The sequence below is a fragment of the Nesoenas mayeri genome (genome assembly GCF_963082525.1).
Source record: "Nesoenas mayeri genome assembly, chromosome: 23".
NCBI lineage: Eukaryota > Metazoa > Chordata > Aves > Columbiformes > Columbidae > Nesoenas > Nesoenas mayeri.
The window spans coordinates 5804988-6056477 of record NC_137574.1 but is presented as its reverse complement, the minus strand read 5'-3'; the positions used below and the strand labels follow the sequence as shown (position 1 = coordinate 6056477).

At 54.2% G+C, this 251490-nt stretch overlaps 6 protein-coding genes across 6 annotated transcripts; 4 read left to right on the top strand and 2 right to left on the bottom strand.

The window, feature by feature from the left end:
- Positions 1 to 9625: 9625 nt before the first annotated feature.
- Positions 9626 to 12853, top strand: ELF3 (E74 like ETS transcription factor 3; the record flags this gene model as incomplete). The annotated part of the gene is made up of 8 exons (XM_080358117.1): positions 9626 to 9788; positions 10392 to 10613; positions 10871 to 10954; positions 11044 to 11163; positions 11369 to 11458; positions 12095 to 12211; positions 12393 to 12588; positions 12733 to 12853. The coding sequence occupies 8 exons, from the start codon at positions 9626 to 9628 to the stop codon at positions 12851 to 12853; spliced, it is 1113 nt and encodes a 370-aa protein (XP_080214243.1).
- A 38206-nt stretch (positions 12854 to 51059) lies between these two features.
- Positions 51060 to 55075, top strand: GPR37L1 (G protein-coupled receptor 37 like 1; the record flags this gene model as incomplete). The annotated part of the gene is made up of 2 exons (XM_080358532.1): positions 51060 to 51743; positions 54263 to 55075. The coding sequence occupies 2 exons, from the start codon at positions 51060 to 51062 to the stop codon at positions 55073 to 55075; spliced, it is 1497 nt and encodes a 498-aa protein (XP_080214658.1).
- A 2082-nt stretch (positions 55076 to 57157) lies between these two features.
- On the bottom strand, positions 57158 to 71318 carry ARL8A (ARF like GTPase 8A). Its single transcript, XM_080358185.1, has 7 exons — positions 70990 to 71318; positions 64324 to 64404; positions 63472 to 63545; positions 61535 to 61628; positions 60265 to 60332; positions 58985 to 59055; positions 57158 to 58873 (listed from the first exon to the last, which is right to left on the bottom strand). Exons 1-7 carry the CDS (start codon positions 71110 to 71112, stop codon positions 58824 to 58826), a joined length of 561 nt encoding a protein of 186 aa, XP_080214311.1. The 5' UTR covers positions 71113 to 71318; the 3' UTR covers positions 57158 to 58823.
- Positions 71319 to 74271: 2953 nt separating this feature from the next.
- PTPN7 (protein tyrosine phosphatase non-receptor type 7) lies at positions 74272 to 81876 on the bottom strand. The gene is made up of 10 exons (XM_080358312.1): positions 81795 to 81876; positions 80157 to 80380; positions 79559 to 79742; positions 79042 to 79126; positions 78226 to 78302; positions 77405 to 77542; positions 76955 to 77065; positions 76229 to 76386; positions 75280 to 75393; positions 74272 to 74752 (listed from the first exon to the last, which is right to left on the bottom strand). Exons 2-10 carry the CDS (start codon positions 80285 to 80287, stop codon positions 74659 to 74661), a joined length of 1092 nt encoding a protein of 363 aa, XP_080214438.1. The 5' UTR covers positions 80288 to 80380; positions 81795 to 81876; the 3' UTR covers positions 74272 to 74658.
- Positions 81877 to 96018: 14142 nt separating this feature from the next.
- On the top strand, positions 96019 to 128574 carry LOC308048944 (receptor-type tyrosine-protein phosphatase V-like; the record flags this gene model as incomplete). Its single annotated transcript, XM_080358270.1, has 39 exons — positions 96019 to 96093; positions 97166 to 97229; positions 99142 to 99408; positions 100405 to 100674; positions 101230 to 101496; positions 103068 to 103340; positions 103943 to 104203; positions 104759 to 105031; positions 105497 to 105766; positions 106336 to 106605; positions 107063 to 107335; positions 107611 to 107883; positions 108329 to 108598; positions 109001 to 109273; positions 110065 to 110337; positions 110846 to 111118; positions 111992 to 112261; positions 112725 to 113003; positions 113228 to 113362; positions 113469 to 113679; positions 114489 to 114556; positions 114735 to 114861; positions 115164 to 115211; positions 115622 to 115715; positions 116601 to 116691; positions 117489 to 117565; positions 118393 to 118527; positions 119094 to 119216; positions 119708 to 119868; positions 120224 to 120359; positions 120942 to 121021; positions 121760 to 121847; positions 122269 to 122359; positions 123022 to 123098; positions 123382 to 123516; positions 124026 to 124148; positions 124666 to 124823; positions 126048 to 126183; positions 128515 to 128574. Exons 1-39 carry the CDS (start codon positions 96028 to 96030, stop codon positions 128572 to 128574), a joined length of 6819 nt encoding a protein of 2272 aa, XP_080214396.1. The 5' UTR covers positions 96019 to 96027.
- Positions 128575 to 136560: 7986 nt separating this feature from the next.
- On the top strand, positions 136561 to 249807 carry LGR6 (leucine rich repeat containing G protein-coupled receptor 6; the record flags this gene model as incomplete). Its single annotated transcript, XM_080358260.1, has 18 exons — positions 136561 to 137275; positions 177636 to 177707; positions 187974 to 188045; positions 193864 to 193935; positions 211671 to 211886; positions 217852 to 217923; positions 229668 to 229736; positions 230791 to 230862; positions 232004 to 232075; positions 233194 to 233262; positions 234206 to 234277; positions 235747 to 235812; positions 236615 to 236686; positions 238156 to 238227; positions 238949 to 239074; positions 241126 to 241286; positions 246630 to 246710; positions 248570 to 249807. Exons 1-18 carry the CDS (start codon positions 136929 to 136931, stop codon positions 249805 to 249807), a joined length of 3021 nt encoding a protein of 1006 aa, XP_080214386.1. The 5' UTR covers positions 136561 to 136928.
- Between the last annotated feature and the right edge of the window lie 1683 nt (positions 249808 to 251490).

Sequence of the window (251490 nt, the reverse complement as noted above, 5' to 3'; positions counted from 1 at the left end):
CTTCTTCAGAAACATTCCTCATGGGACAACTTCTCTGCTGTGGGGGTCCTGCAGAAGGATTGTCATGTAGTCTGATCATTCTCCATCCTCTCTCTACCTGTCCCCAGTGACTGGAGATGTGCACCTCTGAGTTCCTTTGCCGTGTCCCAGCAGTGGAGGCATGGCAAGCCAGGGAAGATCACCATCAGACAGCTTCCCCACAAACCTGCTGCACGTCCCTCTGACGTTCTCCAAGCCCCAGTTGTAAACTCAGCTGACCCACAGCTCTCAGGCTCTTCCCCATTTGCCTATGCTGCTCTGCAGGGGGAAGGGAAAGGCTACTTAGCCTTTTGACACCTTGGCCCTCAGCAGGGGTTTGTTGTAGGTTCCTGCAGTGTGTTAACCCCCTTGAGATGGAGAAATGAAGCAAGAATGGAGGTTACAGGGCAAAGAAACCAAGACTGGATTTGTCACCTTCACCCCTGTGGCCCATCTTGTTTTTCCATCACTGGGAACTGGAAGCTGTAAATCCTTCCCCCAGGCTCTATTCTCAGCCTCCTACCGAGGAGGGGAGCAGCTCAGATTTGGCCTGTTGGCCGCCCCGGATCCGGGAGCTGGAGGGGGCCCAGCTGGAGTGCAGCCCAGAATGGAGTCGGCTGTGCCAGGAGCGGGGTGAGGAAGGGGTTGCACACTCTAGTCTCGCACAAGTCCCCTGATTCACCCCATGCTTGAAGGACAATCCTGCACTGGATGATCTTGAACAATCCGACCTCCATGAAAAGCCGGGGGCTCCATCCAGGAGTGTCCCTGCAAGGACACAGCTGCTCCATGCACCCTCTCTCCTGTGCAAGGGGCTGGCAAGGCCTTGGTCTCACACTGGAGCTTTCCCCCGTCTCTCTTGTGGCTCGTTGGACCATCTCCTGCTTGCCCTGCCCCGGGCCAGTCAGGGCTCGCTGTGGGATGGCCAAGGAGACTCTGGGAGTGGTGCTCTTGCCTCACGTGCCCTCACTTCCCCTCTGTCACAGAAGAAGCAACGTTTGAACTCAAATTTAAGGATTTTCGCACATGATCCCACCAGCCCTGAACTGGGTTCTCAGAGGCCAGGGCCTCCAGGACCTTCCCCATAAAACACGGACTGTTTTCCCTCTGCTTTGTCCAACCATGGTGACTCATGGACCAGTCCCAGGTCATTTGCCACCAGCCCTCCTCGTTAAAACCGTTCTGGGTGGAGCATGGGAATTCCTACTCATCCTGAAAGGCAGGAGTATCTCTAGTGATTTGACGGGGATATTTTTGCCTTTTGGGGGATAAAAAACCCATCCTGCTGCCTTGTCTTGGTGGAGGAAGTGATGGTGTGTGGGTGTGACCCTGCCTGGGACAGTGATGGGTCCCTCATGTTGGTGGCCCAGTCTGGAACCGGCAGCCACACTGAGACAGGAGCCCTCCTGCTGCAGCTGCTGGAGACGCGGTGCCAGTGCCAGCAGCTCTGGGCTGCAAAAATAGCTGGTGCATTGTGGCCGCCGGGGTAACGCACAGATGTGGAGGCTGGAGAGGGTGTTACCCTCCAACCCTTGGTCGGGGTTTCCCTCCTCATTCCTCAGCCGCTTTAACCTTTGCTTGGGCAAAGGGTGGCGGGGGTGGCGAGTGTGTGTTTGTGTGTTTGTAGCCAGTTGTACCATGTGCATCGGTGTCTGCACCGAGATCTGCCAGTGCCTGACCCAAAACCTCTCGCTGTTCCCTGCTCAAGTGGGTGAAGGGACCTGCTCTTGGGAAGCTTGGGGTCAGACCTGCCTTGCCTTTTGCCACTAGTTCATTCCTGTGTGTAGGCTGCAAGTGCTGCTTAATTCCCCAGGGCTGGGTGTCCAACCCTGGATGATGCTGTGCATCCACCTTGCTGCACATGGAGGGGCCTCAAGGCTTTCCCAGCGTGCGAGTGGAGGCAGCTGGTACTGTGGCACAGCAGCAAGTGTCCAGAGAGGGCGGTCTTTGAAGCGAGAGGTGACTGTGATCCCATAGCTCTGTGTGTGTGTGTTTTAGTATCTGCATCAGTTGGTGTTTCTCATGCAGGAAAGTGTTTCTTGGGTGTTGATCTGGTTTAGCTACCTCACGGTGCAAGCTGGGTGCTGTCATTTGGTTTTGTTTTGGGGATGGGGTGGGGAGTTTGTGTTTCTTCTTCTCTTAATTATCGTTATGGTTTTGACACTTGAATTCGTCCTGGGGACACGTGGCCTCACCCTCACCTTGCTGCATGTCTGAGCCGCCCCTCGTGTCCCCCCCTGCCTCCCCCTGGGCAGTGCAGCAGGACCAGCATCCTGCTCTCCCCTTTGCAGTGGGATCCCGCAGCTGAGTCACAACACTGAGATTTTGCTCCAGTTGCTGGTAGAATACTTGAACTGAGGCTCGGCTTTCTTGCCGTTAGTTATTGGGTTGATTTGCAGCCTGGAAGTCGTCCCTCTTGTCTCTTTGAAGGACGGAAAGAGACCTCTGAATGGCTCAGCTCAGCCTGTATTTCTGCCTCTGCTCTCACAGATATTCTCTGTGGATGCAATAAAGCCCTTCTTGTCTGGGAAATGCCCATGCAAAGCACATCACTGGAATGGGCTGGTCCTGGTCCCCATTGTCAGCCTGGAGCAGCAGGAAACTGGTGATGGAAAACCCTCTGTCCAGGGTGGGGTGGGTCTGAGAAGCTGATTCTCATGTGTGATGTTTGATTTTTGACCCCCAAAACTTAGTTGAATCTAGATCCTGTCCTAGGCACTGAACATAAACCAGGGTAACTGTGGAGCCCCAGGGAGCCCCCTGCTCAGGGCTGGGGAGCTGACATGGGGCCGTATCTGCTTCCCTGTCACAAAGGGGTTTGGGAAGGGGCTGAGCCACACTGTCTGCTGACGGGGGACAACACAGGTTCCCGAACCACTAAAGCACAAGATCCCAACATGCAGGTGGTCTAGCAAGGGTGACCAGTTGGACTCTGGTCCTTCACAGCTCCAACTGGGTCCCTGGGCTTGGACAGCCAAGGTTGAGGCTCAGCATGGCGGTGAGGGCTGTTTGCCTGCCGGAGGAGGCAGGGGAGCTGTTTCATCCTTTTGCACTGTCCTTGGGCCATCCCCTGGGGCTCAGGACTTGCACTGCTGTGTAGCTTAAGACCCTTCTTGTGGTCTCTGAACCCCTCTGCCAGCCCTTCCATTGCAGGGACAGTTTGGAGCTGCCTTCGCACTGTGCACCTCCTTTTGCTCCATCCTTGGGTGCCTTGGTTTGTGCCAAGGGTGTGATGATACCTGAAGTCCAGGGAGGTCCTTCCTTTTTTCAGATTGCTGGGTGAGGTGATGCTTTTGTCCTCGGGCCCTGACTCTTGCTCCGTGGGTCTCCTCTCTCCAGCACACAGGGGCCAGCTCCAGCTTCTGCCAAATGCTGTCCCAGAGCTGAGCTTTGCACATAAGGGGTGGAGATGACTAAGGAGCACAAAAGCCCTGGGGCCCCAACCCACTGTGAGCCCACCCAGCTTGCCCAGGCACTGCCCGTTCCCTGGCACCCCAGCTCTCATGGCACAAATGGACAGGCTGGCCATGCGTCTCAGCCTGGCCAGCCGTGAGGAGCACCAGGGTCTGTCCCCCCGTGGACATCGTTCCTCCCCAGCACCTCTGAGCACAGATGCTTTGGGGAACGCTGCCTCCTGCCTTGGTGCTGCAGAACCAGTGCCTGTTCCCAGTGCCCCATCCCAGTCCTTCCCATGCTGGGCAGGGTCCAGGTACAGTCCCCACAGGGCTACCGCTTGCTTTCAGCAGGCTCACTGGAGCTTTGCTCTGTCCTGCAGGCTGCACAGCCTCCCTGAGCCCTCCTGGGAGGGAACCGGCCCCTCAGCCCCTCCGTGTGCTGCGGAGTGCTCCAGCTGTAACTGGGAGGGAGCCCAGCACAGTTCTGACCCCCAACCCTTGTCTCGGCCTCCTGGGCCTCACCCCCAGAAAAGCACAGCCCTGCGCCTTCCCCCTGCCCCTGGGGGCTTGTCCTCTCATCTGTAACAGCTCTGCCTGCAGCACCTGCCAGCTGTTCCACGTCCCCCGTGTCCCGGGACCACCCAGTACCCTCCAGTCCAGACCTGTGCTGGGGCTCGAGCAGCTGCAGCGTCGCATTGTCTGCTCTGTCATCCCTTCCCACCACACAAGTATTGCAAATAGCAGGTGCCTTTTCTTGCTCAGAGCTGTTTTGTAGAGGCCAACTCTCGTGAAGGCTTTTTTTCTCTGCTGGGTCATGCAGCCCAGCCCAGTGGACTGGGTTTGTTAGAGGACAAGGCGTGTACGTATATTTTATACCTCGATGTGTTCTTGTAAATAGTGTAAGTTATTTCAGTCTCATGATGTACATGTTTTTTCAATGGCTGTGTTTGTTCCTTGCCTTTTTGTCTTCACAAATAAAACATACTGAAATGAAGTGACGGTGCAAGATGACTCTGAGGAGGGGAAGAGCACAGTCGGGAACCGCCCGCCCCTTCCGGATGCAGCTGGGGAAAGGCTGGGTGAACTGATGCTGCTGCCGCCCTTCTGGCATCCTTACAGGCAGCAAGTACTCAGGCACACAGGGCAGATACGATTGCACGGGGGAGACATAAGTGGCTGAGGTGGCAGAAGCACAGACCCAGCCAGGCTGGCTCTTCCCCTCTCTCTTGATGAGGAGGAAGAGGGGAGGAAGGAGCCCAGACGGGTGGTCCTAAGTCAGAGTGGCAGCCAACCCCTGCAGAAGTCAGAGCATCCCTGACCCTTCTCAGGTCACCTCAGCATCCCTGAGCTGAGAGCGATGAAGCTGGTGAGGGGCTGGAGCACAAGTGTGATGGAGCAGCTGAGGGAGCTGGGGGTTCAGCTGGAGAACAGGAGCTGAGGGGAGACCTTCTGATCTCTGAACTGCCTGAAAGGAGCTTGGAGCCAGGGGAGTCGGGCTCTGCTCCCCAGGAACAAGCGCCAGGAGTAGAGGAAACGGCCTCAAGTTGCGCCAGGGGAGGTTGAGGTTGGATCTGGGAACAATTTCTTCCCCAAAGGGCTGTGGGGCATTGGAACAGGCTGCCCAGGGCAGTGCTGGAGTCACCATCCCTGGAGGGCTGGACAGACGGACATGAGGTTCTCAGGACATGGGGCAGTGCCAGGGGTGGGGGAACGGTTGGACTTGATGATCTTGAGGGTCTCTTCTAGCCAAAATGATTCTGTGGTTCTATGACCCTGCAGCATCACGTCAGCCTCCTGAGGGGTCCCCAGGCTGGACGGGCGCTGGTGCTGCGGGGTGGGGACTCAGGTGCCTCCTGCTCCCCCGCCGCACGGCCCTCAGGGGCCCTGGGGGACACGGACTCTCTGGGGACGCCGGGTGCCCGCCCGCCCCTTGCTGCGGAGCAGCCCGGCTGGCTGAGGGGAGCGGTGGCCTTGGGGACAGCCGGCAGGTGGCAGCCCTGGCTGCGGGACCGGGGTGCCCGGCAGAGCTGCTGGGGCCCGGGTCAGCAGGGACCCCCCGGCGGGGATGCTGGGGTGGGGGATGCAGGGGTTGGGGCGAGGTGACCCTGGTGTCAGCGTGTGGTGCCTGCTGAGCACCCAGAGGTGACCCATGCTGGTGTCCCTCAAGACACTGCGCAGCCAACACACCCCAGCGCTGGGTGCTGCAGGGCAGGGGCAGGGGGGGCAGCGAGCTGTACCCCCAACACCTCAGGGCAGGGCCTCAGCCCCAGCAACCTCCACTTTCTCTTTCCCAGCCAGGCAGCACTGGTTAAACTGGTCAGACGGAGCAGCTGAGCGGCGAGCCGGCAAGGCACGGCTGTGCCTGCACCGACCACCCCGGATGCGGTTCCTCCCGGCACACACCCCGCTCCCAGCGCGGGGCAGCCCACACCCCGCTGCTAGGGGAGGGCTGGGGGACCCCAGCCCTGGGCTCAAAACACATCTTGCTTGTCCCGAGAGCGGTGCCCGTCCGGCTGTAACAGTGTCTCTGCGGAGCTGGGGGTGCCCAGAGCCACATTTGTCCCCAGCATTGCAACCAGCATCACCCTCAGCCTGGGTCATGGCTTATCTTGGTGTGAGCATCTGTACCCACAGCCACACCATGGTGCTGCCAAGGCACACAGGATCTGTGGGACAACAAATGTGAGGGTATCACGGGCCAAATTACTCCTGGAAGGTCAGGTGACACCAGCAGCATCCCCGTCCCACCAACTGTCCCAGCCACTCGTTGCACCACAGACACCTTTTCTTGCTGGTCTTCATGTCACCAACTCACTCCAAATTCATGACCTGTTCTTTCTCACTGATGCCAAGCCATGGCTGGCAGTGCCCTGTGCCGCGCTCCCCACATGCCTGAAGGTGCCCTGGGAGCTTGGATCAGCAGCAAAGGGACAGCAGGGACACATCCCTGGGAGCCACTGGCTCTGGCGATGAAATTGTGGCAGCCCTCTGCCACACATCCACATGCTCAAGGAGGAGCTGCCCTGAGCACATCAGTGCTGCAGCTGCTCCTTGGCAGTGGATGGTCCTGTGAGCACCACCCAGCATCTTGCTGCTGCCCTATGGCCCTGGGGAGGGCATGGGGACACCCCAGGGGAGGCTTATGCTCTCCCATATTCCTGGCACAGTATCTCAGCAGCTCCAGGGAGTGCTCCCCACTGTGATCTTCTCCCCACAGCCCACTATAGGGCCTGGGTTGTGTCACATCAGCCAAGCAGATGGGCAGGAAGGCCATTTCTCCAGGTCAGTACAGCTGGAGAGTGCCTACAGGGTGATGGGGAGGATTGCTGAGGTCTGCTGGCCTCCTATCTCCAAAGCACAAGGGGAAGGAAGGGGCAGACTGGGCCTGGGGGGAGCCAGGAGGCTCCCAGTGTGTCAGGCACACGTAAGGGGCTGAGAGTGTCACAAACCCAGGGTTCCTGTCCCATCGGTGGCATAGCCCCAGAGCATGGACTGGCTGCGGCACTTCCCTGGGATCTGCAGAGAAGGGAGACCTGGAACAGGGGATGCTCGATGTGGTCCATGCCAGAGAGCCCCATCAGCCATCCCATCAGATCCCCTGGGGTAGGGGAGAGCCATGGGTGGGCTGAGCAGGGCTCAGGCAGGAGAATCCTAAATGCTACATGCCCTCCCCATCATCCCTGGGGCTGTGGCCTGGGCATGGCACAAAGCTGTCATGTCCCACTCTGCTCCAGAGACACCTGCACTTCAGCAGTGGGTGGAAAAAGCTTCCCCAGGGCAGGTTTGTGACCACAAGAGCTGGAAGCCCGGCCGAGCAGCCACAGCCCCTGGCACAGCAGAGCCCCGGGCTCGGCTCCCAGCTGAACACAGGTGCAAGGCTCTGTGTCTGCCCAGCACCCCTTTTTTCCCCGGTGGTCTTGGTTTGTCCCCTGGCAGCAATGGCAGGGGCTGCTCTCAGGTACGGGGACATCCCTGTGCGCTGTGGGATGCTGTGCCCAGGAAACAAAAGGGCCTGACAGCACCCAGCACTCGTGACTGTGCAGCAGAGGAATGAAGCTGGGGCAGGTGATCAGCTAGCGTGACCTGGTACCTCCTGGCTCGCACGCTGGCCCTGCCTGCCCCAGGGCCACAGCACAACATGGCAGGACAGGGTGACGTGACAAGGGGGATGTGGCACACAGCCACCCTGTCCTTGCTGGCCTGTGGGCTGAGGTAGAGCATCCATGTTTGCAACAGTCTGTCACCACCTTGTCACACGAGATGGTTTGCTGCCAGGCACTGGTTTGAAGTGACAAGGACCTGGAGGTGACTGAGTGATGCAGGGTCTGCCCTGCTCACACAGCGCCTTGGGTTTGCACCAGCCCATGTCTGGCTCAGGTAAGTACCGGCATCAGGCAAACGGGTGTCAAGTTATTGGCTCAGGCTGGCCTGGGGCTCCTCTGACAGCACAGGGTAAATAAAAACAGCATGAATATACCCAAACAGGGTCCCCAGTATCCCTGCCAAAGAGACAGAGGGGCAAGAGAAGATAATTCCCAAGGCAACCTTGCCTTGCCCCTTGGCATGTGTCCCTGGTGAATGTGCATGTGTGAAACGGCAGGGAATGGGCCATCACAGCCCTGCAGCCTGTCCCAGACTTCACCCAGGCAAAAACTGACCCATCCTAACAGAGAGAGCAGCAACACTCCGTCATCTGCCTTGTCTCTGCCCCATCCCCATGCAGACCACCCACCCCCACCTGAGTCCCTCTGCGACCACCTGCCCACCTCCATCCCTGTGTCCTTCTTGTACTTTGGGAAGAGCTGCGTGTGCCAGACCAGGGGGAGACCGAGCCTGTGCTCCAAATGTAGCCAGGGCACCCACAGCAACACCCGCTGGATACAAGGGCTGCGCTGCCTTCCGAGCAGGGGACACCGCACCGACAGCGTCCCCTTTGCTGCAGGCAGAGCCCCGAGGGGGACACGCAGCCCCCCACGCCGCTTGGCCCTGCGGGGTGTGTTTGCTTGGCAGCCGCGTGAACCTGCTGCTGCGAGCAAACAAACATGAGCTGGGCAAACGGCAGCGAAGAAAACAGCCCGCGAAGCCGGTGTGGGTGAAACTCTGGGCACTGGCAGGGCAAGGGCTCGACAATGATTAAACTGGCCAACCCAGATTTCCCGGCAAGGCAGCACTGGGCTGGGACCTGGTGGTTCATATTATGCAAATCACCTGGATCTCGGAGCATGAACGTTTCGGGCTGGAATTCCCCTCGGGCCGCCAGATCGCATTACGCCGCCCGTGCTATAAAAGAGGAGACGCAGGCAGGGCTTGCCCATCGGCACCAGGCTCCCCGGGCCCATGAGCAGTGGCTAGCGGCCGGGCAGGGCGCGCTCCGTCTCCCCTCACTGCTCTCTGGATTAGCTGCTGCTCCCAGGATTGCCATCGCAGAAGGTACCAAAGCTTTTTCGTCTGGGGCCTGTTGACATCCCGCAGCCCAGGATGGCTGCTCTGCTCCCCTCTCTGGGCATCTTCGCTCTCGTCGGGGGATGCGCTTGGTCTTTTCTCGCTGCACGCCTGTTCTCCCACCACAGCTGTCAGCCCTTTTGGGGGGCCAGCAAGACAGTGGTCTGGAGGGGCCACGCTCCGGTCCCCAGGTTTTGTCAAGTGAACAGCAAGATTTGGCTCTTCCACAAAGGCCAGGCAGGGGTTTGGTCCCCTCCCGGCTGCAGAGCTGGTGGGATGCACAACTGGCTGAGAGGACTGGAACTGCTGGCACTGAAGCCCCTGCTGCGGGTCGGGCGCAGCGGCTGCGCTGTGGGGCTGGGGGAGTGCCGGGCGGCTGAGCGCCCGTCCCCATGGAGGGGCTGTGCAACACCCTTCTCTGCGACCCACCTGCTTGCTGTCCCTGTGCCCTGGCTGACAGTGGGGCTGGTGAGGCCAGGCTGCTGGGGACCGGGCTCTTCTGCAAGCCCGCTGACGCTGTGTCCCCAGTTTGCTCCGGCTCAGCCTCCCTCGCTCCCGGCCCCCGGGGTGGTGGTGAGTCAGGCCCCAGCCTCGCCGGCGGGTGCTGGGCGGGTGTTTGTGCTGAAGTGACCTGAGAGGTGGCGATGGGTGGAGGGAGGGAGAGCCCGACCTCACCCAGCCAGGTCCTTGGGTTGCTGCGGGTGCTGCGGTCTCGGGTCCCCCGACTCCACAGAGCTGGGGCTCACTGTCGTCTCTCGGCACAGAGCTTGATGGCGGGATCTTGTGAGATCAGCAACATCTTCTCTAACTACATCAGTGCCATGTACCAGCCAGACGAGGTGCAGCCAACCTTGGACATGCTGGGACACCTTGAGGACAACAGCACCCTGGGGCTCAGCGTGCCCACCAGCCAGCCCCTGGCACAGAGCACAGGTAGGACCGGGGGAGCGGTGGTGGCTGCGCAGGGCAGGCAGCATATAAGGCAGCAGTGAGGTGGTGCAGCTGGCTTGGAAGAGCACTGCAAGGTCCTCATCCCACTGGGGCAGGTCAACAGTTTCCACTATGCCTCAGTTTCCCCAAGGGCGTGTTGGCTGAAAGAAGACCCTGAGTGGCACAAGGTGTGGCTGCTTGGAGCACATCAGGTGCATAAGGGGGATGAGGGAATCATCCCAGGCGATGGGCTGCCACAGATCATCAGGAGAGCAGTTTGGAAGTACAGTCCTGGTGACGGGCGTCCCGCTCCGCTGTTATGACCATCATGGGATGGCCCTGGGGGACGCAAGAGGAACATACCAGCAGAGCAGGGCGGATCCCGGCATGAATGGGACAAATGACACTGAAACCAGTGGTGGGTGGGGAGCGTCAGGTTGTTGCTGTCCCCCAGGACAGGAGTAGGGCAAAGCCGGGCAACCCGAGAGCAGGCACTAAGTGCCTGTCCCACAGCCCTCCAAGCACAGGGCCCGCTGTGCCCCATGTGATTGCCACAGGACTGGACCCAGTGCCCTGTCGCTGAGCCCCACTCTCCATCCCTTGCAGACAAGCCAGAGTGGTTCAGTGAGCTCCCGTACTTCTGGACCAAGGTGCAGGTGCTGGAGTGGATCAGCTACCATGTGGAGAAGAACAAGTATGACGCCAGCTCCATCGACTTCTCCTGCTGCAACATGGACGGGCATGCACTCTGCCACTGCAGCAGGGACCAGATGCGCCTCATCTTCGGGCCTCTGGGGGACGAGCTCTATGACCGCCTGCACGAGATCAGTGAGTGTCCAATGTCCCCTTCATCCCCAGGCCTGGCAGCTCAAAGTGTGAGGCTGAGAATTCCCCACCAGCCCAGGATCTCTTGCTTCCCAGGCACCGTGCAGGGTTGCCTGGGGGAGGTTGCGCTGGGGAGGCTGCACGGGGGGATGTGGGGTCACAGACCAGGGTCTGGGCAGGGCTGGACGCAGGTCCCAGTATGTACCATTCCTCTCCATACTGAATAGGCATCGCTAATCCCAGTCACCCCACCCCTGCAGCCTCTGATGAGCTGAACTGGATCATTGACTTGCTGGAAAAAGAGGATGCGACTTCCCAAATGTTCCTGGACTCCAGCCACCTTGGTAAGAGGGGGCCCTCAGCCAGGCCTTTGCCCCAGGGACCACATGCTGATGCATTGCTGACCCTTTCTTCCCTTCTCTGCCCCTCTCAGAGCTGGGAAATTCCTGTGCCAAGGACTCCCTGGAGGACGTGAAGCCCACAAATCCTTTCCTATCCACAGACTTCACCTGCTTGCCTGGTGCCATGTCCCCAGGCAGCTCCGATATCTCAGGTCAGTGTTTTGCCCAGCAGAAAGCTCCCTTTGCTTCTGCTGATCTGGGAAATTGGTGGGGAACTGCCCCCCTGCCAAGGGTGGGTTTGGATCTTGCACTGGGTGCCCGCAGGGGTCTGGATGGGGACCGGGCAGGGAAAACCAAGGGAAAGTATCTCCAGAGGCCAGCAGCCAGTGGTCTGAGCCGTGTCCCTTTGCCTCTCAGGGCCTGTGATGTCCCACAGCCCCAACTCCCAGGACTCCGGTGGAAGTGACCTTGACCTTGACCCCACGGAAGCAAAGCTCTTCCCTGACGGTGAGTTATTTTCTTCCCACCAGGAGCTGGGGGAGGAGGGTTTGCACCCGGACGCTTCCAGCAGCTGCAGAACATGTCCTGTCTGACAATGATTTAAGGACAAACAGCAGAACTTCCATCTTCCCACGGGGAAGGAAGGAGGGGATGGGTTTTCTGTGTGCCCTGGGCCTGTTTCTCTCCATTGAGCACAGTGATGGTGCGGGCTCTGGGTCAGAGCTGGGACAGCCAGGGCAGCAGTGCGCTTGGAGGGAAGGGGTGGGTGGTGGCAGCTGGGTGAAGGCTGCAGACAGAGACCCTGGGCACTGAAAGCTGTGCTAGTGTTGATTCCAGCTGGTGATGATGCTGGGAGTACCGAGGATACAAGGAAGCAGCAAGGTTTGGGGAATGAACAGTGTACTGCCCTAAGTATAGTGGCACGGAGGAGGGTGGGATGAGGCTGGGGGGAATGGAGAGACCTCGCGCTCAGGGTAATGGCTCCCTGGTACCTGGGCCTCAAAAGAGTGTGCAGCCCCTGATATTTCCCTCGCCCCCAACTGCTCTCCCTTGTGCCTCTGTTCCTGAGGAGGCCCAGGGTGGGGGGAGCTGCAACCCCCCAGGTTCTGCACAGCGTAACTTGTCCCCTTGTCTGTGTCACAGACGGCTTTACAGGGAGCAGAAAAGGGGACGGCAAACATGGCAAGCGGAAACGGGGACGACCCCGAAAACTCAGCAAGGAGAGCAGAGACTGCCTGGAGAGCCGGAAGAGCAAGCACTGTACGTGGACCTTCCATCCTGGGAGCATGGACTGCCTCCCCCAGCTTGGGTCTATGGGGGGCAGACGGGAGGAAGGGCCATGTCTGCTGGACATGCCCCTTGACAACGAGGGTTTAGGGAGATTCAAAGTGCAGGGACCTGCAGGATCTCCCCTCCTCTACAGCTTGCTCTCCTCTTCCAGCCCCAAGAGGTACCCACCTGTGGGAGTTCATCCGGGACATCTTGATCCACCCCGAGCTGAACGAGGGGCTGATGAAGTGGGAGGACCGGCAGGAAGGTGTCTTCAAGTTCCTGCGCTCGGAAGCGGTGGCTCAGCTCTGGGGCCAGAAGAAGAAAAACAGCAGCATGACCTACGAGAAGCTGAGCAGAGCCATGCGGTAAGTGGCTTCCCCTGTCCCCTGGGGGGACCTGCCCCACAGGACTGGGTCAGACCCACCAGGGCTCAGCCTGGATTCCCCACAGCACCTCCCCAGCACATAGGGCTGCATCCAGAGCCCTGATTCTACCTCCATCTCCTACAGATATTACTACAAACGAGAGATCCTGGAGAGAGTCGATGGGCGACGGCTTGTGTACAAGTTTGGGAAGAACTCCAGCGGCTGGAAGGAGGAGGAGGTGCTCAACAGGAACAAGGAGCTGTAGGAGTCCTGGACGTGCTGGGGTCTGACAAGCGCCTCTGGGCCAGACCCAAGCTGGGCTCCTTGGCAGGAAACTTTGCCTGCAGCTCTATCTGCAGCTGCTGCCCCGTGCAGCGTGTGAAGCTCCGACCCTTGCATGGGCACGCTCGTGCATGCTGGTGACTGCTGGCACTGAGGTGTTTAAAGCTAATATTTTAGCTCCAGTAGGTTGTTGCAAACCGCTGATTCCCTCACTGGATTTGTACCTCTGACTGGAGTCACAGTGACGTTGGCTGTTTCAAAGCCTTGACAAATGAGAAGGGGAAGAGAAGTTCAAGTGGCAGCTGGCACCGCAGTGAGAGCCCAGCAGGTCTCCTGCTGTCACCCGCCTCCTGCCCGGGCAGAGGGGCAGCACCATCTCACCTGTGATCGGACAGACCTTGTCCCAGCTACAGGGTCCTCCCTCATCCCTGCTCGTGCTGAAGGTGCCCACTGTCCTGTTTGCTCTGCGTGGGACAGGTGAGGCAACTGTGCAGCAGCTTCTCCATGTGGCACCTGCTGAGAGAAGATGGGAACACTGTGGAGCTTCACCTGGCCCTGGAGAGCCCTCAGGAGGGAGAGGACTTGGGACAGCAGGGTCAGTCTGCATTTCCAGCCTGGCTACCTGTATCTGGAAACAGGCTTTTTCCCCAAAAGTAGCTCTAATTTATGTAAGACCAACAAAAAAAGCACAAAATTAATGTACAGATATATTTTTTCATGAGTAAGATTTCCCACGTGAGAGTGTGCGTTGTGGGGAACACACGTGTCTTGTGGCAGGCGGTGATGCTCAGCCGGACTGAAGCGATGTCACGGGGCACAGACTGGCTCTGTGTCAGCCACAGGAGGGGATGCCAGCCCAGGCAGGCACCCAGCAAGTGCATGTGGTTTCCTCCTTTTCAAATGAGAACATAAGAGGAATAAATTGTTGTTTGGTTTGTTTTCTTTTTGTACCTTCCTGTCATTGTGCTTGTTTTTCTTTAAAAAAGGGGAACAGACCCCTGTTGCCTGGGATGTCCCATTTCAGGAACTCGTCTGCCACCTTCCCCCCTGCTTGCTGTGGCCTGGACTTGCCTGGTCATCCTGGCACAGGGACACAGGGTGTTCCTTAGGGTGAGGGGGCGGCTTGTCCCTAGGCTGGTGGGAGGGAGATCTGGAGGCCTTGTCTCAAAGCCAGCCCTGCAGCGGCATTCATACCTGCTCCTAAACCTTGTCCCTGCAGGAGTTCAGCCCTGGCACACACCTTTGCAGGAGCACTGTGCTGCTTAGGAAGCCCAGGCCACTGCTTCACCATGACATGGGTAACAAAAAGTGGGTCCAGGGGCTGGGGCAATCACAGACCATGCTGCAAGTCTCCTGTTTCACTTCCGAACTCCTGGTGGCCGTGGCTCTTGGTGCCCTACTCCTTCAGGCTGTGGGCTTAGTGGCAACCAAAGGAGTTCCTGAGGATGCTGCAGTGGCAACAAGGACATGACCCACCGGCTTTGCCAGTGGCAAGATGTACCCACGGGGCAGATCCAACCTCTTTTGGGTGGGTTCAACTGCTGTTTACAGGAGGAGTTTCCTTGCTGGTCCAGCTGGGATGCCTGGTCCCCTGTGGGCATGCCATCAACACCCTTGCAACTGAGCAAGGCGTAAGAGGGGTTCTGCAGTCGTGTGCAGTCCTGGAGATGACAAAATCATATAGAAGACCTCCATCCAAGTCCTTCTACTGTGCTGGGCTGAAGTTGAGCTGCTCCCAGATCTACTTGCTGAGATGCGGCAATCAGGGTTACCCTGTGGTGCAAGAGGTTCCAGTCCCTGGGTGTGAACCAGGAGCCAGTGCATGGTCTGGGCTGCAGCCAGACCTCCATCACCTTCCTTGCGTAACCTTCAGCGGGGAACAGGTTTTCCCAGCTGGCGTCTGCTGGCTCCAGCGAGCAGAGGGTGCTCCAGGCCCATCCCTGGCCTCCTGGATCTGCTACAAGGAGCAGGCTGGTGGCAGGAGGGACAATGCTTAGATGTTCAGGCTGCCCACACAAGCAGTGTGTGTGGGAGGGGGCCAGGATGGTGCTTGGTGGCAATCAGCATGTCCAGGGAGGGGACATGACATACAGGACAGGCCCAGCCCCAGGCCACGTCTTGCTGCCTGTGCTCCTGGTTACTGTCCCTCCAAGTGTGGGGTTGTGGGTGAGGTGTTTGTTCTCCGTCAATAGATAACCCCGGCAGGTTGGCAGGGAGAGGGGAGAGCACTTTGTCACGCAGCCTGTTGCCCTGCCAAGCACACCTTGTTTGCTCAAGCAATTTCATTTCTTTCCCTCTGCGGTTTGTGTTACCTAACTGGCCTGGGACAATGTTTAACCAGCTCCAGCAGCAGCAGGGAACCTGTCTGCCTCGCCTCCAGTGCCCTTCGTGTCCTCACCGCCCGCCACTGCCACCCCACTGCATCAACAAGCAGGGGCCATGTCAGCCAGAGGGGCTGAGGCAGAGGTGGGGGGTCCAAAGACTCCTCAGCTCTATGAGCACACTGTGCCGGATGGGGAGAAAGAGGCAGGGGCTGGGGCCATGGGCTGAGGGACCAGATCCTGCATCCTCCCATGAAGCCCACGTGGGTCTGTGGGATGAAGAGCCAGGAAGGACCAGAAGGAAATGAGCAAGGCCAGACAGACACATGCACACAGCAACACACGCTCAGGGTAACCCCTCTGGTGACCTGCAAACCTGTACTGAGCCAGATCAACAGATCCTCCTGGAACACTGGCATGAAAAAGAGATGATTTGTTTTCTTGATCTCCTTGGAGGTGCCTGAATTTTATGGCTGTGGCAAGCCATGATAGAAAATGTTAAAAAAAAAGAGGTTTTTCTTCCAAAACAACCTCCCCTCACACATTTACACTGGGTCTATTCTCCCACCAGGTGGTCCCAGGTTGAACATGTTTCTGGCACACAATTCCCATGGAATATCTTGGTTGCCCTTCAAGTTTGAGCATTAAAGTGGGTTCTATCTGCCCCAAAACCCCCTAGAAGGGACACAGGGGCCATTGCTGATCCGCAGCTCCAGTTAGGGAAGAGGGGTGTAGTTTGCCCTGGCCAGCGCTTGCCTGGGACCTGCGGGCTGCTGTGGCTGAAATGTGGCAAATGGGAGCAGAGAAATGGGGTGAGGGGAGAGGATTCGGCCCGGCCAGCAGGAAGGTGTCCGATATCCCACCTGCCAGACCATAAACTGCCCCTGAGCACAACGACATGACCTGATTTTCCAGCCCAGCCAGCCTGTGGCCACTCCTGCAGAGGACCAGGGTAGATGGAACAGGGACAGCCTGCGGGAGGCAGAGACCATCTCCCTGGGACCCCCTCTCTGTTCCACTCCCACCGCCTTTTCTTCAAGCTCCCTGCAGTCCCTACTGGCTTTCACCATTTCTTATGCTCTTGCCTCTGGTTTAGCACCATCGGGGAGCAGGATTGAACCCCATACTGGGAGTGAATGGATGTGAGTCCCAACTGCCTTCCCATTGTTGTGTGCAAGGGAGCTCTCAGTGGCACAATGATGGAGACTGGCCACAACTCCACACGGAGGGGCAGGAGGAGAGAGCCCAGGTCTAGAGCCAGGCCAGCACCTCACCCAAAAGGAAGGTTGGCTCAAAATATCCAGAGTCTGCTTTCCTTAGGAGAAACATTTCTTTGGTGGGGCATTTCTCTGGTATGTACCTGCTCCAGGTGGGAATCAGCCCTTCAGACCCTGGGAACAAGTTTGTAAAAAGAAAGGTGTGCAAGTTGTTGAGTCCGGTCCTCCTAAAAACATCCAGGGGGAAAACAGCCTTGGAAAGCTGTGGGAGACATTTATTGTAGCCAGACTTCCGCAGCTGTGGCAAGAAACCCTCTCCCTGATGGATTTTGCCTGGCACTGCCCTTGCCAGTCCCTGAGCAGCCCCAGGTTTGCTTCTTGCCATGCAGGCTAATGTTTCCCAGGTTTCAGAGCACAGGGGGAGTGAAGGGTGTGGGGCAGGTTGCACAGCGGCAGGTTGCTGTCCTGCAAGAGGTCCCGTGGATGGAGCTTTAGTGGCTGTGCTGGGGCTAGGGAGGTGAATGCTGCTGGGGACAAGCTGTAAGGGATGGGGGTGTGATACACCTGCACATCGGGAAGCTGGGTTTGATAAGGGGAGAGTTGTTGCTCAGGTGTGATACGGAGTGCAGAGTTATTGCCCAGGGGATATATTTGACACAGGAACTGGGAAGGACCGTGCAGCCAGGGTTCGTGGCAGGGTGCTGCCATGGCAGGATGAACCCAGCCCCGCTCCAGGCCTGGGCTGGGCAGCCCCCGGGCTGCATCCCTCCTCCCCGGTAACAGCGTTACCTGGGCTCCTAGACAACGCTCCCCCTGCCTGGCAGCCCAACAGCTCCTTTGGTAATTGCTTCCAGCAGTAGCTGCCCTGGGGGTGTCTGGCTCACCCAGGAGAGCTGCCCGCTGACAGTAACTGGTCTGTTAAAACTCTGCGCTGTTTGGTTGTTAAACAAGAGAGCGGCTGTTCCCGCTGTAGGAACGGGGAAGCCGTTGCCGTGGCTGCCTGGAACCAGAGACAGGCAGTGGGCTGGGCACGCCGGGGAGCACCCCAGGGCACGGGCTGCCACCCTGGGGCACAACACATGCCTCTGCCTGCCCGTGCCCATCTTCCCCTTGACCTGTGGTCAGCACTGCGTTCAAGCTTCTGCATCCCACCCATCCCCTGGCTGCAGCCACAGCTCCTAGGGGTCTGTGCTAGGAGCTGCTCTGCTTGCTCCCTAGCATGGCAGCACACCCAGGACGGGGCTGGAGGGCTCAGGCTCCCCAAACGGTTGGTTCCTGTTTGCCCCCATGGTGATTCGGCACCAGGTGTTTTCACTACAGAATGCGAGCAAAGCAGCAGCTGCCCTGTCACCCATGGGGATGTATTAGACCGGCCAAATGTGTCCCATGCTGTGCTTGCTGCTTCTCTGGGACCAGGGCTCTGCGTGCAGCTTGGCTGTGCTGCACATGTGGCTCCTGCTGGCCATATTGGCTGGTCCCTGCTCCTCAGGAACAGATTTGGAGCTCTGCTCCTATCCCAAAACTTTATTCCCGCTAAGGTCTGACAAAGCTGCATCTCTGCATCCTCCCCAGTTTGTGTTCCCTCTGCAGATGCTTCCCCTCCTGCAGAAAATCCCAGATCTTGGACTGCCCAGGTCAAGATAGATGTTCAGCCCTTGGTCTCCAGCATCCTCAGGTGGCACTGGTGGGTCTTCTTGAGTGGATGTCTCCCAGCTTCATCCCTTCCCTTCCACCACTGTTACCTAAAATCCCAGTCCTGTTGCATTGTGAAACAAAAAGAAATGTCATCGCATTCTTGTTTCCTGGCCAGCTCTACTCTTTGTTACCCACCAAACATGGCACGGAGCCTGGCACGGCACCAGCTTGCAAACAGAATCACGGGGCAGAAAGCACAAGCTGGAAAGTCCAGGAATGAGACAGCATGAACTGAAGGTCCCAACCGACCTCACAGCATTCGCGGCAAGTTGGCAGATGCCAAAAAGGCTGCCCAGGGTTCCTGTGGCCCAACTCTTATCACACATACATTTCATTTCCACAGACCGATGCATCCTGACGTTCTCACACACCTCTAGCTCTCCCCCCTGCTTCTTGCTGAGCAGATAATGTAAAAACAAACCCAGAATCGCTCTGTCAAACCATCAGTTGTGTGGTCCTGGAAGTCCTGTGTCCTGGAAAGGCTTTCTCCAGGTTTGGTGATGAGAGGACATGGGGATGGGGACAATTCGACACAGCAGCTGAGGGATGTGAGGGACAGAGCTGTGTTAACTCATGGGTTGCAGTTCTCAGATTATATTCTCTTTCCTCCAGCTTATGCAGATTCATTTCACAGTGAGGTCTCCAGTAGCCCTGATCCCCTCCGTTCATTGCTCACCTTCCCACCCCGTCATGGCCACACATTCACCCCTAAGTTTTTACCTGAAAATCCAGCTTGTAAGTAAAGGTGTTTGAGCCCACCAAGCCATTTGGGTACATTCTGGCTCCAGTTCAGTAAGGCACTGGCAACTGAGCTACTCTTTGAAGGACATTCCTCCTGGCTGGACCTGCCTTGCTGCAGCATGGAGGTGTGTGAACAAGCTGCCCCAGCTCCCTGCCTTCCCCCGCTGAAGCACCTCAGCACCCCATGACACAACACACGCAGTCACAGAGCAAGGAAGAAGGGAACAAGGTGATCAGAGGGAAGGAAGATGGGGAGCACTGATGTCTGAAACACCTGAGAGAAGGTGCAAGGGATTTGTGGGAGCTGGAAGACAGCAGCTGATCACCCCACTGCAATGTCACATTCCCGGGTGCCCAAAGAAGCCAGACACACAGGGAACCATTTGCTGAGCATTTTATTGTGTCTATGCAACCTCTCTCTCAGTGCTCCAAGAAGAGTTGTGGGGCCTTCCTGGCCTCCAGCAGCAGGTATGGCACAAGGGCTGCCGATGGCCGGCAATGCTACAAGAGCGCCTGGAGGGGACAAGGAACTATCATGGTCAGCGTGTCACTCTGCAGTGGGTCAGGAAGGTCAGGACTGACATGGCAAATTGACGGGAGCATCACAGCCCTCCTGTGTCTATTTCTGGAAGGGGTCAGCTAGCAGAGATGGAAGACGTGTAATGAAATGTCCTGCTTGCGGTATGGTATGGTATGGTAAGGTAGATATGGTACGGTATGGTATGATATTTGCCAGATTTCCCTGCCAGCTGGCCCCTGAAGACAATATCTGGGCCAGTGGGGACATCCCCCAGCTCAATCTCTTCCAAAGCTCCTAGAAAAGTTCAGCACCAGAGAGCAGAGCTGTGTTGCGGGGCAGAGTGACCCCCACCAGCCCAGCTGATGTCTCCTGTCCATGAGCACTAACCTCAGGCGTGTCCATACCGCATAGACAGGGCTGGCAGTGCCCTGCTGAACCGCAGGCACACCCGCTGAGCACGGGACATGGTCTTGCGTCAGTGGTGCTCTCCTCCAGAGCCCCAGGGCAAAGGTCTGCTTGGGGTGGAGGTGGCAGAGCTCCCTCCATCTCCAAAGGAGGGAGTGAGCGAGGGAGATGAAGTTCTTGGCTAAGATGAGCTGAGGATCTAGTCCTGGTCATCCCAACACAAAGCTTTTGAGGATGTCCCTTCACATTGATCTGGCCGGAGGACAAATCCCCTTGACTAGGCTTTGTTCATCCAGGGGACTGACCCCTAAGGCGGCAGGGTCTTTGTTGTCACAACACATCCCAGGGCAAGGTGACTCTCATCTGCTGTAAAGCTCCAGTGGCTGGTGTTCAGGCCACAGACGCCAGTCTTGGCTGGGGCACATCCAGCTATCACCATGGAGTAGCGTGGTGGGAGCTCCTGTGAGACCCTCAGGCTCTCCAGGGAGCTGGTGCTCCTCTAGTTTTTGACTTCAGGCAAGCAAGTCCAGGCCTGAGCTTTCTTTCAGGCAAAGAGTGGGTCCTACAAAAGGATCTCATTGCTCCAGGCCTTTCTAAAATGAGCTGAGTTTCAGAGCATGCTTTGTGGGAGCCACCTCCACCACTGCCATTACCTAAGACATGATTTAGGTGGCCAGCAGGCTGAACTGATGAGAAGCCCGGTACCTGAGCGATAGGGAGGTGCTGCTGAGCTTGACAAGGAACATTAACTTTGGGGTCAAGTCCTGCAGGGTGAGACCACAGAGCATGTTCACCCATTGCACTGTCCCACTGAGATCCACATGCTCAGCACTGTACCTGACCAGGACAGTCTGCGCCTGCACTAAGGACAGCCTCTGCTTTACTGGTACCAAGCACTTTCTGATGCATGAGCAGCATATGATAAGGTGGCCACAGCATGGCTAGTGCCCACCAGGTGAACTACACAGGCTTCCACATGTGAAGATGCCAGAGCTACTGGTTGTCCCAGTTTTCTTCCCTGTAAATTCCCAGTGTACACAGCTGGGCACAGCAGGGCATTCTTTGGCACCAGGCTCCAGCTGGTGCCTTTCTAGGGTGCTGACTCCTTGTCAGGAGCCAGGGTCAATGTGAGCCGCAGGTCCATCAGAATGGATAGAAAGTATCTGGCCCCAGGTCAATTTCTGTCAGTGATCTGAGTGGTCTGGGTGGGATCTATAGAGGCAGATGGGCACTGATCTTGCCAGGACATGTAGGGGAAGCCCTTCACCTTCCCCACCCCCAGAGGGTGGTGGGACCCAAGTGCAGGACACCCTGCTCCAGTCACCGGACTGGGAGGGAGGGGGTCCCGGGATGTGCCTCAGGGGTTCCTTGAGCACAGCAGGAGAGGCGATGGGCACACGGCGGGGCTGGGTGTCTGGGCTGCAGTCCCTTCTCCTTGGCCACGCTCCAACCCTGAGGCTTTACAGGATCCCCGGTGCTGGGAGCCTCTCCCAGGCGATACCGGGGAGCAGGTCCCCAGGGCCGCTGTAGCTGCAGGCAGGTCCCCAGCCTTTGTGCTGAGACCCATCCCTCACGCATCCTCCCTTCCCAGAAGTGACGGTGCAGGTGGTGGCAGGCGGCCAGCCCCACCTGTCTGACAGGTAGAGTGAGGGTGGGGGCTGGTGGCACCCGCTGCCTGCACACCTGCCCCAACCTGCCGGGGCCCTGCCGGGGAGCACCGCTGCAGCGGCCAGGGGGAGCGGCGTCCCCAGCCCGCAGGGCCACCCTGCAGGGACAGCACTGCCACCCTGCAGGGACAGCACTGCTCTGCCCCTGGCACAGTGGGAAATCAGGCGATGGGTTGCACAGCAACAGACAGACTTGCGGACACACAGTTACAAGTGCCTACAGATGTGCGTGGAGTGCGTGACACTGGTAAACAGTCAGGAACGCAGGTACACAACAGACGTATGCACGGTGTGACAGTTATGGACACACTGAGTTACACAGTGTGTCGCACGCACACAGGTACACGCACAGTGTGTGAGTTGCAGGGGTGCACACAGACACGCAGGTACACATGGACACATGCAGAGTTACACACGAACACACGCATATTTACACACAGAATTACACACAGGCATGCACAGAGTTACAGATGGACACAGGCAGTTACACACTGCATTACTCAGGCACATAAGCAGTTACACACATGGTTACTTGCATGCAGTTACTCACACGAGACCCCACACAACTCATCCCCCGTGGGCACACACACTCCCTCAAACAGGTTGCCCCCAGCAAGATGGAACCCCACGTCCCATTCCCTCCACCCGCAGATGTCCGAGTGTCCTTGTCCCTGCTGTGGCCAGTTGCTCACTTCCCAGCCTGTCTCTTGCTCCCAGTTCCCTGGGTTGGGACAGGCTTTGGAATGGTCAGAAACCCCTGCAGAGAGCTAATGGGCCCCAGGAACCACGGTGGCGTGCCATGTCCTGTTCCAGCCCTGGCCCAGCTGGAAGAAACCGGCAAGGGCACCTGAGGACACAGGGTGAGTGTTCCCTATTTTGGGGCAGCAGGATCCCCCAGCAGTCAGGAGCTGAGCCCCATCCCTGTCTGGTGAGGATGCAAGTGGACCATGGGTGGACTCTCACACATCCCTGTTATTTTGGCAATGCCAGACCTGTACCTGTGGAGTGTTGGCCAGCACCCTGCCTGCTCTGGCACCTGTCCACCCAGACTGTGCCCAGCAGGGACCGCAAGGGCCCGTTGGGGCAAGGTTGGGCAGTGTCCCAGGACTGTGTGATCACACATTGTTTATTTTCCTAGTTTCAGTCCCCAGATACCTACTGGTGACTTGAACTCAGAGCTGCAGGGACAGACCTATCCAGGGTCAGAGACCTCCAGCATTTACAGCATCTGAGCAGCTACCTGAGGGACACAAACCCTCCAGGATCCAGTTGTATCACTCCAGCCTCAGGTGACAAGCCTCAGCATCTTGCCCAGCCACTTGCAAACAAGCCAAACAGCTCAAGGTCTCCCAGACTGGCTGCAGACATCTCGACCCCCTTGCAAACAAAGCAGAGGTGCGGGCTGTGCCTCTCTCCTCCAGGCAGAAGGAGGGTCCTGTGTCTTCTTGCTGCTCTTGCCTGTGAGGTGCAACCTAAAGATCCCACGGGGCCCCTGCTTGACATACCAACACTGCTCGTCTCCTGCCCGTGCAGTGCTGACAAAGCTGTTCCAGCTCCCTGGGTGCCCCATAGGCCAGGGTGACAGTGCCATGTAGATGCCAGGCAGAGAGGTACGTGGGCACCCCTCTGCCCCAGCAAGCCAACCATGGTGGGTTGCTCACACACCAGACCAACTGGCTCGTATTTATCTCAGTTTGCCCAGGCAAAGACCACCAAGCACCCTTAGGGCTGTGGGGTGAGCAGGACACATGGGTCCCAGAAAGCAGGGGTGGAGTGATGGGGCTCACTCGGATGAAAGCAGCAACCAAGTCTACTGTGAGGCAGACACCTGGCCAGGGTTCAAAGCAAATGACTGCAGCTGGGAGGTGAGGAAGGCTGAGGGTGCAGCTTAGCAAGAAGTGACTTGGCACCACGCAGACACCCAGGCTAAACTGCTGGTGCACAGAGCGGTGGGGAGATCAGATGCTCACCCTGGATCTACAGCAGCACTTTGGGAATCCAGATGCAGAGCCTACAACAGGATCTAGCTTGATGCCACCCCATCCCCAAACACTGAGAGCAAATCCCCTTTATCCTGAGGAAACCGGTACCTAACACAGGGTGTGCCACAGAGAAAGCTGGATGGGGAAGTGGCCCTTGGCTGCAGCTCCCATGACCCCGCGATTGTCCCACAGTGTCCCTGGGGTGGCAATGAGCTCATTTTGCTGCGGTTACCCTCCTTGCTGCATGCCAGGTGCTTTGTCATGAGGCAAGACGAGGAGTGGGAACAGGTTATTCAAGGTCTGCAGGGCCCCGGGGCAAGCGCGGGTGAGTGTGGGAGCTGGGGGTGTCTGGGGGTGCGGAGCAGGGCAGTCAGGCAGGGTGCAGCCCCCTCCTCTTGCCATGGGAGCTCTGGGGAGGTGGGTGCTCGGGAGGCCAGCACCAGGCACTGCGGTATTAGCTGTGGGGCACGGATGGGGGGAGCGGGAGACTTTGCCCCCGCCTACAAGGTGCGGCAGCGAGACTGAACAGGCTGCAGGGCATAATTATCATTCAGGCCGGAAAAGGCGGGTTGGGGTCAGGACGGGTCACATTTGGGTCAGATCAGGAGACCTGACCTGGATGGCATCAACAGAAACCCCCTGTGATGGGTTTTGCAGCGTGGAAACTTCCCTGTGTAGTCAGTGTGTCCCTCACTGTCATCTTCCCAGCCTGAGAACCAGTGTATTGAATGTCCCCAGACGGACCAGAACATTTTCCACAGCCCCAGGAGCCCCCTCCTGCCCTCCCCAGGCTGATCACCGAACTGAGCAAACTCCTTTTGGCAGGACAACGACTGCAAGACACTGGGACCAGGCACATCAGCCCCTCTGGTCTGCTGCCCCCTGAGTGCCTGTTTCTCCTCTTCCTCTCCAAAGGTTGCTCTTCCCGCTGGGTTGTGCCACGGCCACACCACCTGTGCACCCCGTTCACACCCCCCGTGCCACTGGGGAGCCTGCGGTGCTGCCCCCTCTTCCCCTGCACCATACATCCCCCTGCCCACGCAAACCCCTCGCTCTGCTCATGCACACCCAGCCCTGCACACTCACACTCCCCACCCTTGCACTCATCTTTTGTGTGCACACACAATGCGCCAGCCCCAGGACTGTCTGATTCTTCTCCCCTTTTTGCTTTTGGTATCCCATAAACGCAGGGAACCTGCAAACACCTGTCTTATCCCCACGGAGTGTGAACTACCCTAGGCAGGGTAGCTCGAAGCATACGTCTGGAGGTTTCAGTAAGCCTGAGGCTCTTCTCTGGAAACAAAACATAAGGGAAAGAGAGGGAAGAAACACACTGCCCCCCACCATCCATGTCCCTCCCTGCCCTAGCCCTTGGGCTGGTTGGTTTGGGTATTGGAACGGGTCTTGGCTGCTGACCTAGAGGGCTAGAAATCTGGTACCACATGTGGTGTGTACAGAGATCTGGCCTTGTCCAAGGCCTCCAGAAAACAGATGATGGGCTGGGGAAGCACTGTGAGAGCTGAGGATGCTCCCAGGGTCCGGCGACCCTGAGCCAGCCCTGCTGCCAGCACACAGTTGGACCCACCACCCCGGGCAGTGACATCTGTCCCCGGGGGCCAAGGGACCCCACGGGTTCCCCTTCCCATGGACAGGTCAAGCATTGCCTTAGCACCATATCTGGTCCTTTCTCCTGCTGCTTGCCTGGGAAATGATTGCAGCCCCTTCCTGTCCTGATGATGCTTCGTTGGAATTTTTTTCTAGCTGAAATATGGGCACAGACACTGTTGCATATTCACTTCTTGTGTGACCTTTGCCCATAGCCAAAGAGCTGTCCCCCACTCCTGTAAGCCTGCATGAGTCCCTCAGGCAGGGCTGTACCCAGACCCCAGGATCCGGGGACGGGGGGAGAGCAGAGCCTGAGGCACCTGTCCTGCTTGGGGGCAAGGGGATGGCCTGGGGAGTGGTGACCCCACACAGAGACCCTGCAGGGCACCAGCAGTGTGAAGAAGAGAGAGATCTGCATAACCAACCCTCTCCCTGTACAGCCAGGCACAGCTGAGCTGCGGGATGGCCTGTGCAGCCAGGGCAAGTCCCTGGGTCCCTCCCTGCCCAGCCTGGTGAGCGGAGGGACCCACCCGCAGCCTCACAGCACCGCGGCTGATCCGGGGCCCATGTAACCCAAGCGCTGTTTGTGTTGAGGGAGGTGTGTGTGTGCGTGTGCACGTGTACGTATGGGCAGGGCCCCCGAGCACGGAGCTGAGCGAGGACGTCATGTCAGCCAGGGGTGCGGCACCGCCCAGACATTCATTTTGCAAACAGACATGAGGTCATGAACTACACAGAGGGCAGATGTGGGTTCTGCCAGCGCCCGGGTTGATCGACACCTCCCTCATCCAGGTCACCTCGGGAGAACAGAGCAGCAGTGGGGCACAGGGGGTGGGTGGGAGGACACAGTAAAACCCTTTGCCCTGGGACAAATAAAGAACACCACCAGCTCCTGTGAAACCAAAACGTTTTGGGACAGAGGATTCCCCCAGTCATGTGCCTGGCGGGTTTGCAACAGCTGGGACTTCATTCCTGTTTGCCTCCCCTGGTAATGGCCACAAGGACCTGGGGTTCATCGCCTTCTGGCACCCACCCAGATCTCCGGAGCAGCTGGAGATCTTGATATCTTCCTAGGTGTCCCAGGGCTTCTGAGGGTGGCCAGGCTTTCAGCTCAGCTTAGCCACAGTGGTTCCAAGCCTTTGTTCCTTGATGCGACAGCAAAAGCCAGGGGCTGGGTATCCTGGCTGAGGTGGCCCTGCCTGCCCCGGCTCCAGGAGCGTAGCTCTCTCCCTGCCCTCGCCACAGCCCACGGCTGCAGTTCCTGGGGAGCCCACTCTGCTGTTCTGCCTTCCCACTCCAGCTGTCTTGCAGCGGGGTACATCGGGGCACAGCACAGAAAGACCCCAGGCCAGGCCGCTTTGTCAGCCTGAGCTGGTGGGTCCCCAGGACAGGAGCGACGGACAAGAGCGATGGACAGCAGCGATGCACACAGGAGGCCAGACATGACCCAGCCTCTCACCCTGTGGGGATGTGCCAGCCCAGCCAAAACCCCAGTCCTCCAGCAGCTCTGGGAGGTGTCTTAGCTGCAGAGGACGTTTAGGGGGCAGAGATGGCTCTGTGCCGGCTGTGGCTCAGGTCTGATGCAGGGTTAGGACCTGCAGGGCTGCAGCAGCCACCTGCCAGCAGCACAGCTGGGAGGCTGGGGCTGCAGGATCTGGGGAGCTTTGTTTGTTTTCAGACATGTACTGTTCCTGAAGCTAATTTGCCTGCAAATCTTTTGCTCATAGAAATGAAAAGCAACACTGAGAGTAGCAGTGGACACCCCAAACCAAACCCAATTTTGAAAGCCCTGTGGGGAAGGGAAGGGCTGGAGGACCCTCTGAACTTCACTGCTGCATTCTCGGGAGCAGTGTGGTTCATATGGTACCCTTGGGCAGGAGCCCTACAGCCTTGCAGGCTTTGCCTGATGTTGCTACACATGCCACGGGGTTGGTAGGTTTGGCCCCAGTCCCACGCTGTGCTACCTGCGCTGCTGACTCATGGCCCAACCTTGGGTTGGCCACCGTGTCTCCCTGTGCCATTGGGCTTCCCAAGAAGCTGGCTTGGCTGCCGGCCACCTGGCTGTGGAAATTCCCCACGTCCTTCCCATCCCCAGGACCTCTTCCACTTCGGCAGCCCGGCATCTCAAGGCTCTGTCCCCAGCCACCCTGCACGCCTAGCGGGTCCTGCACCCATGTCCTGACTTTGCAGAACCCCGGTGGCCCCAGGGATGAGCAAGTCCTGACAGCACCAGAGGAGGAGCCTGGCTGCAAACAGTGGTTTCTTTGTCATAGCTGGGAGCAGGCGAGTGCCAGGCTCCCGGTATTTATTTATTTATGGAGGTGAATGCTAACAGCTTGTTTGAAAGGAAAATGTGCACCTCAGGGCCCTGCTGTTCCTCCCCTGTGCCCGCACCCCTGACACGGCCAAACCCAGGTACTCCACACCATGCCCCAACCCTGGGAGCGTGGGAAGGGCTCAGAGCACCCAGGTGTCACCCCCTCCCCAGCACAGAGCTGGTGGCCCCCAGCCCCCCCACAGGCTGTTTGGGAAGGGTGGGACTGCAGCAAGGAGAAGTGAAGGGTGGTAAAAGCCCTGAGCCCATGGTCCATGCAGTGCTGTCCTGTGGCCAGGACCCAACATAGACGCCACATCCAGCCCTTCAGGGCTCGTCTGGATCTGCCCCAGCCCTGACGTGAGTTCATCCCACATCTGGACCAGCCCGTGGAGTGCTGCGCCCACGGTGGGCAGCTCCTCCCTGCCTTTGGCTCATGAACATAATAAAGATAACCCTGGGCTGCAGCAAAACAGTTCACATGGCACCTGGTGCCATGTCTCCCAGCATCCCTCTGCTCCTGGGACTGGGGGCAGTGGGCAGGATGTGATGATGCAGGTTCAGGACCGATGGCTAGACTGACACAGACCCAAGGTGCACACCCCCTCCTGCCACCCACCCTGTCGTGGCAAGTTGCCTTTCCCATGTAGAAATTCTTGTGTCATCACCACCACCATCACACAGGGGTGACAGCATGTGCAGCGTAAAGCAGATCCGCTTGCCCCTGAAAGTAAGGCTGGTGAACCTCTCCCCAGGTGTCCCTGTCCTGTGCCCTCCCAGCTCAAACTGGATCCGCGTTTTTATTGCAAAGCCTGCACATGGAGAGCACGGGGAGGCGGCACTGGGGACACGGCCAGTGCTGGCCCTCCCTGCCAGCTGCTCGTCTGTCCCCACGCACTGTTTGCTCAGCACCGGGTGCCATGTGAAGGCAAACACGGCTATGCCAGAAGGAGCAGAAATGAGGGCAAATGGAGGCTGGCACAGACCTGCCACCTCCTGCTGTTGTGAGTGGTGTTGGGGGGGTTCCAGGGTGCAGACAGGGCCAATGGCACCCCAGAGCCCTGAGAGCCACTCACCTCTTCCCTGAGGCAGCTCAGAGCACAGGAATCGACATTTAAGGGTCTCTTGTCCCAAGAGGAGAGCTGCACGTCCCATGGCATGGGAGACCTCAGCCCCAGCAGTGTTCTGCTCAGCCCCAAGCTATGGTCACAGAGTGCAGACTTAAAACTGCCACGTGAGCCAGGCAGACCCAGCTCCCGGTGCCAGAGAGACCGGTGACTCCCGAGGACAGAGGGACAGTCCCCAGTGGGAGGCTGCTTGATGCCATCATGCTAAATTTGCCATCTTCGTGAGCTGTCCTGAAGAGCAGAACCTGGATCAGTCGGTCTTGCTGTGGGGAGCAACCATGTGCCCCACCAGCAGTGTCCCCACATCCTGCATGCAGTGTCCTGCCCTTGTCTCTGAGCCTCAGACATGTCCTGTGCTGGTGTCACATCTCCACCCCTGGCCCGCTCCACTCTCAGCTCCCTTTGGCTGTCCCGATGGAGGGGAGGGAAAGGCTGAAGTGCATCTCCCATCCTTCCTGGGGAAGGATGAGCTGGTTCAAACCAGGAGTGACAGTGGTGGGGTCTCATGTCCACATCTGAGATTGACATGTGCCTGGCAGGGCTGCCTCCACCAAGGCAGCAGCACCTGGGGGAGACAAGGTACCCATTTGACCCAAAAAAGGACCATGCTTGGACTATGTACACTTGGCTCCTCAGGAGCCTGCAGCCCATGGTCGGAGCTGACCCTGCACCCATCCTTGGCTGTAGGAGCCTCTGAGCCAAGATAAATCACCTCCTCCTCCTATAATTAGCACAACAATTTGCTGGGAAGCTGTGCTAATTTCTCATATGATGTCCCAGGTCAGAGACAGTCCTAGTTCTTCTCCTAACACCTGCTGAGCCTGACCTGCTGAGAACACATCCCACTCATCACCTGTGTGTCGCAGCGGGCCTTCCTCTCCGCCGGACCCAGGGGCAAGCAGGTGCCTGGCCTTGCACTTTGGAAGCCATTTACACCTCTTAAAAGGGAGCCCAGAATATATTCCCACCTCTCCCTGATCTAACCTGTAGGTACCAGCCAAGGGGACTCAGCGTCCCAGCCATGCCAGGAGCTGAGTTGACCCAGGGATGTGGCCCTGGGGAGTGTACCCTGGTTGCATAAGAGCAGTGGCATTTCCAGGGTCACCTCTGCCAATTTAAAGCAGACAGAGAAATACGGTGTTCGCAGGCTGATAGCTGCATGCATGGGTGTGTCTGCAGATAATGACGGTGGGGTCTGAAGTCCAAGAGATAAGAGGCTGGGGAAAGCAGCCTGGGGATCTGCGCCAGGAAAGATGTCAGGGTCCTGCAGAGGGAGCAGAGCAGGTTCCCAGCGCACAGTGCTGGGGCTGCCAGGAGAGGTCAGGTCCCCACCGGCCACCGGTCCAGCACGGCTTCTGCTGCCTCCACCCTGCTCAGCTGTGCAGTCCCAGAGCACAGCCGTGGCACACGGGACAGGGGACATCACCAGGAGATATGCTGGGACCAGTGGTGCCTGGCTGGGGATGGTGGGAGAGGGCAAGGGGCACGGCCAGGACCCACAACAGGCAGGATGAGGCAAATGCTTATCTGCCAAAGCTCCTCTTGCCCACCCTTCCCTGCACAATGCCCTTTCCCAGTGCCTGTCACAGCAGGGATGATCTCCCTGCCGCCACTCCCCGAGCAAACACTGAGCCACACAGCCCCCGTGGCTGTCACAGGTGAAATGAGAATAATTAGAAGGAGGTGCCTTTTATTACAGGTGTCTCTGAAGGCCTGGCAGAGTCCGACCCCAGGGAGCCCTTTGATCTCAGCCTTTGAAACCCTATAGCTTTGCTGACAGAGCTGCTCTGTGTTTCCAGGTCACCAGGATGATCATTTCCATCTGGGAACAATGAGATCTTTATTCTACCGTGAGTGCTGGACCCTCCCTGTGCCGAGCGGACCAGCCTGCGGGGAGGATGCACCACAGTACAGGCCCTCATAGAGGTCGGTTCCTTCTCTGGGTGGGGGAGACAGCGAGGGACAGCGGTGTGAGGAACACAGCCAGCTCAGTGTCCTTGTTCCCCGTGGGAAATGGAAAGCTTTTAGTGCCAGGAGGTCAAACTCCCCCAATGCATAGCCCCAGGATGTACCACAAAACCTTTCTTCTCCATTGGGGAAACCCCTGCACATCCCCAGCCCCAGTGGTTAACCTGAAGTGCAGCCTCTGGGATGGGCCAAACAGGCACACAGAGAGGTTCTGCACATGAGGGGTTCTGCACATGAGGGGTTCTGCACATGGGGGGTATCTGTGCATTCCAGTGCATCACACTCAGCAAGCCCCGTGGGGAGCAGGGCAAGCCAGAGCTCCTGGAGCAGGTTCCTGAGCTAGGGCATGGCAGGGTGTGCTCCTCTGCTCTGTGCTGCTCTCAGAGGGGAAGCTTTCTGGCATTGTCCCTGAAACAGCAGCTCCCCAGGCCCTGTCCTGGGGCCCTTGCTTCTCCAGACAGCACACACTCAGACCCCTGCACTCTGCCAGTGCCCGGACAGCAAGAGAAAGCCCTAAGCCTGTATTTCTCAGGGCAACGTGGACTTTGTTGGTTAGACAGCCCAGCTACGGAGCCTGGGAGCTGGTCACCTGGGGACAAGCCCAAGAACAGAGTAGGGCTTGAGAAGGAGAAGCCCCTCAACACCTGTTGGTCCTTGTTCCCCTTTGGGACTTCATCTGACCTGGAAAAAGAGCATCTGAAGAAAACAACATCTTTATAATCTACATGATCTGTCTCTATGCCTCGTCCAGCTCCGCAGCTGTCCCCAGCCTGGGAAGCTACAGGGGCATCTTCATCTCCCCTTCTCCCTGCTGCAGCCCACCCAGCTGCCTTGCCTGCCCTGGGGTCTGCACCTCATCCCTTCTGTGGGTCCCAGCTTGGCATGGTGCTGCTGAAGGCTGTGGTTAGTGTTTGCCTTTGTCAAAAGAACACATTCTCCAACCACAGACATGTTCCCTTCGTTGAGACAGTCAGTTTTTCCCGGGATATGAGTCTGGTCCCTGGGGAATGGGGTGTCCCCACAAGTGCTCTGGAGACACGCACTGGGGACATGTCTGGGTCCAGACTGAGGCCTTCGGGCTGTGCTTGGGTGATACATACACCACAATGCAGCCAAGTATCCCGTGGCTGTTCTCAGCCTGAGGAACAACACAAGTTGTCCCTGGGGAAGTCAGAAGCATTAGCCGCTGTCTTCCATGTTCCAGCAGCAACTGGCTCCACTGTCGTACACCAGCTCACCTGTACTCACCTGCCCATCCCCTGTGGGATGGGGCGTGCTGAAGCCGGAGAGCAGTTCCTACAGCAGCAGCTGCTGTGGAGACTGTGGTCATAGTGCCTGACTGGTTGATCGATTAAAGGATAATACGAACAGAGCCGGCAGTGTTCTTGTGTGCAGTTTCTGGGTGCGTCTGTTGCCCTCTCATTGTGCTGGATGTCACCTTCTGGTTTTGCAAAGCAAATCCCAGCTGTGTGGGGATGGTGGAGTGGGAACACTTGCTCATTTGCCAGGTAAATTCCCCACGGAGCAGAGCATGAGCTAGGGCCAGCAGCCAACCCCTCAGCCCGACCCCACCAAGCTGTTGTCGTCAGCAGCGTGTGGGATGTGGGTGCCCATTTCCACACCCACTCCCCCCTCTCCCCACCACGCTCCAGCAGAGCTGTCTCCAGGCAACGCAGCCAGCGAGAAGGAGCGTCCCTCCCCTGCTGAGCCTGGTGTGCTGGTGCCGGTACATACCTTGCATACCAGGATGCAGGCATCGCCAGGAATGCTAACCCTTTCCTACTCTCCAGAAAGCAACGCCCAGCCCGGCACTGGCCTCCTGACCCAGTCCCAGCACCCCAAGCATCCACCACTGTGTAGGCACCATTGGCAGCCAACGGGGCAAGAAGCCAAGAGGCTCTGTGGTGCCCAAACTCTTGCTCTGCTGCCTCCACATGAGTCCTTGCTGCCTTAGAGCTGCTTTATGCCACAAACAAGCTGGAGGGCAACTCACTCTATTTCAACCCTGCTGCCCAGCTCCTCTTGCACTCTGATTGCACCTCCCTCCAGAAGCCCCTGTGGCAAGGATGCTCCCAGTTGCTGCAGTGAAACAGAAGTCACAATGTATAGAATCCACTTCAGGTGGGAGTCTTCTCAGCAGCTCTTTGCCACTCCTAAGCAGTGCTGAGGTGAATCAGACTGGATCCCTGCATTATCTTCAGGATGGTAAAAGGTCCACCATGCTCCCTGCAGCATCTTCCACTCACAGCTGCAGTCTGGCCAGATGTGCACAGGCTCCCAGCAGCTGCTCCCAGCCCGTACGCACCCTGTGCTCAGACTGTAGTGGTCCAAAGAAGAAAAGAGGCAGGCAATCTTGAAGCATGACAGGAGATCATGCAGGTGTCTCTGGAGGACACTAAGGGTGAGCTATAACAGTATCTGGTGCATGCTGTACCCCGGGCCCTTTGCTAGGCAGAAGGGCGGGATGGAGTCTAAGCTGCCCAGGGGTGACAGAAGATTTTTGGCTGTTTCCTGGAGAGGTGGATCCCAGGAGACTTGAGGAACTGCTGGCCCAGGTTATTCTTGGCCGTGGGTCCTGCCCACTGGCCCTGTAGCCCAAGAGGCCCTGCTGGGTGGTGGCTGGTCCAGGTTGTGCCAGCTTGAGCACAGCTCTCAGCTCCTGGCACCCTCCAGCTGGTGGCTATTTTGCAGGTGACTAATGGTAAATGCCCAGGTGACAGGGCTGGTGTTGGTCCCTGAGGGCAAGCTGAGTTGGCTTGAGCTGGGGCTGCAGCTCTGAGGGACAGAGCTCTGCTGTGGTGCTGAGTCCTGGGGTCATGGCAGGGAAAGACAGGCAGGGAGCTCTGAGCACCTGTAGCAGAGCTGGGTCTGTCATCTTTGCTGTGTTCCCATCTCTCCATTTGTTATTGCTGTTCCAGTATTGCCAGGTCCTGAGTGAGAGGAGTTTAAGGAAACCCCAGCTTGGTGTTGAGACCAGATTTAGATCTTGTGGGTGATGAAGGAAGCCTGCTCCAGGGCATCTTCTAGCACTGAGCAGCCAGTCTGGAGCAAGTTTGCAAGCTGGCGGGCATATTGTTCGGTTCCAGGCAGCATGGCTCGTGCTCAGCATGGCTCGTGCTCAGCATGGCTCGTGCTCAGCAAGGCTGCTCGCAGCCACAGGGCAACCCCACACTGGGAAAAGCCGTGGGTGAGAGTGCACGGGGTGATACACATGTGGCTGTGCACCACAGCTAGCCTGCAGTGTGCTGGCCAAGGGATGGGGAGATCCCCATGGCAAGCAAACCAGTAAAGCAGAGGAGGACACAGCTGTGGGGTTTACCTGGCTGAGACAGAACTGTCGGCAGTGCCGGGAGCTGAGCCTGCCCATTACCTCTGCCTCTCTGAGCTGGTGCCTGGACCAGCTCTGGGCTCATAGGAGTCAGCCAGTAGCTCTGGGTAGCCCCACTCCCCTGACAGAGCACCAGCCTCCCCAGGCCCCATGGGGTGCTGGGGTGAGCCAAGAGCTGATCCCCACTGCTGCCCTCAAAGGCTGCTTATGCCTTCCCTCTAACCCCGGTGCTGGCAGCCTGTACCGCGCTGCACCTGGGCTGCTGGCCGGGGCATTGCACAACAGGCAGGGCTGAGCCCTGGCACTGACTCTGCATCCACCAGCCTGGGGAGGGGAATGGCACGCCCCCAGCCCTGCCCATGCTCTGCCCGGGGGAGCTGAGGACCAGACCCGCAGCTGGGGTCATGGAGCAGCCCAGGCGGGGACAGTTTTGGGGACCTCTCCAAGTGTTTGCAGCCAGCCCGGTGCCCTGTGCCACAGGTCCTGGTGTCCTGCTGCACCAGACAGGTAGCAGCACCGTCCTGGCACGCTGCTGTGGTGGCTTGTTTCCATGCCAGGGAACTGCATCCCTTCGGAGCGTGTGGAGAACAGCTGAAGTCCTCCCTCGCATCACCTTGGACAGGTGGCTTTTCTCAGAGGTAGTGAAAGGTGTAGAGAAGGCCTTGGGGGTCTCCCAGCACCAGTCCTGGTCTGGGCTCCAGTCATGACTTGCAGGGCAGCTACCAGGGAGATAGTGTCTGCTGGCTCAGAGAGGCAGAGCCACACTCTCCAGGCAGAGCCAGCAGCATGCCTGCCTATTTTGCTCCGTGCATTGCTTTGCAAAATGCATTTGCACTGTGCAATGGTAAGAGGCATTTCAATCCCCCAGAAGCTTTGGTTGGTCCTGAATGCATATTCTGGGAGTATCTGGGGGGAATGTCCTGCCAACCTTCTGCAGTGTGGAGAAATGGTGCCCAGCTCCAAGACCCCTCTGGGAAACTGTCCTCCAACACAGGTGTAGTGTGTGATGTGCTGGGCCCTGCAGAGGATGTGTCTGACATATCTGCCTTCTCACAGGCTGCTGGTAAATGAATAAGTTGACGCCTACCTAGGAGACCTTTTACCATGGATGGGGAAACTGAGGCAGGTAGAAGTTGGGACTCAGTCCCACCTTCAGGCAGCCAGGGCCCTGCACTGGGCTGCATTGCCCGCGCTGGTGCCACCGTGCAGAGGCGAGGGCAGTCTGGCCAAGCAGGGATGGCGAAAGCAGCAGCCTGGAGCACGGGATGACTCAGCTGCGATGTGGGGGGGTGAGGCTCCGACTCTGCCAAACCCAGCCTTTCACAATGTGTTTACCAGGACCCGGGCACCTGGTGCCTTCCAGGACAGGCAGCCCATCCTCATCAGCCCTGAACCTGCTCGCCAGGCTCAGCCGGGCAGAGGAGTGGCCGTGTCCCCACCCCAGCCTCGCTGGCTCATGGTGGGAGCTGGGCTCCCGCACCGTGCTGCTGCTGGCGGCTGCCCCTGCCCCAGGGGAACGTGAGGCACCGCGCCAGGGTCGGGAGCGTGTTCCCAGGGCAGCTGAAAACTGGCCAGGTGCACCAAAACACAGCCCCAGCCCACGGGGAGATGGAGGCACGTCAAAGCATTTGTAACCTCATGATGTAATCCCAGGGACAGAGACAGAAATTCCCCTGCTTGCCTTACACCATTTGCGAACTGCTGTCCCAACCATGTTCTGCCAGCTACCAGGTTACGTGTCGCAGGTTGGCAGGACACAGAGATTGTGGGGCAAGTCCCTTTTTTATGGAGGGTTTTAGAGCAAAATGAGCTGTTCTGAAAATTTTCCACAGAGGAAAGCCAAGGACAACAGATCCAAATGATGTTTTATTTCATTTCAGCTTCTTGTGGAGTATGAGACGGGAAATGTTTTTTAGAAACAGAAACATCAACATTTCTTTCTGCAATTAGCTGGAAAGGAGGGTGTCGTGTGGTGGCCCATCTCCCTGCTTTCTTCTGTAGGTGAACTTGGCTTTGCTGCTGCATCACTGCTGGGGATGGAGACAGCAAGGGTCACCTTGCAGCCCGCTGCAACTGGGAACGCCTGCTGTGCACGGACAGGAGCGGTTGGCACATGAGGATGCCCAGACAGGAGAGCCTGGAGCCATCGGGGGAGGTCCATGTTGGTCGTCCCCACACTGGTCACGGGGCACCGCAGAGTGATGCCATCATCTGTTGAACACCGCTCACGCCTGCCCAGCCAGGACCCTCCGCCATGCCCCACAAATGAACTGTTTTCATCAACTAACCTCAAAGCGCAATTCCCAGTTATTCCAGTTTGGCTCTGGGCAAGGCTGAACCCTTCACAGAAAACCATGTGTGGGCCCATCTCCTGCTGGTATCTTTGTTGGTTGTTTTGCATTGTGTGATTCATGTCAGTTCCAAGCAACAACGGCTGGGAAGGGACCTGTGTCATTGCATTGTCCCCATGATATTTATTGCTTGGTTACCGCGCTAGGTCCGGGCTGGCAGCAGCTCGTGTTACAGGCAGGAACGGGTGTCCCCAGCCTGGCAGGAGCAGTGGTGGGACAAGGCAGGCAGCTGGGCAGCGCTCGCTGCTGCTGGACACCTGGCTCTTCTGGCACCGCGGGGCTATGGGATGGGTGGTGAGAAGCAGCTGTGCAATGCCACAGCCAGGCACTGCTCTTGGTACCTGCTCGGGCTGCCTGGGGAGGGCTCAGCCCCCCCGGCTCCTCCCCGCTGGTGCCCGAGCACTCACCCCGGCTGCTTCATCACCCCCGTTCCGCAGCAGGAACATCAGAGAGGGCAGGGCCCGCACATGAAAGAGAAATGTCTTCACCCACCCTATGCCAGGAATATCTGCCCACAGGGTGTGTGCACCCATGGGCATGGCGGGTTTTACATCGGCTGCTTCTCAGAGACGGGTCCTCAAATGTGCAGCCAACCCAGCCCGTTGCCCCTTCCTCTCCCAGTGTCAGCCCGTGGCAGTTCTGCCTCGGCTTGGTCTGACCTGCACCCCCTTCTCTGCAGCGGGACCTGGCAGGTTTCTGGCTCCTGCAAGATATAAAACTGTTGCCTCCATCGCCGGGATCAGAGGGTGTGTGGGAAGGTGGAGGAGGTACCGCAGGGCACATCCAGGGCTCAGCAACACCTGTAAATCAGTAATGAAGCCGCAGGTCCTTTGCTGCTCCCATTTTTCCACTCGTGACACTCCCTGCCTACGGCCTCTCCCCTTGGATGGTGGGCAGGAACAGGTGACAATGTGACTATCGACTGCCACGTGCCCGAGGCTGCCAGCACCCTGGGGTGGCATTGGGACGTGCACCAGCAGGGGAGCAGGGCATGGGACAGGTGGGCTCCTTCCCTGTGTGGACCGTGCTTACCCCGTGGTCCGGGTGCTGAGAGGCAGACGGCTGTGGTAGGGCGTGCTGGGCTGGGAGCTGAGTCCTGGGACACCCACTTGAGCGCCTTCTCCTTCTTGCAGTCGTCGTTTAGCGATGCCCCTCATTCGGTACCTGTTCTCCCCTGACCAATTCTGGTCACTCTGTGAGCATGTGGCAGGAACCCACCTGGCCAGCAGCACCTCAGCGGTCTCTGGCAGGTGGTACCCCCGGGTATACCCATCCCTCCAGCAAGCTCCAAGCTCCAGGAACTGAAATAAACTTTTATTTAAGTTATTGTATCCATAACAGTGAGGGACAGAGGGGTGCAAAAAGAAAATAACCAGTTTCTATGGAAACCAGGAATAATCTCCTTGGAAACAGTGCCGTCTCAGCCAGTCTCCAGTGCAAGCACAAAACCCTCCATGACCACACCTGGAGGAGACCCTGGAAGGGGTGACCCAGAGAGGCTGTGGAGACATATCTGGGCATGGTCCTGGGCGACCTTCTCCAGCTGACCCTGCCCTGAGCAGGGGTTTTGGACTAGGCGATCTCCAGAGGGGCCTCCAACATCAGTCCTTCTCCAGCCTCCACTCTGGGGGCCCTACGGCTGTCGGGAGGCACCTGCCCAGAGGTGTCCCCATCCCCGCGTGTGTCCAGGGCCACGCAGTTCCACCAGAGCCACGTTCGGGCAGGGGGAGGAGGAGATGCCTGGGCACCCTCCAGGTATGTCACAGGCCAGCCATCTCAGTTTCAGCTATTCTGATGTCATTTTTTTCTAGCAACAGGAAATTCTGATCCCCAAGTGACCCTTTATCAGAAGTCACTTCTGATTGGCTCCAGTGAGAATAAAGTGGCTCTCGGGCCAATCAGAACACTGCTGCCATTCCCACAGGTGTGGCAGTGGGACACAGTCTCTGATTGGCTCTCCAGGTCTCTCCTGAGGGTTTATTGGTGAGAGCTCAGCTCTGATTGGCTGCTTGGGTCCCTCCTGGGGGTTCATTGTGTTTCATGGCTGGTTACTTGTACCCACCTGGGACAACACCAGGTGTCACAGCCATGCCCCGTGCCTGGCTCATGGGGACCCATCCGTGGGTGATGGGAGTGGAGATGGCACCGCTGGGGCTACCTGGTCCCTGTGCTCGACTGGTGGGCAGGGGGTGTCCTGTGGGACAGCTGTGGAGAGAGGGCAGAACCTCCCCCAGACTCACCCATGGTGCACACACCCCGAGCTGATGTCACACCTGGGGGACGCGAAGGATGTCCATGCTTCCATCCCGGGATCTCCGTCTGCTGGGAACAGAGGTCAAGGGCCAGGTTTTAAGCATTGCCTCCCTGTCTGTCCTGTTCCACTCTGTGATCTCGAACCAAGACCCAAAGCCTGAGAAAACAAAGCAGTACGGGTGGAAAATTCTTCCTGCCTGCAGTCCTGAGAGCTTTAAACAATATCCCAAATTCCTTAGGAGAACAGTGGAAGGGAGCGGCTCCATCTGTGCAGCAGACCGTGGAGCAGATCATAAAGCACATGGGTAGGCAGGGGCACTGGACAAAGTCAGGGGAAACGGGTATGAGGCACCACTTTTGTTCCTTGCCTCCATTTTGAGTGTCCCATGTGGAACTAGATCAATTAACACAGGACATGAAAAGAGAAAGGTCCTTGCCTACTCCATCATACCCACACAGGAGTGTTTCTGAGAACATCTTTGGCATTATCATGTATATTGACTTCACTGGCAATTATTTGTCACCCTAAGGTCTTTCTGTAGCTTTTACCACCATCAACAGCACTGGTTCCAGAAAGCAGCCCCTTGAGACTCATCTGGTGACCTCGGTCTTCAGACAGGATTTCATTGCCGTAAGTGCTCTGACTCTGCTCTAAGCCTCTGTGTGAAGGCACTTCTCTGGGTGTAGGTCCTGGCATTTTTACTCTCCATTGGTGTAAAATAATGTGTTTGGAAATTTTCTTTTACCGCCATCCCCATCTGAGGGACCTCATCTGACTTCTTCACTGTGCAGAAAGAGTCCAGCCCGGGAAGCCCCTGGGTGCCTCTGCAGGGAACAGCAATGCGAGGGATTAATCTCACTTCTCCTTACAGCTTATCTTCTGTGAATGCTCCTGCTGTACTCTGTCATTTGTTGACTCCAGCCACTTTGGCAGGCAAAAAAAACCCCAAAAACAAAAAAACAAACACATCTGAAAGTTGGTTATGCCTTTAACAAGTTGTTCCTCAAAAAAAAAAATTTGGCTGTTTTTACTGTGGTTTTACATTTCAGTTGCCCAGGTTTACAGTCTTTGCTGTTTGCCTTGTTTGGACACGGCTATGGCTTATTCAAAGATATCACTTCCAACAGGCTCCCATACTTGCTTTTTAAAAAACATTTGCTACAATACTGCTAGAATCACATTTACATAATGGCCAACATTGTGCTCTTTTGGTTGCTAATTTTTGTTTCTTAATTTCCTCATTTTCTTAGTTTCTTAATTTTAATGATGCCCCTCTTTTTGTACGTAACTATTGCTGCTGGTTTTCCTGTCCAAGACATCATAGTGGTCATCAGAATAACATTTTGGGCTAGGTTTGCTGGTATAACAGATATACTAAGACTAAGGTGCAGGTGTGGGCATGAAGACCTGTGACCATGTCACCCTGCAGAGAAAGAGACCACCCACAGACTCAGGGATCCACACCAGGCCAGGCTGTTGTCCTTCCCCTGCCAGCCTGTCCCGACTGCATTCCTGTGAGCTGACTCATGGGCTTGCAGATACCACCTACACCTGCCCAGCAATCAGGAGGAGCTCAGCTCCTCCTCCTGGCACAGTGGGTTGGCAAGACTGCCAGCCAAGGTCAGAAATGTGTTCGGGATTGGGGAAATGGAGAAGGAGAAGAGGGATCATGGGCTCAGCAGCATCATGGGCTCAGGCTTGGATATAGAGTAGATGTACCTTGTAGGGCTCCTTGCTCCTCAGGGAGGAGGAGGAGGTTCCCCCCTCTGTGTCTGGGCACTGCTCTTCCCACTCACAGCCCCTCCAAGGGTTTATCTGCCACCAGGATGCTGCCCTGTGGACCCTCTGGATGTTGTGCCACTGTGTGACCTCGGGCTGGCTGGGCACATGGCTATTGACACCTGGTCCCCCCGCAGTGACTGATCAGCATGATCCAATCCAAACATCCCAGGCTCAGCATCTCTCCAAAGCAGACTCCAAGGAAAGCACAGGAACACTGACTGCCTGGCATCCTGCAGTTAATGCTCTTTGTCACTTTTCAGTCATGGAGTGGGAAAAGACCGGTGGATGTAGAAGGGTCCATCCATCCTCCAGGCTGAGGTCAGGAAACCTGAGCATCCTTGAGTAAAGGACAGGAAGAAAAGTGAGAAACTTGTGATGGGGAAAAGAGAAAAGGCATCTCAGCAAATAGAGGGCCATTCAAATGAAGTTCATAAAAAGAGATTCCCAGATGTATCTTTGGGTTAGGGACCAGAGATATCTCTGCCAGTGGCAGAAGAGACAAGATGAGCAAAGGAAGGTATAATAGACTAAAAACCATGTTGGAGAGTGGAAATAGCAGACCTGAACCAAGTACCAGGAACCAGCTGGGACTGAAACTCTGCCTTGAAGCAGGAATTATCTCCAATGAACTACTGACCTCCTAACCAGGACCACAGCAGTGATCAATCTGGGCTGGTGGAGATCGGAGCAGATATGTGGTAATGCAGGAGAAGCAGTGACTTACCTCTGAGCATGTAACAAAACCCAGCGCCAGGCCTCGGTGACAGGGGATTTCTATTTTAATCAAAACTGGCTCAGTCCCTGACACTTGTGGCTGGGCTCTCTCACCCTCACAGCTGCCCCCACCCTGATGTGTTTGCACAAGGGGTATGGCCAGGTCTTCAGGACACAGATGACAAGAGGTGCCACGTCAAGTCCTCTCTGCCTGGGATCCTCTCAACCAGCAGTGATGAACTAGTATTTAGGCAGGTTTTGGACAGGTATCAACAGTTACTGGAGCGGGATCTTTCACCTGCAAACCTTGCTCACTTCACCCTCCATGAGACTCAGGCAGAGGTGCTGCTTTTTGGCTGTTCATCCTCATTTTGGGTGACTTTTTTGGCTGCTGCACTTCGATAGTGTTGGGATAGGAGGAAGACACACGGCATCTGTTGGTGTCATCCTTCTGTTACAAGAGCTCAGCCCTCCTGGGTTCATTATGAAAACTACATTTATCTGTGTTTATCAATGTGCCTGTGATCCCTTCCACTGCTGGTTATTGATACAGACCATTCGCACAATCCCTTGTGTTTTTTCAGGTGCTTTCACATTGGGATGGTTCCATCCTGCTTCAGCCAATTTTATCATTTCAGTTACAGTCTACACTGCAATCATGCCAAGATCCTTGCTTTGTGTTTAGCAGTTCTGGGTTCAGCCTGTGATCTCAGGGCTGCAAACTGATCCATTGAAACCCATCTGAGTAGCCTTCCTATTTGATGAAGGAGCATTTTCTTTCCTGCAAGACTGAAGAAGGCCACTCTGCACAAAAAGCAGCACATTTTAAAAGGCTAGATCTGGTCTAAGGGTTTGGTGAGTGCCCAGCAAACTAGAAAAAAAAACATCTTCAGGTGAGATTTGGTAGTCTGAGTTGAAGAAGATAGGAGCTGGTTTGACCAGGTGGGGTTTTAAGACCTTTTTCAGGGCAATTCTAGGTTAAAAGGTATTTTGAACAATGCCCTTCCTTGCTTTTTTTGCAAAGTCTGCCATTAAAATCTTCTGAACACTTTCATCAATGAGTTATTTCTAACTCCAGCACACTCGGTGCGATCGGCTGCTGCCCCGTCCTAGTGAAGACAGAGCTCCGTGTGCCCCATGTAAAGGTTCATCCTCATACGCAGCTTTTCCCACAGGTGCCTGAGCAGTTCACACCACTCTCTGCTGGCGGAGTGTCCCTGCAGCGCCTGGCAGCGTCACCACCTGCCTGGCAGGCTGCCCCTCCGCCGGCCCGGAGCCTGGCACGGCGAGAGCTCAGATACCTGCCCACGGCAGCTTATCTGACAGTCTGAGCGAGTGCTGGGGGTGGGGAGATGGCCCCAGATATTCCCACGTTTCTTGGGTTTTCTACGCCCACAACCATGAGTTTGCAGGAGCCCGGGCAGGCAGGGCAGGAACACCTGGGCTGTGATTTGTGATCCCCCAGCTCTAATCAGCACTGACTCGCTGCATCCCCCTCTTCTTTAGGGGCTCACTCAACACCCTGCAGAAAAAAGGAGTGTCAGGTCCTGACGTGCTGGAAATCCTCCAGTGCTTTGCTCATGGGGCATGATGCTCATGGGGCATCGCCATTTGCATCCCACCTTCTCTCTCTCCCCCTCTGTCTTTGGTCTCTGCTGGCAGCCCCAGGATTGCTCCCACATCAGAGAAATGTTTGATTTTCCATGTGTCCCAACAAGGAGGGAGAGACCTGCCAGGCTGCTGAGCTCACCGGCATGGCCACGATTAGGACAACAGACCTGAGACACCCCTGTAGTTCCAAGGGACCATCTGCCCCAAGTATGAATTGTCCCCAGGAGTGTGCTGGGGTTGTGGCCAGTCCTGGACCTCTGCTCTCCATCATGTAGTCCAGCCTTTCACCCCTCCTGTGCTGGGGTAACTGCAGCCCAGGCGGCTGGTGATACAAGACACCAACGTCCTCCTCCCACAGGCCATGGTGTGTAACTCTTCTCCTGTAGTTTCGAGATGGAGATGACAAGTGCTTTAGGGAAAACAAAAAGCATCTCTACATTTAGGCCAATGGGCCTAAAGTTGCCCAGAACCAGGGGCTGGGATCCCTATGGGACACATGCTTGTGGCACACTGCCCTTCAGCCCTAAAGTTCCCTCTGCCCCACAGCACCCAGCAGGAACCACCCAGTCTGTGAGCACTCCCCAGCAGACAGTAGAAGTCAAAGCACATCCCTGGGACCCTTTCTCCCCCTGTCCTGGATGTGCTTACAGCATCTCACTGCTGCTTTTGGTACATCCCCAATCTGGAGGTGCCAGGGTGCCATGACCAGGTGTTGCCCCCAGATCTCTGAGGCTCAGAAGGGCGCAGGGTCCAGGCCTGGCTCTGTTCCCAGGTGGTCCATCTGACTCAGTGGAGCAGGTGGGGAAGTTTCCAGCGTGATAATCAGGACAAGGCAGGCAGCAGATCATGCTCATGGCCGTGCTGATAGGGACAGAGGAATGAGGAGTCTGCCACAGGTGAGAGCCCCAGACAGCTCCAAAAGGGTTCCATGGAGCTTGATAGCTTCTCCCAGGAGACAATGACCCAAATCCTGGCAGACTTGTGACATCCGCCAACCAAACCGTTTGTCTTACCAGCTCCTCAGCAATTGCCCAAAGCTGTGAGTAGCAGAAAGGTATCCCCCACCCACAGTCACGAGTGCTGCTGGCACCAGGCTGCAATTACTGCTGCATCACCACCTCCTCAGTGCTCATGAGCTAGCCAGCCTCACGTCACCCATTGAGCTGCCACACCTGCGAGATATCAGTGCAATATGGCTGTGTCACCTGGTGACTCAGGGCCACTGGCTTCGGTATGAAGTTGGAGCTACTGACCTGAATCTAGGGGATAACGTCTTGCAAGATGCTGGCTCCTCACTTACTGCAGCATTGAGAAGCTCCAGCCTTTCGTGGGCTGCTGGCTGGTGGCCGTGTGGGTCAGTGTCTCAGTGCTGAGCAACTCACCACGTGCGACTGAGTCACAATGAGAGCAATGAAAACTGCACAGGGAGCTTGGGGTTTTCTGCATCACCAGGGAGAGGACAACCTCTCCCTCTTGCTGGCCAGCTGCCATGGCTGACACCTCTGACCTGCAGGCACAGGGCTTGGAGCATGGGATGGAAGGTGCCAGTGGCCTCAGGACTCCTGCTTGCACCTCTGTGCTTGTGGCTGGCCTTGCTGATGCTGCGGGTGCTGGGGGAGAGCAGCTCCGACATCAGTGGAGTCCACCTCACCCACTCATGGCTGTGTCCTTGTGGCTGTAACATGGATGTCCCAAGGTGCAGAGAGTTCAGTCCCTCCTCTGCAGGATAACAAACTTGACTGGGAGGTTTTTCCTTCCCTGCATCATCCATCATCCTCCAAGCATCCCAAGTAGTACCACAGCCCTGGAAAACAGGACTTCTAAGGCAAAGGCTTAGAAGATTCCCATCCTGTACTGTCCTCTCCTGAGCCTGGTCTATAGACATCTTCAGGGCATGCAGTACGTGTGCTTCCCTGGGACCTCAGAGGGGTCCTGCCCACCCAATCGTCATGCCAGGCCTTGCCACACAGCATCAGCAATATCCCAGCACCACGGTGCCCAGCACCAGTGGGCACAGGTACCCATCCTGCATGGAACAGCTCAGACGGGTGCCTGTCTCCTCCCACAGCTCCTGCCCCCAAGGACCATGGCACAATCTTGTCCCCACTTCCTTGGCCGCAGCAGGAGGATGTGATCAGCTCCACATGACACCCCTGGTCCTTGGGATCTTGTGTATGTGGCTGCAGCACAGGCTCCCCTGGCTCCAGAGCATGGGTCCGTCAGGAAGGGGTGTCTGTCCAGTGGGGCATGGGCACAGCCCCCTGAGGACGGGCTGTGGGCAGTGAGAGCTGCCCTGGGGACACAGCTGTGCCCTGTGACCAGGACATCTCTGGGGTGGAGGACAGGTTTCCTGGGGGCAATCTGCCATGGTGTTGGCCTGGGTGGGAGCAGCCGGGAAAACCCCCAGCCCTGCTGGAGGGTAGTTGAGGGGGGCTTGTGCAGAGGGTCCCCAGCCCCAGCCCTCATTTGCATGTGCGCTGAGCGGGGAATTTCCCCTTTTTTTCCATCAGCAAGAAGCTGAACTTTCTGCACAGTGACCTTCGTCCCCACCCAGGGTGGGGCACTCACAGCAGCCACCAAATGTCACTGCAGAGCCCCAGCCCCCAGCGGTCGGCTGGGGACCGGTCCCTCTGTGCGGGGTGACAGCAGCGCTGCCCGGGCTCTGTGCAGCCAGAGGGGGCAAAGGCCAGGGGTCTGTACCTGCCCCAGCACCCACGCACTGCTGGTTCAGTGCACAGCAAGCAGGGGAGCCATCCCTTCCAGCCTCCAGCATGTCCCCAGGGAGTGCAGGGCTGTCCCTGGATACAGGTGCGGTGGGTGCTTGGCCAGCCCCCGCCACCTGCCCATGCCAGCCCCAGGCACTGACACCTCGTCCCGCAGGAAGGGTCGAGCAGTGGCACTGGCTCTGCTGTGCCTGGTGGCAGATGTTGGCACGAATGGACATTTCTGGGGGTGTGCAGCACCTCGTAGCATCAGATCCTGGTCATTGTGTCCAGGTGCTGCCCATGGTTGCAGAAAGGGCAGTATCTGGTCAGGATGGTGAGGACCAGCTGTCTGTTTTGAAGACAAGCTAGTGGGTGGACCCGGGAGATGCCACTCAGGAGACCAAGTCTGGATATAGGGTGGGTTAGAGGTCTCTGAACGGCACCCCTGCCGTCCCCCCAAGGCGTTCACAGCCCTGCCAGGCTGCTTGGAGAAGCCCCCCTGCAGGCAAGGCTGCCTGCACACGAGGTCCCCCTGGGTGCGCCGCAGCCTCTCACAAAGCTCGGGGTCCATCTGTGGCCAGTGCTGGGCACAAACCGGCTCCCACAGGGGCTGTGACACTGGACCGCGCTGCTGCCAGCCTTGCAGCCCAGCAGCCTTTGGGAGGGTCCATCACCCTTGCATGGGAGGCCCATCGCGCCCAGCAGCACATCCGAGTATAGACTGCCCACGTGCCAGCGCCCTTCTCACAGCTTTCCCAGCAGAGATAAGCCATGATACTCCTGGTAAGCACAAATCACCTTGACTTTCACTCCGAGACCTTGAATGGTTGGGGCAGAGCATGGACGGAGGCCAGAGCTTGTGCCTCGCTCAGGACTGCTTGGCATCTGTCTTTCTGCAGGCAGGTTATTTTCCACAGGTGTTTCCCCAGCACCCATGTTTTTTGGCAGGCAGGTCGGTTGCAGTCACGGGTCAGTCAATCTGCCTCTCCCTCTACCGACACGAGTGGGGATGGCAGCCCTGACACAGTCATCCAGCACAGGCTTTCTGTCCCCTAAGCTCCCCAAGACCTTTCTGCCCATCTGGAGCTCCAGCTGTGCTCTACAGCAAACTGGGCTGTAACCTCCATGACTGCAGGAGTTGGGATTCCCTAAGAGGAGTGCGGGATGTGAAGCACCCTGAAGGTGACACTAGGAAACAAGAAGTGTCAAGCCCATAATCTGGGTGGTTTTCACCAGTGCTCCTGCTGATGACCCCAGGACTTGGAGGGGATGCTGCAATAGTCCCTGTGCAGCCGTGAACCCAGACCCAAGCTCTGTATGGCTTTGAAGCCCCCAGCCACAGTGTGTGACGGCCAGAGCGGGGGGACGCGGCAGCAAGGGAGCATGAGGTTTACCCCAAAGCAGCTAAAAACAGGGAAGGTATTATGAGAGCCAGAGGCACTGAATTGAGGCAAATGGAGAAACCAAACACATCGTGCCCCCCAAAAAAGGTGGCACACTTGAAGATGTTTTATTTTCTACATAAAATTTTTGAATGTTTTTGCTCTGAGTTGCGTTTTTGCATTTGTGAGTTCCTGTGTGTTTATAGGGAACTGGGGGGTGAATTACCACGTAGACTCCAACAGAGGGGCTGAGCTCAGGGCCTCTCCAAATGACCATCACTTGTTTTATTCCATGGGAAAATACTGCCTTTGTCCTAAGATGAACTTGCCTTGGGCTCTCAGTTCCTCCCCTCACCGCAATGTGACAGCCCCGTTGCAAACAGAAATGCAGCCCCTGCTCACATGAGCAGATAACACTTCCCTGCACAGACGAGGCTGCACTCGGTGCCACAGCACCAGCCCACAAGAGCCCGGACGTCCCCGCGGCGTCCCCGGCCAGGAGCCCCTGGAACTCGCCTCCTGCTGTGGCTCAAGGAAAATCCCACCGTCATTTTGGTTTCCCTGCTGCAAAATGGGGTTGAGTGTTCATGTCGTGCTTTGAACCAGTGACTACTGGGAAACCTGCCCACGAGAGCAGAGCCAGCGTCCTGCTGGAGGCCGGGAAGGCCATGGGCTGTGTGTTTGCTCCATCGGTGCCGGCGGCAGCGAGCTCAGTGCAGCGTGGCCATGGTCCGGAGAGGCTGTTCAACAGGTTAGAGAGGAAGCAGGAGCAGGGAAGGGGGAACCACAGTCTTCCATAGCTCCTGTGTGCAGCTGGCTGGCACCCTGGTGAGCTGGGACCAGCTGGTCAAACGCCACAGGCTGCTTCACCCCCAAAACCCCCCGATTTCTGGCATGAACCATTGCATAGCACCCCTGCAGGAAACAGCAGCTCACAGGATCAGTGCCATCAGAATACTGACGGGAACTCCAAGCATCACTCCAAGCACCAAGTGAGGCGGGCTCAGCCCAGCACAACGGGAATTAATTCTGAGATGCAGGAGGGCACCAATGCTGGGCTGGTCCCAGATACCATGGGGAAGATGGGGAGAAAGAAGGTGGCCAGTGGGGAGTTTCATCATCCTGTCCCAGGGCATGAAAATCACACAGGAGCATCTTCATTCGGGATGAGGGGTCACAGCAGCAGGGGGGAGCTCCTCACCGTGCCCACTGCCCACAGCTTTGTTTCAGAGTAGCCCTGCCTGAGCTCCGGCTGTGCCTGCACCAGCTCCGTGTTTACCATGTCCCCTCCCTGCCCTCTCCCCCCTTTCCAAGAAGCCACACGGATCACTCTCAGCACAGCGCAAACAGGCGTGTACCAGCCCTGTTATTGCTCTGCTCCAGTGCAGCCCGGACTGTTTGGTGGAAACAAAAGGGACCCGTTTTCGTCCTCTCATTGGATGTTTGGGCCTCGTCTGCCCTGGGTCTCTCTGGTAACAGGGAGCGTGTGAGGTGCTGTGAGGGGCACCCGCGGCGGCAGGAGGTGGCGGGGGTCTGGAGCAGGTCACCCCTCCACGTCTGCAAGGCAGACACTTCTGCTCTGTGCTGTCACGGGCAGCCTGGGGTAGCCCTGAGCAGCCCATTGAAGCTCACCATAAGGCAGGATGAAACCTCAGCAGGTTTCTGACACTTATACAGACTTAAAAGAAAGAGTGTTTCCGTCTACAGATTAAAATCAAGGGTGAAATTGAGTCTAAGCTTGCCCGCCTTTCAGTCCTTTCAGGCCGTTTGTGGTTACAGGGGGCTCTCAACCGCTTGCAGGGCTCTGTAAATGCTGAGCTACACTGGGTCTAAATTCACTGTAGGGGTCTGATGAGGGACTCACACCTGCTGAGAGCAGGGGATGGGTTGGATGGCTTTGGCACAGCCCCTGGTGAGGATGCTCGGTAACACAGACCTGCCAAAGCGGAGGTGCAGAGCAGGAGTGGGGCTATGTGGAGAGGAGGGGGCTGCCGGGCCCATGGACGAGCGCTCAGTGCGGGGGTGCTGGGGCAGCGCACGCCATGGGCGACCGGGCACTGTGTCTCTCCCACCCTGCCTGGAGCTCAGCTCAACGTCGCTGGTGCTGTCGCCTCCAAGCAAAACTGCTCCTCATCCCGCACAGAGTCCCATGTCCCCTCAGATGACTACGCATCACACCGTTCACCCCAGCACAAGGCATTACGCTCACAGGCACAGCTATCTGAAGGCTGCCCAGACTTTCAAACTTCCTCCATCTCAGCCATGACCCCTGTGCTTGGATTAGAGCAAATGTTACGGGGCAATTATCCTCCTCCCCAGAAATCACAAGGCTAGTGAACAATCTTACGTAGACTGGGACTGGACACAGCTCACCCCAGCGGGCTCCTTCGTGAGGGTGATGCTGGAGGACACCGGGGCTTCCTGCAGAGGCAAGAAGGGAGTTGGAGAAACTGACACGGGGGGTCACAGATACTGCCCACTCATATACCTTGGTGTCTTGGTGCTGGGGCCACCACTAGCCCCTCCGGCCAGCAAGAGACATTCCAGCAATGAGACCAGACACAGCATCTCCCTTATATCCCCATGTCCCTCCTGAACCGTCCCCAGCATCCAGAGAGCTGTGGTGCGTACATGGACAGTGGATGGGAGGTGAAGCGGTTGCTGGGTGGCTTCATAACTGCCCTTGGCTGCAGCAAAGCTGTCTTGGTCCAAAAGAACAGCTTAAAATAGCCCCTAAAGGGGGAAGACGTTTTGTGTGGTGCAATGCAGGCTCAGAAACACTTCTGACTTTTGCCTCTTTTCTATCAAATGATTTTGAACTTGCTACCTCGGAGGCTGTTTCTGTGGGCCCTGGGGCAGGAAGATGCAGGTCTTACGTGGCATTGGGTTTTTATGCAGATTTGTCCAAAGCAGAGGGTTGAATGGAAGAGAGGATTTAGGGAAAAACCCCCCCGGGTCATAGTGGAAAGCTCTGACTCTGATGAAGTACCTCCAAGGAGACATCTGCACAACCCAGACACACATTCATCTCCTGAGAAACAGTCTCAACACGTCTGTGAATCCGGGCTGGAGGAGGTAAATGTGCGGTTCCCAAACAGTCTCTGGGGCTGTTGTCTGGCCCTCAGTGTGGGGGCAGCCAAAGATCACACTGGCTGAGAGCTCCTGGACAGAGAGAGGGGAGGAAGAGGAGCAGCTCAGAGATGCCGCTTGGGCAGCTATTCCCTGGACGACGGAGCTTGCCCAAGGTCACTCCCATGCCACCAAAGAGTCACCTTGCCCCAGTGAACTCTGCTGTTGTCTTCAGACAACCTCCATGACACACCCAGCCATTGTGCAATGGCCATGAAATGAAACTAAAAATATCTCCCTCTCCTTATAGGAAAACACCTGGCCGGGCCGGGAGGGTGCCTGTGCCAGCACCGCGTCCCCGCGGGCAGCCAGGAGCGTGCTGCGGGCTCCCTCCTCCGAGCTGATGTGGGCATTGGGAATCAAAGAATCATAGGATCATACGACAGGCCTTGTCCTCCTCCAGGCTCCTGCCCCAAGCCCTGCCTTGCCTCTCTTCGTCCTTGCTCAGCTCCATCGCCAGGCAGCGTGGCTTTCCTCTGAGTCTCACCCAGGAGCAATGGCATCAGTCCCTGAGCCTCCTGTGGGGACTGATGCCACCAGCTCTCCTACCTGGCCTTGGCAGTCGGAGCTGGGATCAGCACTGGAAGTTCATTGGGGAGCAAATTCGTATTATCTGTCCTTCAGTTAACCAGACAATTAAAATGCTGGCGGTACTTGGCTGTTCAGTCTGTCCATGCCCTGGCTCTGCTAGTATCCATCTGAACACAGCTCTGGGGCAGAGGATCTGACACCTCGCTGTGTCAAGGAGTGTCACCTGAGGCCAGCCAGCCCTTCCTCTCGCCCTCCCAAAGTGGGCAGCCCCGTCACCCCTCCAGCACCAGGGACATGGTCTGGCTGTTCAAGGGCACCCTGAGCCCAGACCGAATGTGACAGGAGATGTGCCACACAGTGCCCATTGCTGGACCTCATCGGGGCTGGGAGGGGAGGTCTGGGGTGGGAATAGCTGAGCTCAGCAGCACATCCCTAGTGCCAAGCAATGAGCATCCTGTCTGGCTTGTTCGGGAGGGATGCTGGGGAGATGTTGAAGGAATGCTGGGATGATGCTGGAGTGATGCTGGAGGGATGCTGGAGTGATGCTGGAGGCTGTTGGGGGGTGCTGAGCTGCCTGACCAGGGAGCTGGAGCATCTCCGCAGAGCTTGGCAGCCTCCCCGGGAGCAGGGGGGTGACCAGCAGAGGGCCCGGCTCTGCCGCTCCCCGTCGCAGCTTTTATTGTGCCCAGAGCTCTCGGTGAGCCCAGAGCAGCGGCTGCAGCCGGACAGACCAGCCGCTCCTCCAGACCGTTCCCTTGCTGCCTGCAGCCCCGGGGTCTCTGCACTCGGGGCTGCTCTGTCTCCCACCACACGCTTTCTCCAGAGGGTGCGGAGGGGACCATGACTTCTCCGCTGCCACTTGTCCTCCTGCTGCTGATGCTGCTGGCGCCGGGGGCTGCGGAGATGCAGGGCAGAGCTCTGGAAAGCAGCACCCACCACAGCCATGGTGCAGATGGAGGTGGGACTCTGCCGGCGATTTCCCAGGACAGTGCAGAGATGCAGGTGATGAAGGAGAGACTGCGCCGGGGCACCGAGGAGGACTCCAAGTCGGTGCAGCAGTACGTGCCGGGGGTGCGGGTGGAGTTCCCGCGGCCCCTCAACTCTGCCAGCCTGCACCCAACCAAGGCCCTGCTGCCATCCAGCACGGACCCGTCTGAGCAGCAACAAGGGGTCCCTACGGACGGGGACGGGGCAGAGCCCCGAGCCAACCTCACCACTGTGTCTGACAAGCGGTTGCAAATCCATAACCCCTTGTACCCGGTGACGGAGAACTCCTACAGCGCCTACGCCGTGATGTTCCTGTCCCTCATTGTCTTCGCAGTGGGCATCATTGGAAACCTCGCCGTGATGTGCATTGTGTGGCACAACTACTACATGAAGAGTGCCTGGAACTCCATCCTGGCCAGCCTGGCTTTCTGGGACTTCCTCATCCTCTTCTTCTGCCTGCCTGTGGTCATCTTCAATGAGATCACCAAGAAGAGGCTGCTGGGGGATGTGTCCTGTCGCATTGTGCCCTTCATGGAGGTAAGGGGCTGCACCGGGGGCTGAAGGGCTCAGGGACTCAGCTCCTCTCTGCCCTCTTACTTTTGGGGCAGCGTGGGCCTGCTGGGCTGGCACGGCATTGTGGGGGTTGTGAGGTGAGCAGGTCTGAGGCTGTCACCAGTGGTCCCGCTCTGTCGTGTGCTCAGTCCCCCACTACCACTGTGACTGTCAGCTCCCAGGTGTCAGTGCCTTTGTGCAGGGTCTGCAGAGACACAGGGGTCCCTGGACATTGATGGATGGCTTGGCTGTGCGCACTCGCAGCACAAGACCCCAGTGATGCCACTGGGTCCTTTGGACATAGGCCTGGGGTGACAGACCCTCACCCTGGGTGTCCTGCCAGGCACAGCCCTAAGCCAGCACTTTGCAGCCCATCACGCATGGTGATGTTTGCCAGAGAAGATGGGCAGCTCCCGACTCTCCGCATGGCATCCCTGCTCAGAAGGCAAGAGCTGCTCATTTCTGGAGGTCTCCCACCCCAGCCTTTTACTAAATGAACTGTTTGCTCCATCCCTATGCTCCACCTCAGATCCCCGCTATCACCGCCAGATGGAAGGACCAAGAGAGGGGCAGGAATGTGAACCCACATTTACCCAGGCAGGGAGGCTGGGTGCTCCAGCTGAGGATGAGAAGGAAAGGGTGATGTTCCCAAACCAGACCCTTTCCCAAGGAAGGTCTGACATGGCGTGTTCCTGAGCTGCCCATGGGCTTCCTGGCCATGTCCCTGCAGCGGATCCCTGCAAGTAGCACTGGGGTGCCCTGGGACAGCTTGGTCCCTGAAGGAGGCAGGAAGGACGATGGGATGTTGTGGCTGCTGAAGGACAGGCATAGTCCTGGGGTTGTCCACCCAGGAGGCCACTCCTGCTCTGCCACCCCAGCTGCCAATCCTGCCCTGTCCTCCTGCCTCTGCACCCCAGAGAAAGGGCAGAAAGGGCCTTCAGGGCTTCTCTGTCCACCTGGGACCCTTCAGCTTGGGCGGGAAGGAACGGCCAGGCCAGAGCTAAACCCCCAGCAAAGAGAAAGCCACGAGAGGGGAATCAGTCTGCAACCCAGCAGCTAATGTCCAACCTTTCCATATGGGACCATGCAAGCATTCCAGGGTGCTGTGTGAACTCTGTAAGGAGAAAATCTTCTGTCCTCCCTGGCACCAGGCTGGGTTTTTGGAGCAGAGCTGGCTACATGGGCTCCTGCTGTGCAGGGCTGTGCCTGGGGTGACCAGCTGCATCCCTGCCGGGCGCTGGGAAAGGATGCTCTGCCCTGTCTGAATTACACTCCCGGACCAAGGGGACCAGGAGGGACAGAAGAGCTTGTGGGAAGGGGCAGGGCAGAGGAGAGGCAACAGCACAGCCGTGCTGAGGGGGCTGCAGCTGCCAGCCATGGAGCTGGGCAAGTGCACTGGGTGCTGGCTGCGGAGCAGAGCAATGGTGCTGGGTGCTGGGGGTGGCTCTGGGCACTGGGCAGAGGAGCTGGGACAGGAGCAGCGTTGTTGGGCAGTGGGGCTGGGTGCAGGATGGTGATACCAGGCTAGTGCCCCGGTGCTGTGCCTGGGAGGATGCTGCTGTACATAACTGAGCGGTGATGCTGGGTGCTCCTGTACCCCACAGTGCTGAAGAGGACAAGTCAGGGCCACTGGAAAGGGCAGGGGAGATAGGGAGGCTGTTCCAGCCCTGTTTAGAGCTGCTGCCCAGGCATCGTGCAGAACTCTGGGAGGTTTCCTGAGTGCTGGGAAGTTCCTTCAGTAAAGGGTGACATTTGATGGCTTCATGAGGCCAGGAACAGCCGCAGGGCTAGGGGCCACCAGCACATGACTCTGCCATATTCCTGGCCGAGGACTGTGGGACTTGGCTCCAAGTAAAGCTGCAGCTTTGGGTCTGGGACCGCGAATGCTGATTGAGACCCTCAGTGCCTTGCCAGCCCTCCCAGAGCCACCGTGCTTCCTCTACCTCCTTTGGCCTCTTCCCTTTGGCAAACGGGATGTTTTTCCTGCTGTTCTCAATGCAGCGGAAATTGCCCCAAGCTGATGTGTGACAAGGGCCCCTTCAACTCATTTAGTCTGTTGGGGAAGCCAGGGCAGCTCTGCAGAGCAGGGCAGGGACAAGTTAGCCTGGGGCAGCTGGGGGGACCTTGAGGACCCTGGGAAGGTGCTGGCAGGTGCGATGGTCCCTGCTTTCCCTCTCCAGGAGCCATCCAGAATAGAGGAAGAGCCCAAGGGACAATGCTGCTGTTCCCGCTCTGGCTGGACAGACAGACAAACATCCAGCAAAGCCTCTGCCTTCTGCAGAAAAGGGAACTGGGTAGGGACAAGTGGGTCAAGGGACAGTTTTATCCACCACCCTTTCGGGAGTCACAGAAAAGTGTCTCCAACCCTGGCAATGAAGCCACAGCTTGTGACCCCTCTCAAACCTTGGAGAAAGGGTCTTGAGCTGTGGTCTTGGTAGCCAGGGCCTTTGCCACCATGATGTCCCTGCAGCAAGACCCACTGGTTCTGCCTCCCCTCTCCCCAGGTGTCATCGCTGGGAGTCACCACCTTCAGCCTCTGCGCCCTGGGCATCGACAGGTTCCACGCGGCCACCAGCCCCCAGGCCAGTGCCCGGCCCATTGAGCAGTGCCAGTCCATCATCGCCAAGCTGGCCGTCATCTGGGTGGGCTCCATGACGCTGTCGGTGCCAGAGATCCTACTCTGGCAGCTGGCGCAGGACACGTCACCCGTGTCCGGCATGGTGACGGAGTATTGCACCATGAAACCCTCGTCCAACCTGCCCGAGTCTGTCTACTCGCTGGTGCTCACCTACCAAAATGCCCGGATGTGGTGGTACTTCGGTTGCTACTTCTGCTTGCCCATCCTCTTCACCGTGAGCTGCCAGCTGGTGACCCGGAGGATCAGTGGCACTGAGAAGAAGGCCGAGTGCCGAGGGACCAAGCACAGCCAGTGCGAGAGTCACTTGAACTGCACCATCATCGGGCTGACCATCATCTACGGGCTCTGCACCACCCCCGAGAACGTCTGCAACATCGTGGTGGCCTACATGTCTCCTGAGATGTCCAAGCAGACCTTGGACCTGCTCAACCTCATCAACCAGTTCTTCCTGTTCTTCAAGTGCTCAGTGACACCCGTCCTGCTCCTATGCCTCTGCAGACCCCTGGGCCAGGCCTTCATGGACTGCTGCTGCTGCTGCTGCGAGGGCTGCAGCCCCGACACGGCCTCCAGCGAGGGCAGCGCCGACAGCAAGCTCAAAACAGAGATGTCCTCCTCCATCTTCTTCGACAAGCCCCGGGAGTCCCCTCCACCCCTCCTGGCCCTCGGCACGCCTTGCTAAGTGCCACCGGGGACCTGTAGAGATTGATCCACCACCTCCTCCCAAGACCAAACGTTGTTTTGCCATTAGTGCCTGGATCTGGACGTGGAGCAAACAGAAGAGACGGCGCAGGGGGCTGCGCCGTGGGCTTCAAACCCCGCGTAGGGCAAATGGGGCTTGAAACCCCAGTCCCTGTGGCTACATTGGTGGCCTCTTGCCTCTGCCCAAAGGCCAGCAAGGACATCAACACCCCCGTCCTGGCCGCCCGGCCAGGTTCAGAGGGGTTGCTGCTCTGCAGATGGAGTCATGCCAGAAAGGTCCCATCAGAAACCACAGAGGGTTCCCGTGGTGGCTTGCAGAGGACAGAGCAAACACAAACTGCCCTCGTCCTGTCCCTGTTCCCTCCTGCCAGTCCCCTCCGCCGTGGGAGAAGGTCCCAGTGACTCTATCCCATCGCATCCAAGCAGTGCCCTGTAAGAGCTCAATAAACCAGTAACCTAGAGCATGTTGCACGTGCAGCTGTCCGGCACCGCCGAGCAGCCCCAGGAGCCGGTGCTTGGGGCTTGAGTAGCTTTTTCCTACAACCCGGGGGCTCTGGGGTGGGCGGGGGGGGGGGGCATGAGGTCAGGAAAGCAGCCGTGCCAGGTCAGACAGCACCTGACGGTGATGTGGAAAGGCCCTGAGCCCCTCTGGCTCCCCCCGGGGTGATGCTGAGTGAGCCCACGCCAAGCGAGCCCCTGGGACTGTCACTGGGCTCGGGGTGGTCTGTGGGACTCAAACTGGTCCCAGCACTGGGCTGAGGTGCAGCTGGTTCCCACCTGCACCGTGCAGGACCAACCTGCTACTGCTGTGCAGCGCTGGGGGGCAGGTGGGACCAGCATCCCTTGGGGAGCCAAAGGGATGAGTGCGTCTCATCCAAACCGCGCCGTGCAGGGCTCCCGGCCTTCATCCACCTGCTCATTGAGGGACAAAATTGTCTCAGGATGATGGTTTCAGGGCATGGGGTTTTCCAAGCCTCATATCCACCCCATGCACAGGGCTCCTGCACCCATGGGGAGCTTCGGGGAGCAGCCCGTGGGGCTGGGGGCAGGCTGGCCACACTGGCCCTGTCCTCCAGAGCTGTTAAAGCTCCTTGTCCAGCCGCTGGCGCTTCCCCAGCCCCGAAATGCCGGGGCGAGGGAGACGGTTGCCATGGCCGGGTGAATGCGAGGGGTTCACTGCGGGCTTTGTGCGGCATCGACACCCACCGGGCTTTGCTTTCGCAGCCGCGTTTCCAGGGAAACAAAAGCCCCAGTTTTCTTCTGAGAGCACAAAACTCATTTTTTCTTCTCCTCCCCACCCCCCCGCCAGCGCTGGGTCCCGCAGACCGGAGCAGCTGGGGAGAAGGGGGGGTCTCATCCTGGTGCAGGGATGGAAGCGGGGAGCAGAGCCCGGGCTGCCCACTGTGCTGTCACCCCCTTGCATCCCCACGGCGTGAGCGGGGTCCCTGGGGGGGTCGGTGGCAGTGGGAGGAAGGGAGCGGGGGCAGCTCTCATGCGCTTGGTCTGTGCTGCTCCATCCTGAGCCTGGGCCAAGGACGAACAAAGCCGGGCTTGTTCCTGCAGCCCCGCGGGGCGGGATGCGTGGGGAGAAGAGCAGAGGGGGGCAGGGAGGGCGCAGGCAGCACCGTCACCCTGCACCGCGACACGGGCCCCAGCACCCGGGGCTGGGTTGGGGTCGGGCACCATACAGCACAAAGCACAAGCCCGGGGGGGTGAAGGGGACCGGCCCCCAGAGGACACAGGGTGGGTGCCCCCACTAGCAATGGCCACGGCACCCAGAACTGGGGAGGGAGAGAGGGCAGGAGCTCCACACCCAGGTCCTGCAGCAGCCCCGGGACACGGCGCGGGGGCAGAGGACGGTCCAGCAGCAGCGATGGCCGCAGGCACAGGGCTCCGAGCACATCTTCGCCAAGAGAAGTTGGTATTGAGAGCCATCAGAGCTGGGTCCCAGGTGAGCACAATCACATGGGTGCTGCCTGGGGGGCCCAAGGGGCGGGCACAGCCCCCAGCAGGGACGGGTGACAGCGACGGGAAGGAAGCAACGTGACCAGAACCAAACCCGCAACGCAAAATTGTTAATTTATTATTATTAGGAGGCAAAAAAATTGTACAGTTACAAGAGTCATTTCCCAACAGAGGTCAAATCTGAGCCAAAATATCTCTTAAAAAAAAAAAAAAAAAAAAGGTGGGGGTGGGGTTGACGACACTTTACAATTCATTAAATTAAAAAAAAAAGAAAGAAAAAGGAAACCTCTCTTTGTGCAATTCTGCAAAAACAAGAACAGAAGAGAAACTCGCCGCCTCACCGCCCCGGAGCCGAGCAGGGGAAGGGGCAGCGCCAGGGGTCCCGCGGCCCCTGCGCGGGGGACGGGCAGCCGCCTCCCCACTGCGCCACCAACCTGACCCCAGCGCATCCCCCCAGCCCCGCTGAGTCCCCCCCACACGCCCCAGACAACCCGGCCAGGCCCGCAGGCTGTGCCCGCAGAGACCAAACAACTCATCGCATGGCACAGACGGGCAAAGCCTTCCTGACATCCCCCAAAGTTTCCTCTCGCCCTCTCCCTGCTGACAGGGACCCAGTTGTGCCGCCCCGAGCCCCACTGCCCCCATTTCCCCCCCAGCCAGGGCAGCAGAGCCGGGTGCTGGCGCGGGGAGCACGACAGAATTTGGAGCTCCCCCCGGCTCTGTGGGGCAGCTCTGCTGCTGCACAGGGGCTCTCATGGCTCCACACGTGTTTCCAGCTGTCCCCTCCTCCCTGGTGTGCCTGCGCGATGTCCTCGGCCCAGGCAGAGCCCGCAGCCCCAGCCGGGTGCAGCGGAGCCTTTCGGCACCCAGGAGCCTGCACGGCTGCCCCGAGGGGCTGCAGGGGCCCAGGCACCTCCAGGGGCAGGAGCTGACCCTCCGCTCCCCACAGGAGCTGCTGGACCCCTGCACTGGCACCAGCCTCTTGGGTCGCTGCCCCAGCCCAGCAGAGCAGGACGGGGCAGTGGGGCAGGATTGGGCCCACACGCAGGGGTCAGGGGGATGTGGGGCAGGGGGACGTGCAGCCCAGGGCAGTGAGGAGGGGCTGGGGCAGTGAACAGAGTGGGGAGGCTGATTGCAGCGGGTCACAAGTAACCCCTGTCCCCATGGAGGGGTGAGGAGCCTGGGGGGTGGCATCGCCTCCCCCACACACTCTGCCCATGGAAGGGCAAGGGAGGGGGATAAGTGGCGCTCCCGACACCCCCGGGATGCTCCCTGCCCAGGGGTACAGGCAGGACACCCAGGGGAGGGATGAGGGAGCCTCAGGGGACCAGCCCGCAGCCTGGCACGGCCCCATCCTCAAGGGGCTGCCTTCTGCCCTCATCTTCCTCCCAGCGCTGACCCTCAGCCAGCCTCAGGGAGCCCACGGCCTTCCTACCGCTTCACGGGGCCCAGTTTAGTAACAGCGCTGTCGCTTAAATTAAAAAATTAAAATATATATACATATATATATATACTGTATACACAGACAACAACAGAACAGTGCCAAAATGGAAGGAAGAGACAGAGAGAGGACAGGAGAGAGAGGCAAGAGTCGGACATTTTCTTTACAATAAAAACAAGGGCTCCACCTCAATGCCAGTGGAGTCTGGGGTCCCCTAAAAATACCCATCTAGAGAGAGAGCTGGAGGGACAGAGCAGGAGAGAGAAGGGGCACAGGCTTGTACAATGGCATCTTCCCCATCCGAGCCGCTGTCCACGGGATCTCAGCTTCTCCTGGACTTCGAGTGCTGGATAAGCCACTGTAGGGTGATGTCTGTGAAGGAAAGGGGACACTCACAGCTCCTCCATCCCGCTGTTACCCCCTCCTGTACTTGGGGAGCAGTCTGGGAATGCTGAGCCCCGCGCCGGAGCCACCCATACTCACCGATGTTGTCCTTTTCTTTGCAGGAGATTGAGTAGCAACAGATCTCTCGGTCCTGGATGGCGGAGAGGTTCCTGCAGGAGAGGAGCGAGCTTTGGCGGCAGAAGCCGGGGGCTGCAAATCAGCAGCAATGGGAGACACCCCCGAGCAGCCTTCTGAAGGGTCCCTTTGGGCCCCAGCTCCATGACGGGGGACAGTTTGTAGGGCAAACGTTCCCCCAGAGGGGAGCAGCAGTGGGGGCAGCACGGGAGCTGTGTAGGTGCCTGTGGGACTGGGGAGGTCTCCAGAGGATGGCCGGCGGGGGGAGTAGAGATGCTGTGAGTCAGCGCAGTGTCCCCGTCCCCTGGCTGCAGCAGGGGGGCAGGAGGCAGCAATGGCTGCGAGGAGGCCAAAGACGGCTAGATAAGGGAGAGGGACATGTATGGTGTCACACACCAGAGCACAGAACCATAGAATGTCAGGGGTTGGAAGGGCCCTGGAAAGCTCATCCAGTGCAATCCCCCCATGGAGCAGGAACACCCAGATGAGGTTACACAGGAAGGTGTCCAGGCGGGTTGGAATGTCTGCACAGAAGGAGACTCCACAACCCCCCTGGGCAGCCTGGGCCAGGCTCCGACACCCTCACCTCAAACAAGTTTCTTCTCAAATTTAAGTGGAACCTCTTGTGTTCCAATTTGAACCCATTGCCCCTTGTCCTGTCACTGGCTGTCACCAGCAGAGCCTGGCTCCATCCTCCTGACACTGCCCCTTTCCATATTGATCCCCATGAATGAGTCCCCCCTCAGTGTCCTCTTGTCCAGCTCCAGAGCCCCAGCTCCCTCAGCCTTTCCTCACACGGGAGATGCTCCACTCCCTGCAGCATCTCGGTGGCTGCGCTGGACTCTCTGCAGCAGTTCCCTGTCCTGCTGGAACTGAGGGGCCCAGCAGATCCAAGCTCCACACACCCAGGGCTGCCCACGGGCACAGTGCCCAGCTCCAGGGCCGAGCGCCGTGCTGGGCCCCGACGCCACCGTGTGGCACATGGGACCAGCCCTGGCACTGGTGGCCACAGCTCCCAGCCCCTCCCCATCCCCACGTGTGCAGAGATGTCACCTCTGCCGGCCACTGCCTTGGGATGTCCCCAGCCCTAGTCTCTGCCAGCCCACCCCAGGCACCGCGATGTCACCCCGGCTCAGGAAGGAGTAACTGTCAGAGCACAGCGCGGTGACTGTGCCGGTGGGGACACAGCAGGAACAGGGGGTCACACTGTGCCACAGCTGCACCACGGCCACCAGCACACTTACATCTTCTCAATGAGCTCCTTCTCATCCAAGGCACCGGTCAGGTCTCGTTTGTTCCCCAGGACTAGGACCTGCAGGGCAGAGAGGGGACACCTGAAGCTCCTGGGCACCAGAGCAAGCAGGAACCCGCTTCTGCCACCCAGAAGGGGACCCTGCTTGAGATGCAGAACAGCCCTGGCCACTCCACCAGGTTGGGCCCAAAGGGAGAAAACCCCTTCGGCAGGCATTTAGAAGGCAGAGCGCATCAATTAACAGCCTTAATTAGCCCATACACAGCATCTCCTGTGTATTCTCTAGTCCCACTGAGAAGCTGGCCCCACAGCACATCCTCCCTGAGGGGCACCAGCATCTCACATGCAATCTACGACATTCTTCCAGGAGCCTCTTGCTGTCTTTGAACAAAAAATCTAGTGAAATAGCTAAACCCGATGTTATCAGGATGGAACAAGGTGTAGATACCCTGCAGAACCTGTTCTCTGCAGGCAGCCAGCCCGAAAAAGCAACAGCTGTTTGCACCATCCACCGATCTCTCCTTACTTCAAAGCTTTTCCCATCCACAAAGGCATCCTCAGTCTACACAGGGAAAATAAGCCGGCAGGACTCGTTCACAGCTCTGGAGCTCACCACGCGACTGTCACCTGACAAGGACAGCGCTGAGGCTGCGGCCGCCTTCCCGGGGTGAGCCGGCGCCTCTGCAGCAGCACAGAAATGCAGCATCCCCTGATTTACATTTGGAGACTCGCTCTCAAAAAAGAGCCCTCAGAAGGGCTGCAAATGCAGCATGTTATGTCAGGGGCTTAATTTAGTTGGCAGCAAAAGTCTGGGATCTGTAGCAAGATCCTCGATTAGCTGCTTTCAAAGGAGGTTGGTTTGGGATGCCCTGCAAGCATCCCGCCCGGCACGTGCAGTGTGCCCTGCTGCTCCCAGCCCGCCCTGCAAATGTCACAGCCCAGCAGCCGCGCTCCTAGGAGACAAGACCTTAATGTCCCACCATAAATCAGGTGCAAATTCATGCAAGAGGACAGATCTTGCATATCAAGGGGTTTTTTTTTTTGGTCTCTTCTAAAGCTCCCTTCCCAGCCCTGGGTTGGAAAGCATTGCTTCTCCAGCTCCCGCAGGAATGCAGCGGGGAAGGGGACCCCCCTAGGAAGGGGATTCACCCCTTCAATCTGCTCTGTAAGACACAAGCCCCTCGCTGCAAACCCAGGCAGCCACCAGTTTGGAGAGCACAAGTGTGTGCGGGAAACCTGTCCAGGATGGATCCCCAGCTCACCGGGATGCCCTGGAGCTGCGGCTTGTCGAGCAGGTTGTGCAGTTCATTCTTGGACGCCTCTATCTTCTCCTGGTCGGCAGCGTCCACCATGTACCTGCAAGGGAAGGGACACCCCTGAGCACAGTCCCTGGGGTCCCTGCACCCCGGTGCTGTGTTGAGATTTGCTCCACCACCAAACCTTGCTCGCACGGCAGCCGCGTTGCCCCAACCGGCTCCCCAGTACCTGAAGGTGATAGGCAACAGGATCCTTCCCACAGGACTCCTGTTCACGAGGGGCGCTGTGAGCCTCTCATGTCTCCCAGGGAATAGGGGACCTCTCTGTCCCCATCCCTGCAGGGGCTCACCCCGCTGACAGCAGAGACACGGCAAGTGAGGGGGCCCGGGCACTGCCTGGGCAGAAGAAGCTGCAAAAGACACGTTGTTCCCAAGTGAAGCTTGCGAGACACCCAGAATAAGAGCACAAGTGGAGGAGACAAGAGAAGCTGATGATGGTGAGGAGAAGAAGACATTGACTCAAGATCCTGGCAGGGGAAAGGACTTGTTCTTGTTCTCTGCAGGAGCAATCTTGGCATGGGGCACAGAGCAAAGGGTACATGAAGCCAGCAGTCAGCAATGTTTGCTCTGAGCAGACGGGGGAGATTTAGGGAAAAATTTAGCTCTTATGGGCAGATACCCATCCCGCAAAGGACATAAGTGAAGCCAAAACTGGGGAGCGGAACTGAAGAAACCAGCCTTTATTTTAAAGATGGAGAAGCTGGGAGAGAAAAAGTGAAAAAACACCATCAAGCTTCATCAGGCCTTGTGGGGGTTATTAATAGGAAAAGGGCCTTTAGCTATGGAAGCGCTGAGCACAGGGAAATGTGTATGGTTGTACCAAAGGACAAACAGCAACAGGTGCTGCCACGAGCCTCCAGCACAGAGAAAAGAGACACGACGCAGCTCAAAGTGAGGAAGGCAGACTGGATGGCCACAGGTCCTTTCACTTCTTTTCAACCAGATGGATCACTTTGGAAAATTCTGAAATTATGGAAGGAGGCAGTAAAAGGACTGAAAAGAATGGGATTTTGTCACTTCCAGCAAAGCTCACTGTGATGTGTCCTGACATGGGGACAAACAACAAGGGCAGGACCAGACACTGCTGTCCCAAGGAGCAGGACAAGCAGTCCCTCACTCCTCACCTGCCAGACCTGCAGCTGGGAAGGGCAGTACAGAAACCCAGCCCTCCAGAACCTCAGGGTGCTGTCAACTGGTGAAGAACACATACATCTGATTTTCTAACTGAGTTTAAGCAACACTGATGTGGTCTCCTAGGGTGGATTCCTGCCTTTAGGAGCAGGTAGCCTGCTTCCCAGCAGCATCTTGCCAGGGTCATCCCCAGCCTGGACTCCCTGGGACCACACTTACTGCAGCATTTGCAAGCAGGGGACATGCAGGGACACTCGGAGACCTGCTGACTGTCAGCAGCAGGCATTGCAGCCACTTCCTTTGCTCCGCACAAGATGCATCCAGCAGCACATAAACACCATGACCTGGGAAGACGCTGCCGGCAGCCGCCCATAAAACCAGCCTCTTGGAAAGGGCTGAGCCACATCGATGGCCTTTGCTCAGCCCCTGCGATGAACAGGCAGCACACAGAAAGTACAGGGGCAAGGAAGGGAAAGACTGGAGGAAAAGAGCCAGGCTGAGAGATGCTGGAAGGGAAGGGTCTGCCACGGCTGTGGGGACCTGGTGCCCTGTGCCAAAGCCCATGGGGGCACCAGTCCCAGGGGAAAACGCCTCAACTCCCAACACAGGTGTCCGGCTTTGGCAGCGGAGGCACCGCAGCTCCCCCGGCTCAGCCCTGCCCAGCGCCCATGTGGGGGCAATGGGACCGTGCCCCACCCGCTGGCGGGGCTCAGCATCGGCACGTGGGTGACAGGGCGCTGGGGGATACTCACACTATGGCACTGACTCCGCGGCAGTACCGCTCCCACATGCTGCGAAACCGCGGCTGGCCACCGATGTCCCAGAGCTGTGAAGGGACAAGGCAGCATTACCCCCTGGTACTGACCGTGACCCCCCTGTCCTGACTGTTACCCTTCCCCCCGCAGCCAGCCAGCCGGAGCACCCAACATGCAAAACCCCATCAAACCCCATCCCCTCCTCTTCATCTCAAACCTAACGAGGAGGCTCCCAACTCGATAAAGGAAGGCGACATGTCAGCAAGGGCAGCTGGAGGGTGTTGAACCTCTGCTGGCATAGACACCCTGGCCCAAGCCGGTGGGCTCCTTCCCATGCCCACCACCCCTCCTGGACTTTGACTGGTGCATTTGCCATTTCAAAACACTCAGCACATTATCTGCAGCAGGCAAAAATCCTCCATTAGCTTTCAAGCCCATTCCACCATTATTTCCCAGCCCAAGCCAGGGCTTTTGAAAGATCCAGGAGTAGAAACCTCCTCTCCCTATGCTCTCGAGGCAGAGGCCACCACTGCAAGCCATGACCTGTTTTTTGTGGTGCTCTCAGCCTCAGCAAGGTGACCACATCCACGAGTCCCCACCAGCAAGCCAGAGGTATTAGAAAACCTGCAGCTTTGTGGCCTCCTAGTTGTTACCGCAGAGGTCTGGATCTCCCATATCCCTTCCCACCATCTCCTCTGGTGGGTACCTGCAGAAACCTCACAGGCTGGATCTCTCCAACTGCAGCTGGGGCTGCCGGCATCCTTCAGTATGCAGTGGAAGGCCCACCAGCCTCCCTTCACCCCACCCTCCATCTCAAGAGCCCACGCCACCCTAACATCTGCACCTTACCTTTATGGTAACGTTCCCCTTGGTGATCTTCCTCATGTTAAAGCCCACTGTTGGGATCATGTCTTCATTGAACTGTCCTGACTGCAAGGAACAAGGTGAAATAGCGTTAGGGGGCACAGAAACACCGCCAGCCAACCCCGAGCAGGGCAGTGACCTGACACCCACATAGAAACAACCCCGAACGCTCTGCCAGCCCCGCGGTGGGTGCAGCACGACCCTCCTCCTGGTCCACACCAGGAGCAACATTAGAGACAAGGTCATAAAATGCCTGCGGGAGGGAAATGCTGCTGCTGCATGGGGTGCTGGGTGCCCTGGGTGCCCCGGCACAGCCCCAGCCCCAGCAGCCACCTCCTGCATCGGCTGCTGCTCAGCTGCAAGTCCTGGAGGCTCCAGCACGTTTCCTGCTTTGGATCATTTTCAGTTCAACCCAAACCAGGCTGACTCCTGTTTTTCTGCAGGTTCGCAGCCTGCCCCACGGGCCCTCCAGCCCCTGCACCTGCCCGTGCGTGAGAGCCGGGTGCTTGTGTTGGGTGACACGAGGGGTGCAAAGGGTCCCAGCTCCCCTCCCCAGGAGCTGCCACTGCGTGTCCTCCAGCAGCACAGCTCCGAGCCACACCAGGCAGGAGAAGTGTGAAATCGCCACAGATTTGCAGCACCCCAAGGCTGCTGTGAAACTAGGTTAGTCTTGTCAGAGCAGTGAAGAGGAGCAGCCCCTCTGATGCCGTGGGGAGATGCCGGATCACCAGTTCACGTGCCCAGCACAGCATTGGAGGGACAAGATGGCACTGGTCTGTTAAATCCCACCCCACCTTCCACTTGCTGCTCAAATCCCAACGCTGCGAGATGGTCCTGGGCTGAGCAGCACAGAGGGATGCTCCATGGAGCCGAGCACAGGAGCTGCCACAGCCCTTCACCCTCTGCTCTTGCAGCGTCCCACCCGGCAGGCATCCTCACTGGGACTCAAAACACGTTGATCTTCTTTGCTTTTTAAATGCATCCTTGTGGAAGGTCCTGCTGCGGGATGTCAAGGAACCTGACGGGGAAGAGGGTTTGATAACCAGGGTAACATGCTGCTGGGGCTTTCGAACAACAGTGCCAGAAACCTGCAGGAACCACCAAGCATGACCAAACTCATCCCGGCAGCTCTTCACTGGCTTGAAATCTTGGTTTCTCTAGGACTTTTCTCTTTTTTTCTTTCAGTCAACAGAAACCTCAAAAAGAGAAGGCAATTTATGCCATGTTGCAATAAGCAGAATTTTGTGCCTGGTTGAGCCCATGGCTCCGCCAGACCCACCATGTGAGCCAGTCCCTAGGGTTTTCCTGACTTCTTCCAACAGTTCTGCAATACCTGCTGCTTCCCCTTTTCATTTCCCCTTTGCATTCATCAGCAGAGCCAACGGGTCTCCAAGTCACTGTGCACCCAGAAACCACACCGCAGACTGGCAGGGAAGGGCACGGGGGCGGCGGGACGAGGGCAGGAATCCCTTTGCCACCAGCCGACACGGGGGATGTCTCCTGCGGACTTAGGTTCAACATGCAATTTTGCTTTATGGACCAGGCGTTAAGGAATTTGGTCGGAAGAAGTGGAGAGCAATTGCTGAAGAGCTCTCGGAAGACGCAGGTACCTCCATGGGGGATCCCGGACCACATGGGAACTGCTGGCTGTGCCAACGCCACCTGAGACATGATGGCTGATGGTCGCTCTTCTTCCAGGAAGGGCTGGGCTGCAGGAGCCAGGAGTCACCTCTGCTGTCACCCAGGAGAAATGGGACTGAACATGTCTCCATGAGCAAAGCACGGCCTCGCTCCCTGCCCCAAATCCTTCCCCCAGCACAGCGCTTGCTTCCAGGCTGCCCACGGCCAAGGGGCCGCCACAAAACCACTAGTGCTGCCTAGAAAAGGCTGGGCTGAGAACATGACACATGATGGTCCAGGGTGACTTGCACATGGTCCCTGTTGTCTTGGCACCCACACTGCAAAACGCTGAGCTCCTTCTGCATCGGCTTCTCTCCAAAAGCCTTACCAGCTTCGAATGGTGGCAATGTGACATCCCTTCCGCCCTCCCCAACCATCCTGGACACGGACACCTTTGGTACATCCTTCACCACCTCCAGGGAGTGAGAGGACGCCCCCAGCCCAGCTGCAGGTACACAAACCTTCATTGGACATGTCTTGCCCAAAGTTTTCCTTACACGACGGATGCCGCATCCAAGCGATGTTTGGAGTGATTCCTCCGGGAGGCACAAAAATCCCAGCAGGATTTTGTGGCTATGGTGGGTGGACCAGGTTTTTACACTCTGGCCAAACTGCCCTAGTGCAGAGCAGAGCCAGCCCCACAGATGAACGTTTGACTCCAGTATCCCATTCAGATGGGAAAAAGCCAAACTTTGGTCAAGCCTTGGCAAGGCGTCCCTTCAACAGGTTATTGAACACACACAGGAGACCCGGACCCAGGGAAACAGTCAGAAATGCAGTTTGGTAAGACAGGACAGGCTGTGCTGGTTGGGCACAGGGGACGTTTGGACAAACGTACTGACCAGCAACCTGTCGACCCTTTTGAATCCCTTATCCCTCTATTTTCCCATGTTTGTTCCTGTAGACATCCTAAAAGAAGTCTCGTGCAAAGCCAAGGTGTTTCTCCTCTGTGATACTTCAGGTTCCGCACCTCGCCTCTGAGCAGTGTCCGCACTGGGACCAGTACTGTTTAATATCTTCATCTGTGACACAGACAGTGGGTTCAAGTGCACCCCCAGCAAGTTTGTGATGACATCAAGCTGAATGGTACGGTTGACAGGCCTGAGGGACAGGATCCATCCAGAAGGACCAGGACAAGAAGTGGGTTCATCTGAACCTCATGCGGTTCAACAAGGTCAAGTGCAAAGTCCTGCACCTGGGCCAGGGCAGCCCCCAGTATCCATGCAGGCTGAGGATGGAGGGATGTGGAGCAGCCCTGTGGAGAAGGACTTGGGGTGCTGGGGATGAGAGATGGGACATGAACCAGCAATGTGTGCTTGCAGCCCAGAAGGCCAATATATTCAATATATTTTTTACAGTGAGGGTGGTGAGAGTTTGGCCCAGGTACCCAGAGAGGTGGTGGATGAACCATCCCTGGAGACATCCCAGGCCAGGCTGGACGGGGCTCTGAGCAACCTGAGCTGGTGCAGATGTCCCTGCTCATGGCAGGGAGGGCACTGGGGGAGCTGGTAGGTCCTTCCCCATGCAAACCATTCTGTGATTCTATGATCCTGGAAAAAACCCACTGATCATTTTTTCTTGGCTCATGCTGAGAAGACCTTGCAGCAGCAAGGCAAGACCATGCCCCAGCCAGCTACGTCTCCTCTACCAGAAACATGGAGAAACGCCCCCAAAACCCTGCTGCCTTCTGCGTTATGAAGCTCAGGTGCAATGGAATCAGCTGTTGAGGGCCCAGACTCTGCATCTGGAGGCAGAATGACCACACAGTGCAAGGACCCGAGTCCCCTCCCACGCCATCCTGGCCCTGCCAGACCCCACGCACGGTGGGCCCGGCGGTACTGGGAGAGGCAGGTGCCACACAGACCAGCCAAAATGCTTCAGAACAAGATCTCCTTGCCTCCCCCTCAGCATCTCCAGCAGCATTTCTCTTCTCTACCTCCCCAGCAATCTCTGGAGATCTTGCAGGACTTGGAGATGCCAACTTCCCTCCCAGGCTCAGGTACCCGAGCGCATTGAATCATAGAAACATTTTGGTTGGAAGAGACACTCAACATCATTAAGTCCAACCATAATCCAATTCTGGCACTAACCCACGTCCCTTAGAACCTCATCTAAACACCTCTTAAACCCCTCCAGGGCTGGTGACTCCAGCACTGCCCTGGGCAGCCTGTTCCAATGCCCCACAGCCCTTTGGGGAAGAAATTGTTCCCACATCCAACCTCAACCTCCCCTGGCGCAACTTGAGGCCGTTTCCTCTGCTCCTGGCGCTTGTTCCTGGGGAGCAGAGCCCGACCCCCCTGGCTCCAAGCTCCTTTCAGGCAGTTCAGAGATCAGAAGGTCTCCCCTCAGCTCCTGTTCTCCAGCTGAACCCCCCAGCTCCCTCAGCCGCTCCATCACACTTGTGCTCCAGCCCCTCACCAGCTCCGTTCCCTTCTCTCCACTTGCTCCAGCACCTCAAGGCCTTTCTTGGTGTGAGGGGCCCAAAACCACCCCCAGGATTCACGGTCTGACCTCCCCAGGTCCCAGCACAGGGACGGTCACTGCCCTGGGCCTGCTGGTCACACCAGTGCTGGAAACAGCCAGGATGCTGGTGGCCTCTTGGCCACCGGGCACACGGTGGCTCATGTTCAGCCGCTGTCACCAACACCTCCAGGCCCTTTTCCAGCCGCTCTTCCCCAGCTGCAGCATCCATGGGGTTGTTGTGACCCAAGTGCAGGACCCGGCACTTGGCCTTGTTGAACCTCAGACAACTGGCCTCAGCCCAATGATCTGGCTGGTCTGGACCCCTCTGTACAGCCTTCCCACCCTCCAGCAGATCAACACTCCCACCCAACTCCAAACTTATTGAGGGTGCACTCGATCCCCTTGCAGGCAGGGTCTTGCACACAGCAAAATTGCCAGGTATGAAGCATTTACTTGCAGAAGTGGGAACCCCACTGAAGTCCATGCTGAGCCCCATGTGCTGCAGACACTGCTGGGAGAGGAGCAGACACGCTGGGAAAGGGGAGCTGGGCTGGTAAAAGAGCAGTTGTAAGAGGATGAGGACATACCCAGCGATTTCCAGTGCCATGAAGGCAAAACAGTCCAACAGGTTTGTGATAAACCTCCATTACTTTTCAAAGCTTATCCAGTTATTTTTAAAGGCACCAAATTACATTTCCACTTTTAATGCAGCCTGTGTTGCTATTAACAGGCTACAGCATATGGCAGGTCCAGAGCAGGACTACACACGTGGCACCACTGTCCCACATTGACATGGGACTGAAATAAAAGAACCATGGCAACAGCAGGGACAAAGTCACCCCAAAAAAGGATCGGTGCTCATGGTCACTCTCTCCAACCCACAAAGCTCCCTGTCCCCCCATGCTGGCATAAATCTGCTGGGGCAACCAGCACAAGACCTGAACGTCAAGTGGTGACAGCCAGCAAAACAACTTGAGAGCAGGAGCACTGTCATCTCTGGGGTGAAAATGATTTTAGGGCACTTCAGGCACTTCAGAAAGGACATTTTCATACCTGCAGCACCTGGCACCAAGGGAAACCCTCCCAGGGAGCACGACTGCAGCGCAATGGACTCCAATTTAGCTGCAAAATCACCTTTGACGGCTCAGCAGCTTCCAGTGCTGTGAGCGGGCAGAAATAACTCACTTTGCTTTGGAGCCGAGGCACCGAGTGAAGCAACGTGCATGGACGAGAGGGCACACGGGGGAACTGGGACAGCTGGAGGATCTGCACCTGCCTCCCTCCATGAAATCCCAAGGAGCAACAACCCAAACCTGCCCCTTTCGCATCGCATCTGGAAGGGGGAAGAATAACTCAAAAAGCAAGAGTGGAGATGCTGCTGCGCATCCCCATCAGTGCAACCACACCCTGGGCTTCAGGATCCAGGGACCCCAGCCCCGGCTGCCCCGCTGGATCCAGAGACCACATAGACAAGGAAGCACTGCCGGGGAGAGGTCAGGGTTGAAGGGTCCCCAAGGAGGGTCTCACTGCCCCGTTGGGGTGCAAAGCAGCCACTGCAGCAGCCCCCAGCACCCCCAAACACTGCAGCTGGTGGGTGCTGGCTGGGGAAGGAACCAAGGTCACAAGGCAAATATCTTCTACACCCGGCACTGAGCAAAACCCCTGGTGACACCGAGCCCAGCAGGGTCATCCCCAGGCCCCACCTGCACGTCCCTGGGGCGGCGGCGCCCAGCGATGACAAAGCGCCTGCTGCGACAGGGACAGAGCGGGAGCCTCCCCGGCTCCCAGGGCCGAGGCACCGGCAATCCTGAGGGCATCGGCAGCTCCCCAGCCGGCCAGGAAGGGCAGGGGGGCTGGATCCTGCCCGGGGCCTGCTCTGGCTGCGGCCCCCGAGCCACCGCGCTCAGCACCGGGGATGCAGGAGGAAACGCGGGTGTCGGATCAGGCCCTCCCGGTGCTGTGGGGCCTGTGGGCTGCACCGCACCCCCAGCCTGCACCGCACCCCCAGCCTGCACTGCACCCCGAACTTGCACCGCACCCCAAGCCTGCACCGCACCCCAAGCCTGCACCGCACCCCCAGCCGGCACCGCACCCCCAGCCGGCACCGCACCCCCAGCCGGCACCGCACCCCGAACCTGCACCCCCCAGCTGCACCACACCCCAAAGCTGCACCGCATCCCAAAGCTGCACCGCATCCCAAACGTGCCTTGCACCCCCAGCCCGCACCCCTCAGCCCGCACCCCCCATCCCGCACTCTGCCCCGCACCCCGCAGCCCCATCCCGCACCTCCCGCTCCCCAGATGCATTTCCGGGCTGGGTGCGTAGGGCGGAACAGCTCCGGGGAGCAGCCCGGAGGGTGCGAGACTGCGGAGCACCGGGGGCAGCGCGGCGGGGCCGCAGGGCGCGGGGCAGCTCGGGCCCGGGGCCGCACAGCCCAGCCCAGCCCAGCCCAGCTCAGCCCAGCCCCGCAGCGGCCCCGGGGGCGCGGGGAGGGGCAGCCGCGCTCACCGCGATCACGTTGACGAAGGTGGTCTTGCCCGAGTACTGCAGCCCCACCAGCGTCAGCTCCATCTCCTCCTTCCAGAACAGCGCCCGGAACCAGTCCAGCAGCTTGTTGAACAGCGCCAGCATGGTGCCAGGCCGGGCCGCGCCGAGCCGAGCCGAGCGGGGTCAGCCGGGGCGGGGCCGGGCCGAGCCGAGCCGAGCGGGGCCGAGCCGAGCGGGGCCGAGCGGGGCCGGGCCGAAACGAGCGGGGCCGGGCCGGGCGGAGCCGATCGAGGCCGAGTCGGGCCGAGCAGCCGCCGCCGCCCCGGTATTGTCCGCGCGCCGCGCGCCCCCCCTTGCCGCACCGCCCCGCGCGCGCCGGGTGGGGCACGCGCGCCGACCGCCGCCACTGCCGCCCCCTGTCGGATGGGAGGACCCGCCGACGCAGGCGCGCGACCTCCGGCCCGGCCCGGGCTGGCACCCCGGGGATCCCGCACCCCGGACACCCTGCACCCCGCACCCCCTGCACACCCTGCACCCCCTGCACCCCCTGCACCCGGACACCCTGCACCCCGCGCACCCTGCACCCCCTGCACCCCGGACACCCTGCACACCGGACACCCTGGACACCCTGCACACCGCGCACCCTGCACCCTGCACCCCCTGCACCCGAACACCCTGCACCCCGCATACCCTGCACCCCGGACACCCTGCACACCACGCACCCTGCACCCCCTGCACCCCGGACACCCTGCACCCCGCGCACCCTGCAACCCCTGCACCCCGGACACCCTGCACACCGGACACCCTGCACCCCGAACACCCTGCACACCACGCACCCTGCACCCCCTGCATCCCGGACACCCTGCACACAGGACACCCTGGACACCCTGCACACCGCCCACCCTGCACCCTGCAACCCCTGCACCTCGGACACCCTGCACCCAGACACCCTGCACACCGCGCACCCTGCACCCCCTGCACCCTGGACAGCCTGCACCCCCTGCACCCTGGACACCCTGCACACCGCGCACCCTGCACCCTCTGCACCCCGGACACCCTGCACTCCCTGCACCCCGGACACCCTGCACCCCGAACACCCTGCACACCGCGCACCCTGCACCCCCTGCACCCCGGACACCCTGCACCCCGGACACCCTGCACCCCCTGCACCCCGGACACCCTGCACACTGCGCACACTGCTGCACCCTGCACCCCCTGCACCCCGGACACCCTGCACCCCCTGCACCCCGGACACTGTGCACACCGCGCACCCCGGACACCCTGCACCCCCTGCACCCCGGACACCCTGCACCTCGAACACCCTGCACTCCCTGCACACCCTGCACCCCCTGCACCCCGAACACCCTGCACACTGCGCACCCTGCACCCCCTGCACACCGCGCACCCTGCACCTCTGCACCCCGGACACCCTGCACCCCCTGCACACCCTGCACCCCCTGCACACCGTGCACCCTGCACCCCTGCACCCCGGACACCCTGCACCCCCTGCACAACCTGCACCCAGGACACCGTGCACACCCCACACCCTGTACCCCCTGCACCCCGGACACTGTGCACACCGTGCACCCTGCACCACCTGCACCCTGGGCACCCTGCACCCCCTGCACCCCTGACACCCTGCGCACCCTGCACCCCCTGCACAGCCCGCAAACACATGAGAATTACTAATAAGGACTACCAGGGCCCAGCAATACATTATAATTCCTGTAATATTTGGTCTTTTTGCACAGTGGGACATACCTGGGGTGCTACTGGGTTTGCTACTTATACCAGTGATATCAGAGAGAAGAAACTGATTTGGGCTCATTACCCATCTTTGGACACGGCTGATTCACTTGCTCACTTTCTGCTTTTTTAGGGAATAAATGGAGAGGAGCAAGGAGAGGAGCAGTGAGGATGGGATACTGACAGTGGGGACAGAGGCCTGAGGACCCCCCTCCTGGACTGATGGGCTGATAACAAGACAGGAGAAGGATGACAACATTAAGGATGAATTGTTTTATTTAGCTATTTCTCCTCCCAGGAGAGCCACAGGGCCCGAACAACCAGCACCAGGGCAAAACCACTGGGCAGCCATTCAACTGCATTTTGGGGACTCTCAGAGCAGTGGAGAAGGGTCACACAGCCCTGACCTGGGCATGCTCTGCGACCCGGGGCAAGCTCAGACTCTCTCAGCAAGAGGACTGGCCCTTTTTTCCTGGATCTCTGCCCTGGGGAGACCACACCTGGAATCTTGTGTCCAGCTGTGGCCCCTCAGTTCCAGCAGGACAGGGAACTGCTGCAGAGAGTCCAGCGCAGCCACCAAGATGCTGCAGGGAGTGGAGCATCTCCCGTGTGAGGAAAGGCTGAGGGAGCTGGGGCTCTGGAGCTGGACAAGAGGACACTGAGGGGGGACTCATTCATGGGATCAATATGGAAAGGGGCAGTGTCAGGAGGATGGAGCCAGGCTCTGCTGGTGACAATCAGGGACAGGACAAGGGGCAATGGGTGCAAACTGGAACACAGGAGGTTCCACTTAAATCTAAGAAGAAACTTCTTCCTGGTGAGGGTGTCAGAGCCTGGCCCAGGCTGCCCAGGGGGTTGTGGAGTCTCCTTCTGTGCAGACATTCCAACCCACCTGGACACCTTCCTGTGTAACCTCATCTGGGTGTTCCTGCTCCATGGGGGGATTGCACTGGATGAGCTTTCCAGGGCCCTTCAACCCCTGACACTCTGGGGTTCTGTGGTTCTGTGATCTCACCCACCGAGCCAGCAGCAAGCACAGACAGGGCAGCCCCAGCCCTCATCAGTCCTCACTGCCCGTCAGTGTGCGGTGCCCAGCAGCTCAAGGCCAGTTTTGAATAGCTTTGAAATATTTCACAGAATATTTCCATCCCCATGTTTGTGCTAAAATGTTTCTCCTTCTTCTTCCTTTTTTTTTTTTTCCCAATGAAAAACACCCAAATATTATTTTGTTCTGATTTCAGCAAAATCACAAGAATGCACAACCCCCACCCTGGTGTAACAAAAGGCAATTGGGAACATGTTGTTTGCAAAACTGTGGACACATTTAGGAATATCCCCTGCTTTAAGGCTGTTAGGGTGACAGTGGAGAGGAAAACAAGCCACATAACGAAGGCAAACATCTGTGCACCTTTTGGACCAAATCATCAAGGTGTATCTTTAGCAAGAAGAGCATCACTGTGCACGTTCGGAGCAAGCCCAGCCCTGCCCGCCGCGCAGCCTCTGCCCGCAGACCATACACAGCCAGGAGAGAGAGGCTCTGTTTATTTGCAAGGTAATTGTACCAGCTCCACGTCTCACGGGTTAATCATTTCTGCACAGCTAAAAGGCAAACTGTGCCCCTGGCGCTCACCCAGCTTCAGTTTCCCGCACGGCTTGCTCTTCTAGTTGAGGATAAAATGTTGCGTGTTTCAGAAGCCAAAGCTTCTTTCCAGGGGTGAATCTGCCTTGAGCCAGCAGCAACGGCCGCCTCAAGCACCGCTGGATCCCTCCCGTGAACCCACCAAACCCTGCTTGTCCCCAGGGGCGCAAGGCCACCACATTCCACAAGGGTTTGCTGGGCTGTGCTGGTCGAGGGATGCTAATCCCGCTGCTTGGAGGCGGCAGGAGGGGTTTTGGCGGAGCTGTCCCTGAGGCTGGTGCAGGAGAGCTGGAAGCGCCCCTGCGCTAGTGGGTCCCGGCCCCCGGCAGCTGGGCAGCGTAGAGAGCCAGCGTGTGGTGGAGGAACTGGTACTGCTCGCTCGTCTGGATCATCCCGCCCCTGCAAGGGAAAGGCAGGCACTGCTGACACCTCGGCGAAGCCCACAGCCCTGGCTCCCGGTACCCGTGCACAGATATTCCTGCTTCACCCACCACTTCTAGTACGTTTGAGACAGGCACCAGAGCTGTCCAAAGAATATTTGGGCTCAGAAGTGTTGCTGGACTGTTCAAAATGCAGATTAGTGACTGATTTGGTGATAATTTTTACTGGTACTTCTCCTTGAAAAGTAGTAAAATCAAGTATTCTTGAATGTAGTGGCTGAGCTGGAAGGAGCAGACTCGCTGCCAGGTTCAGCTCTCCCTGACCTCCTCATGTCCTCAGAGCTACAATAGCCCTGACAGCAAAGACAGCCTGGCACTAGGCAATCGTTTTCTATCCCCACATCTGCATCTTTTGACAGCCCTGTTTCCATCAAAAATTGTCCCCAGGCCCTCGTGATGCCCATCTCCGCATCCCTCCCGCATCCTTCCTCCCAGGCTTGGCAGCCAGCCGGACCCTCCAAGGATCAGCCGGGTCTGAGCACACACCTGTCTATGCGGAGATGGCACACGATTCCCAGGACATCCACCTCCCCCTTGTCCTTCAGCTGCTGGCACCCGATCCTGGTAGCGATGAAGCAGCCCGTCCGGCCGATGCCTGCGCTGTGGGACAGACACAGCTGTGCTGAGCGCCGACTGCCTGGACCTTGCTCTGTCCAAGCTGGACATACTCCCAGATTGGTTTGCTGCCGTGATTTCTTCCTAGAGGGATGTTGAGGTCCCAATCCCAGCAGCCAGACCAGCTTTGCTAGCCAGGCACCAAAAGACATGGGCTGGTGTCTCTCTGCCATGGCAAGGGGTTCTTGTGTGGTGCACGGACCAGCTGAGGCTGTTCTGGGAGCACAAAACCGTGTGTGACCCCATCCCTGCACAGCATGGGGGTAACTGCAGCTCCCAGCTTGTGCTCTCCTTGGGTACCCAGCGGTTCACCCTGGGGTGGACCAGCCCGCAGTATCATGCACCGGCTGTGTTGAGCGGGGACAGCTGGGCACTCTGTTCCACTGTCACCAAATTAGCAATTACCAGAGAGAGAAGATACACAGAGGCCGCCTGCTCCAGGAGGGCTGCCCCGAAAAGCAGCTTCACCGCTGAGCCGCGGGCCGTGCCTGGTGGCAGAGGAAGCAGGAGCCTGAGCCCTGGATCTGCCGTGGGTCTGGTGGCTGCATCCTGACCCTGCAGAGCTCACCTGCTCCCACTGTGCTATCTGCAGGCACAGGTGCAAACCACGTTTCTTTACAGGGCAGCACACATCATGTTAATGCCACCATTCTGATGCCAGGACAGGAGTTCCTGGGTGAATAAGTGCTATGGGGTTATCGTGCCCTGGGATTTCTGCACCAGGTCCTGAGCATTCACATGTGTGATTTTCCTCTCTGACAGCTGCAGGCTGACACCAAGGTGAGGGACACTCGGGCTCGAGTGAGGGGAAAGCTCTTACCTGCAGTGCACAACAACGGGCCCTGGGCTGGCTGCAGCCTTCAGAATCTCCTCCACCTTGCACACCAAGTGCAGCAGAGGCTTGGCTGACTCAGGCGTCTGCTGGTCCGGCCAGGAAGGAAAGAGGATGTGCTTGACGTGGCGGCATTCACCTGCACGCTTTTCCAGCACAGAAAAAAGAGAAATCAGGATGTGGGAGCACAAACTCGCTGGGCTGAGCCAAATGAAAGCGTGGAGCCCAGCTCAGGCAGAGGCTGGGCATCCTGTGACCACCTCATCTGCTGTCCTCCCAATCCCTACTTGAGCCTCTGCCAGACACCCTGGGTCCCATCCCAGGAGATGGGAACAGATACGGGGTGTCCCAATGCTGTCCCGGAGTCCAGGCAAAGCCAGAAGGATCCTTTTGGCTAGTGTCAGCCCAGAGTGACTACAGATTGCTCATGGGGCAGAGCCAAATATCACAGTGCAAAAAGCAAAGGGCCAGTAGAGAAGGTCTCCCCAGCTGACCCCTCTCCTCTCCCTCAGAGTGGATCCTGCTCCCTCTCGGCCCCCTTGGGCAGGCAGGAGCTCTGCAGACCCTCCTTGGGCAGGGAGCTCATAAAACCCAGCCCTGAGCCGGGGACACCCTGCTCTCATGTCACACAGTGTCGCCATCCCGATAGGGAGCCTGGGGCACCAGGCGCACTGCTGGGCTCCCCCTGTGACCCCAGGATGGAGCTCGACCCACCTGGATGGAGAGATCCCGCACCACGTACTCCACGCACTCGCTCACCCCCTGCACGCAGATGGCGAAGGGGCCGTAGGTGCCCTCCTTCTCGGGCCAGTAGTGGACACATTTCTGAAAAAACAAGGCAGGGTCAGTGGCTGTGGAGATGCACAAGGCACTCACTGGATGTTTGCTCAGTGCTCTTGGGAAGGGGCATCCCTTGGGGGGTTGTGCATGGTGGGAAAGGTGGATGTGGAGCGATATAGAGGGGAACTAAGAGCAGGATAAATCCTTCTCCCCACAGCTGCTCCCGCTGCACCCTCTCTCATGGCCTTCTACATGGGTTTCAGATGGGCAGCACAGCTCTCCGCAGCCCCCAGAGCTGTGCCTGGGCCAGTCTCTGTCCTGCCAGAGTCACCCTTTGCTCCTGGCTGGGGTGGTGTGCCCAGGACAAAGAAAGGACAACGGTACCTCTTTGCGCTCCTGGAGCTCGGTTATCATGACGATGAGGGGCACCTCCTCCTGCCACACCATCTCCCAGAAGTCGATCACCGTGTTCAGCATGGGTCCCTGGGTGGCAATGTACTCCCGGGGATGCCCTGCGTAGCCCTATCGAGCACATGGTCCATCAGTGATGCTGGGGAGGACCCTGATGTGTGAGGGGAGGCTGTCTCCAGGCCACCCCAGCTCTCGTGGTCCTTGTCTTCCTCTACAGGTGAGAGGCTGAGCCACACAGACTATTTCCTACTAAACCTGTCCTTGAAATGCTCATCAGGAACTACCAGGCATCCTCACCACCCTGCTGGTCCCACAAGCCAGGAGCAAGCCCAGGGAGCAAGCTATGTGTACCCAAACTCCTTGCAAGCATCCCCAGGTTGTTGATGTGACAGCAGCCAGCGTGACGGATGCCTTGGTGAGCCAGGGGTCATGCAGGGCAGGCACCTCTCACCAGAGGGGTTTCCCCAAGGACAAGTAGAAGTCATCAAGCTCTGCCCTGCTGGGAGCTGGGGCAGTCCCAGCTGGGTCCCACCAGTCCTGCTGCCACCTCGTGAGGTTTTCCCAGCAGAAGGGACAGAGGGTCTGCCCTGCGCACGTGGAACCGCGTCTCTCCAGATTGGAACCGGGTGTCAAGTTCAGGCTGCTGGCCCAGGGCAGCCACAGGACAGCGGGTGACGGCCAGCGCCCCGGCATGTGGGTCCCAGCTTGGCACCAAGGGGTTTGCAGCCTGATGCACTGTGAAACCTGTGGGATGCAGGACCTGGGGCACCACTCGAGACAGGAAGGACACTCACCGTGATGTAGTTTGCATTAATGTAGCTGTCTTCTTCCTGGTTTCCAGCCCTCCTGAGACAGACCCGGCTCTCAGGATCTGGAAGACGTGGCAGGCATTACCCCAGGGACCGTCTTCCAGAGCCTGACCATGCCAATCCTCCCCGCTTCGGTTCCAGAGCCTGCAGACTGAGTCCTCCCAGCCCCGTGCCACGCTCAGAGCTGTCTGCACCCTCCCTCGGGCCCCTTCTTGCCCCACTTCACCCTCCTACCATGGCAAGGTACAGCCAGCCATGCCCAAACCTGCCTGTATCACAGTGAGCATTTGGAGTAACTCATCCGGCAGGCATTGACCCCCCCAGGGCCTTCCCACAGCATGACTAGAGCCGAAACAAGCCCTCCTATAATGTTCCCAACCTTATAACCCCAGTGACATGCCCTTGGGACATGTAAGGCCCCACGGCGGCAGAGAGCAGCCCAATCTGGGCTGTCATGTGCTGCACACCCTGGGAAAACACCCCAAGGAGTCGCTCTCCACATACCGCCCCATAACACAGTGTGCACCCCCTGCAGCGCAGCACCTGGCTCCTGCAGCGTGGGGAGCAGGAACAAACACAGTGGGAACACCAAGAGCACCCAGGAGTGCCCACCCCGGTGCCAGGGCTGCTCTGAGTCACCCCCCTGCCATGCACACACACCCGTGCGCACACACGCACCCCCACCCCATGGACACACACACACACTCACACGAACCCCATGCACGCACACACACACACACCCCCCTTTCCCTGCATGTGGCACTTGGGCAAATGAGAGGCAAAGGATGCAGTGGCACGTACTGGGGAGGATGGTTTTGTATCTGTCCTTGGGAGCGTGTCCAGGGATGTCCAGCTCCTCCGGACTGACAAAGTTCGGTGGGATTTTCTGCAGTGGGAGAGAAGAACTATGAGTAAAGCTCCATTGCTGCTGCTTGTGTCCTCTCGTCATTGCAGAGCTGGCCCACCAGGAAATGAGAGGCTGACCCTGGGATGTAACAGCATTACCAGAGATGTCAGCCCTGTCCTTACCCCAGATGTGGTGGGACACCTTCCAGAGAGGCCACCTTGGGAGAAAAGCTTGGCATGGCAGGGCAGGACAGGCCTTCCAGGGACACAAGGGAGACTTGTGTGCAGCAGAAAGCAGGCAGCAGGAATACCCAGGGCACCTCTCATCCCTATTTGCCCACATCGCCTTCCCTGCCACTGGTGCTGTGAGACACAGCTGGGCTCGGAGCCTCCTTCACAGATGTCTGATCCCTCCCACCCCTAACTCCTGCCATCCCCCATGTGAGGAGGGCGAAGAGAGGGAGCACTGCACCGAAAACTCCTCCTGGAGCTGCGTCAGGCTCTGGGCGCGCTGCTGGAGCTCCTCTCTCCTCAGCACGTGGCTGGACGTCCTCAGGAACTTCAGCGTGATGTCCCGTGGTGTGCAGACAGGTTGGATGGGCTCCACGCTCCCCAGTGAGCTCATGTCCAGCATCAACGATACGTTGGAGCCCCTCCTGCAAGGCAAAGGGGTCCCTGGGTGACCCTCTGCCAACATGGGACGGGAGGGCACCCTGTCCCACCACGTCAGTTAAAACCACCCCACACTGAGCAAAAGTCAGGCAGGAAATTACATAGTATGGAGAAAGGGGCCAGATAGAGACCCTATAAGATGGGGGCAGAGGGTGAGGAAGAAGGAGCCAGCTGGTCATTTGACCTTTTGGCTGGAAAGTCCCTGAAGGAAGGTGTCGGAGTTGGCCCACGCCAGGCTGGGGGGGGTCAGGCTGCCGCCACGCTCAGACCTGGTGTCTGCAGAAGTCAGTGGCAGCTGGCAGGGCTGGGCTGGGGGGAGGACACTTTGAGGAGCCCAAGGCCGGGGGATGAGCAGCATCCGCTGTTTGGGCTGAGATGGGCAGCCCAGCCACTCTCACCTCTCCTGAAGATGCACGTGCTTCTTGGCAGAGGGACTGGGCTTGTCCGTCTTGTCCATGTCTGCCGTGGCCACCCGGGCGGTCAGGCTGCTGTTATGAACTCTGGAGCACACCAAGCAGGCTTGTACCATGCTGCGGCAGACACAAAGCCCTTGTCCTGAAGCACGGGGAGTGGACACGGGGCCCTCAGCTCCTGGGCAATCAAGGAGCCATTGGAGAAGCAGCTGAAAAAGATGAGGTGAGTCTGAGAGATACCATGATTCTGAGTGAACCCCCTGACAGATGGTCCCTAAGCCAGGGACAGGTTTTAGGTCCTCAGCTGCCTTGGAACCAGGGCCCCCAGTGCCTGCATCCCAGTGGGTGGCACAGGGAGATGTCCCAGCATCTTCACCCTCCAGAACGCCCACAGCACTGCAGCCCACACAGGCACACACTGGTGACCCTGGGCACAGCACCAACAGCCCTCTGCTTGCACCGAGCAGAGAACACCCCCACCATGTATTGCTAGAGCATGGTCTGGTCTTGGGGAGCCCAAAGTGGTCTCCACCTCCATGGGAAGCACACGTTGCCCTGTATTTCCAGCCCTTCTTTGGCAAGTCTGCTTTGGCCTGGGGACGTGGTGGGGAGAAGGGAGATCTGTGACTTGCATGAGCACAGCAGCACTTGCAGATGACACAAGGTGGGCTGCAGTGCACCACAAGGAGCCTGGCCAGCTCCTGCTGTTGGGAGACAAGGCGCAAGGCACCCTCAGCATCCTCCTGGCTCTGGCAAGGGAAGGGTGACCCTGGGACAGCCTCCTCCGTCCCGCAGGTCTCAGCAACTGTCAAGAGGAAACTGCTTTATCTGGCTGGTTGAGCAAGAAGAGGTGGTGGGGAAGCCGTCCCTGGAGGAGGGTGCCATGGCCAGGGACAGCCTCTGGCAGGGTCGGGGGGATGCGGGTGATGCCGGTTCAGCTCTGGGCAGAGCTCCTCAGAGCGCAGGCAGCACCCTGGGATCATGAGGCTCCTTCTCATCCCCAGCTGCATGAAGAAGAGACGGACCCAAAAGGCACAGGGGATGCTGTGAAGTCAGAGCTCTCAACAGGCAAAGAGTTGGATCCAGGTACCGCATCAGCTCAGGCAGGTCCTGCAGAGAACCGGGTCCGCACTGTGTGCGCACCATTTGGGAACGCGGCTGAGGCAGGAGCCGTTCCCTGTGACTCCCTGCTGCCCAATGGCATTTCTGGGGGTGGCAATGCCACTGCTGCCACACACACCATCTCCCTGCCCTATGCAGAGTGCCCTAGGGGCTGTGCTGCCGTGCTGTCCCCATGCCAGGCAGGGCACGAGCGGCGGCTCCCCAGGATCTGCAGCACGAGCGGAGACCCTGTCCAGAGACAGCAACAGGCTCCAGCCCCACAGCCGTCCCTCGCACACCAGCCGGGACACACCTGGGAGATGCTCCAGCCAAGTCCCTGGCAGGCAGGAGGGCCCTGGGAAGAGCCGCGGATACCAGCACCATCACCCTGCCCATCATCCCAGCCCTGCCTGGAGCTGCCCACAGTGAGCACGTGCCCATCGCCCGTGGTGCCAGGCCTGGCATTGCCCGGCAGGGTCCCCTCTCCGGCGGGCAGCACAGGCAGGCTGGGGGGCTGCGTACCTGCTGCCCCACGACGTGGGCTCCGTCGGTCCCGGCACAGGCCCGCAGACACCGCGTGTCGGTCTAACGCCACGGTTTGAAAGTGTTCAGGAAGCTGCTTATCAAAGGAGCTGCTGCCTCTGCCGCTTCCTCTCCCTCCTTCTCCCCCACCCTTGCCTGCCGCCCACACACATACCGGCCACATCGCCGCAGCTCAGCTCCGCCGGGCCGCCTGCAGCCCCAGCCCCGCTCCCCACCAGAGAACCCCTGCCCTGCACCTGTGGGTGCAGCCCGGCCTCCCCCAAAATCCTGGGGTTCTTCCACGGGCATCTCTGGCATGGCTCGTGGGGTCTGCTCGGTGTCCTCAGCGACTGGCCGTGGCCGTGGCCGGTGGTGCCAGCCCATGGGACACAGAGAGACGGGCAAGACCTGGCCCTGGGGCTGGGGCTGCTGGCAGTCGTGTTGGGGTGGGGTGGTTCATGTGGTGCAGAAGTGCTGCACCAAGTGCACCAGAGGTCACCTGCCCCAGAAGGAGCCTGGATGTGTCCTCTGTCCCTGCTGCTCTGGCCGTATCCCCTTGCCCAGGCTGTGCACCAGCTGGTCCTCATCCCACCATGGGGCGAGCCAGTGCTTGGTGCTCCCACCCTCCATGCCCAGCCATGCACAGTGTGGTCCTCATGCCACCCCTAACGAATCACCTTGTGGGTGCCATCTGCCACCCCTCTGCACCCAGGACCATCCCTGGGCACATCAGGGGGAGATACACGGGCTTCCCTTCCCCAGCCAGGCAGGGCAGGGGCTGCCATTGGGGAAGAAGGATCCTGGAGGGTCTGGCTCAGGTAGGACAGGTCTGCTCGTGGGGCAATGCACATCCTTCCTGCCGCCGCCCGCTGCCACGGCCCTGCTGCTCTTCCTGTTTGTTGTTGCCCGGGCTCTGCGCAGGGACACTCCGCGCTTCCTTCCTCTTCTGCCTCCACCTCACTGCACTGCAGCAGCGCCCACTGCATCCCCATCAGCCACCATGGACCCCGCATCCCAAACACCTTCTCCCCCCGGCCACCCCGCTGTCTCCTCCTTGCTGCCCTGAGGAGCCCCTGCCCCAGGCCACCTCAGCCCAGCTCATCGTGGTCACCAGGCTGTCCCCAGCGTGTGTGTTTTGGGAGGTGATGATGATGCCCAGAGTGGTGCTGGGGCAGCAGAGGATGTGTTGGAGATGTGAAGAGTTCACGTCAGCCATCTACCATGGCCCAATGTGAGGTGCCCAGAGATGTGCCAACCGTGGGATGTTCTCCTTTGCAGTCCTTACTCCCGTTTCTGCCCTCCAGCCTCCTCTCCCAGCCACCCTGCCCTGATCCACACACCCCAGCACCTCCTCACCCTCTCCAAACAGCCCCAAAGTCACCTGAGCCCAAGCAGGCACTGAACTAACACCCAAAATGCAGATGGTGCCCCGCAGTCTCTCTCCCCTGGGATTTCCTACCGCACCATAGCCTCGTCTCGCAGGCCCTCCATCACCTCTGGGTCCAGTGCTCAGACAGAGCTGGTGTTGCTCCTGCTGACATGACTGAGAGCTCAGTACATCCTGAAGGGTTTTGGAAATCAGTCCATCCCCTTCGCTGCCTGAACATCACTTGTGGGCTTGAAGGTGAAGCGGCTGCCCGGGGATTCAGCAGACTCTGTTAAAAGCGGCTGATCAGCTCCCAGCAGGAGTGAGAAGGACTGTGCAATTAGCCTGAGCGTCCCGCAGAGCCGCTGCGGGGGGTGCGCACACCCCACTTACGGCACAGCGTCGGGGGCATCGAGGGGCTCCATGTCACACGCCTGCTGGCCAGGGGACGGCCAGGACCCCGGAGCTGAGCTGAGTGCCTCTGCAGAGAGCGTTTCCCAGAGAACGCGTCTCAGTACTCCAGCTGCCTCCGCAGGAGCGCATCCCAAGGACAGCCCTGGGTCTCTGTGCCGCGGCGCGCGAACGTGGTGCCGGCAGGGCTGCGGGAGCACGGAGCCGCAGAGGGGTCCCACACACGAGCCTGGAGCCCTGGGCATCCCCCCTGGACCCCCAGCACCCCGCTGGGATGGAGCTGATCCCGAGGAGGGAGAGCTGGAGATAGCAGATGTGTGACCTTCCTCCCCGCTGCCACTGGCAGTCTGCGCAGTTCGCTCCTGCCGCTGCACGGCTCGGGCTGGAAGCAATTAAGTAATTGCTGTTTCAATTTTTCAAGGCATCCACCGCTACTCTTGCCAGCCCCTGCACTCCTGTCCCTCTCCTCAAGGAGAACCAAGAGGATGATTTACCACCCGGATTTTTCGCTTAACTGGGGTTTTTTTTGTTTGTTTTATTTTGTTTTGGGTTTTGTTTGTTTTCTACTTTGAAAGACGGCTGAGCAGCACCACTTTTGGTTTCTGGAATTAGATATTCTCTCACATCTTCTGCCAACAAGCTGAGCTCTCCTCTGACTTTGCAAACAAAAAGGCAGAGGCAAAGCAGGTGAACCACCAGCCTCAACTGTGTGGGACTAGCAATGATGCAGAGTTGGTGCCCACAACAGGCACCAGGAACAGCCCCCCGGGAAAGGTGTTCTCCTAGCCTGAAGATGCTTTATTACAGCATGGTTTATTCTTCCCTCCATGGAGGGACAAGCTCTCCCTACGCATTTTGGTTTCATGCATGGAGGATCACTCCTAAGCTGAGTGGAGAGGGTAGAGGAGATCTAAGCCAAAATGTGGGGCCAGATCTCCAGGGTCCTGAGACTTTGATTCTTTATCCAATAAATGCCAGGGGAGAAACCATAGAGGCACATCAAGAGCCATGGGGCTACTTGGTGACCCAGGACACACAACCCCAGCACCAGCAGCGGCATCTTCCTCATCCATGTGTCACTTGGGCTTGTCCTGTGCTTTCCCAGCTGCCTCTGAGAGCACTGTGCCTTTGGAGAGGCCGCCTGCAGACCTTTGCGTGCCTCGGTTTCCCTGGGGAGCTGGCTGGCTGGCGCGGGAAGCCTGGCGGGGTGGCGGCAAACAGCCCTTGCCCCAGGCCAGGAGTCACACACGTGTCTTCTCAGGAGGCTCTAGACCACAGTTCCTGCTGGCAAAACACCGCAAGGTGCATGGGCAGGAAGAAGGTGCCCAGGATCAAGAACACCCCCAGAGCACACAGGACAAAGCTCCCTATGTAAAATGCACAAAAAGGCCTGAAAATCCTGAATACCCATCATGTTGTCCATACGCTGGGTGCCTTGGCGTGCAGCACCCTGTAGCAGCAGGGACCTCAGCACCCAGCAGCACAGACTGAGCCTTGCTACCTGTCCAAGCAAAGCTCGATTGGGTTTATTTTGCACATCTCTGCTGTCTCCAGCCCCCGGACTGTTTTCTTGTGGGGGTGCTGAGCGTGGTGACCTCTCACCGGGTGCAGGGGCCGTTATCAATAACAGGAAACAAACTTGTCAGGAGGGGCAGGAGGGAGAGAGAGAGACCCAGCGAGAAAGGAAGCGGTTAGAAAGCAGTCACTTCCATTTTAGCTGTGACAGAGCCCGCGCCCACGCGCCACTGGGCGCAGGGGAAGCGGTGCTGGCTTTCAGCAGGCTTATCTGGTCTGGGATCGCAGTGAGTTTTATCACCCAGAGTGCACAGATCCTCTCCTAGCCCCTGATAACAGCCAGAAAGAAAATAGTAAACCAGGGATGGTTAAAAATAGCCCACTCTCGGTCAACGTCCGGTGCAGAAATAGGTGCAGCAAGTCAAACAGATGCTGAGTTTGTCACTCCACAGGGGCTAAGTTTCTTAACCTCACTAAAAACAGCCCATGCGTGTGATGCTGACGGTGCCCTCTGGCCCCAGCACAGGATGGAGCTGTGGATGCGGCTGCCTGGGGCCAAAAGGCTGTTCTGCTGCGGGGCAGCGAGGATGCGCCGGCAGGACCGACCCTGGGACGGGGCTGAGCTGGGGTTGTTGGAAAGGCCAGTGGCGCAGGGTGAAGCCGATTCGAGAGCTCTGCTCCCCCAGTTCCCAGCTGCTGGCGTGTCAGCTGCCGCTGGGCAGGAGCACCTCCTCTCCATGCAGACACTGCATAACTCAGCCCCATGGCCTCTTCCTCTTTTCTTGGGCAAACTAATAGAGCTTGGGCCTATTGGATCTTTTCCTGAAAGCCATGTTTTCCACAGCTTTCCATGCTGTTTTCCTGCACTCTCTTGAAGACTTTTTTTTAAGGTGGGAAAGCCCACAGAAAAGCTTTGTCGTCCCCCGCAAATATGAATCCACTGCCCTATCGCTATTACACAGCACCCTGCAAGATCCCCCTGGAGCACAGAGAGATTCAGCATCCTCACCCTGAACCCCACCAAGACAATCCTCTCTTAGCACAGCAGGACCTGGAACCAGGCAGCCAGGATCACGTGAGATACATCGAATGTGCCAATGATACAAATTCTCTGAATTCAAGTCCTTGATCCTGCGGTTTGGCACTGGGCTGCTAGCACTCGTGCTTGGCTGATTGTGCACTAAAACAATTTGCTTCCAAAGGAGGTTCTTGAGTTGTGGTGCATCTTGCAAGAGGCAGAGCCCCGTGGCAGCGACGGCAGGACCCATCTGTCCAACCGGGCTGACTGGCCGTGGATGTGCTGAGGCAGCCAGAGGGCAGCAATGCAGAGACGCAGCTCGTCCAGCGCACAGCAAGGCAGGGCCAGGCACGCGTGCGGTACGTGGGCCTGTGTGCTCTCGAAAGCCGTTCCGGATGATGTCTTCTGGCCTCAGAAAATCAGGAAGCTGCCACACTGGGCTGTGCGTTGCTCCTGATGACTGATGCCTCCCAAGTCCCCTTGGTCTTGCTACAGCCACGCAGCAGAAGAGCTCGCAGCACACGGGGTCTGTTTTATCCTGGCTCCAGGTAACAGAAATCACACTATCAGTTCCCTGTGGGCAAGACATGGTGCTGGAAGCCACAAATGGCCCAGATCTGGAGGAAAAGCTAGGAAACTGCAAGTTTTTTAGTGTGTTTTTCTTCTGTCGTCAGAGCAAAAAAGGGTACCCCAGCTACTCTGGAGCAGGGGACACTTTTCCTGCCAGCAAGTGCAATTAGCGGAGAAAGGAGCCACAGGGCTTTCAGCACTGGAGGATAAATCAAAGCAGCAGATGGTGGCACGAGAGCCCCTGGTGCAGCGCAGATATCGAGCTTTCTGCCCATGAAAACCTTGCCTTGCCAGCACTGGATGAGCTGCAGCAGACGTCTCCACCACCCAGGGCTGCCGGGCGCCCTTTGCCTCCTCCGCACAGGTGAGGGCGCAGGGCTGGCGTCGAGGCCGTGTGTGCAGCAGCCCCGAATACGGCTCTGGGTCTGCCACCGCATGCAGGTCACTGCGCAGTGCTACAGCTTCTGGTCCACCGGCCCATCCTCGCCCCCATACCTCATCTCTGGTTTATGGGGACACCTAAGGGTGCTGGGCTGTGTGTGCATTTTGAGAAAGGCTGGGCCGCCCTATAATGCAGAGCATGCATGTGGTGCTAGGGCCCAGGTCTGTGATAGCAGGATAAGGCAGGGGATGTCAAGCAGCAGGAACTTGCCTCGCCATTGAGGGTCTGCTGAGGGACCAGGCTCTGCACAGACAAGTCCTCTGCCCCAGTGGTGCTGGAAGAGCTGCTTAGAAAACAGGAAACCACTTGACCAGGAAAAAGCAGTGAAAAGTTCCCTGCTTCTGCAGTGTTTGTTGTTTTAGGCTCTCCCAGCGAAGCGTCTCAAGCCGAACGGCAGCCTGGCTCATCCCCTTGAGCCTTGGGGCAGTCCCTTCCCAACCCTGCAGCCAGTCCAGCCCAGCTGCACCACCCACAGGAGAAGCAGGACAGCGTGGCTTCGCAGCCCCCATGGCAAACTCACTGCAAATGACAGCCCAGGGAGGGATGAGGACACTCAGAGACGCTCCATGTGTCCCCATTACCAGCCTGCCACCTGCTCTCCCTCCCTCCCCTCCAGCAGCAGAGCACCTCTGCTTCCCCGTGCATGGATGGTAAACTGAGGCAGGGCAGGTGCGTGCCAGCTCAGGGTTGAGAAAAGCTTTTTCCAGTGCTTTGGATGGGGACCAGCTCTGAGATCTGGGAAGGTGTCCAAGATCCAGAGACCCTCCATGCCCCGCAAAGCCCTGCACAGGCAGGGCTGAGCTCTGGGCCACTCTGCAAGACCCAAGGGATAGTGCCACGGTCCCAAGCCCAGCAGCAGAGGCTGTGGCTGAAGGGACAGACCCTTCACAGGGATCTGGAGCAAAACTCAGCAGGCAGCACTGCGGGGGGCTGATTCTGCATCCCTCTGCAGTGCCTCACCCCTGCTCCAGAACTGCAGGACCCGCCTGGTGAAGTCAAACTTGAGCCAGCAAAGTCTTCAGCAATTGCCAGCCATGAGACCTGCACTCGTGGCCAAGGCGTCCCAAGGAGCAGCTCCCGCTGAGATGGGTGAATGCCACCTACAGCAGTGCCCCAGGGAGCAGCAGGGCTGGAGCTCTGCCAGCCCCAAACGTGCATCAGCCTGGGGAAAGCAGTCTTGGGATTCCTACACCTGAGCTGGGGGAGCAGAGCTGGGGTGGGGGGCCCCCAGCTGCTCCTGTGAAGAAGCAGAGCTGCCTTCTTTTGGGGGCTGGACGGGGAGAGCAGCAGGAGCTGCTGACAGCCAAAGAGACCAGATCCTGTTGTGTTTGGCTCTGGGTGTGGTGGCAGATGCCAGGGAGAAGCCGAGGAGCTGCAGACACAGGAGCTGCAGACGCAGGAGCTGCAGACGCAGGTGCTGCCAAGGGTGCAGCTCTGCTGTGGGGAGGGAGCACCCCAGGGTGCTGCGCTGCAAGGAGAGCCAACAGCAGACATTGATCCCTCCGCTGAAGGACCAGCTCTGCCCTTGCACAGCCCCATCCTGCACCTGTCCCTGCACCTGGGGCCCCTCTGAGGTGTCACAGCTATGGGGACATGTGAAAAGGCTCTGATGGTGCATCCTGCCAGGGTCCAGCGCTTGCAGGAGAAGACGGTCAGCAGCTCGATCTGCAGGCAGCTCACAGGGGACTGTCAGAGGGACAGCAGCCAGGCAGCAGCATGGGACAATGCCCCGAGCTGCTGGCAGGCCTCCCACGGGTGAGCATGGAGGATGGGCAGGACTTGTGTTTACTCCTCCAAAAAAGAAACCTTCCTCCAGAAAACAAAACCTTTTGTGTGCAAATGCAGCCGTCTGGCCGGTTTGTTTTTAAAGAAGGAACTTTGAACCAGAGGGCTGGGGCTGGTTTCATTTTCGAGGTGAGCTTTTCAGTTCATGGAGGTATTTGGAAACTGAGCTGCTTTGCAGATTTGGAGGCTGTGTTTTCATGTAGCCGCTGAGCATGGCAGCAGTGCCCAGAGCTTTCTCCTCTCCCTGCTGCGCAGCCGGCTGGTTTGGACTGAGCCAACACTGCTGCTCCTCTTCCTTTCCTCTGCAGAGCTTTGCGCGTCCTAGGGAGGGTTTGGGGTGAGGGGGAGCCACCAGCAGGGATGGGTGCCCATGGTGGGAAGGCTGAACATCCCAAGCAGCAGCAGAATCGCATGTGACCCTCGTGGGACTAGGAACAGTCAGATGCAAAAGGTCCCCCCATGCAACACACAGCGGATGCGGGAACCTGCTGGTCCCAGGTGGGGCTTGCATGGAGACAAGAAATGTGAGCTCTAGGCCCTGCTTATAGCTGGGACTGCAGGAGACGGGAGTCCTCATGCTGTGGCTGTTGCATCTACTGAGCTGGGTAAGGGGGCGCCTTGGGACCTGCTCCCATAGTCCTGGCTTTCCTTCCGACCCACTGGGAAGACCCCTCTCCTTGCCCCCAGGGACCAGCTTGCCACCCACGCACCAGGATGAGGACAAGCGCCATCCTGGACAAGATCTTGAGATGCTCTGCTCCTCCTGAACCAACTCAGCAGCTTCTCTCGATTTTCCCCTTGATGTAGGACTTGGACCGGGACGCTCTCACTCTGGAACGATGGCTGGTCTGATGGGGCTGGGGCAGCAAATCCTTTAGCAATCACAGCCCGCAGACATGTTCAGGGCCGGAGCGTGTGCCTGGGTGTCTGCGCTGGCTCAGGGCCCTCCCTACCTCTCTTCTCAAGGGCAGCACGAGGGATGCTCCCTGTCTCCAAGGGTTCCATCACGGAGTGCCCCCAGCATCTGGGCTGGCTGCAGCGCATGGTGCAGACCCTGGCGAGGCGCAGGGAGGTGCGAGCCGTGCCCAGCCTGCAGCACAGCATGGTCTCCTGCCCTTCTTGGGGTGCAGACCTCTGCCATCATGGGGCCACAGGAAACATCTCCGTCCAGCTGATCCCTCCTCTCTGGCATCCTGCAGCTGAGACGCTGGGCAAGCCCAGGCGGGCCTTCCCCCAGGACCAGCCCAGACTTGAGCGTCGGGGCTGAGCACAAGCAGGAGTAAACGGCAAGAGAGCGTGAGCACACCAAGTTGACATCGTGCACAACAGGCTCGCGGGGACAGGCTCTGGACCATGCCTGGGATGCCCACCAGGAGAGGTACCAGTCCCCCTCCTTGCCTGCCCCTGCCCCACTTCCCAGCCGTGCAGTTGAAGCCAGGATGTGTGTGGTGGGGAAAGAAGCGTGGACCATCCTGTGCTGCGGCACAGCCAAACCCCGTCCCGCGGCTGCAGGGTGGGCAATGGGTGATGGGCGGTGGGTGATGGGCGATGGGTGATGGGTGATGGGCAATGGGTGATGGGCGATGATGGGTGATGGGCAGCCTCTGTGCATGGCAGTGCCAGACGCAGAGCCTGGCATTACACAGCTGTGCCTGCGCAGAGGGATCTCGTGCCATGGCGAGGAGCGAGTGGGCACCGGGAGCTGCTTCATGGCTACTTCTTGGCTCCATGAGCATGGTGTCCTGGCGGCACTGAACACCTTTTTCTGTCAGCCTGTGCTGGCACTGCATCCCAGGGGGAAGCAGAGGCTGTAATGGGGGGGGGGGGGGGGGGGAGGCGGGTCTTGCAGTGGCCATGCAGGTGCTGCCCTAGTACTGCTTTCAGTAGGTGTGGGGCAGGCTCTCTCCAGGCTGCTATCAGCCCTCCCAGCTGGGGACAGGGGACTCTGGCGCCTGCGCAGCCCCAGGGATGGCACCCGCACCCAGCGGGGCAGAGCAGGTCTGCCCGGCTCCGCCGGCTCTGGACGTGCTCTGAGTCACCGCAGCCCTGCTCTTCCCAGATCCACAGGCGCCCTGTTCGCACCTGCAGGCACCCCGAGCTCTGCTGCCACAGGCAGCAAGCTGAGGGTGCACAGAGCAGCACCCAAGCACGGGGGGTCACTCCTGCACCTCCTGGCCATCTCGCAGCCTGACCCTTGCGGTTCTGATTGCCCCGGGCATAGCTCTGCCCTGCATAAGGGATGATGTCCCCCACCACCTGCCTGCCCTCGCCTCTCTGCAAAATGGGAAGAGCTCCAAGGTTTGAAGCATGGGGTGGGAGGCAGGCAGCAGCGCTGGCACGGCTCCACATGGAAATGATTAAACACTTGCAAGGGGTTGAAGGAAGAGCACCCAGTGCTCTGGGGTGTAGGGTTGGAGAACGTTGGCGTGTGAACCTTGCAGAGAGAGAGATCCCAGCGGCACCTGCATCCTGCACAGGTTCTGCCCCAGGACCAGCCCGCTCCCCTTGATTCTCCCTCGCAGTCTCAGGCAGTGCTCAGCACCTCACAAGTGGCAGAGAGGAGAAATCGTGGCCTGGGGCAGTTCACAGTGCTGATGGGCACAAGGAGGGCCAGCGACCAGAGGGATGTTGCTGCTGGGCCAAGGCAGGACAGAAGCCTCAGAGCCGCTCCCAGCCCGATCCCAGTAGCGCCAGCGCTCCTTATCACAGGGCCGCTGGGCAACGCATTGTTGCAGAGTGCCAGGTTGGATGCAAGGGGTCCTTGTCCAGGGTGGGATGGCAGAGCACCCATGGGGACAGCGGGGCTGCACGTCCAGACGTGTGTCCGGGCTCCTGTCTGCAGTGACAACATCGCTCACGCATACTGCCAAGCCACAGATGTGCCTTTTCTTGGTGTCAGGCTGAGTCCCTGGGGCAGTGGCAGCATCTCTGCCCACATGCTGTCCCCTGGCAGCAGTCTGCAGGGACCCTGTCAGGCTCAGCCCGTGCCCTCCAGCTGTCACCAGACACAGACACTGGGGTGCTTGTGTGCTGCCGGCACGCACTCTGCTGCCCACCCCGCTCATCCTCACCCAGCTGATGCTTCCCAGGGACGTCCCCTACTTCCCCCAGATCTGGGAGATGCCTCAGTGGGGACAAGCCCTGTGCCACCAGCCTGGTGCCCAGGGTACATGGAGTAAAGGCCAGTGCCTGGAGCACAAAGGCAAACTCTGCTCTGGTCTGAGGCTGGCGCTGTCTGGGGGGACCACCCGGAGCCTTTGCCAGACAGGGCCTTTGCCGCTGCACTGTGGCTGCTGGCAGCATAAGCAAGACCTGATGCCACAATGACAGGCATGCTGTCAGAGTTCCCCTTTCCCATCTCTGCTGCAGACTGGATGATCTGCCAGGGCCCAGGGCAAGGACAATCTCTCAGCCTGAGGGTCGCCCCTTCAGGAGGTGGTGGCTTGGCTGCACAGACCCCACGGTGCCACCCCAGCTGGGGCCAGCAGAGCTCTCAAGCGTTCATGGCCCCCATCCCCCTGCTCCTTGCGGTCGCCTTTGCTGCTTCACGGAAAATGTGATGACTCGGCAGCCCTGAATTTCCAGGCCTGGTTCCAGCTACTGGGTGGAGAAACCTTCTGCAGTTGTTTTTGGGTCTGGCACAGCTGAAGGCTTCACTGTCAGGGGGACCGGAGGGGAGATCTGGTGTCCCCAGCTGAAGGCGGACTCTCTCTCTCTGTCCTTGCCTGTGGTGGCACAGTGTCACCAGGGTGGCCGAGGGGAGGGCAGCACTGCCATGTAATGAGCAGGTTCATCTGTCCAGTTTGGAAGGCTGCAGAGCCCCATGGCGCCAGGGACAGGGCCTGGGTTTGGCTCCCACCAGCGCTTTGAGCTGTTTCCACCGCAGGCACAGCCCGAAGTCCCCGAGCTCAGGGAGCACAACCCTCCATCCCCATGGCCAGCCGAGTGCCAGGCCTGTGTGCCCTGTGATGGGCTACCAGCAGCATGCGCAGGCTGGGAAAGCCTCTGGGACACCTCCGAGTCCAGGGTGGCTGGAGATGGAGGTGACCAGCTTTGCAGAGAGGCTGGTGGCCACAGCGCTGGGGGCTGCAGGTGTAGTGGGTGTGCATGGGCTCAGCTCGCTTCCCAGCTGCGCAGAGTAGGCTCAACCCAAGTGGAATGTCCCAGGGCTCCAGCGAGTGGATTTGTCCTTTTGCTGGCCTGGAACTGCTCTTTGGGGTGCTTTGAAGCTAGAGTAGCGTGACTTTGACTCTGTATTCTGGGACAATCTCCTGCCTGTGTGACTGCAGGGGACAGTGCCTCCTGTCCACTGCCTCAGACACTTGGCGATGCAAAATCTCTTCCCAGAGTTTTCCTTGATAATCGAGGGTCTCTCCGGTCCCATCCCCCTGGGTCACAATTCTCAGCACACCAAGGCCCTCCATCCTAACCTCCAGCCCCTGCTTCATCACCCAGGGGCTCCTCCAGTTCAGCTCTGCCCTCACCTGTCACCCTCCAGGGACACCACATGGTCCCATCCGGCCCTGGCATCCCCTGCCTGCTCTGCCATCCCCAGCCATCCTCACCCTCCACGCTGCTCACAGCAGCGAACAGCACCCTGCTCCCACCCATCGCGGGGCCACCTCTTGCTCCACTATCGCAGGACACGTTGCCAGGCAGCCTGCACCCCACCACAGACCCACATGGGGACATCCTCTGAAAGCCTCTTTGCAAGCACATTTGGGGACCGGCCAGCTGTAACCTCCCAGATCCCGCCCCGGGCCCCCGGTTAAACCTGGCACGTCCAACTGCAGCGGGAGCTCCAGCCTCCTCCCAGCTGGCTGCAGCCGCCCAGCGCTGGAAAGGGGCCTTTTCAAACAATCCCCAGCCCACTGGAGACGGTAGCAGCCAGTCCCAAACCCCCCTCTGCCTCGGCGTGCGGAGGGGACTCCCTCCCCACCCGTCTGAGTGGCTCCAGCGTCCATGAGCGCCCGCCCCGCGCTCACTCCTGGGGCGGATGGCCAGCCCTGGGTCACAGGATATCCAGCAGCAGGGATGGGTGTCCCCAGCTGTCTGTGACACCGCTAATGGGTCAGCCCCATCATCTCAGGTGCTGCTGGACCTCACTCCAGCCTATCAGGGGATCTCTGAGCCAGAGCTTTTACCTGGGCCTGCATCACTTGAGCAGATGCACCACGGACATTTTTGACATCCAGGCCTCCCCAGAGCTGCCAGTATTAAGGATTAAATAATCTTGCCTACACTGGAGCCAAGACATTGCCCTCTGCTCCCACGCCGATCTCCATGTCCAGGGTGCAGGGAGAGGGCAGGTCTGGGGACAGAGTGACTTGAAGGGCCTGTGGTTGTTGAGCTGTCCCTCTCTGCTGGGGACATGGCTGAGGTGTTAACATAGGAGCAAAGGTGACAAACAAGCCCCCACTGCTGGGCTGATCCGCAGGGCCAGGGCTGCTTTACCCTCAGTCCGCTCCAGGCAGGGGACGGGGCCTCTGCAGGGACGTGACTGTGATCACGGACCAGGATTCCTGGCACCAGTCCCATTTGGCCAGGACCTGGGGAATTAACTGTGCCCCATGCAAAGGGAAGGGGACTCGTGCTCTGTCCCCATTCCCAGCTGGCCACATCAGCCTGGGGCTGTCAGGAAGTTTGGGGAATGGACCTGGGGTTGGAGATGGATCCTAGACTGGGGCCCTTGTGTCCCCCTCATTTATGTGCAGGGACAGGGCTTTCCCATGTTTTTCCCCAGGACTTGGGGCTGATCTGTCTGTCACAGGTCCCACCTGACAAACCTCTGAGTTTTTGTGGCAGGAATCTGCTGTTCTTGAGCCAGCTGGGGGATGCATCCCACCCTGACAGCTCGGTGTCTCACGTCAATAACCAGAGCTTGAACAGCCCCTCGGTGGTGGTTGTGTTGGCTACTGGGACCAACTCCCACGGCCACACAGGCTGTGCTGGCTGCCACGGTAGATGCATCACTGAATCTCTTCCAGCACTGTCCCAGATCCCCAGCGCTGATGTGAAGCCAATGGCATCTCCGCTCTGAATCAGAGCTGGCACCTCGCCATGCACTGCACAGACACAGCACAGCACCGCACAGACACGGCACAGCACCGCACAGACACGGCACAGCACCGCACAGCACACAGCCCTGCGCAGGGCTGGGGGACACCGAGTGCTCCCCACGGCAGCACCGCAAAGTACAGCCCCCACAGCCCACAGGCAGGCAGGGCACAGCTCAGACCCATCCAACCCCTCAAATGGACAAAGCGTGGTCCAGGCACCTTTGTACCCATGGATACAGTGCACAGGAACCTCTCACAATATGTGCACCCTGCTCCCCCCGGCTTCAATCTGCCCATCCCTGTGCCATGGGCATCACACAGAGGCACATGTCTCCCTCCTCACCCAGCACAACCAAACCTCCCATTTCCCATCAGCACCTCATGCAGGAATCCATGCATACAGAGCTAAAGGGTGCACGAGTATGCCGGCACAGAGGCAGCCACAAGGTGCAGAGCACCCCTCTCCACCGTCTGCCAATGCTCCCTCCAGCATCCCAGCCCTGCCTCCCCTTGCTGGGGGCTGGTTTGGGCACTCCCTCCCGGCTCAGAGCCGCCATCTGTCCTGTCCTGTCTCCTCCCCTCTCCTCCCCTCTCAGCACCAACTCCCACAACTCTGCAGAACTCCTGATGGCCAGGCTGGGCTCCAGCCGTGCAGAGACCCAGCCACAGCGAGAGCCCCCCCTCCAAGCCCCCCGGCACACAGCTCCCTGGCCGCAGCGCGCCCAGGCTCACACAAGGACAGCTGCAGAGTCACCACAGAGGGACGCAGATCCGCGGGAACAATAGCTGATGCACACAGCGAGAGGCACACACACACTCTGGACTTCTCCCAGCCCGGAGGCTGCTCTGCTCCTACCCGAGGACAGCTGGTGGGGCTGATGTGCAACGCGCTGGCATGCAACACCCGTCCCCACTGATGTCATCCTGTCACCCGCGCTCAGAAAGCATGTGGGGACACAGCCCCTCGCTGCCATGGGAGAAGGGGCTGGCTGGGGACAGCCGCTGCTAAGAAGCTACCCCAACCCCCCAACTTGTCATCCCTCTCATCTGCAGCCACCCCGGTCCCAATGAGGCCACCGCTGCTGCCGCTGCTCATCCTGTGGGTGTCACAGCTCCTGGGAGCCCTGGCAGAGGTAAGCCCTTGTCTCTTCAGCCCCCGGCTGTCCATGCAGGCTCTTGGATCCAGCTTGCTGGCAGCAAGGGGCTTTGCATAGTCCTACCCCGCTGAGAAATGACGGCATATTTCTGGGCTGCCTCTCCAGCCATGCAGCTGCACCAAATTAGCGACGTTTGCAATTACGAGCTGGCTCTTTCCTCTGCTTCCCGCCCCCCTCGCCATGCCCTCTCGCCTCAGTGCCTGGGATCCGAGCGTGTCGCTGCTGCCATGGCTGCAGGGCTCCTCGCCCCAGGAATTGGCTGGCTGCTCTTCCCAGGGATCTGGAACCCCTTCGCTCCCAAAAGCACTGCAGTTGGTGGGGGAGCCAGAAATGAGTCAGCCAGCAGAGCCAAGGGGGAAATAACTAAAGAACGATGATTGCTTCTCTGTGGCTTGTTGCGGGACAGGGAGTGGGCAGAGATATTTCCTTTAATGTGGAGGGAACTAGCCTCAACCTAAGCAGGGCACACCCTGCTCGCAGCAGACTGTGGGGAGACGGGTGTCCCACGAACGTGCTCAGCACCCACTGCGGCATGGGGGGTGCTGGATGCTCTGGAGCTTTCAGACTTTGCAGCCTGTGGGGAATGGCAGCTGGACAGAGGTCTGGGGTCCCTTCATCCTTCCCCCTACCATGACTGGGGGAAGCGGGGGAGCCTGCAGAGGGAATGAGACTGCCAGGGCCTGTCCTGAGCTCCTTTCTTCCCCACACCTTCCCCTTGTGCCCTGGCTGTTCTGGTGGGATGTCTTCCCCTGTGGGCATGGCCACATGTTGCTCTGCAGTCCCTGGACTCTTGTAGAAAGCCAGGGCAGCCCACAGGCTGCACCTGCTGAGCCTGTCTCCCTGCCTTAGCTCGGGGACTCACCTGAGATCTCCTGGGAAAAGGGGTCACAGTTCCCAGAGGGTCACAGCCCCTGGATGCCATGGCTGAGTGGGACATACCTGGCCAGCCTGACCCCTGGCCTGGCACAGGGCACCTCTTCCAGGTGATGGTCCCAGCTCAGGCCAGTTCACCTGCCCACTGTCTCACCTGACACCTTCAACCCCACAGGGCGAGGGATGCAACCAGACAGCACGGGCAGGGCTGGAGGGACAGGATGTGTCCGGTGATAGCGGTAAGTCAGAGCAGAGGTACCCAGGCTGCAGGTTCCTCAGCAGGAGCAGGAGGGGCAGGGTGAGCTCTGCTCTATGACAGTGACAGAGCCCAGGGAACGGCAGCAGATGTGCCAGGGGGGGTCAGTGGGACATGAGGAAAAGGTTCTTCACCCAGAGGTGCTGGACACTGAACAGGCTCCCAGGGAGGTGTCACGGCCCAACCTGACAGTGTTCAAGAAGAGACTGGACAACGTCCTCAGACACACGGGGTGACCTGTGGGGTGTCCTGTGCAGGGACGGGAGTTGGACTCCATGAACCTTGTGGGTCCCTTCCAACTCAGGACATTCTATGATTCTACAATACTGCAGGCTGCAGGTCATGAAGGGGAGGGAGTCAGCCCCGTTCTCTTTCAGCATGCAGTCTCATGGGGGTCACCATGAGAGACGGACATGGCTCCAAGCTCTCTCCTTCCCACAGAGCATCAAGTGGGCTCAGCAGCAGGACAGCTATAGGAACTCTATATGGAGCCCCTGCAATTGGGTGGGCAGGACCTTGCTCCACAAGGCAGCTCCACAGCTGTGCCGAGCTGGCCGGGGAGCGGCACAGCCGCACTCACCCTGCAGATGTGCTGGGGCCAGCGTGGTGCCCAGGCACTGCCCGTGCCCGTGAACACGCTCCCAGGTGATCTGTAGGCAGCAGCCAGGGCATGGGATGTGCCTGGATGTGGCTGTGATGTGCATAGTGGAGCTTATCTATGGGGACCTGAGCAGCATTGCGATCATGTGCCTCAGGGCTGGAGGATGCCTCTGGCCCCTTTTAGGTATTAGTAGATTTGTACTGTGGAGATGAAGAAGGTGATTGCTAAATGACAGATGGAGGCAGACGATGCAGTCTGTCGGAAACCTGAGAGGAGCAGACAAACAAGGGTGGAGAACTCATACCTTCATGAGATAAGAAAGAGTCTGCAGTGGCAGCAGACTCCAAAAATAGCATTGCGTGAACAGAAGTTGCATGTAGTTCTGAAACTCTCCAGCATTATGGGAAGTCCCAAAGCTGCCCCTGCCCCTGGGGCTTGCCCCACACTGCTCTTCATTTGCTGTGTGAAGGCAACCCCAGGCAGAGCCCTGGGGCAATAGCAGTGCTTGCTTAAAGCTTTCTTGCCCTGCTAGATCACGTCAGTCTGTTACAACATGTTGCACATCATAAATTTTAGGTGCTAATTATTACACAAATGTCTTATTAGCACTAGAGCTTCCTAAAGGCTGAAAGCAATAGAGAGCTCATTGCTCCCAGCAAGACTGGGGATGGAGAGCGTGTGGCGATCTGCTAGTGGAGGCACAGGGAGGCAGAGATGAAGCCTGCAAGGGTCATGTTGACAGCTTGGCCCCAACACACAGGCTCTGTCTGGCTCCTGTTTGTGTAGGTCATTCCTGAGCAGCTGTAAGGGAAGGGATTCAATACAACACCAAATAAGCAAAGCCCCGTGTGCCACTTCCTTGTCCCCAGATCCTCTCCATCTGGATGCCACAGCACTGGCCCCATGTTTCCTCCACATAGGCAGTGTCCTGCTCTTCCCATGTCACCTCTGCACCAATGAGGGCAAAGAACAGCAGAGGCACCAGGCACAGGGTAGCACAGCTGGTGCTTGAATGCCCTTGCACTGGGCTCTGCTCTGTGCAGGACAAGTCCTGGGCCAGTCAGTCCCTAGCAGTGGGTCTGGTTTACTTGGGTGCTGCGGGGACTCAAGCTGATTTCTTAAGTCTCCCAGTCCAGATTCAGTTCAGATCCATCTCAGCAGAGGGTGGGTTGAGGTCCCAGGGCAGGGACATCACCTGCAGCAAGGGTGGGTGGGCTGGGGAGCCTGGCCCTCCATGCTGGCCACCCAGCAGCACCACAGCTCCCTGCTGAGGGTTTTGGCTTTGCCTCTGCAGGGACCCTGCTGAACCTCAGCGTGAGTGACCATGGCCGGTCAGACTCCCTCCTTCTGTCTTGGGATGAGCCAGAGGGAGGTGCCGAGGGATATTCGCTCGCCCTCTCCTCCCTGGGGTCAGGCACGCCGCTGCAGAATGGATCTGCTGGACCCAACATCACCAGCTTCTGGTTCCATGGGCTGACCCCTGGCACGCGCTACAAGATTGAAGTGACAGCCCTGCTTGCCTGTATGGAGACCGCCAGCCAGACAGTCACAGCACAGACAAGTAAGGGGTTCCCCAGGCACTGCAGAGTCAAAGGGTCTCAGTGGTACTACCAATGACTGTCACACTGCTCTGGAGGGTGCAATGGTCCATGAGTTCATGGCGAGGTCAGATCTTTTGTCACTTTCACAAGAATTAGGGTCCTTACCTGGTCCCCAGGGCCCTAGGGGTCATTCCCTCATCCATATGGAGGGAGATCCTGCCCCTGCACTTTGCATGGGCAGAGTTCAGGCTATACCTTCTGCTGGGATAACGATGGACCAAACAATGACGTGGACTGCAAAGAGCTGAGGGCTAGAAAAAGTCACACTGGGAGGTCTAGAAAGAGCTACAAGGAAGTAGCATCTGCTTCATGATTTTGGCACATTTCTGTCCACCACTGGCTCACTCACCAAGTCTTGCTCTATACGCTCCCTGGCTGATACCAAGGACTGGGAGAAGCAGGCAGGGCTGGTGAGCCCACAGCTCAGGTCTTGCCTACATCACTCCAGAAGATCCTTAGATAAATCATTTCAGGTGAAGGCGGAAAACCTGGAAAAGGAAAGCAGAGCTGGAGGGAGGGGGTTGGTTAGCAGAAGGGATGGTGTCGGACAGCAGTGGTGGCTGCAGGGAGCAGGGGCTGGTCCTCATGGGAAGGCAGGTGGCAGGACCCACAGGGCCATCAGGAACAGAGGACCTGGCAGCAGATGAGCTCACAGGTAAGCGCTGATGGCTTCACCTTCTCAGCGCACACCTCGTGTGCTGTCCCTGACTGAGTGTCCCTGCTCATTTCACGGTGACTATGCAGAGACTGACCCAAAGGGGATGGTGCAGCCCGCACAATCTGGGAGACTGGGGGAGCTGGTAGGGACATGATGGGGCTGAGCTTGGGGTTTGGGTCCTGTGGAGCTGACTGGTATGACCTCACCAGGTGAAGGCACCGTCCCACCAGCCCTTGATCAACCTGTCAAGTCAGGCATTGCAACGCAACCAGCAAACACTGTGCCATGTCCAATGCAGGTCCCTCACCCGTCCGCAACCTGAGCCTGAGCAGCGGCGGGAGTTCTGCGGAGCTGCACACCTCCTGGGCACACGCCCACGGGCAGCGCGATGGCTACCAGCTTGCCCTCTACCACAGCGACTCGCAGACGCTTGTGAGAAATGTGTCTGTCCTGCCAAACGCCTCCACGTTCCTGTTTGACGGGTTGCTGGCTGGCAGTGAGTACGCCTTGAAGGTCAGCACGCTGGCTGGATCCAGCCAGGCGAGCACCACTATCCACCAGTGGACAGGTATGGAGTGATGGGTGTGCCTGCCGAGAGGGAAGGAATGGGAGAAAGGGTTGGCAGGAGGGATGCAGCGCCTGAGCTGTCTGGGCTGGCCGAGAGGGGAAGGAGGTGTCCAGGCTCAGGATGGGGAGTTGACACAGGATGGGGAACAGCTGGGAGTTTTTCACGTCCCCGCTGGCAGCCCAGTGTGCTTGGCCAAAGGGACAACTACACAGCTCAGTCCTGCCTTGTGGGACCTGCAGCTGGGGTTTCTGTCTCCACGTCCCCACGGGAGGAGGGCAGTCTGGGGATGCTGGCAGAATGCTGGTGGGAGCTGCAGAAATGTTGCCTTACCCAGGCTGCCACCCCTCTGCCCTGCAACCTGAAAGAGTGTGACAGTACAGAGGGACCTGTGTCCCCTGCCCGCCTGGGAAAGGATATCACTCAGCAGACCCCTGACAGATGTTAAGCCCCCATGCCAGCATAGAGAGCAGCTGTGGGCACAGGAGACCCTGGGGAGAGAGGAGGGTCCAGAGAGCCCCAGCGCTGAACCTCGCTGCCTCCTTCTTCTCCCCTCAGCTCCCTCCATGCCCACCCAGCTGCGGCTCAGCCCGGGCTCCAGCACCAGCCTCTTCGCCTCCTGGGAAGGTGCTGGAGGGGCTGCCTGGTTGCACTTCACGCTCCACAACCTCCTCACCCAGACAGTGGCCACGACGCTGTCGGCCAGGAGGGGCCTCACCAGCTTCACCTTCCAGCATCTCCGCCCTGGCACCCGCTACTGGCTCGGGCTGAGTGTCACAGCTGGGCCCTACACAGTGCAGGGGCCCAATGCCACTGCTTGGACATGTGAGTATGATGTCCAGGGATGGGGGGGGACCTCGGTGGCCCTGGTTTTCTCCTTGTCTCTCATCCTTGTCTCTGAAACCGAAGGTCTCCTGCCAGAGCCCTGGGTGCAGAGGGATATTATCCTGCTTGGATGTGGCCAAAAGCCACTCTAGGACCTGGGCCTGGGGCACTGCAATAGTGGGGCCACTGAGTCCCTTGAGCAGGTGAATTCCCAGTGCCAGGTTGCTTCTCCCTGGGGTGCACTGGGGTAAGCCTGTGGCCTGTCCATGAGGAGGAGGATGGGAGGGCAGCAGATCTCCCTGGTGTTCGGTGCAGCTGGGGCTGGGCTCTTGCATGCCTTGGGGCTGTCCAAGGGCAGCAGAGAAAACAGGAGGAAGGGGACAGCAGTTTATCTAGTTTGGACTGAAGGTTCCTGGAAATGGAACTTTGGTCGCCTTTGATGGCTGTCAAGGGTATATTTTGGTAGAACCTGATTTTGGCAGCATCCTGGTGGGTGACTCTAATGTCAGGCAAGGAAGCCTGCCCCTGGCTGGTCAAGAAATTGAGGTTAGCCCTTCCAGACCCCAGCTAGTTGCACCATTCAACCCAACTTCCTCCGTCTTCTGGCCTCAGGCTGACAAAGACCCCAACAGCAGGTGATTTTCACCACCACAGCCCTGGTTTGCTGCCAACACCACGTCCATAGCACTGTGAACAGCTCCAACCCTGACTTGCTCTCCCAGGTGTTCCCAGGAAAACCAGGGGGGGTAATGGAGAGGGCAAGCTTAGCGTCTAGGACAGAACAAGGCTCATGCTAAATACCAAGAAAGTGTTGGTCCTCTCTAGTGAGGAGCAGCAAATCATGCAGGTGCCAAGCTGCAAAGTCAGGGCTGTTGTGACCAGTGATTCATACTGTCCCTGGGCAGACACTGGTCAGGCTGGAAGGACCTGGGTGCCACCAGGTGACAAGTCTCCAGCTCTTGTTCTGCCTGCCAGTCTGGGAAGCTGCTCACTGCTGCCTCTGCAGCTGGGGTTTTGGAAGACCTCACACCCCCAGCTGGTTTGTTTCCACTGCAAAGTGAGTCTGAATCCACCCTGCCATTGCTGTCTACAGCTCTGACCTACCCGACCGAACAAACGTCCCCTGCGCCAGATGCATGAGCCAGGGGTGTCTGGCCAGGAGTTTTGTCTAGGCCAGTTCTTGGGAACATCAGCAAGGTCAAGATGGGACAAGAATGGAGAGGAGGGGGACTTTTAGGAATTTCCCAGCAGGGCTTCCAGCTTCATCTGGGCTCTGCTGGACAAGGCATGGCTGTGCTGGGGAATGGAGACAGAATGCTCCAAAAGGCTGTCTGAGGCTGGATGTAACCCTGCAGATAAGGAAGCAGGGAACAGGACTCAGGGGTGTATGGGGAAATCATAGTGTCTTGCTTGGCAGCCTGTCCCCTTTGACTGAGCGGGGCAGGACAGGACTGCTGCTGTAGACAACACCTTTGAGCTGACAGTCCTGACTACAGCAAAGACAGTGAGTGCTGGGGTGGGGCTCCAGAGCTCCCCATAACCCTGAAGCATGCGATCCTGATCTCTTCCAGACCCGCTGAGCCCTGGCAACGTGACCCTGAGCAGCGCGGAGGAGCAGAGCTCCTTGCAGGCTCGATGGCACACCCCGGCGGGAGAGAGGGACTTCTACCTGGTGACGCTGCAGGAGGGAGAGAACAGTGCTCCGACGAGGAACATCTCTGTCAGCGGAGACAACGGTCACGTCACCTTCCACGGGCTGAGCCCTGGGAAGCAATACTCTGTCCAGGTGACGGCGGTGGCTGGGCCTTACCGGGCATCAGCCCGCAGCACAGCAGCCTGGACACGTAAGCAGAAAGCGTGTCCTCTCATGGCCATTTCTACCATCTGATGGAGGGGCTGGTGCCCGGAGGGAAACTGGTGGGATGAGGAGGGGGATGGCAGCAGGAGCAGTGCAGTGGCACCTGGTCTCAAGGACGGGCTGTGGGTCAGAGCAGCAAAACCCACTGGGTGAACACAGAGGTCCTTGGCAGACTTGCGCCAGGCATGAACTGAGACCAGATCCCACCCAGTAACCTTTAGACTCGCTGTTTGGGCAGGTTCTAAGACAGCTTCTCCAGCTCTGCTCACAGCAGCTGGTCGGGTGGGTAGTGAAGTGCCACCAGTTCCCCAGAGCAGCATCTCCCTGTGCCCAGTCCCTCCTGGACAGCTCGCGGAGCAGCTGGTGCTCAGGTGGCCACCCCAGAGCTGCCACCCTGTGAAGGAAGGACTGGAACAGTGTGGGGAGGCACCACCCAGCCCCAGCACCCAGACCAGTAACGGGCTTTCCCTGCAGCCCTGGCTGCCTGTGTCTGAGGGGGGAAGAGCTGCAGTGTCATGAGAGCAGTCAGGCTGCCTGACACACTGCCACACACAGTGATGTGCAAGATCCTATCCTTGTCCCTTGCAGAGCCATTAGCTCCATCTGGTGTGAGTCTGTCCAGCCAGGGGAGCCCCTACAGCCTGCTAGCCAGCTGGGAGGAGGCAATGGGAGAGGGCTACCTGCTGGCCCTCAGCCCTTTGGAGCACCCTGTGAAGAACAGCTCGCTGCTCAGAGGTGTCACCAACTTCACCTATGAAGGCCTCCGCCCTGGGACTCTCTACACCTTCGACGTCAGCACCGTGGCTGGCCCCTACACCTCCGCACCCCGGCGCGTCACCAACTGGACATGTGAGTGCCACAGCCCTCACCACAGCCGGGCCCACGGTTCCCACTGGATCCTGCCCTTCCCTGTCGTGCCTGGGGGAGTGTGGTAGTGTAGGTCTTCTGCAGCTTCATGAGATAAAAGAGTAAAAGGCCCAGGAGGAAAGCAGAGGTACTGCTGGATATGTTTGACCCTGGTCTCTATCCCGGTCGCCCTGCACAGGGGTCAGCAAGGCCCAGTGCCCTCCTCCTCCCTTGGGCTGCCCTCCTGGCACTGCTCAGGGTGTATCTGCCCCCAGCCACCACCCTGCTCCAGACCATCCCACCCAGCACCTCCTCCAGCACCAGAGCCATCACTTCTTACCATGTCAGTTTAAACTGTATGTTGGCCCCATCCCTGCCAAACTGGTGTGTGGGTGTCAGCAGGGGCGATGGTGGCCTCTATAGACCCCACGGGTGGCCAGAGCCCCTGGATGTGGGTTTTCCCAGGGAAGGGGCTCCAGCTCCAGCACGTTTGGGGTTGCACTTCAACCTTGACCCCAGTCCAGGTGAATCTGTGACCACAGATTTTGCCTTTCCTAGATCCTTTGCCCCCGCAGCAGCTGGCCCTCAGCAACCAGGGCCACAGCACCTCTCTGCAGGCCTCCTGGAGAGCAGCTCCCGCTGACAGCACTGGCTACACAGGCACCCTCTGCGAAACCAAGTCCCAGAAGCAGGTCAGGAACATGACTGTGGGCAACAACTGGACTAACGTCACCTTTGAGGACCTGGTCCCCGGGCGACAGTATACACTGGAGATGGCTTCTGTAGCTGGACCTTACAGATCCCCTGTGCAATCAGCCACAGACTGGACATGTGAGTGTGTTACCCCTACTTCAAGCCTACTGCAGATTGCAACCATGGCCTGGCCAACGAGAGCAGAAAGGTCACGGCATGGAAGCAAAGCAGAGTGTAGACCATGCATGTGGAGTGAGGGGAGCCAGGGACAGGGATGCATAGACAGACGAAGAGTGAAAAGCCAACCAGAGCCACATTCAGCCAGGCCAGAAGTAAAAGAGTCTTCAGTGCAGGAGAAACCCATGGCTGAACGGAAAACATTTCTGAATGTCACCCAACAGGAAAGATGGGGACCTGATCCCGTGTTTGTTGTGGAGCTCAGGCAGTTGTGGCGTTTGATATGTCAGGGCTGATTTATGACCAGAGCCCACCAGGGGCAGGTGGTGGAGGGTGCCCAGGACAAACGTGTGCTGACCCCCAATCTGTGCTGTGGCAGCTCCACCATGACTGTCTCTCACCACCTGGGTGTCTCTCTTCCCTCAGACCCCCTGGCTCCAGCCGGTGTGACCCTGACCAACACGCGACGCCCGCTGGGACTCTCTGCCTTCTGGGACAAGGCTGCTGGTGATGTGGACCAGTTCCACCTCCAGCTCTACAGCAAGAGCCATTCAGCGCAGAGAAACATCTCAGTGGGGCCAAACACCCACAACTACACATTCCTGGGGCTGTCCCCTGGCATTCAGTACTTCCTGAAGGTGACCGTCCTCGCTGGCCCATACAGATCCTCATCACACTTTGCCACCGAGTGGACATGTGAGTGAGAAGTGTCCCCAGCCTCCTGCAGGGATGGGGCATCCTGGCACTGCCTGCAAGATTGGCAGTGACATGGATGTGTTCGGGTGGAGGGACGGCTCCAGTGAGACCTGATGCCCCCTGCCCCTGGGAACTGGAGCACATGCCAAGAGTTCAGTGCTGTGTGCTGGCTTCTGGGCCCCAAAAGACCCTTTTTCCCAGCTCAGGTTTTCCCCAGTCAAGTTGAACATTCTGCCTGGAGAACTCCTGATCTCAGCCAGCCTGGGATGGGTGGGAGAGGAATGCAAGAGAGGAAGCACAGAGATCTGTCTGGGCTTGCTGCTCCCTCTCCATGGAGCAGGGCAGTCCGCTGGAGAGCCGAGTGCTCTCTTCACAGTAAAGCACCTGCCGGCTAGCCGTGCCTTAGGGACATTGACAGACAGCTTACATGTCTCCCAGAACAACAGGAGAGCTGGCAGGCAGCTGCCACCACTTCCCCTCCAGCCCTGGGTAGGGATGCAGGCTGTCCTGGCTTCTCTAGTTGCTTTCCTCTACCATCTCATGGATCTCCATGCTGTGTTTCCCCCTAGATCCACTGTCTCTGGCTAATGTGAGTGTACAGCCTGGCCAGAGACCCCAGGAGCTACGTGTGAGCTGGGTGGAGTCAGGCGGTGGCAGAGACCACTTGGTACAGCTCTCGGTGGCTGAGTCCCTGTCCATCATCAGGAATGTGTCTGTTCCCCGTGGAGTCACCCAGCTTGACCTGGAGGGGCTGGTGCCGGGGTCCCGATACCGTGTGGAGATCATTTCTCAGGCTGGGCCTCATCGCACCTCGTCTCAGACTGTCATCAGCTACACTGGTAGGAATGCAGCTCTTCTGCACTGTCCTCATCCCTCATACCCAGCCTGGCTCTGACCTGGTGAGGGGCTGGGGACAAAAAGAGGTGTCTCAGGGCTGTTCTGCAGGCATGCCCTGAGACCATACCCCTGCGGCCCCACAAGTACCTGTCTCCTACTCAAGACGCTGGGTCTCTTATTGAGACACTCACCCATTCTGGGCCCAGCAGCTCCATGGGGCATGCTGTGAGACTGCCCCAGCACTTTGGGACAAGAGGGTCCCATGCCATGGTGGCAAAGCATGTTTATCCCCTGGGACACAGGGAGCAGCTTTGATATGGGAGCCACCTGCTGCTCTCAGCACTCTTTAAACAGCATGATAGATGCTCACAGTCCTGCAGGTCCCGGCTTCATTCCCAAAACAGAGTCAGTCCTGAGCATCCCATGTTTGTCCTCTGTAACGCTATTTCTCTCCCACAGTCCCACTACCTCCTCTTTCCCTGTCTGCAAGCCCTGTCAGCACTGCCTGGGCTCTGGCTGTGCAGTGGGAGACCCCTCCTGGGCAAAGGGATGGATACCTGCTCAGCGTGCACGAGGAGGGCTCTTCTTCACTGGCAAGGAACTTGGAAGCAGCGAAAGACAGCACTAACGTCACCCTTACACAGTTGGCGCCAGGAACTTGCTACCTTGTTGGGATCTGGGCAGTAGCTGGACCCTACCGCTCCCTCCCCAAGAACATCACTGGCTGCACAGGTGAGCACCCCTACCACCCACAGGGGACCTGGGTGGGAGCACTGCCAGGAGGTCCAGGGATCAATGTTGGCACCCAGGGAGAGGAGGGCCCCCTGCCCTGGCTCCTGCTGATGCTAGTCTGCTGTCATGTCCTTCCTCTTGCAGCCTCCATGTACCATGAGAGCACAGAGCTCTTGCTGGTTGCCTGGGGAAAGCAAGACTTCTCTCTGGAGATGGCTGTGTGTTCAGAACTGGACCTTTTTCTCTCTGACTCATGTGTCTGTCTTTCCTCACAGTTCCTGCTGCACCAACAAACCTGAGCCTTACCAACCCAGGCAGCTCCTCAGAACTTTATGCGTGCTGGAACAAGCCCCCCGGCAGGAGGGACCACTACCGCGTCGTTCTGTACAGCTTTAGCACCCAGGGCAGGGAGCGGGTCCAGACCTTGCGTCCAGATGCGCAGAACATCACCTGGACTCACCTGGAAGCAGGCAGCAGGTTTGCTGTGCAGGTCACTGCTGTGAAAGGCTCGTTCGAAGCCTCCACCACCAACATCACCCAATGGACATGTGAGTCTAATGGCTTGGGCTGGACACTCCACCGTGCCCCAGAGCCTCTATCTGAACCTTGCAGAGCACCCACTGCCACCTTCCCCATCCCAAACCAGCCCTGCTGTGTCTAGAGCTTCTACACAGTCATCCCACCTTTCTGCTCAGTGCCCACACTCCTCCCGTGACACAGAGCACATCCCGGCTGCCCATCTGAAAGGCTGTTCTACATCCCCTGCCACGTCCAGCTGCAAGCCCTGGGGACATTGTGCTCAGAGCCGTGTGCCCTGTCTGCCCATTTGTCCTCAAGCTGCTTGCTGAGACAGGCCCTGGTGACCAGCCTGCCCACCACTCAGTGCCATCTGGGTGCTGGAGTCCAGCCTGTGGCACTGCCAGGGCATGAGGAACCATGGGGCAGAGCAGTGGGTGGACACACAGGGCTGACTGTCTCCCCGTTGCTTTCCAGACCCCTTGGCCCCTGCCAGCCTCACCCTGGGCAGCCCCGCTGCCTCCATGCTGCAGGTCTCCTGGGCAGCAAACGGGCGAGAAGCAGAAGGCTACATGGTGGACGTCTATGACCCAACCTCCAGCAGTCGTGTTGGGCACATGGTGCTGGGTGCGGATGCCAGGAGTCACACTTTCAGAAAACTGAGCCCCGGCACCCACTACAGGGTGACAGTGAGAGCCACAGCTGGGCCCTTCCACAACAGCACCCCCAGCTCCACCCACTGCACGCGTGAGTATGATGCCCTCCTTGCAGCCACGTGTCCTTTACCAGATCTCCCCGTTCCCAGTTTAAATCAGGAGCCATACTGGTGCAGCCAGATCCTGCTTCCCTCTCCCACCCATCCGAGCACCCAGTGCTCATGCCCTGCCCAAGCATGACCCCCCACGGCCTGGCCACCCATGTCCCAGGCAGCTGTCCACAGGCAGCTGTCCACAGCCATCTGCAGGCTCAGGCAGCACCAGGGAGGAGGCAATCCCTGGGGGCAGCTGCCACAGAGTCAAGGGCAAAACCAGCCCTTGGGACCTGGCAGGGCTGACCCACTTCCTGCAGCACAGCAGGGCACAGACACGGAGCATCTCCTTTCTCTCGGCCTGCACGTGGCTCCTGGCAGTGACTCATGTTTCCCCCCAGGCCCACTGCCCCCGGCTGCAGTGCACTGGCTGGGCACGGGGCACCTGGACAGGCTCAGCGCGTCCTGGGGCGCCACAGCCGGGGGACGAGACGGCTACACGCTAACCCTGTACAACGTGTGGCTGGGCACTGTGGCAGCTATGACCTCACTTGGGAGAGACACGCACAACTTCACTTTCATGGGCCTGAGCCCAGGATACGAATACTCCCTGGAGGCCAGTGCCACGGCTGGACCATACCAGGCAGCGGCACCCAACATCAGCGGCTGGACACGTGAGTGCCTGGACGAGTGTCCTTTGCAGAGACGTGGGCAATGTTGCACAACTGGGCAGCACTGGGGAGGGATGAGAGGTCCTGATGCCTTTGGAGATGTGCATGTGTGCAACACGCAGCTGTTAGTGCACAGGCACACCATTACCCTTATGGACACACGGAGGTTCAGCTGTAGACTTGCACAAGTACATGATGACGTGCAGGGTTGCCCACACGGGGACATCCCCCCTGCCCATGCTGCCCCATCTCCCTGTATACAGGAGGGCTTGTGCCTTCTCTGACTCTCCATCAGCAGATAGAAATCACATTACCATAAGGGTTGACAAAATCAATCAGTGTAGTATAGCCAGTGGCTAATCCACAGTCCCCCCAGGAGAATGGATCTTTGCTCTGTAGATGCACTAATCCAACACTCCTCTCCACTCAGAAAGATTTTATGGCTGGACAGAGTATAGATGCTGTGCCAGTTTACCCGGGCAGCTGCACACCAGCTGGGTGCTGCACAATCCATATGCACGCAGCAGTGGCAAAGGTGTTCTGGCTGGGCTATGGCAATGAGGGTGACCTGGATGACGAAGGCTTGGCATGTGAGTGATCACAGAGGGTGAGCAGCATCAAAGGTGAGGAGGGATGGGGACAGAATAGAGAAAATTGAGGAGGAGGAGTGTGCTGGATGGAGCCTTTGTGTCCCAGCCCTCAGGGAGCATCTGTTCTGCTGCACAATGTCCCGTCAAGTGTGTTTCCTTCTGCACAGTCTCCAGTCACTAACATCAGGTCTGGTGACTCCCCAGGCCCACTGCCTCCAGCCACCGTGCGCTTGCTGAGCACGGGACACCCCGACAGGCTGAGCGCATCCTGGGGAGCTGCGCCCGGGGGGAGAGATGGCTACACACTGACCCTGTACCATGCACGGCTGGGCACGGTGGCAGCTACGACCTTGCTCGGGAGAGACACGCACAACTTCACCTTCATGGGACTGGCCCCGGGAAGCAAGTATGTGCTGGAGGTGGTGTCTATGGCAGGGTCCCACCGGACATCTGCAGGGAACGTCAGCAACTGGACATGTGAGTACCCTGTTTTGAGGGTGACAAAGGCTCATGGCAAAGGACATGGTCCCGCTGACCTTCATGGTAGACCCCAAGCCCTGCCTGAACCCAAGGGCACATCAGTGCCATAGCACTGAGCACGGCTGTGCCCACCCTCACCATCAGCTCCACCAGCCTGGATTAGACCAGCTACAGCTCCAGGGGCTGTGATTCAGAGGGGAAGCACGGAGGAGGGAGCAGCCAACAGGAACATTTGCCTTCCCCTCCCCTCCAGTGGACTGGGTGCTCCCTCCTCTCCCATCCCTGCGTGTCTCACTTCAGCTGGCACAGGGCTGTCTCTGCTCAGACACGCACTACTTAAAGTCTGCAGAAGCTGCTTTTAGCTGCCTCCAGGCTGGTGAATGCCGACATCCAGCCAGGACAAAGTTCCCTGTCCTGTGTGGTGCAACCCTTCTGATAACACTGCCAAGACACCCAGGCAATGTCCTCAGACCTTCACTGACATCTCCCATCCTTGTCTCTTTAGATCCCCTGGCGCCCCGTAATGTGTACATGACGAACCAGGGGTATCCCAACAGGCTGAGTGCGTCCTGGCGAGCTGAACCCCAAGGACAAGACAGTTACAGACTCCTCCTATACCACTCAGGATCAGGTATTGTGGCAGCCAACGTGTCTTTGGGGAAAGGCACCAGCAAATTCGTCTTTTCTGGCCTGGCTCCAGGACACAAATACCTGCTGGAAGTGGTGTCCATGGCGGGGCCCTATGCAGCCTCCTCTGGGAACATCAGTGACTGGACAAGTAAGTGGCAAGAGCTGGAGGTCCTTGGGTCATGCATGAGGCTCAGCCTTCCCCAGGCTCAGCACCAGGGGTGGGAAGGGGCTGGGCAGGGCTGGGATAATAGGTACGAGCTATAGGTACCACTGTAGTGATGGGACCATGGGCTGTGCCGCTCCTGGTGGAGGGGTGAGCAGGGCAGTGCTGCTGTCTATAGGACAGTCTTACAGCTGCGGTCGCTGTCTCAGGGCAGACCTCCAGCTGGTGGCCCTGATGTTGACACAAGCTGGGTCCTCCGGGCATGGGTGGCTGAACAAAGAGCAAGGGATCCCATGGCAGGAGTGCAGCTCTGGGAGAGGACACCCACACCCTGAGAGACCACGAGGCCTTTCAGCCAGGGGGACACCCTACCGTCCCTGCTGCCTTTCTCCCAGGCACTCAGAGAATTCCTGGCATGGGAAGTAAGGGGAGGCTGGGCTTATTTTTTTTTTTTTTAAGGAATGTAGAAATTGCAGATAAGCACAATAAGCCTTTTCATGTGCTTGTCCCCACAGTCCCTGCACTTTGCTTGGGGAATCCAGAGGTCTCTGCTCCCACGCTCAGCCAGCCTCTGGCAGGGTGCTGGGAGTCATGTGCAGAGCCCTTCAGGCAGGTCTGTAATGAAACTTGCTAATTAGCAGGAGGAAGAACCCATCTTCTCACGTTCCTCATTCTGCATGTTCTCCAACTGTCATTTAAAGGTCATTTCTGGTAGTGGCAGCCAGCAGCTGCAGAAATGTTATCACTGAACACATCAAGTTTCCTTGCATATTACTCATCTTCTACTTGTATCTCTACAGGATGGAAGAGACGGTCTGGCATGCCAGTAACTCTCCCCTGGTGTGGTTCTTATTGTAGCACCTTCAGTTCCCAAAAATCTCTCTGTGGTGGCTGAAGGGAACAACACGATGCTCATCTCCTGGGGCAGTGTCTCTGGACAGCAGGACGAGTGCCAGCTGTGGCTGCGGGATCCCCACAACAGCACGCTGCCCCGGCGGCACACTCTGGACAGAGGGCAAGTCCAGCACCTCTTTCAGGGGCTGATCCCAGGGAGAAACTACTCTGTGTCCTTGAGCTGTGTGGCCGGGCCCTACTGGAGCAGCACGAAGCCCTTGGCTGTGCCGATGGGTGGGTACGCGCTGCTGGCGCAGGGGGGAGTGCAGGCTGGAAGGGGGAGAGATGCCTGGGTGGCCTCAAGACTGGATCAGCCCTTGAGGGGCAACAGAAGCATGGGAAGTCTTCATGGTGGGAGATAAGGAAAAACAACAAGGTGACTGTCTGGTAGCCATCGGCTCCCTAAGCTAGCCCCATCACAGAGATTTCACATCACCCTGTGGCCTGGCTACCTGTGAAGCAAAGAGGACACTGCAGAGCTCTCTGTTTGTCTGCTTCTCCCATAAGACTTCTGCCCAGGCCCTGACCCATTCACCTTGTCCTGTGGCCCTTGGCACAGAAGGCTCACAGATGTCCAGCTCTGCTCCTCTCCATTGTCCCTGACAGGCAGTAGAGGACCACAGGGGCTCTGGACTGATGCATGGGCTGAGGCTGGGATTTCTCTGATCCACTAAGTCCTGCCATATCTCCTTCACAGCGCCAAATCCCGTGGAGGATGTGCAATGCCTACCTGAGTCAAGGAGCCTTTACTTGAACTGGACCAGCTCTCCTGGAGATGTGGAGGCTTATGAGGTGGTGACAGAGAGACTCTCTGATGGAATTCCCACCTCCAAGTATGTTATGAGAATCCCTACGAACGAGGCCAGTGTGGAGGGGCTGGAACCAAACTCATCCTATCAAATCATTGTGAGCACAGTGGGCAGGAACACAATGAGGAGCCAGGCTGTGACTCTGCTCTGCAACACAACAGTGGAGGGTGAGTCCCCTTCTTTCCCACAGCCTTGCCAGAGAGCCCAGGAGAAGACACTCAGCTTTGATAGTTAAACTTGGCTTCTCTTTCAGATGTCCATGAGGCCCGTGGGGTCCTGCACTGAGCTGCAGTGGGCCAGGGCTCTGGGCTGTGGTGCTGGGAACAGTGTATGGTGAGTCTGTGGGAGCAGGGACACACTAACAGGCTGTGCTTGCTGGTTCCTTTTCCAGCCCTGCCTCCACCCCTGCGAGCAGACGTCTTCCAGGTGGAGGCCAGCTCCACAGTTATCATTTCATCTGACCTGTTCAGCGAGGAGAATGGCCAGATCGAGTATTATGGTGTCATTGCTACCACTAATGATTCACGTAAGTGCCCCTGCACGTCCCCATCTGCAGTGGTTCCCTGGAGGGCAGCAGCTCCCCTGGACGTCGCTTTGGGACTACCACTGTCACCTTGTACTTTCCCCTTCAGTGCTGAGGCCCACCCAGGAAATCATGTCCAGCACATGGTATGACCACTATTATGGGACAGAGGACTCCTACCTGGCTGTGCTAATCCCCAATCCCTTCCATCCGAGCTCCAGGAGCTCCACCGAAACCTGGCGAGTGCCAGTGGGAACAGAGGAGTGCGGCCAGTCCAGGGCAACATGCAATGGGAAGCTGAAAGCCAACGAGCAGTACAGGTGAGAGGCATCAACATCCTCCTGAGGGGAAGGGGCTAGAGGAGAAAAGGAACTGCATGTGTCCCTGCAAGGTGCCACCAGCCCCTGGATGTCCCCTCATCCTTGTTCTCCTCAGAACCCCAGCAGTGGACCCCAGGGGCTGCTCCACCAAGTGGTATTTGAGGGATACAGGGGCTGGCACTCTGGAGAACATCAGTGTAACTGGGCAGGGAGGGGAGAGGAGAGACGAAAGCTGAGTCTGACAAACGTGGCTGACTAGTAATAGAAGCTGCTGAGAGTCTATCTGGACTTCTGTAAAGCCTTTGACACAGTCTCCCACAACATCCTCCTCTCTAAATTGGAGAGATATGGATTGATGGGTGGACTGTTCAATGGATGAGGAACTGGCTGGACGGTCATGTCTAGAGGGTAGAGGTCAATGGCACAATGTCTGGATGGACACCAGTGACAAGTGGTGTCCTTCAGTGGTCCATACTGGTACTGGTACTATTTTTTTATTTATAAGAGAGTAGAAACTTACTACTGGTCTCTTCAAACAACCCTTTGGAGGAGAGCTGATTCCCATTTGTGCTTTCTGAACATTTCCTCATGTTCTCCTAAGCAAAACAAACTTGTCCAAGAGTCAGAAAAGGGAGGAAAGACCATTTCTAGGCATTCCATAAGTCCTTACCAGAAAACCAGCTTCTTCCAATACAGCATTTTAAAACAGAGTCAGCTGTCCTGTTCCCTTGGGAGTTCCTGCTGCTGGGTGCATGGGTGCTGTGCCCAGTTCAGATTGTCCCTGATGGCAGGACTCTGCTTTGCCCCAGGTTCAGCATCGCTGCCTTCACCAAATACGACCCAGTAGCCCCCGCAGTGACGTTCACCATGTTCTCAGGTAAGATGGAGAATGTCATCTTCCCTTCCCGGCTGTGTAGGTTACAGATAATTAACAACCTGGTAATGGCAAGAGAGAGAGAGATCACAGGCTGTAGCTGATATAATAGAGAAAGTGCAGCCACTTACTGACTCTTACCTCTGCCCATTCTATCCATTCTATCTCTTTTTTATTCCAGCTGCTGGATCCAGTGCAGATGCAACTCCATTCTCAATTCCAATAATTGCTGGAATCATTGTGGGATTTCTCTTGACACTTGCAGCTATTTTTGCTTTGGTCTACTGGAAACAGCTCAGAGCAAAGAGGTGAGGATGAGGTGACTCTTACTTGGTGGGTCCAGGCTGATAAACCCAGCCTTCCATGCCAGTCCAGGAGGAAGAGCAGTGAGAGGGTATAAAATATTTAGGCAAACCATGACACCCGCTGGTGCAGTCATGCTTGGCAAGCACAGAAGAAAAAGGCAGAGGAGAGAGGGGAGCTGCCTATGTGCCATTAATTCACAGAACCCTGCAGGTGTGCAGGGTAGTGTCCTGATGTGAGCTGTCTGGTCCATGAGCCAGCATCATACCATACACTCACAGCAACATCTCCCATGCTTTGATTCTAGAACCAAGAAGAGCAGCTTGCCCCAGGAAATGGTGACCTACAGCTTGAGGTGAGTGCTGGGGTCTTTCCTCTGTGCATGTCCTGGCTGCAAGTCCCAGGGCACTTCACCTTCTTCCTTTCTCATGCTTTGGCTCGGGAAAAAAACAACTCTCTCTCCTCTCCTTCAGTTCTCCCTTGTTCAGTATTTATTGCTCAGCTCCATTCCAAGTCAATGCGTTGTCCACACCTCCTCTGTAAGGCTTCTGCAATAGGAGAGTATCCTCATCATCCTGAAACCCCCTCAACATTGAGCCAATGCTCTGTTGGACCCGCTCTCCTGGGCAATGATGAGGGCTACAAACCGTCCCTCTGTGTGTGCATCCCAGTACTGCGGGTCTCCAGGCTGGGCTGTCTCATTGGCCACCTGTCAGACCCCCTTGTAGCTAAGGCAAGTTTTCCTCTGGACTTCATTTCATGCAGAAACATCCATCGGCCAATTCCTATACAGAACTTCAAGCAGTACTATGAGATGAAGACAGCAAGTGGTAACCAAGCCTTTTTCCAGGAGTTTGAGGTGAGATAACACTCCTGCTAGACATGAGACTTAACTTCCCCTCTAGGTAGCTCATGCCCCAGCTATTGGGTGGCCTTGGTGGACTCCTTGTGTTCAGGGACAGTAACCCATCTCTCTAGCAATCCAGGCACCCTACTAGGCAGTCTTGGAAGCCAAAGCTTGGATGGACCATGCGATCAGGCAGTTCCTATACTCAAAACCTGTTTTGTTCAAGTTCTGGCAGAAACACGTGTTGTCTGTGGCGTGAGCTTGAACCAATACTGTCCCTCGCTGCTGGTGGAAAAAGCTAACGGCCCCTAACCTGGACTGGAGATGAAGATGCCGAGTGGTGTTGCAATGAGATCCACCTTGACAGTGTTAGAAAAGAACCTGCAGCCTAAAGGGGGCTGTGAAATTCCCCTCAGGCTGCATTCGCTGGCTCACACTGCCAACATCTGCAGGCTCAGAACTGATCCGCTGCCAGCACCTTTGAAAGTCCCATCATCAACTTCAAACCCCCCTCAAATCACCCTTTTCTGGCCTCCTGAGTGAGGACAGAGGCAGAAGCAGCGCAAGATATTTCTGTTTTCACAGCATGAGGTGTTTCTGTTTTCTCAGAACAAAATGCTCTGAAATTTTTGATTTCTTAAAACGTTTTTGGTTTGTTTTGGTTTGGTTTTATCAAAACTTGTTCTCAGGCCTACTTTCTTTTAAATACAAACAATGCTGTTGGAAAAGCCACCTATGGTTCAGAGTTCACAGGCCATACAGCGGGAGGAGTAGAGCAGTTCCCTGTGTGTAGGTGACCCCCCTGAACCACCGGAGATGTTGGCCGTGAGCAGGGAGCTGGGCTGACCAGGAGCAATCCAGAGAGACTTTTGTTCTTATCTTCTCCCTGTCCCACAGGAGCTGAAGGAAGTTGGAAAGGAGCAGCCAAAAGTGGAGGCTGAGCTACCAGAAAATGTCTCCAAGAACAGATATCCCCACGTGCTGCCCTGTAAGTGCTGTCTCCTCCCTCCTCCCCACAGCATCTAGGGTGGGAGTTTGCACTGCAGTGTGCAGTAATTCCTTGTCCTTCTTAAAGTGGGGAGCCCAGAACTGGACATAGTACTGCAGATGGGGTAGAGTAGAGGGGAAGGAACAACCTTCCTCGACCTGCTGGTCACACTTTTCCTAATGCACCCCGGGATACCATTGGCCTTCCTGGCCACAAGGGTACATTGCTGACTCATGGTCCACCTGTTGTCAACCAGAACACCCTAGTCCTTCTCTGCAGAGCTGCTTTCCAGCAGGTCAACCCCAACCTGTACTGGTGCCTGGGGTTATTCCTCCCCAGGTGCAGGACCCCACACTTGCCCTTGTTGAACTTCATCATGTTCTTCTCTGCCCAGCCCTCCAGCCCGTTCAGGTCCCCCTGAATGGCAGCACAGCCTTCTGGTGTGTTGGCCCTTCCTCTCAGTTTGGTAGCATCAGCAAACTTGCTGAGGTGCACTCAGTCTCTTCATCCAGGTCATTGATGAACAGACTGAACAGGACTGGACCCAGTACTGACCCCTGGGGAGCCCCACTAACTACAGGCCTCCAACCAGACTCTGCACCATTGATCACAACCCTCTGAGTTCTGCCATCCAGCCAGCTCATGACCCATCTCACCGTGCATTCATCCAGCCTCCACTTCTTGAGTTTGCCTATGAGGAGGTTGTGAGAGACGGTGTCAAAAGCCTTGCTGAAGTGAGATGGCCATGTCATGGTGAGGAGCTGTCTTGGAGATCACGTGTGTATGGTCTCTTCCAGATGACCATTCTCGCGTCAAGCTGAGCCAGCTTGGGGAGGACCCACACTCAGACTACATCAATGCCAACTTCATGCCTGTGAGTGCCCTCTTGCCTTCTTCACAGACACATGGCCACGGGACACCATCAGAGAAACTCTGTCTGGATTGAAGTTGTGAGGGCTGACGGGCAAGAGCTGCTGCTGAAGCCACAGCTGGTACAGATTGGCCAGGAGTTGTGGTCAGGTGGCGATGTGTAGCTGCCCTTCAGCAGGGGTTGATGGAGACCATGAGATCGCAAGTGCTGTGAATGCAGAGGTGTGAGTGTGGGAGACTGGCAAGGCTTTCTGCTTTCTTCTTGAGGACTATCCTCTTCCCATCCTCTCCCAGCTTATTGCCCTGTCTGTCTGTCTGCTCTTTCTCCTTCTGGTCTGTGCAGCTGCATTTGAACAACCCTGGAGCTGTGCCCACACCCCCCACCCAGGAGATTTTCACAGGTAACAGGCAGGGCACGCAGCATGCAGGTGCGGGTGTGTGGATCCGCGGGGCATGTGTGTGTCCAAGGGGAAAAGGAGCAGCCTGACACCGTGCATGCTCATCCCACCTCCAGCAGTGACTGAGGAGCACAAAAAGGACCCAGATCTGTCTTCCCTTGGTTAGGCTGAATGAGGAACTGCTTGGAGGGAAATGGTGAGGGAGGTCACGTCTTTATGCCAAGTACGTAGAAAGCATGTGTTGGGCAGCAGGTGCTTCGTGTGAAATCAGATGCTTCTGAGATCAGCTGCCTGGGAAGTGTGTCCACATGGGCTAAGGGCAACGAGCACTTCTCCCTCTACCACAAAAGCAGAGCAGGCACCGACTCTGTCACAGGGCAGGATCCACCTGCGTCGGCAACCTGCCAACTCCTCCTGTCTGCCTCTTGCTCAGGGCTATACATCCCCACAAGAGTTCATCGCTACCCAAGGGCCCTTGAAGAAAACGATAGAGGACTTCTGGAGGCTGGTGTGGGAGCAGAACGTGTGCAACATCATCATGCTGACAGTGTGCATGGAGAATGGCCGGGTAGGTCACCACTGCTGGGCTTCCACGTGTAAGATCCAGCAAAGCCCAGACCTGATCATGTGAGTTGAGCCCAGGACTGGGTTTGCTCCCTCCACCAACCCTGGCTCAGATGTCGCTCCAGGGTAAGCGCGGGCCACACAGCTTCCCTGACATGTGGGCTGAGGGAACAGAGGCTGAAGCGTGCAGCTCGGTGTTAGCTTGGGGTAGGAAGGGGCAGACGTGGAGCTCAGCTGCAACCATGCCCATCACCCTCAGATATTTCTGCACATATAATCTGAAATTACCTTTTGCCTCTGGATGAGCCAACTCACATGGACTGTTCCAACAGTCTCCAGGGATGATGGGACCCACACAGGTCCTTCTCTCTGGAAGAGGCTGAGACCCAAACAAAGGGGCAGTGGGGAAGCGCTGTGGGCAGGGGTAGCACCCCTTCCTGCTCCCTAAGACCTGCCCTGGCTCCCTGCACAATTGCTGCTCTCCACATGCTCCCAGCAAGCCAGGAGATCATACACTGGGACCTGAGCCCTCAGTGGTCTTACTGGGACCGTGTCTTGCCTGTACTCTAGGTCCTCTGTGATCATTACTGGCCATCCGAATCTGCCCCAGTCTCCTACGGACAGGTCCGGGTCCACCTCCTGATGCAGAGCAGCTCTGAGGAGTGGACCATGCGCGAGTTCAAACTGTGGCACGTGAGTAAGGATCCAAGAGGAAGGGGCTTCAAGGACCTGTCAAGGGCTGGGGCTTTGCATGGGATGCAGTGGTTTTTGTCCTTGGTGGTGGTGGTGGTATAATCTCCTTTCCCTGCCATTAGTGGGGTTCAAAGACCCAAGCCCCTTCGGAGCAGTCTGTCCCTCTCAAAATGTATGACCCCTGCTGTCCACCCTCGCTCTCTCCTTCCCACGTCCCTGCACTGGGGCACAGGCTGCAGCTCCAAGGGCATGTTCCCCATCCGCCAAAGGCAGGTCTCCTCCTTGCCACCTCCACATGCCTCACCATGGCAAGAGATGGTGGAGGAGGACAGGGGAGCAGGAGTCACCAGTCAGTGCAGCAGACCTGGTGTTGGCTGGTCACCGCAGCTGAGCTGGGGGTCCCCAAGTCCCCGGGTGCTCCTGCACTGTGGGGTGCATGCATGTCCCTGTCCCATCGGGCTGCATGTCAGTCACCAACATCCCCCTGGCAGGAGGGTCTCCGGGCAGAGCGGCACGTGTCCCACCTGCACTACACTGCGTGGCCTGACCACGGGATCCCGGAGTCCACAACTTCCATTATGACCTTCAGAGAGCTGGTCCGGGAGCACATCCAGAGCACCAAGGACGCAGGACCGACCCTCGTGCACTGCAGGTGCGGCTCTGCGCTGGGGAATGGCCGGAGGGGATGATGGGAGGTGGCATGGGGATAAGTGTCCTGCTCGTGCACAAACCAGGAGGGAAAGCAATGCCCGGGAGACTGGTCTGTAGAGAGCCTCCTGCTTGGGCGATTGCAGGTTTGCTTGCACCCTGCCCCACAGTCCCAGGGGATGCGGCAGCTGGAGATGCTCAGCACCAACCCAAGGAAGCCTGAATGGCTCCTCAGCCCCACACTGTGCTGGGACCAGTGCCCCAGGGTGCAGCATCTGGGAGCCGTTTCTAGCAGCGGGAGGGGAGCCCATCGGCTGTGGCATCAGGCAATGTCTGACCCTGTCTGCCTGTGCTCTCAGCGCTGGGGTGGGCCGCAGTGGCACCTTCATTGCCCTGGACCAGCTGCTGCAGCAGATGAAGCAGGAGAAGGTCGTGGACGTGTTTGGTGTTGTTTACACCTTGCGGATGAACCGTTACCTGATGATTCAGACGCTGGTAAGGCTTCTGCTCCCCCACCTCCAGGGCCGTTGCTCCATGATATAAATGCTGCCTGGGCTGGCAGACAGGTGAGCTGGCCGGGCAGCCCCAGCACCCCCAGACTGGTCCCCAGTCTGACACTGTGTCTCGGTGCCACCCAAAGCAGCAGCTCAGCTGCAGTGGAAATTGCTCAGCTGTGGGCATCTCCAGGAGCTTTATTCCCTGCCTGACCCACAACAGCAACATGTAGAGTCTCAGTCCTCCCAGCAGGCTCAGAAACACCCCAGAGCATCAAGGAGTAGCATCCGACCTTTGCAGGCAGTTCTTGACCCACACCATTTCTTTGGCCTGTGATGGCCACAGCCCAGTTACTCAGGGCTGGGACAAGTGCCAGTACTACCCTTCAGGACAGACAGACAGATCCAGTGGAGCGATCCAGGGGCTCTGAGACTGAAGAAGCCAGGGCCTTTTGGGCACAGATATAGGGCTTTTGGGGCATGATTGTAGGGCACCCTCTGCCCCCTCGCAGTGCCATACCCACCCCTTCATACTGTCTGCGTGGTGTGATGCTCTGCGCTCCTGTCTGTCTTTGCCTTCCAGTCCCAGTACATTTTCCTGCACAGCTGTATCCTGGAAAAGATCTTGGAGGAGCCACTCCTGGGTTTATCAGGGACAGAGAGGTAAGGGCCTGCTGCATTTTGCCTCCCACTCACCCTGACCCACAGCCCCTTCAGGTGACAAGCTGGGATCCTGACCCCAGCTGCCTTGGCTTCAGGTCAAAAGGATGGGGAAGCCCAGGCTGATGGTGTTTTGAGGGCTGATTGTTCCCGGCAGCATGGGGAGCCCAGTCCAGAGCTAGGTTTGCGTCACTGGGCACACTGGGAGGGCTTGGGGACCACATTCTCCTTTCCTCCAGTGTCAGTCTCCCAGGCTACACCACCAGTTCTGAAGAGCTGCAGAGCTGTCCTGGGGAAGGAACTTCGATCAGCCCCTGGCTTCCCAGCCAGCAGGGAGATGGGTTCAAACTGGAGGGGCTGATGGCAGCTGGGTGGCCTTGGGATGTCCCTTCTAACAACAGGAGGGAGCAGGGTCAGGCTGGGCATGACTTTGCCCATCTACCTCCTTGTCTCTGAGGCTACATCTGGAGGTCACACATCTCTCTTTATAGCCCAGTTGTCCCCTCCCTCATGCAGAACGGGATGTCCTTGTCCTTGCTGCATCTTCGGAATGAGCCCTGGGCAGTGCCATACCTAAGACCTGCCTTTGTCTAGGGGCGAGCAGGTGGCAGAGAGCAGAGGTGGGCTGTGGACCTGCGAGGGCCCCAGCATTTGAGTGGTGAAGGTGCCTGTCCACCTACTGCAGGCACAACCTGGATGCTGCTGAGGCTGCTCACCCTCACCCCCAGTTTCTCTCCCCAGGTCCTGCCCCATCCCACTGAAAAGCTTTGCTCAGCACTACGCCCAGAAAGCAGCCAAGTCCCATATGGGCTTCCTGAGGGAGTACGAGGTGAGAGCGGTCCTGGGCAGGGTGCAAGGAGCGTTGCCGTGGCCATATGCACTGGGGGCACCTGGGGAGTGATTGCACCTGCTCAGGCTGGGGAACACCCAAGAAGTGCCTCCTGAGTGAGTCCCATGCCCCAGTCTCCATGATTTGTCCTGGCAGCATTCCCTCTCCATGGCATGGCGCCCCCAGGCTCATAGCTCCCTCACTCATCAGGGTCTGTCCATGATGCCCTCCTTCCCAGACCTCATTAAGGGTTGGAGCCTACCTGAACACCGTTATATTACAGAGAGGTGCAGCCGTGCATGCATGCACAGCCATGACCACCCCTCTGCCAGGCCAGGTGTTCTCAGGAGTCCCCAGTTACTCCTGCTCCTCTGGATTCTCCCCTGCTCACCGCTTCCTCCACTCTCTCTCACTCTGGCAGACCCTCCTGGAGGTTGTCAAGGAAGAAGCAAGCTCTGCAACACCATCTTCAGGCAATCAGCACACACGGCCCTCTTCCAGCATCCTCCCATGTAAGTGCTGTGACACCTTTCATTCCCTTCCTTCCCATACCTGTGTATAGACAGGCTGGGCCAGAACTGGTGCTCCACAGTACAGGAAAATATCCTGACACACTGGAGTGAGTCCACCAGAAGGTTACCAAGGTGTTTTGGGGGTGAAGCACATGATGTATGGGACTGAGATAGGTAGGTTTGTTAAGCCTGGAGGAGAGAGGAAAAAGGGGAGATCTTGCTGTCTTCAACTGACTGCTGTGAGGGTACACAGAAAATGTAGTCTTCTCAGAGATGCACCCTGGAAAGACAAGAGGCAATGGGCATGATTTGGAAGAGTAATTCCACTTAGTATAAGGAAAAAGGAGTCTCCATGAAGGTGGCCAGACACTGGAACAGGGGCCCAGAGCATCTGCAGTCTCTCTGTCTATGGCGATATGCAGATCTCCATTGGCCAAGACACTGAGAAACCTTCACCACACATATTCTTTGATCAGGAGATTGGGATAGGGTCCTGTCTTTTGGGGACCGATGTCCATGAGCTGGACTAGAGTACTGCAGAGGGAAAGCGACTTTAAAGAGAAACGGTGAATGGGGTGTTGGGTTTCTGCAGCTGATGGTCTGCAGGAGCTGTGTGAGCACAAGGCTGCCCTGGGTCCCTCCACCTCCCACATATTTTGCAGATGATCGCTCCAGAGTGAAGTTTTCCCTGCTGGAACAGGGCCCTTTCTCAGGACTCCTGCAGGTGTGGCAGGTCCCGGTAAGTCATAACCCCACAGCCATGCCCACCCCTGTGCTGGGGTCCCCCTTCCTCACTGTGCCCCTGTTCCCTGCTGCCTGTGAAGGGACACTGAGCATGTGTCTTCCCTCACCAGCCCAGTCTGGGCTGTCCTCACTTCCCCCATTCAGTCCTTTCTCCTCTCTCTTTGCCCCTGACCTGCTGATTTCCCTTCTTTTCCTGGTCTTTCCTGCAACCACCTGGGCTGACAAGGTAACTGTGCCACCCTCTCAGCAGGAGAGTGATGGTCTCATTCCCCACTCAGGGCTACAGCTCCAGTCGGGAGTATCTGGCTGTCCAGGGACCTGACAAGTTGACCATGGAGGACTTCTGGACCCTGGTGTGGGAACAGGACGTTCACACCATCCTAACACTTCTCCCATGTCAGGAGAAGGGGGAGGTAAGGTGCCGTGCCTGCCTGTGCCGTGGCAGAGCAGGGATCTGTTCAATGGAGCTGGAAGCTGGCATAGCTCCAAAGCTTGAACTGTCATTGCTGCCTCCTAAAGCCTGGGTGCAGATCCAGCTTGGCTAAAGCTGAACCTTTCCTGTGTCAAAGTGCTCCCACTGCTTGTCATAGGAGACAGGTTCTGTCTGCCCACAATGCAGTCCATAGCCATGGACTCTTCAAGCTGCATCTCTACGGCACCCAAGGACAGCAGCTCCCGCTTCTGTCCATCTGAGGTGGAGAGTGTTTGCTGGGTAGATTCCCACTGCCAGGCAGCTCTGTGTTAACAGGGAAACTGGCTGAAATCTGCTCTTGTTTCCAAAAATTCCCCCAGGGTTTAGGCAAGGGAAGAACTGTCATGGTGGTGGTGCTCTTGGTCCAACCCCATCACAGACCCTTGCGATGGTGACTGATCTGAAATATGGCAACCATCAACCTGAAGCCAAACTTGCTGTTGTGTACAGGTCCCAGGTGAGGTGTGCTGGCCCCTGGAAGGAGACTCCCTCTGCACAAAAATGCTGACCATCCAGTGTGGCACAGAGAAGCTCGTCTCCGGATGGAGGTGCATCCAGCTCAAAATGAAACACGTATGTGTTGATAGGGCTGGCCTGGCTCCCACTGCCTGGGATGTTCTTCACTGCTAGGAAACAGGTCTGTAGGGGCAAGGGCTGAAAGGTCTGTGGAGAACTGGCTGAGCTGCAAGAGCAGAATGCCAGCAGTTCACAAATGCAGGAGGGAACCTAGATTGCCACATCCAGAAGAACATCTGAGTGGACACAGCAGATGCACAGGAGAGGCTCGCAGGCTTCCCCTGCCCTTTGCTGAAAGGTCTTTCTGACCCTCTTAGCAAAGGCCCACACAGTTCTCAGTCTCCCTCTGAAGGGGCAGGTCAGGGTGCCGTGGGGAAGGAGAGCACATTGCCAGAGGCACCATACCACCTGCAGGGAGATGGGCAATGCCCCAGCAGAGATTGCCTCAACAGCTTTACAGAAGCCAGCAGTTAGCTCAGGAAAGCCTAAGGATTGGAGAGGTGGAACCCTTCTGCATCAAAACCCACTCGTCTCTTCCCAACAGACGTGTCAGTTATTCTTTGTGTCTCACCAGGAAAAGAAAGCAAAGGAGAGGCAGGTACAACAGTTCCTATACATGCTCTGGAGCAGCAAGAAACAGCCAGATGTCCAGAGCCTGGTGGAGCTCCTCACTGCTGTCAGACAGTGCATGCCCCACCGAAAGAGAGCCGGTCCTCTCCTGCTGCACTGCAGGTACATCACGTTGCTGCTCTGTCCATGGGCAGCCTCCCAGAGCTGGTACCCACCAGGCTGCACAGCACCCTGGCATGGCCACCAGCAAGCCTGCGCCCCTCACCAAGGACCCCAGTGTTTTGGGGCATGTTGAGAGTGAGTCCATGAGAGCCAGGGAAGCTTGGGAGGCCAGATGAAGCAGTGCTCTGCCAAGCACTTGGGAGAGGGAAAACAGGGCTGGGCTGGGGCAGGCATGGATGGAGCTGGCATTCCTGGGCTGAGGTGCCCAGGCCATGCCCATGCTGACGGCTGAGATGCTGGGAGCAGCCCTGACACCCTCATCCGCTTGCAGCTGGGGAGAGCGCACAGGAGCCGGCACAGCCGGCACATGGCAGAGCTGCCTTGGGTGAGGGACACAGGGCAGGCTGGGTCTCCAGGCTCCTTCAATGGGCACTTTGGGGTGCCATGCCCCTGGTCAGCATGGGGATTTTAACTGCTAGACCTGGGGTGTATTAGAAGGGGGTGGTCAGTAGGTCAGAGAGGTTCTTCTTCCTCTCTACTCTGCCCTAGTGAGACCACACCTGGAATATTGTGTCCAGTTCTGGGCTCCTCAGTTCCAGCAGGACAGGGAACTGCTGGAGAGAGTCCAGTGCAGGGCAACAAAGATGCTGAAGGGAGTGGAGCATCTCCCTTATGAGGAAAGACTGAGGGAGCTGGGGCTCTTTAGTTTGGAGAAGACGAGACTGAGGGGTGACCTTATTAATGTTTATAAATATACCAAGGGTGAGTGTCAGGAGGATGGAGCCAGGCTCTTCTTGGTGGCAAACAATGGTAGGACAAGGGGTAATGGGTTTAAACTGGAACATAAGAGGTTCCACTTAAACTTGAGAAGAAACTTGTTCCCGGTGAGGGTGTCAGAGCCTGGCCCAGGCTGCCCAGGGGGTTGTGGAGTCTCCTTCTGTGCAGACATTCCAACCCGCCTGGACACCTTCCTGTGTAACCTCATCTGGGTGTTCCTGCTCCATGGGGGGATTGCACTGGATGAGCTTTCCAGGGCCCTTCCAATCCCTAGCATTCTATGATTCTATGATTCTATGATTCTGGGCTCACAGTCCCCTAACCCCACCATACTCAGTTGCTGCATATTTTCTCATGGGGCCTCTGACTTCTTGGGCTGGTAACCACTTCCAGAGAGGTTCAGTTCAGCCTCTCCTGGCATCAGTGACCATGCCTTGTCCCTTGCAGTGGTGACGTGAGCCAAATGGGGACGCTCATCTCCCTGGATTGCCTACTGCACCAGATGAAAGCCGAGAGAACTGTGGATGTCTATGGGGTGACCCTCCAGCTGGCAAGAAGCTGCTGTCTCATGACCCCAACGCTGGTAGGTGGGAAGGAGGAAGGGTGGTGGGCTGGGCAGAACAGGACATCCATGCTGCCCACTCCCCAGGTGCTGTCTGCCACCTGGGAGCCCATCCCACCTACACAGGTATTTATTCCATACTTCCTCTGCCAGCCACCGAGGGCTGAGGGCACTCTCTGTTCCCAGGGAAGAGCTTTCCTTCTCCTCATTTCTGGAGTTAAAGTAGGTTAAATTGCATATGAGCTCAAGATAAATATAAGTTATTCTTCCCATCCTACCCTAGAAAGCATGAAGCACAGGTTTCATCCTACACAGCAAACCTGCCTGCCCACTCCTGGCCTCTGAACACGGCTGTCAGCCTGGGCATCCAGAACCTGCCACGTTTACCCTTGTCTGGTGCCTTTCCCTGCCGCACCCCCGTCTGGAGCCTGCTCCTCACCCCTGCTTGCTGCCAGCGCTGGTGCTGCTTGCGAGGGGACGCGCTGCCACGTTTGTGCTGCCCTGCAGCCGTGTGGACCGCGGTGCCGCAGCCGTGTCCTGCCCTGCCCTGCCCTGCCATGCCAGCACAGCCTCCCAGGCTGCCGCTCCGGATGGGCGCTGGAGGCGCAGATGCTCCCCAGGCGGTGCTTTCATTTGCTGAACGAGCTGATGCAGCATCCCTGGAAACCCTTCCCACAGGGGACAGCAGAATTAGGGCAGATCTCTCCGGGGCTCCCCAGCTGCAGAGCTGCCTGCAAGCAGCTAATCACATTCTTAATTAATGTGAACCATGTGCATGTTGGGAGCCGGAGGAGGGCAAGGCGTCCGCTGCCCCTGCTTCAGAGCTCTTTTGTATTTCAGCAGCGGTCTTGCTGAGCAGAGACACAATGTGCCCATAAAGGCACAGCAAGTGCCGATCAAAAGCCGCTGCCCCACTGAGCGGGGGCAGCAGAGGCAGCTGCGTCCCCACCTTGCCGCGAGCAGCGGTGGCTCTGATGGCAGCGGAGGACGGGCAGGGCTGCCCTCCAGCCCACACCGCTGCCGCGTGGCTGCCAGGCCCTCCCACCACCGTGGGGGCTCCCCAGGACCCCTTTGTCTCTGCCGGCTACGCTCTTGTCATGCTGGGGGCATCAGATGATTTTTTGGAGGGGTTCGTAGCCAAGCAAATGGGGAGATGAACCTTTGAGGGACTGCGTGTGGGTAACCACCAGGTATTTAAGCATCCCCCCGCTCCAGCGCAGCCTGTGTCTCTGGAGGTGTGCTCCTGCATTTGTTCAGGCATTGAGTGTGCCTGGTCTGAAATCAATCCTGGGCTGTCACTCCCGATTTCACAATCAGGCTGGGATCATTGAAAACATGCTCTGGTGACCTGGAACCACAGCCATTGTGTGATCTGTGGCTTTCCCGGCCCTTCGGTGGGGCTAAACCCACTGCCCACAGGGGAGGAGGCTCCTCGTGACTTGCAGCTTAGCCAGCGCATTAGCGAGCTGTTCGGGGCCCCTCTGTTGGGTCCCTAATCCGCCCTTCCTGGCTACCATGTGATTTCAACCCCACAGCATTTGCAGGCTGGCCCTGCCCTCCAGCTTTGTGCATTGCGTACAACCCCATTTCCCTTTCCCACACCTTGCCTTTCCTGGAGCCTTGGCGTGGCAGTGGTCAGTCCCAGGGGTTTGGTAGCCCAGCATCATTTTGGAGCAGCCTGACATTTGAGCAGAACCTCACGTCAAATCCACAGAGAGTTCTGGATCCATACTTGGTGCTGATGGATCACTTTGGTGATCTTAGGAGAAACAATGCAACTGGACTAAGACCACACAGAGCTTTTTGTCTGTCTCTGAGGGCTTGCAAAGATCTACCCTGGTGTGCTGTCAGCCCTTGACTCAGGTTTGTCCAGACTATCACCAAGGGAGACTGCTGCTCCAGAGGTCTTCCCTCATGGCCTCGGGTCATTGCAGACCCTGTGCACACCAGCAGCGCTGAGCTCTCCCCACTCGCTGCCCTGTAGCATTGCAGGAGTTGCTCTTCAGTCTTGTTTTGGATGCAAACACCATGGCACATCTAAAAGCCACCAGGGCACTTCGAAGAAGTCAGATGACATTGTTCCTCCCCATCTCCGATGGAGATGTTCCTTTCATCCCCATCACAGGGGTGATGAAGCAGGAGGAAACAAATATGGTGCAAACACAGCACCAGCCCTGATTCTTCCTTTCTGGGCAATTCTGGTGGCAAGGAACACCTGAGACAGCAAATTCTGCTCTACCATCAGACACTGTTAGTTAATTAGGACCTTCTAAGGCAAACTGCAGGGTTAGTCCCACAACCTGGAGGTCTTTGTCATAAAGCTGACTCCAGACCCCCCTTTCTCTTTTGTAGGACCAGTACATGTTCCTGTACACCTGCATCCAGGACATCATGGCTCAGAAACAACCCTAACACTGCTCAGCACTCCCTGGCACTTACCTGCCTTCCACCTCCGCGGGGGCCTGTCTGGAGCCAGGAGCTGGGTGGAGGACACCATGGGGCTTCTGGCACAGCGTGAGCCCTGCGGCCAGAGGGGACCCACCGCAGCACTGCCACCAGCACGTCCTGCATGGTGTCAGCAGTGACATGGGTGCTCCTGAGCAGATGGGCAGTGCTGCCCTGGCACGCACTGCCGCAGCCCTCGATGCGGACGTGATGAGGAGCTGGGTGGGACGCTCCCCTGCTTTGGCCATCTCCTGGGATTCCTGGTGCCTGGAAGGTTTGTCACCCTCACTGCAGTAGCAGCACTGGTTGCGGGGGCCCTGCTGTGCCCTCGCCGCTCGGCACAGAAGGGGCAGCCCTGGGCTTGCATCTGGAGAGCCCTGGCACCTGCAGGCTGCAGTCTGACGCTAGTGCTGAGCACCGTGGTCTCCATGCAACCACGGGCGCAAGGTGTGCTGAGGCCTCAGACATGGGCAGAGTGTGGTGGGAGCTGGTTTGTCTCAGCTGGTGGATCAGTCTTAGGTACAAACAATAAACAGCCCTAGGAAAGAGTGTGCTCGTAAGGGTGGTTTGGCTTTTGTAGGGTCTCAGCAACGTCGAGCCTTCCCCTGCTGCAGCACAGCAGCCGTTCCTGAAAGATCAGCTGTGTCCCCAGTTTGGACAGGGTGCCCTCGTGATGCCTAAGTGTCACAGCAAGGAAATGTTTGTTCCGGTGACCCCCAGCCCAGCAGACAGGATTGATGGGGTCAAGCGGTTTGCTGTTCACGAGGTGCACACAATTTGTAGCAGCAGCCACCTGCTGTCTTCTTCTGGGGCACCACGGGAAAACACACCAGTGCATGCTGGAGGCCTGGCATAGGGCAAGCAAGGTGTAAAATCACTTCTGGTCCAAAGAGTGATGTGCCCATTGTCCATCCAGGGTTTTAGGTTAATATGCTGCTGAAGTTTAGACCTGCCCAGCAGCAGCACAGGATCTCACCAGTGTTGGAAGTGAGATCTTCCCAAGATCCTGCAAGAAGGTGCAGTCTCAAAGACCATGTTCTCTGCTACCACATGCGTGTAGGACCATCCTCCTCAGATCTCCATCAGAAACAGCCCTGGTGTCCAGCTTGCATCTTCCAGCTCCAATCAGCCTTAAAAACAGTTCCTGAGCTACAAAACTATAGCCTTTCTGCCAGGACCTGCGTATCCACAATCCTCTGGTAAATGCCTACAAGGACAATGAAAGCGCTGATACTTCCACACCAGAGATCAAATCCCATTAACTTGCCAGAGTCCTCTCACTGTCCCAGCTGCAGCACAACTGACCTCCAAGGCACATGAAGGCAGAGGTCCCTGTGCAGAAACCTACATCAGCAGCTGTTGATGTAAGAAAAGAAGTAGTGTTCATTCTGTCAAACAGGGGAGAGATAAAGCAGACCTGCATCCAACCCCAGCGTCTCCCTGCTAGTGCCCTTGGGTTCTGCCTGTGGGTCTCACGTGCTGCTCATGGCCCAAAACCCCCAGATGCCGAGCTCGGTTGCATCTCAAAGGTGTGTGTAGATGCACGTGTTAGGCTGGTGCCCAGCAGGTCTTGTTCAGAGTGTGCAGCCTCCTCTGAACACGGAGAAGCATTTGTATCTGTATTTCCCAACAAGCTTTGTGATATGTAAACACCTAATTATCTTAGTCCTAGAGATTTCAAGATTATCCGTGGATCTCCGTGACATGGGACCAGTCACACTGACAGTGAGGATGTGAAGGAGGAGGCATTGTCGTGAGGTAGCAGGAGCCTTGTGAGGGGCACAGAAACAGGATTGCTGGGTGTTCATTGCTTCTTTGGGTGTTCATCACCCCACAGCAGCCTGAGGTTCTGCAGAGACAAGCCCTCCTTCACTCTGCTAAGAGCAGCTACCAGGGTCTCCCAATAGCCTGGCCGGGGCTGCATCCCCAGAAAGGGGCAGCTGCCAAGGATAAGGGGGGGCAGGAACTCCCCATCCTCTCTTTTCTGTTTTTCTGCAATCAGAGCTACCCTGTGGCTTTCAGAGTCATTATGCCTGGGGCTTTGCTCAAAGCCATATTCCCTATGGAGAGGGTCTGGGTCTGGCTCTGCAGCTTGTGGCACAGGAGAGAGGCCTCGGAAGGGGACAGTATTCACAGGAACTGCTTGTAGGCTCTTGCCTTGTGTGATGAAGAGCAGGACAACATCCACACAGGACAACTTGGCCACCTCCAGCCCACCCTTAGCTGATGGCGGTGACTGAGCAAGATGGGTGGTGAGTTCTGTGGCACCTGCCCCACACCACCTCTCATCCCAGCCGGGCTCCACTGAGCGCAGCACCACCCATTTGCCTTTACAGATGGGCTCCTGCATCAGGGTCTTTCTACAGCCCCTTGGGAAAGTGCCCACGGGTCTTCTGTGTGTCCATGCACAGAGGTGGAGGTCCCAGCCGCACAGCCAGGTAGGGATGATGTGCAGACCCAGGGCTAATGGCACAGAGTTGCAAGGGGTGCTGGCTCCAAGTCATAAGGCAGCAAGTGAAAGCCACGGTGGAGGAGACATGTTGCTGTCTGCAGAGCTTCCAGAGGTTTAGGAACAAGTGATCCCACAGGTCTCACATCTGGCTAGCACAACACAACAGCGCTTCCAGCAGAGCCAGCCGCCAAGGTCAACCTGCAGACATCTGCAGCTGAAGCACAGCTGCTCTGGCAGGTATGAAGGGACCTTCTCATCAATGGGACAGGGATTTGTCATGCGAACTGGCCGACAGGTTTCACCCAGTGCGCTGGGTATGGCTGCGTCTGTGGCACAGCCTGCTGCTCCTCTTTTCATGCCCTGTCTAACAGGAGGCCGACTTGGTGACGATGATGAATTTACGACCTCCCACCCACTGCTGCAGCGGAGTCTGGAGCCACAGATGCTTACAGAGGGTGTTGTGGGAGCTGTGGTTTGGATGAATAATTTTCCAGCCCTGCAGCTCAGACCCACGAAACCCAGAGGGGAAGAGAGACAACAAAACAGTAAAACAAAACAAGCCTCCAGCTGGGGCCGCCCAGCGAGTTCTGGACCGTGCTGTGTTGTTCTTCATATTTAGCCTGCTCCAGTCTGGCAGCATCCAGCCACCACCCTCCTCCATCAGCCCCCGTGCAGAGGTCAAGACCCTGGATGAGAAAGGCCATGTACATTTGGACCCTGCTTCCCATCCTTACCCCCCTTTCCATGGCTGTCCAAGAAGTGACAGACTGGTTTGGCATTGCCAAGTGACAGGAGAGGAGGGGTACTCAACCCTTGGATCTCTTGGGAACCCACAGCCATGAGAGCTTGCTGGTGACTGCTGGGTCACCATGGCTCCTTGATCCCACAGTATCCTCATGCACCGGTGCTGACTTTCTGCCCATGGATCTCCCTCTACTCCCTCCAGGGCACGGAGAGTCTAGCAGGTGCCATATCTTCATCCAGCACAGTAACAGGACATTGGTCCCACCACAAGGAGCCCATGGCACCCTGCCACATCCTAAGCTGGGCACCTCTGTGATATCTGGTGCCTGGCACCAGGCAGCGGCTGCCCCAGCTCTAGCCACAGTGTGGCGATGCCCACTGATCACTATCTCTTCCACCTGAGCTGTATCAGCACTGGGCAGCAGCAGGGATGCAGCCTGTTCCTCTCCAGGTCCTCCAGCATCACCTCTCATCAGCTACTGCTGTCAAACGCCTCCTGGAGAGCAGAAGCACAGGGGCCAGATAGATTCAAGGCAGGTCTGAACTGGAAGGGGAATTTCTCCTGGGACAGCCAAGTAGGATCAGAGCGGAGGTTCCCTCTTCAACACCCTGCTGCTGCATGTGCTGGGTTGCCATGGCTTTGGGTCCCTGACCCACCTGGTGCAGAGACTCCAAAACGGAATGTCTTTAAGCATGTAGGACTCTGTAGCCAGTGTCTGGTCCATCTAACAGGTCTTGTACTTAGATCTTCATCTCTGTAGGGCACGAAGTAACCAGGCTGTCCCAAGGCTTTTTGCAAATGATGCCTCCCAGAGCAAAGAGTTAAAGCGCAGATGAGGCTTGTGCTATCCTGTGCCCTGGGCATCAGGAAGGAACCATCCCTGTCCCTCTCTGAGTGACTCCACTGCCACCTGCCCTTCCCACCACCAGGGAGCATGGATGCCTTCAAACCCATCCTTTCCCTGCCCCAGGCAGGTGGCTGGAGCAGCACGCTTGGCACTGGGGCTTTCTGCTTGTTTGCAAGTGTTTGCGTTTATATTTTGGAAGGCCCCTGGGAATCTTGCTGGATCTGGACTTGCCCGCAGCCTGACTATGGTATTTCAGCCTTTGGATGGCCCCAATGGGAGCAGGAGCACAGAACATTCCTCTGGCCTTTGCCCCTGCGCCTGACCTCAAATGGCTCCCCAGGGTATGCCCCAGGCTTACAGACACATCTGAAGCACCATACTATTGGCCTCCACTTCATCAAGCCAATCCTTGCTGGTTTGGGCCACATCCTGCTCTCCCCACAACCTGGAGGGCCAGCTCCATGAGAAGCCAGGGATGGCAAGAAAGTCTGGAGAGCTTTTCTTATAGGAGATCGCATCCCAGGAATGACACCTCCACAGAGGTGTCATAGATGAGGTGGGAGAGTGCATGACCTTGTGCATACGGGCCAGTCCTGGTGATGTCTGTTTTTCTCTGGTGTCCCTGTGCTTTGTGAGACTGCCAGGGGCGCTGTGCACCTCCTCCTCCTGCTGCAAGCCCCTCTGGATGGACTGTCTGTCTGTCTGTTGTCCATTCCAGTGTGTGGCACAGTGGGGTCTCGGTTCCTGCCATGACCTTGGCAGTGGCAAACAGCCAGTGTCCTCCTGGTCTGCAGTAGGGACTGGTTGACCTTGGAGATCAACAGCCAATCTGGGATTCTACTGGCGTGGTCCTGAACTCTCTAAAATCGAGATGCGAATAAAGAGGGCACAAACAAGTTGTCCCAGGGGAACAGGGCAGAAGACACAGACTGTGGGCCCTGGCACACACTGAGGACAGAAATAAACAGCCTCCAACCCTTTGTCTCAGCCAGCAAAACCTGTCTTCCAGCTTGGGAAGGTCCCCGACTGGATGTCCAGGGCATGGCAGCACCTTGGGAGGAGTGACAGCACAGTCCTGCCCATCACCTTCCTCCGCTCTGCAGCGAGAGCATTGCTGAGTGACAAGGTGTCCTGTCCAGGCCCACAGAGTCATTTTGGCTCTGCAGGAGGGGACATCAGTGCCTGTTGTGAGGGTTTAGCTGCAGCCCTGCTCTGGTTGTATCTCCACAACAACTTTGTTAGCCTTTAAATTCCAACATCTCTAAAAAGCCTCATCAGCCACAGTCCGCAGCCCAAAGCTTGTTTGGCATTTCATTTCTGTTCCACAGAGAAGATTTGGCCAACGCTGGTACCCGGAGTCCCAGCTCTCCTCAGGTCCAAGGCTGAGATCCAGAGCCAGACCACCCCGAGCATGTTGTGCCAGCGGGAATAACGCAGCCCTGCCTCTCCTGTGCCCCTGAAAAGCAGAGGCAATAACTGTCCTTGCAGTAGCTCACAGAATCATAGAATACCAGAATGTCAGGGGTTGAAGGGCCCTGGAAAGCTCATCCAGTGCAATCCCCCCATGGAGCAGGAACACCCAGATGAGGTTACACAGGAAGGTGTCCAGGCGGGTTGGAATGTCTGCACAGAAGGAGACTCCACAACCCCCTGGGCAGCCTGGGCCAGGCTCTGACACCCTCACCACGAACAAGTGTCTTCTCATATATAAGTGGAACCTCCTGTGTTCCAGTTTGCACCCATTGCCCCTTGTCCTGTCACTGGTTGTCACCAGCAGAGCCTGGCTCCATCCTCCTGACACTCCCCCTTTCCATATTGATCCCCAGGAATGAGTCCCCCCTCAGTGTCCTCTTGTCCAGCTCCAGAGCCTCAGCTCCCTCAGCCTTTCCTCACATGGGAGATGCTCCACTCTCTTAATCATCTTGGTTGACCTCACACAAGCCAAATCTCTTTCCCCACTTAGGCTGCACTCTAAATTTTCCCAAGTTTTTTTTCTTGCCTTTAAGCAAGCTGTAGGAGGACTCGTTAGCCATGCACTGTGCAGGCAGCGGGAGAAATATGACCTGGGATGTCACCTGCCACCCACAGATACCACGTGTAAGGTGTCGTGCCCAGCCACAGACCCCAGATGTTTGATCCCAGAGTCTCAGTCTCTAAAAGCGGGCGTCTGTGAGCAGGGATTAGAGCCGAGCGTGCCGGGGGCCCGGCTGGTGCAGGTGAGCAGACGGGCTGCCCTGCGTGCTGCGGAGCAGCGTTCTCCTCGTCTCCACAAACCACAGCTTGCCGCTAGAGGACAACACACAAACACGTGTGAGCCTCGCAGAAAAACATTCACTCACGTTAATAGGAATGAGCTGGATTTGGAGCTCCCAGTGCCTTTAATAAGGACACGGTGCAGCCCATGCTGCTCGCAGCAAACTGTGATTTCAGTGAGGGCTGGAGGAAACGTGGCACTTCCACCCCAAAAGGGAAATTCCAGGTTTACCATGGAAACGTCAAAGCTCTCTGATCTAAACGCCTTGATGTCCAGACACTTGGTTTAGCCAGGAGCCAGGTGACACTCTGGAATAAGTGAACACTTCAAAAATTAATGTCTAATTATTGAATCTCAAAGAAATGATACATGGAAATGAAACACCACAGCCAAGCTGGAATAAAAAGCAAACAGAAAAGTCGAAGCAAAGTGAGACACAACTTCATTATGTGTTGCTTCAAAAACAATGTGAAAAATGTCATTGCAGTCAATGCCTTCATGGGGAAATGGCTCTATTTCAGCAGAATGGCAGTTTTCAATAGGAATCTCTTCAGTGTGCTATTTTTTTTAAGAGCTCTATTAATAGTGTGCTCAGGCGGAGCCCTGGATCCCCGAGGAGAATTCACTGAGCGAGAAGCTGTCAGGAGCTCGCAGTGCAGTTGGTGTCTGGCTGCTCAGGCTGGAGAGAGAGAGATGGGGAAATGGTAGATAAAAGCTGCTGTTGCAGCCAGGAGTAGAGAGATAGGCCTGACACTTTGTCCAGACTGACACCAAATCCCCGGCTGTTGTCGGAGCAAATCCAGCCATTTCAGGCAATGCTAAAGCCCCACATCAGAGCTGGAGGGGAAGGCAGTAAAGGAACCTAAGGAGAAACCCTCTCTCCAAGGAGGGCTTCCCATCTCCCCACCAAGCCCTCCTCCATCCCAGCAGTATAGTACATTTGGAGCTGTCAAAACACATTGCATACATTTAATTAGCAACATCTCCAGAATTGCTTATGTTTGAAGGCGCTTAATTCCAATTAAATCCATAACAAGCAGCCAGAAATCGTGTTTTGATGCACATTCAGTATGTTTCAGGACACTCCAAGGCCCTGGGCTGGGCTGGTACAGGCAATATCCTGCTGCTAAGCCAGACCTGCTCCTTTCTGCATGACAGAGCTCCAGATGATGTGGCTTCAAGACCCCACTCAACAGATTATTCATTGACTTTGACCTCTGGACACTTCACTCGGGTTTGGAAAGAGCTCTTGGAGCAAACCAGCCACCTGCTCCCAGCACCAGTGGAGTGCAGCTCCTCAAATGCAGTTCACACACGCACCTGACCTTGGTCCAGGAAAAACTATAGCAAGCAGAGTGGCTGCAAGGGCACCGAGAGCACCACATCCCACCATCCTGGATAGCTCTCTGGAGAGGTCCCCCACTGACCGTGACACTGCTGCTCCATCCCCTGCATCCCTCACCCAGGCCCTGCCCCATGCACGGGGACAGCAACAGGGTCGGACCGCAGGACAGACAGATGGACAGCCCTGGGCATGGTCACTCCCAGCAAGCAGCTCCTCATGAGCTCCTCGCTCCTCCCCAGCTGCACCCTGGCTTTGCAGTTGCAGCTGAGTTCAGCAGCCAGCACAGACACACAGAGTCCTTTATCCAGGGTTGTATTTCAGCGTCCAACAGTCTGGAGCCCTTGAAGTGCTGCTTGGGTGCTCCTGCCTCCCTATTTATACTCCTTTGCCCTGCTGGAGCCAGCTTCGCCTTCCTCTGCCCTGCTATCTCACAAAAACTTTGTTACAAAACAAGCACAGGTCCCAGAGCTATGAACAGGTCTTTATTTGTTGAGGTTACTTTTTTTTTCTTTCTTTCCTTTTTTTTTTTTCCTCCCCTCTTTCTTCCCTTTGAATGAAATTCCTGCCAGCTCTAAGGGAGAGAGAGAGAGGGAAAGAGTAGAAAGTTTAACTCCTCCCATTGGAGTGTCTCACGCCCCTGCCCAGCCCTTGAAACCCAATAACCAAGATCATTCAACAATGCCTTCCCTTCCCTGGCTGCATCCTCACCACGCTCCGACCTGCAGCAGCCGCCCTGCCCGCTGCGCGCGAGGCTGCGGGGCCGCTGCCCGGCACCCAGCACAGCCGGCGACGCCGCGCACGGTCCCCGCGGCCGCGGCCAGGGCGAGGATGGACAAGATCTTCTTCTGGGGCGTCCTCCTGGCCTCCTGCGCCCACTGCCAGGCGCTGCCCGCCGAGCCAGGTGCTGCACCCGCCTGCCCGCCCCAGTGCCACTGCGAAGAGGATGGCATCATGCTCTCGGTGGATTGCTCCGAGCTGGGGCTTTCGGAGGTGCCTGCCAACCTGAGCCCGCTCACAGCTTACCTGTAAGTACAGCCCTCGCTGTTTCTTTTGCAACGCTTTCTCCGGACCCCCTTCATCGGCTGCGGCTTTCCTCCAGCTTGGAGGTTTGCGCCACATTTTCCTGAAATTAAATTTCCCCTGGAAATTAGAGGCAAAACAAAACAACAACAAAAAAGTCAGCTATTACTCTGGGACCTGCCAAGCTAAGCTAGCTTCCCCTCCTCCCCACACCCCTCTGCAAATGCTGTTTATATTGCGATGTTATGCATGCTTTGCTTCTTGATTACATTGGATCAGAGGAGCTGATTTGCTGGGTAGATTCTGATTGTCTGAGAACATAATGGAGTATTTATACTGAGCAATTAGTGCAAACTGCTCTGGGATCCTTCTGTCAAACATTTCAATAGCTGTGATAACTCGTGTCTTTCAGGGGTTTGGGTTGAGCTGGCCACCAGCAGTGCCCAAGTTGCCTCTTTAGAATGAGTATTGAAGTCTTATAAGAGGTGTGGGGGCTTTGCTTTTTGGTTTGGTTGGTATTTTTAACTTACACATTCTTAATTATCTGAATGTTTCCTATTCTTTCTGTTATTAATACCCCAAAAGGTTGAGCTACCACAGGGACTCATGGGTTCACTTCTATCCCCAGAGATGGTCTCGGTGATGCCATCAGATTAGCAATGACTGAGGATGTCCCCAGGATGTGCAAGAGACTCCATGGAAGGATCTCAGGGTTTGAGCAGGAGAGAAAATTCCTCTCTCAGGCAGACAGGTTGGCGCTGGCATGAGCAGGGAAAGACACTTGGTCAGTTTACTCACAGAACGTGCTGCAGCCACCAAGCTCAGCTTTGTGACAGGTGGGCTGGTGCGGACTTTGGCTTTCCCTGTGAGGGAGGGATGCAGCTAAAGCTCTGCTAAGGGAGACCATGTGTACCAGCATCATACAGGACAACCGGTAGCCCCCAGGCAGTGCTGGGGATGTTCGTTTTGTGCTCATCATGATGAGAGGGGGCTTGTGTCCAGGTGTGGTGTACAGACCATGTTACTGGCTTTCTGGTGTTCCTGGATAGTCCTGAGATGCAGTTTCTCAACCGTTAAAGCTAAGCACCTTAACTCATTCAGGAAGGGCTTTGCAAAGCCAGGTTGAAGCTACCACAGCTGGGTAAGAGCTTTTCTGCTCCTCCTGCTTGCCTGAGGAGCACATTGCTCTGTCTTGTGCCAGCCATTGGATGGCCAGAGCCGTATTGGGCCAGCTGAGAAATATTACAGGAAAGGACAATTTTCAGTGGAGAGTGTGAAAGATGAAAGAATTGTGTAATGCAAGCTGTATTCCCTGGGAGTGGGAACCACAGAGCACTTGTCACGTGCGGTGTATCCTGTGAAGAGCTGCCCCCCCTGCACATGCCCAAGAGCTAAGTTTGGAGCCAGCTACCAATGAGTTGAAAGTCACTGCAGCTCTTAAGCGTGTCCTGATGGAGGTGGTTAAAAACACAGGGGCTGTAAGAGTGAAAGGCTGCAGAGCTTTGCACTGATGCTGCTGCAGCAGCCCTGTTAGGCACCTGCTCCACCTTTGCAGCCACCACAAGACGGGGCACCTGTGGCTCCGATTCTGCAGAGAACACGCTGCCCATCGTCTCTGCAGAGCAGTCCCTCGGGTTGAGAGCTTCAGAGAGCTCCACCGCGGGAACCGAGGGACATAACGTTAAATGCTTCTCAGTGCCACTTTTACCCTGGTATGGTGGCCGGAGAAGGGACACAGAGCCCTGGGCTATGGACCCAGCGGGTGAGTGCTTAAAGATGCTCCCGGCCTGCTGCGGCAGGTGCCGCCGCTGGCAGAGGTCGGCTCGCCGCTGGCTCTCGCTTCCCGGGACGGTCCCGCAGCTCCGGTGGCCGCGGCTGCACCCGCCGCTGCGCTCGCACGGTGGCGCCGGTGCCGGCCCTTTGCGGGGCTGCGCCGGCGGTGCCACCTTCCCGGCGCCACCTCGCAGGGAAAGCCAGGCTGCGGGGACCCTCCGGGTGCACAAGCCACGGGGTCGAGCCGTGGAGATGTTGAAGGGTCCAGGATTTTCCTCCTCCCCTTAGAGCTGAACCTATTCGGGGAAAAATAGCACATTTGCTGCCTATCCGTTAAACACTGCTGCTGAATTAAATAAGATGTGACAGAGGTAGGAAGGCAGGATGAACTGGAAACCATTGGGGGACTGGAGAGCTGGGTTTTCTCCCTGCTTCTGTCTCTATTTTCTTGGGCTGCCTTCAGAATGTCACATAAGGTTAGTTTCTCAGTTATAAGGTGTACGTAAGTCAGGGCTGGTTTTTCAAAGTGAATCAGCATAAATTTTGTAGAAAGTATGGGTATTCGAGAGAGATCTAAGATCTTCATGTAAATTCGGGCTTTAAATCCACATTCAGAGATGTAAAGAAATGCCTAGATTTCTTTTGAGAGCTGCAAGTGCTGAAAAGCAAACCCTGTAATGGCAACAAGGAGCATGGAGCTGAAGGGCAGCTGTTCCAAAATCGTCCCAGCTCCTTTGCTCCGTGCCTTGTCTTCTAAGCAAATTGCTGGAACTCCTTTCCATGAAGAGCAGGACTCCCTCAGGTGCAAAATAAAGGATCCTCGTAATAACGTCTGATTAGACTCTGCCTCACCACTAATGAGCTCACATTCATGCCCCATCCTGACAACGCTGTGTCTCCACTGTGTCTGTCTCTCTCCAAGAACCCTGTCCTTGCTCACTGTTGAGCCTCCCTGAAATTGAACCTAATCCCACTCATCCAAAACCAAGTGTTTCCAATGCAGGCATCATCAGTGAGCTTGCAGCTGTGTTCAGGGAGATGGGAGAGAAGCAAGTCACCTCTTCCCAGGGAAGCCTCTCCAGTAGGCATGTACATGGGCTCTCAGGAGGCTGCCAGACAGAAAGCTTCTTGTTCCACACGCTGTTTCCCTTGAGGTGAATGGGATAAGGAGCTCTCAGGGCTGTTCTCATCTTGCAGAGGCATTTTGAGCCACTGCCTGGAATTTAGCATCCCAATGGGAGTCTGGGGCCAGGATCCCACATCACTCCTGCTCTTCCCTGAGCTACCCTATGGGATCAGGTACCACACAGACCCGTGACAGGGATCCACAGGAGGCAGGGATGCTTGGTAACGAAACCAGGCAGACACATCCCTGGTCACACAACACTGCATCTAGTGCAGGGAAAGACTGGGTGGAAGATGCTTCTTTTGTAATATTTGCATTTTCTAAGCATCCACAAAGCTCTGTGTTTGGGGGCTGACTACAGAGCCCTATCTGATACTTGGAGCAGGACGAGCAGCAGTGCTGCAGGCAGCCCCCCTTTGCCCAAAACCTTCCCTGCTTCTCTGCCCCACTCTGCCTCTCTGCAGCCCCCATCTGGCGAAAAGGAGGACAGAACTCACCACAGCCCCCCTAAAATGGGCAGCACCCCGAGAGCTGCCAGAGGAGTCCAGGCACCAGTTGAAATACAGGGCTGGTGACTGACCCGCCGGAGCCTGGGCAGGCACGGCAGCTGCGAGGAGGGCTGCTGGGGCTGAAGGGATGTTGGGTTTGCAGGGGGCTGGAAAGGACATGGGGTCTCCTGCAGGATGACAGGGACCTTTGTGTGCCTTTGGGTATCAGGTGACAGTCACACACCCTGGGGAGACAGAAGGAATAGCCAAAAATGCAGAGAGCACCAAATCCCAAGGCAAGGTGTAAATCAGGTCCTTCCTGGGGGCATGCTTGCTCTCCTGTCCCAGGTAATTTTACAAACAAAAGTGGGTCACCATTCTGTGGCTGATGCTTGTCCAGTACCAGGGCTCATTCACAGCCTTGTCCTCATGCCACGGTCACCACATTAGCCCCAGCACTCCACCAGGACCCATCCAAACACACCACAAGTGTGCAGACTCACCCCAGATTGCTCCCAGATCCTTCCACTTCTCAAGCCATGAGAGAGCATAGGATTTCCAAAGCCACCTTTGTGTCCCAGGGACCACACTGATGCACTAAGGGCTATCTCTGTGCTTGATCTTCCCTGCTATAATACTAATGGGAAACGTCACTCCTGCCTCGCATGGCCAGAAGTCCACAGTCCCACCCTCCAAAACGCGTGTTGTGCCTGGCAGCATGAACCGCAGCCACAGCGGGGGCACAGACAAACATACATGAGCTTGGAGTCCCAGATGTGGGGAATAAGGTTTATGAGAGCCGTTAAAAGAGCTGGGAGATAATCTCTCAGGTTAATGGCAGCTCTTCCTGCCTCATCATCTCCCAACCCCCTTCTCTGCCATAAGCTCTGCTCCATTTTACCTCTTGAAGTCATGAGCTGGAAACACCTTGGGTCCAGCAGCCGTTTTCTCTACTTGGCTGCTGCTGTCCCAGTGTGGGTCCTGCTGAGATTCACTCTCCAGAGAGTGGCTGGTCCATGAACAAGGGTTGCAGCCCCCAAATGCTTCCAGCTACAACAGGTAGTGCTGCAAGTGAAGGTGAAGGGCTGTGGCTTTAGTGCCACAGGTCACGGCTGAGACTTTGTCGAGGTTTCAGTTCACAAGGAAAGACGCATCCTTTGCAGGGCTGTTCGGGAGCGGCTGCAGGGGGTCCTGGGTGCTGGATGTGAGCAGGTGTCCACTTCTCAGCACAGCACTGTCTAAGTTGCGCTGTAGGAGCTGAGACGCAGGATCTGCCCCATCCCAAAAGCAGCAACTTGCACCCAGGTCTCTGTGTGGGGGAGAGAGCAGCCAGACCTTTACTGCACTTGCTGCACAGCAGGTAGTGAGTGCTGCGTTCCCGGGCAAGAAGGGAACAGGTGTGTGGACGAGAAGCACGGTGGGGAAGGCAGCACAGTGGAACAAACCTGCACAGGGATGAGGCTGTGCTCTAGTGTGGACAACAGTGAGTGCCAGCAAGACTCCCCCACTTCTTCACTCTGCAAATGGCAACGAGGGCAGCTTAGCTGGGACAGGAGGAGACAAGTCCCTCCCGCTCACGCAGTGAGGGATGCCCCGCTCCTGGTCTCATCTGCTGGAGTGAGTAGTGTGGGCTGGCAGCAGGCACACCGTGTCCGCACAGTCCCTCCGGCTGCAATGGTTGCGCAGGGAGCTGGGTGGGAGGGAGCTGCTGCTCACCCTGCACACGCTCTGGATTCCAGCCACAGCGCGCTGGTCCTTCCTCACGTCGCCTCCCTCTTTGACCCCCTGCCATGCCTGAGAGCATGGCCATGGTGAGCAGGGCTTCTGCACCGCCAAGCACTTCCACTGCAAATGCCTTCCTCCATCCTCCCCCCTCTCCTCCCTGCCTGCCCCCCAGGCTAAGTAATATGCCACAGCCTCCCCTCTCTCCCTCCCTTGAAGAATAAGCTCATAAATCTGCCCAGGGCAATGAAAACACTGAGCTCATGGCCCTTAGATCTGTGCGGGAGGAGCTCTAGCTGGCGATTAAAGGAGTTTAGGCTTTTCTTTGAAAAGCTCTTTGATTCTGGCAGAGGCTCTGGTGCCAAAAGGCAGCAATGGAGCTGCAAATGCCTCTCCCGCTCTGCACCTGCCTGGGTCAGGGAGCAGCAGGAGGGTGGAGGAGGGAAAGGGAAGCATGGCACTTACCAGCTCTCCGCACCAGGGGCTGAGGGACCTCCATCACCCCCTCTGCCAACAGCAGGGCTGGGGTGCTGCTGCCTTTGAGCCCAGACACTTCAGCTAGGGTGCCAAAATTCCTCCATTGCTCTGGAATAAGCAGCTCCCCCAGGTCCATCTTTGGAGAAGTGGGCTGGGTCTCAGCAAGCTGGCCTCCCATGGGACAGACAGACAGTGCTGCTCTGAGACAGCTCAGAAGGCATCTAACGTGGGCCAGGCTCCTTGTGGACCTTGAAATGGGAACATGAGCCACCCTCGTGCACCACAGCAAAATAGCTCTGCGTGGGGAAAGGGGCTCCAAGGGCCACTGAGGGTTCTGCCTGGGTGCCAGGGAGCCAGGAGGGGCTGTGGGGAGTCAGAGAGGAGCTGGGGCCAGGTAGCCAAGGATGGGACAGAGATCAGCTCAGCAGTGCTCTGAAAGGTGGTGGGGAAGCATCAGGAAGAACTGCCAGGGCTGGGAGGAGCCTGCGGTCTTGGACAAGGACTTGAGTTTGGCAGGAGCTGAAGAGAGATAAGAAACAGCCTTCATGAAGAAAAGCAAGACCAAGAAAGGGCATCTGGTGTTGTAGCCAAGTCAAAAGAGCCAGGCTGCAGCCCAAGTGGTGGCAGGAGTTGTACCAGTGGTGGGGAGCAAGGGGAGGACACAGTGGTGCTCCCAGTCTTGCAGGGATGCATCAAGGATCCAGGAAGGTGTAACGCAAAACCTTTCCCAGATCCACCAGCTCAGGCTTTGCTGACAGTGATGCGGGAGGGCAGCTCTCCAGCCTCCTTCTCTCCATGCGATGACAGAGGAACCTCTCAGGGTATCAGCAGCTTGAGGTATCAGCAGGTCTCTGTCTCCATTGGCCTTGTTTGCAGCTTCCCATAGATGTTGAAAATGCTTTGAAGGATTTGGAAATGAAAAGCGTCTCCCATGGGAGCGGAGTGAGTCAGACACACCTGTAAGTGTGGGACCTGCTCAGGGGACCTGCTGTCTCTTCTTGTGAGCAGCCACAGGTCCCACTACAAAGAGACCCCAGGGAGGACAGGATAGTTTCCAGCATCGAACATCCCTGTGGGGCACCAATTAGTAACATTCCCCTTTGTTCAAAGGGAAGGTGAAGCCCAAGCACTGCATCATCCCATCAGGGCTGTGCATGCTGTGAGAGGAACCACAGGGGTGGAAGAGGAGCAGAAACATGGTCTTGTCAAGTAAGGGGTGGGGGAGCAGGGGGTTGCATGCATGAGGGCAGGGAGGGCGGTTGGAGGATGTCCCACACACATGTTCAAAGGTTTTGTAACACAACAGTGAGCCCTGCAAGCCACCAGCCCCCGGGACGTTCCCCTGCCCGACGCCACCTCCCAGTGCAGGTGACGCCTTGTGCACAGACCAGTGAGTTGAGCCAAGGCCACGGTGCCTGCTGGGGTGTGACGGTGTGACCAAGAACCAGAGATCTCGGGGATCTGCAGGATCTGAAAGCACAGTCACGTTCCTGAGGAGGTTATCTGGTGTGGGGATGACTCTGGGTGTGATTGCGTATTGCAGCTTTAAGATAATTCCCAATACTGAGCAGTTCTTAACCTTAGTAAAACAAATTTTCGTCTTTGCATGCATGAAACCAGCAGGAAAGGCATTTGAACTTTCAGGCAGAAATTTCCCAGAGAACACAAGAAGAAAATCTGATCATAGGGAACAATTTCCACAGTTTTGCTTTACACCTGTTCCTGCAGCTGCTCGCAGCAAACACCTGTCAGTGTCCCCATAGCTGCCCAGTGCCCGAGAGCTGAGAGAGGCAGTAGCCGTGTGAGCACTGCCCTGGCTTTCCAGGCAGTGCCCAGAGTCAGTCTGACTATGGACATGGGAACTGCTTCTGCTGCTCAGTTAGCGCTTCCCAAGGGAGGAATGAGGTGCAGAGTCACGTAGCTGCACTGTAAGTCTTTATTCCCCCTGTACACGGGGTCGTGGGGGTTGTCAGGTATCGTCCCAAGTTGTTGTCCCAGATATTGTCCCAAGGCTCTGTCCCAAGACTAGGAGCTTTTCCACCTGAACAGCATGTGCCCCAGGTACCAAAGGACAGAGATGTACCCTTAGGGTCAGGTGAGTTGTATTTGCAGAACCAAAGGTACCACAACCAAGACAGGACCTTGATTATAGGTGCAGGTAAGACTGTTGTTGTTGCATTAATTTCCTGTGGCAATGAGTTCCACAGATTAACGAGGTGCCTGTTGCACAGAGCGATTTTACATGTGCTCTGGCAACAGCGTGCGGGGCTCTACTCAGCTCAGGGGCAGCCTTGCTGTATGTGCTGTCTTCAGCTCCTCTCCAGCTCCGGGCCAAAACAGCAGGTTCTTGTGCTGCAGGTTGTGTTTGCAGCTGCAGTCCTGCACAGGGAAGTGCCTGTCGGTTAAGGTATTGTTGTGCTTTCATGTGGTGTAAGACAGTGCAAGATTTATTAGTGACAAAAACATGAACGCTGGAAGCCTTGATTTATTGAAGAAGGGGGAGAGGAAACGTGTTGCAGCCCATGCTGGTTAGTGTGGTGTGTCTGAGATGAGCCAGCACACGCTATGAGAACTGCCCTGCTCCTCCTCGAGCTGCTCTGGCTCATCTGGCGATACCAGGAGGTGAACCTGCTCATTTTCCAAGGGATGACTTTCCACTGACCACCTTGCAGATGCTTTGTGGAAAGGGCTTCTGGATAGAGGGGCACAAAGACTCAGACTCTATAACTACCTGAAGGGCAGTTCTAGCCAGGTGGGATTGGTCTCTTCTCCCAGGCATCAGCAATAGGACAAAGGGCCATGGGCTGCAACTCTGCCAGGAGAAGTTTAGGCTGGCGATTAGAAAGCAATTCTGTGCAGAGAGTGGTCAGGCATTGGAATGGCTGCCCAGGGAGGTGCTGGACTCACCGTCCTGGAGGTTTTTAAACTGAGATTGGACATGGCACTTAGTGCCATGATCTAGTAAACAGACTGGAATTGGACCAAGTGTTGGACTGGATGATCTCTGAGGGCTTTTCCAATCCAGTCGATTCTGTGATTCTGTGACTTTTGGGAACGGACAGGTGCCCATGAGCTTTGGCTCATGTACAGTGAAGGTGGGACATACAGAGGACTGGAGAGCAGCACGAGAAACACGGACTGCTTCCTAGCTCTGCCCCACTCCTATGGTTTACCCCAAACAAATTCCCTCCTCTTCCTGTGCCTCAGTCTCCCTGTCATTAAAGCACTAATAACAAAACCCTCCCTAATGTGCATTGAGATCAACTGATTAAAACAGTGCTATAGAAGAACTGGAGACTCTCAGCACTTTTCAGCCACATGTCTGGACCTCTCAAGCTCAAATACCTTTTAAAGGTTTATTAAAAAATTCTTGAGCTTTACATTAGTTCAGCCATAACATGAAGAAAAGCAGCACTAAACTCTCGGATTTGCAGCCTGCCTTTCATGTCCACTGACCTCATCACTCCTTGCTTACGAACGCAGCCACAAGTCAGAGCAGAGACCGAAACGCTCCTCGGGAGCCGCATCCAGCAGCTGTTTTACAGCTCATGGGCAGCGCTGGTGAACCCCAGAGAGGACGCGAATCCAGCTGGTAAACTGTTGCTTGGCCGGAGCTTCTGCAAACCCCCGTCCTTTAATCTAATCTGTTTTCTATAGGAAGCTTCCTTGCTTTTAGCATACTCCTTCCTGAACGTTTGGGGGTAAATAACAGCTATTTTAGGTCTTTGGCTAAACTAAAAAAGGAGGGGAAAGTTTGGCTTGGGTTAAACAAATAGACTTTTTTTTTTTTCAGGTTTCCCATGCAATTAAACCAAACCAAAACAAAACATATTTGGCTCTGGGTATCCCTGCAACATTTTGCTTTGACCCCAAAAGGAATACTCTGTTTCATTTTCAAGATAGTTGGAAAATCTTTAAACCCTTGTGAAAAAGAGCTTACAGTGAAACTTTCCACCATGTGCCCCCAGCTCTTTTGTCAGTGGAGATAGTTTTTGTGAGTTTATTTTTGACTTAAGCTCGATGGGCTCTGCCCGACCTGGAAAGTCACCTGAGCTTGTGCCATCACTTGTTTTTCCTTTCACCACCATTTCGATCGTTTCACCTCCCACCGTACAGACACAAGGGTTTCTTGGGAGCATCGTCCTCACCCCAGAGCCACACGGACTTTCCAGAGAGACCAGAGAGTGGCCAAGAAAGGGGAGGAAAGAATCCATGAAGGCTCATTTCAGCTTCAGAGAGCTCCTCGGGCTCTTCTGACTATCTCTGGCTACTGCCAAGGCACCCTCGAAACACCTTTGAAACGTCTCCAGCATGTTGGGCACCGTGACTGGGCTGGAGGGGAAATCCACATTCCCTTTGAAGTCTGGATACTTGAGCAGTCTTAGAATTATAGGGCTGTAATATAAAGGAATGTGTGGGGCTGTAATTGTGACTTAGATCCTTGGATGAAAGGTGCTATGTACATACAAAAGGTATTATTATTATTATTATTGCTATTATTATTACTATTCTTCTTATTATAGGGCTGCAATATGTGGGTTGGAGATGAAAGTAGCACCAAAAGATCCTGAAATACAACATGTGTCTTCAGGAAATTTCAGCTTGGAATTAGGTTTTGTCTACATGGGGAAAGCAGAACCAGCTGTCTTCCTTGCACTGACAGCTCTGGGGCTTTTATGGAAGAAGTCCTGCATACAGGCATGACTCCCAAATCCAGGTTGCTCTGACTCCCAGATTGGTGTCTCCAGGAGGAGCTATCCCAGAGCATTTTTTGCAGAAAAAAAAATGACATCAGACATTTTCATCGTTCTTTCTGAGACGCTCTAATTACTGCCAGGCAAACCATGGCCATCAAAAAAATAAGTCCCTGGTGCCTGAGCTGTGAGAAGCACAGGGACTGGTGGCTCCCAGCAGGGCTCAGAATCCGGAGTGGAAACTGGAGCGAACTCCCAGTGTCGCTGAGCAGCAGAGAGAACAGAGACGGGGCCAGATCCAGCATCCTGAGCTCATCACCCTCTTTCCACACTTCAGTCACATCTTTCCCCGAGCAGCCTGGGAGCAGAGCATGAAGGACAACACAGACCAGCTTTGATGCTTCACAGGGTCTGTGGCTCTGCGCGGGCTTTGCCATCAGCCTCAAGTTGTTTCTCCTGCCCTGTTCTGCACTCACATCTCATTAACAACGGGTGACTTAAGTGAAGCCAGGTGCTGAAGTGGGACTCCCCATGACAGTCCTGTGGTGGTTTTCTCCTGTGTCACAGGCTCTGCAAAGCATCAGGTTTCACCCTGGCCTGCAGCTCCAGCTGCCTCTCCTGGTAAAGGTGGGGGGAGGATTTAATCTGCTCTGATTTCCATCAGCTTTAAAAGCCCCAAAAAAATCAGCTTGAGGTGTTCCACAGACTTCAAAGATTTTTGGTAAAAGCCTTTGGCTCTCCTGCTTCAGGGGTGTCACCTGGGAGAGTGCAGAGTCAGTTCTCACTCAGCTGGACGTGCTTAAGAGCCAGACGAGAGGCACAGGAGGTGGGTGGAAGTGGGAAGGACTGGTCTGCTGGAACCAGACTCCTCCCTGAAGGAGACTTTCTCCTTTCCTGGGTAGCAATGCTGGCTCTGGCTGGCACAGGCTAGATCTGATGCATCACTGAGATCCAGCTGATGAGCTCCAGTGGGAACCAAACTTACTCTGTTGGACCTGGTCCCTGGAGCAACCAGATTGAACTGACTGCACCAATGCAGCAGAGAGTCCCTTCAAGCATCCTGCCCTCCATTCTCCTGCAGCGTTGCATGAAGCTTCATGCTTTAGCCTGGAAGAACTTTCATTTCTACTGCCACTGTGAGATGGGATGGTGAGGGAATAGAGTGACTGTCAGCAAGTTTGCTGATGACACCAAGCTGGGAGGAGTGGTGACACTGGAAGCTGTGCTGCCATCAGAGACCTGGACAGGCTGGAGAGCTGGGCAGGGAAAATGTAATGAAATAGAACAAGGGCAAGTGTAGAGTCTTGAATCTGGGCAGGAACAACCCCAGGTTCAGTGTAAGTTGGGGAATGACCTGTTAGAGAGCAGCGTAGGGGAAAGGGAACTGGGGGTCCTGGGGACAGCAGGGTGACCATGAGCCAGCACTGGGCCCTTGTGGCCAGGAAGCCAATGGGACCTGGGGTGGGTTAGAAGGGGGTGGTCAGTAGGTCAGAGAGGTTCTCCTGCCCCTCTGCTCTGCCCTGGGGAGACCACACCTGGAATCTTGTGTCCAGTTGTGGCCCCTCAGTTCCAGCAGGACAGGGAACTGCTGCAGAGAGTCCAGCGCAGCCACCAAGATGCTGAAGGGAGTGAAGCATCTCCCGTGTGAGGAAAGGCTGAGGGAGCTGGGGCTCTGGAGCTGGACAAGAGGACACTCATTCACTTTTACAGATATCTAAAGGGTGAGTGTCAGGAGGATGGAGCCAGGCTCTTCTTGGTGACAACCAGTGACAGGACAAGGGGCAGTGGGTTTGAACTGGAACACAAGAGGTTCCACTTAAATTTGAGAAGAAACTTGTTCCTGGTGAGGGTGTCAGAGCCTGGCCCAGGCTGCCCAGGGGGGTTGTGAAGTCTCCTTCTGTGCAGACATTCCAACCCGCCTGGACACCTTCCTGTGTAACCTCATCTGGGTGTTCCTGCTCCATGGGGGGATTGCACTGGATGAGCTTTCCAGGGCCCTTCCAACCCCTCACATTCTGGGGTTCTGTGATTCTGTGAATAATTCTGTCTGCAAGGGTGGTGTACACACAGTCTCCTTAAGCTTCTGTCTTGCTGTCGCTGTGGCAGCACTTCATTGCCCAGTATGATGTGCAGCAGGGCAGCTTCTCCTGGACAGATGCTTCCCAGAAGGGTGTAGAACAACTGCTGGAGGTGAATGTGCAGGAAATAGCCACCTGCTGGTAGCCCTCAGGGGTGCCACCAGGAACAGCACCTCTGCAGAGGAGCTTTCTTCTCACCTGATGCTGTTTCTGGCAGGTACAAAAAGGGAGAATTCAAAAGCCCTGCAGTTAAGTGTTCATAAAGCCTTAGTGTTAAAACTGTTCCTGGTGGTCTTGGAAGGAGCAGAGGAGGATCTGGAGTGCCAGGCAGAGCCACTTTGTCTCCAGAATCAGGTCGAAAACCTTAGAAAAAACATCATTCTCAGATACACCCAGAAGCTTATCCTAGATGCTACATTCACATCAAATTATACCTCACCTGCAGAGCAGACACTGCTTAGACAGAAGAACCTTGACACTGGGACATGGTCACAGCCGTGTAGCTGAGCATTGACAAGAAAAACTCTTCACTAAGTAAAGATGGGCAGATTTTCAATATCCCTGAACTACTCGAGGTACCACCGGAGCAAGGGATCATCCCAGGCATCTGAATATCCGGGCATAAAAACATTTCCTCTGATAAGTTGTGTGCCAAATGCTTTGAAAGGTCTGTGTATCACAGACGTGTCTCTAGTGAGTGGCCTGAGCCTGTTGCTGTGCCCCAGCCCAGCAAACAGGAGGCCTGGGGACCGCTCTGCGCATCCCTGGACAGGTCTCTGCTCAGCTCTGTGAATGCCAGGCCCTGGGACTGAGGTTTTCCTGTGTCATAGGCTGCTGTTCTCCTTCTTCATCCATTCCTCTTCCTCTCGGTTTGCCCCATGGCCAAAGCTTTCTGACCAAGGCATCCCACGTGTGCTGGCACCCTGGGAATTTTTTCGTTCTTCTGGTCAAATATTGCCCCTGCCTTGTTACTCCACGTGCCTTGTGAAATCGGGCATGCAGGAGCAGGGCACTTACCTGAACCACAGGGGCCGTGGAGCAAAGGCTGGCTCACGCTGCGGGTGATGAGTCAGGTCCATCCACGGCAGTTTGTCCACTGCTGAACTCCCACGAGCAAGGTCTGGCTGCTCGGCAGGAGGGTTCAGCTCCCCAGCCCTGCCCCACTCTTTCCCAATTGCACTGATAAATGGAGGTTTTTCCCCAACAGCATCAGGAATGATGGTGACTCACCACCACTTCAGTGGGAACTGAAGTGCAATGTGTGCTGGAGACAGGAAGACTCTCGTTACCCACTTCACAGCAGAAGAAAGGCTTTTCTTGGTACGCAGAGACCACCCACTGGAGAATGAGACAAGGCAAGAGCTGTCACGCTCTAATGTCTTGTGGCTTCCTGGTGACACCATAGAGTCTGCTGCAGCTAATGGAAACCCTTTGGTTACTCAGAGTAGCAGAGATCACTCTGAGACGAGCCAACTCTTGGCATCTCTGAAATGAAGCCTGCCCCACCAGAGGAGCTCCCAGCCCCTGGCAGACTATTGCTGGGCTTGGCTGGAGAGCACCTCAGCCCAGATCCCTGCAGGCATCTCATGGCCCTTAGAAGGCGCGAGCGTAGAGAGGAATGCAGCTGGTATTCATCTCTTACCTTGGGCTGGGAGTTCCAGCCAAGTGGCCAAGCTGCTACACACAGCATGCAGAAGCTCTCCTTCACTGCTGTCGTAAATGCTTGGAGACTCTTCCTCTATAAATCATGCACTGTCTTGGGACATGGAGCTTGGATGCTTACTAGCCCTGGAGACCCAGGCTTTTCTGGTTTACAGCAGGGAGGATGCTGGCAGGATCAGTGGTTCCACGGGAAAGGGTTCAGAAATGAGCAGATTGTATCACTCGCTCCAGCCCTGGTACCACAAGAGAAGTCTGCCCGCATGGGCTGCCTCAGTAGAGGAAAGACCAACAGGAACCTGTCTGCCATGTGTCCCCACAACCAAGTTGGACCCCTTGGGTTGGATCCTCAGTTTCTGCTGGCTGGGATTTCATGGCTGCTGTCTTTGACACTTCTGCCTGAAAAGGCCAGAAGGCCAAAAGGCATTTTACAAAAGCTTTCAGCCATAATATTTCATTTTGGTCTGAATACAGATAGTTTTCAGCCAAAAATGGCTGAAAACCACCAGAAATTTTCAATTCCATAGCCTGAAGCAGAGCTCCAAGTTGCTTTGTTGTGAGGTTAAGAACTTCAGGAGAGAGAGCACTAATAGATATGTTGCTATACACCCAAGGTATACATCATCAAGCAGACCTCAGAGGAGACTTGTCTTTGCCCTGGAGCAGCACTGATATTCCTGTGTTAGGCACTGGAGGCTCCCCAAAGCTCAACAGATACAGACTGCAAATTTTCAGAGCCTTGTCATAGCTTGGCTGGATGGAAGACCAGACTCTGACATCCGTACTTGACAGGTCACCTTGAGACCCAAAAGCCGTTTGTCAGAAGCCCTTCCCCAGAGGAGAATCAGAGCTTGGGAAAGGCCCTGTACTGTAGAGCTGTTAGACAACCCAGGCACGTTCACCACCTGCTCAGGGAATGGAGACTAGGGAAACCAGCTGCTCAGCATCCATCTCAAATGCAGATCACGAGCTGTTGGGAAATGAGCCTCCGTGGAGGTCAGGGATGAGAGATGGATACATGAATCCTCACCTATTGAGGCAATTGTGGCCAACATGGCAGGAGCTCACAGGGCTAGAAGGTCCAGGGAACAGCAGAGTGCCCTCCCTCCTCATCTCAGCCAGCTGGGTGGAACCAGCAGTGATGAGGTACTGTGTGCCCGGTGTTTAACCTTCCCTTTACCAGCTGCTACCTGGGACTTCCCCACTTCACATACAGCAGGTGTGAACAGAGCGCTCTCTGCCCTGTGGACTTTGGAGTGGTATGGCTGGAGAATATGCAGCATTCATCAACCTGGAGCCTGTCATGGTCCCTGCTCTTCCCCTTTGCTGGCCTTCTCCACACCAGGGAAGGTGTTTCACTGTGCACATTGAATTCCTTACACAGTGCCCAGCACACATTCCCTCAGAAAAGGCCGTTTGATGCAGATGGATCTTGGCAGCACCAGGATCTCAGATATTGTCATCTTGGGATATTGCTGGCTTTTAGTTGTTGCTTATGCTGGTACAACTTGTCTGGACAGGACAGGTGATGCTTTGGTGCATGAGCAGAGGGAGTGCCACTGAGTCACCCACAGGGCATCTGATTTCCAGACATGGCCCACGCACTTCACTGTCTTTCTCCCAGGAGACCAGGCCACAGGTGCCAGGGTCATCCCTTTGTTTTTTGTATCTAAAATGGGAGGGAGCAGTGCTGGCACTCAGGGCTTTGCACTGGAGCAGCATCCACTGCCAGCAGGCAAAGGAACCCACATCCTGCAGCTTCCAGGGAGCAGGGAGAAAAAGTGGCTGGTGGCAGGTTCTCTCTCCTTCATGTGGAGCAACATCTGGGTCAGTTCCTACTTGGAGCCATGGAGAGGAGAAAGTGAAGAGTATGGAGGATCCTTGGCAGCTCTCCCCAGCTCCGAGCCCCTGCAGGTCCGCTCTTGCTGGCTGTACTTGGTGGCAGTCTCTCTCAAGCACTGGGCAGATGATGGGCACGATTCTGGAGATCCAGACGAGATGCATGTGGCATTATGCGTATGAGGACACATTACCACAGCCTTAGCAATGAGGTCCCTGTCCCTCAGTTTAGATTGGATATTAGGAAAAAATTCTGCACGGAAAGTGTCGTCAGGCATTGGAACAGGCTGCCCAGGGCAGTGGTGGAGTCACCATCCCTGGAGGGTTGAACAGACAGAGATGAGGTTCTTAAGGACATGGTTTAGTTCTAGAGTTAGGTTATGGTTGGACTCGATGATCCTGAGGGTCTCTTCCAACTGAAATGATTCTATGATTCTCCTGGTCAGGGTATGGATTAGGCACGGACTGCCTCACACTGGCGTCCTGCCCCCACCTCTGGTCCACCCTCCTTGCTGTCCAACGCAGCTATCAGGACCAAGGAAGGGCAGGGTGGGAGACCCGTGTGCTGCTCAAGCCACCAGCACCGTGAGGAGCTGAGTAAAGCCAGCACCGAGCACTCAGGCGCTGGACCAGCACATGGCAGCCAGGGGTGGGAGGTTTGCACAACCTCTGCTTAAGATTTCCCAGTCTGGGAGAGCATCAGGGAATGCTGGGCCTGCCCATAGACCTTGGCCCTTGCCAGGTTAAACCCCCACCGTTAAAAAACTCCTTGTAAGTAATGAACCTTCCCATTGAGTGTCACAATGGAACAATTTGTTGTTACTGATGTGTGCAGGCTCTGCATTCCTCTGGCTCTGCTGCCTGCTATAAGAATGTGGAGACTGATATGAATAGATGAGCCCAACTCATCCACATTGTCTTTGGTGATGTACTAATTCCAGGTACTGTTCTCCAACACTTTGGCATTTACCTGCTGCTTAATCCTCCGCATCACCAGCTTCCAGGTACTGCAGCCAAGTGGAATTGCCCTGGATCACATCTGTCAAAAAAAGGGAATTAGAAACACTCTGCTTGAGGGTCACTCCACTGTGCACACCACAGCAACGAGCAGGGATGTCAAAACATGAGCTTCCAAACTTCCACCAAGTGTGAGCAGTCAAATTGATTCCTGCAGTCAAAAGCTTCTGGTTTGCCCCCAGAATTCTCAGTAAAAATCAATTGTCTCTCTTGCACTCATCTGGCAGGAAGTTCCCAAAGTGGCACCATTATGAATCTGGTGGGATGGAGGTAAGTGCTGTCCTAGCATCAGCACTTGCAGAGATGGACGGACCTGGGTGACCTGATGGATGTCACAGTCCTGCGGGTCTGGAGCGAGGTTTACCGGAGGGAAGGCAGAACAACAACCTGGGACTGTAGCAGAGAGCTGTGATGCAGGAATAGCTTTCTTTCCTCTACCTGGAGAGCACCGTGCCTGGGACAGAACAAGGTCACCTATTAAGAGTGTGAATCATAAATTCATAGAATGTCTTGAGTTGGAAGGGACCCACAAGGGTCATGGAGTCCAACTCCTGTCCCTGCACAGGACACCCCACAGTTCACATTGTGTGGCTCAGGATGTTGCCCAGTCTCTTCTTGAACACTGTCAGATTGGGGCCTTGACACCTCCCTGGGGAGCCTGTTCAGTGTCCAGCACCCTGAAACCAGAAAATAATAGGAAACACGGTATTTTTTCCAGAAAGAAATACGGTCTATCAGATGGGAAAAGGAAAATGTTGGATTAGTGCTCAAAGCAGGCACCATTAAGGGTTGCATAGGCAGAGTTTTGAGGAGTTGAGTATAGGATTCTTTCGGAATGGCTATACAAGCATCTCATTGTTTATCATGTACGTATAACGTTATTGGAGAGGGTTCTCCAGGACAAGAAGCCTCCATAGAGATTCCACACCTATCTACCATGGTATGGCCTAGATTTCTCAGTGTCTGTTAGATGAAGGATTTCCATGAGATTTGCAGTGGTTCTCCCAGAATTCTCTAATGTCGATAACTCCCAAACCAAAGAAATGTTGTCTATGAGTTTCCTCAGAATCCAGTATTTCTTGGATTTGACACTCTGAAAAGTCACCAACCTAAATTAGAGGGAGAAGAGTGCTTTTTCAAATGTCTCTTCATGGGGATTAATGAAACAGTGGAAGAACTCAAGGAATCAAAGATGTAATTTATTGGGTTGATCTAAGCAGAAACTGTCAAAGGCTCACCACAAAAACAACAGTTAAATTTTTAGATGGGAGTGAAGTTTGTAGGTGTTTTGTCTAGACTGCCTCTCCTTTTGATGGAGTTGGAGACTCCCAACAATGAAAATCTGGCTGGGCTTTAAAGACTTCCTTTGATTTTTCCAGAAAGGACTGTAATCCCTGTGCACAGTCTGGGCTACACAAGAAATCTGGTCCTTTGTAATTTAGTACAACTGAGAGTGAAATCATTGATAGACCTCAACTTGTCGGTCCAGACAGCTGTGCAGATAAATGAATGGAGGAATGCTATGGAAATTGTGCAAGCAGGATAAAATACACCCAGCCATCCAGACAGTACAAGCCTAACTGTCATCTCAGAGTTTAGTTTATTTTCTTTATTTACCCATTACCTCAAAGTGAATATGCAACAGCGAGTAAGTCTTTTATTCACAATAGGATAGGAAGTTCTTTCCAAAACTTGGATGAAATCTGCGGCTTTCAGTCAGAAATCACAGTAGGCAGCAAGTCTACAAGTTAAGAAAAGCTGAGCTGCTAAATAGTAGGAGGATAGGTGCAGTGTAGAAGGGGTATTGTTTTGATTAATTTCATTAATGAAGCAAACAAAACTGTTCTGATTTCCTGGAGGAAGGAAATGCAGCCTTACGTCAAAAATGTAATCTGAAGAAAGAGCTTATGCAATTAAAGATGCAGGGGCATCACCAGTTCTGCAGTCTTGATATATTTTCAGGGTTCAGTATATATAATACACTCCCAGGTGTCCCCAGGCATGGTAGGCCAGACAAAAAGAATATGACAAGAAGCTCATAATCCTTGAATGACCTGCTGCATCAGAAATGTGGCTTGCTCAGACCTTGAACCAAACAGCCACATGGGCTTACAGCTGGCCAGAGTAAGCAACCTGACATTTGCATGTAGCTTGGGTACTTTGCTTTGGTTGGAGATGATGAGACATGAGTAGGCAAAATCATCTTTATGGTGGCTGAGAGACCTGAACAGGTTACATTGACCAACTCCAGGTGGTTTTAAAACTGATCTCCAGGGCTGCAGGCCAGCGCTGGTGAGCCGTGCTTTTAATACAAAGCCTGCTTTCCTCGTCTTTCCAACAGGCCAAAATGCAAGACAGAGAAATGAAAGGTGATCATCAGGAAACCAAGTGGGAGAGCAGCAGCTGAGTCTTGCAGTTGTGGTGCTTTGTCCTCCTCAGCATCCCCGTCCCAACAGGGCAAGAGCGGCTCTGCTGCAGGTAGCTCACCAACAGCAGCTCATTCTCTTGAATGCAACTAATGTCAATCACTAAAACTAGCTTGTGTAGGGAGGACGCTGTGGTTGAAAGGTCTGAGCTACCACTGCTCCTCCAGCGCAATGAGAAACATCTGCTTTAACAACAAACTGATAGGAAGAGACTGTGTGTATGATGAATGGGACAATTATAAAAACCTCTTTAAACCTATCACATATTTCCTCAGCAACCAGGGTGTGATTTATCTCCACCTAAAATGCATACCTAAAATAGACTGTATGAATCACACAGTAAAAGGACTTCTTTCTCTTCATGGGACTATAAAGGGAATCCAAAGTCTAGCTCAGATGTAGACGTGCATTGTAGACAGCTCAACTGAGGTGATGAGATTCAAACGTCCTCCTCTTTAATAAGCCCAGGAATGGGAAGATCATTTGGTGAAGTCTTTAATTAATTGGTGATAAAAGCTAATGAAGCTAAGAAATCACTAGTAACTGTCTTTAGTGTGGCCAAGTTTATAATTTTTCGGAGTTCATTTCCATTGCCTCTGGGGAGGTGAAGCAGCCCGGGAATTCAATGGAAGACCTTTCAGAATTTCACCTCTCTAATTTGACATATCGTTTGTGGCAATTCAAACACTCTGGGACTGAATTTACAAGCTGCTCAGGTTGGTCCATGCCCTGAGAAAAAATACTGTTGTTGTCCAGGAGTATTATTATAAAGGAAACTTGTACATTTCTAAAAAACATAATATAAAATTTTGCAAGGTAACTGCACTTTTAGATGGGCCAAAGGGCAAGACCAAACACTCAAAGTGTCTGTCTCCGGTCCAAAAGATTATTTTTGTTTTATCTTCTGAGGATTCTCTTTCCAAACTTCAGATGTCTCTGATTTGCAGTTTTGTGAAGACATTCTCTGCAATCTGATTTTCAAGATCAAGAGTAATGGATGCCTTTTTTCACAACAGTCTTACCTGATTTCCAAAGCCTTGATGTACAATGGAAATAAGCCATTCTGCTTGCACACTAAAAGAATGTGAGGAAACCTGTGGCAGGGCTAAGGGATGTACAAACCCTCTGGCTGGCTTTCAGAGCTGCTTTCCAAGTGCTTTCATGCCAGCTCTGACGACAGATAAAGGAACCCAAATCTGGCTTCCAGGGCCAGTGTGGTCACCTGCCCAGCGGGAGAATGGAGGGGAGCAGCATTGTGTCTCCACAGCCAAGTATAACAAGTACTCATTTCTAACTCACACAAGGCTGGCGTAATGCAAATGATCTTTTCTCCTGAGATCATGGCTGGGATGACAGTACTTTGATGACATATTGATGGAGACAAAAATCAGAAATGAATAATGTTATCCTCTCGTTCCAAAAGAGCTAAAGATTGTGCAAGAAGAGCCAGTCCCTCATCCCCCCTCACATAACTGAGAAATGGAGTGAGTGAGCCAGACAGAATTTAATAGCTAATTACTTTTGTAATGCAACAGCAGCTGCTAATAATCTCCAACACATGAGAAGCAGGCAATCTAACAGGCCAAAAAATGGCAGAGATATGGAAGAGCTGCTCAAACACAAGGCCATCACCATAAAATTAAATCATTTTTTTTTTGTTCTTCTCCGAGAACAGGCTGTGGATTCTTCACATAAAACCATTTTTAAAGTGGACAAATCCGAGAACTAATCAATAAGATGACTAACAAAATTTGTCAGAACCAGGTGATACTCACACAGCTTCTAAAGGCATCCAAGTTTAAGATTAGTGACCTACTAACTGTCCCGCTTAGCTCACTCTTTAAACTGGTTCTGCTGTCTGAAAAATGCAAGGGGACAAATGCAACACCAACTTCTGAAAAACCTTCTGGCGCAATTCAGGGAATCACAGACCCTTAAGCCTATTGGATAGAGTGAAGCTAGAAGTAAGGATCAGAATTAGTAGATAAAATGATAAAGGATAGATAAGGTAGCAGATAAAAGTAGAGGAGTAGAGGAAGCCATACGATGAAGTTGCCAACAGGCAACTGGTCCAACTGACATTAGTTCCTGGGTTTCCAGAAAGTCTCCAAGATGAGATCCCATCAAACTCAAAGAAATCCAGTGGCTATGGACTGATGACTGGTTAGGAGAGAGGAAATGAAAGACAACTCAGTGGGCATTTTCAGAGCAGAAGGCGGGGGCAACTGAGGACCAAGAGAGTATTACAGGAACCTGTCCCTCTGCCAGATGACAGAGCTTGGCCAGCAGAACAAAACAGGTGAAATCTGGTTTTGTTTTCCTGTTTGAGAAACACAGGGACAAACTGCTACTTGTGTGCACACATCAGTATGCTGTGTGGATGTTATGATTATGTGAGAAAGAGTTCATGGAGGCAGTGCAGGCACGTGTGTGCAACAAGACTGGGGAAGGAACTTGAACACAAGCCCTATGGGCAGAGGCTGAGGGAGCTGGGCTTGTTTAGTCTGGAGAAGAGGAGGCTCAGAGGTGAGCTCAGCACTCTCTAGAACTACCTGAAGGGCAGTTCTAGCCAAGTGGGATTGGGCTCTTCTCCCAGGCACCAGCAATAGGACAAGGGGCCATGGGCTTCAACTCTGCCAGGGGAAGTTTAGGCTAGAAAGCAATTCTGTGCAGAGAGTGGTCAGGCATTGGAATGGCTGCCCAGGGAGGTGCTGGACTCACTGTCCTGGAGGTTTTGAAACTGAGACTGGACATGGCACTTAGTGCCATGATCTAGTAAACGGACTGGAGTTGGACCAAGGGTTGGACTGGATGACCTCTGAGGTCTTTCCCAACCCAGTCAATTCTGTGATTCTGTGTCAGCTTTGTCCTCATGGTGATAAAAAAGTCAGTAGTTTGTTAGACAGTGTTCAGGCATGACAGGGAAGCTGCATCAGATCTAGTCTCTAGAACCATGTGGTAGATCCACTGAAGTCAAAAGGGATGACTAGATGTCAGGACAACCTTCTTTCCAAATGGTACTGAAATACATATTCTCATAGGTTAAGGATCCAGAGCTTAGAAAAGACACAGCAAAAGAAAGAGAAAGCAGATCTGTAGTAGCCACAGATCAGTTCTTTTCACCAGCCTTGAATCCCAACTTCCCTTGGTTACTCCAGCAGGTCCTGCTTTACTGCCCCAGCCAGTTGCACATGCCTTTGGCTCGGGAGCTTAGGAAAATGTTCATCTTACCAGGCCTTTCCTCCTGCCTCTGCTCAGAGCAGTTCCCACGCTGCAAAGTACTTTTGTGGAAAAAATCAACTTCAGAAGGGGTTTTCAAGCCTTTTGTGTGTGCAATGTGCTCTCACTATGTGGGAACTGCCAGTGAAATGATTATAAGACCATGGTAAGTGGCCCCGTCATGAAAAATGACACAGAGTAGACATATCACGTTCTACTGCTACTCCCCTGACTCTTCTTGTCTTGGCAAAATCACAATAACTTCACAGAAACTGTCTCTCCTGCTTCCTTATTCCTGATCCACCCTCGGTCACCGAGACCCAGGTCTGAAGGATATCTGTCAAGGTTGGATTTTAAGTTCTCGGTATATTTGATGCTGAGGTGCTCAAAAACTGAGCCATTTTGTTGACAGGTACTGCTGGTGCTGGTTTCTTATGAAATCCAGACTGTACTGAGGTGCCTACAGGGAAGCAAAGCTCTTCTGAAGATCTGGCTCCCAAACAAGCAGCTCCTTGGCATGATTTTCCCAGGCAAGTGCCACACACTGAATTCTGCTCAATGGGAGAGAGCAGTTTCTGGTTTAGGGGTATTTTTTAAATGGAAAAATGCATTTTGTCCTCAAATTGAATATTTCCTTCAGAACATAGTGGTGTTTGCCAGAACGTCTCAAGTTTCCACTGGGAACATTGAATCGTGATGAATAGGCTGGCGTCTTCAATGCTCAGTCAAAGCACTTGGCTGGGTCAAACAAAACCATATTTGGCTTCATGGTGACACTGAACTGTATAATGGGAGGCACCTGCTTGGACCTGTAGCTGAGATAACAAACTGCTAACAGTTTTCAAATTGGACCCCCAGGGTGACTCTGATGTGATAAAGACCTTAATGCTGGAAATTTGTTTTCCATGAGGAAAACAGATATTTAAGGAAAGCAAATATTCTGTCTCAACCTTTGCTTTTGTTCTGAAAAATGTACTGGGAATATTTCAGGCAGCGTAATCAGATTAGCTGGCCTTTCATTAGGCCTTTTCTGGTCCCTGGCTGGTGGTCTTTGTAGGTGGAGATGGACAAACCATAGGGAACAAGAAAAAATCCTAGAAGAAAATACTCCAACTGTTCTCACAAGTTGAAAAACAGAAGTGTTTGTTCTCAGTGGAAGACAATGTTTTGTCTGAACTGATTTCAAGCAATTCAATCTATTTAACTGGGTCAGTTTATATGAAGAAAAATGTATTTCAAGGGACTTTGTGAAAACAGAGAATTTTAATATTTTCAGAGTTTTGCAGCCTCTGTCTCCACAAATAATTGGAAAACCTGACGTCAATTTGCCAAGTCTTGCACTGTCATTCCACAAGCTTCTTTGGCACAGCAAGTGTTAGTCAAAGGCCTTTTACCCATCTCTGCAATAAGCAAGTTCATTGCTTTGTTCCATTTTCTGTTGGCTGAGTCCCCAGCACAGCAAAAAGTGAACAGAGCAGAAAGCAAAGAATGACACGGTGAATTGGGTTGAATTCATGTCATGTGAACATATGGTAGGACACAAATTTGCCATGTCTTAAGATATCTCTTCAGATCTTAACAGAGAATAATTCCTCAGCAGCAAATCAAGGATGGCATCTTCATCTTGCCCCTCCTTGGACTTTTTTATCTATATCAAAATCTTACTGAGCAACTCAACATCAATAACAGTTGCCTCTGGTGACAATTGGCAGATACCAAGAGTTGTTCTCATTGGGGCAATGGTGCTTGGGTAGGTATGGGTAGGCATGAGCAGAACTGGAAGCTCAACAGCAAACCTGGGAACAGCTGCAGCATTTTCGTCTAGTGAGTGTAAGCAGGAAAACAAAATCCTGGGTTTACACTCTGGAATGCAATGTGTAAGCCGCCCAGCAGATGCTCCTCTCCAACCATGGAGAGACGGGCAGCCAGCTGTGCATATGGGGGGGACCGTGGACATGGGGATAAGTTTGGAGCAGAACATAAGGAGATCTGACACCCACCAGCTGGTCTTAGAGTAGAAATTGGGAACAGGACCGTGGGCTGAGAGCAAAAGCAGCGATGGGCTAAGCTGCGGTGCCAGCTGCAGACATGCGAGGTCGCGCTGCAAGTGCCAGTGGGATGAGGAGCTGTTTGTGCCTCTGCCTCTCTCTTCAGGGCGGCTGCAGGGAGCATCGCTCCGGGTACAGCAGATCTGGGCTTGTTGCTTTCTTTTCCCCTCTTGTCAGGAGGATTTACAGCTTGTGGTAGGGAAGGCGTCAATATTAATAGAGCAGAACAGGAACGGAGTCCTTTGAAGACACAAACTGAACGGAAGGATGGTCTGGCATGGCTGGGACCTGCACTCCGCAGCCAAGCCCTAACAGCCGTTCTGCAGCCTCAACTGGGGCACCAGCCTGAAGCCCTGCAGCGCCGGGGGCTGCTGCTTTCAGGGGAAAGACAGTTTCTGCTGAAAACACTGCCCTGACTGCCCTGGACAAGGGCCACAAGACTTGTGGGCATAGTCTTCCCAGCAGATGTACACATGCTGGAGGTGATTGGGCAGCATACAGTGACCTGCTCTCACCACAGCATTTTGCTGTTTGGTTGGTTTTGTGATTCAGCTCCCAAGTCTTTGCAAGTGGTGAAGCTCATCTTTCCTTGTATTCCAGGAATCTCAAGGGTCCAGTGAAGGGAAAGGACCATTTGAGTGTCCCATGGAGAGACAGTGGCACAGCTGAAATCAGGGCGGTCAAACACTTCCAAACCTCCTCCTCTCAGTGCCATCTGTCCCCAACCCACCTGCTTGTGTAGTGTGTGTAGACACACATATCATCATAGATGTAGGCACACCCTTCGCGTGGTAGGACATGGTGATTTGGCTCCACATGCAGCATCTCTAAGAGCTGCCTATTTTCTATGATGGCGCTTTTCTTAGGGCTCTTCATTTAACAAGTAAAAAGTAGAACGAGTGCCAAATTTGAGCACCAAGCACAAGGACTACTTGTGTTTATGTTGGTCCCAAGGAGCTCCCTAGATCTGAGGAATATCACTGAAGCATGGCTGAAGGACAGCAGGCTGGTGAGGAGGGAAGGGGCAGATGTGTCAGATATCAAAACTGGCCAAGTGGTCTCTGTTTGGTCTGGGGGTACCACAGCAGCAGCCCTAGAGTTGACTTCCTACCTGGCATAAGAAAGTGCCTCCATTGTCTCCATAAAGCCAAATATCAGTGTTCTAGGTCACTTTTTGGAAGATCACTTGGCAAGGAACTGGGCAGGGGTTGATTACAGGAGCACAGAAGGCAGCACACATGTGACCAGTGGCGATGCCAAAGCTTTACATTTGTTAGTTTCCTGTAGCAAACACCAGTTCCTAGAATCACATGAAGTGAGGGTCTTTCCTTTGAAAAACGCATTTCCCAAGCCTCTAAAGGTTCAAAATTCAGAAGGCAAATAAAAGAAACCCAATATTCTTCATTGTTAACCCTTGTGCCCAAGCAAGTAGACAATATCCAGAGTCATGAAGGGCTGGTTTTGTTAGGGTGAAAAGTAAATTATAGGAGCTGGGTGTACTCTTGATATAATCTCATTTATTTACCAAGAACACATGCTGGAGCCTGCTCCCCTGTGCACTGCAGAACAAACACCACCAGCCTTGCTCAGAAATCCCACACCTGCCCCTCCATGCCCAGGAAGCTCTGCCCTCTGTCACCAAGCAGCTCCTCCCAGACCGAGCTCCATCACTTGCAGCCTGAGCCCAGGGCCTGATACTGCAAACCCTGCACCCACACAGCCCAGGTTCCTCTGTGGGAGTGGGTAGCAACTATCAGGATGATACTTTTTAAGTCTGGTTGTTAAGATAGTGTTGACTTCTGGAGAGTGGATGTATGTGTTTGGAATCTAAAGTGCAGCCATCGCTGGAAGGGAATTGGAGTGCACTGAGGTGGTTGCCTTGAAAATCTGATGTCTCCTAAAGATAAATTAATATTTGCATCATTCTGCAAGCATATGGGGCATTTGAACGCCGGAGATGGACATCTCTGGTGTTGAAAGCAAGACTGGAGTTGCTTGCAGTATTATGACAGGAATGCACAGATGCAGGTGGATATAACAGGCATGATTCTGTGCCTGGAGACTGCACCTCCCACCAGCCCTTTCCCTGACATACCACCACTTTGGCTCTAGGACAGCTGTGAGCCATGTCCCATCATGACAGAACTCGGTTTGCAATTGCATCTGCGAACAGGGACCATAGGAAGCATAAGGCTGCACATCGCCAACAAAGTTTCAGAAATTCCCACTGACAGGTGAGAGCCCGTGTCTCCGCTGTCCCCCAGGCACAGCATTGCTTTCTGTGCAAGAAGCTCAGTCACTGCTCTGGGCTCACAATGTTTAGATTGCCTAATTCTGAGGACAAATCACCATCTCCAGCCCAGGCTGCATTTCACATTTCAAGCCTTGAGAAGCATAGAGATATTCCTGCTGTGATGAGCGGTGCCAGCTGGGGACACCCGCCTTTGCACCTCTCTTCTGCTGGGGCACAGACAAATGGAGAGGTTGTGGGCACAGTCCCAACCCCACTTCACAAAAAACAACCCTGCAGTTGCCAGAAGCAGTGTGGGGACCACTCAGAGAATCCTGCAGGACCATGACCTTTGGTTTGTGGCAGTGAGGAGCAGCTCAAGGTAACAAATGGGCTGGCTCGGAAGAGGACATCTGTACAGCACCTGTACAGTCTGCTAACGAGTGAGGTCTCCCCTCCGCTGTCAGGAATCATCCATCATTCCCCGCAATAGTCTGGGTTAGCACTTCGCTTTGTGGCTGTGATGATGGTGTCAGATTCCCCCACAATGTTCAACAGATCAGTGGGTTACGGGAGCTGTCTCAACCCTAAGGCATAGTGCAGAAGACTTTGTCTGTCTCTGTGCACCGGTCTGTTGGGGCTATGAAAGGCTACTGATCCCAAAGCTGAGTCCAAAATGTAGGGAACAAACGACTCAATGACTGATTTCCTCCAGAAACATTTTGCACAATTGAACTGCACAAGACAAAAGCAAGATCGAACTGGAGCTGGACAGGAGTGCTGGGCCAGCGTGGGCTGTGGTCTTCAGAGATGCCTCCTTCCATGCTACAGAAACAGCAAGAACCACAGCGACCTAGAGCAAGGCAGGCCATGGCTGTGGAGGTGGTTTATGCAGGATCAAGCTGCCAGCAACCATTCCAACCATGGGAAGGTGTTTGCCCATACTCCAAGGAGAGTGGCCACATCCTGGGTGGGAAGGGAGTCAAAACCCGCAGTATTCCCTAGGTTACCCACACAAAAGCCTCAGTCTCTGTGTCCAAGGTCAGCTCCACTCAAGCAGGGCAGAGAAGTCATCTGAGGCTGAGCATGCAGCTGAGCATTGTCTCCACACAGCAGCACCCAGCTCCTCTCTGCTGCTCCCCTTTCTCTGCTCCTGTGCTGGGCTACAGGGGAAAACCCCTCTAGCCCAGGCTGTACAAATAGTGCCTGCTAACATCACTTGGCAAGATACAGATCTGTCCCAGAGGAAACAGATAAAAACGTATCATGATATTGGAGCGGGATTGCAAAGGACAAGAGGTGCACATTCAGCCAAAAGGCTGGCAAAAGCATGAAGCAGAGAGGAGATTGCAGCAAAGCTGAGAAGACAAATGCTGTCCTGACGCTGGCGAGTTGCTTTGCAGCTGCCTCGAGGCCTATTGTCCAGCCTCCGTTTCTTGCACACAGAGCAGGTCTTCAGGGCATGCTGTTGGGATGTGTCCTACCCCACTACCCACCAGCACCGGAACTGCCAAGTACTCTGATGTCTGCTTCTCACTTGGTTATCCTCAGTCTTCTCATTATTTGCATGACTCTGGGCTCTCTTGTTTCATCAGAGCTTGCATTTTACTGAAAGGAAGTCTTTTATCATTAAGTCTTCTTTCTCATACTTGTAGTAATTTTGTCTAGCAAGACTGGGATTAGGAGTCTGGCCATAATTTGTCTTGAGAGAGGACTGCAGATGGAGGGACCGAAACTGCAGAGGAGTTCAGCTTCCTCAGTTCACAGGTGCAGCTCCTGGTTCTTCCAGACTGCTGACAGATCCTCAGAAAGCAGACATTACTGCAGCTGCTTCTCATTTCTTGCACAGATGTTGTGCAGGATATAGCAGACAAACAGTGTCCCGTTGATTACGCATGGACTGGATTCATATTTGGTCCCCCAGGATCTTGGTCTTTCCCAGGCAGAGCAGCGCCTTGGGCTGCCAAGAAAGGGTGAGGCTGCTCCTATCTGGCTCCAGCAAGCCAGGTGAGGGCACCAAGCAGCAAGGCTAGAGAGGACACCTCTTTTGACATATGTAGACCTCTAATTAACCAAGGAACATGCAGGCTTCATGCCCTTCTCAGGACCGTCAGGGCTGATGGCAATAGAGACTTTGTTCTCCAACAGCCTGGATCTTGGTAGCACAGGATATTTTCCTCCTGATGAAGAGCAGTGTCTGGCAGAGCGGAGGGGCAGCAGAACGCATCAGGAGGTGCTCACCGATGCCCACCATGCTGATCTACCAGCACTCAGGGGCTGTTTCCCACCTTGCTCCCAGAAGACAACGCAGCTTGACCTCACTGGAGAGAAAATTTTAGGGTGCGTGGACAGGATTTGGACAATGCTGTGAGCAGCAATCCCCTTCCAGGCCAGCAACAATCCCTCTCTGAAAACCTCCACACAGACCCCAGTCCTCCCCAGCACTACTCTGACCAGCATCCAGCCTGAAAGACACCTGCAGCAGACAGACAAGGCTGGATGCCTCTGTAAACCAGACACCCACACGTTGGAGCAGCCTCCTGGGGATCTCCTCCCCACCCACCTCTCCTTGGCCCTTTTCCTGCTTTATTCTTCCATCTTTTAATACATCGGATGTTACTCAAGCCCACGGATTGTTCTCCCTTTTGTGCTGGGGCAGACAGACAGGCTCCCCAGACAATAGACAGGCTTCACCAATGACTCGGAAAGAGAGGTGGAAGATTTACTGCCATGAGGTAATTGGCTGGAGGAATTTAAATTTTTTTTGCTTCAGGAGCTGCCTCCATTGTCCTGCCTGGTCGGCCAAGTGGAGACAGGGAGGGTGCAGAGCACGGTGTGGTGCGACAAGCAAGATTTGCCTTCTGAGCACCAGCTCCACTCACAGAGCAGAGCACCCGAATCCTTGGGCTGTGAGTGTTTTCTGCCTCTGGGTGCAGCTTGCCCCACCTGCTTTGACACTTCCCTTGCCAGATTTCTCAACCATGTCTGGGTGGTGAGCCCCCTCCCCCTTATTCAGAGCATAAAAATGTCCCAACCCTTTTTCATTTAGCCCAACGGGAGGAATAAAAATGTCTCCCTGATGTCTTTGATGATGCGTTAGAACATGGGCAGGCAGCATCACACACCAGATCATACAAGTGTGTGGGTGCATGGCAAGGCCAGCGGACAGTTGGTGCAAAAGGTGAGGTCTCATGGGCTGTGTGAGGGTGAGAAGGTGTTCACTTTCAGCTGGAAGAAATACGTTTGCAACTTGCAACTGTCCATGTGGTGTTTTTGAAATCCCTTCTTGATGTGAGTATAGTGGGCACTATCTATGCTGATACTTCATCATCACAGTATCACAGTATCACAGTATGTTTGGGATGGGAAGGGACCTCAAAAGATCATCCAGTCCAATCCCCCCATGGAGCAGGAACGCCCAGGTGAGGTCGCACAGGAACATGTCCAGGCAGGTTTTGAATGTCTGCAGAGAAGGAGACTCCACAACCCCCCTGGGCAGTCTGTTTCAGTGCTCTGTCACCCTTACTAAGAAGAAGTTTTTTCTCAAATTTAAGTGGAACCTCTTGTGTTCCAACTTGATCCCATTACCCCTTGTCCTATCATTGTTTGCCACCAAGAAGAGCCTGGCTCCATCCTCGTGGCACTCACCCTTTATATATTTATAAATATTAATAAGGTCACCCCTCAGTCTCCTCTTCTCCAAACTAAAGAGCCCCAGCTCCCTCAGCCTTTCCTCATAAGGGAGGTGCTCCACTCCCTTAATCATCTTTGTTGCCCTACGCTGGACCCTCTCCGGCAGTTCCCTGTCCTGCTGGAACTGAGGGCCCCAGAACTGGACACAATATTCCAGATGAGGTCTCACCAGGGCAGAGCAGAGGGGAAGGAGAACCTCTCTCGATCTACTGACCACCCGCCTTGTAATACACCCCAGGATGCCATTGGCCTTCCTGGCCACAAGGGCCCAGAGCTGGCTCATGGTCATCCTGTTGTCCACCAGGACCCCCAGGTCCCTTTCCCCTTTCCCCTTTTCCCTGTGAAAGGCCATTTTGTTGGGGTCCACAACTTCAGGCTACCACATTGCTTAGATTCTGAACTGCTCCAGACCAGTACTATGACTTCTGTAAGTGGTTGGTTTAAGCAAATATGGACCCACTTTTTGCAGCTGCACAACTTCGTCATGTCATCTCTGGGCTCCTGAGTTTTTTAGCTATCTGAAGTCATGTCTTCGGACACACTTAGGTCATTGCATAAGGGAGCTGGTTAGAAAACTAACAAGAGGCTTCAAGATTACCTTTATAGGGGGTGGAACAGCCTTTAGCACACCCCTTACTCAGCCCAGAACCATGGTGGAGCATCAGGGTGGGGAACATGCTGGAGACATGATCCATATGCCCCACACAGTGTCAGCTCTAGTCAGCTTCTCCACATTTGTGAATGTATCAGAAGCACATTCAGGGCAGTCTGAGGGCTCCAGACAGGACATTGTTATCCCTCCAGCTTGGACAGGATTGTGTCTCACCTCTAGCCTGGTTTCTACACACCTGGACCTACATAGCTGGCTGTCATAGATAACATCTGAGACTGACCATTCCTGAACTTTCCTGGGAGCATCTCCAGAAATAGCTCCAGCCCAGCTACCTGCTGGGGAGTGTACAGGAGCTCAGTGCTAGAGGGACCTATAAGGACAGTGATGGGACTGTCCCATGCTGCTCTTTGAATGGTGGTCATCAGCATCTGCCTTTTGCCAGAGGCCCATGAGAATGAGGAGAACAGCCCAGTGTTTCTTCTTAAGCTGCATTTTGTCTCCTGATTTTCTGCCTGCGTGAGCTTTACATCTACCCCTGGTGAATGCCTCAAAAGATATTCCTGATGGACATCCCTGGTGTGCATAACCTCAGCCTTCGTCTGTGCACCACAACAGCTCTAGTGCCTGGTTCGTAGAGGAAGGTCTACAGACAGAGTCTCTGTCCTACGATCATGCCATGGCCTCCAATACCCCTTGCAGATAACAGTGGGAGTTTTCTAGTAATATCCTCTCTCTGCACATAACATCAGTCTTGTGGTTTTCTGCCCTGGTACCAGCAGGAAGACCAGTGCTTCTCAGTTTTTGTAATGCCCTAGATACAAGACCTACATAATATAAAAATAGCTATTTTAAGTTGTATATATGCTTCTGAATTTTCTTAAATCCTAGGGTTTTCTCACTTTTCTTGACTTTATCCCCATATGCGAGGTCAATCATTGGTACTCAGGGTAATAGCCAGGGTCACCTGTGAATCCTACCCCAGAGCCTGTTCTGCTTCCTTGAGTAAGGTGATGCTTCCCTTCTCACTCTGACGAAATCCATCCTCCTACATAGACACACACAAACAAAAAAGGAAGGCAGGAACACATACAAGAGCAATTATTTTATATATTTCCTTTGCTCAGAGTCTCATGAGGAGGGCAAAACATTTAACACTGGCCTGGGCACCAGCAGAGGCTCATCCATCCCTACAGCTCTGGCATCATGCCCTTGTCCAATGGGACTGAAGGTTGGGATCCTGTTTCCAAAGACAAGTGGTCAATCCAGCTGCTGGGAGTGAGTCCCTCCATGTCCTTCTCTGCCTCAGGTTGGGTGGCCAGCAGCAGCTCCACGAGCGTTGGCGTTGGCCGTCACCTTGCATGAGCCGATACAGACAGGACATTTGTTGCAGTTGAGATGGACAAACGACATAGACCAAGTTCTTCCAGGATGAAAGTAGTAGATGCCGTTTATTGCCACAAGTGCATTTTTATACAGTTTTATCAATTCATGTGTCTCTTCACTATTGGTTACAAGTTACAGCAGTAACATCTCATTGTCTAATTTTGCTATCATCAATGTTACTCTTACTCCCTTCTCTCTCATGGGTACATCCTTAACATCTCCAGATACTCCTTTACTCCCATCTTTCTCACGGGTAGGCCTTCATATCTTCAAGGCTAATTTCTGTTCCCATGCCCTCCGTCAGGGAATCCACGAACCCACCGTAGTCCCCCACAGACATTGCAGCCCAGCACAGACAGTTCTGCAAAACACGTCACAGACACCGATGGCCGGGCAGCTCCAGCACAAGGACATGTTGTCTGTCCTCCTGGGAGTACGTGGTCTTAGCTGGTCTTTTAATTCTCAGTCCACACACCAGTATTGTGGTACAGGAGGCTGGAGAGAAGGAGAGAGGGCTGGGGCAGGAGTGTTTCTGTCAATCCACCAGATAGTTGGGTGTAGGATTCCGAAAAGGCTGACCATCTCCAATCAGCACCAGCATCATGTCACCAGCAGCACCTCACACTACCCACCTCCCAGGAAATAAAACAGGGAAATTCTGTGTGCTTCTTTCCCAGATGAGATAATTAAAAGTTGGCCATGCCACAAAGCAGAATGGTTTAAACTATTTCTGGGACAGCTTGAATACAATAGAAAACCAAACTTCAGTTCCATAAAAGCACCTGCCAAGCCCAACTCTAAATATAAATCATCTGCAATGCCAGACTATCCCAAACTTGAACTGCTTCAGAGTGAATTATTGCCTTCCATTCCTGCTTGAGTGCATTAAATGTATTCAGCCTTGTCATGACGTGATTGTTCCTTCGCTTACTTGTTTTGGCATAAAGCACACCATCTCCAAGATGAGTGAGCTGAAAAGCAAGGCCTGAACACTGCCTCATTGCTACGCAGGTGTTAGGTTATAACACGATCTCCTCCTCTGGAGGCAGCCACTCTGCAGATGTTGTATTATTGCTGTTTGCAATTTTCAGGGCCTTACTCAAGTTTCTTTGAGAACCCCTGCACGGGCAGCCCTCTTTCGTGATGACAGCTCCTCACAGTCACAACCAAAGCAGTGCCACAAACCAGATTAAAAAAGCAAAGCGCAAACCTGAAGGGAGGTTTTGCGCTTTCTGAAAAACTGCCTTCTGATCCAAGTTCCACCTCTGCCCCGTGGTACAGTGACTCCTTGCTTCTTCCCAGCAGTGTCTCCTCCGTGTGGCTGCAGCCCCTCCTGCCAAGGGTCTCTCCCTTCTGTTTTCCACTGGCTGTGCACCCCACACCTTCTCCCTTCCTCCTCTGCTGTTGAGGGAAAGCCCTTCCCCTGGCAGACCCTGAGGGCCCTGGAACGAGATGGTCCTCACTGACCACTCAGACCTGGCAGATGGTTCCTAAAAGTTATTTCTTTTTGTTCTCACATCAGCCATTCCCAGGGGCAGAAATGCATCGCTCCTCTGCTCAGCACCTTTCTACTCTCATGCGTGGAGGGCACATAACACGGTGTAGAGCCAGGGCAGCTACAGCAGGAGCTGGAAGTGGAGCAGCCAGAGCGACATGAGAGTTGTGCTTGCCATAGGTCACCGCTATTCACTGCACAGACCAGACTTCTGAAGACCTGACAGTGCAGGGATGGGCTTAATTTCAACCTGGCAAACTGGCTTTGGCTGAGTCTTTATTACTGAAACTTTGTGGAGATCTTGGATAGGGCCTACTCATGGGGGATGATCTAAGATGACTGATCTATTTTCAAACATGGAGAGGTGGGAGTAGAAACACGTTCCACTCTTGCCTACTGCAGTGATATGGGATTGAAGGAGGGCTGGTGCCTCCAGATATGGTGTAATGCAAATTAGCTTTCTCTGCTTTGATCTCTTTATCTTCCCTTTCTCCATTTCTTTATGGAGACTAACTTTATCGTAGTTTTCAACCTGCAGGCTTTAGGAAAGATTTCAACTGGTTCTATGGCTCCAAGTGCCCTTCTATCATCGGCCCCAGCTTTACCCCAAGCAATTCAGGCATTTTGTGGTGACCTTGGAGATTTCAAGATAAAGAGGAAAGGAGATAACCAGAACATTTGTGAATCACTCTAGTATAATCTGAAGAATTCCTAAAGCCATCATTTGTTGCCTTTGGGCTTCTTTTCTAAAGGTGCTGTAATTGTGCGTTTTCCACTGGATGCTAATGAGAGTGGCCAGAAGATAGGGAGAGACATTGCTCATCTCCTAGTGATTTCAGAGACAAGAGTGTTTTTTGCCTTGAAAGAACAGGTCTAGGGTCAGACCTTTCCAAGATAAGGATGGGCATTTTGATCTGGTTTGTACAGCTCCCCCAGGAATCAAACTGCTAGGCTGGGAGGCCTTAATGCTGTAATTGTGCAATTAATTAATCAAGAGGATACCAGGTCATTAGCTTCTCCCCACAATCATAGAAGATTCTGCTCAACTGTCTGAGTGTAAGGAAGGTGTTTTTTACCATCCAGGAACCTACGTGTTTGGCACCAACACTGGGAGGAGCCAGGTCGAGTCCATGCTAGGAAGAATGCACATTAATATCTTGAACATCTTGGAAAATGGGAAGGTATTCATATAGTGGAGCAAATCAGGGCTTGAGAAGCTAGTCATTATTTGGGATTCCTAGTAGCTTCCTGTAGGCTCAAAACCTCAGGACAGCTGTCAGATATGTTATTAGGGGCAACCTTGCCTCCTTACAAAAAAGCAGCATAAGGTCCATTTCCCTAAATACTGAAAATCCTATCCAAGTGGCTTGGGGAACATCTGTCATCACTTCCAGCTCTTGCCACATGCATGGGCTTTCACTGAGGTACCATAGAAGCCAGGAGGAGGATGCTGAGTGACAGAGGGACCCATGGAAAGCATTTCAGGGGACTGAAGCTAATGACCAGACTTTCTGTCACTTTGGAGTACAGAGAGAGGTGGCTGGGGCATGTCTTCTCCCAGCCATAGCTAGGAGCTATGTAGGACAGCTAGGAGCTAGGAGCTTTCTATAGGAAAACTCCCAGCCCTGTGATGGCTTCCAGGAGAGCATCATCTCTCTGCCAGTGATGGGCACTTTGCAGATCTTGAGCTAGATGCACAACGGGCTCTGTAGGTTTTGTGCTTGTCCTTGGCCAAAACCATATCACTGCAGACTTCACCTTCAATCTCTCCTGACCGAGCAACCACAATCTCGTTGTATTACTCCAATGTGGCTTCAACCTGTTTTGCTTTACGTGTGTTGGCTTCTGCTTGTGTAACTGCACATTAGAGTGGATCTCTGGGGAAACACTTTGCTTATATTCTGGGAAGAGGTGTATCAGGAGCTCTGGGGGTGATGGACAAGGTTCATCTCTCCTTGCTTTTGTGGGCAGCTTTTAGGCACCTTGAGTTTGTGTGAGACACATCAATCCCGCTGTCCCTAGAGCTACATCCTGAAGATATTGCTTAAGCCTATCGTGAGCAAGTATCACGAGGTGTCCTTCATGCAGAGCCACGTATTGTAGCACAAAGCCCTTTTCTTTGGAGTAAGAGAATATAGTTCCACAGGATCCTGCAGGTGCCTTCACCAGAGCTGAACAGAGTCTTCTGGGACTGAGCTGCTCCCCACAGGGACATCAGTGGCTCCATATTTCGGAGCACCAGCAGCACAGCCTGCATCCCATCTGCCCAAGCAATTATGCCAAAGATAAATTCCTTTGATCTTTAAAGCTCATACCATCCATGAACCAAACCACTGTGGTAACCATCTCATAGCACTGTTAGAGGGCACGGCAGACAGTCCTACCTGAGTACCCAAAGCGTGGTGTGTGTCACATCATTTTTTGTTAAGGAAGATCAGCTAATCAGTGAATAATCAAAGGTTGCTCATGAAAGAAGGCGACATCAAAGCAAATAATTTAAGGAACCCCTCGAGGGCCAGAGGAGTTGTAAGGTCTGAGGCTGAATCACATGAGCTCAGTTTCCATGAACTGTGTCTCAGTTTTCCTGCTGGTACAAGTTAGAAATTCTTACGATAAATGTTTAGAATTAGTTGGGGAAGGGGGGGATGTTAAATCACACTAATTATAGCCGTGATGGCTTTGGTGCAGTGCCATTGGGAAGCATAGGTAATTTCAACACCTGATGCAAGAGGCCTTAAAAGACATTGCTTCATGGGTAAATGGGGGTGATACTAGAACAAGACTTTCAGTTACTGGAGTAGTGGAGTGGTTCGCTCTACTGTCAGCATTTCAGATCACAGCCACGCAAAATGATTTGACAACAAAAGGTTGCTTCTACTTGATACCTTATGCGTATCAAGGAGATAGATGGGCCAGTCACCAGGGAACCAGGAACACAGGAGCTCTGGGACAGGGACGGCAATGCAGTGTGCTCCCATGAACTCAAAGGCAAGGACATGGACTGTTCCTCTGCTGGTCCTACATTATAAGCCTGGGTGAAGCTGCAGCATCCCCATCCTCTCCTACCTTTCTGATTTTGGTTAGATTTTAAAGGACTTTGGGATCTGAATGATGTTCTTCGTGTGTTTCTATAATGCCTGCCATGGTAACGTCTCCATCTTTGTAGTGGTTTCTCCTGTGCAAATGACAATGGTCATGTTTAGATATGAGTGACTCAAAATTTGTTTGGCTCCACTGGATGCTTGTCATTCAAAAAAGGGAGCTATTTTGGAAAGCCAAAGTCATTGAGAGAGCTGACGAAGTCAGAGGAGTCTCTAATCCATTTAGTCCACGCATCCCTAATCCTTCTGCTAGATGTTGCAGGGAAAAAAACAATCCAATGAGGTTCAAATACCATGAGTTCCTTATAAAATTAACTAAATGTGGCTGGCTGAAGTAACCAGCCCCAAACACTTGGAGAGATAAATAGCTTCTCTGATTACTCTGGCAGGAAACATTTCCACTCTTGCATGCACTGGGGATGTACCTAACACAAGAAACTTTACTAAGAGGAAAAGCATGAGCTTGGGAAAACACAGCAACCAGTCAACAACATCTTTACATGAGTAATAAGTCAAATATTTACTCCCACAACACTTCAAGAAAGAATCTTGTGCCTCAGCTTTCACACAAGCATGGACAACCTGTGGAGCAACATCTCGTACTTTTGTGGCTAGCAAAATCTCTGAGGCCAGGACTGTGCTCATTTCCAGCCCTTGGAGGAACCTTCTCTTCCCTCACACCATCTGCCCTTGCACCATCCCCTCCACGATGTCCTCATACCATGGGCAGTGCAGGAAATCCATCACACCAAGCCAGGTGTGAAGTCCACTGCTCTGGAGGAGCCGGTGTGGGGCTGCTGTGGGATATCACGCTGGGGAGCTAACAGTAAAGCTGAGTTGTTGACACCATATTTGCCCCACCGCTCCTTAGCTAGCAGACCACAACCAGGGTTTGCACTATGGGCCTCCCCTTGTCAGTATGGTGAGTGTAGATGTGTTGCACTCGAGTCCTGCAGGACTGCAAACCACCAGCACATCCAAACACCTCAAAATATCAGTGACTTTTGAGTAAATTAACCCAAAATGTTCCCCATACAATAGTTTTGGAAAGCAGGGCTGGATTTTAGTTCTCTGCCCCATGAGAGAGAGCCCCTTCCCTCAGACCCGTCCATGGCCACGAGCCCAGGGGTGCAAGAAGGCGAGAGAGAGGGGAGTGGGCATTAAAGAGAAGTCATGCCAGGTGGAGTGAGGCTGCCGGAGTGACAGGTTAATGGTATTTCTCCTCTGCCTTTTGGAAGATTTCTTCAGAAAACAGCGCATTTTGTTCCTCTTCATGGCGTGGATCAAGCAGGGGGAAAGAAGGAGTCAAAACATTTTTAGCCTCCCCATTTGCACCAGCTGTGTGCTACAGAGCTGCTGGGTGGGACTGGTGCTGAGGGTCTGTGCATCCCTGTACCCTCTGTCCCCCTGCCCAGGGATGCAGGACAGGTGACTGTCCCCATCATGCCGAGGACAGGGCTGGGCACCCGAAATGCAGCTCGATGAGGTTTGACAAGTGAGCAGGCAAGCAGTATTCCCTACACTGCCAGCGGAAGGCTACTTAAGGAATATGCCTCGGAGTTTCAAGGAGATATTGGATGTTTCATATCTGTGTTTTGTTTCGTTGCCTTTCATTTTATGTTATTTTTCATTATTTTTACATTGTTTCACAACATGTCAAAACATCAGACTGATTCATTACAACATAAACAGGAGACACTTTGATGTAGGAAAAAAGATGTTTTAATGGGTGCTAAGTAGCAACTGCCCTTAGGGATTTAAAAATAAAAATAGAAGCGGCACAAAATAATATTTTAACCCTTCTGTTGTATCCCAAGTTCATCCAAATATAGAATGCAGCATTGCGCACAGAACAATGCAGACAATAACTTCATTTTGAATTCTCGTAGGTCTTTGGGGGATCTTTCCATCACTTCTTTTGGAGAGGAGAAAATTACAAAGGGAAAAAAACCCCACAAACCAAACTTTGCCAGGAATATCTTCAAATAGGGCTCATGAAACTGCAGTTTTGTCAGAGGACACGTCTCCAGAGAAACTGTAGAGTCAGGCTTTAGACCTTGCTTAGGTGTAACCTGCCTTGATCAATGCCAAATAGATTTGGTCAGAAAGTTGGGGGACAGGAGTGGAAAATGAAGGAGGCTACACCCCCAAACATTTTAAGCCTCTTTAGTAGACACTTTCCAAACCTTACTGGTGTCCTGTCTATACACAATGATCAAAAATAGTCCATTCTTCATCATATGACTCTACCCAGCACCTCAGATGACATTTGACTAGGATTGTTTGCTCAGGGGATATGGTCCATTCATTCTCATTGGTTTTAACCACATCAGCTTATAATTCAGCTTCATATTTCCTCATAGGTGTAAAAATGGATGCATAGTTGCAGTCACTTGGACAGAGCTTCCTCTAGACTTGAGTGACTTGACAAGTAGGGTTTTTCATGTGCAGCTGGTCAGGAGGGCAGAGTTGTGCTATCAAGCATCAGACCTCCTGAAGAGTCTTGTAGCCCAGGAGCACCCTTGGTTTTTCCAGCTACCAGCTGGTCTAATACACCATGTGCCACAGACTTTGCTGCTGTTATACCCTAAGTCGATGACAGCTCTGCAGTGGGCAGCTCACTGTGACTCGGTAATGTGTCAAGGGCTTCAGACTCAGCAGCTCCACTGGATCCTTTAGATTGCAGCAGAGTCTCTTCCCCACAGGTCTGTCAGACCCTAAGCAGATAAGAGCTGAGCCTTTAGCTGGAGATGACAAAGACTGAGACAAGCACGATCAGAGAGATCCCTCCCACCCCCTAAACTCAGAGTGTGTCAATCACAGAGCCAACCTCCATCCCCTGTTCCTGGTGTTGCTCTCCAGTTTCTCCAGTTTAGAGCATGCCTGTCCAACTGGATGTGCCTCTTCTTCCATGGCTTGCTTTCTCCTCAAAAGCAGCTGTGGGTCCATGCGCTGACAAAGCTCCCTGTGGTGGCTGGTATGGCCAATGGTCACAGAAAGATAATTTTGGGCCCAGGGACATACTCTTACTCCAGTATCACTGGGCTTCCTATTTGTGTTCACTCTCCAAAAACTGTGAGACACTAATACTGCTTGTGCTGTCCTCTCCATCTCCTTGCAGGCAGAGTCTGGGCTGGGATATGATGCTAATGCTGAAATGCCATTTGCAGATCCTCCTTGTATTCACTCTTAAGAGAGATGGGACACAGAGCCTGGCACTGGGGTTTATTCTGTGCAAACCACAGTGTTACTGATCAGAGACTTCTGTCTTTCTTTCCCACTAGAGATCTGAGCATGAACAACATCAGCCGGCTGCAGCCCCGCACTCTCCGCCACCTTCGCTTCCTGGAGGAGCTGTGAGTTTGGAGCGGGGCAGGGCATGGTCGGGTGGTGGTGGGGACACTGGAGAGGGTGCCTGTGGCTCTGGCAGCAACCCCGGTGTTGCCACTGGGGCTACAGGCTGAGATGGAAGGAGGCTGCATGCTGGGAGAGGGGCTGTTTGCTACTCTGGCTGTAGGATTTGATTGAGGACATTACCCTTAGGCTGAGATGGTGCATGTGCCAAAAGCCAAAATAACAGATGACCCAATCCACTACGCAAAAATCAACGCTGTGCCCCAGAGCAGGGCCAGCAAACAGGGAGTTCCATTCACCCTTCTGCATGCAGGGTCCCCCCACAGCCTCCTGCAGCCCAGAGACACATTAGCTCCAGGGCACATCGCAGTTCAGACGGCAATGACCCCAGGCAATCAAATTCGAAAACATTTGCCACCAAGGCTGGGGTGTCCTGTTATGCACCGGTGTGTACTGCAGTCTGGGCAGGCACACGGAGACGCAGCAGCGATCACGATCCCCGGGGAACGGCGTGTGTCTGTGTGTCAGTGAAGGAGTGGCTCCACTTCTGAAAGTGTGAAAATTAACCGTCAGCATTAGAAACCACTGGAATCCCTTGAGAGCCCCAGAACTCGGAGCCTGGGGGGCAAAAGGTTGAGGTTGGCCATTTCTGCATGGATAAATTGCACCTGTATGGTCTTACTCCACTTGACCATGAGAAATACCTCCAGGTGTTATTCTCATACTGTTGCTTCTTTCAACACAACAGCTTCTGATGGAAAACGCAGTTTCTTCAAAACACTATTATTACATTGCATGAAATACTAATATTATGCTGCATTTGATGTATGTGTTGTAAACTTACTGTATATATAACACTTACTTAATCTGTCTAAATGAAACACTGACCCTAACAAATCAGTTCCTGCAGCCATTGCCGCAAATGACATTGACACTTCAAAAATGGTAGTTTGCAAAATGTCACAATTTCCTACATAGAAGGTGTTTGCATTATCCTGAAAGGAGACATTTTCATCTCCCAGGTTTACTATCCCACATGCATCAGCACCTAGTACCACAGCGTGACGCCAGTGACGTGCACAGGTTGTGGTGGTGACCAACACCTTACTGACACCAACCCCTGCACTGTGTGACCATCTGCAGTGCTCGGCCACTGGAAAAGTCTGGGCACTTGGAAATCGTACTATAGGTTTTTGACTTCAAACAGTCTTGCAACTCGTCTTCATCTGTCTGCAGTTTCTATCCATTAGACTTGTTGGGACCCCAGTCGGCCAAACCCCCCTCTCCATTGGGCATTTGCAGACTGAGCAGGAGTAATTTGAGCTGCCCATGAAGGTGGCTTGTGCAAGAGCTTGCCTCCATTTCGCAGACTTTCTCTTTCCATTTCGTCAACATCTGTGTTGAAGTACGGACACTCGGAGCATTCACTGAGGGTAGTACAGCTTCTCACACACAGAGACCATACTCTGCTGTGCACAATTAACAGCTGTCTTGCTGAAAGCAATCAAGTTCTGATTAAATGTCATGCACAAACAGAAAGTCTCAACCGGCAATGAATAAATATTCATAGGCTCCAAAAGAGCCAGCTTCCCACAGCCAAAAATAATTATGCATGAAACAGATGAAGAGGAAACATTTAAACAGGAAAATCTGAAAAATAATTGGAAGTTGTTAGAGAACGTTCTGCTAGAGGTTCAAAATGCCACGAACAGCAAAGGTATTTTGACTGGAAAAAACATCAGATTAAGAAGAATTGGAAACAACAACATCATATATCTATACCTAACCATCCCTGGAGGTGTTTAAAAGATGCGTAGACGAGGTTCTTAGGGACATGGTTTAGAGGTGGACTTGGCAGTGTTGGGTTAATCATTGGACTCGGTGATCTTAGAGGTCCTTTCCAGCCTAAATGATTCCATGATTTTATGCATATCCAGTTCATGCTTGCATTTGACAGCAATAATACAGTAATCCTATTCACAGAAATCAAGAAACTGGTATGAAATCAAGCAAGAAAGGATTTTTTATGTATTATCAGAAATCTAAAGTTATTCTTTCAGCAACAGCACCTAGGCAAGGACGATGTGTGTATACACATCGTTCACAGGACTGTCATCAACCTCAAATACAACTTACCTGGCATTTCTCACCTACAGGGATTTTGGGTGACCTCACAGCCCCAGCCTGCCCCACACCCTGTTACATTCCCTGCTACATCCTTGATAAACTGGGGGGGTAACAGGCTGGAGGACACAGTAACTGAAGACAAAACTGGCAAAATTAAACTCCAGGTGAACAACTGATGTTCTGGGGCTTTGGTCAACCAAGAAAAGTTCTTTGGCATGAAACAAAAAAAAAAAAAGGTTTTATTTTCAGGTAACTTCTTAACCTTTACTCTTTCAATTTCGGTCACACTCTAAAAGAACAAAGTATTTCAAATGGTATTTGCTTTATTGCAAAGATGACTTAAATAAGATACTTGAACATTCTGAAAAAAATCACAGATTCCTCAGCCAAAAATACTTGCCAGATTCAACACAGACTTTCAGATCTCCTTTTCGGATCACCCAGAAAATCTTGTGTGTCAGGGACATTTTTACCTTGCTCTAATGCTGAGAAACATCCTAGAAACTCCTGACACCCCTGGCCATTGAACACACACGAGCATGACCTGTAACCCTCGTCCTCTCTGTGATCAAAGTCCGTGTTCCCCTGGCTCTCCCACAAACTCCTCACAGCTCCATTCTCCTGCTCTGCCGCTGCCAATCTTCTCTCATCAGATCTCGTCCCAGTAGCCCAGGGTCACAGCAGCTTGGAGGAAAACTGGCATTTCACACATTTTACATATTCCTCCTCTTTCTGTGCCTCTATCTTAGCACTGTCTCAGGTGCTCCATGAATGTGGAGTTTTATGACAGTCAGAGATCAGCTGAACTCAAGGCTCAGCTTATGCACAGAGCTGCAGTTCAACCGAGGAACAGGAATACTGAGAAGGGAAAATAAAGCTGTGAAAATGGTTTAGAGGAAACGCATGTGTCCTATGGACACTGAGGACAAACCTGCCATGTTCCGCGCACCCTCCAGGCTGCTGTGGAGCACTGTGAATCCAGGTTGCTGGATCCACCTGAGCCCCAGATATGTCAGTGCCCTACAGGCGCCACCTGTACTGGTGGGGACATGCAGGGGCAACTGAGAGCAAAGTGGCACCTGAGGGTCCTGAGGACAGAGGAGCAATGACCCAGGCCACACCACAATGTCCAGCCAGGCTGTGTCCCACAGGACAGTTCTGTGTTGGCTCAGCTCCCCTCCAGAGACCGAATGGCCGTGACCAGCTGTGCTGCGGTGGGGACACAGACGAGGGCACCAGGACTGCTCCAGCCCAAACTGTGTGGTCTTGGTAAAGCCACTTCCCTGCCAGTGCCCCCATTAATCTACCCATCCAGTGAAGAGAACAGGCCTCTCAGGTGCGCCGGGACCTCTTAGTCATTAGTTTTTGCTGAGAGCTGCTCAGAAGGTGTCGCAGACGCGATTAGCACTCATGCTCCAGCCCCAGCCAGCTTTGAAGAGGCAATGGCACTGAGGACTCCTCTGTGACAGAGACTCCACTCAGTCAGTCTGTGCTCTCCTCTGTCACCATCAGCCTCCAGCTCCAGCAGGAAAACAGGAGAGTCTGTGTGGGACATGGGGCATCCCAGCCCGAGCACCCGCCAGTCCTTCCCTGCAGAGAAACCCTCCAGGGCCTCACACAGGCAGGGAGCAGTGCAGAGTTTAGTGCACCTCCTCTTTGTTTCTTTCTTGTTTTTTTTCTTTCCTTTCTTTCCTTCTTTTTGGCAGCAGGAAGATTGTTTAAAGTTGCTAATAAATTCCAGTTAATGAAGCCTGAAAAGCCAGAGCTAGGAGCCAAGAGAAACAAGAGCAATCAGCACAGAAGGAATAGAAAGAGGATCCTGAAAGCCAGCCTGGGAATAATAACATGTTGAAATGTGTTCGCCGGCAAGGGCTTTGTTACCGTGCTTTGAATCCAAACACAAGCGCTTGGTGCCAAGAAGAGAAACTGCAGCCAAAGGCAGGTGTTCATTGCCATTCACCTCTCGCTTCGGGGCACAGCGGCAAGATCAGACCCCTTCTCAGCCACTGGCTCTTTCACCTGCCTCTTCTCGGGCCCCGGGGGCAGAGGGACTCACCGTCATGGGGAGTGCCGTGCCTCTGCGTGGTGCACACACGGCAGGCTCGGGACACACTCCATGGCCTCCCCTTGCAGGCTGCTCCCCTGCCCAGGAAGCTCTTGCAACTCAAGGGACTGGAGGCCAAGAAACAGCATAAAAGCAAGACAAAATAAAATGCAAGCGTCCATGCTGGGGATGTGAACACAACAGCCCCCTTCTCCTGCCCTGCACCAGGGAAGAAATCCCCTTCCCACTCCTCTTCCCATGCAGGTGCAAGGGCTGGTGGAGCCGTCAGGGACTGCAGAGCAGCAGCACCGCTGCACTGTGCCTGCGGTTGGAGCACCCGCCAGCTCCCACACCAGCTCCCAGACATCTGACATCTATCTTTGGGGGTATTGTCCAGCACAGGATCTCACTCCAAGTCAGTCCCATTCTCGTGACAGGCAGCACTGCAGCAATTCTGGCTTTGGGACATGACTCTTTCTGGAGCGATAGCTCTGCTGTGTGAAGCAGTGCTGGCATTTCTGGGCAATGATCAGTGTTCTTGCACCGTGGTGAAAAGCCTTTCCTGGAGCAGCGCAGTAGTGTGTCTGCAGTAGGGTACTCCTAGGAGAGCAGCTTTGGTGGGTTTCCATGACAAAGCAGGTTCCAGAAAACTCTGGCCGAGAGACAAACCCTTGTAGGGCCATGACCTTGCTTTACCATGTTGAGACTTGGAGGCAGCACCACTGCTCCCTTGGTAGGCACCTTGCCTGACACAGCTCTCCATTTCCAGATGGCTGTAGGTGAGGGGATGCAGCTCCTCTGACTGCCTGGGCACTGTGGTTCCTCCAGGATGCTGCCTAGATCCTGTACCTGAGGAGGTACAAGGATGTGGCAATGAATCACGCTGCTGTGGCTTTTCTGCAAGTTTTCAGCAGCAAGGAAGTTCACCTTGGACTTTCTGTCCTGCTGCTTGACATTGCTCCTTGCCACTCAATGTCAGTTCAGTGGGTGGGCAACAGCAGAGAGAGGGTTAGAGGATAATTCTGCTGGAGCCTTCCAAAGGTGCAATCTGGCATGGTTCAAAGACAAGTGTTGGCCAAGTTTCAGGTGGGGACAGGGAAGGAGGGCTTCTAGGAGGTTCTCCATCTTGCACATTGAAAAATGAAGCCAAGTTATTGAAGAAGTTCTGACTTGGCTTTGACAAATTCAAAGTGTTGTGAAATGTTGTGAAAATTTAGATGTTTCTTTTTCTACTCCAGATAGGCTGGTGATAGTGTTCAGCATTTGAGAAAACCTTGCAAGTGGGAACGACTGGTCCCAGTTTTCCTGAAAATTGCTTCTGTTCTGGGGTACCCCAAGTAGGGCATCCAAAGTAGAGTCAATAGTCAAAACTGCTCTGAAGGACTGGAGGGAACAAATTGACCCTGAGAACCTTGACAGATTGTAACATACGGAGATGGTATGAAGGCATTCAGTATCCTGTATTGGGTTATTCATTAAGGAGTTGTGTCTTATTAAATCTTACTTGGCAAATGAAACCAAACTAGCTTGCATATGAACATTCGTGTGGGTTGAAAACTGGCTTGAGGACCATAAACAAAAGAAACGAATGCCATCAATCTATCGAGTTGGAACAGGCATTCGGTGGGGGCATGGAGAGCAGAGTTAGAAACAGGTCTGCTTCGTCTCCTCCTCAGGGATGGAACAAGGCAATAAAGACCATGTTAGAGACACCTCCAGGTGATAACAGACCAGGACCAGCTGCAGATTCCTCTGGGGGAAGGGAGAGTCCAAGCCTGACTTTTTTCTCAAATGTACCGTGTTTTCACTTGCATGACTTAATTGGCTTCATTCCTGTTCTGCGCCAACATGAGAACAAACCCGAGCAGAACAGGGAGCCCTTGGTCCCTCATGTGCCCAGGAGATGGCACAGTTTTGGTGCGATGACACTGTTGAGAGTTCATCTGGGCACAGATTCTGCCTTGACAGTGTCAGTGCTTGAGAAACAAACTAGAGCTGGAGATCAAAGAGAGAGGCTGACATGCTCAATAAAGATCTGGCAGGGGGAAAATTCCATTGGGATATGGACACACATGTTTGTCCTGTCCTGCCAATGGGCAATGTTCCTGCCTCCTAATGTGAATGATAAGGGCACCATCGTGTTGCCTGAGCACATTACATGAGCGATCATGCCCAACAAACAGCCTTTGGGTGTGCCATGAAAGTTGTAGCATGACCAAGAAGCCCAGGGTACAGGAGGGGGTGGGAGCCTGTGGTAATTGAACTGCAGCAACCATGAGGTGGTAAACCATGAATTTGTTCCAACTTGGAGTGTATTGGGAATGCAGATCAAAGCCTGGAGGAATGTTCCCAGAAATCACAGGAGTGGGGAAGGGGGAGGGAGCAGAATCTAAAATCCACTGAACACATGAGCTTTCCGAAGCAAGCCAGCCAACCCCAGCGCCCACCTTCCCCTTCCACCTGACCCTTCTCTCCCTCTTCTGTCGGTGGCTTCAAATCCAGAGCTTTCCCTTCCTCCAAACCCTGTCTCATAGTGTAAGCTCCAGGATGGCAGGGCATACAGCTCAACCAAGTCTGCCTATCCTAAAAAGATACATGAGCAGACCTGGAGTAGAGCTCATGTGCTGTGGACCAGACATTCACCCCTGCAATGGCAGCCCCCCATGTGCTTAGGGTACAAGGGAATGCCACTTCTGGGTCCTTCTTGGTGGGGTTTTTTGCTTTTGCCTTCTCCACAGAAGGAGCAAATGAGGAGCTGCCTCAGGGGAAGTCACTCTGTTAGCATCACTTCAAATGTTACTCTTCACTTTTAAATAAAAACAAAAAAAAAGGACCATTCCCATGAATTTCCTGTGAGATCTGGCTTCTGAAAACATGGTCAGCGGGTGCCTGTCTGCCAGGTTGGGAGATTTCTGGAGAGTTTGAATGAGAGGGACAGAGGGAACCATGCAGCAGGGAGATTGCCAAGCGACCATGGACAGAGAAGGGTCAACACAGAGTGAGTCTTTTGTGTCCTGGGTGTCTTACATGAACTGGCACAGTACCTAATGACATGGAAGCAGCGCCTCTTCCCAGTGGCCACTCCTGCTGGACAGGACACCCCAAAAGACCTTCCTGTTCCTGACCTACTCTTGAAGACATGGGACAGCCACGTCACCTTGCCTGGGACACCTGGCTACCACATACATTGTCACACAGCTCCCGTTGTGGGTGATACAGCAAACCTCCAAAGCCCATGACTCTGGACCCTGTGCACACATCTGGGCCATGTACTCCTTTAGTGAAGTGAAACCTCAGCCTATGTGCACAAACACAGACATGTCCCAGCCTCTTCATGCATATAAGTACGCAGAGCCCCTCTTGGACCCCAACAGCACTGGCAATGGCCCTGGGATGTGGACTGAGTGAAGTGGTTGTGGCTGGTGCCTCCCTGTGTATGTGCTCCTTGGCTTAGCATGGAGCTCTGCACCTTTGGGAGAGGAGCTGGGCTGTCCTGGCAGTGGGGAGGAGGTAAAGAGAGAGAGAAGAGCCAGAGGTGAGCCGGGGACATGGCATGGTGTCAGTGTAGCTGGGCCAGGGACAGAAGCAGCAGCAACCGGGGCGAGTGGCTGCCTTTCCCGGGGCTGTGGGATGCTTGGTGCCTCTAAATTCACCCAGGGATGGTGCCCGGTGAAACCAGGAATCTCCCATGGTCTTGTATTTCCCCTCATGTTCTGTTCTGCCCACGGTGCTGAGATGCCACGAGCTGGCTCAGCACGTGTCCCACCAGCACATGGGGCTCCCTTCCACCCTGTTCTGAGGCCAGGAGCCTCAGCCTGGGCTTCATCCAAGTACCACACTCCTCTCAGGCTAATCCTGGAAGTCCCAGATCCATTCAGGGACCTGGCAAACACTCAAACACACCCAGGAAGGTGAACACAAAGGTGCAGAGCTGCCAGGAAACAAGTCAAGAGGCACATTTAACTGTGAATACATGTAGACTGCTGCCAGTGAAGGCATGGGGACAGACAGGAGCTCCAGGCAGCAGAGGACAAACAGCCCCCGAGCAGAGCAAGCGCAATGGGGAAGAACGGACGCTGGGAGCAGGGTGAGGATCCATGCAGGAACACTTCCCCTTCAGGCAAGCGCTCCAGTCTCCTGGACAACGCTCCCTCCCATGTGGAAATCAGCAATCAAAAGGAGCAATTACCCCAAATCACAGCCCCCAAGTGACAAATAGCCCAGCCTGCCAGGCAGCTTGCATGCTGCAGAGAGGCAGGTTACAACCTGCTCGCACACATTAAAGAGACGACCCTATGCTGTTTATGCTGTCGGAGGCCTAATTACAGGAGCAATTTTCTCCAGATTCCCAAGGGGAGATACAGGGAGGGAGAGAGCTCGAGCACCCGCACATGTCTGCTCTGCCATCGGTGCGTGTGGCTCCCCAGAGCACCGGATCCTCTCCATGACCTTTGCAGAGTCCTCGCTGCCGTGCACTCTGCTTCCAGCCTGGACCACACTGCTCATGCTCAACACCTGTCTCCTTCACCGATAAGATGTCTACAAAGAAATGGGTTTTGTCAATGCTAAAGGAATTCAGGCTTGCCAGCATCTGTGCCAAGCCTCTTGCGCCTGGTTTGGACTTTCTGGGAGAGTGAAGATGAGCCTGGACACAAACGGTGTTCACTGTCTCCTTTGGGAGATGCAGTATTCCACTCCAAGTCAATCCTTACCCTGTGACTACGGAGAAGTCCAACCTTGACCTCTGTTTGATCACTTGGGGATCAGAAAGTAAAGCAGAAATGCAGTAGCAATTTGGGTTCTTAAACAGGTTGTTGAACCCGTCTTCATGATTTCAGCTGGTGAGCACTGGGACTTGGTCCACATTTGTCCTCATGGGAGAAACAGGAGAAGAAGAAGATTCTCCTTAGGTCAAGGCTAGACTCAAGAGTCTTGGACTTTACTCCTGGCTCCACCACAGGCTCCCACCATGGTCTCTCAGGACCACTGTCCTCATCAGTAAAAGTGATGTTAACAAATAATGTAGTTTCCAAGGTCAGTGAAAAATCCAAATACCTGCTAATGTCCCAGCCTGCTCTGGGCCTTGCTAAGATTTGACCACTCTGATCAGATGATGCTGGTGAATGCTGTGGGTTTCCTTGGATAAAGCCTTTCAGCCAGTTCTGAATGTTGTCCCCTGGTCTTCATGCTGTGTCCCAAACAGCCACACTCTCCTTCATGATGCTACTCTTCACTTTTGTCTTCCTCTCCCATCCCTCCATGTTCAACTTCTTCCCTGTCTGCATTGCCCTACCTTTGTCTTCCCTGCTACGGTTTTCTCCAGCAATAACTCATCCAAGAAACACTTCTGAGTTTTCTGTCTTAATTTTGGAAACCATATTCAGATGAGCTCGCTCTGCTGCGGCACCTACATGTTACTCCCTATCTCCAGCTCCTTCCCTCATGTCCCTTCTCAGCGGTGGTACCAAATGTTCATGTGTTGAAAGGATCTGGACCTTAGCTGTGAATCCACAAGTCAAAGCAGGGCTGGGAGTGAGGGAGTGGAAGAAAACCAGGTGCCATAGAGCTTTGGTGGATAGGATGAAGGAGAACGTGCAGGATGCAGACAAAAGCGATAGATAAGAGTCCATGATTTAGGGACAGTCCACACAGGACCATGCACGAGCAGAAAGTAGCTACCCTCCTGCTCCATCGTCACTGCCAAGCTGGCTGGCATAGAGCAGGGTCTGCAGGCTGGTCAGTGCCCTTGGGCAGAGGTGTCTCACACAGGCAGCCTGTGCTGTAATTTCTGTGCAGCAGGGTCCTCCGCAGGTATCCAGGGAATGTCTTGAGATGCGAGCTGTCACTAGACGCTGAAAATACGGGATTCAGGTCTGGCAGGACTAATAATTATTATTTTCTTTGCCTGTTCCACAAGTTGTAAGAGGGGATGATATTCAAACGTTGCCCAAGCGCATGACCACGGCTCAGCTTATAGGTGTTGCAGCCTCCTCCCCAGGGGAACTGTGGCATTATGAATGAATTGCTAAGCCTCTGCAGACAAGGGACTGTCATTACAAGGATGTTGACACATCACTGGCTCTTCTTTTCACTGCAGGCGCCTCTCTGGAAACCAGATCTCCAGGATCCCAGGGGAAGCTTTCTCTGGTCTCTACAGCCTGAAGATTCTGTAAGTAACTCAGAATCACCTCTGCAGAGCCACCCTCACATACACCAGCCCCTCATGCCACGCACTGACCATGCATGGGGACTTGCAGCCACCCAGAGGGGGGTGCAGAGTTACAAGGCGGTGTGGTGTCAGTTGTTGAACCCATGCTGGCTGACATGCCCCTTAGTGAGTGGGAAGCTGTGTCCCACTCCAAGGACCACCCACCCTCCAACACTGCTTCTTCGTTTCTGCTACAGCAAGCCATGAGTAGGGCACAGCCTTTCATGCTGCCTGAGAATCTGCAGAGGTTCACAATTTGCATAAAACTCACCAAATGCCCTAATGTGGTGTCACCCAGGTGTGGTGTCCAGAACCCAAATTGGCCCCTATTTGATCCGCTGCAGAGTCTTGGGGCCGGGTTGGAGCAACCCAAAGGTCCAGATATCTGTACTCTGGCAGGCAACAGAGAAAGCTCCTGTGCTCTGCCCAGCTCAGCTGCATCTTTGCCACCAGCCTGTCCTAGCTGCAAACTTCTGCATGGCCAAGGAGGCTTCTGCAAGGCTCTGAAGTGATGTGCCCTGGGAAGGATGGGATCCTTGCACAGCCTCACTCTAGCCTAAGCCCAGCCCAGTCACAGGGTGATGGAGACATGTGCAGCTGGGTCCAGAAGCACTGCAGATATTGGGCTACGCCTGGGAACGGCCAGCCCCTCTAAATGAAGGTCTCCTCATCCTTGTGGACAGGCCACCCACATCTGCCTGTCCTGTGGAGAAGGACTGGGACTACCCACCCCTGCGGGAAGATCTACGTGACAAAGGTTACCACCGAATTCCTCCCCAGGGCACTTTCCTGCGGGCCAGGGTGTCTCACTGCTCATGGACTCGTGGAGTCAGATGAATTTCTGCATCCGTGTAACAGTCTGGTGGGGTCTGTGCGGGGTGTTGAGGTAGGAGTCCCTCTTTCTCCCTTTCAGGAACCATCTTAAAAAACTCTTGCAATAAACATTTCATCCCAAAGGGGATGTTTTGAACTCAGCCGCAATATAAAGTTGTTGTAGCCGGTCCAGTTCATACAGAGCGAACAGGTACAAACCTGCTCCCGGGATTAGAGAGTATAGGGCTGTTTACTACGTCTTCTGAAGATGTAAAGTATGAATCCTGCCCTAAATCTCATGGCTTAGAGATTTATCCATCCCCTGCATTAGGCAACAAATCAAAGGAACTGAGGAAAAACCGCAGCTCTCCCACCCAATTTCAACAAGAGGAACTTTCTACTCCGCAAACGCGGGAGCTTTTAAAGCCGCTTTTGATCAATTGCTATTTGTGTCAGGCCCAGATAACTACCAATGCAGAGCACAAGCGTGATGCCTCGTGCCGGAGCCAGCACGGCCCCCGTGGGCTGCAGCAAGAGGGGAGAGAGCAGAAGGGCTCACGGACCCCTGGAACGAAGGGTTGATGCCCACAGCGACTGGCCCATCCAGGCCCTGCCATGGGACTCTTATTTAAGGAAGTTCCTGCTTCCTAAAAGCAGGGACACTGCCAGTCCTCATTCCACAGGGAGCATTTCACTTTCCAAAGACTCCGATGCTTTCCTGGCTTGTATGCAGGGGTATGTTGGGCTGTAATGTGCTCTTGCTATAGGAGGTGCTCTGATTGCTTTCTGTAAGGATGCTGTGGGCTCCAGGGGAGTGAGGTCACTGGCAGATGCAGATGTGGGTCCCTGCACACTCCAGGAGCAGCAATAATTCACCCTCATCTATTTCTTTGTCACTGGGAGAGTGAGGCCAGCAGTCAGGGATGTGGAAAAGATGGGCTAGTCCTTGGGAATTTGCTGGAACAGGGCTAGAAATTTTGCCAGGACAGACCATTCAATTAGAGTGGAATGGCTCTTGGCAAGGATGAGGACCCTCACCAATTTCCTCTACTGACATAAGACTGAGGAAAAGCACGAGGTGCTGAAGAAGGCAGGTGAAGGCCACCCTGTGTTTCCTTCGGTTTGTGACTCAGGTCCTTCAGGTCACCGCTGCAGTGACCTCGCTGGGGCTGGTGACTCTGCAGCACCTCAGCAGGATCCGCTCCACCTCCTGGCACTGGCTTGCTGAAGAGTCAGGGGCCATCCCACCTACCCTATGTCCTCCTGCGGATGGGACTGTGAGTGCAGGGTGCCTTCCACAGCAACAACACAACCTTATCGGCAGCACAATACAATCCCAAAACCTCCTGTGGGGAAAGGTGATATTATTGCCATTTTACTGGCTGGAAAAAACAAGGCAGGAACTGGACTTCGAAGCGGGCTAGCCATTGCAGAGCACTCTTTTGAAAGCATGTCCTCTGCCATCTGGCCTTGCTCAAAATGCTTCTCCTTTTTCCTTTTGCGGGTGATCTTCTCACCGCTTGCTCAGCATGGACATGGGCCAAGTGCAGGGACCACAGAGCACCACATCCTTCCTTGCTGATGCAGCCAGAGCCTGTTCCTGCAGGGTGCATGCTGCAAGGCTGGCGGGAGCCCTCTGAGATCAGTGTCACCCGTGCAGGACATAGGGATGGTGGCTGCTGGGAGAGATGCGTACTGTGCCCTGGTGAGTCCATAAGCATCAGCCCTGGTTCTCTTTCTGTGCTTGTGAAAGGGGAGTGCAAGCCCAGTGATCAATCCCATGGGTGCTCTCTGCAGCCCGCTGGGGTAGGAAAGCTTGGACAGTTGTTGGACAGCTGTCATGCAAGGACCAACACAACTTCTGGGGCTCCTTGTCCTACATACGGGCTTGTTTCTGCAGCCAAGGTGTGCTGGAAGGATAAAACACAGGGTCCTGCAGTCCCATGAAGCAGAAAACCAAAGTGCTATATTTAAAAACAATGAAAAGGATCAGGTGTCTGGTCGTGAACTAAAGGAACAATGACTCAACTGAGATTACGTAAGCTGAAGAAGAGGTAAATAAAGATGGACATAAACCTTTTAGGACAAGCAACTGCTGCAATAAGGAAGGAAATGCATGTTCTCTATAACTGAATTAGCAGGATTTGGAGCAGATAGCACCAGAGATATTCAGGACAGGTGATGTCCACAGACGTGGATGCACTGTCACAGGTCGACTGAGGTTTAACAGGTGACAGGCATGGCTGGGGTTGGGAATGGCTGCCCCGAAGATGACCAGCTGAAGCCTGTAGGTATTCAGGAGCTGATTCACAGCAGGATCAGAGACCTTACCTCAGTGACAGGGGTGTCCCCAAGGAGACAGGCTGGTAGCTGGGGATGGGAACCATTTTCATAATTTAATTTTAATGTGCTAGAGCCTTAGAGCTAATTGCGGTCATGTGCATGTTCACAAGTAAACTCTTGCATGCATCTTGGGCTGTCAAGGGGCTTGGTGCTTTCCCAGTCTTTCCAGAGAATTAGTTTGTGTTTAAAAAAGGATGGGAAACACCCTGGGAATTCCTCCACAAACCTGCCTGTGCAGATGGTCCTCTCCCTGCCCTCAGAGTCAATCCCAGAGCTACTGGAAGCAGGACCAAATTCTTGGCTCTGTCTCCTCCAGCTGCTTCACTGCACAAAAACCACCTGGAAAGTGGCCATGAAGATAGGCCTGTGCAGAAACCATGCAGGGGTACACCCGGGGAAGCGAGTGTGTGGAGACCTGGAGGAGAGCAAGAAAAGAGCCAGGCTGCCCAGCAAAACATCGTGACACAGGGGAATATGCTGAGATTGTCATGCACCAAGCCCTGAGCCAGCCCCCAAATGCAAGGCCAAGTGTAGCCTGCTTGGTTCCCCTCAGATAAGCGCAGACTGACAGCCACAGATGCTCAGCAGTGGTAGCTGGTGCTCTGAGGTCTCCTCAACTGATGGGTACATCTTTTTGCAAAGGGACTTTGCAAGCACACCGCTCCCAAGGGCTCTGTTCCGCAGCGTGGCTGATCTGCACCCTCCCGATGGAGGATGATGCTTCTGGGTCTGTTTCATTGCCAGGATCATTAGAAATCAGCTCCGCAGGCTGGTTTGTCTCCTCCGCAGGGCTACTTCCCTTGCAAAAATAACTCCTTAGTCCATGCTGTCCCAGCCTTGGTGCTTTCCAGAGTGGCAGAATACCCTGCTTAATCAGAATATCTGGAAAACTGGAAAACTCCCCATCCTTCTAGACCTCTTCATGAGCTGGATGCCTCTCACCTCTGAGTGCCCTGGTTGGAGCTCCATCAGCCAGGAAGCATCCATCCCAGCTGGCCATGTGGCTGAGCTTCTGCTGCCATGGCTGTACACCACATCCCACCCTCGCACAGGTATTCCTCATTAAATGCTCTGTCACACGAGCAAGGTTACCAGGCCCCTTGCTTTCCTGGCTCAACATGCTGCAGCAGCACTTACTGGCCAAGAAGGAATCCCACACCAAACACCACAGGGAAAGACTCCAAGTCCAACCACAGCCTGAGCCTGCCTCACCCCAAAATGTGGAGGGCAAAGTGACTGGGGGCATCCTCTTGGCTGCAGACCCTGTGCCCGCAGCAGCCAGCTGGGCTGACCCACCCGCTGCTCTGCTCCTCAACAAGCCTCAACCAGCCTGCAGACCCAACGCTGCCCACAGCCCGCACAGACCGTGGCCTGAGTTCTGGCTGCCCAACACCTGCCTGCACAGGCCTGTTGACCCAGCGCCGCCACCCACACACTGTCCACAGCTGCTCTCGATCAACAGGTAGGCTGGGGTGAGCCTGACAAGAATGGCTTTGCTCTGCACATGCCACATCTCCTGCCCAGATGGACCCTCCACAATGGCCACCCCTGTTGGTCCCTCCTTCTCTTCCTGCCCTAAACTGCAATAGCAGCATCTCCTGTGGTCCAGGACAGGTGTTGACTAGCCTCACTCGCGAACACACATCAAAAAACATTGCTAAAAAACTATGTTGCCCCAGGGTGGCAGGTTTGCAGGTGGCTTGGGACACTTCAGGAATCCACAGACAGACCCTACCTCTTCGACAGCCCCAAGCCTGTGCAGAACCGAAATGGCTTTGAGACAAAGGAAATGGTGTGGCACATCCAAGAGACGCTCCCATGGGGAGGGAAGAGGAACGTGCAGAGGTTGGAATGTCTTTAATCCCCATGTATGGGCTCCAGGCACAGCTGCCTCAAGCAATAACAGCCCTTCGACTGTGCTGACTGAGTCACTTCAGCCTCCCAAGATGGGGACATTTTATCATGCACAGGCCTGTACCTCTGAGGGCTGTAAGTCTGCCGAGACTATCTTGTGCAAGGATCCTGGTGTGATGGGACCTGGTGCCAGCACTCTTCTGGTCATTCCACAACAGCTCCAGTTACTGCTGCAGGTTGTGCCGACACTGCAAAGCCCCTTAGCAAGCAGCCGTGGAGAGGCTCCTCATCCGTTGTGTTTGCAGCTGTATCACAAGACAAACAAAAAACCTGCCCACAGTCCAGTTTCCATAGACTCTGCAGAGGTAACCACCACTGACACACACTGGGAGAAGGATGTCTTACACAAGTATAAATGTGGGGCAACTCTGCTGGGAACACTGGTATTTCTCTGGACCAAGACACAGGTGTGCAATGGAGAGGCCCCTTAACGGTCACATCCTCCCATGGATCCCCCATCGCAGCACCAAACTCACCCCTGGCACCCTCTGCTCCAGGGTCCTGGGCCAGCCAGGGCTGCAGCTCGCCCTCCTGCAGCCTGCAAGCTTGTTCAAGAGCCCTGTGTGACCAATGTGCTGCTTTCCAACCCCTCCGGCTTTCCAAAACAGTCCAGGACAGCATCAGAAGTGAGCAGCAATGTCCTCCATTTTGTGTTGCCAGGGTTGTTTTGGTTTTTTTTTTAATGAAGTTTTCTTTTTTCTAATTGTAGGATGTTGCAGAACAATCAGCTGAGTCGCATCCCTGCAGAGGCACTGAGAGATCTTCCAAACCTCCAATCTCTGTAAGTCATTAAAAATCAATGCTGCAAGCTGTACAGTCCCTTGGGGGCCCTGGGCTTTGCAGCACTTGAGTCATTAGTTCTTTTGTCAAGGATGTTCTGTTCCTTCTTCCTTTTCTTTTCCAATTAAAGCAAAGATTACTGTCACTTAGCATGGAAGGGAGTGGAGGGCAGTTTTCATGGAAGGAACACTGTCTTGGTAAAGGATGTTGAAATTACAGCTCCCCATGTGTGCGTCGTGATGAAAAGACCACCAGTGCCAATGGGTGTTTCAAGGAATGCTGAAAAATATCCACCCGGGAGGGGCTCTGTCCTTCCCACTGTGAACCACAGGAGGGAAGGGACCATCAAGGGAGCACAGAGGTCACTCTGGAGATCCTCAAGTGATCCTCCCTAGGGCAACAGCAAAGTCAGGAGCAGGACCGAGGTGTCCTGGCTCCATCTGCCACATTAAGTTGTTTCCATGTCTCGTTCAAGACTCTGCAATGGCGCTATCAGTATGTGCCACCAGTCGAAGCATTTGGGATAGACTGTGTGAAAAATTAAAAGCTCCAGGAGGGAGGTTTCTGTAACAAAAAACAAGCAGCAAAACAGTAGCATCTTCCGTGGGTCAATCCACCTCACCCACCTTGATCTTTCTATATTTACAATAATTCAGGGTAAAGCTATAAGAGACCAGTCAGGTTCCCTACAGTCACCTTTCCATGCTGCTACCTCAAGGTTGTGTCCAGGTCCTCAGAGCAAGGGGAACAGTCTCTGGAAGCAAAAGTCTCAGAAGAGTCACACACGATGGACAACTCTCCCCTGTCTAAGCTACCTGGTTAAAGGATGGGCAGAAGGTTCCCCTCAGAAAGACCCCAATCACAGACCACCAATGGGCTGCAGTAAAACCTGCCCTTGGTATGGAGAGTACAGGAGGTAGTTATTCTCCAAAGTAGTTATTCTTTACCTATCTCCAAGATAGTTATTATCTACAGATAGTGACTTTCTGAGAGGACAGACACAAGCCAGCTCTGCACCAAGCGCTGCCTGTGCCGATGGCTTAGGCGCTTGAGAGTGTGGAGGGTACATGCAGAAAATACATTCCACTTGGTTTTGACTGGTGCTGCTGTGGCTTCTCCAAATGTCGTTATTAAACTCAGAACAAGAGCCTCCAGTATAGCACTACGTTAGAGAGATATTTTTTCTTCTTTTTCAAATATCTAAGTCATTTTCCAAAAGCTTTTGAGACTCTCGTGTGATCGTTGCCAAAAAATTAGCCAACCTGGAACAGCCATAGGTCACCCACAGCACGGTTTCCGAGCATTACCAGTCAGGCTACCTGAGACCCAGTTTACTTGTGTTTCCCAGAGACTATTTTGTTTTCCATTCAGAAGGGAAAGTGGCTTTATGGCACATCGTGACAGTCCATGAGTTACCAGACTTGCACGGCACCCTGTGGAATATTAACTGTCTGCTTTGCAAGTTGGAAACACATGCTAAGCAGGCAGGACAACTGAAAAGCAGGGGGAAAATGTGAGCCAACAGGAGTGGGGTGGAACACACCGCTGTACTAGACAGGAAGGGATTGTGTGCTGGTTATTTTCTTGCTCTTTTGGATATTTGCATTTGATGTCCACATTCGTCATTTTGGGATTCATGCATGATTTGAAGGGAAAGTATGTATCTCTAATGAACAAGCTAACATAAGAGAGGAAAAACAGAGATTTCTGGATACGCAAGACTTTTCTCAGGTTTATAACAGAAGCAGCCAAACTAAGTGGAAGCTGAGAACAACTGTTTTGAGCATAGCTCTACCAGTAGGACTTACCAGGCAATTCAAGGGATGAGGTGCCCAGACAAATGGGACAGAAGGGGATGCTTCTAGCCACTGTGGAACAGAGAAAGTTTGGTATTTACTGCCTGCACAGCATCAGGTTAGAGCAGAAATGCTGAAAAAGATAATGTGTCAGTGGATACTCTGAAATAGCAAAGTTTGGGAAGTTTGCAGCAAGTTAGGGAGTTGAACAGCAGATCAACTCATAGTCCCATGCTCAAGGAAAGTCCAGGCAGAAAGAAACTCTTTCTTCTCGGGGGATGGTGCACAGAGAAGTAGGAGTCTCTCTGTGGCACAGAGGGGGCACAAGCCCGGCTCTCCAGGGTACAGTGCCTCCGGGAACGCTTGTTCCACGTCGGAGCCCTGTTGTATGGCACATGCACCCTGCATGCCCTCCCACACAGCTTTTTTTGTGAACAAAGGACTGGAAGACCAGGACCAAGGAAGGAAAAACCCTGGCCAGGTGTCACAAAGACCATGCTCACACTGCTCCCCCTGTGTGGGCCTCCCCCTGCTCGTCCCTTCTGATCTGGCTAAGATAAGGGTCTGTCTTCGTGCAAGGACCCTTCTCAAAGCTGCCAGGTGTGCAGGATTTTCCATGGCAGGTGTGGTGTCATCCACAAAGGACATGTTATGGTGCAGGAGCCAGCAACAGGACATTTTAACTAACCTAGATGATGCATATTGGCTCTCAGAAAACCGAAGTTACTGAAGTTCCAGTCCTTCGCAGGACAGGCAGCATGCCAAAAAAGTGACTTTAGGTTGAGGTAAGTTTAGGTGAGATGAGAGGGTGAGGACGTTCACCTGTGGATGATCTCCAAGAGGATGTTCCCATTGCCCTGTGTGATCCCCCCATACCTTTTCTGACCAAGGAAGATGCAGTCCTGAGTTTTGGCAATAATATTTCAAACATGTTAAGAGGGCTTCCTCCTGAAAACTCTAACACAGAGGCTGGGAAGACCAGCAAACCAGGTGGAGGTTACCAGTAATTCAACATAACTCGGTGCCAAGGGCATAGGTAGGTCTAGGACATTCACTCCCCATCCCATCATGTGCTTGGCCGCCCCAGGCTGGATTACTGCATATCACCAAGTATCACTCACCAAGGACTTCACGTGGTTTGAGCAACTCCTCCTCCAGAGAGTGGCATCCACTATGGGGGCTCAGCGTTTCCCAGCCAGAGGTGTTCATGATTCACTCTGCCCCACGGATGCCAGCCAGCCTGAGGAGGCAAGTGTCAAACCCACTCAAATACCCCCATCCACATCAGAGGCACCTGTCCTTACAAACACCCCTCATCACAGGTCCTCTGAAGCTGCAGCCATGCCCGTGGGGCCAGAATCAGACCTGCCCTGTTCCCTGCCAGCTACGGGATGTGGAGGCATCACTGTGCAGCCCGGGCTGTCAGGAAGGAGAGCTTGGCGGGGATCGCTCGGTGAATACAAAGAGGAGTTTGGATTTCAAAATAAGAGAGTACAAAGCTCTGGAGATGGAACCTCCTACCAAGTGTGAGGGAGCTGTTTCCCAGCAGGCTTGCTTAATCTGGGAAGCATGTTGGGAAGCCCAGTGGGGAGGATTAGAGAGAACACGCACACCTGATGGCAACGCTCTGAGCTCTGCAAGAGGTGCCAAGGCTTTACGTAATGCTCTGATCCAGTTGTGATCCCCTGGCAGAGTATCTGGTTACTGGTGGTTTGTAGGTGCAGTAACAACATACCATGTGTATTCTGGAAGAGTCGTGTGTCAGTCTAATTAACGACTTTGTGGTTTGTGAGCACTTACCTAAAGCAGATGGGCACTGTGTCTGTTCCTCTGCCAGGCAGAAGGAGTCCAAGGCATTTCAAAGTGAGCAGGTGCTATAAATTATAATTACCAGGCTTGCAGGGGTAGAGAAAGCAAAGAGAAAAGAAACCTGATGGATTAAGAGATCAAGATAAACTCTTGGTTTTTCTTTTTCAAATACCTATGGAAAGCGATGAGAATGGCTGGCTCTTTCTGGATTTTCTCGCAGATCAGCACTTTGGGAAGGTGCTTAGTGTGTGTCTGGCTTGTCTGGGTGGGTGTTGCTCATAGTAATTTGGAGGGGGAAGGTGGAATTAGTGCGAGAAGAAGAGTGTCACAGCTTGATAGCATTTTTGCTGAAGCAAAGGGGCCCAGAAAAAAAAAAACGTCTGTGTCTCCATCTGGTTTTGTCTCTTGGTGACTCCTCCTGTGTGCAGCGTGTCAGGGAAGCAACTGCAGATAAGCAAGAGACCTTCCCTTCATGTCAGCATCTGTCAGACACCCCAAACAAACCATTTGCCTGGTGGCTAAGGGACCCTGCACACAGTTAGCCATCTCCACTGCAAACACATGCAGGTGGTGGGCAACAGCTCAATAGGTCCTGTTCACAGAATCACAGAACCCCAGAGTGTCAGGGGTTGAAGGGCCCTGGAAAGCTCATCCAGTGCAATCCCCCCATGGAGCAGGAACACCCAGATGAGGTTACACAGGAAGGTGTCCAGGCGGGTTGGAATGTCTGCACAGAAGGAGACTCCACAACCCCCTGGGCAGCCTGGGCCAGGCTCTGACACCCTCACCGGGAACAAGTTTCTTCTCAAATTTAAGTGGAAACTCTTGTGTTCCAGTTTGCACCCATTGCCCCTTGTCCTGTCACTGGTTGTCACCGAGAAGAGCCTGGCTCCATCCTCCATCCCTCAGTCTCCTCCAAGCTAAAGAGCCCCCAGCTCCCCCAGCCTTTCCTCATCAGCGCTGGTCCTGCTAATATCACCATCCCATTTCAGATGCTCATACGACAGCCGTGTCTGTCCTCTTCACACCTGTCCTGCAGAAGGATTCGAGGCCTTCATAAGCTGATGGGATGCAACCTGGAGGACAAACTGTCATAAACATTGTTCTTAAATACACTGCAAGCATTTTCATGTTTTCTACAAATAACATTTCCCATTGTATTCTGATTTCACTCCAGCTTTACTTGACTCATAATCTCTTAGTGCTAAATCAGCCTGATATGTACACTGCCTGAATACAGCTTAATTTTACTTCTAACTAAAATAAACCAGTTCCTCCAACCCACTGGTTTGCCAGTTCTCTGGTGTCTTTAGCAGGAACCTTTTGGAGTCTTATGGAAATGCAATAAAGACTACTTCTTTCCCTGTCCCTCAAGGCAGGTAATCATTTTTCTACATACGGCTGGAGATTAAAATGCAAAGAATGACTTATAGCAACTTGAGAACATGTGGACTTTGATGTAGACAAAGCAGGAAAGCTCTTCCCACCCGATCAGATTCTCACAAGCATATAAATTCTTATGACAGAAGGAAGTAAAAAAATACTTCAGAATCAGAAGGGCCTGAAGAACTCAGTCAACTCATTCCTCACTTCACTTCTTTGATCTATTTGAGATTTGACAGTGTGCTGTTAACAGCAATATTCTTCTCTATAAATCACATGTGATGCGGTAAGGTTTAAGAAAGGTGTTGTTTCCATTGGGTGCTTAGAGGATAAAAGCTATGGCAAAACCAGAAATCTATAAAGCCAGCATCACATATCAGTGACTTACGATCTGTTGGCATAGGAGCTGTCTTGTGGCCAGACCACCTCAGTCCTGTAACATGATTTATAGGCTGCAGAGTCTTTCTGGCGCCCAGTGAAAAAGAGGTCAGAGAAGAGCGGTGCGGTACTTCTTAACGCCAAACCTGAAGACAGACTGAAACAACGCACCCACAAGTACTTTCTTGGTGATTGCTGCTGCTGAGAGCACAGAACCTTGAATTTCACCTGTCACTGACCACAGCACAGTGTGCTAAAGATGTTCCATCCGCCCTAGAGGACACTTGCTGCTCAATATTTTCCCGCCCCATCTCTGAAATCCCCTCTTTCTCCCGAGTACCTTTTCTCAGCAGCCAGCTCTGGAGATGGGCACAGCTAAGTCAGTAGAGTTTTGTCCCCGTCTGGTCTCCATTTTGGCATTTTTAAGTGCTTAATGGTATTTCTACGAAAGAGGAAGGTCTAGGAAGGGCCAAGAGCAGACGTCTACCACATCCAAGTGAACACTACAGACAGGCATGTCACCCATCTGGGGGTCCTGAAGGTAACTTTCATGCAGTGATTTAGCCATGATGTAGAGGGTCCTTGCTCAAGTTCGGCTGCTGTTAGTATTCCTCTCTGGCTCCACGTGCTGTGATCCTTCCTCCCAGGAGTAGTGTGCCCAGTCTGAGCTTCACCTGAAAATGGCATGGTGGCCCTTGTTGCTTCAGTGCACAGATAGTGAGGAAACGTTGTAGTTTCTTTCTTTGGCTTCAGGTGGGCTGATGTCCCAGGAAGGGACTGGACTAACCACCTCTGTGGGAGCATCTCATCTAGTTCAGGAATGATAAGCCAGATTCAGAGGAGTTACTACTTTTTGGCATAGACTTGGAGCAGACAAGGTTCTTCTGGTTCCGTCTGTCATCTCACCTGCTGCTCGCCAGCTCTTTTCTCCACTTCACCCAGTGCGTGACCAGCCTGAGCTGTCTCTGCACACTGTGCTTGTCACCAGGACTGGCAGCAATAGCTTGGCAATATCAGACCAGGTTTGAGATGAAAAAGCTGGATTAAAATACAAATCCAGTTCAAGATTCAGATTTTGGAGTTTCTCCTCTGCTTACACTGTCCTGATCCAAATCCTTGATCTGGGTTCAAGCATATCCCAGACTCAGAAACAAAGTGCATAGCTGGACCTTATTTCTTGCTCCATCAGCTGCCTCTGCCACTTGGCTTGTCTCCCCATCTTGTTTATGGAGTGTTCCACAGCACCTTTCCAGAGCACTTGCATTTTTACTGCAATTATAAGACATTTTCGAAGGCCATTGGCAAATCCACTTGGCACAAAGTGCATCACAAAACGTGATGCAAAATCTGTGGCTTGGTCATCATGTTCTCAGTAGGACCCAATGAGCAGATTCACTGCCTCTCATTTGTAGCCCTCAAAGAACAGCAGCAGGATCAGCCACGCTGGCATCTGGAATCACAACAGAGCAGCCTGGGCCAGGTTTGTAGTTGAGAAATCGAGCGTCTGGGACCAGGAGGCTGGTGTCTTCCTGCTTCTGCTATGGCTGGAGTGCTAGATCCTTCCCTCGTGGTGGGAGATCCTAAGATACCACTATGAAGGAAATAAAATTCTTCTGAGTCATCCTTCACAGCCTCGCTACACAACCTTCCTTCCCTCCAGGTAAACTGCTGTGCCCACGTCTCCCTCGGGCAGACCAGGTGGATTTGTCTCCTCTGACCATAGTTGTCTAGATATTACTCATCTAAGCTCATCATCAGTGGAAAATGATCAGCATCTCCAGAGGGTGAATAATCCCTGTTATCTCAGAGCCCTGTCTGGGGGGATGAATCACCCTCTGGAGGATTTGGATTTTCATTCCCCTCTCCCCACCCCACACTTTTATCTGGCAAAAACAGATCACTAAGCTAAGACACATCATCAGAGCATGGGTACCAAAGCAGAGCTGAGCATCTCTCCTCCCCCATGGCCCCATGCACCAGACCCAGCACACATTTGTGGAACCCCCAGAGAAAGCTATCAGAGGAGATCATCTTGCCGAAAAATGCAAGTGCAAGGAGCAGCTTACCCAGTAACCAGAGAGGATCTCCTCTGCGCTACAGAGTTGGAGGGATTTGAATTTGTAACCATTGCTCTGGAGGCAACTCAGAAATGAGAAAGGCTCCTGACATGGGTATTGGGTACATCAGACATGGGTTTTTCCTGGCAGTGGGAGGAACTCCAGTGGTCAGATTGGAACCTTTTCTGCTTAGGAGTAAAAAGGCATGAAATGCAATGTGGTTATCCCACTACAATGAGCTCAATAGCTTTTTTTGAAAGGAAGATTTAGAGACCACACACAAGCTGTTGAATGTATCATTCTCCAGGAACAATTCTCTTTAGCAGTGACCCAAAAAATCTCTGCCTGCATTCATTAATCCCTGGCTTTGAGCAAGAAGATGTTGTGAAGTTTATTTTAAGGAAAAGTCCATACAACTCATGCTTGTGAGTGTTCATCCTTTGAAGAATCCCTGGATTCATATCCCAGAAAGACAAAGAGTGCTGTGTTGTTTAACAGGCTAACAGCTAAAAGTTTAGCAAACTTCAGGCACTCTAACTTATTTTATTGTGTGGCAAAGCTGGAAAATAATATAGAAAAAGAGGTGTCTGCATAAACTTCTATCTCCTCTCAAGAATGGTGTCAGCAGATGTAGAAACTCTGTCCCTGACTGCACTGGGTGCCTTACCTGTGTATACAGTGTTTAAAAAGCAGAAGTTTCATCTCTCCACAGCATTCTTTCCTGGGATATGTAGAGACCAGGCTCTTCAGCTGCCAGTGATCTTGAGTTGGGCCATCATGTTCCTTATGATCACCTGAGTCCGTCTCCCCTCTTGAGATTTCAGTTTCTAATGATCCCATTGACTGAACTTGCAGTTGGTGTCTGTTGGAAGGAGTGATGATGGGTGACACCCTTGCCATGCCCCAGCACCTCTGCGATACACCGGTTGTGCTCCGAAGTAATCACAGCATAGGTTGGGTGGCTTGAGCTGTCCTTCTCTAGCAGCTTGGCAGAGGTTATACCTACATGGCCATGCCCATCATGTACTGTAGTGACCTCCAAACTTTTCTATATTGACTGTTAGCAACCTAGTGTGACAACCAGGAGCCCCATTTGGATAAACATTCAAGAGAGAATTCAGACCAAGCTGAGAATGGTGGTCTCTTATCTATCTGTATTGCTTTTAGCTGTCTCTGCCCATACTGCTATGACTGCAGTACCAACCTTTCAAGAAGAAAACGCCCCTCAAAAGAGACTCCGACAAACACAGAAACTTGATTCCATCTTTATACCCCTCTCATGTGCACTGTCAGTTGCCATCTCAAACTCTAATAGCTTTCAGGAAGAGATACATGCTATTTTGCCTGCCCTCCCACTGCCTAAAACATTGTAGACACTAAAGAAATTATAATCACAGCTCACATGCACAGTCCACACACACACTCTTGCATATGAGTTACGTAGTAACTTCCAATGTGCTTTCCATTGACCTTTATTATGGGGACTCATGAACCTTAACTCACTTGCTTATACACATAAGTATCCAGGACATGCCACGTTTCCCCAGTGACGACTCAATAGAGAAGATGGGCAATGGGTCCCAGATGTTACACACAGTCGATACAGCCGCACAGCAGGGAAGATGGGTCCCAGATGTTACACACAGTAGATGTGGCACTGCAAAAGATGGGTCCCAGATGTTACGTACACCGAATATGTAAGCACTCCTGATGAACCACAGAGAAGCTTCAGGTAAACTGGAGATAGGAAGGCAAGCAAGATATGAGCAACATATTTTAACTGGCACCCAATCTACGCACATTTACTCTCTATGCAAGACACATTAGACTGCTCTCATCTTTAACTGCCTCTTTCATAACCCTGTTCTTCCCACAGCAAGGCAGATTGCAGCACCAGCAGTCTAGGGAGACTCAGGGACGAAAAGCACAGAACTGCCTCACCTGGTGAGGTAAGGCACAGGAATCACTACCTGTGTTGTTAGGAGAAACAGCAAGTTAATTTTCAGCCAAATGATGTAATACGCATAAACAAAATTTGGGAGCAGCATGGGCCAGCCCTGTGCATGACAGGCCGTGTCAGCCGTGATATCTTTGGCAGGAGCTCAGTGTCGCGATCTGTGAGGTCCCTGCTAGCCCAGGTTGTAGATGGTTCTACAGCCATCTGCAGTGCCGATTGCTCTTGAAGAGGCGCAGCTCCCGTCAAAGCCCCTTGCGGTGCAGGGCAGAGCTGCTGTTCTCTTCATACAGAGGAAGAAGGACGCAAAGAAAAGCCAAAGGGCTTGTCCAGGGTCACAGTGGGCCCAGGGCAGAGCAGGAGCACTGGGCTCCTCAGCTGCCAGGCAGAGTAGAAGAGTTTTCCGGTGCCCTGCAGCTGTGGTGTGGCTCAAAAACCACTGTGCCCAGCCCATGGAGGAGCCCCCCAGCCAGAGCGGCAGCTCCGGGGGCTCGTGCGTGTTGGAAACAAGCTGGTAACTTGTGGAGGTGCCAAGCCCAGAGGGTCTCAGGCCCTGGGCAGATGGAGAGCTGTTGTGCACTCCTCTCCAGAATATGATCTGGCCAGCTGCGGGTCATTGTTCAGTGAGAAGTGATCATCAAGGCTCAAAGCTCTCAGCAAAGGCCAGTGCTCCTCTGCTTCTCCCCAGTACAGCCTATGGGCTACAAGGGTGAGGGTTATTTAATCCCTAAAACAAATCTGTCTGCAATGGAAGGTCACGGGGATCTTCTGGGTCCTCACCCTGCACAAGGACATACCCAAACATGCCAGGGTAACGTTCAGCACCTCAACAGGAGGAAACACCCACCCAAGTGTCCATCAAAACAAAATAACCACCTGTCCAGCAATGATTGTCTGAGTCAAACACCACAGAATGGACATGTGGAGCCCTATCTCCATGTCAGCTCACAAATGGAGAGTGGATGGAGGAAGGCAGATGTGAACTCAGCTGTTACACCCTGCAGGTCCCCACTGCCAGACAGGGACCTCGTGATGCATCTGGTCTGGCCCTGGTCCCTGTGCCTTCAAGGTGTGAGATGGATTTTATGTCCCAGTACATGGTTGGCCCGGGGATCTCTTGGGGTGCCATGATCTGTTCAGACCCTCTCTCCCCAGAGACCAGTGTGTCCTGTCCCTTCTGTCCCCAAAAGCTGCTCTCCTGTCTCCAGTCTGCTTAGCCTCTGGCTGCACCTTCTCCATTTCCTGTGCCTGGTCCACGGGCAGGGGGACAATGCTGAGTGCCCCAGGACAGGGCTGTTCGGGCAGTCAGCACCGCGGTGGAGTGCAGCTGCCCAACTGTCAGCAGTTTCTATAGCTACACGGGGATCTTGGCAATCCTTCTTGCGCAGTTCTGACCTGAGGGATTTTGGAGATGTCTGCAACTAGGAATAACAAAGCCCTCTTGTCTGTACTGAAGGCGCTTTGTGTGCAGTCTAGGTATAGCTCTGATTTCATTTCCTGAGCATCCCTTGTGAAGGGCTTCCCAGAGGTACGTGTCCCATTAAGTCAGGAGTGAAGACTCGCTGCAAACACAACCCTGCAGACTTTTCCACCTGGTCCTGCTCCACAGCCTACAGACTGGGAACACGTTTGCATCTTGACCCTTCATTCACTGCCTGGGATGGTTTTCACAGGAGTTCTTAGTCTGTGAATGGAGTGAGGGAATTCTTGTGAGTCTTGTTTGCGGGCCGAGAGCTCTTCTGTGGCAGGAGCAGAGAGCCCAGGTATTGGAGCAGGCGTCCCTGGAGCCTTCTCTTCTCCAGGCTGAACACCCCAGCTCTCTCAGCCTGTCCTCATAGGAGAGCTGTTCCATCCCTCTGATCATTTCTGTGGCTTCCTCTGGACCTGCTCCAACAGGTCCATTCACTGTATCTGCAGTACATTATGACCACAAGGACATGATAGGCAGAACCTGAACTCAGTTTCCCAACTTCCAAGTCCGCACTACCATCCCCAGCTGTCTTTCTTCTGTGCCATTTGGTATCAGCTGATGGAAGAAGCCCTTGCTCCTCACCTGTGTTATTTTGGAAGGCTCAGGGACACAGAACCTCCTGTCTCTATGTGTCCAGGTGTCACCAGGTGCTGTACGTGGCAGAAGGAGCAGCACACACGGAGCTGCCTTGCAGGGGAGCGTGGCAGAGAGGGACAGCTGCCTTCAAGAGGGTGTTTTGCCGGGCTCTGGAGCCATCCTCCCTCACTCAGCTCCTTGCACGGCGAGTTCCCCGGGAGCTCACAAGCCAGGTACTGACTCAGTGCGTCTGGGAGCTTTGCCTGAGAAAGGAGCCGAGGTGTTGGCCCCAGTCATTAGTAAGTTATCGGAGAAGTTTAGCTGCAGTGACATCATCTCCTCCTTGTGTTACTACAAGGAACTTAGATCCTATTATGTGATAGGAGGTAACTCAGTCGAGCCTTTCAAGATAAACTCAGACAGGAAGAGAGACATGATTGCCTGAAGGCACCAATTAGACGTTTCTGGTGAGATCAGCTCTGTTCAGCCAACACACACGCATGCTGGGGCCAGGGAAGACAGCAAGCACCTCAGTCCCCAATAAAGGGGTGGTCTCGCTGAGGGGTGGGCAACCAGCTCCTCCTCCCACTGCTGCTGGGCCAGCCCTTGCTCCTCGGAGGGTCACAGCTCTCTCCAGACTGTCCATTCTTCACACCCCATATTCTGCTGCTGACATAATGAAGATGCAGAGGAGCTTCCCAGTTTGTAGAGAACAGCTCAGTACCACCCAATGCTGCATATGATCTTTGGTAGCAAGTATTCTGCAATTTTATCACTGGAAATAATAGCCCAATATATCTAAAAAAAAAAATGCTGGGAGGATGGATTGGAGCTTGAGGACCCAATGTCCTGTTGTGAGGGGATGTGGGCAGTGGAGGAGCATCACAGTCTATACTGCAGAGCGGTTACTGCACATGGCTTGTCTAAGGCATCCAGACAGCAGCTGTTATTGGCTCTACTGTGTGCAAGGAAGGAAGAACAGCAGCAAAAGTCAGGATGTTTCCTGACAGCAGGGCATCGTGCACTTTATTGGTTTCCAGGCTGCAGCTTCCCCTGTAAACGCTCCACAGACAGAAGGAACTGAAAAGATACGGGCAAAGTTGTTTCTGCCAGTTGTAGCCTGAGATTCACAGCACATCTGTTAGGGAACAGAGAGACTGTCTCTGATTATCCACTGCTGCACACTTCTGCCAGTCATGTTACCGACAGCAGGATGCATGTGCTTACAGATGTCTTGGAAATACACTTGTACATCCTCTGAAGTGCTCTAGAAGCAGTTCTTGGAACCGGACAGTTCTTAGAAACTGCTGGGTCTGTGGCACGGGAAACAGAGATCTCAGATTATAGCTCAACCTGTGTAGTTAATACAAAGTTTGTGACCACCCCCTGGACCTCCTGAATTGGCTGCACTGATTGCTCTGGCTGATCTTCTGCACACGGGAAGGAGGAATGTCCCACTACTGAGGTTTTCTCTTTAGAAGAGGACTTCCCTACATGTTTCTTTCCTTCTAGGAATGTTTTTGTTCCTAGCGTCACCTCTGAACTGTTCCTGGCAAGAAGGCAGGCAATTCCTCCTCAAGCCTCTATCAAATGCAGACAACGCTCAAAGCAATGAAGTGGCTCTTGACACTGAACCCACACGAAGTCTGTCCTGCCCAAGAAAAGGCTCCCCTTGCCGCACCCCATGCAACTTATTTTGGTCCCCCAGAGCCAACAGCAGCAAAATTACCAGCTGGTGGGGCTCAGACGTACTTGCATTTGGTGCTGACCTGCTTCTCTCACCACGGCTCAGCACAGTCATGATCATCTGCTCACGGAACAAAGATGACACAGGTAATGTCTCAGACCAAAAGCGAAGGGACTTTTGGTGTTCTTACCAGGCAGCTCCCCCTCCAGTCCCTATAACAGAAAAAGGAGTAAAATATGAGGTGATTCCAGGCACTTGCATGACTTTCGGCTAAGTGTGATGTAAATGCCACATAACTGTCAGTTGTAGATGCAGATCTAAAGCCAGAAGCTGAGGCGTTCAAGCAGCCGTTGATTTTCATGTGCCGTTTTTCTTCAATGTCCTTTTGCCTGCAACAGACAGGACAATGCTCTACAGCACTTTGCTGAAGCCTGTGAAGTCACTTGGAAATCGTGTCCATGCAGACATCTGGAGACCACTGTGTGTCTCATCCCTCCAGACCTACAGCACTGCTCAACAGCAGGCAGGACACCAAGTCCCACTTCTAAGCCATCCAGCAGCTCTGTGAAAGAGGCATCTTCCTCTGTAAGCAAGAAATGGGTTAATGCTTGGAAGGAAAACCAACTGTGTGTTTTGGTGAAATAAAGATTAAAACATCTCCATGGAAGGTGAGGAGCCAGCCCCAGCCTGCGCTGTCCCATTTACCCACTAATCGGCCCAATTATCTTAGGTATAAATCATAACACAAAACACTTACAGAGCCAGAGTCACACACCGAAGAAAGGAGAGAACTGTTGGGTTGGTTTTTGTTTAGTATAATTGATATAATTACTAACAACTCTGTGCCAAGAACTTCAGCTTTTTTTCCTTCCAGAAGAGAGTGGAGTGCTGTCTGAAAGCCATAGCAATTAGCAATTCCCACATGCACAGCTTTTATTAGAAAGAATGCTCCTCTATTCCAGAAAGAGCCAGCAACACCCTGAGGAGCAATTGAACACCCTGGAGAGCTTTTGGTACCAGGAATGCAGCCATCACTTAGTCCATGGTTCTTGTTCCCTCATCGATGCTGCAAGGGCACATAAGGAGTTATCCTGCCCAACATTTCCCTCTGCCTAATTTTAATTCCACGAGCTCCAGACAGTTGCATCTTGCTGTGCTATGGTCCAAGCAGGCTACTGTTCCTGAGGTTGCTCAGGCCCTTGTCCAGCTCATTGCAATCAGCAGAAATTCTCCCTTTCACTCCACCGAGGAATCTGGCCGGGGTCTGATTTTCACATTCTGGAGCAGTTTGAGGCAGCACTTATGTAGATGGAGCTCACCAGCGTTCCCCAAGCACGTTGTTCTCCAGATAATGTCTCCTGGACAGTGGCCATACTCATCACAACACGGAAATTGCCAGCAGGCAGCCCCTGTGGAGGTGAAGAGACAGAAGACGCGGGGTTCATTTTAGCCTTGCAGAGGTGACCTCTCGTTGACGGCATGGTGTGGAGACATGGAGCAGAGCCTGGAGCTGCAGCACGTCCAAAGCTGGTGGCCATCCAGGAGCATTAACAAACTCCTTAGACGAATCTCAGTTATTGCCCCTGTACTAACCACAGGGATCCACAAAGACAGAAAAGTGTCTGAGTACCTTCAAAAACACAACCAAGGAACCATGCTGCCTCACTGGCACTCCTCTCATACCTATGGACCATGGATGGAACAAAGTGCCTTCCCGAACCATATGCTGAATGGCCATGGAGTAAATCCAGGCACAATAATGGTTTCCCCAAGACCTGGGGCACTGTCACGCTGCAGACAAACCCCTTGTGGCTCATGGCTGGGGCTTCACCATGAGTTTATGACCAAAGCAGGACATAAAGCTGGACAGTAATGGGGCCATGTCACTCCCTTGCCACCAACCATCCCCGTCTTTGGCATCTTACCCTGGTGTACCAGCCCTTGGCTCTCTTTTAGCATCTCAGTTTATGAAAGCTTAATTTGGTTTTGAAAAATGATAACTATTCCCAGCAGATATTTTCATTGTCTGTTCTTTAATTAATTAAACTTGAAACAGACCATTCATTTTAAAACAGTTTTCAGTAAACATATAGGGAGTTGGATGAAGATTGTCTCTGAGAAAAGTAAGCAGTACTTCTTTTTTTATTTGAAAAACAGATTATGATGCCAAAAACTAACAGAATTCTTATGCTGAAGAAGGAATGGAAAAATTAAGCAAAGATTAATATTTCCCACACAAGTTTTAATTCTGGTCAAAGAGTTCTTGTTTGTCCCAAAACATTTTGATGAAAATTTTCAAATAGTCTTTAATCTTACCCTGAGCTGCTGCAGGGTTTGCTTTTCTGCTCTTTATTCTTTGGATTTGTCTTCTCGGGAAGATGAATGATGCTCCAGTTTGTTTGTAGTCTTGGTGACAGGAGGTAAATTGAGGCAGAACTTGCAATATGCCCACTCTCTTCAAGATTAAAATACACACTGTCTTGTGTCAGAAACCTGTGGCAACAGAGCTCAGTTTTGGGTGTGAAGAGCTTTTGTCATCCGCAGAGGAATCAATAGACCTGGCTGAAAAACTCTCAGCTGAGCAGCCGTGCACCAGAAAACGCGACTTTGCAGCAATGCAATTCGGAAAAATGATCTGATGTGGCAAAACGGGAGTAATGAAATAGTTATTTAATCCACCTTGGGGTATCATTTCAGTTTGAGGTCGTGCTGTATCAGGACTTGTACACTGCATTCAAAGGGCAGTTGTCCGAGGAGGATCTCAGGAAGGTTTGACTGTACTTCTCAACCAGGTACAAATCTCTAGTCTCGTCCATGTGGGTCAGACTGGCCAGTGCAGGAAACGTTTGTGGCAGAGAATTCCACCAGGAAATACCGCCCGCTCGCAGCTGGGTTCTTCCCAACGCGCGACGGGCGTTGGGCCTCCTGCAGACCTGGAGGTCATTGCTGGGTGTTGGGAGGTGGTTTGTGAACTGGGAAATGTTCTCTGTTCTCTTTGGACAAGGGTCTGGGGCCAGGGAGGAACAGGTTTTGTGTTTCTGCTCCAGTGTCCAACTTTTAGCAAAAATATTATTGTATGTAGTCAACAATACTAATTTCTATACCACATTCCTTTATGAAGGGTCATTGATTGGAGGGCTGGACCATAACAGTTCTGTTAACTTCCTTCTCTCATACTTTGATAAGAGACAAAGTGCTTTCTCTTTGCAGTTTGAATTCAGAGATCTTTTCTTTAGATAGCTTGGAAAAATAAAATAAGCTCTGTTGGCCATGAATGGAAATTAGAATTTTCTCTCTCCTTAGTATAATTGGTTCCTGGTATTCCTATCCAAATTTGAAGCGTTTTCCTCTTATATTTTGATTTGAAAATCTACAGATAACACATTGTATCCTGTTCACCATTATTGAAATAAGAGATCCTTAAGAGAGATGATTCCCAAACCTATTTTCTTAAGGGTTTTTTTTTTCATAATAAGGTTAATACTTTTTTGGCTTCTCATTCTATTTTGGAACAAAAACAAGTCTTAAAAATTAAAGTTTCTCACCAAATTAAACCTCAAATTCAACCGCCTTAAGGTTTCCACAATGATTAAAAACAAAAGGCAATTGGCAAATCAAGGAGAAAGAAAGGCCTGAACATGTGTGATACAGACAGCACAGGCTTAATTCCTGCGCCATGACATACGGTCTGACTCGCTCGCGGTGCTTTTGCAGGTAGCTCCGGCTGTTCGGGTCACACGCTGGACCCCAAGCAAGGCCCACGTACTTCTCATTTCCAGATAAATCCTTTTCTCCTGTAACGGGGCTCTGGCCACGCGGTTTGGCTGCCCTGCACATCCCACAGCAGCGGGTCTGGGTGGCTGTGGGGTACCCCGAACAGGGCTGTGCCCCCACAGACGGGCTCGGGCAGATCCACCGCAAGCCCAGCCCCAGGGGATACAGCTTCAATGCTGATTTTTCAGGGGGTGCCTGCAAGCCACAGCTGGCCAGTGTTGGTCTGGTGGGTCCATGTGAAAGGACTCAGCCCAACCGCTTTGTTTCAGGACCTGCTGTCGGTTGGCAGCACTAGATGCCCATCAAGAAGGGATCATCCTTGGCAAACTCTCAATGTCGTTCTGAAAGAATTTCAGAACCACAAAAACATCTAAACTGATTTACACAGAATGTAGCCATAAGACATACAGAGGTAAAGGTCACATCCTCGCTCCTGTTCTCCTGTTACTCATTCAAAGTTTGCCCTGGCTGATACCATCTGAGGCACTTGTGTTGATCCCTGTGATCCCTTCTGTCTCTTTAAAGTCACAATGGAGGCACAGCATGCTTCTTTTATCATTGCAATAGTGATCTTTTGCTCTTACTTTGTTTTTAAGTATCCTAAAATATATTGTCCAAAGTAATCTTTTATTAGGGAATATATATTGCTTTGCCAAATATCTCCAAGCAGAGCTAGGAGCCCAGCACCGAGGCTTCCTTGTGCTAATCACTATTTACAGCCTAATCCAACCTCCCTGGCCATCAGTGCATCCACCTCAGCATCAAAACTCCCTTTGCACAACACCGTGGGCTCACAAAGCAATGCAAGACTGACCTCTCATTTCTCCACGCCATTTTTCTTTCCCATTCAGACGCCTGGACGCAAACCTTATCTCCGTGGTGCCCGAGAAGAGCTTTGAGGGGCTGCTCTCCCTGCGCCACCTGTGGCTGGACGACAACGCGCTGACCGAGATCCCTGTGCGAGCTCTGAACCACCTGCCAGCGCTGCAGGCCATGACCCTGGCGCTCAACCAGATCTGGCACATCCCCGATTACGCCTTCCAGAACCTCAGCAGCCTCGTGGTGCTGTAAGCCTTCTCCCCTCCTCACTCCTCGCAGCCGTGGCTTCCTCAGGCTGGGACAAGGTGCTGACCACGCTGGCCAAGGGGCTTCTCTTCCATGAGAACACCCGCAAATCGCCCCCCAGGAGCAGATTTTGCTGCAGGGGCAGCAGGCGGAGGTTTTGTGCACAAGAGTCAAGGCATCCCTGCCGTTTGATGTGAAATGTTAAAATGGCCTTTTGTGATTTTATTTTGTTATATTTTTCCTCACTTCTCACGGAAGGAGAAAAAGCTCCCCGATATAATTCCAAAAAAACGTTTTGCATTTAACGAAAAAATAGTATCAGAAACAAAAAATCAGATTATTTCCCTGAAGATTCAAGCAACACAAAAGCTTCTCATTCCTATTTCTCCCTCCAATCTCTGTGTTAAAACTAAAGGATTTCCTAGCGACATGAAAAAGAGAAAAATGCAAAACTTGCAGTCATGTCAAAAAGCAACTTTGTGTTTTCTTGGAAAACATGCCAAGAAAACTTTTTGACCCAATATGTTTTCGAACAAAAGATCTGACTTCAACACCTTGTCCAAGCCTGTGCATGCTTATCTGCTTCACTGTGTTCTATACGCAGACCAGCTGTTCTTTGTGGTGATCACAACCCCGCGGTGCATGTTGTTGTCCTGTTGGCATCATAAAGACTTTGCTGACAGTGCTCAGGGCAGTGTAGGAACAGCACTGATCTCAGAACAGACCTGGTCCGTGTGGGAAACGTTTACTCCATGGGCAGCGAGACACAGTAAAACGCTCCGCAGACGGTAGTCGGTAGTCGGGAAGCAAACGGATGTCTTGGGCAGCGACATCCCTTTTATCAACAGTAAAAAGAAGCTTTTAAAAGGACGTTTACATGTGCAAATTAGCTCGTCATTACTTTTTGGTGTTGATTAGCAAGTTCAGGTGTCATCGCCAACTACTTTAGAGCTCCTGTATCTACATGAAACGTTACCATTTAGTCTAGTAATATGTATTAATACCAGCATATTAAATGACCTCAGCATGTGGTGCCTTAGTGAAAGTTTAGCAATTATTTTGCTTTCAGAATTTAAAGTGTTTACTGAAGTCATCTAGCATAGAAAGTGCTTGGACAAAGCACAATCCAGAGTTTTATTAAGCACCAACTTCAGCTGTTTAGACAAAGCATAAAGGCTTATTTAGAAGAAATGTTGCTAAAAGCAACTTGAGAAATGTCAAATAAGTAGTTTTCACCCACAATAGTGCTTATTCTACAAGGCATCCCATGGCCATCATAATGCAACCACTTCATTCAGCTTTAATAGCTAGCATGGAGGGTGAGCTGACATTTGGGATTTTATTTCAGTCTCAAAAGCATGCCGCTTTCATTCTGGTTTATCCCATACTTTGGGTGAGAAGCAACTCCTTAATTAAACAGGCAAGCTCAAGAAATAAAAGTCATTGACCATTAGGTCGCAAGGGAGAGAATAAAGTCCCACCACAGACAATTGGAAGGGAACATATGTGTGATCTTGCCAGGCGCTGTGGGGACACGATGCTAAATTTTTGTGGGATCACAAGCGTTTGGCAGAACCGGCCCCATAAATCTCTTCCATGCTTCCATGCATACCCCTGTCAGCACACAGCCAGTGGAAAGTCACCCATGGTTCCTCCTGCACCCCTACCAGGGACACGTCCCTGCTCCACACTCACCCCCAGTCCAAAAAGCACACACTCCAACAGCCAGCCCAGCTGGTGGTAAAGTTTGGGAGGACACTTTCCCTTCTGGGATGCAGATGATGCACGTGTGGATTCCTCTGAATGTGCACCTAGATTGAGAAGAACTGGCTGCTACCATGAACATCAGCAAACTTCTAGCCTGAGAGATATCAAAATGAGCACCTGGGGGAGGAGAGCCAAGAGCAGGGAATCTCTCCTACACAGCCTGACTAATTCTTATGGACACGGCTGAGAGCACGACCTTCCCAGGTGCACAGATGTGCTTTTCCTCCTGCACTCACCTTAGGCCTTTGGGACGGATGTGGGCGATCATCCCGCACCACCACAAAGCACCAGCATCAGAATTTACAGCCCTCAATCTGGAACAAGTTAAGGGGTTCAGTTTCTACTGATAAATTACACCTCTGTCGAGGAATCTATTGCTGCTTCAGGTTTCTAACCAGGGTGGCAGTAAGCAGAGCCTCATGTAAATCACTCATCATTAAATCTATGAGCCTCAGTAATTGGCAGCATCCTTTCCCAGCTCTGATAACGAGCTCCGTGTGCTGCGACGCTGGCACCGCGCTGCTGATGGCAGAAGGGAGACGGCTTGTTTGATCAGGGTGGCTCATGGGAATGCAATACTGAAGATCTTACTCCAAGCCTAATCTATACAGGACAGAGTGCATCTTAGCATCTACAAGCAGAAACAGCCCTGAGTATTTCACAGCTAATGATTTCTATGAAGCAAAGGAGGTTTTTTTACAAAAAGCATCTTCTTTCTCTGGCATAAAATATTTTTCATTCTTCATGGAGAAATGAGCATATGAAACCCCCACGCTGCTGTGCTGACAGGCTGAGAAAGCGCACGGCAGCCACTCTTGTTAGTGTCCCTCGTCTCTCCCCAGCCTGTCTGAGGGAAATGTGTCCATCTGTTATTCTGCAGCCACGGCAGTTCACAGAATCAGAGAATCACAGAATGGTTGGGGTGGGAAGGGACCTCTGGAGATCATCTAATCCAACCCACCTGCTAAAGCAGGTTCACCAGAGCAGATTGCACAGAATCGCATCCAGGAGGGTTTTGAGTGTCTCCAGAGAAGGAGACTCCACAACCCCCCTGGGCAGCCTGGGCCAGTGCTCTGTCTGCCTTCCAGGACAGGGCATGGAGTCACCTCTCACAGCAGAGGAGCCACCCTGTCCCATGCCACAGTGTGAACTGTGGGGTTATCCTGTGAGGGGCCAGGGGTTGGACTCGGTGGTTTTTGCGGGTGCCTTCCAACTCAGGACATTCCATGATTCTACGTGGTGGTGTTTGTGCTGCTGCAGGAGCACACGGGGCAAATTCTCTGCTAGAGGTCAGTCGTGAGACCTTCTTTTGCAAAGAGACCACTGTCTTCTAATGGAGGTGCATATCTGAAGAACAGTCTGCACGACAGCCCACACAAAAGCAATGACTGTCCTGCTTCTTCCTGCGCAAAGCTATAGATCCCACGGATGAGAGCAGCTCCAAAACCAGCCTCACTCCATGGGACTGTCCTGCAAAGGGAGTTACACAGTTCTTAAAGTTCGTTGGTCTTACCGAGGACAGTAGTGGACACTGTCTCCAGTAGGAACAGCAAGGGCTTAAAGACTTCTCATGTTTTTGCATCACAAGAGGATTGTTTACAGCCCAGAACCAAGTATCTTGAGCTGCTATCAAACCAGTTGTAATTTACAGGGCAGAATATAACGCCGTGTGGGCTGAGCTCAAATTGACAAACACTGGAGATGTTGCAATTCCACTTGTTAAAATTTGTTTACCAGGGGAGACAAAAAGGCAGGATGGAAGAAAAGAACATCTCTTCAAGTGTTTACCTTCCCAACTCTCTTGTTTCTATTATTGCCATGTGGTTGGGTAACAACTCTAGTGCTCAGCTTAGACAGCACATTTTTTTTATAACTCCCGTTTTTGGTCGTTCATGATTTTCTCACCAACAAAGAACATCCTTCTGATGATTTTCATTACTGCGCCTCCAAACTAAGCATTTTAAAGCCAAATATAAGCACAGTAGGTGATTGCTTTTCTATTCTTTCTCCTTGTCTGACTTGTGTGACAGCAGCTCAGCGTGTCCGAGCTCAGACAAGGTGTCCTGTTGTACCGCCCCGACAGAGCTCCAGGGAGCTCACATCACCCCTCGCGTTCAGTACATCCCTTCTCCCCAGGTGTCCCCTCACAGCGAAGCTATGGGGCACAGGGTTCCTGTGGCACCTCTTGCTGTGGTTATAGGGTGACTCCAGATCCAAAGCCTCAATGCAAATGTAGTATGAAGTGCTCAAAGGGACCCAAAACGGTCAGCACCATCCTGCACTGGAAGTGCCAAGTGAAGTAAGGGCAACGTGATCTGAAGCTATCCCATAACCTTCAATAGAGGAAACCATCTGGACTTGAACTTCTGTTCTCGTAACAAAGAGAAATTTCTCCTGTAAGATTCTGATTTTGATCTCAGCTGTTTTTCTTCTCTAAGAGTCTCAATCAACCCAAGTTTTCTTGCGGGCAACTTCCTTTTCTTTTTTCCCGTTTGCTCAAAAGAGCAAACATATTTTATCACACATCTTTCCCCTCCCTTCCTCTTCCTCTGAAATGTTTGTATGTTCTCATTCCAACAACAAACATCCATCTTCGGCTGGTTTCTGTTTTGCAAGCCCCTACCAAACTGCCCTAGAGCCTGGCTGTTCTTCCACTCCCAGCTCCCTCCTGTTTCACCCTGGAATATTTGGCAGTGGGAGCTGCCTGTGCTCAGCCAAACAGCTCACGCTTGAATCCAGGTGGAGTGAGAGATTTTTCAAGCCAAGACAGATTTAGATCAAGCAGCAAAGGATGAAAAAGTCATTGATCCACCTGCCAGTATGCAGTCTCCCTCAGGCTCTTGGAAGCAGTAGCGTTGGACAAAGGCTGGTGAGTCCCTGAGTGTGGGCAAGGGAGAAAAGGACCCTGAAGGCAAGTGGTGTGACAGCAGATTAACCACATGGGACTCTGTGTTAAAGGAGAACATGAGCTGCAAAATAAACTTATGGGCAACCTACCATGACAGAGAGCAAAGAGGGTATGCTGCCCCAGAGGACATTATCTTCTCGGGCACTTCTGTGCAAGTATGGACATCACTAATGTGCTTCAGCACAGGGGAAAAGTACAGGCTGGGCAACAGTGGGCTGTCGTCTTCTGCTTTTCAGAAGGCTGCTCCAAGGTGTCTCTAAATGAGCTTCAAGGTGCCTTTGAGTGGGATTTCAGAGAGAGATGCACATGAGCCACGTGGCTTCCACCAGCTGTAAAGGAAACCAGATGGACTAAAACACTCAGATGTGCACACACACACAGTCTCTGACAATCGAAAAGGAAGAATCTAGGAATTAAGGTCTTGAGTTCACCAAAAAAAACCTGAGACATGGTAGTAAGGGGCCCATGGAAACAGAGAACCCATCCAATGGGGCTACAGTGGAACTCAGCATCTGTGGAACTTCCAACGCAAGAACACCTCAGAGTGGCTTTGCAGGGTCCCCCAGCACATGGGTCTCCAGCACCAGCATTAAGGCTGGAAGCTCCAGAGCCCTTAAGCACTAAGAAGCTCGCAGCATGTAGCACCAGACTGAAGGGGAACAGGGAAGAAAAATGTTGCCTTGGTGTAGAGAGTGTGCCTCGGCATGTGACATACCCCCTGCACTTCAGATAGGCACTCTGAAGCATTAAACTGAAGACAACTTTCATTGAAACTGGAGCTGATCCAGGAATTGGCAGCATCTTCATTTTTTTGCAACTAAAGATAAACTGCGACTAACAGAATGATTTTGAACACAAAGCCTTCTTGCTGCTACTAAAGAGTCTAAATATGGCTGTGTCCCTAGATAGCACCCGGTGCCCATGAGCAACTGTTGAAGCCAGATGGCACTTTGTAGGGTTGGGCCCAATGTAAGGTGAGATCTAAGGTATTTCTTGAAGCTTCTTGCCTAAGCATGTTCATCCAAAGCCACATGGCAGCTGTGAAGTGGAGGTCTCAGGGAAACTCCAGTGTCAGCCTAGATTTCCTGGGAGAAATGGGAGCTCTGTAGCTGCTTTGCAAGCACTATTGCATGTTGTATGTGTCTCATGAGGCAAGAGAGGGGACTGTATAACACTCCTTATCATCCCAGCCCAGGCTGTGCTTAGCTAGCAGGGCGTCCCTGGGCCACAGCTCACACTGGCAGGAAAAGACCAGCTTGCACCTCCACTGATCATCTCTGGTTTGTCCACAGGCACCTGCACAACAACCGGATCCAAAGCCTGGGGGCCAACGGCTTTGATGGGCTGCACAGCCTGGAAACCCTGTGAGTCACCTGTTTTCTTCTCTGTCCTAAAGAGATCGTGTGTGTCCATTCCCTTCCGCAGGAAAGGGCTGGTGTCTCTGGGTCACCCCACTGCACCTTCACCTGACTCCACCAAAACGAGGGGCTAGCTTGAGCCAAGGCTGGTAAAATCCTCAGGGATCTGTGGAGTACCTCTCTTTAAAATGGTTCCATGTCACCTGGCACCACCCATAGCCAGCTGACTTCATTTTGCACCATGTTCTTGTCATGGCTGGCCAGGCAATATGTCAGGAGATCATGAGGGAAGATGGGAAGCAGGAATGGACTCTTCTCCAGGACACGTCTCCATTAGCAGCAGACAGGTGACCCTGAACTCAGAGACACTTAGATGTGATGGCCTTGCCTTGCGCACACAGCGCCTTTGACAGCAGTATGAATTGCCTGAGTCTCATGTGCTGTGCATTGGCCTGGGAGGAAACACAAACAAGAAGCAAATAATCAAGGCCCTAAAAGTCTGGAGGAGGTGCCCATTGCCTTCAATTGTGTAGAAACTTGTCCCTCCATGCAGCCTTGGGGTCAGATTCTAGCCTTGCCAGGGAGAACTAGGGGATCTGGGTCATGGCAAAAGAGGTGACACTTGCCAGCATTCAAGTGTCACTCAAGGTGACAGGACTCTCTGTGCCCAGCACGGTGCCAGCAGCAGCAATTGGGTGAGAGTGGAAGCAGCAAGCAAGCCCTTGGTCCCCAGACACGCTCCTTGGTGCACGACCATGACATCTATTGTCTCTTACTTTCAGACTGGCACATCCTGGGACCACCCAGAAGGGCTCAGCTGGGGAGAGTCGTAATTAGCCATAATGAACTGTGCCAGGGATGATGCATGAAGGAAGGCCGCTGGGTGCTTTCCTCCAGTGACCCATGGGTCTCCCACATCACTGTGCCAGCTGGTGCTTCTCCCCAGTCATTTCTGGTGGGCACAGACAAATACATGAGGGCAGAGCTGTGGCATCCAGGCAGCACAAAGACAGGCGGGTTACAGTGGGGAGTGGAAGACTTGCTGATGGACGAAAACAGTCTTTGGGCTATAACCCAGGCAGACTATGCAGCAACATCACAGCTTACATCAGGGCAACCTTATTCTGCAGCCAAGGTGGTTAAAGCCACCTTGCTGCCCATCCCAAAAAACAGCCAAGCGTTCAGCTACAACAGCCCAGCCAAGCTGCTAGACCTGCATCTACCTACCACCGCGCAGCTCCTGTGCATGTGGAGACTATTAAAGTCTCTGCACATACCCTTTAACTCAAATTATGATTACATTCTGTTGACAGCACTTAGCACATTCTCTTGGCTTGCAGAGGCCAAACTGTGCTCTCAGTTACCCCGTGGGCATTACCTCCTGGAAAGCAGCAGGATGGTAAAAGCTGGTGAAGACAGAAACTTCTCCAGGTTTCCTAAAATGAGCATTTGTGGCCAGATGCTGATTGCACAAAATTCACAAAGGTGAATAACTCTAGAAGCTGAAAGGAAAAGAAATTGTTTTGCGCTTTTTGGAAAAGCCCAGGAAGTTTTAGGTGCAGAACCCTCTGTTCCCCTAAGGGAAAGGCTTCTTCTCATATTCAGCTAGACAGCGAAACTTCTGTTTTTATCACATGCAGCTAAAACTTTAAGAGAAACAGCACCCATTGCTCCATGCAGGCCTCAGCGTTGTGCAAGATCCCTGTGCACACCAGATTTCTACCCCAGGTCTTATCATTTCTGCAAAAAATAGATCCCAGTGGAGCACCTCTGTTCTTGGAGAGGGCTTGGCCCTGACCTTTTAGGAGGGCAGCAAATCTATAAAGAGGTAAAGTGAAGCCAGATGAGTGATTTCACGTTTCCCCTGCATCGATCTGCAGCTACTGTGCGCAAGTCAGCTCTGCCAGGTACGAAACGAGAGCAGCTCTGTGTTTTCCATGCTGGTGTGGGGAGGGGAAGGGAGTGTGAGGGGCAGGTAGATGGAGCTGGATGTGCAACACTTGCCAGGTCTCAACCAGTCGAATACCAGCACAGAGCTGGAGAACGCAGCTCCACGAAGATTTTCTGTCAGGGCAAGATCTGGCTGTTCACCAGCCCCCCCAGCCTCCTCTTCCTGGGAAGGAAACCTGGGCAGGCAGGCTGGATCCAAGTCAGAGCTGCTCTGGCCAGGTTCCCAACAGGCTTTTGAAACAGCCTTGAAACCCAGCGAGATTCCCTCACCAATTCCCATAAGCCTGAGAGATGACAAAGAGCAATGCTGCAGGGCTGTGGGAAGAACCCCAAGTATGGGTGAGCCATGAAACCAGATATTAAATGGTCAAAGTGGGTGATACCTGGCATTCTTTAGCCCTGTTCCAAAGAAGAATCTAAATGTCCTTAAGTGACATGTTCTTCCTGTAGCCCCTTTGTGTAGTGTACTAGATCCTTCATATAATATATATTATAGAGATAGATGATGATAGATAGATAGATAGATAGATAGATAAATAGATAGATGATAGATAGATAGATAGATAGATAGATAGATAGATGGATGATGGTAAAGCAGTGGATGTGGTTTATCTTGATTTCAGTAAAGCATTTGACACAGTCTCCCGCAGCATCCTCACAGCTGAACTGAGGGAGTGCGGTCTGGACGAGCAGGGAGTGAGGTGACTGTGAACTGGCTGAAGGGAAGAAGCCAGAGAGTCGTGGTCAATGGGGCAGAGTCCAGTAGAGGCCTGTATCCAGTGCAGTGCCTCAGGGGCAGTGCTGGGGCCGGCATTGTTCAATATATTCATCAATGATTTGGATGAGGGAATAGAGTGACTGTCAGCAGGTTTGCTGATGACACCAAGCTGGGAGGAGTGGTGACACTGGAAGCTGTGCTGCCATCAGAGACCTGGACAGGATGGAGAGTTGGGCGGGGAGAAATGTAATGAAATAGAACAAGGGCAAGTGTAGAGTCTTGAATGTGGGCAGGAACAACCCCAGGTTCAGTGTAAGTTGGGGAATGACCTGTTAGAGAGCAGCGTAGGGGAAAGGGACCTGGGGGTCCTGGGGACAGCAGGGTGACCATGAGCCAGCACTGGGCCCTTGTGGCCAGGAAGCCAATGGGACCTGGGGTGGGTTAGAAGGGGGTGGTCAGTAGGTCAGAGAGGTTCTCCTGCCCCTCTGCTCTGCCCTGGGGAGACCACACCTGGAATCTTGTGTCCAGTTGTGGCCCCTCAGTTCCAGCAGGACAGGGAACTGCTGCAGAGAGTCCAGCACAGAGCCACTTCCTTTCAGGCAGTTCAGAGATCAGAAGGTCTCCCCTCAGCTCCTGTTCTCCAGCTGAACCCCCCAGGTCCCTCAGCCGCTCCCATCACACTTGTGCTCCAGCCCCTCACCAGCTTCATCATGTCCTCTGCACTTTCTCCAGCACCTCAATGTTCTTCCTATGATGAGTGGACCAAAACTGAATACAATATATAAGGTGGGGCCTCACCAGCACTGAGTGTAGTGGCACAATCACTTCTCTAGTCCTGCTGGCCATACTATTCCTGATACAAGCCAGGATGCTGGTGGCCTTTTTGGCCACCTGGGCCAAATAGGGGCCAGGACTCCTGCCGGCCTGGGCACATGCAGCCAGACAAAGCCCAATGTTGGCAGAGAGTGGCAACATGTCTCAGCAGCATCCTGTGTCCCCCCACAGCAGAGCTAAGGTTGTTCAGGATGGGAAACCAACAGCCGCTCCCCAGGATCAGCCCAAAATACTGAAGGCCTCCAGGCTATGGCCCAAAGAGCAGTGATTTGCCCCGAAAGCGATGCTCCTCTTATTGCTGGGGCACGTCTGGCCCGTCCCTGACACGGCCGTGATGGGAAGCGGTTCGGAGAGGCCCCGCAGCCCTCGCCTCTCCCCTCCGCCCGAGGTGACCCCGCTGCTCCCCACCTCCGCCTCGCCCTCCCCAGCCACGTCCCTGCCAGCGCCTCTGCTCGTCAGAGAAAGGAGATAAATCACTTGGAAAGACCAGATCTCCATTCATTCGAAAACCTTTTAATTTTTTTTTTTTTTTTTAAATAGCGCTAATAAATTAAAAATGTCTCCCAGGAGGGCTGAATCCAAAACCCTCTGGCTCCGGGCGTTTTATCTGCCTAACCTTGCCTCACAGGAAATGCCCTTACCGCAGGCTTTCGCAGCGCACTGCCCTATTATCCGGGTAATTAGTCGAGTCTGTAAATGCAGAGCAGAGCTGGAACCTACCGACTCCTCCGGAGATTTGTATTTTCTATGGGAGAAAAAAAAAAATAATAAAAATTAATATAAAGTGCACCTCAGGCAATGAAGGCAGGAAGAAGGAAATATCTCCACCATAGCTCACACAAAGATTGTTTAACCCTTTTAGGGCCAGGCAAGCCTTGCTGTTCTCCTGGAAAGCTGTCAGCCAATGGCTACCTTGCTCCTCAAGTGCCATTTGACTTCATCAGCGTACTTAATTTGAAACCTTTTGTGCAGTCTCGTGATGCTGATCCCAGTCTGCTCAATTCCCAAAGGAGCTGATGGCTGTGACTCCTCCAAGGAGGTTCTGTTTGCTGTGCTGAGCTGTTCTGTTCTCAGCATCCTCATGCTCCAGCCCTGCTGTGTGCCAGGACTTCATCAGAGGTTGAGTACCCAGGTTTAGGGGTCGGAGGAAGGAAAGGTGCAGGTGGCTTTTTGAAGAGAGGGACCATGGCTCAGCACCCTGCTTGCATGGGTCCCTGTGTCTGGTGCAGAGGTACAAAGTACAGTCAGTGCCTGCTCTGATCATCGTGTAAATGGAAGGTGACTTTTCTAAAGAGAGAACACCTTCTGTAAAACTGAATTGGCAAATGCACTAAGCACTGCCCCGGAGCATGGGGACCAGACATTTCCCTCCTGTGATCTCCTTGGTCCAACTGGTCCCAGTTTGCTGCATCTCTCCTGAGAGCAGAAGCCTGGACTGGCAGAACGTGTCCTTACTGATGCAGCTCAGGCTCTGAACTAGCTGCGTACCCTCCAACGAGGCTCTGAGCTTTGGCTGAGCATGACCCCAAACAGACATGATATTTTGCAAGATAATAAAGAAAAAAGAGAGTGAAGACAGCTCAGGTGAAAAGGTTGCTCTGGACACATTGCATTTTAACATGGGTTATGGAGCTGCTGTAAGGGTCACCCCTCCCCAGGACTCTGCCTATTTTCCCTTTCCTCATCAAACCCTCACATTACCCGTCGTGCATCCTGCCGGCCTGGCTCTCCCCTCCTGGAGCCACTGATCTTGCAGTGACAGACAGCACCGAGTCTCCCCAAACCTCCAGCCCCTGGGACTCCAGGCATGCTCGCTGTGACCTGCCAGGGGTCCCCAACTCCTCTGGCTCCTTGAGCTTCATTTTGCTTGAAGCCGTCCCCTCAGCCACAGACCCTTTGATGGAACAGCTGTCCTCTGCCTCCAGAAATGTGTGAGGGTGAACTGGTTGCCTGCGGAAAGGCAGCAGCAATGGCAGCAGAGGCAAGCTGCGGGCAGGTTTTCATGGTGGATGTGCTGATGCACAGAAGCTCTGCTCCCACCCCACGCTCCCCTGCCAGCAGCAGCACGCTGGGACTGGGGGCAATGGGGGGCTCCCCAGCTTCCTTCTCGCAGTTTGGGAACACTCTGCTGTAGACCAGGCTTCCATGAGCCTGTCTTCTTCCCTGCCCAGCGAAGTGCAGCAGCCTTCTCCGTGCCTCCCCTGCCTGAGTCATCTGCCCCACGGTTATTGTCTGCGCGTCCCAGCGACTGAGGTCCCCGCTGCTCCGCTCTGCGGTCAGCGCCTTTTGTGTCTTGTAAATGATATGTGCATGGCAGCGCCTGTGCTCCCAGGACCCCCCACGAGATCCTGCTCTCAACCTTGTTAAATAAATCAAGTGGAATTGAAAACATATTTAATCCGGTACCTTCGCCAGTTAGAGAACAGACAGAAATACGGGTCAGAACAGACACATTCTGGGCACTGCTGCGTTTTTAAATGGAGAACAGAGCTGGCAGCTGCAGGCGTACGAGGCAGAACGTACAGACAGGTCCCCCCCACCCCAGCAATAGACCTTTCAGTGCCACATCAGCCCTATAAAGTGTCCCAGCAGCATGTAAGTGAGAGGCAGAGATGTTCCCAGGCCGGGCTGTCCGCATGAATCCTTGTGCAGAGGTTGCTGCTTGCTGCTGGCAGAAGTCAGGTACCATGAGTACCCAACAACCTTCTCACACACGCTCTGTGTCCTTTCGCATCCCCCTTCCTCCTGTCCCTTGTCACAGGCACTTGCTGCGTCTCATCATCCAGATGGTGCTGGGGAAAGGCACACGCTCACACGTGTTAGTCAGACCAGGAGAGCAGGGTTTATGCTGATGCTACACAACAGAAATACAGCACCTAACGGTAGAGTAACTCATCATACTCTGGGCTAATCAGAGAGCTCTTCCCAGTTCAAGCTCAACCACAAGCCGTGACCTTGATCAAGGCATCTGGGTAAGGCTGTTTGGCCGGTGCTGAGCAAGAGGTCAAACTACATGGTCATGATGGCCCCTTTGGCCTTTCAGACTACCAATTAAATCATTTCCAGTGCTTGATTTGGCCACAGGAACCAGCACGACTAGCAGCAGCAGTAATTACATCTACTGGAAGCCTGATTAGATGCCAGCACAGGACAGGTGGAAATGCAGGTCCCGATGAGCAACCACGAAAAGTCCCCCCCAAAGCACCACAGTAACATCTCAAACTGCACTGGGACCGAAATAGTCAGCAAATGTCCCATCTCCAGCTTCTAATCTTGCTGCATCTTCAGGTTTATTAGCTGCAAATTTGTGGTGTTTTGTGGCTTATGGAAGAATTTATAGTACTATATAATTTTTTTTGGCTTCCTGTGTGGAACCACTAATAGTCCCTAACAGGCAGAAAATTGACCTGAGACTCTTTCCCCTCCTTCTCTCCTTTGGGTTCAATTGAAGATATTAATAGTTCCAGGCTGCATGTTGTCAGCTTCAAATCACCCTGGCAGTTAAAGCCAAAAATAACTGCGTCTTTGATGTCAATTTACTTTTACTTCTAAATAAACAACAGGGTTGGTTAAGACCTTCCAAATATGAAGCTATAGGCTCGCTCTAGAAATAACAACAATGGAAAGCCAGCCAGTTCATTGTGTCTTGGGCAAACTGGGTGACCTTTAAGAGGTTTTCTTTTTAACTAGAACAGACGAGGCTCTTTTTGATGTCCCACTGTGATGTCTGGAGCTGGGAACTTGGAGCCTAACTAAGGAAAGTGATTTTTTTATAGTAATTTCTTTTGCACATCATTTCTGAACCTCTCGGCTGGGTGATTTTGCTTCCAAAAGCCCTTGATAATGGGCAAAACTCTCTTGCTTATGCCATGCGCATTATTTCTGTTTTTGCTATGAGGCTTCCCTATTGTTTTGGCATGGCCATGGCCAAGTTGCGTTGGCATCCTCCCACCAAGTAACGCTGGCATTGGGTCCGCTTTCCCAGATATGCCAATAAGGGCAGCAACCCACACGTGGGAGACCCCATACGCAGCAAGCAAAGAGCCAGCTCCCTTGGGCCAAGAGACCTCCCTGGGCACCTCAGCCTGTGTGCCACAGTAATGCAGTGGGGACGGTGTCACCTGGCAGCAAGTCTGGCTTTTATGGAGCTTTCCCAAAGCTGGAAACCATGGGAAAGTGTCAGAGCATGGAGCTGGGACCAGCAGAGCATTGCCCAAGCAGCTCGAATAAGGCAGGGGGAGCAAGGGGACAGTGGGAGGTGTTTTATACAGCATGTCCATTTTCTATGTCTACCCAGCCTATGGAAAAGGTTTGGCAATGATGTACAGATCACTGGCATGCTCAGCGAAGGAAATTTTTCTGCCACTGAAGTCAAAACACACAATTGTCTCCAACTCACTGAGCGCAGAGTCTCTGGAGGCTCTGGAGAGCCGTCACCAGGCAAACAGGCCCGGCCAAATGCGTCATGGCAGAGCAGGCAGAGGAAAGATGTCTGAGGTGGATGTAGCCCTCCTGATATCAGATGCCTGTGGAAAGACCTGAGGGCTGAATTTCACTAAATGAGCAGAAACTTCCCCACTGCCAGGGGCATCTGCAGCCTAGTGAAGGTCAGAGGCTGCTTCTGGGTCAGTGCTGGAACCAGAGCCCGACTCAAGCTCTGGGAAGGAAGGAGAAGGGAGAGGGAAGCCACCCCTTTTGTCCTGGCTTGAGTCTGGGCTTCAGGGAGAGCTACCCCCCTGCGGGGAAGAGTTGACACCTGGGGAAGACCTCAGGTATTGGCTTCTTCCAGCCTACTCCAACCAGATGAACCCTGAAATCGGCAGGGCTTGGCACAGGGCAGCACTGGAGGCAAGTCAGGACGGTGCGAGCGGCACAGGGATCCAGAGCAGCGAGCTGCCAGCATCTCTCCGGAGAGCTGTTAACGAGCACAATCGGGTTTGTTTTCCGGGCAGGAGGCTCACCTCACCTCACCGAAAACCAGGAAGCACCAGCTAGAGCGAGCACGGGCACATTGTCTCTCCTGAACAGACCGGGGTTGCTGGCAACCAGGCTGGAGCAGCGTGACTACACCTGGTTGCATTTCCACTTTCCAACAAGCCCAGTAGATGCCAGCATTCAGAGATGGCGTTTTTACCCAGAGGGAGCTGCTGAACACAGAGGTCTTTGTATCTGTCAAGGGCAGGGGGGAGGGAGGCACTGAGACGCTGCCAGTGCTGGGAAAGGTGTGTGTGCACTCAGGAAGAACTGGTCCTGTACGTACTTGCACGCACACGGAGGTACAAACAAAACGTTCATCTGCTGATGAAAGACCAGCCTGCCTGGAAGAGACACAGGCTGGAAAGGAAATGCATTTTTAGAGAGAGGCAAGGAGCAAATATTACAGCATGCTGAATTATTCCCTGTAAATAATATTGGTTACATATCCAAGCTCCGTTTTTCTGTTAGTGAATCACAGGTGAGCCAAGTCTCCTCTCTGTTGGGCAATGTTTTCCATCTGTTGGCTGCTCACAGACATGTCAGGTATCGCTGGGGAGAAAACTCAACCACCCCATCATTGCACAGAGTTTCCCCCAGCATTGGTGACACAACGGCGCTGAGCTGAGTGTCACCCGGGGACAGGGCCCGCGGTGCCTCTCCTGCAGGGTCAGCCCCTTGGCATCACGCAGGCTCATTCCAGCCCCTCCGTTCGTGGTACAAGGGAGGGATGTGGTGCAGGCACACACCCGGCCTTGAGTGACCTCTGTGCTGCTGTGAAACCTCCCAGTGACCTTAGAAAGTCACTGCAGAGTGAGACTTTTAAAAGTATTAAGCACCTTACGCACAGATAGAGATTTGGGACTGTCAGTCAGCTCAGGCTGCTAATGCCCTCTGATTTCATTCAGTGCAGTGAGCTGAAGATTAATGGGATTTGACTGATGCTTTCAAAGTGCCCAGCAGTGTCCTGTCTGCTCTTCTAATTGCTCATTCTCTTTGGAAATCCACTCCTTTGTCTCTCTGAGCTTTGGTGAAGGGATGTGCACTGTAAAAGTCCTGCCCTGTCTTTGCCCCACGTAACAGAGCCTGTATAATGTGAGGCACTCAGCCATGACAGTGATGGGCACCTGACAGGTACCATCAGCAGAAACTGGCTCAGAGCATCCAAGCAGCTGATAACGAGCTATGGGTGCCTCGCAAGGAGTGAGATGCACAAGCAGTCATGTGTTGTGCTATTTATTCTTAGACAGATCATTTTGGGCTCAAGCAGAGAAGACTGGGAAAAAATTACTGATCTGCTTGGACTCAGATGAGAACTGTCAGAGCCATGCAGGAGATGCAGAGCTCGCATATCTAATAGATGAGAGCTGGTGTAAGGAGGGGACACATCCCTCCTGTGTCACTCCTTGGCTCTGGGGCACGCACAGCAGCTTTATTTGTGCTGAGACTCCTGCTACATCGCAGGTCTGATGTGGCAGGGAGGCAGAGCTCGTGGTCTTGTCAGCAACCCTGTGCTCCTCTGCTGCTGATTGCCAGGACTGCGTGAACCCTTTCCAGACCTTGAGATATAGGTCCTGCAGAAGCAGGATTCGTTTGCTCAAATCCATACACACAGTGCAGACAGCCAGACCCACACTGTAACCGGAGCAGAGAAGGAGCCCTCGACGTGGGGAGGCAAACCCTGACACAGCAGGACCTGCCGCATCCCCCAGCCTGCAGAGGGAATCCAGCAACAAGGTCTGATATGGAGCTTTTCAAGGCTACACAGGATAAAACCCACCCAGGCCAGCCTCATGTCCTAGGGAATACTCAGGGAATTATAAGATTGGGGTCAAAACCAAAAGAAATACATGGTATAAGGCATATAAGCCTGGAGTCCTGGAAGGCACAAGGAAAGACCAATTTACAGAGACTCTCCGGGGTGATTTACTGTGTAAATACTTATAGGGCAAAGCCAAGATGGGGCTGTAGAGTAATTCCCAAGCAGGGACACTGGTAAAGGAGAAGACTATGTAGGAGAGACGGGGGCCAAGAGAAATCACAATGTAATTACCATGCCTGGGCCTAGAGGATGAGAATTACAAGGTAATTGGGCAGCAATTCATTGCTGTGTAAATGCATGGTTATTTCTGTTCTGTAAACCACAATCCAGGTTACATGGTAATTACTTTGAGGTCCATTAAGTGTAATTATATGGTAATCTTCAGGAGCCAGTAATTACCCTCATGTTCCAAAGTATCTACCACTTAAAACTCAGCGAGCTTCACGCAGGTAGGAAGCAGTTGCGTGGTTTTCAGACTTTGGTGCCCTGGTGTGTGGAATGGCCAGGATGGGGTCAAATGGCACCATTTCAGCTGGAGCTGCTTTTCCAAGGAGAGCCCTGGGCATGTTGGAGGAGCAGTGCTGCAGGTCTAGGGCCCAGCTGGTCCGCATGGGCCCCTCCAGACAACAGCAGGGTCGGTACCTTTGGGGGGCTGCTCCTCCCTGGCTGCCAGCAGCGCTGCAGAGCTCAAATAAATCCTTTTCCGGAGGTGCCAGCCTGTCCTTGGAGAGCAAATACAGCCCACAAGGTTTCATCCAGGCTCAGATGTCTCCTCTGGTTGCCAGTCCAGGCACGTAACTGTGCAGTTGTCATTATGACCAACATATCATATTTCACTTATTTTCTTATGCTGCATATTAAGCTTAGCAGTGTCAATACCTGTTTCACATCACTTGCACATTTGGCTTACAGTTTCCAGTGTGGCATTCAGTCCAACCATCGGAAGAACACCTAGTCTTCCCCATAGCTTCCCACGGGTCCCAGTCACAGCACGTCCCAGTGACAGGGAGCTCTGGTGTCCCCAGAACAAGCACCAAGGGAATGGTCCCTTGATCCCCTCAGCACCACATGGTGAGGGGCCCAAAGGAAGCCCTTTCATGGGGCCCACACAAGTGAAGTTGCTGTTGTGTTTTTTGTCATTTGTAACATCTCATTTTGACCTGAAGAAGTAGGAAAAATGGCTCACAGCCAAAGCCCCTGGGGGTGAGTCCCTGGGAGAGGGAAGCAGCCACGGCTTGAACTGGCTCTGGGTTGACAGTGCTCCTAGCAGGGAATATTCCTGCTGCAGGAATGTGTGAGATTTTGTTTCCAGGCAGTGGCTGGATCAGCACGGCAGGAAAAACCTGTCTCCCATGCTTAACAACCAAGTTTCCATGTCTTCAAAGCACAGATACACTCAGTTGAGTTCCTACAGCCACATCAATGGATGTTTTCCCTTTCTGTGTCTTTCAGGGATCTGAACTACAACGAGCTGCTGGAATTCCCTGGGGCTATCAGGACGCTGGGCCGACTGCAGGAGCTGTGAGATTTCCTATCTGTTCCTTTTCAAAAGCATTCCCTGGTGGAGAGCGACCAACAAAGCACCGCGTGTGCTCTGACTGAGGGAGAGCACTCAGCCCAAGACTTCCCTTGGTCTTTCCCAGCCCTCTCCACCGTGCACGTGAACGCACTTTATCCTCTCAGTTTTCCTCATTTCTAATCACTCTGCACCACGGCTGGCGGGGGGGAGTGGGAGATCCCCCATCAGGCTTGGAGCAGGTTCCTCTTGCAGCTCTTCGCTCTCCTGGGGTATCCCATGGGCTCAAAGTCTGTCTGATCTGCAGCTGCTTCTAATGCCCGTTCCACAGTTTGGGATCACAACCATGGATGTTATAGCGAGGCCATGGCTTCTGCAGGGCCTGTGCCACCTCCTCTGATGTGCATAAACTGTTTGATCTCCCTTAGGACAAATTTATAACAGGGAATTGCAAAAATGTATGACCTTTTTAGTGGCTAGCTCTCTCTTCTAACCCGTCAGCCTGGGAGACACTAAAAATGAGAAACCGTTCCACTTAACACCCACAAAAGTAGAAGTCCCAAGATGGGGTCAAGTCAAGTTGATGTGGATCCACAGTTGCTGTGGACTCTAAGACTGTGTCACACTGGTGACAGGCTGGGGTGGGACAAAAGAAGCTGCTTTGGTGCTTCTGGGAGGCTTGGAGTAAAAATCTGGCGCTACATTTTTCATTTACTGGAAGAATATCTTGCCGAGATTTCTCAGATCAGACCAGATATCATCATTACTCTGACATTCAAAATGATAGTGAGATCCTTAAGTCCTTGTATTCTCGGTACTTCAGTGGAGTGACATACGGAGCACCAGGCTATACATAGAGTAAATATAGCAGAATGAGGGCTTTGTCCTGCCAAAGGACAGACCTTGTTCACTTGCTGGGATGATGCTACAGCTGGGACAGAGCCTATACCTCCTATTTTATGTGTGTTTTGAATGCTCTCTGCCCTTAAAAGTGTTGAGGAAAGGTGTCTCCAAGCCTTTCTCATCCATTAATATCAAGAAATTTCTTTCTCCCAACAGGGGTTTTCATAACAACAACATCAAAGCTATTCCAGAGAACGCCTTTGTTGGGAATCCCCTCCTCCAAACAATGTAAGAAGCTTAAACAGTATTTCCTAAATCCATCCCTCAGAAATGGGCATTTCCCGATGTCTTTGGCTGGGATTTCTGACAGCTGTCAGCATGACCACAATTTGACATTTGTTGTATGTAGGGCAATGCAAGGTGAAATTAGCTCCTTCTAGCTACATCTCAGGTTTTCTGCCATGGGTTCTCCTTTCCGTGCAGCTGAACTTCGCTGCAGTACAGGCTGATCCCAACATAGGAGCAATGTATGTGTGGTCTGCATGGAAATCTTGCTATGCACAACAGGATTTTCTAGGCCCTGTTTGACATCCGCCTGTGTTTATTCCTCGTGTTTATAAAAACTGCTAGGAAGCTACAGCAGTAGATATATGTGTTAGAGAGCTGGGACCCCAGACCATTGTCTGACTCAGACACAGGCAGAGATTTGGGGAAGTTCTTCCCTGAACAACAATGATATTGGAAATCACAGCAACTGACAAAAGCCTTGCTTGGCCAGTCTGGGACTTAGGTTATAGAAATACCAACATCTAGAAAGCCACAGTGACACGGGGTGGAAACAGTCACTGCTCCAGTCGAAACACACCAGCCTCACCCCCCTCTTGGGCACCATCCTTGGAGTGACATGGTGGTGGGACACATCCAGAATACTCGTCTCCATTGGATCTGCCCGTGTAAAGCCTTCCACAGCTGGTGAGGAGAAAGCATTTCTTGTAGGAGGCGATTCAACTCCTCCTAAAGCTGGTTGGATCCTAGAACAGTCCAGTTCTCTCCACTGACTGTGACAAGTAGGAAACACGCTGGTGCTGTGGAAATGTAAGATCAGAGGAGGTGCCATCAAGCGCAAGGTATTTCCCAGCAGGGTTACAGCACTATAACATGGTTAAAGGAGTGGTTTGCATCTTTCCAGCCTGCCTGGTTCAGCAGGATCCTAAAGGGCCCTTCTAGAGCAACAGGAGACCTCAGTTGTACCAATGTTCAGCCAAAGATGTTAGTGGGAGATCCTGGGGTTACCTGGAAAACAAGGGTTCCTCACAGGGTAGCCAGCACCTCCTGCATAGCTTACTACTAGTTGCTCCAAGGCTCTTAACCTGTAATAGCACATTTGCATGCACAGCAGAAACTGACCAGTTATTCATTTACTTTGCAGCCACTTTTATGACAACCCCATCCAGTTTGTTGGACAGTCTGCTTTCCAGTACTTGCCAAAGCTCCACACTCTGTAAGTTCACCAAGCACATCTTCAGAGGTAACACAACCAAGCTCCAAGGCCTGGGAGCTGGGCACCTTTGTGGCCTTCTCCCTTCCTCTTTGGCCGTTGTGCAATAGAAGACCGTGATGCACTGTTCTGGCCAGCCCCAAAAGCAATGAGCCAAGGAGCAGACACTGCAGATGCTTTCTGCTGAGGAAGAATCATTTTGAGAAGCGCATTTTAGAGGGAGAAATTCATTCCTCCTGCCCACCCAGCTGACAGGCACTGGGGTCTTCTAGGGTGTCCACAGCTGCATCAGCACCAGCAAAGGCCACACGCACAAGTGCCACAACTTTTGCTGCATGCTCCTCAAGCAACCCTTGCACTGTCGTGTAGTTGCCCAAACACAAAGCCAATGAAGGCATCTGCCTTCCTCCACATGACGGAAAAGCAGAGGGACACATGTCACGTAACACCAACACTATGGCACAAATAATCTTACTGGGCAGCCAGTAGTGACAGAGTTTCCTTCATATGTATATGGTCCTAAACCTGCTCCAGGGCCACCACCATGTGTTGGGCACCATCTGGACCAAAACAGCTGCCCCGTGCTGGCTGGCCTGGACTGGCTGGCTGTTCAGCTAATCTGTTGTGGAATGGTATTAAAAGCTGAGGCAGAGGCAACCTCAAAATCTCTATTTATAAGCCTCACTCAGCCTCTCACTGCAGGAACACACAGTCAGGCAAATAAAAACAAATCCTTCAAATACCCATGCATTCTTTAGATCCAAATGGGAGGCTTGTGTGGGATGCCCTGCATACAATCCCCATGGTAATGGTTTGGTTGTTTTTATTTAATTTGGGTAGAGATCATGCCAAGAATTTCAGTGGTTGGGGGAGGGTCTGAGCTTGCCAAGCCTCCTCGCATAGAAACGCTCAGCTCTGGCTCCTGCATCTGCTCTGCATGAGACATCTGCTCCACCGCCCAGCCGGCAGTGAGGGGGCACCTTTGGATCTGCACCTCTGATCACCCCATTGGGGTGTGAGGAAGCAGATTTGACACCACGGCTAAAGGATCTGGGGCCTTGGGCAGCTGCACTTGCTCCCAGGTCCTCTCTCCACCTCACTTCACCCTAATTTCTCTGCAGGTCACTCAATGGTGCAGCGGATATCAGAGAATTCCCAGACCTTAAAGGCACTACCAGCCTAGAAGTTTTGTGAGTGGCAACTCTCTCCCTTTTACCCTACTATTTGTGCTCTTCCTCCTTCAAGGCGGTCCAGACTGTTTCAGCGAGGACTTTTGCAGTGCTGTGCAGTTGGTTGTCTTCAGCTCTGCCTCTCCCTGGTCGCTCACCTCTCTGCTTCGTTTCACCCTTGTGGCTCCTGAAAGCAGCTTTCCTCTCCGTGAGTTGCTCTCTCAGTACTCTCGAGTGTGCTCCAATCTTTTTTTATATTGTTTTTTCTCTTCCTTCCCTTCTGTGTCTGCGAAGGAACAAGCCTTTGGGTGCAGTGCTTCAGCGTGGTCTGCTGAGACCCAGCGCCCCTGCCCAGAGAGGGACCAGCACTGGCAGTGCAGAGCAGGAAACATCTGCTGTGTTTGCCACACAACTGCCACCCAGTTTTAGGGCTCCTGAAACTGGTCTGGTCCCGCCTTCACACCACCAGACCCAGGAGAGCAGGCGCCTCCAGGACGTGCTGTCCTGGCCACCCACAGTTCTCCCCAGGGCACTGGTCCACCTGGGAGCACGGCTGAACAATCCAGCCCGGGAGAGTGACCTGACCGTGCCTCGCCTCGGGGACCCAGGGACACACCATCCACCCTCCATACACACATTTCTGAGGCAGCTGTGGCTCCAGGCAGATCACCAGTCTGGACAACAGGGAGCTGGGATGGCAGAGCACACCACTGAGGGCACTGTCACCTGCCATCAGCATGGCCGGGGACAGCAGTGAATTCAGTACCCAGTAACCTCACAGAACTTCTTACAGGCACTTTCACCTTTACCAGGTGCAGCAGCAGTGCCCATTTCCAAGTATTTCATTATCTCACTGATATTTTCTCTCCTGCCACCACCTGGGACCAGTAGCTGGGCTTGTGGGTCACAGTCTGTGTGCTGGATCTCAGTAATATCATTTCTTCTCTCTCCTCAACTCCTCTAGGACCCTGACACGGGCAGGCATTCATTTACTCCCCAGAGGAATGTGCCAGCAGCTGCCCAGCCTCCGAGTCCTGTGAGTAACACGTGTTTATCTGTCCTGCCTGGTCTTTAGAAAAGTGCCATCAGAAACTGGGCTTTCTTCTTGTCTAGTTCAGAGAGGGGACAAGATATGGAAGACCGTCCTGTGGCTCTTGTTCCTGTTCTCTTTTCCATGCAGAAAACATCTTAGGCACTACCCTGAGCTCTGCGTGTTCTTGAACTTGCTTGCTTCATCCCAGCCTGATGCTCTGGACTCAGGTCTGCAAGCGATAAGGCACATCCACATTTGCCTCCTTGATCTGCACCTGTGGGAACTGTCTGGCCTGTGCAATGAGTGTAGAGAGGGTGCAAAACGCAGGAACAGCAGCAGCCTTTCAGAGCTCTCAGTTACACACAGCACAAAAGCCAGTGGTAAATCAAATTCACACGATGCCTTGTCCAACTGTTGGCTTACTGCAGTGGGAGCTCCAGCAAGTGCCATCATCTGGCACTGAATGATGCTGAGTGGGGGCATTCGCCTTTTCTCTAACTTGGTACGTGATGAAATCAAGATCCCAGAAAGACTCCTGTGTCTTCTCAGGAATCAAACCGCTGTTCCTGAGACCCCCAACATTGTCTCCAGTTGAAGACACCCTCAGGAAATGAGTCATGAGCCAGATTAATACGAGCTTGCAAGTCTGAGGGCAAGCAGGAGGCTTGCTTCTCATCAGTCTTTATACAACAAGCTGAAAATGAGAATGAGTTTGTTCCAGGAAAGCAATAGGAGTGAATTCTTCATCATAGAAACTGGAAACAAGAGAAAAACATAAAAATAAAATAACACGATTTGTAACTTAGCAGATCACATCATTTTGTCTCCAGCTGTCTCTATAGGGAAGATCTCTCACCTTTAGACATCTGGACCAATTCAAAGGACATCTTGCAGTGAAAGAGTAGCCTTTGCAATGGCCCAGGCTGTAGGATCCCAAGCACTCTGTTTCTGTTTGCAAGTTATCAGACTGTAAATCTTCACAGTAGAGCCTGTTCTTCATGCCTGCCCCCTCCTGCAGAAGGGTTCTATTGGCACATCCCACCTTGATCCTTGTTCCTTGCTGCTCTTTCCCAGTTAACGTTACTGACATTAACTGCATTGCTTTCAGAGTTTGGAGAGAGAGCATGCAGGCCAATGTTTGTGCATGTTTACATCCCTCTTGCCTTTGAAATCCGTTGTCCTTCTATCCCTGCAGAGCTAGTGGCTGTTTTTGCTGGTCTCCCCCACTTTGCCAGCCAGGCAGTTCATCAGGTTGACATCAAAACCGTGACACATTTAAACATGGATGATACAGTTAATGCCACATTTCTGGCCTCCTACTGCCCTCACAGGCTGCAGAGACCCCCTTGCCTGCAGCCGTGCCAAACAGAGCCAGCTCATCCCCTCTCCAGCAATATCTGCTTCCCAAGGGAGGGCTCAGGGGTGCTCACTTGTCATCTCCTAATGTTCCTGTGTCGGTCCTTCCCCTGCAGAGAACTGTCACACAATCAAATCGAAGATCTGCCCAGTTTCCACCGGTGTCAGCGGCTGGAAGAGCTGTGAGTAAAGAGACGCCCTCTCTGTGCTGTGCTCTGGGAGAAAGGGGCTGTTTTCAGGGGAGAGAGGCAGCTCCCAAACACAAAACTCAACCTACACCACACAGTAGGAGAGCTGAGGGTTGTAACTCGCTGGTTGGACTGCAAACGGACCACAGCTCCACCTCTGGTGCTCTGAGACAGAGTATTCATGCTCAGTTCAATGTGCCTGGAGATCTGGCCCTGCACTTCAAATCTAACAGAAGTTCTTGGCCTTTCTGAGAAAAAAAATTGAACATATATATATGTATACATATATATATATATATATAAAAGACTTCACGATTTTCTATAGAATTCTGCACAAGGAATGCCTTATTGGCAACACTGAGAAACCAGCAGCAGAGCAGATACAAGTCAGCTCCTGCCTCTGAAACATGAACATGTAGCTAAATATCTGCTGAGACATTACAGCCATCATGTGCAGGTCCTTGTATGAGATGAGTCAAGATAATTCCTGAGTCTAAAGTAGAGCAGATTGGGAAACCAGCATGGCTTTGGGGATAATGGAGCACCTTTAGCCACTGCACATCAATGGCACTTTACTGTTCCATAATGGCAGCGAAAGGAGAGGTTGTCTGAGCCCAGGAGCTGCCCAGAGGAGAGAATGGCTTTGAGCTCATCCTGTTTACCCCTTGAAATAAGAGTTGGTCTCCCAAGTCTTCAATGGCAACTTCCACTGCGTCTGCTGCCCTGGGACAAAGGTCCCTACAAATTATGAGTGCTGCCTCCAGCTCTTTTCTCAAACCAGTTTCTGTTTTTTCAGTGGTCTCCAGCACAACAGGATCCACGAAATCAGAGCAGACACCTTTGTACAGCTGATGGCTCTGCGCTCCATGTGAGTATTGTCTGGCAGGGGAATGTCTCAAAAGCATATAGAATCATAGAATCATTTTGATTGGAAGAGACCCTCACGATCATCAAGTCTAACCATTAACCCAACACTGGCACTAACCCGAGTCCCTAAGAATCTCATCTCCGTGTCTGTTCAAACCCTCCAGGGATGGTGACTCCACCACTGCCCTGAGCAACTTGTTACAGTGCTTCACAATCCTTTCTGTGAATACGTTTTTCCTAATATCCAATCTGAGCCTTCCTTGGTGCAACTTGAGGCCACTTCCTCTCATCCTGTCACTTGCTGCTTGACATATTAATACTAGATGTATTAAGTATCAATACTAGATGTATTAAGTGCACACAACATGCACATTTCATACACGCAAACTGACCTTGCAGTAGACAGCCCACTCAAGTGCTTGGCACGTTTCAGAAGCTCATAAGGCTCCAGAGGGCATGATTCTCCTTGTGAGATGTGGGAAGAGCCCTTCAAGCACTGATGGTCTTTATTTACTGTTCTGTTAGGAAGTGAGCTGAAGTGCACAAAAGCTTTTTCCCATGGTGCAGCAATTTGAGTGTCATTTAATAAGCCAGCATTCCTAGAGATCCCACGAGTGTCACGTACATCATGTCTGTAACTGCGCAGGAACAGTCACGTATTACATGCAATGCTACAGACAAGCATGCAGATACAATCAGACTGCTGCCACACTATAGTCACACAAACGCACAGCTGAGCATGCAAGCTCTGGCATTCGCCTTTGGCTGTGTTTTGGGTCCCTGTGGGAAGGATTCATCTCACCCAACTTCAGCCTTCTGCAGTGACACATCTCAGCAGGCACCACCTCTCCCTTCAGAGCTGGAGAGATGAAGATACTTGTAGGAGGTTGCTCATGTAGTCAGCCTTAGGAGAAGAAATGCTTCCTGATGTGCTGGTTCCTCTCTGCTGGCGACAGAGGGAGCTGAGGCCTCTAGCTCCAGTGGAAGCAGAGCTTTTTGAGGAGCCTCAGTGAATCCAAGCCAGCAGTACGTGACAGGAGACACCCTAAGATGACTTCGGTTCACCTTCCACACAGCCCCTGATCCTATCTGCCCTTGCCTGAGCACCCAGCACCGTGAACACATCAGGGATGCTCTGGCACTAAAGCATAACATGTCTGCTGCTCTGAGGTTTAGCATGTTAGTGTAAAATCCCCAAATTCACAGAAATGAAGTGAAAAAGGAACCTTTCCCATTGGTCTCAGTGGAGGAGCTCCTGCAAGACAAACTCTTGTGCCCTCTGTTAGAAACTACCCATCTATAGACCCAAACATATTTGTCTTCAGGGAGCTGCAATGAGGCTGAACTTGCTGTCAGCTATGGGACAATAGATCCCACATTTGTTCATATCAAACCCCTTGACCAGGCCAGTGTCAGCAGCTTCACTGCCCTGCTCTGCATCCCTCTTACTGGCATGTCCTTGTCTTGCAGAGACCTGAGCTGGAATTACATCCACTTCATTCACCCTGAAGCATTTGTGACCCTGCACTCGCTCACCAAGCTGTAAGTTGCAGTGATACTTCTTTCACAGTGGGCCATGGTCAGCAGGTACCTGAGGACCTCAGACTGGCCCCCAGGTCACCGGGACACCTGGCATTTCAATGTCAGAAGCTGCAGTGCTGAGGTGCATGTCTTAGCACTGATGTGGGCAGACCACATCCCACCGTTTCCTATCATCAACATTAAAGGGATGATGAAAGTGCAGAAGGGGCCGTCTTCAAGATGCTCTCACCCTGAAGACTTAAACCTCCAACATTCTGATGCTTTCACACCTGCCCCAGATCCCCTTATGAGAAGATCTGCATGATGGAGCATCTCAGTCACTGCAGACTGTCTTTGCTGGCTGTGGAGGGGTCCCCAGTCCTCGGCCCCCTCACTAAGACCTTGTGTATTTTATGGGTTGGGAGCTGCAGTTATACCTGAGCTATCATGGGGGAAGTGGTAGGAGAAGAAATGTGTGGGGCAGATATGTGCACAGGGGGGTAGATACCATCCAGAGCTTTCAGCATGGGCATTAACCCCTGCCCCTCATTTTCCCTGGGGATTACAATGCCAATCTGTTTATCTCCAGATAATCCTGGTCCCCATGCAGCACTCAGCCCCATTTCAGCATCATATTTCGGGGAGCAATCAAGGCAGGCAGCGAGGCTCTCTGAGCCTCTGCTGGGCTAAGATATCGCTAGCAGCAAAACACTGACCACGGTCTCTGCTCTCCTCTCACCAGGGACTTGACTGATAACCGGCTGGTCACGCTGCCTCTGGGTGGTTTGGGTGGACTGACCCATCTGAAGCTCCAAGGCAACCCAGGTCTCTCGGAGCCCTTCACCAAGGAGAGCTTCCCCAAAATGAGGTACTGGTGGCGTTGGCTCTTTCACTCCTGGCGCTCAGCACAGCCTGTATTTGCTTATAGCAATCAGACTCCTGCTTTCCTTGTTTATCTGATGCTTTCCTCCATGCTTTCAGGCCAATAGGTTGAGGAAGCTCCATCTGCAGCTAATGTGCCTCATCTTTTAAAGTCTTCCACGGGAGAGTGGTGATGTGCTCCTGGGCCTGCCACCCCCACCCCAAACACACACAAGTGGAAAGCATGGAGCGGGCCCAGCTCAGGGCTCCTCTCAATGGAAAACATTCCCAGAAGCCAGTCCTAGCTAATGACATCCAGCTTTCCTTCAGTAAACTGTGTTTGTGTGGCCGTGTCTTGTCTGCTATGGATTAATGAGGAGCCTGAAGGGGTCAAACTGAGCAAGACCAGGCTGTGAAAGGCTTGGAGCGCAGTGCTGCACCACGAGCTCCGGCTCCTTGGACCCTCCCTTAGTGGTGGGTCTCCAGTGTGGCACCTGCCCTCAGGCTGAGGGACCCATTTTCCAGATGACTCCAATTCCCCTGTCATTTTCTTGAGTCTCCCAGGTAGTTCTCTTGGATCCAAGGACACACGAACTGACGCTCCCGCTCATCCAGTACAGGACCCCAAGGCTGGAGCTTCTCAAATTGTAACACCCACTGCTGGGGTCACAGGCCGCTGCACCAACATTGGGCTTAATAGCTTGGTCCGACGGAAGCATGGAGCTCTCACTTTGGTCTGCCTCGACACTGATGCCTGCAGGGCTTTCCCTTCTGACTTTTTTTACCTGCCATAGCTGGGATCCACTGACCACCCCAAAGAGCAGGGGATCCCAGAAGCTTCTGGAGCGCTTTCCACACCCTTGTGCAGAGCAGGTCAAGCTCAGCACTCCCAGAGGCATTCCTCCTCTAAAATGATTCCATTGGCATCCGTGGAGCTGGTTTAGATTTGTACCAGAGACTGAGTCCACAGGAGTGGTTCATTGAACCACGCCAGGCGATGGACACATTATGTTTCCTAAATGTTGGGGTGCTGCCATCAAGTAGTCTTATTCTTGGGGCATATGTCTGAAGGGATCATCTGAGAAGAGTTCTTAGCCACCCCGGGAGGATCTGTACCTTTCTACCACCTTTCAATAACAGCTTTTAATTTGGAGCTTATAACAGGAAGCAAGCTTGTATACAGAGTTTCCACAGCCTCCCAGGGCTCAGCCAGAAATGTTTGGGAACTTAAAACAAAAGCATATTTTTAGAATATAGAGTTTCACCATATTTACTGATCTTGTCAGAAGACCTTAATTGTCTGGAAAACCTGAGGTTCCTTTGCCTTCATCAGCGGTCTTCCTGACTTCCAACAAAGCAGCAAGATTTTGCTGTCTTTGAAGAAAACGCAGCTGCTGACTGATAGCCTGGTATTTCATCCAGATGATGCTCCGCTGCTGTTTAATTAACCTTGTAATACATGCTATAATTAAGAACTAAGAATTCTACTTTCAAGTAGAAATCAGACATATTAAAATAACTTGACACAGTTGAAAGACCTGAGATTTCCCTGCCCAGCTGGGGTTTGGAGGTGCCTCTCTGACCGGCAGAACATGCGAGGGGGACCTTGCACTCAAGCTCTTGGGAAGCTTCTCAACTTGAACAAAAGGATGCCCAGCAAAAAATGGCCTCGGGGTAAAAAACAAGGACTCCACATGCACATGGCATATTGCCAGAAGGCATGGGAAAGGGGCTAATTCCACCTAGGAAGAACCACATAAATGTTTTTAGGAGTTATCCAGGAACTTCAATGCAGTTTCTAAACTGGTGTTTGACAACATCCTATTGACAGTGCCTTAAGTGCCGAAAGTAGGGCAGTGCAGAGACACCTCAGGGTGACTTGGGTCCACAGTCTGTCCTATATGGAGTCCTTCACCAGGGCAAAGTCCTGCCCCAGTGTAGCCATCACCCGACAGACTGGCTTTTTTCACATGTGGAAATGAAGCGAAAAGTGCAAAGCAATAGCCTGTCAGGTCATGGAGGTGACACCTCTAAAAGTTCTGCTTTCCCCCTTTGCAGAGTCCTCGAGGTACCTTACGCCTACCAGTGCTGTGCCTATGGAAGCTGCAGCAGCCTCTTCAAGGTGTCCAACCAATGGGGGGCAGAAGACATGAGCCCTGAAGAGGAGGATCCCCACAAAAGGACCATGGAATTGTTTCCAGGTCATACTGATAATCACTGTAAGTAAACCGGGCTGAGCGGTGGTCTGTCCATTCGCAGGGGAATGCTGTGAGCTTGGATGAGACCCTGCATTTGCAGGAGGGGCTGCACTGCCAGCCATGGAGTGACACCTGCCTTGGGCAAGGCAGACTGATCCTCCTCCAGCTCTGGTGGCCAGCTGCTGTGAATGGGTTCCAGTGAGTGTCACTGCACTGGAGAAAGAGATGATCTGGTGCATCCAAACCTTCACAATCCAACAGAAAAGTCTGTCAGTCCTCACCAGCATGGACATGTTTCCTAATTTGGCCTTGCTGACTACAGAGGGAGGCCAACCAGGCCACCTGAGCAAGGCAGCTGAGGTTACATGGGACAACTTCTGGGCAATACAGAGCCTTTGGCAGAACGTCATCTCTTGTTGCTACAACATACAGAGGATGGACCCTAGGATTAATCTGAATAAGGCATGAACGCAAAGAACTGTAAAGTGCAGCTGGGTGGAGGTGCCTGTGTCTGTCTGTGTCTCAGACCTGTGGCTGTGCTGCTTTTGTGCACATACCCTGGCGCTGCAGCAAAAGGTCAGGGTTAGGTATGAACAAAAGGACACCTTTGGGGAATACGAAGTGGCTCCACAGTTCAAGATGAGCAGTGCTTTCTGTTCAAGAGTCTATTTATTCCATGCTCCCAGATGCTCTCCTGCATAGACCTCCACAAAATCTGTTGCACGGGGCTAGTGGAGAAGCGTGCAAAGCACCTGCACCCTGCACCCACCAACACACAGCACAACAGCAGCTCCAGGCAGAGGGCTGGAGTGATCCCTTTGCAAGGGAATCTCAGAATAATTGAAGGACAAACCCCTTTGCTTCCTCTGTCACTCTGGAGAGTGAAAATAGCATCTCAGGACATGGCTTGCGTGCTGCATTTGTTTATATGTTCGTGTAAATACAGAGGCCACAGGCACTTCTGAGGTCTGAAACACCCTGAAGGTAAAACCACATCATGCTATGTGCCCGTAGGAGAACGGGGAGAGGACTGAGGCCCTGGGGAGCACCTGGCTCACCTGTTTTGGGAACACCATGCACTGAGCCACAATCAGGGGCTCTGCAGAATCTCCTGCATCTCCAGCAGGCAAGACTAGATCTGGAGACAGATATTGACCCAGAGCATCTGGATTCTCTGCGGTACAGCAGGGCTGGGCAGCAGGACGACCCAGACGCTTCATGACACGAGTGAGTCACAAGCCCTTTGTCCCTGCCCTGCCCTGATCCCTCACAGAGACCGAACTCTAGCGATGTAAAAAGCCCAGCCAGGGGCTAGCAAGGGTGACTCCTACCAGCACAATGTGGCTCCTGGAAGCACGATAGACTCGGTGGTTACCCTGGGCACACAGTACAGAGGAGCCATATGTTACAGTCATTGCTGCAGGAATTTCTTCTCAGTCGGGTCAGTTTTTCCATCATTAACGCAGCCCAAACTTTAACAGTCCTTGTACATATAGTTGGGGTGTTTGCCCAGCAAATTACAGCATCTGTTAAAAGACGTGGTTTGCAGCCAGGGCCCATAGTGCTGCTTACAGACCTGCTCTTGCTGGGCACTGAAGCACTTGGTGTCCCAAAGGACACCCCTCCTGGCCCTGTCCGCAGATCAGCACACCGCAGGCTCCCAGGCCCCCCAGCCAGTCTCAGCCTCACAGAGTCAATGTGTGACCATGAGATATTAGGACCAGAGGGGAATGCTGACTGATTCTAAGATGTGCCAGATGAGACTATTAGCAGCTCATAAAGGCTCGCATTTTCAGATGTTAAAGCACTGGGTTTGTCTTAAATATCAAGCCACAGCGGTGCAAATGGGAAATGCACAAGAACATCCTTTCTTGCCACGTGCAGCTTTTAGATGACTCTCCTTACCATTCAGCAATGCACAGTCTACTCTTGACGATGAGGGTTTTGTAATATTGCTATTTTATTTAATTAATTGTTGCTTTATTTCTGTTCCCAGTGCTTACTTTCCAATGGCTACCAGTGGTATTTAGCTGAGTTATATGAATCTTGTAACACTTCCTCATTAAAGAGGAAAAAAGCTCCCAAACATTCCTTCCATGCAAGAGATAAAGTGGTCTCATTAAGAGAAAATGACTCGGGGCTCTGTCCCTGCAGTGTACAGCCAGGACCGTCAGGGCTTGGATGCTGTGGGAGAACTTGTGAGAGGGATGGGGCAGGCTTCCAGATAGCCGTGTCCTGTCCGCCCTGCGTGGTGCTTCCAGCAAGGGAGCGAGGATCCCTTTCCAAACAAGTCCTCAGAACCTCACAGCTGGGCGACTAGTCCCAGGTGGTCATATAGGAGGGAGAAATGCGTCCCCGATGGCACAGCCCTGCTCCAGCAGCCGGGCACCGCTGCCTCCCACGGCGTGTCCCACTCCTGCATCCAGCACCCATCCCATGGCCCAGTCCAGCACCCAAGGGACCGTCTGACTGCAGCTGCAGGGCACACATGGTGCCACAGACCCCAAGGCCAGCTCAGCTCTTCCCAGCCTCCCAGATGCTGGAGAACCCCCCCAAACGTCCCCCAAGGATCCATTCACAATCCAGTAATGGCCACTCGAGGCTCAAAGGAGCGTGGTTACTGCATCAGTCCGTCATCTTGTCACAACAGATATTTAAGGTCCCGTTTCCAGAATTTCTGGTGCTTGGGACACGCCTCTTTGGATTGTAATTGGTGGCATTCAGCAGATACCCCATGCCCTGAGCCTGTCCCCTGTGCCTGGGCAGCACCCCCAAGGTGGCTCAGGGACTGTCACACGGGACATCCACCCAACATGCCAACTCACCCCTGCCACCCCGAAACCAGCTGCAGAGGTAGCACAGGCAAAGGCAAGTACTGCCACAGCACCCACCTGCCGCACGCTGGTTTGAGGAGAGAAGGGGCCGTATTCACTTACAAGCATATGTTTGCAATAAAGGAAAAAAACCTATAGAAAGTGAGAAGAGAACACCCCTGTATGGTTATCCTTGACAACAGGACACTGCTTTATCCAGATCAGCACCTCCATTAGCATGTAGAGCTGAGTAATTAGCTTTTGCAACCCTGGAGGGTCCTTAGAGCTACGATTTTCCTCCTCCCGTCATTCAAAAAGCTACTCGAATCCCCCCAAAAGCACCTGCCCTGTCCCTTTGCGGTCACCCCTGCCCTAACTCTGAGGGAGGGAGCGGTTATCTGCAGCCCCCATGTGGGGATCGCCCTGGCCGAGGCAGGCGGTACAAAAGGGGAAGAAGCATCCAGCCCAGTGTTCTGTGTTCTACCCCTTCTCCAGCAATCGTCCTCCTCTTCCGCCCACGTCCATGTCAGTACAGCCGCCTGGGAACCATTTTCAGTGGAAAGCACATTACTAGCAAAGTGGCTTTTTTTCCAAAAGGCCTCAGAAAGTGGCGGTGCCATAGCAAAATTCAAATAAATGAGGGCTACTTCAAAAACAATGCCGTCTGCCTTGGTAGAACACAACAGCCATTTTCTTGTCTCTACAGTTCCCAGGCTGGGAGAAGCACTGACTTCCAGCAGAGAGGTACATTTTCTGCTTTGAATCCCACTGTGCCGGCCAAGGATTGTTTTGCAATTCACAGCTAGCCCAGTAGTCCAGGCAAAACAAAAGATCGCTCCTTCACTTCATGCAAATGTTTAACCTAAGCTGAAAACCAGCCTTTGTGCGTTCCGGCCCTTTGAAGAGAAAAGAGATAGGGGCAGATTACGGTACATGGTGGTTTGGGTGGCAGCGGGGCACAGAAAGTGCAAGTCTGCCTTGGTTTGAGTGTCGTGACTGCACATCATAGCCTGTGCACTGGGGATGGAACTGGAGATTTATAAGACTATAAAATACAAGGAGGAAATATTTTTCCATCCCACTGTGAGTGTTTTCTTGCCAGACTCCAGAGCAGCAGTAATATTTCAACTCTTATACAGACACATTTAAAAAATGGCTTTTTTTTTTTTTCCCAAAGCTCACTGAAGCCGAGAAAACCACAATTCTTGTCAGGACACACTAAAGATAGCACGTTATTTGTCATCGTTCTTTAATCAAATAATCTCAGCTGAGTTTTCGAGCACTGGCAGGGAGCAGGCCTCATGAGAGGCATCATTTCTGAAGAACTAAACCCCACCGAGGTTTGCCACATCTCCAGCACCGTGGAAACTCGCTGTCCTGGCCGGTGTCCGAGCTGCCGGGACACACCTGGGCACCGTTGGTCTGTATCGTCACAGAGAGTTCATCGCACAGCCACAGACCCAGCTGCCTGCACATCGGGCTGCCCCAAGCTAAAAATGCATCCTTTCCCCTTCCTCCCGCCCGCAGAAAACCCTCAGAGATCTCCACGGGGAGCAGAGGGCCGTGCCGGTGCCACGGGTGGGGATGGCACAGCGGGACAGCAGCTGTCCTCACCGTGTCCCCACGCTGTGCATCAGTGGTAGCTTGAGAAGAGGAATGAGGAACAAAGCAGAAAATCATGTCTTGGATTAGATTAAGGGGATGCCATTCCCCTTGGTGATGATCTACAACCACAGGCCATCAAAAACACGGCCAAGGTGTCAGGCGCATTCTCTTCCAGCAGCTTCTCCTTCAGCCAGGGAGTGTCTGTCCGACCCCAGAGCCCAGGCCTGGCCCGGGGTGCGGCTGCCAGCGTGGCGGAGGTGCTGGCCCAGACTGGGCTCTGGGGTCTGCAGGCATGGGCCACTAAGCAATCCCAGGACCAGGAACCTCCAAGGCTAAAAGCAGGGCACCACAGCCCCAAGAAATCTCAGGACACAAAGTAAAGCAATAAATGTTGGTTTCTCTTGTCTTTTTGCTTCTGAGACGTTTGGTGGTGGTGGCGGTGGTGGTTGCTGACGAAGAATTTGTGCTGCGAGTGGAGGCTAATGGCTCTCTTTGAACAAAGCTCCAGAGTCCTTCTTGATGAACTAACATTGGACAAGGGCTGCCCAGAAAGCTTCCATTTAGAAGATGCATTTGAAGGCTTTGTTTTCTGTAACCACACAGGCTAGAGTGTTTCTTTAATTTTAATACATCATGCTGAGATGAGGGATTTGCAGTCACACAACTCTGGGATCTGGGGCTCTTACACTTCAGATGTTGGGAGTAACCTAAAAACAGAGGGACTGGACAAATTGCAACCCACCAACATTTACAAGACCTTCTCCCTCTACAGCAGTCACTGCAGGGGACAAACGGGACACCAGCAGCGACTTTGAACTTGTGAGCTGGGAACTGAATGGGAAGGTCTATGTTGAGGACAGGCAGTGGGAAAAGCTGCTGGCCCAGTTAGCCCTGATGGCTCTGATTGTTCTTCTCTGAGCACCGTTTCTCATTGTTTTCTCCCCAGATGACCTAGATGCAGATGACCTCCAGCTGGACCATGAGGAATCAAAGCTGCACCCCACTATTCAGTGCACGCCAAGTCCCGGTGAGCAGCCAGGGAAACACTTTGAACACACCAGGATCCTCTGAGCTTCCCTAAATCCCCAGGATCGCACAATCCTTCCTGCAGTGTCTCACAGACGTGCAGATCAGAAGCCTGAATGGTTGGTCTTTAGCCAAACTGGGCACAAATGAGGAGCTTCCTTCTCCCTCTCGGGTGCAGTTGTCATCCCATTAGGAGAGGACAAGGTCATGGTGTCCCTGACCAGGAACCCAGGTATCACCAGCTCCTCCATGCACAAACCTGCCTGCACTCACACACTGGTTTTCAATAAGATCCTGTTCCCTTGCAAGACCTAGACTTTGCTTTGTCCCAGCCAGCCCAGAATATTTCATGACGAGACGTTATTCTTGATCTCCTGATCATACTTGTGGCACTGCAGACTCTAGGGGTACTTTACTGTGTTTCCTGAGAAACGGAGAGAAGGAGGTGCTGGACTGCACCCACCCACTTTCTTCTTCCATCAGAGATATGCCAGTGGGCACAGGTTGCCTGGGACACAAGGAAGATGCCTTCTGAATTTGTCCCTATCCACAGCTCAGTGGTGTCCTACACAAGCCCAGCTCAAGGCTGGATGGGCCTGGCTCAGTCCAGGCAGCTGTGGGACACTGGCGAGGATGGAGTTTTTACCAGTTGTCCCACTGAATTTGCTGCAAAAGAGACAAGAAGGAACAAGAATTCAGCAGAGACCGTGCCCTGCTGCCTGGGTACAGAGGTCCTGACTCTGAGGAAAGCTGGCCAAAGACCTCCACCCTCTTTGAGCTGAATCAGATTTCTCAGTTTCCTCTAATTTATTTTGGTCTCTAAAACTTGGCCCATCCTGTTTCTGTTTTTGCTGTGCTCCCACCCTGAGCCCCTCACGGTAACACCCAAACCCCTCCCAGAGACACCCCTGTCCCAGCGCACTGTCTCTCCACCCTCTCTCCTTTTTCCTTTGGCAAGCAGTGTCCACCACCAGTCCCACTTCAACCCCTCCGTGACCTTCCCTTACTCACCCCTCCTTCTCCCTATGGCCATGCTCCACCATCCTTTCTCCTGACATCTTCCCATGTTCTCCTTTCCCAGGTCCCTCTGTCCCTTCCCTGTCACCCCAGCTCCCCCATCTCTTCCTCCCTGCCTGCTGTCTCTCCCTCCTGCTCTAACACTTCATCTCGTCTTGGCCATCCCCTCCGTGCAGAGGTCATTCGTGCAGAAACAATAAGACACCACTTAGCCAACATCTTGAGTACAAGGGCAGCGGCTCCCAACGTCAGCATCCTGCCGTCTCTCGCACATCTCCACACCGCTAACTCCAAGACCCCAGGGGTACGAGAGAAGGAGCAGCTAATGGCAGTGGCCCAGATGCCAGGCTGACAACAGGTGTGTTAGTGGGTCTGGAGTCCCGCAGAAATGTGGGACATTATGGTCATGAGTTCCTTTGGACAAAAGCCTACCTAGAGCTCAGGTTCTGTCCCACTGAACAGCATAGGGCAGCTGGGACATGAGATTTAAAAGGCTTCGACATGCATACAGTCGAGGGTGGCAATGGCAGGCCTCGACCTTTTTACATTTTCAGAGCTCTGACAAGTTTGCCATTTCTCACATTTCACATGTGACCTCTCCCTGCACCTCATTTCAGCACTAGACGACATCTGAGAGCGTGTCCTGGTGGGACAGGAGGCAGGCACGGAGCCAAGAGGCAGCTGCAGATGAGGGCAGAAAACGCTGTGTGCTCCTTCCCAGCCCTCAGCATTCGAGGGGCTGGTGGGGCCAGGGGAGGCTGGGACTTGGCCGCTGCTCCAAGCAGCATCACTAGAGCAAAGCGGAATATTCTGGGTGTAACTCTGAGGTTTGTTTTCTTCCAGGTCCCTTCAAGCCTTGCGATCACTTGTTTGAGAGCTGGATCATCCGCCTGGGAGTCTGGGTCATCGTTCTGGTCTCGGTGCTCTGCAACGGGCTGGTCATCCTGGCTGTGTTTGCCTCTCCCAGCTACCTCTCTCCAGTTAAGTTCATCATCGGCTCCATCGCTGGTGCCAACATGCTGACCGGCATTTATTGCAGCATGCTGGCCCTCGTCGACGCCCTGACCTACGGCCACTTCGCCAAATACGGGGCCAGATGGGAGACGGGTGCAGGCTGCAGAGTGACGGGGTTCCTGTCGGTGTTCGCCTCCGAGGCTGCCATCTTCCTGCTGACACTGGCTGCCGTGCAGTGCAGCATCTCGGTCTCCTGCGTGCGGGGCTATGGGAAGTCGCCCTCCTTAGGCAAGGTCAAGGCTGCTGCCTTTTGCTGCCTGTTGCTGTCATCCATGGCTGCCGTCCTGCCTCTCTTCTCTGTGGGGGAATATGGAGCATCCCCTCTCTGCCTCCCATATCCCACTCCAGATGGGAAACCAGCCACCCTGGGCTTCACCGTGGCCTTGGTGATGACAAACATGCTCTGCTTCCTGACTATCACAGGCACCTACATCCGGCTGTACTGCAACCTGCTGAAGGGGGAGTTCAGCGCTGTCTGGGACTGCGCCATGGTCAAGCACGTGGCCTGGCTGATCTTCACCAACTGCCTCCTCTACTGCCCAGTGGCCTTCCTGGCCTTCTCCTCCACACTCAACCTCTTCCTCATCACCCCAGAGGTCATCAAATCCGTGCTCCTTGTGGTCCTGCCCCTGCCCGCCTGTCTGAACCCCTTGCTCTACCTGTTCTTCAACCCCCACTTCAGAGATGACCTGCGCCTGCTGAGGCAGAAGGGCCAGGACAAGAGGAGCTACCCCCAGTCCTGTGGGGCCGATGACATGGAGAAAAGCTCCTATGACTCCACTCAGGCTCTGGTGAGCTTCTCCGACATCAACCACATGTTCGAGACACCCGATTCCCTGGGAGTGCACCCCATCCTTGACAGCTACAGCTTCCCCTCCATGACGCTCGTCCCCTGCCAGCAAAGGGTGAGCACCATGGGGAAGGAGAGGGTCTTCTCTGAGCATTGTCCCTGCCTCAGTGACAGTGAGGTGCTGATCCCTTCAGAGAGCCGAGATCTGGCCAGCAGCAGCCTCCGGATAACCTTCTTCCCCTCCCCGCCCACACCACCCTACACGTCTCACTTATAAACCTCCTCTGAGCAGCCGTGCCGACAGCCCTGCACCACACACTGAGGACCAGCCCCAGTGCTGGGTGGCCAGCAAGGTGACAGCAGGCTGCTCCATGTAAAGCACCGGTACAACCCGTCCACCCTCACCCCCATCACATCGGCCTGGGCACCAGGCACTGCTCCGCCAGCTGCCGCTCTCCTGGAAGGGCTCTGACTGAGCTCCAGACACTCAGGGCTGGCCATGGGAGGAGATGAACCCCCTGTGAGTGTTCCTCCTGCTAGGGACTGCCTGGGAGAGAACCCACCAGCCCAGGAGATGGGTCAGGGAGACCCTCCTCCTCGCCATCCCGCAGCATCACAAGCCAGGAGGAGCCTGCAGCAAAGCCAAGCATGTCTTCCCAAGGCAGAGACATCTTAGCAAGCAAAAGTCTTTGCTTTGTGGCAGAAACACGTGGAAATGGCCAACTGCAATGATGTGGCCATCCATGGGGACCTCAGGCCTTATCCTCCAGGGTTCTCTGTGGGTCCCACAGACCCCTGGAAATAGGCTTGTGTCGGTCCCACGCCATCGACCGGAAGAGCAGAAGTGGGTTAAAAGCAGCGTATTCACGTTGCACTCTGTTTTGGGAGGGAGCCTGGTGGGCTGGGTAGGACCCCCACCTCCAGCCAACACCAGGAGCTGGGGACACCCGTCTCATCTGTCAGTCTGACCCACAGTGTCTAACAAGGGGTGTCTGAACACCAAGGCAGCCAAATCCAAACACCTCCCCAGAGAAAGCTGTGTGCTCTGCCTGAGGTCGCTGGGCAGCACCCGGCCAAGGCACCCCAGGGGACACTGGGGTGCTGTCACCCCCGCAGCTGCAGACGTTGGTTCTTAGGTACATGAGTCCCCCACAGAACAGCCATTTTGAGGACTGCGTTTGCCCTCCCCTATTTTAAGGGCAGCTCGTGTAGAAGGAGGGAACAGAAACCCGATTGTGGGATGATGGCACCAGGAGGACACAGGCTGCCGGGAAGAGTCTCAAATTCGCTCCCTGCAGCTCAGGGATCTCCCAGATCCATCCCCTCCGTCACAAACCCTCCCACTGCCGCCCAGCGCAGCAGGCGCCCCGTGGTCAGAGCTCAGGCCCTGGGCAAAGCTTTGGTTCTGCTGATGTTACTGCAGCTGTATGTCACTCATTCTTGTGAGATAATAAATGAGCGCCGTTGCTGACCAGTGGCTGCCTCCCGACCTCTTGCATGTGAAAAGCACCTTGTTGGTTGATTCAGCGGCTGGCTGCTGGCCTCTCCCAGCCAAGGTGGGCTGCGGTGGCTTGGATGGTGTCTGTATTGCCTGAGTGGGGACTGGGAAGTTGCACAGCGTCCACATGAGGTGGCACCATCTTCCCCATCCCTCTTCTTCAGGAAGGAGAGTCAAACCACCCACCTTTATGCAGCAGAATTACACCACCAGTGTCCTTCTCCAGACCCTGTGGACCAGACCCACCCATGATCTGTTGCTCGGCTCTCTGGGTTCATGAGCAAGACAGAGTCTGCCGCAGAGTTTAAGGACCTCATAGAGCAGAGTCTCTTGTGCAAAGACAGACTCCCCAGCAAGAGCCTTGCTCTGCTTCCCTTGTCTGCACAGGAGCCCTGTAGCCTTATCTCAAGAAGGAAAACCTGAGAGGTGAGCAGGAAATCAGAGGAACGAGATTCAAAGATT

Excerpts from the sequence above, each read along its gene's own strand:
- PTPN7 (XM_080358312.1), bottom strand. The coding sequence starts at position 80,287 with ATGGTACAAGCCTGCTTGGTGTGCTCCAGAGTTCATAACAGCAGCCTG. Across the intron at positions 79,743-80,156 it reads CACGTGCATCTTCAGGAGAG|GAGGGGCTCCAACGTATCGT; the intron begins GTGAGAGTGGCT and ends TTTGCCTTGCAG. Across the intron at positions 75,394-76,228 it reads CCCGTTGTTGTGCACTGCAG|CGCAGGCATCGGCCGGACGG; the intron begins GTAAGAGCTTTC and ends TCTGTCCCACAG.
- ARL8A (XM_080358185.1), bottom strand. The coding sequence starts at position 71,112 with ATGCTGGCGCTGTTCAACAAGCTGCTGGACTGGTTCCGGGCGCTGTTC. Across the intron at positions 64,405-70,989 it reads CCTTCGTCAACGTGATCGCG|TCAGGACAGTTCAATGAAGA; the intron begins GTGAGCGCGGCT and ends TGTTCCTTGCAG. Across the intron at positions 58,874-58,984 it reads CAAAGAAAAGGACAACATCG|ACATCACCCTACAGTGGCTT; the intron begins GTGAGTATGGGT and ends TTTCCTTCACAG.